Source organism: Plecotus auritus (genome assembly GCF_963455305.1).
Source record: "Plecotus auritus genome assembly, chromosome: 11".
Taxonomy (NCBI): Eukaryota; Metazoa; Chordata; class Mammalia; order Chiroptera; family Vespertilionidae; genus Plecotus; species Plecotus auritus.
The window spans coordinates 4,491,560-4,779,917 of record NC_137777.1 but is presented as its reverse complement, the minus strand read 5'-3'; the positions used below and the strand labels follow the sequence as shown (position 1 = coordinate 4,779,917).

Below are 288,358 nucleotides of genomic sequence, written 5' to 3'. Positions count from 1 at the left end.
TGCTCCAGTGGAGGCAAATGGAATACTGTGAAAGTCCTGGGGAGAAAACTGGGAGCAGTAAAGACTTCACAGATAATAAAAACATGCAAGTGTGTCCGAGAAGTGTTGGCCAAGTACTTTGTAGTTTGGCCTTTACCATTAGCAAGACACTCCCCTCTGACCAGCTTCTGTGACTCACTCTAACTTGCCTCCACCCTCCTCCAGCCTCTTGAAGGACTTGCCAGGTCCTTGCTAATTCAAATTCTGCTTTCTCCCCAAGAAATTCAAGGTGAATGACCCCCAAGCTCCTGGTGCTTTCTTTTTTAATTTTTTATTTACTGATGAGAGAGGGAGAGAGAGAGAGAGAGAGAGAGAGAGAGACACTGAGACTTGTTGCACTTATTTATGCATTCATTGGTTGATTCTTGTACGTGTTCCTGACCTGGGATCAACCCACAATCTTGGCTTATCGGGGAGGACCCTCTAACCAACTGAGCTCCCCAGCCAGGCCTTCCTTCTTTATCTCCTCTTCTCAATGCTGCACAGTATCATCTCTTAACCAGAACGTGGGCACTACCTCCCAGGACAAAGGTTCTTAGATTTAAATTTGTATTTGAATCATCCTCCAGTGTGATTCAGCAGGTGTAGTTCCAGGCTTAGAGATCTGCTTCAAACAGGTCCCCAGGTGATTCAGGCACAACAGGACCCTGCAGCACTGAGAAAGTTTCAGACCCCCGTGGCTCCCTTCTCCTCCTCCCCGCACGCAGGCTGCCCACCGCCCTCAGCGCCTAGCCCAGTGGGGGGCACTGCTGAAGGCTCTAGGCTCCAAGTGCCGCCTAGCCGGGCGACTGCTAGATGCATCCCTTACTAATGACACTTGGCGTGTCATGCAAAACGGCTCAGCCAAGCGGACTGCCGGCCCTCTCCGGAGGGGAGTCACTCCCGAGGAGAAAAATCTCTCTGCAAGTCCCCAGTAGGGCAGGAGGAAATGACCTTTTCAGTGCTCTCCAAAAAGGCGCGGCCATCACCCTTAAATGACCTCAGCGCGTCTCAAAAGAAAAAAGCTACCAGAGACTGCAGAAGGCCGGGCAAGTTCAATAGCTCATGAAAGAAAAAGCCCACAGGTAGGTAGGTGGGTAGGTAGGTATTCATGCACCGAAAGCAACCATGCTTTTCCTCACAAACATCTTAAACTGTAAGAAACACTATTGCTCATGCCCCTCGAATAAGGATTCGTGAAAACGAATATTACTCAGCCCCTAGGGTTTGACAATGAACGAAGCGCATGGTTGTTCTGTCGCTACCCTCCCCACCGGCCGGACTCCAGCCCCTCCGTGCTGCCGGCCCCCCAGGCCCGGAGGTGATCGCTTGTGGGCGGAGCTCGGCCGACCGGTGGGGGCGGGGCCTGGGCGTCGGCGACGTGCTGACGTCAGGTCGTGCGGACGCCCAACGCGTCGTCCGGCGTGGAGCTGGGCCGGCCCTGGCAGCTGTGGCCGGCATCGCTGCGTGAGCTGCGGGGGTCGGCGTCCGTTCCCTCCGCCCTCCGCCCTCCGCCTCGTCCCGGCCCCCGCGGCTTGGCGTCGGCGCGTCATGGTGCCAACGGCGTGACCTGCGCGGCCCCGCTGATCCTGGGAGCGAGCGCCGGCGAGCGCGGCTCGGGTCACCATGCCTACCCGTGAGTGGCCGGCCGGGGCCGGAGTCAGTCGGGGTCGGGCCGGGCGGGGGCCGAAAGGCTGCGGCCCGCGGGGCGCGCCCTCCGCGGGGACCGGGCAGCGGGGCGAGGCTGGGAGAGCCAGGAAGTGCCCGCCACCTGCCCAGTTAGTTTCGCTTCGGCTTCGGCTTCCGGGGGTGGCGCGAGCCCGTTGCACAGATGGGGAAACTGAGGCCGAGCGTTAAGGACGCAGGGCTACCAAGTGGCAGGACGCGTGGTCACCCAGACCTCGGGACGTCCCAGGCGAAGCCCTGTCCCCAGCCCTCTCCAGAGCCAAGTGGAGCTTGATGGACGAATGGAAGAGACTGCGGCCCCATCGCCTTCCCACTTCCTTGGGGTCCAGGCGTCGCCTGGTGGGATGCATCGGCCCAGGGGGTCCGGGCGGGGCCCAGGGTCCTGCCCTGCGGCACCCCAAGTCCTCGCAACACGTCGGGGTGGTTGAAGTAGGTGTTCTTTGGGGGAACCTGTTAGGGTCAGATGCCCCAAATTATGGCTGCTGGTCCACCTGATTGGATCCACCTGGCAGTTCGTTAAAAACGCCATTGGGTGTAAGGGCTCCTCCCCTGACATTTGGAATAATGAGAGTCCAGAGTTTGGGCCCCGGAATCTACGTGGAGAGACCGCAAAGTCTGAAAATCACTGAATGGTGGAGGCATTTTGGACAGGACTACCCGTGACCCATTTTCAAACGACCCAGAGAACGGCAGTGTGACTTGAAACCCAGTGGCCCAGTCTGGTCTCGGATGGAGAGGAAGCAGGATTGGAATTGGAGTCTTTTCAAGTAGGGCTCCTTGGAGTGAGCGTTCTACCCTGCAGAACCTTCCAGTGCTTGTGGGCTCATGCTGCTTAGAATGTATGACCCCTGCCTGTCCTTATTTGGGTAGACATACGGGATACTGGATTTCCACACCAGCCTCAAATGCATGTTTTGTCCAGTGGCGGGTAAAGAGGAGTTATTCCCTGATACTGGAGAGGTTTATGTGATGCTGTGGCAAACCTTTAAATAATCGTGATGTGCAGGCTACGGCAACTCCTCGCAGGTGTGTGGGTAAGGTGGATTTCGTTTTCCTAATGCAGTGCTGTGTGGCCTTCACTCTTGTTCTTGGATTTTATGTTTTTATTCCTCTGGATTGGAGGATTATCGTCATCGTAGTTGTCACTTGGTTATTTCTGAGTTCATGTTATTCAGGGACTATTCGAGGAGGTTAGCGCTGTGCTGATCTCTTACTTTCTGAGAAAGCAAAAGGAAGCGGGTGGGCGCCTCTGCTCTTGAAAGTGAAGGCTTCCGGTGGGATTCATTGGTAACATGGCACTGTGAGATGAAGCACAGTGCTAGTTATTATGTTCCAAGGTTATGTAGCTTCGCGGAGTGGATGTGGAGAACACGTTGCTTTTAAAAGGTGTGATTTGCAATGCAGAACGACGCAAAGGTGCGCCCTGCTGTACTTCGCACAGTTAGAACGCAGACTCCATGATCTGACTGGAAGACAAGTAAAATGTTTGTTGTTTATCATTGTTCTTGTTCATATGTATTATGGTACAGTTTCTGTAATTGCGCAAGCGTGTGATACCAATTGCTGGCAACCCTGTGAAGTCAATAGTGTTCATCTTTCTTTTTCTTTCTGTGGCCAGCACCTCCCAAATTTCTGGGATAGTGCAGTGGACAGTAGTGTGGTAAGGAATTCTGGGTGTAGAATAAATTTCAAGCATGTTAAGTGCATAAGCAGCGCTAGTAAAGTGATTACTTTCTTTAAGGATGCTTTTAGGAAGAAAACGCTTTCCAAGTAAGCTAACTTTTGCCAAAAGGAGTTAAGAGCTTCTTTTACAAACCTAACCAGCTCATCCTTAAGGGTTTTGTGAAATAAGGTGATGCTTTTATGTAAAGTGCAGGTGTTGGAGATGATTAGTATGGTTTCCCAGACTATAATTCTGAAAATGACATTCGCTCCAAGTCAGAGAGTTATTCTGTTCTTGCTCTTTGGTTACTTGTGTGGAATATCGATGCTCTCAGCGATGAGTAGAATCCAAGGGAGCATGGAACACCCTTGAAGGCTAAGCACTTGCATAGCTCATGAATGTTAACAGGAGCGTGATGGCAGGTCGCTGGGAGAGCTATAGACCAGCGGTCGCCAACCGTTGGTCCACAGACCACTGGTGGTCCCTGAGGTCTGAAAGGTTGGCGACCGCTGCTATAGACTCTTTTTCAGAAAGAACTCCCTCCAAGGATGTCTGACAGAAGCTGCTGTGACACAAGAACAATTAACAGTCACTAAGCACATGTTTCAAGACTGTTCCGTGACTCAGCCATTTTCTCAGACCTTAATTTGACACATCATTTCTCTAAAACCTTTCATTTCATCCTCCCCCCTTCAAAGGATCATTAGGAAACATTTTAATCTTTAAGATTTTCAAAGCTTGAATCAGAATTTGAGTGGGAGAAATGTTAAAGCTTAGTAACTCATTCATTTTATTTTTATTTTGCTTATCAGGAGACTGAGCCTCAATAAGTTTCAGTAACTTGACTGAGGTCACATGTGCAGTAGGAGCAGGACTTGAGCACAAATCTGGGCCCTGTAATCCCTAACCACAAGGAGCACATAGTACTGGCGTGGAGCCTTCTGTGTTTGCTCATCGCCTCTCCCCCTCTCCCACCCTCCCCACCCACTGTCTGTGTATGCTGCCAGAGTTATAGCTGAAGAATTTTCTTTCTCACAGTGACCTTTGGCTTAACACTACTTTGGTTACTATCAGATCTCATCTCTTAATCTGTCCCCACATATGGGGACCAAGGGCTGCGTTTCTGATGATGTGGATGGTGGGAGATAAGTCTGGAGATGGAGATGGGAGCTAGAATTTGAAGGAATTTATATGCCATGCAATGAACTTGACTAATGTTGGGTTTATGTTGTCACAATCACAGTTAAAGGATCTGTTTTTGTTCATCAGTTTATGTTCATTATATTCCACAAATGAGTGAGAGCATGTGATATTTATCTTTCTCTGACTGGCTTATTTCGCTTGGCATAATGTTCTCCAGGTCCATCCATGCTGTTGCAAATGGTAAGAATTCCTTCTTTTTTACAGCAGCGTAGTATTCCATTGTGTAGATGTACCACCGTTTTTTAATCCACTCATCTGCTGATGGGCACTTAGGCTGTTTCCATATCTTAGCTATGGTGAATTGTGCTGCTATGAACATAGCGGTGCATATATCCTTTCTGATTGGTGTTTCTAGTTTCTTGGGATATATTCCTAGAAGTGGGATCACTGGGTCAAACGGGAGTTCCATTTTTAGTTTTTTGAGGAAACTCCATACTGTTCTCCACAGTGGCTGCACCAGTCTGCATTCCCACCAGCAGTGCACGAGGGTTCCTTTTTCTCCACATCCTCGCCAGCACTTGTGAAGACGCTTTTTTAAACAATAAAAGGCAAAGGCAGGAGAGATGGCAGAAGTTTAAATTGGCACAGCCTTTTTGGAAGTCACTTGGCAGTATTTTGTCCAGTGCTCTGATGATGCTTCTACCCATCCCATTGCCCAGTAATTTCACTTTGGACGCTCTCTTTCAGAAGTGATTAAAAACGTAGACTACACCAGGTTTCTGCACTGCATTGTCTAGCACTGTAATCTTTATAAAATAGCAAAATCCCAGAAAATTCAGTATCCAATAATGGGGATGCACACATTGAATATAGAACATCCTTACAACAAAATATCATGTAACCATTAAAAATTATACTGATGAAGGTGCTGGGGTTAGGAGTTATTTTAGTTCCTCTTCCATAATTTGTGTTTTCCAGATTGTCCGCAGTTAGCATTTATTCTACAACCAGGTGCTTAAGATTTTTTACAACTTTAATGTAATTTTTGCAAAATTTTTATAATCCTTTCAAAAAAGTGAAGTGAAACATTAAACTCTTACCTTGATCTGGTTCTTTGTCTAGCCCATAGAAAAGAATTTTGAGTAACTGATCAAACAGTTTGGACTGATTATGTGGCTTAGGACAGGAGTAGTGAACATCCAGCCTGCGGGCCGTATAAGGCCTGCAAATTCATTCGGTCTGGCTCTGCCAAGGCATTAGGGTGAGTTAATTACATGGCTGACCAAATATAACAGGCTAATTTTTAAGTTTATAATTGTATGGCCCGTGAATGATGTTATAAATATCCAAATGGCCCTTGGCAGGAAAAAGGTTCCCCACCTCTGGCTTAGGAGAACAGTGCATTTGCTGTCTGAGCTATTGCTCTCTTGCCAGAAATTGCAAAATTCTGTGAATGACTTTAAGCAATGGTTGGTGAATTATGTTGTTCCTGGATAGAAAGTAAAGTAATGGGGCTTTTTTCTTATCATAGGTATTTTATTCTGAAAGGAGAAAGATTATTTCTGATTGTTATCTTACTAGAGGCCTGGTGTATGACATTCGTGCACTCTCACAGTTCGGGTGCCCTTGGGGGATGTCCAACTAATGGCTTAGGCCCACTCCCTGCCAGCCGTGAGCCCAGCTTCTGGCTGAGCAGCGCTCCTCCTGTGGGAGCGCACTGACCACCAGGGGGCAGCTCCTGTGTTGAGCGTCTGCCCCCTCGCGGTCAGTGCACATCATAGCAACTGGTCCAGTCGATTTGCATATTAGCCTTTTATTGTGTAGGATGAAACCCTAGAAGGTTGAGATAATCATTATTTAAGTGGGGAGTTTGTAGGGTTCTCTTTCTTTTTGTGGAATGATTGTGCACTGTGGAATGAACACAATCTGAGGAAGCATGATCACAAAGTGAATGTTAATAGTCCCTCCTATGATTAATGTGTCAGACTTGTCAAAATTCTTATCATTCGTGCTTGCCAGCTTCGTTCAGTTCTTGAAACGAGCCTTGCACTTCTGCTCTGAAATACACAGGAGCTGCTATTACGTTTCCTCTTTCCATGTAGGCTGTCTTATTCTCTCGTTTGTATATTTATTAACTGCTTGCTAATTTTAAGAATTATTAGATAGCAGCATTCTAATTTTTATAAAGAAGGAATCACAATTCAGGTTTTTTTCATTGTACCCTGAATTGCTGTGTTTTAAAATAAGGCATTAAACCTTCAGCTCTGTAGTCTTTGACAGGGCTTCTGCCCTCCGAAATGCCATTAATTTTTGTTATTGTTCTTAGTTGGTGAGTTATTCACTGTACCTTTTCCTTTCATTACCTGAATTGCAGTAGTTTTCCTTCATAATGCTAACTATTCTTCACACCCCTGCTATTTAATTGGCTTTTTCATGTCTTGGCAATTTGCTGCAAAGTTCTCTGTGCTTTGGTTGCAGTTAACTTTAAATGGTTTTAAATGGGTCTCACTCCTGCTGGGCAGAGAAAATGAAATACAAACTGTTCACGTTTGCCATTGTCAGTTCCGGGGATCACATAGACTTTGCAGGAGGAACTGGGCCAGCGAAAGTACTGGCCTGGAAGTGGGAAGGAGCAGCTCATTTGTGACATCTGACTTCCGCTGACTTACGAACTCAGTTGTAAGTAAGTTTACTAGCTGTTGGAGCCATTAAATGAAAAATATTGCTGCTCTCTTTGTTGCCATCTTGGTAGGTTCCAGGAACACGCTGGTTAAAGGCTGAACAACTTTAAAACTGTGTCCAGAGGTTCCAGGAACATTAGGGAGGGTGAGCAGAGTTTTTGCAATTTTAGATTAAAAAGTTAATCTAAAATTAACTTTTTAATCTAAAATTGCACTGCTAACAATTTGAGAATTTGCTAAGAGTGAAATACTTTCTAAAATCAATCCTTTAAAATGTTCAAGAATAAATGTTTTTTATAGTTGCAGTAATAAAAGGAATGCTACAACTGTATGCAAAGTCCCAGGTTCGCTGTGTGTAATGCTGCGGAAAGCTGCTATCTTTTTTCTTCCATGAATTAGTAGTGTAAGTCTTGACTTGAAATGGAGGAAAATTTAGTAATGCATTAAAATCTTAATGGTAGCATCACATTTTGGTTTATGATTCATTTAAGAATACTGACTAGAAAAGATTGGATTGCCTTTCTAAACTTTTAACAGAAAACTCAATTGTGTAAACTAACTGTGACCATGTTGTGTGTGTGTGTGTGTGTGTGTTAAAAGAATACTTGAAAATTTCAAGATGTCTTAGGCTTTCGACTTTGTGTTACCTAAGTCTTGAGTATGGAATGAATACAAAATGTTTAGAGTTTCTGAGCTTTAGTTAGAAGTTTGAGGAGACTGTATCCAGCACTGAGCCTTGAAGTTTAAATTAGTAATTTAATATTTTTAAATTAAACCTTTTACTCAGCTAGGCTTACTCAATAAGTGCTAGGTTATATTTTGCTATCTTCAAACTTTGGATAGAGAAATAACTTAAAAATATACATTCTGTTTAGAAACATAATTAGAGTGCTACCTATCTTTTTCTTTACTGTTTGATCAGAAAACTTAATCTTCTCAATTCAAATGAGAGTCTTTAACATATGGCATAGACACTGTGGGCATTGTGGAATCTATAAGAAGGATCAGTGCAGCGCGTTGGGGCTGTAAGAGATCAACCGAAGGACTTGTATGCATGCATATAAGCATAACCAATGGATACAAGACACTGGGGGGGGGCAGGTAAAGGCATGTACTGGGGGGTAGGGGAGGCCGGGGGGAGGTCAATAGGGGGAAAAAAAAGGAGACATATGTACTACTATTTGTAATACTTCAAACAATAAAAAATAATAATAATAATAAAAAGAAGGATCAATGCTGTTAGGATATTAAATGTATTTGTTCTAAAAATAATTTTGGGAGTCACAAACATCCCCACAAATTTAACACTTTTGTTACTCTCTGACTAATGAGAAAATAAATTTTTTTTAATTTAAGTATTTGAGGAATTTTATAGGTGTTTTTAATTTTGCCTGAAATAACTCATATCCATCTTGTGAAATATTCAGAGGATTTTTAAAATTTTTTATTTATTTTTAATTTTGAAATAATTATCGATTAACAGGAAGTTACGAAAAAGTATCCAGGTAGGTCCCTTCATTCTGTCCCAGTAGTAATACCTTGTAAACTATAGTACAGTTTCAGAGCAGAAAATTGACATCGGTACTGTCCACAGAGCTTACACAGATTTTATCAGTTTTATGTTGCTCACATACTTTAAAAACACACACAATTACATATGGGAAAAATGTGATTCCATTTGCAATTCTCAATAGTGCTACTGACATCATCATAAATGACATTTAGTTAATATTTTATCTATTAAATAAACAAGGGAGTCATATACTATTTCAGTTTTCAGTTCTGCCTCATCAAATTACTTACCTCTGGAGACTGGGACACAGGAACGCTGCGCTCCCTCCAGGACTGCACCTGAGCACATCTGAAGAGGACTGGGCACCCAGGTCCGGGACATGGTCCTACAAGTAGTGGGGACCCACATGCTCTGTCCTGACATTGATGGGGACAGGGTAGGAGCATGTTTCTGTCCTGGTTGCAGCTCTGGTTTCTGTGTCATCCACTGGCTGGCTTCTTATTTGTTTTGTGAACTAAGCCAACATCAGATGAAATGAATAGAGAATTATATTTTCTGAGTTTAATATTTGCAGTAATTTTTTTCATATGATCCCAGAAGGCTTTTTACATGCGATCTTACAGGAATATATTTCCTTGGCCAGATTATTCTACATTTTGTTGTTCTTGTCCTTGTGTTACTCCAAGTAATACTTAATTTTTTTCAGTTAAGTATGATGTACACAGTAAAGTCAAGTCTAAGATCTATAAATTGATTTTGTAAGGAGGAGACTATCTAATACATATTATTGTATTAAAAATTGTGAGAGTGGGGAAGAAACAGATGTGGAATATAGACCAGACACTAGGTGACTCTGAATGAAGTGTTGCTTCTATAGACAGTAACTCAGAGTAATTTCGAACAGTTGTGTATCGCCAGGAATTAACAATCCAGTGGGAAGACCATCCTTTCAGACAGAACTGGAGCTTTTATTCCCTTTATTGCCTTGGTTGTCGTCATCCTCTTTTCCATAAAGCTTTTGCGCCTGGGAATAAAGAACCAGCAGTGAAATTGAGAATGAATGGAGAGGAGGTATAGAATTACATGTGGAAAGAATCAGGTAATAGAACACTCCTCTAATGGATTACAATCCCTTTAAAAGGAACACTTTCCTGAAGATAAGACTATTTTGTTCCTGTGTCTTTGACCCCCTATCTAATTAGTTACCAAACCCTTTTGATGCTAAATTGTGCCACCTCCCACGTTCCTTCCTTTCTACGCTCTGGGTCACTAGAAAATGCATTTTGGCTTTTTTACGTGCCAAGTAAGTTAGTGATGCTTGGTGGTTCCATCTGACTATAATTCACTGCCCCCAGCTTATCCTTACAGTTCAGTCTACTCATTCTTCAGGGGGGCTCCCGCTCAGGCCCCGTGTCCTCCCTAAAACCGCTCCATACTTGAGCTGCAGGTGCTTTCTCTCCTCTGAACTGTGGCCCTTATGGCCGTGGGGTTCACTTGACATTGGACATTTCTTGTCCTCCTCTGAACTGTGGGCATTATGGCCTTGTGGTCCACTTGACATTGGACATTTCTTGTCCTCCTCTCTGAACTGTGGCCCTTATGGCCGTGTGGTCCACTTGACATTGGACATTTCTTGTCCTCCTCTCTGAACTGTGGCCCTTATGGCCGTGTGGTCCACTTGACATTGGACATTTCTTGTCCTCCGCTCTGAGCTGTGGCTCTTATGGCCGTGGGGTCCATTTGATATTGGACATCCCTTGTCTTCAAACATTGTCAAAATGTTATTAAACTTTAGCCTTTTCAAATAGATAGTTCTTTTTAAATCCCCATAGTCTTAACACAGTGCCCTGTACACATATGTTAAAGTACAGGAATAACACCATAGTACAGGCTTTATATATGTATATGGTATGTATACATATTTATATCTTCAGTATTTGATACTTGGAGGGCTGTGTGTGAGTGGGACTGTAATATGCTAAATCCTCTTAATTGTATGAAACGAATGTGTTGTTCTGGTACTAACTTTATGAGTAATTTGACTTTTAATTTTAACCTTGAAGGGAATATATGTGATGCAGACTCTTAACGGGTTTTGGACACCACAAGCTAGAGTCTTGAAGTGAGGTATTTTTAAAACCTAATAGAAAAAAACAGCCTGTCTCTTTTCACCTTGATTATTGATTACTGCCAGGTCTAAAAACAAACCATTAATTGTTTAAACTGATTCAATTGACATTGTCATCTATACATCAGAGAAATCATATTGTTCTGGCATTTATTTAGTGGACAGTATACTTTTTTGTCATTTTGATTCTTATAGCACATATTAGAGCAGATATTAAATTCATTTTGTCTATCTGTGAACTTTGGGTCTACATTCATTTAGTAAAGCAACATTTTTAAAAATAAGTGTCTGCGATATTTCAGACATGCACATCAATGAAGAAGATAAGGGCTTTATGTTGGAGTATCTTATGTTCTAGTGGTAAAGTCAGATATGTATATAAATAAGTACAATAAATTGTTACAAATGCTATGGTAGAAATATGAATAAAGGACTAAAACCCAGTAATCACAGCTATTCCTATTTAAAAGTATGAAATTTAATGAGCCCTAAAAATGTCAATGAATTCCTAATACATTACAATTTAGAATTAATTAAGGTGACATAATTACTATGTAGAAGGTATAGATACTGTTATTTTCTGCTCTTAAAGATCAACCTGATCCAAAGCCGTACAGTTGATTCCCATGCTGGGATCTGAGCATTCTTCAACTCCAGTGACAGTATTAGCAAGTTATTTTTGATTTCGAGGATAGTTTTATACCAAGTACCCAGTGCCATGGTGGTATTTAATAACAGGCGTTAATAGATTAATAACAGTTTAATAGTACAGACATTAATATTTCCAGTTAAATTTAAATTATCACTGAATAATATAGTTAGTCAAAAGTATAAGTAGCTTATTTTAAAAAGGGTCTTTATTAATTACCCAAACTTACAGAACTGCATAGGAAAGCAAATGTCATCACAGACTAGCAGTACGTGCTGATGGACTAGCCACTTCCAGTGAAGCAGAATTCTTCCAGAACCTTTGGGTGCCCAGGTGCCTGAGCCATACCATGAGGATTTCTGCGCCGTTCCTCAAATCTTCTTATGGATATGTTAGGACAGGTTGGAAATTAATTCTAAATCTTACCATCAAGGGGAGGGTGTTAGAGGCGAGGGCTAGGGGACATTGGTGAGTCCACATGAAAGTGGTATTAGGGGAGCTAGGAGGAACCTCGTCTTGGGGTGTTTTAAAAAAGAAATGGTTAAAAAAAAATGGTTAACCGGAGTATGCAAATTTTACTAAAAAATATTAACCCATTTTAAGTGAATTCTGCATTCTAGGAAATTTTTATTTTAATTTAGAACTCATAACCCTGAGAAGCAGGTAGAAGGATTTTTCTGTTTATTGAACAGCTTGCCCCGTAAGCCTGGCACTTTGGGGGATCACAATTTTTCTCTTTCCAACCCTGTCCCAGTTCCATTTTCTCATAGCTTAGTTATTCCACTTGAGACTTCGTGCTTCTCCTCCCAGTGTATCATTAGCGGGGTTCCGCAGTCCACGTGCTCCGGGAGTGTAGTGGGCCACCTTCTTTATATGGTGAAATTAAATGTAAAGGAAGAATCATGTTGCTCAGACTTGCCAGTTGCTTCAGGCTTTTGGTGATGTGCTTAGCCCATTTTTTTTCCTTGGGAAAGAGAATATTGGAAAGAGGTCAGAAGTAGGAAGAGGAGGGATTAAAGGAATGCTTTAAGGAAAACAGCTTTAAGTACTTTTATTTTCTTAATTGAACTTTATGAAAATCTGCTTTTCTTCAACTAGCAGTGCAAATACTTGAATGCGATCCTGTTGACGCTATTTGGCCCTGCTAGGGGAATTTGATAAGGATATTATCAAGTTCTTGATAGCTTTACATTTGATGTCAGTAACAAGTGGGTAAGTTCCATTACGCTAGTGCCCTCTGCTAGTCAATTACAAGTAAGGTGAGCTCGGGCTCCCTGCGCAGTAGGGCAGAGGACCTGGAGCAGGAAGATCGGCTGGAAAGCAGTCTCCGGCAGCATGAGAGACTACATCCAGGTCCCTGCGGCCGACCTCGAAAAGCCTTATGAGCTGACTCCGACCAGGGAGTCCACCGCATTTCTGTGCCTGCGTAGGTCCAGTGATTCCTTGTCGTCCTTCTTGTGAGGCTTACGTGTTCAGGATTCTCTTATTTTAAGTAGCCGATAGTTATTGCTTTTGTCATCATTGTCATAGTCGTTTTAACCTTATCTTCAATATGGTCTCATTTTATAGAACCCGAGTGAATTGGGTATTTTAAACCGGTTTTATGTCTCTGTCGTTGGTAGTTTTTCAGGTATGCTCAGTGGTCAGGAAGGGGTTTTTGTCTTGTTTGTTTGGACTCTTGTGGAGAAACTTGATGTGATCTTCATTGTCTTGCACAGAAGTGCATTCCTCATCTGTTAGACACTTGCCTGCAATCGTGTCCCTTGGTCGTGGTATGTGGAGTGCTCAGGTGTTTAAAGGAATTTAGAAGTTGTTCAGCATTTGAATGTAGTGTGCAGTGAGCCTTTGGAGCCATCAGATATGTTGGAATCTCAGCTCCTCTTCTTGCCAACTGTGATGGGACCAGTGGTGGCCCTGAGCCTCTCCCCTCATTTGCCAGAGGATAGTGACCACCTCAGCGAGCATGAGCACAAGCAAATGAAGAACGCTGGTCGGTGCGTGGGATAGCACTGCACACCTGTCCAGGTGGCAGGTCCCCTGTGCTGATGTTACGGGAGCTTTGGAATCGCCTGCAAACTGGGTTGTGCGTTTTAGATGGTTGCTTTACAGCACAGGTTTTGCCATTGTTGGGAATACTGTCTCCAGGGTCTCAAATACCTGTTCTGCTTCTCTTACTGCACTGCCAGGACTAGCTAGCGTTTTATTGACTTCTTACTGTACGTTACACCCTTCGTGAGAACGCCACATATAATTGTATTTATTTCCCTATAGATATGGAAAATGCATGGTTATAGCTATGTAACTATTGTGGGAGTGCATGAGAAGAGAAAGTAACCCGCCCAGCCAGGTCTTCTCTCTGTCTCCAGGGCCCATGCCCTCTAACCCCGTGCTGCCTCTTTGGCATTTGGCCTTTTATTCAGCGGTCTCCCTCAGTAGAGCTAAGATTTCTGAAAGTAGGGACTGGGTAATGTGTGTATCCCAAGTTCAGATTTTTTGAGGCCTCTTTAAACTAAAAGCAATATGTAATATCAGAAAGTGTCATAACTGACACTTCATAGCGGATTAAGAATCCTTAACTACTGAGCACAATGTAACTTACCATCCTCACGGGAAACTGGGAGCCCTGAGACGTGTTTTGGGCCCCTTTGCTGTGACAGCAATTTGAATTTACTGTTTGGCCGCATATCAGTGTTAGCAAAGTGTCTGTTTTCATTTTCTTACCAGCCTACAGTCTCCTTTCATTGTAGCAGTACCTAGGCTAGTGCTTAGTGCCCTGTAAGAAGTGGGTTTAAGTTACTTCAGTGCGTTAACACTTACCTGAAGTGTATGTGTGTTCCGTATAGTGAACACAGAAACCTGACTTTTGCTTATTTGGCTGTTACCCTTGATTTTCTTTGTAATAATCAGACCTGTGTTTTGATTTTGGACTCTAAAAAGAGTGCAGGTGTTTTTGGTGTTAGTTAATATGAAAAATCCCCTAATGGACTCTTTGGCGTTTGTTTTTTCTTCTGTTAAAGTAAAAAGCATCCTAAACAATGGATAGCATTTTATATTATTAGCCTAAGTATAGACTGCTGAGTTAGTCACTGTTTTTTTAATGGCAGTTTATAAACTCCTCGGGGGCAAGGAGCTTGTGTCTTTCATACTTTCTTGTATCTTTGGCGTCTGGCATGATACCACACAGTGGGTGCAAATGAAATATGTGGCAGGTGATTGATTTGACCACTAGTATCTTTGTGTTGTGGAAAGAGCCTGGGCTTGTAGAGTTAGACACCCAGCCACTGCTGTTGAGTGAGTTCGATGGTCAGTTCTGCTGCAGTTATAATACCTCACTAGTTTGTGAGTATGCTAACTAATGTATGCATTATTTATGTGTAAATTTGTACATGCATGTTTATGATTACTAAAGATGCTGTATGAATCCTAACTGTCCTGCTTTCATCATTACTTTTCATGGCTTCACTCTGCTGCAAATCTCGACCAGTCTTACTTGTTTGGCCCTGTGCGGGGCACTCGGTTGATGTTGGGTATTGACTGCATGCGGAACAATGCATACTTCGTGAGCAAAGGGAGATCTGGACAAGTGTCTTGCATAAATAACGTTATTTGATAAGAGAGTAGCAGATGTCTGCTTAGATCTGAGTTCTTTTAACTTGTTGCTCAACTGTTCTCTCATCCCATACTTTGGTTTTTAAATACATACAAATGCCCACTTATACAGCGACACATATACCCCAGTTTCATCAATTATGAGAATAAATTTATAATGGTTCAAGACCAATATTCCTATTAAGTTATTGGTTTGCAGAACAAGAAAACTGATCCTTCCCGCTTACATAGTTCTTCCAGAGAGCTGATGTGCCTTCCCCATGGCCATGTAGAAACTTGAGTTAAAGAATTGGAATGAGCCCAGGGCTTCTGGATCCAGACCCACTGCTCCTTCCAAGACACCAACAACTGAGAATATGTACCGCAGCCTCTGAGGGTTTTTTAAAAATTCCTGGACTTACCTTTGAGCTTGTTTTCCTATCTATTGTAGTTCCTTATATGATCATTGCATAGATACAAGTATTCACTGTTTTCACCAGCTGCACTAGGAGTGAACTGTCATTTTAAGACCACTGTGGCTGGAGCTGAGTGGATTGGTCAGCAGGGGTGGTGGGGGGTGGGGGGTGGGGGGTGGGGGATTTTGGAGTGTAGGGGATGCGAAGAGTAGTATGAGATGAGATCTGAGAAGAGGTAAAGGAGGTACAAATTACGTAGTTGCTTTATAGGATGAAGTTGGCAGGTGTGTGTATATGTGTTCATTTACACACATGCTCCAAAACAACTTGGTCTGGAACTTTGGAATAACTCATTAGCATATTCATCTTGACCTGGTGTCTTTGGAGAGGGGAGAAGAAATTTAACTTTTTCATTTCTTAATCAGTAATTGAATCTGCATGCTTTTTTTTTTTGTTTGTGGCATTTTGAACTCCCCCCTTCATTTTAAATAACCCATTAAAATGCAGAAGCTTAGTTTCTGAGTCCATTTACAATATGAATAACCCCAGTACTCTGTGCTTTTGTTCTCTTTTGAACAGGAGTGTGTTGCTGCTGTTCTGCTTTGCGTCCTCGCTACAAACGCCTGGTGGACAACATATTCCCTGAAGACCCAAAGGTAATTTGATCCACATCGACTGGTCCTTCTCTTTGCTGGCCCACCCTTCCCCTGCTGACCTCCCTACGGGCTCCCCAATTTCATTTTTCTACTTTTACTCCTGAATCTCACCATGTACACTGCTATTTTATACTTCTCCTTCTTCTGCTTTAAAATGTCCTAAGCTTGCTTGTCGAATTTTCAGATCCTTCTCATAGATTAGGCATGAATTTAGAATGGTGGATAGGTGATGTTCTTTGTCTCTATAGTTCCTGAATTTAAGTAATACTCATCAAAATTTTATGAACTAGTGCCAGATCATTTGTATGAAATGCTAAGACTGTAACGGTGAACACAGACATGGCTCTCTGCTCTCCCCACTCTCCTAGACAAGTAAATCGGCAATTACAGTATGGCGTGAAAGCAGCAGGAAGCACAGGAGGGTGCTGCTGGAGTGGGTTGGAATAGCATCTGATTTGGGTTTGGGAGAAGAAAGGCCCGAAGGAAATGAAGCAAGAATAAATGAAGCAAAGATTCACAGAATAAATAGGGTTGGCCACACAGTTTTTAGAAGAGGGTTGACATGTAAAGAGAACCCTCTGGGCAGAGTTTGTCCTCCTTTTATTGAAATTCTTGTAAATTTTTTATAAAAGTCACTTTACTGTGGAAGATTACTGGTTTCAAGCAACTGGGTTTAGTTTAAATTTTCCAAGACCTCTTTAGTCTTGTGTTAATGGACATGAATAAAAATTGTTAACATGTGTTTGATTTCCAGAATTTGCTTTGTTTTAAAATGTAGCCAACTATAGAAAACGTTTGGCTATCTTAACATTAATTTATATATCTCAAGCTATATCTCATTTTTAGTCAAATCTAATTTAAACATTCAGCTATTTAGAGGAGGCTGATCAGTTAAATGCCACTGGCTGCCAGATATTCTGTATAATATATGGCATATAAAAAACCCTAAGATGTGGTTCCTGCCTTTAAGGAGCTTTCCATCCATTGATTTAGAGCAAAACAGACTAACTATTAGATCACAGTGCATAAATCAGTAAGTGAAGATGTTATGTGAAGCAGGTGGTATTTTTCCCCGTAAAGCAGGGAGGTATCCCTGGGTTGGCAGTCCCTGGGAAGCTTGCTCAGAGAAATGAGACTTCTGAGCTCTGAAGGATGTACACCACCTGGAGAAGTCGAGCTTAGTCTCTTTGTTGCAAGTGATGGGCCATGTGAGAGCAAAGGCATGAGAAAGCAAGAGCGAGGTACATTTGGGACCAAGAACCTTCAAACTGTAGAGTGTTGGGTGGTAATCATGTAGAGCACAATTTCTGATTTGAAATTGCAGGAGTGTTATTTAATGGACTGAATATTCAGGTCAGTTCTCTCAGTCGTCTGAGACAAATGGCTACTAAAGATGAGGTGGAGGCCAGATACAGAGGAATGGGATTGAGGCAGGCTGTCTACTTTATGCACTTTCGCTTGTGGATGGTGAGGGAGCTTTGAATACTTGACCATGGGAATGATGACAGGTAACTTAGAGAATGATTACAGAAAGAATATTTACCAAGTATTTAGATAAGGTTTATTTAAATAGCAGTTTGTAGAGGAAAATTAAAAAAGGTTTACATGAACCTTGCATGCATAGCTCAGTTGACCACCTTTCTTAATTTTAACTTATTAAACAAAAAAATCTTCTCTATCCAAAATGGGTCAGATATTAGGTGCCCAGGCACAGAGGGCTTCAGTCATAGTCCCTGCCTTTATAGAGCTCTCTAGTGAGGGGACAGATAACCAGCCCATTTCTTAAAATTAGTAGCAATGCGATCAGTGTCTCATTGTGAAGTAGAAATTATAAATATTACTTTTTTCATAAGGACCTCATGGGGATTAAGTGAATTAACTCAGTTCTTTGCTCACGTTGATTCCTGGTGTCCATCACAAGTTAGCACCTGATTAGCATTTGTTTAAGATTGAAAAACTGATGTGGCAAAGCATGATAGTAGAGATGAGTGTCAGGGTAAGTGCCATGAGCTACAAGAACATGTGGGAGGAACATACATGTTGATTCATGGCAAGGAAAGCAGGACAGTGGTCACCGGAGAGGGAAGGTCATGAAGCATCTTTTTGCAAATGATGGGAATACCCTGTATCTTGTTTGTTACTGGGGGTTCCATGGATGTATACAGCTGTCATATTTCAAATTACATATACATGGGTGCAGTTTATTGTATATAAATTACTCCTCATTAAAATTAGTAAGTGTTAAAAAAAGTGGATGAGATGCAGCCATGTTAAATGATGATGTGTTCAAGTAATTCATTGCTTATGAAGACATATTTCAATGCTTTGTCTAAATGGGGCATTTCTTTAACTTTTTAAAATTCTGTGTATCTAGAATGGTGAATATTAGCATTAAGAAAGCTATGTCCAGAAAGGTTCAGCATAAATATGGCTTAGCCACCAATCCAGAAAGGGAAATATGCAGCAAGCAATACTTAGAAATAAAAAAAAAAAAGCATGAAAACATAGTTAACCTGTTTAACTTGTTATTGTTTTTAGGATGGCCTTGTTAAAGCTGACATGGAAAAATTGACATTTTATGCAGTATCTGCTCCAGAGAAACTGGATCGAATTGGTTCTTACCTGGCAGAAAGGTTGAGCAGGGATGTTGTCAGACATCGTTCTGGGTAAGGAAAGTCATTGCTGCTAATATCATATCGTGGAAAATTCTCCGTAGGTTAATTAAATTCATCCTTTAAGTTATTTTGCCATCTAGTCAGGCAAAAGTGATAGGTAGAGGGTCAGACACTGTAATACCACGCTAGGAAATGTGTAATGCCATGTAGATGCTGCAGCTTATCTTACTTTCCTGGTGCTCAGATTTTAAGAATAGACTCATGTTAGTTAACGGAGTTGCCTTTAGCTGAAGCATCCATTAATTTCTGAGACTTCTTAATGGTGATAATAGAAATTGACTCCCTTACTCGGTTAGTCTGGTACAGTAATTTAAAAACCAGTGTCTACATTGAAAACAAAGGGAAAGTGTCAGCTGGCTGATTTGTGTAACACAGTTTCAGTTTGACCTGTCAGAAGAGTAGTAAGAGAACTGTGGTAGGCTTGGATGCTAAGGTTCAGAAGTTGTAAGCACGCTGGTTTGAAATGGTGCGCGGTGTACAACTACCTATAAGTAAGTTCTACCACCTAATCCACTCTCTGGGCGTGAACAGTAATAACCTGGATAACTGGAGTGACTACGTTCCCATATTGTCATTCTGTGATCCTGGTTTTTAGGGTACTCTGTTCCCCAAGTGATTATTGGCTTTCTCCAAATCGTTACCACGTAGAACATTTTTGGGTGTCTTGATACAAATAGTTTTATAGTTGATTGTTGAAACAAAGTTTACTAAAGTCTGAATTTTAATTTTTAGCACAAGCTTTAGAATTCAGTGAATTGTAAGGTAACATTTATGGGACATTTCCTTATCTGTTGTTGCTGGTAATGTTTTATATATTCACGTTTACAAATATAGATTATGTTGGAAATGTAGGCACATTGCTTATGATATTTATGGTTACAAAGAAATATGGTTAAAAATCTGGAAAACAAAATTTCCTGTTTGCAGAGACAAATATACGCAAAGGTCACGTTAAAGAAGCTGTGGCAGAGTTCTGGTCAGGAGGAGGAAATGCAGGAGTGCCGCTGGTTTTCCTGTCTCTCAGCATGAGGGCTGTTTCATAACCTAAGGCCATCATTGCCGTGAGAAGGGAGATTTCACCTAGGAACTACTGCATTTGCCCTGCTGTGTTTTGTGCATTTGAATCAACTTACTTTAATTTTTCCAGTGAAAAGCACTTAGATTTAAGACAGCTAGAAAGGCTTTGACATTGTTTCTCTCTTACGCGTAGGTATGTCTTAATTGCTATGGAGGCATTGGACCAACTTCTCATGGCTTGCCATTCTCAAAGCATCAAGCCATTCGTAGAAAGCTTTCTTCATATGGTAGCAAAGCTGCTGGAATCAGGGGAACCAAAGCTTCAAGTTCTTGGAACAAACTCTGTGAGTAAAACCATTGGCTTAACGGATTTTAAGTTTAATTAGCGTATTCAGAATTAATCTCTCTGAGACATCTTCACCTGGGAAAGGCACACGCTGTGGTCAGGGCATTTGGCACCAGTACGGATGTAGGCGGTGAGATCCCTTTGTCGCTAGCTTTGCTGTTGCTCCTTGCGAAATCTGTGATATCGGCCCATCGTGAGGCAGCAGAAGATCAGTTGGCCCTCCAAGTAAGGGAGTACTTCCCCAGGCTTTCTCACAGGACTTCTGAATTACTGCTGCTCACCACACTCATTTTCTTCTATCCTAAACCATAGCTTGTTAAGCATCAATGGGGTTGGGGAAGGCATATCTGAAAAGGAAAATAAAATATAGGGATAATCTTTCTTGTCTTTAGTTTTATTATATAATGTTCAGTCTTTCAGTTCCAACTTCATCTCTGAGGAGGCTTTCAGGCATTCAGCCAATCTATATGTTCCCATGCAGGTTTTTATCAGCAACTAATAGATGAGGAATTGAAGCTAAAAACTTGTCCAAAGACAGAGTAAAGTAATGCTGTGTGTAGCTGGGATTTGGTGCCGGGAATTTCATTGCTGCTGCCTTTTATTGTACCTTTTGAAACATAATCTACTTCTCCAATTAAATTTTTAAGTGAAAATTAGGACTTATTTTTTTTTATTGAGTATATACTATGTGCAAGGCATTTTGTTAGCTTTTGTTTGGTTCTTATTTGAACCTCTCAACAACTGTGTAAGTTAAAGATTCCATTTCACAGGTCACACATATGTTAGCAAATCCAGGTTCCAAATCTAGAGCCATCTAACCGTCTGTTCTAATCTCTGCCTCATTTCCCTCCACCCTCCATCTGAGAAGTATAGCTGAGCGCGGAGCACGTAGGTGGGAGTTGGTTAGGGAGCTCCCAGAGCGACCGGAATGAGAAGGCTTCTCCATGCATCGGGAAGGAGGTGTGCCTGTGCCTTCCCCTGGAGGGAGCTGCTGTTTTCAACCCGCTCCGTATGCTCGGGCAGTAGGGCTTGCTTCTGGAATGATCACACAGATCATACCGTTATCTGGGGCTCTCAGTAGATTGAAAGAGAATAAAGTTTCCCTCCTTCTAAAAGTTTTTGTAGAACTTTTAACATTTTAGTGGCCAAATTTTTATTTCTGATTAAATTTTTTTCTAATTTTAAAAGTAATGTAAATTTATTGTAGCAAATTTGGAAAATTCTTTTTTTTAAATGTTTTTATTTATTTCAGAGAGGAAGGGAAAGGTGGGAGAGAGAGATAGAAACACACCCCACATTGGGGATCGAGCTGAAACCTGGGCATGTGCCTTGACTAGGAATCGAACTGTGACCTCCTGGTTCATAGGTCGACGCTCAACCACTGAGCCAAGCCAGCCAGGCTGGAAAATTCTTAGACAATGTAAAAGAGTAAACAAATTAAAGACAATGGTAATTCCAGTATTCAGAAGTAATCCTTTATATTTATTCTTAAAACACGTATTAGAAAATGAGGAACATATTGTGTATAGGCTTTTGTGTGTATGTTTTTCATATATGTTTTTAAAGCATTTCTTATGTTATTTAAGGCTTATTTGTATGAAAAGCATAAATATTTGGTTTAATATTTTCCAAAATTATTCATATGGTTAGTGTGCATTGTGGGAATCTTGAAAACTGGAGTCCAACTCCAGGACTGTAATGCCAATTTCACTATTTACTGTGTCACTTTGGGCAAATGATTTAACCTCTGAATTTCAATGTCTGAACTGTAAAATGGGGATAAACGACACATTCTTTACAGTGTCATTGGAATAATTAAGAAGAACCCGTGAAAGCACCTAGCTCAGTGTATGATACAGAATAGGTAATGAATTTCAGTTTAATCTCAAGCAAGTGTATTATTTGTGGCTTTTTTCTAGATAATGTGAATCATTTAAGAGTGTAATTTAAAAGAGTTGACAGCTCTGGCTGAATTAATTTAAAATATTTTTGGTATCATAATTTCATCCTTTAAAATGTATGCTATTTCAGTTTTGTTTCTAGGAAAGTATCAGTAAACTTGGTTGAATAATTCTTTTGGATATAGCCTTTTATAGCCAGCAGTCTAGATCCTGACAGGTGTTTACATATATATTTAAAGTTGCAAGCAAATCAATAGTTTATTGCTTTAGGCTATTTAGTGTACAGAATTAATAAATCCCCAAATGAATAAGGAAGCTAATGAGAAGAGATAGTGCATATTAAGGAATCTTAGGGCCAGACCTGTGATTCATGTAGGTATTTAACATTTTCTAGACATAAGTATTTCCTTTTTTTTTTAATCTTCAGAAAGGAGGTAGAATGAATTCTACCCATCTCAGTATTTTTCTCCTCTACTGAGTTTGTTTCTTTCAGTTTATGTCCCCTTTTCCTTGTCCTGTATTTGTGTGAAGGTTATTCACTCCTGTGTGGTGTACAGAAAGCTGTCCAGAAAGATTGCCTGCTCCCAGTTAGGAAATAAAATGCCCTTCGGTTTAGGAAGGGCATCTGAAGCCGGCTCCCAGGAAGTGCAGGCGAGCTTCGGAGCAGGACCTTTCCTTCCAGACTTGCAGGGGTGGGAACCTTTTCTCTGCCAACGGCCATGGATGTTTATCACGTCATTGGAGGGCCATACAGAATTATCACCTTAAAAAATAGCCTGCTCTGTTGGGTCAGACAGTTCATTAACTCACCCCTGATGCCTTGGCAGGGCCAGACCCCATGATTTTGTAGGCCTTACACAGCCCAAGAACCGGCCGTTCCCCACCCCTGTTCTAGAGAGGCAGCTCATTCACTCAAAAGGAGCTGGATTAGCAAGTTATCTTAATATATATATATATATATATATATATATATATATATATATATATAATGCTATAGCCTTGATTTTCTAAAGTTCTTGGTTCAAAATTCTTTTTGTGTATGTATGTGGTATTTATGATAATTGATTCTTATTTGGACATTGCTTGCTAATGTGACAAGTAATGAATGAAAATAAATGTGTTTGGTCCACCTTTCACAAAGGTGGTAACATATTTATATTGTTTATTTTCTTTAGTTTGTCAAATTTGCAAATATTGAAGAAGACACGCCATCCTATCACAGACGTTATGACTTTTTTGTATCTCGCTTCAGTGCCATGTGTCATTCCTGCCATAGTGACCCAGACGTACGAACGGAGTATGTATTGTTTAACTTCATAATTTAAAGGCATAGTGTGATTTATTAATGGGTACCGTGCTTATATATTACATAATGATTACTAAAGGAAACGTGAAAATATATGCTTTGTTCCTGAAGTACAACTTCCTGTTGCTGTTAGAAGAACTGACTGAAGTAGCAAAATGGAGCATGGTTTCTTAACTCTTCGCAAATAAAGTTCAGTCTTTACTGTAACTCAGAGTGCCCCCCCCCCGCCCCCCGCCCCGCCCCAGTGTCAGAGCCTGTCATCCTGTCTTTCTTCCTCCTTATACTCCAACCCAGCCCCTTCTGGAACACACCAGGCACACTTTTCCCAGAGCCTCTGGACTGAGTGGTCTTCGTAGAGTAACTCTCGGGCACCCTTCTTACCTCACTTAGTTCAGATTTCTGCAAATGTCGCCTTATCATGAGAGTCCTGCCCTGGCCACCTTTTATTTGTTAAATATTAACCCTCCCATCCCATCTCAGTTTCTCTGTCTTCTGCTCTTCTGTGGACTCTGAACTCCAGGAGGGCAACAGCTTTATTTTGAGAGCTGCTGTATCACTGACACTTTGAATTGTGCTGGGCACATAGTAGACTCTCAGTAAGTGCCTTTTGAATGAATGCATAGTTTGAATGGTATATCACTAGTCATTGTCAGTCTCAGGTTCTCATAACTAATTTGAGCATTTTTAAACATTTTTTCTAAATACAACCTAGTAATAATCTGGAATCAAATACTTATCTGCAAACACAGTCTATATATAGGCTGAAAGTTAAGAATTAAAAATAAAAATTACCCTGGTAAATAAAGGAATTTGAGCTTTTCCATACACTAGAAAGAAAGAAACTAACCTGAATTCATAGTTATGTGGGGCCAGTTTAGCAAGATTTAGTATGCTTTGTAATTTTTACTGTTCCTTTTAAAATAAATAAGGGAATGTGTAAAAATACAACAACTAGCTTTTATGTGTAACCTACAGTGTTGGTTTACACAAGCAAAAGCAAGTATAAAAGTTAACTTGGGAGAAAGAAAGCTGAGAGATTTCAGATAGATTTGTTTCTGTCTGAGATGCTGTTGGTATAATTTTTCCTCAAGGCCATTTTGACTCCTGATGTTCTTCCTTTATTATGAGGGTAAAGCCTTAGAAATGTAAAGATAACTATAACTATCTTATAATAATTAATTTCCTATGTCTCCCAGTCACCACTAAAATATCTCTTTTTATCTCTAAAGGATGTTAAAAATGTTTTATAAAATTGTTCCGTTTTCAGAGGCTGACATTAAAATGTTAATGGGGCAAAAAAGTATAAAAATTAGCTAAAGAAAATGGCAATTTTTTAAAGATCATAACAATTTTACTTTTTTTAAAATATAGAAATTATCCAGAATGTAGTGGGTTTTTTTTCAGTTTAGTATTATAAGGATTAATAAACTGCACATAGACATCTCTTAAATTTTGGTTAAGGTGAGTTTCACATGTAAACCAGTGTAGGTGAAAAGTGTTGATGAGATCCATAAAATTAATGAAAGGATGCGTTTAAGAAATTCCAAATTTTATTACATTATCTTATTTTTAAGTATGTAGCGCCCCCTACTGAAAGAGATCTTGTCTTGAACATTTTCATGTAACAATTTTCATTAATGTTTACAAAAAGAAGCTTGACATTTTCTATACACAAATGAGAGGCCTTTTAGTACTTTTTTCTGATTGTAGGTTTTTCTAGTATTTTGTGATAATTGAAATTCCAAAATGACAACATTTCATTTGCAGTGCCTGCAAAACAAGTGAGTAAACTAAAATGCTTTACAGATTTTTTCCTGCTCTGCCTAAGTCTTCTGGTTTTCTTCAGGGATATGTGTATTCCTCTTTAGGTTTTAGCTGAGCAATTTATTACCAATCCCTTTAATTTTAGCAAAACCCTGTCAGATAGAACTCAGGGCCTGTGCAGCAGGAAATGGGGAATGGGTCTGATAACTGTTAAGATTTTCTTAAAATATTTGTCTTGCAGGAGCAGTTCCCACATGTAAAGTCATGCATCACAGTCTTAAACTCCAATTTCCTGAGCACCCTTCAGCTGTGGTAGAAATAATCCTTATCATCATCACAGTGCTTAACTAACACTCACTGAGTGCTTATTCTGGGCCAGTTTGTTTAACCCTTTATTGACTAGGCACTTTACATGAATTAATTCATTCAAACCTTAACTCATTCAAACATTCCTATGCTTTAGGTAAGACAGTTGGTCTAGTTTACTGATAAGGAAACTATAAAATTTCTTTGAAGTCATGATTGGAATATATTGGTTAGACCAGATACGAGACCTGAATTGGATGCCAGCTGTGTAGCTGTAGTAGCTATAGGTAGTCCCACCTCCTCCAGACAGGGGCGGCACGCTCTGCTGTGCTCTATTTAGGCTACTGTGTCACGAGGCACCAGCCACCATTCTGTGTCATCTTGTTTGCTCCACCTTGTTATCACCCAAGGAGTAGCAGCAGGTGCATAGCAGACACCTTGTGGTAACGTCAGGCTTGCCCACTTGTGATAGCCGTAGAGTCTCGCCCTTTATGTCTTAGGGAGCAGCACGAATAGACACAACTTCACAACAGGCAAACTTTGTCTCGCGTCTCCCAGTTCACGTTCTCACCTGTTCAGTGTTGTATTACTGCCAGCTCCCATTCTCCATCTGCTCCCCCGAAGGCCTGTGTCCTTTCCCCAGGGGTTTGGAAAGCAGTATCACCCTCTTCCCCATAGCTGCCATTGCCTAACCCTGCTCGTAGGTGTTGGAAGACAGTGCTGGATAAGGTGAATAAACCTTCAGTGGTGAATATTTTTGGTTGTAGTGAAAAAGAAAGTAATCAGATTTGGCCAGAGGGAACATGTTTTAGGGCAAATAGGCTACCGTGCTATATTCTAGTCACTCTTTATTCTTGAAGAACCTATAGATCTTTTTATTTATGGAAGAGTGAGGAAGAGCTTGAGGAAGTTGGGGCTGTGGATCGGGATGGAAGGGTGGGCTGCATTGTCTCACTGAGGGATGAATTTTAAGTCATAGAAGCACATGATAATGTAAATGTCAGTGCACACAGATATATAGGGACGTACATATATATGGCTGAGGTTATCTGCACCCCCTTGTGGTAGTTCTCATTTGTCAGACCTTTAAAGGAACCAGCTTGGTCTTGCAGTCCTCCATCGGAAAGGGCTCAGGGCGGGAAGGGCCTCTTGGGAGGAAGCAGTGAGAGAAGTCTGAGGGAGCACTCAGGGTGCTCAGAAAGAGTGAAATCCTGGTTTGCTCAGCTTCTGAGACGTCTAGGCGAGAAATGGAGAGAATCTAGCTCATTGCTTCAAATTGTCATCATCCTCTTAGGAAAACCTAATGCTTTTGACTGGATTCTCTTATTGAAATTATATGTAGACTATTACGGTCCTTTGAGACTTTAAATGCTGACTTTTAAAAGATAGTACTGAAAGGAAGCCTCTTTTGGAGCTGCCTCTTCTCTTTGTCCATCTTCGATTTCTGAGATTTAATTTCTTAGACTTGTCTTATTTTCATTTTATTGACTTGAGATAACAATATTTATTTGGGATTCATTCTCTTAGCTAAACAAGCAGACTTGTTTAACTTTTTTTCATGATTCCATTTTCTCTTTTATAGAATTCGAATTGCTGGAATCAGGGGTATTCAAGGCGTGGTTCGCAAAACAGTTAATGATGAACTTCGGGCTACCATTTGGGAACCCCAGCATATGGATAAAATTGTTCCATCCTTGCTGTTTAACATGCAGAAGATCGAGGAGGTCGACAGGTATTGAATAAGGGCATTAGGGTTGGGGCTGCGTTGCCTTTGTGTAATGTATGTGTGCTTGCTCACTAGGCGAAGAAAGTTTTGTCTTTAGCATCATGTAAAAGTGGTCTGTAAACTTGAGTGTGTTTACCGGTAAATATGTGCCCTTTCTGAAAGATTGTTCGTCTTTTGTGATCACACAGGCTTAGTAGACCACAGATTTTCACTCATACACTTCAAGTTTTATTTGTTTTAGAATAATTTTATGCTTTATTTGCAACTTATTACTGACCATCCAAATAGTTATTTGAATTAATATTACTTAAAGTTGCAAGTGTAAGAAATAGAAATTATAGCTAAACTTTTGTTATTCTTTAGAGATCCAGCATGCTTTTCATGGGGTTAGAAATAACCAAAATAATAATGGTAACAATAGTAGCAGCTATTTACTTTATAATTTTCTCAATAAAAAGGTTAAACTGTGTTTATTCCTTGCTCATTCTTTAAGATATTTGGGGACAAAAAGCAAGTGTCATTTTGCCATTTCTGAGAAGTGAAATCTGCTCTGTTTAACTTTAGAACCAGTGTTAGGGTTCTTACGTTTGCGTTTATTATTTCTCTTCCCTTCCAGTCGCATAGGCCCTCCTTCTTCTCCCTCCGCAGCTGACAAAGAGGAGAATCCCGCTGTGCTGGCTGAAAACTGTCTCAGAGAGCTGCTGGGTCGAGCGACTTTTGGGAATATGAATAATGCTGTTAGGCCCGTTTTTGCGTAAGTAGTTGGTATTTTCCTGGTTATTTGGGACTGTACTGTATTCTGTGTTAACTTACTTACAGAGGACAGTACCATTTCTGTATGAGGGCGTTACTAATGGAGCAGTGTAGCATTGTGGGAAGACTGCAGGATTGAGTCCCATACCACATGTTTGAGTTGGTCCAACCGCTTCCCCAGCTTTTTCTCCTTAAAAGTGAAGGGCAGTCATGTGCTTGATGCCAGGTGCATCATTTATCTCAAATTCCTGCCCACAGACCTTGAAATGCGTACCCACGGTAAACTATTAAAACTAACGGCGTCCAAGCATCAGGTATCTGGTTTTGTTAACCTCTGAGTTCGGGCCCTCCTATTGGCTGGCTTGTTTCCTGGCTTCTTTCTGCAGGGGCCGGACTGCCCTGGGGCACACCCTGGGCTCTGAGTAAATCTCTTCTTCCCGCAGTGATGAGTCAGAGCAGGAGGAGCACATCTCTGATCGGTACTTGTACTCGCCCCTCCGCACAACATGTTTGTGAGCTTTGAGGTTCTCCACGTACGCACCATCTTCCAAGCCTTGTCAAGGCGTTGGGTTTAACAGTCTTCGATGACAGGGCTACTACTAATATTCTGTGTAATTGCTGCACATTTTTGCAAGTCTTGCTTTTGTTAATCATTTGCCTTGTTCTTTTCCCTTCCTGATCATAAGAATGTGTTTATAGAATATATAAAGCAGTCTTGATGTAACATCTAGAAGTCTTTACTTAGGGGAAATACTTGGGTTCAAAGTTGAACTTCAGTTATAAAAATTTGTAAACCACAAAATTTTATTAAAAATCAGAGAATCATTAGATTTTCAAAAGGATCTGTGATTTTCATCACCTGCCCCCCCTCCAAAATTACCATTTAAGGACTCTGAGCTTATAAAAAAATATACTAATAATCAAAATGATGTCAATTATAACTAAAGGCAGATTTATTTATTAATGTCCAGACATGCTGATTTAAGAATTCAAGTTTTTACCTTAATATTTTTATTATTATTATTTTTTTTACCAAAAAGTACAATGTGAAGCCTTAAAAATCTATAGAGTTAGCCTGGAAGGTAGAAATTGCCCAATTATACTGTACTTGAATAACATGGAAGTGGGCTATATTCCATGTAGAGCTTGATGGACTTAAAACCCGATTCTGTGATGGTTAATTAATGTTAATGAAATAGTTAATTATGTATTAGCTGTTTAGATAATTAAATATTAAACGTCCTCTGCAAGTAAGGTATCAGATATTTTGGGGACTATATACCTGAGTAAAACTGCCCTGGTCCTTAACAAACTTGATGGCTAATTGACATGCACTTATAATGAAATACAATATATATGTTATGAGAAAAGGCCAAAAAGTGCTATGGCGGGTTAAAGCACAGAATTCAAGTTGAAGTTGGGCTATTGGGGTGGTTTCTTTGGAGGTAGGCTTAGCTGTAGCAGTAGGTCTTAGCAGGTTGAGATGCGTGAACAGAGGCAGAAAACAGGGTGACTTCAGTGCATACTCAACTGTTCAGATTCTTGCCTTTTTGTGGAGTTTAGAATGAGCGACTTTTCTTTCTTGCCAGCTCATCTGGGTATTTAAAAGTCTTACACATATTCTAGCCTTTTATTGTTGGTGTTTTATGAAAGAATTTGGCATTTGGGGGAAATATATATCATATATCTGGAATTAGAACATTGACTTTCTTTTAAATAATTTTTTGATTGCAAAGGTTTGCATGTTGTCAAGGATTCAAAAGGAAAATAAGTTTAATAAAAAAGAAATTATTAAAGTAATTTTCTTATTGTTAATTACAGGCATTTAGATCATCACAAACTGTGGGATCCCAATGAATTTGCAGTTCACTGTTTTAAAATTATAATGTATTCCATTCAGGTAAGTAATTTTGGTTCTGTGTTGATAATCATTTCATCAGAGATATAGAACACTGTAGGACAGTGATTTTCAACCAGTGTACCACGGCACACTGGTGTCCCACAAGCATTGTTAAAACATGCAGTACCTGACTATGTAGTCAGGGGCACCAACCTCTTTTCCCTGAGATTGCCAAATTTTAAAAAATGACCACAGGCAACACAACAATAGCCTTTCAGTCTGAATGCATCAAAATGATACCATTTTTCTTTTTAGTCAGAGTGACAAAAAAATACACTTGTTGGTGTGCCACAGAATTTTAGTAATTAGTTTATGTGTGCCATGAGATGAAAAAGGTTGAAAATTGCTGCTATAAGATATAAAACATGTTCTTAATTTTGTTGTCTCATTTATTTTTATTTACTACTTAATTGTTTTTCTTTGCCAGGATGTAATAAAAAGAATGAAATGATTGTATGATAGTGCTGTTATTGTGCATTTATTTAATACAATTGTGCACTTCTATTTCACTGATAAACTAGTATTGGAATTGATATTTGTGACAGCAGTGTGTAGCTGATAACAACGACCGTTCATTGAGTATCTACTCTGCAGTAGAGCCTGTGTTCACTCCTGGTCTTTGTAGAAGCTGTGCTGGGACACTCCTGTCTACTGCAGAGGACCCTTTGTCTTCCCTCGAAACCAGAACAGACCAGTTAGCTCTCAATTAGTGGGATTTTAGGTCTGTTTTTACACCGTGTATGTTTGTACCATAAAAGTCATTAATTCAAAGGAGGTAAGGTTGTAAGAAACACAACTTCTACTGTCTGTCATACCAGGATTTATATCCTAGGTGTGCTGTTTACAAGACTTACGCTTTTTTAGACTTGCATCCCAATGCATTTACAGTTATTGATCAAATTTATGTATATTGGTAAAATGTCTGTTGTAAATTGCAAATTTCATATCTTCTTGATTTAAATTTCATCAGGTACACATTGATAAGATTTTCTTTTTGATAATGGCTCATGATTAGATTAAAGCTTTGTGTAGCATTGTTTGTATTCACAATAAAAAGCAGTATTTATCTAGTTTGGGTAGGAGAGAGGTACTATAAATGTCATGTCTGTTTGTTTTTTAACATTTTGTTCTGTTATCAAATTGTAAGAGTATGTAAGTGTTCTTTATGAAATTACAGAAAAATATAAAGAGAATAAAAATTTCTCATGAATTCTCCTGCCAGAAATGGCCAGCTTTAATATTTGGGTATATATAATTCTAGTCTTTTATACTCTTAAAAATCCAGATTGAATTTTATTAAACCTAATATTTTGCAACTTACTTTTTTCACTCAGGATATCATAAATATTTTCCAGTATCCCTATTTATTCTTTAAAAGGATGATTTTTAATGGCTACATATTGTTCTGTAACATAAGTACTGGCTCCTGTTATTGGACGTCTAAGTGTCACGTGGTCTTGTTATGAATTCTGCTGGGATGCATATAACAGTTCATATGTCTTTGGGCTTTTTTTTTTCTTTCAGGCTCAGTATTCTCACCACGTGATCCAGGAGATTCTAGGGCACCTTGATGCTCGTAAAAAAGATTCTCCACGGGTTCGAGCAGGTATCATTCAGGTTCTGTTAGAGGCTGTCGCCATTGCTGCCAAAGGTTCCATAGGTGAGTGCCAGCAAAAAAACAGAAACAGAGAAACCACGACTGCCTTAATCTATTTCAGAATGTTTTCAGTCGATAGCACAGTGTATGCAAAACCCTCTGAAAATATTTCTAATGTTTTTAAATGTGCTGTAATTCTTTTTTTTGAAATTTTGGGTTCACATGATTATTCTCAGACTTACTTAGTGTACAGTTAATTAAGCATTTTCCCCTCAAGTCAATCTCTCCTTCCATTCCTCCTTTTTTCTAATAAAGATTTTTGGATGCCAATGATATGCTAAAGATTTGGGAGGATACAAATAAAAGAAACATAGTTTACTTAGAGTTAAACAACTCTACCTAGTACTGTAATGAAAGGCAGAATTGGATCACCTATAGTGGTCGGCAAACTCATTAGTCAACAGAGTCAAATATCAACAGTACAACGATTGAAATTTCTTTTGAGAGCCAAATTTTTTAGACTTAAACTTCTTCTAACGCCACTTCTTCAAAATAGACTCTCCTAGGCCGTGGTATTTTGTGGAAGAGCCACACTCAAGGGGCCAAAGAGCCGTATATGGCTCGCGAGCCGCAGTTTGCCGACCACAGACCTATAAGAAAATCAGGGTCAGAGAAGTGAGGGAAAGTGGATTGGCAAGAGCAAATATCATGCAGCCTGTTTGGCTACAAGGTGTGGTGGCTGTGCAGAGGAAGTCAGAGAAGTGGCTTTCAAGTTCAGGTTGTGGCCAGATCACAGATGCAGCTCTGCAGTTGATGGATACTCATTAAAGAGTTACTATAATCTTTGTCAGAGATATATTGTAGGATAATTCATCTGGCTGCAAAATGCAGGACATTAGAAATAACAGGGGTTGTCATCGTGAGGGAAGGGACTAACGTCGATGGCAGCGATAGGAAGGTCAAGTCAACAGGATTTCATAGCTGACTATACGGATAAAGAAAAGGGACGGGACAGATCGTGATTTTTTTACCTACACGTGGTTAGAAGAATGGAAGGGTCTTTAACAAAATTAGTGGCATTAGGAGGAAAATCTGGTTATATTTTTTTGGTTCAAAATCAAAGTGGAAATATTCTACTGATACATTCTCACATTCATTCACTGTCAAATAAGAGTAGGCCTTTTGATATGACTTCTCACTGCTTATGTTGTAACTTACCTCAAAGAGATGGCAGCAGGCATATCATTGGGAAGTTATGTGGGGCTGCCATGTGCTGGGCGCTGTACATCCCAGAAAGTGTTAGAATGTGGCTGGCTGTCTGGTAATTGAGGCAAATTCTTCCTTCTTCAGCTGCAACGGATGCAAAATAACTTTCCTATGCTACAGTGAGCTATAATATCATAATTCTATGGATTCTGACACAACAGTCAAGTTAAATGTTGTCCCCATACATATTATTTTGAATGGACAAGATTAAATAGGTAGAAAGTTTTGAGAAATCTTTATAAGTGTATACACATTTTGTGTGGCTTAGACAGGGATTCAAACAGTGAGCTGCTTAGAGATGCCAGTAAGTGTTTGTTGGAGTAACTGGGACTTTAGTTAGATACGTCTCATTTACTTTCTTAATGAACTGGTTAGTGCATAAATTAGTGAGTATTTCCAGTTACTTAGGACATATCCAGAAATCTCTGGAGGAATTTGGGAGTTGGCTTTGAGTGCGCAGTTGGGAAGGGGTGTCTGCTCACCTCCATGACCCCCTCCAGGACCCACGGTGCTGGAGGTCTTCAACACGCTGTTGAAGCACCTGCGTCTCAGTGTGGAATTCGAAGCGAACGATGTCCAGGGGGGATCGATGGGCAGTGTCAGCTTAAACTCAGCCTCCAAAGACAACGACGAGAAGATCGTGCAGAATGCCATCATCCAAACGATAGGTGAGTCCCTTTCCCTTTCCTAACTCCCATGTGAAGCAGCAGTTAAGAAGCTCTTGCTTAAACAGTTGGTATCAGTGTATGGTAAGCTTAGCTTTCATTGTGACTCCTAAATTGATTTGCATTGTTTATGGGTTTGCATTGATATTTTAAGATGGTATATCAAATCAGCTCATCTTGTTTTCACAAAGTTAATATAAATTGCTTTTGCAACTTCTAGTTAATTCAGTGTTACTGTTTTACTTTAGAATGTTTAACTTATTGTTTCTCAAGTATTTCATTATAAACGAATATACAGCAGATTTGAGCAATATTTCTGTGACACAACACATTCAGAAATAAAATGTGAAAATTAAAACATGACAGAGAATAAATGCAGTGCAGCACAGAAAGTAAGATTTCTATGTAAACCACTCTTCTGGTTTCCTTGTTGAAGTTCTCGGTGCCCTGGCAGGTAGCAGGTGAGATGCATATTCCTGGCTGTGGGCCTTGGGACACGCTGCTGTAGCTTCAGCACTGGAAGTTAGGAGGCTGCTGGCCAAGTTCTTTCTCTTAAAATTACCAAAACATAGCTCCGTGCTGTGTTTCTGGGGGTCATGAGCATTTTTATCCAGCAGTTCCAGTACAAGCAATGGGTACAGAGAAGGAGTTAATTTCAGGACTCTCCTCACAGTGAGTCATGCTAGAGCAGTGGTTCTCAACCTTTCTAATGCCGCGACCCTTTAATACAGTTCCTCATGTGGTGGTGATCCCCAACCATAACATTATTTTCGTTGCTACTTCATAACTGTAATTTTGCTACTGTTAATGAATCGTAATGTAAATATCTGTGTTTTCCGATGGTCTTAGGCTCTACAGCAGCGGCTCTCAACCTGTGGGTCGCCTAAGACCATCAGAAAACACAGATATTTACATTACGATTCATAACAGTAGCAAAATTACAGTTATGAAGTAGCAACGAAAATAATGTTATGGTTGGGGGTCACCACCACATGAGGAACTGTATTAAAGCGTCGCGGCATTAGGAAGGTTGAGAACCACTGTGCTAGAGACTTTATGTCCTGGTGGTAACAACAGACTCCCTTGGAACAGAAAGTCAGTGTCCAGTTTTGTAGGGTGATTAGAAACATTTCTAATTGGGTTCTTGGAGAGTTAAAAGTACCTTATAAGGAGGAAGGAGAGAGTGATAACGGCATAGGCCTCATCTCAGGCCTTAATATTAGCTGTGTAGTTTCTTGTGTGAGTTCTTAACCTCTCTTGTCCTCATGTCCACTAGACGAAACTGAGGCTAATAATAGTAACTAGTCTCATAAGGTTGTTGTGAGGTCCAAATACAAAGGAGTTTATTTCTCCCAAAATATATGTTCCTTAAGTGTTAGCTAGAATAATACATTTTATGCAGATTGAGTAATATTAAGATCATGCGATTTTTTATTGCTGAAGTATGTGATAATGGGAAATGATTTTTAACTCATGTCCAATTAAAATCATGAGTAGAACAACTTGAGTTTGTATAAGTAGATTATTATTAACTCCAACTAGGGGCCCAGTGCACGAATATGTGCACCTTGAAAGGAACTGTGGGCTGTGAGGCTGCTGTGGGCACAGGGGCCGGTCTCGGCCCATCTTATGCACCCCAGCCCAGCCCCTCCCGCTGTGGCCACCTCCCACCCCCGTTCCCTGTCTGCTGGCAGCCCCACTCTCACCACCACCGCTCCCATGTGCTGACAGCACCAGCCCCACTCACACCCGCTGACGGCGTGGAGCAATTAGGGCTGGCACCAGCAGCAGGTGCAAGAGGCAGCTGCTGACCCTGATCGCTCCTCAGGAGCAGGGGGAGGTGGAGAAACCCTGACGGACGATCGGGTTCTACAGCTGCCTCTCACACCTGCTGATGGCGCCGAATGATCGGGGCTGGCACCAGGCACCAGGAGCAGGTGTCAGTGGCGGCTCCGGCGCCAACAGCAGGTGCGAGCACCCGGTGGGACCGTGGCGTGTGGGAGCAAAGAATTTTTAGTAACCACCAGAGCAGGGGTGGGCAAACTTTTTGACTCGAGGGCCACAATGGGTTCTTAAACTGGACCGGAGGGCCGGAACAAAAGCATGGATGTAGTGTTTGTGTGAACTAATATAAATTCAAAGTAAAGGAGCGGAGGGGGAGAGCAAGAGAACCCTCCGCTCTTTTGGCTCTGCGGGCCGGATAGAACAGCCGAACGGGTCGGATCTGGCCCGCGGGCTTGCCCACGGCTGCACCAGAGGCTCGCTCCAATGACAGCACTGGCACCCCACCTTGGTCTGGCGCCCCCACTCACCTGCTCCACCATCCCGCTGCAGCCGATGCCTGCCATGTTCCGCACTCTGCTGCCTGCTGCCGACGCTCACCATGTTCCACACACACCCCCTGATGGTCAGCACACATCGTAGCAACCGGTTGTTCGATTGTTCTGCTGTTTGGTCTGTTTGCATATAAAAGCCTAATATGATGTGTCTGGTCATCTGGTTAGCCATTCAACCAATCAAAGCATAATATGCTAAGGCCGCTCAACTGCTCCCTGTGACGTGCACCGATCACCAGAGGGCAAATGGTTGACCGGTCAACCAGCTGCTATGATGTGCACTGACCACCAGCGGGCAGTCAGTTGACTGGTCAACCACTCGCTGTGACATGCACTGACCACCGGGGGCAGACACTCCGACCAGTAGGTTAGCTTGCTGCTGGGGTCTGGCCAATTGGGACTGAGCAAGATTGATCGAACATGCCCTGGAGCCCTCCTGCGGTCCCTCCCTGGCTGGCCAACCTCCTGCATCCCTCCCCGGCCCCAGTCATGCATCGGTGGGATCCCTTGGCCTGTTCTGCACCCTCTCGCAATCCTGGACCCCTCGCAGGATGTCGGAGAGCCGGTTTTAGCCCTATCACACAGGCCAGGCCACGGGACCCCACTGGTGCACGAATTTGTGCACCGGGCCTCTAGTATATAGATAATAGGGGCTGATTACAAGTCAGAAGGTCTCTGTAATGATTGTGTTGTACATTTTAAGATCTGAACAAAAATAGCCATGATTTGATACCTGTTTCGATCTTTCAAAGAAACAACAAAGTTTGAAGTTTAAGTGTTAATTAAATTTTGTAAATATTTTATGACCAGGAATTAAGCCTTCAAAACCTATAGCAGGTAAGTTTAAAATATCCACAAAACCCAAGAGTGCATGAGAAAAATGACAAGTAAACAAGTTACTGTTTTTTAACATCAGCTGAATTATGTGTTTTGATTTAACTCACAGAGTGGCCCATTATGACATTCTAAAACATTTAACAATCCTAGGAAAACCAAGGTAGTAACCTAATTATTGACCTCTTTACCTAAGTGTGTCCTCATTATTGACTTCCTTATTAGAATAAAAAAGTAGGCTCACAGTATATGGACAAGAGTTCATTAGAAATACTAACAAAAGGTGTTTTTTTCCTTTTTCTAAAACTCCAACTCAAATTGATGATGATTTTCCACTGTTAACTATAGTCAATTATATAAATCTTATCTATGATTAAATGATTTTGATTAAATGAAATTTTAATTTCATTAGTGTTTAAAGACATTGTTTACCACATATTGAAAGATTTGGTATAAAATGTAATTTTTTACTATATGGAGAAATTTCAATTTGTAAAATTTATCTTAATATTTTTATAGGGTTCTTTGGAAGTAACCTACCAGATTATCAGAGGTCAGAAATCATGATGTTCATTATGGGGAAGGTACCAGTTTTTGGAACATCCACTCATACTTTGGACGTCAGTCAACTAGGGTATGCATATGTAGTTTTCCAACTATAAATTTCAACATAATCTTGATTTAATTTCATTTTAAAGAAATCCAGAAAGTGTTGTATTGTTTCTTTAATCACTAGCACTAAAAGTCCTGTGGAAAGTAGTATGTTTATGGTGCTAGATTGCTAAGCAATTGAATCAGCACTGTGTGCTTTTAGAATCAGTTTTCAGCATATCATAAATTCTCTAATTTTCTGTGTCTTTTATGGACCACATGGAAGGTTTATTTAGCTTGGATATTGTCTATATACCTAGGTATTTAGGGTAAAGCCTCAAGTGTTCTGTAAAAATTTAATAATTAAAATCAGGGTAGCAGGAATGTTGATTTATTCCTACAATTCTAAAACTGAAAGTGATTTTAAAGATCCTGTGTCTTGGTCACCTCATTTTATAGATTTGATTTGATTTACAACATGCTAAAGCTTTAGTTTGTGAATATTTTTGTGTGTTTTGCTACTTTAGTAAGGAAATAATAGTCTTATTTGATTTACATTTCTTTGACTATTAATTAGATAACCCATTTTCCACTTGTTTTTTGAATCATCTGGTTCTACCTCTTAAATATATTAGTCACTTATATTTGCAGTAAATGTATTTCCCAACTTATGGTATCTTTTTGTGTTGTTTTGTTATATATTCATATGCTTTAATTTTCATGTCATTACATGGATAGATCTGTTTCCTTTGAGAGCCAATAACTTTAATATTTTTGTTTGAATTTTATTTTTTTACATTTAGCTCTTTAATTCATATTAAACTTAGAGTATAAAGGGAGCCATGACTTAGCTATTAAAATCTACTTAGCCAATATGAGTAGAGTTTTAAAATCAGTAAATAATAAGTAAATGAAGTCATGTGGATGTTAATTACTATTAATAAGATAATGCTAGTATGCTGTGTCTTTTAGGGACTTGGGAACCAGGCGGATTCAGATAATGTTGCTGAGATCCTTGCTTATGGTAAGACATTTACGAAGGTGAAGAGCACGCCTCCTTACATTATTGAGGAGGTGAAAGCAGCTTTACATTATGAGCCTCTTTTCTTATATAGTCAGGTACTGTTTATGGTTAGTTTTCTCTGTGGTGTATGTAATTAAATATTAGGCTTTCATTTTCTTATGTTTTATTATGCTTTTACTATTTATTCCTACTTCTCCTGTCGTCTTATTTGGCATTCATGATGATAAAACATACAGAGGACAGGCAGTATTGCCCTGTGATAGATGGAGATGCCTGGGCTCAGAGACTTGCGCTGGAGATAGTGGAGGAGGGTCACCACGTCACGGAGCTAAAGAATAGAACTTGGGCTGAAATCCAGTGTGTCTGTGTATCGTGCTCTTCTTTCACGTACGGACCAAATCAGGGCTTCTTCTTGGGGAAATGATTCAGCCATAAGTAGCTGGAAAGGAAAAGCATGTCTAACATGGGAGGCCCTGTGCTCACTTCACAGTAATCATATTCATCTTTGCCGCAGCGACCCCTCACCTAATGCTGGTCCCGGCTTACTGTTTGGAATGGGTCCTTTCCCCGTCAGTACTGTCAACAGTTAGTCTGCGCATCTTCATTGTCCATGGTTTCACCTTGTGAAAGGAGTATTTCATACCCAGGGAGAAGTACAGAAACATCTTCTGTAATTTTCATGGTACTCCTGTTCATGGAACTTGTCATAAAGAAATTTTAAGTTCTAATATAGCCAAATTTATCACTCATTCCTGTGTTTCGTTCTTTTTTGTGTCTTCACTCCTTGCCTCTTCTGATGACATAAGCACATTTGTTTATATTTTCTTGCAAAAGTTTTTAAAATTTGGCTTTCTACATCTAAAACTTTGATCTGAAGATTATTTTTATATGTGGTGTGGGACATGGATATATTTTTAATTTTTAGGGGAGTAGCAGTTGTCTCACCAATATCTTTGCTTGCTTATAAGGTCACCTCCATCCTATAATACATGTTCCAAATATGTTTGCAAATATAAATATACATTTAAATTACCACCTCAAATTTTATCTGGTCCTATTTTTCATTAAACAAATTCCCTAGTAGATCATCTTGACCTAATCCTACTTGTACCACGTAGTCAGCTGAATGAAGGTCTGTGTGGTATAATTAAAATGTTTAACAGCATTTAAGATATGCTGAAGATATGAAAAGCTTACAATTTAGAATATAGGGATTCACTCAGAAATGTCAAATCAAGTATGTAATAAAGTACCACTTTTCAAACTGAAAATGTATTCCTGTTAACCTAAACTGCTTAATTTAAAAGAATAATTTAAACATTTTCAGCTCTTACTTGAACCATTTGCTAGCTAATCTTATATTCATTTAGTACTGATTACTTGTCCCATATATTCTTAACCTCTCTGACCCTCGGTTTTCTCGTATAAAGTGGGGATGCACGCATGCCCACCTCACAGGGATGTGGGGAGGATGCAGCTGATGCACGTGGTGCTTAGACCGCTGCCTGGCGTGTGGAAAATGTGAGCTGTCATTACGGTTACTCTCTTCACGAATGATGTTTTCAGAAATTCAGTAAAATCCTCATTACCTTACAATAGTCTTTTTTTTTTTTTTTTTTTTTTAAATTCAGGCTAATGTCCATAGTTGTTCCCCTTAGTTTGTGGCTCTCATAAAACAGTTTTGAGAATTTTACCAAACAAGGACTCCTGACAACGGCGTTTTGTTTTTCTTTGATCTTCCTCCCTGTACTCAGGTCACCTCTGGGTACAAAGCCAAGACCATTGTTACTGCGCTCCCTGGGTCTTTTCTGGATCCTCTGTTGTCACCATCCCTCATGGAGGACTATGAATTGAGACAGTTAGTCTTGGAAGTGATGCATAACCTCATGGATCGCCATGACAACAGGGCAAAGCTTCGAGGGATCAGGTAGTGTGCCATCTTGAAATAGGCTTAATGGTGATGTTTTTTAGTTTCTACATTCACATATTTAAGTGTTGTGATATTTTTAAATCTAGGACCTGCAGGTTTTATTAATCCAGAGTTTTATTTAATTGGTATCAAGAGTATTTAATTATCAGTATAGTTTAAGATAACAAATGTTTAGAGGTCTTTTCAGAGATCTCAACTACTAGTGGTCACTAGTTACATGAATTTTAATTTTGCTTTAAACTTAGAAATGGCATTAGGAGTCAAGATTACTTTATGAAATTCTTAATTAAACTTCCTAAGTCAGCGATACGATTACATAATAGACTTACTTAACATGCTCATTGAAATGAGTGTTACATAGTTCAGACTCCTAAGTATAGCTATTGATTTGCCACATAAGCTGTGATATTGTAACTAAATGTGCTGTTTATTAAAAATTATATCTTGCCAAAACCGGTTTGGCTCAGTGGATAGAGCGTCGGCCTGCGGACTGAAGGGTCCCGGGTTCGATTCCGGTCAAGGGCATGTACCTTGGTTGCGGGCACATCCCCAGTGGGAGGTGTGCAGGAGGCAGCTGATCGATGTTTCTCTCTCATCGATGTTTCTAGCTCTCTGTCCCTCTCCCTTCCTCTCTGTAAAATATCAATAAAATATATTTAAAAAAAAATTATATCTTGATTATCTCTAGAATAATACCTGACGTAGCTGACCTAAAGATCAAAAGAGAAAAAATCTGTAGACAAGACACAAGTTTCATGAAAAAGGTAAGATTATCTTCTAAAAAATAATGCATGATATAAGTTAAATAATGATCTCAGTGAAAGCCATTTGAATAGTTAGGTAGTTTTATGTTGACATATGGCCTTGAAATGAAGCCACACTTTATTAATAGACTGAGTTGGTTTGGTTTTGGGGGAAACCTCGGTGCAATCCCTGGCAATTTCTGAACCTCTCCCCTCTATGTCACCTTTAGACTTGCCTTTGGGGACTTCATGCCAGCGCATAGCAGAACCTGCAAGGCTCTCCCTGGACGAGTGCTAACCGCCTCACAGGGACTCCCCTCTAAGACCAGGCGGCCTTAGCACCTTTGCCCTCAGCCAGATTTCCCCATCATTACCAAGGCTCCCCTAATCCTGCCATCCATTTTAGTTTTTGTTTATATCAATCTGCAGTTTGTTTTTGTCTTTTCAAATATTACTGAAAGTATTTTCATGGTTGACACTAACACTATTTCCTACCTCCTGTTTTTATTTAAGGCTTGTTCTTCAACTCTTCTGTTAGTTTGTAGTTTATGCTGGTATATTTGTTGATGTTAATGATGGGAATACAATTTGACCATCTAATTATCAGTTTAAATTTCTCTTCCACCGTATATTGTGTAAGAAGATAGCTACTTTATAAGAGGGTATATGCATGTGAAATCTGCCTTTACTACATTTCAAGCAAACATCTTTTTCCTCTGTCATGACCCTTTTCAGAATGGGCAGCAACTGTATCGGCACATATATCTGGGCTGTAAAGAGGAAGACAATGTTCAGAAAAACTATGAGTTACTTTATACTTCTCTTGCTCTTATGACAATCGAATTGGCCAATGAAGAAGTGGTTATTGATCTCATTCGCTTAGCCATTGCTTTACAGGTATGCTTTCGTAGCCTTGCATTGAGGAAAACGTTTTTGTATGAAACAGATACCATCTTTAAAGCATTGTTGCATTTATCCAAGGACATGAATTTTTAAAAGGGAGTGTCTGGTTTTAAACCTAAAATACTCAAGACAATGACCATAGGCGTTTGTTTTGTTAACAAATGTTGAAAGCATTTGTTTGTGTGCTAAACATTCGAGTCCCCAGGAAAATACTGTGATGAAAAGACAGCATGGTCCCTGGGCTCATACTTGGAGCTCAGTGGGGAAGATAGTCATTAAATAATATGTTTATAGTTGATTGGTTAGGGGTTAAGGGTTATGTAATAAAGGACAGTAAGCAATGAGAGTGTATATATATATATATATATATATATATATATATATATTATATTTGTATATCAGAGAGAGAGATGTTTATATATTTAATATATATGTACTATTTTTTCTTAGGAAAAGCTAGTTGAGAGACTTTACTCTTTTATAAATGGGCATTTATTCTCCTTTCGGAATTTTTAAAAAATAACTTCTTATAAGGTGACATTTTGGTTAGCATTCCAAACCCCCGCAGCTCTCAGTGGCGCCAGAGGAACCTGGGGGCCTAAGCCTGTGCTGTGCTTTCTGTTAAAGGACAGCGCCATCCTCAACGAGGACAGCCTGCCCATGTTCCACCGCTGCGGCATCATGGCCCTGGTGGCAGCCTACCTCAACTTCGTCAGCCAGATGATAGCCGTCCCTGCCTTTTGCCAGCATGTTACCAAGGTAAGGTATTCCGAAAGCTCCTCAGCTTGGTTTTTATACAAACATGGCTCATTTTCTTTTGGTGATGATTAATTTCAATTTTGATGTTTATGTATCAAATTCAGATAATTCTATAGAATTATGCAGTGACTGGGTCTTTTCTGGATCTTTTGTTGTAAATGGAAACTACATTAAACAATTATGAATCTCAGTATCTAAATTTTCTTAAATGTTACTATTTTTGTTGTTATTGTTTTAAACCAGTCTACTTGAGCCAGATCTCAAAGGTTGAATATCTGTGTTCTCGAGATTTGTTCTCTATCATTCAACTATATTTGGCTTTTTCAGCAACTCATTAAATAATTACTTGAATGATTTAAAAACATTTTAGGGCAGTGGTCGGCAAACTCATTAGTCAACAGAGCCAAATAGCAACAGGACAACGATTGAAATTTCTTTTGAGAGCCAAATTTTTTAAACTTAAACTTCTTCTAACGCCACTTCTTCAAAATAGACTCGCCCAGGCCGTGGTATTTTGTGGAAGAGCCACACTCAAGGGGCCAAAGAGCCGCATGTGGCTCGCGAGCCGCAGTTTGCCGACCACTGTTTTAGGGGAACCTCATTTTATGGAATTGGGAGTTCACCTCTCAGTTGGATTTAGTGCATTCTAAGAAGTAAAACTCATTCATTCACTAAACAAGTGACTATTTAATGCTGTGAAAGCAGTTACCCCCTTCCGTTGCTCGCAGTTGATGCAGGAGCCAGACTTCCGTGCTCTGAGACCTCCCGAGGGCTGCCGAAGGAGCACGGTGAGGGCCGTGCGAGGGCCTGTGCTTTGTGAAGGGACTTCCACGGCAGAGGCATCTGAGAACATACGTGTTCTGATCCTTTGCAGTGGGTTTAATCAGGTGTAACGGGTCATTGTGTTTTCACTACATGCATTACTTTATTGTCAGGATTTTGTTACCTGGTGAGTTTTGAAGATAATATAAAAACAAAATGAACTCTGCGTTTGGGCTGTAAGCATAGTTTAAATTTAAAAATAAAGGGATGGTATTTCTTATATACGTTTAGTTTTTGTTTGTTGTTGTTTTAGCTTTCCACGTTTTCATAGCAAGGTCCCGAGAAGAGAGGTTTTTTATTTTTATTTTGTTTCTGGGTATTTTTCAGGTTATTGAAATTCGGACAATGGAAGCCCCTTATTTTCTGCCAGAGCATGTTTTCAGAGATAAGTGCACGTATGTAAATCTTCACATTTTAAGGCAGGATGCTGACTTGAGAGACCGGTCAGTGATTATAAAGGAATCAGCTGTTGAGAATAATTTTCTGGTGTTTTATAATAATCTATGTTTCTGGCATTTAATTCATCTCACTTCTTTCTCTTGCTATAGAAGTTCTTATACATGATAAATATAGGCTTGTGCAAACATAGGTCAGCCTTTGATTAAAAAAATATTTATCTTTTTAGTATGGAGATATATCTCCTAAATAGCGTGTTCTCATATGAATGAACACTCCTTTAAAGAAATACAATATCCTGTTCAAGACTTTCCATAATAGATAACAATACTCATAAAATTCTGGGAGAAAGACTATTAAGGAAAATTAATAATTCATACGCTACATTCTTCCTTGCTATTCAAACAAACAAAATAAATGAACAATATGTTCTTCACACTTGTGGGCTCTAAAAGCGGTTTTCTTATTGAAAGCATCAACGTAAGATAAAATCAGGCCGTTTGATAGGAAAGAGAAACTTCATGTGATTGGGCAGTGCTTCCTGTCACTTGCTGGCCCATACGGTTTTTCATTAACTGTCACAGACTGCATGTTATGTTCTCTCAGTAGATGTTAATCACCTTGCACGGTAAAGCTGAATTTAGTCCTCTTTATCATTTAATGTGTGAATACCAGCAGGACAATGTAAGCCGGACCTCACCATTGGAACGCTCTTGGGGAGTGAGTCACAGCAGAATGGTTAATAGGAGGGACCACGTGCCCTGTGCTGTAAAGAGTTCACATTAGTCCTCTAAATTATACTATGCCTATTGCTAATTACAGATCATTTGTAATATTTAGGCTCTGACCTGGAATGTTTGAATGATAACTTATTTTTGCTCGGTAATTTAAATAACACTAAATTACTTTTGTTTGATCAATCTGACAGGCTTCCAAAATCTTTGGAGAAGCATGACAAAAATTTGTACTTTTTGACCAACAAGATTGCGGAGTCACTAGGTGGAAGTGGCTATAGTGTTGAGAGATTGTCAGTGCCATACGTACCGCAAGTCACAGGTGAGCGGAGGCTGATTAGAGCTCTCATCTAGTGATATGTTTCAGTAACTTTTCCATTCTCAATTAGCAATGAAAATAGTTTGTATATTTACTGTACCACAGCTTTCCAAATGCTTAAGGAGGGTTACTTGTACTTTTCAATTTTCCTCTTGAAAACTTAGTAAGTCTCTAAAGGTATACACAGGGATGAGCAAAAGTAAGTTTACAGTGGTAAGTATGCTAAACTGTTATTTTATTTTTTTAATTATTGTATTATCATTATTAACCTACTTTTGCCCACCCCTGGATATGATTTTATCACGAACAGATTTAATCTTCAAGTGACTGTTATAGTTGCACTAAATAATAATACGCTTTAAACAAAGGAGGACCGTAAGATCTTCCCTCATTCACCAGTGTTGAGTTTAACTTAGGAAATGGGTGAAAATGGGTTAATTAGTTACCGGTAAATGTGTTTACTAAGCTCAATGAATTAGGCAGCTTTTGTCACGTGAAAGAGTACAGATCATTTGCTGTGCAAAGAAGTCTCAAACGTTGACAGTTAAGAATATGCTTTCTTCTCTACACTCTATGCTTCCTCTGTTCTTGTCATTGACCACAGTAACTCTGTAGTGCTTCAAGGCAAAACTGCATGGTGTCTTACAGTCGATTTTTACTTTAGATACTAAAATCAAACAATATCCTCCGCCTTCATTTTCACTTGGTGATTGTACAAATATTAAATTTGGTACAACTAGTTCTTCCTTTGGGGAAACCTCTGTTGTATAAGAGAACTGTTTGAGTTCAATTAGGTGGTTTTATGGAATAATCACTAAAAGCAGCACAATCTTTATAAGTACTTATCTTTTTATATAATGTGGACCCAAAATACATACATTTATTACAAAGATAGTTGTTCATAGCATCTGAAATGTTAGTGAATTCTTATTCACTAACATTTTATTTCATATTCTATGCTATACAAGATTTTATTCTGCATGAATTCCTTGGGGAAATAAAAATGTTAGAATAAAACATTAGCAGAGCATTGTAAATTGTAATTTAAAAGACTTTAAAAACATTTCATTCTTATTGTGTGGCTTTAGCTCTCTTTCCTTCAGGCAAAAACCCTCCTAAGCCCAGGCACAAGTACAAAGGTAAACCCAGCATCGGTCTGGCTGCCCGTGCCCTCCCCCCCCCCCCACCCACCCCCACCCCGTCCTCTAGGAGAGCAGCTTAATCAGACCTGCCTTTTAGAACGGACCAGTGCCTGCATACCTTCTACACCTACAAGTTCCCTTACGATTTTGCTCTGCCTCCCCATTGCCCTAGTTAATTTGCACTGCTTATTACCTTCTAACCTGATCCTTTCACTCTTCACAATTTTAGTGAACATTCTGGTGCTTTTTTTAACAGGTGGTTTGTTCTTTTCCATTTCTTCCCACCCCTGAAAAAGATGTATTCCTTTCTTAATGCCTCTTTATCACTGACGGGAAGAATTCTGAACATTTCAGTACTTGCTTATATAATGCAGCCGTCAGAGTGGGAGTTCTCTGGTCTGTAAAGACGGGTGGTGTCGAGCAGTCCATGGTGCATGTGCCCTGCCTCAATGCAGGAGGCGGGGACACATGATTCTTTGTGGGACAATCAGTTGGGCATTGTGTTTTTCTTTGGCTGTATAACCATCAGGTGATAATTTTGAAAATTAAGGGATTTAAGAACATCATACTGAAAAAAAAGCAAAACGTTTAGTTTGTTGTGTGACATAGATATATGTGTGTGTGTGTGTATACACACGTGTGTGTGTGTGCATACATATTGGAGGCAGATATAGAAATATAGATATATACACCATCATCATCAAGATAGCAGCTGCAATTTATTAGGCACCTGCTGTGTGCTAAGCCCTGTGATGGGTACTTCATGTTCTCTTATTCCTTTAACCTTTAAAATAGTTCAGCGAAGAAGGTAGCATTATCTTTGTTTACAAATGCGGATAGGAAGGCAGAAATTAAATAACTTGGTTATTACTTTTTATCCCATGATTTTTGGTTGGGTTTTATTCTATAAATACAGAGGTTGCCGAAAGTAGGTGTACAGTTGTGAGTATGTAAAACACAGTTTATTCTTACATTATAATTTATTAATTATTAATTTATATTTATTTATTTGTTTTTAACTATAAACCTACTTTTGCCCAACCCTGTATGCATTAATTCTATGGAATTTTGCACCTTTCTATAGGGCTAAAAAACTATACCTTGGTAAGTAATATCAGCATTAAATGATGACATTTTGAATTTTGTGAAGATAAGTTATTTGTGAAATTTCGTTTGCCCCAGTTAGCTCTTTAATAGAATCTGAGTAGTATTGTAGCCCAAGTCACATTTGTGATTTAGTGTATACAGTGAAGACAGTGTCTATATCTGACTGTTAAATAGCCACAGAAAGTTCCACGTAATGTAGTGCTGTGCCACTTGCATTCAGACTCCTTTCTTCCTTAGCCGCCTGCGTGCAAGTGTGTGCATTAAGTGTAGGTACGCCAGGTGGCAGCAGAGCAGCACAGGAGGAGTGAGGCGCAGCGCTAAGTGTTGGTTCAAATCCTGTTCCCGTTCAAACCTGAAGCTACAGGAAGGAAGAGGGAGGGGGCAGTGGAAGGGACACAGTCAGCAGTGTCTGGGTCTACCCAGCCCCCTTTGGGGAAGGGAAGCAAACATCTCCCCAGGCTGTATGCTTAGACTCTGAGCTGGAGACAGGGCATTCTCTGGAGCCAGAGGGGAGGGCGGTCCATGGAGGGGGCGAGGCTGCATCTCCGCAGGCTTGGCAGGCAGCTCAGGAACAGCCGGAGCGGCCCCTGGGACGGGCATTATTTCCCAGACGCTCTGCTTTAGGGACCGTACGTTTGTGCAGATGTACACGGTGCCGACTGTGTACCTGGGCTCTGCTGCAGTCACCTGTAAGCAGGTGACTGTACAGTTTAAATGCTCGAGGATATGTGTTACGGTTTCCCGTTGAAGTTTATTTTCTTTCCTTTTAAAACCGAATCTTTTTATATCTCCTCAGTCCTTCCCTTCTGTTCTCACTGATTTTGCCCCCACTGATCCCTTTCCTGCCCCGTCCCTCTCTTTCCCTTCTATCTTAGGTTTCAATTTGACTCTCTTCTGCAGACCACCCCCAGCCATCGTATGTCAAGCGAGGCATTCTTCTCTCGGGTTCTTTGTGAAGTATGCTGTTTATCGCTCAGTTTGCATTCTAGTGAGACCTTGGAAGTTGGCCTGCTTGGAGGGTACAAGCAAGTTGGCATGATGACCACATACTATTTTGTAGCTGTTGTGTTCTGTTTGCTAATTTATATCAAAGCATATGATCATGGAGGAAAAACAGAAAGAATGCAGTGTCTTAGGTGAGCTCACTACTAGCCGGTGGTAAAACAGTGACCTGCAAACTAGCAGAACTTGGTGCAGGAGCAGTTGTCACATGGAGCATGTGCTGGTTCTGTCCCTTGGCCTTCATAGAGCAGAACTGAGTGACTCCTGTGTGACAGACACAAATCCGTGGTCACTGCATTTCTGCTATGCATGGGGAGATGAGACACGGGTCTGCAGTACAAGGCCCAGTAGGGGATGGAAGGTGACAATGACTGAAGGGAAGATCAGTCATAACAGAGTAAATTTTCATAGCTAGAAGAAAGAGGGGTATGTGATAGTTAAGATTTTTAAGGAAGTGATATATTTGATTAGGCCAGAAAGATATGAATCTTTAGAGTGGGGAGGACCAGGGCAGGGAGTGAAGCGTGTCTAGGAGAGGTCCCTGTCTGTAGGAAGGTGTGGAAGGCAGGTGTGCTAACGTGACTCAGATTGTAGGAAAGGCACACGGACTTGAACACTAGATCAGTCAGGAGCAGTGGAAGTTACTGTGTAAGATCTGATGAGAGAGAGGCCCAGAGCGCCTTTTTAATTCATCAGGGGAGGATTAGAATTGCTTGGAGAGCAGTGTGGTCACTGCTTTAAACAGCTTGTAGCGTGATGGAGGCATACAGGGACAACTGTACAAAGGTCCGACCATCCTGCAGTGCACTGACAGGTCCTCCACGGTTACCTGGCCTAAAATGCCCTCAGTGCCACGGCGAAGAATGCTGCCCAGGTTAGGCTGTGATGGCACAATCGCAACTCCTTGCTGGTTTGAAACAGGAAAAAATTTCCTTGGTGCTCACACTAACTGCGTATCTTCCATAGCTGGAGTCCAGGCTGATGGAGCAGCCACCTTCGGGAGCATCACTCTTACTTTATTGGCCAGAGCTAATTAGGTGCCCCTCCTGCACAGACAGGCCGGGAATTGCAATCCTACTGTGTGCCCAGAAAAAGAGTCAGCTACCAAATTTGATTAGTAGCATCAATCACTACCTTGGAAGGCAACCCGGGGGAGAGGTAGTCAGTAAGAGAGAAGCTGGTTCATTATCCTCGCCTCCTCTAGCCCTTCATTCCTCCCCCTCGGGAATAAAACCGCGGCGGGTTAGGAAGCTCCAGTGGCGCAGGCTATCAGGTGGCTGCATCACAAAACGTGTGGGTCTGAGAACACGGTGCCTTGTGTATTTAGAAAGAGCAAAAAAGACAGGCTGTCTTAATTGTGCGAAGTGTTTTAAAACCTGAAGCATGTCATTTATAAATGTCACACCATTTCTTGCTGGCATATAACGGGGGGCTCTTTATTTTAGATGAAGATCGACTTTCTAGAAGAAAAAGTATCGTGGACACCGTATCCATTCAGGTGGATATTCTACCCGGCAGCATCCCTTCTGACGATGTGGTGAGTTGCTGAAAGTTCGTGCTCAGTGCTGTCTTGAGATAGACATCAATTTAAAAGAATTTTTTGCCCTCCATGCTTTCAAATAGGAGCAAATGTAACTCAAAATTATCCCCAAATGAGCAGTTTTTATTGTAGTAGAAATTAATCTGATTCAGCCTGGAACTTAACTTGTAATTTATTTTACTAAATGCATTTCGGCTATCTATAAAAATACATAATGTAACATGTATGATACCATTAGGTTTTACAATGCAATCTAGTGTAATAACAGGAACTGAAAAACAGAATCAAGTATAAGATTTTTTTATAAGACAGAAATGTCACTTAAGGCCTATCATTAAATGAGGAGGCCTCTAGATCCTGTTTTTAAAGATTTATGAAACATAAATTATGAGAATTAAATGGAAATAGATACTTCAGATGCTCACAACTTTTAAAACTTTCAAAACTTCTTCTATGAGGGACATTTTTTTTTATCACTTTAGATAGTAAATGTAATGAGCATAATGTCGGCGAGGCTGTCTCGCTAACCTGTGTCTTTAAGGGCTGGGACTCACCTGAGCCCTCTGAGATGTAATGCTCTCCTCCTGTCTCACTAGCGCACGAGAGTGTAACCTCCCGAGTTGTAGGAAGAAGCACAGCCGCACTCTCTGGACTTACCACACAGGCACCAGAGAATTTTTTGATAGTCGAGTAAAAGTGCCGCAATCCAGCATGCCAAGTCAGCCTCCTCCTTGGTTTACCCATTGTTTGCCTTCCTAGGTATTTCATTGTTTCTCATTTGTACAGTATAAATCATTAAAAGAATATCCATCTAAGAAAAGGGGACGGAAGTTGTCTGAATTCATGCTTTCTCAGCCTCCTCTTTCGTCCCTGCTCCCGGCCCTGCCAATTTATTTGTCCTCAGGAATTCAAACAGTGTGGGGGCCAGGGTACAGTCGACTAACATACATCTTCTGTGCTGTTCACCTCCCCGTTGGGTAGAACTAGTCCTTTTTATTAAGAAATTGTCTGCAGAGCACTAACAGGCAGGCAGTGCTCATTGTGGGGCTCTGAGATTGGTTGAAAGTTTCTTGCAAATTTAAGGCTCCAGAAAAATCATCCAAATTCACCTCTTCTGAGCCATTTTAATGTCTGTGCTCCTTGCTGGGAGGAGGGTATCTTCCTCGCTCTACCTTGTAATGATTTTTAATTTGGTGCTGTTACATTTTGAGGGAAGAATATCATCTTAAGCCTTAGTTTATACACTTTATTTTGTCAAGAGTATAATTTATTTTATTGACTGGTATTACTCCATTTTCCTCTTGTTAACTGTATTTCTTTCTTTTAAAGATACATATAAAGCACTTCAAACTGTTACAAACAGTCCTTTTTTGAGAAAATGAACTGAAAATACATTTGCATAAATACTTAAATGTCGGAAGAAGATTCTTGAACATGAACTTTACATTAAAAGTCCATTAATATATTTATTAACTTGTTAAAAGCCTTCTTCTTTGTTGTAAGTCCAAAGTCAAACATGCCTCCCACTGAGCATTTGAAAAGTTAAGTAAACGGTTTACTAAAAGATGTCCTTGAGCTGGTTGGAGTTTCAAACCCATTGACCTTTATGGAATCTGATTTTGCATATTAGGAATGATTGTTCAAATACCAGGAGACAAAAGCAATTACCTTCTAGGCTAGAACTAATTTCATGGTGAGGATAGGAGAGATTTGCGTCAGTTAGGTATTCACCAGTTAATGGTATAGCAAAATATCAAACCATGAACAAGTACATTAGCTAATAGTGGATCAGTTAAGAAAATTGCTCATTTAAAAACAGTACTCTAATATTTGATCAAAATTATTTGAAATTTTACATACATAATCCCAGTTAGTCTTCAGATCTAACTGATACCTGCTTTTAGGTTTATAACTTAAAAACCAAGTCAGAAGATTGTTTAGCAAGCTTGTGTTTTCTCTAGATACAACTCCCATTGTCACTCTAGTCTGTGAGATATCTGGTCCACTGGAGGTATGTCCGTTCCAACATTCGCTATTCAAACCTTAGCTTACTGTGATCACTTTTCGAAAAATTGCCTTATATATCTGTATATACATATATTCACTTTTTCTAAAACTCCTTAATTCAAAAAGATAAATGGCTAAAATGTAATAGAGGCATGTCTGCCTCCTGAGATAAAATTACCAGTTGAGTAATAGACTCAAGCGCTATAGGCAAGACCTTTGACCTCTAGTGCTCTGAGCACTGTAGACATGACCTTTGACCTCTAGTGGTTCTCTCTGAGCACTGTAGGCATGATTTCAGTGCATAATGGATGTGGGTAATCTCAGTCTTCTCTTAAGAGGTGTGGTAGTCAGTGCTTAATTATTTTGGGAGATGGATGAGAGGGTATGGATACTCAATTTTTCTTTGTACAAAATTAAGCAACGGTTGGCTGAACCGGATTGTTGTGTATTCTAGGACAAATAACAGATCTGTTTTATACACGCGTACTCTTGCCTTTTTCCCAATTATAACTGAAGATTCCTGCATGTGTGCTAACAAACAGTGATCCTAAGGTCCGCAACAGTGGTCAGGGCCTGCTGTGCTGGGTGCCACACAATTACTAAAGTGCCCGGGGAAGTGACCTAGAACTGATGGAAAAGAGATGAATTGCAGATTTTATGCAGGCCCAGGGGTGCTGTACAGTCAAGGTCAGAGCTGTAGGTCAAACATGAGGCAAAAGTCATACGCAAGAGGAACCGGAAACTCTTCGGGATGGTGCCTTGGCCCTGTTTTTCCGTGACTCCAGCACGCCAGTGAGAGCTGGAGCAGATTCTAGTTTAGCTGAGCACCAAATGGAGTAGCTGGCTTGTTTTTAGCAGCGCCATTGTATGAAACATAGGAATCATTAAACACTATTACAAAGCAATTTAGAAAAATATAGGATTCAGAAAAGGGAGTCTTGGGAAACAAGATTGAAGACAAATCATAGAAGGTTTTTATTACCAGCCTTAGGGCTCTGCGTGTGATTGGGTAGGAAGCAGGGAAACACTGAAATCCAGCAGTCACTTCAGAGCTGTGCTTCACACAGTGACTGAGAAGCGTGACTGGAGGGGGAGATCCTTGTAATCACCTGGACGGAGCTCCGAGGACCCGGAGCAGCCAGGCTGGGGATGAAGAGGAGGGACGCGGGCAGGAGGACCCTGTTCTGAAGGCAGAGTGACTGACTGAGAGCAAGTTAGAGAAAGGAGGTTACCAAAAGGGACAGGGGCAGGGGGACTTGGTGTAGATGCCGAGAGACTGAATCATCGTGACCTGAATTAAGGCAATAACAAACAGAAGAAGAGTTGTTCAGGAAAGTACGCTGGCTTCTCACCTGTCCAGATGGAACGGGTAATAAGTAAAAGTCCCCAGCGTTCTTTCTCCTGGGCTGGAGGTTGGTCAGAAGTCTGATGCTCTTAACCAGTTGCAAGAACAACCGTTTTGTTTTTTTCATCGAGGTACTAGATTGCTTCTAGATAAAAAATAACTGACCAGCCAGAGGCTAATCTTCTATATCTGCTCCAAACATCTAGAACAAAGCCACCGAAGACTCCCAGGTTTAATGTGACTTCACCTAGAACTCTGAGCCTCGCTCGGTGGGAACCGAGGCAGTGGAGCTGTGTGCTTGGTTTCCGCTCAGGCCTTTGTATTGCAGCCGCGCAGGTGCGGAGCGTGCAGGCTTCCGCTCTCCTTAGCCTTAGCCAAGGAAGCTCATGCGCTAAAATTAGGGATGACCAGAGCCCAGGCAAGTACTCACATCCCATTTCTTCATTTTTATTCCGAGATAACGTAGTCGCTGGATATGTTCTCCCTCCTGAAAACTAACGATCCTTCCTGAAAGGTGCTGGCACCACCGGCTGTGACTGACTTTTATCATAAAGCACTGACTTCACACCTTTCACACACCTCGGAGCGCTAGGGAGATGTGAGAGCCCAAGTCAGAGGGTGTTTCTGCAGAGTAAGACTTGGTGGCGGGCCGTGGAAGATCCAGCGCGTGATCATTTTAAGCTGTCGGTGAACTGTTCTCACTGAACACTTCCCAAAGTAGTGATGCTTGCTTTTAAACTATTTACCGTTTTAGATTATTTTATTTTCGCTTTGTAAACAGTATGAGGTGCCGAAACGTACAGAGACTAGAGGGTACTTCATTTAAAGCGTCATCTCTGCCTGCGGTGTTTTCAAGCACTGTCCCTCTGAAGCCGTTCAGTCGGGGCTCAGGGCTCCTTGCACTTCCCCACTCAGATTGGTTCTGCTCAGCGCTACGTGGGGGGCCCGGGATGCGCATCCGGCCAGCCCAGGGATAGCCTGCAGACTTGTTTGGGAGCCCCGAGAGTACACCATTACCACATTTGTGGAGTATAATTACAAATCACGCCAACACAGAGAAGAAAAAATCTTGTCAAAGCTCTGATATGACTTGTAACTGCATGGAAGTATTATTTATATCCACCTTTCTTAACTATTTTACTTAAAATCACTTTTCTCCAGGTTAGTAACACTGAAGAAATTACCTTTGAAGCATTAAAGAAAGCAATTGGTGAGATTTTTTTTTTTATACTCATTAACTCTCCCAGTATTTTGATAGTTTATCTTAGTACATGTCTATATGCTGATTTCTATATAAATATGTAATGGATTTCTTTAACTACATTCTTTAGGTTTTTACAATTGTAGAAAGTCAGAGTAATATTTTATACCAAGATAAGTGAAGACCACAGCGTCAGTCCAACCTGGTGTGAAATTTGGCTGCAGCATTTCTAGCTGTGTGATCTTGGGAGAAGGTTAATTTCCTGCCTGGTGTTTTCATTGATGACATAGCAGGGATTAACGTGACACTGTCGTGCCTGCTGACACTCACCCCTTGCAGACTCACTTCTCATTATACTAGTATGTGCCTGTTACAAACCACTCAGTTTACTTTTCCCAGTATTTCTCACGAGTTTTCATCCTATTTCTCATACGTTCATGCAGCTTGCATACTGGCCACCAAGTAAGGGTGGCATTAGAATGCACTGTAATGTGCTTGCACAATTCTAGCAAAGTCTGTCTATACCAAGGAAAATAATTATCTGTGACAAGGTAGACATTTACTATTTTACTGTTTCGCAAACTTTGGCTAGACCAGTGGTCGGCAAACTGCGGCTCGCAAGCCACATGCGGCTCTTTGGCCCCTTGAGTGTGGCTTTTCCACAAAATACCACGGCCTGGGCGAGTCTATTTTGAATAAGTGGCGTTAGAAGCAGTTTAAGTTTAAAAAATTTGGCTCTCCAAAGAAATTTCAATCGTTGTCCTGTTGATATTTGGCTCTGTTGACTAATGAGTTTGCCGACCACTGGGCTAGACCATACATCATCTTCAGATAAAAACTCGCTTTCCGGATTGTGGTAAATAGGTGGGAAGGCTAAGCCACAGTGGTTCTGTACGATGCCATTCGGTAGCCGGTTGAGCAGATTCCTGCAGCGCCTCACCTGCGCAAGCGCGTGGCTGCTGAGAGGAGACTCCTCCTTCGGGAAGGAAGTGAGCGTGCTCTGCTGTTTCGGTGGCACGACAGAGCTCGTCTGTGAAAAGGGGTCTGTGTAGTTTGAACCCTGAGATTTAAAAACATTTTGCGTAAGTGTTGCTTTCTAGTCTTAACTAAGACATTTCAAAGTGCGTTACACCATCTGCTTTTTCCTTATAAAAGTAATCTTATAAATTGTTTCTTTTTGTTTTGAGATCATTTACTTATGGTCATTGGAAGGGTCTCTGAAATTCTGTGTTGCTTTAACGGGTCTCTGTAAACATGTACATAGATACCAATGGAATGGAAGAACAGGAAAAGGAGAAGAGGCGACTGGTGATAGAGAAATTCCAGAAAGCACCTTTTGAAGAAATAGCAGCACAGTGTGAATCCAAAGTGAGTGGATAAATGCTGAAGGAGCAGGGGTGGGGGTGATTTGGGGGAAACTTTCTTGGTAATTGGTTGGTAGGTTCCATGTTTAGACAGATCAGCAGAAGACAAGTGATGTATCATATAGGGACTGAAACTTCCATGCGTAGACAGCTGTGAAGCTGAACAGTTTCTTCGTGTCCTGGAAGCTGATGGAAATGAGAGACCCCAAGCTGCATGTTATGATTGATGTGGCTTTGATACTTCCTTTGCAGTGGTTTTCAGTGCTTTTGCTGTGGGTGATTTTGTGTGTCTGTTGGTTTGTTTTTACCAGTGAGACCAGGAAAGAAAGAAAAGAAAAACTTTATATTACATGAGACAAACAAAACCAAAATATTACAGCACTCTGTACCATCAGCTTCATAGTTACAGTTATGCTTTGTCTTTTAAATTGCATTTGTATTAAAAAAAATAAAAAAAATAAATTGCATTTGTATTATTACATGTGGGTATTTGGAAAACAGTAAATTCATTCTTAACATTTTTTTTCCTTTTATAGGCGAATTTGCTTCATGATAGACTTGCTCAAATACTGGAACTCACCATACGGTAAGGGTTGTTACTACAACAGCAATACAACAACAGAATAGGAACTGTTAGCCCCTATAAATTTGTAGCTGATTGTGTTGAAGTAATTACCTTTTTCATTTAGGATAAACAAGAGGTCGTACAGGTACCTTTGTCTTAGCAGTCATTGTCTTCGCTAGCCGGTCTGTGGCCATTTCTTGTCCTGGTGCCCTCTGGCCTTTCTAGTTGTCCTTTAGAATGTCCCTACAAGGACAGCGGGTGCTTTGGAAGACTTGCACTCTAATGATATGTTGAACCAGGTACATTTCTCCCCAACTTCTCACTGCGGGGGCGATAGCAGTTGGGATGCTCTGTGCCGGGAAGCGCATTTAAGTGCACTGTTGACAATGCCCTTCTTCTCTTCCAGTCCTCCTCCCAGCCCATCAGGAACACTGACCATTACTTCTGGGCATGCCCAGTACCAGTCTGTCCCCGTCTATGAGATGAAGTTTCCTGACCTATGTGTATACTGAGTGGCTCGGGAAGACCTCAGCATAGAATGTCAAAGCCTGGAAATTAAGGCCGGGCTCTTTACTTTACGTCTATTAACACACTTCTTGAAAACAACGGTGGAACTTACATTTGACCAAATGCTTGTTATACCATACTAGAAATTTTGAAACTATACGTGATTTCAAGTACTTTTGAAGACAGATTTATGCCATATTGATTTCTTTTGAGGTTCCTGTTGGCTTTAAAGTGGAGCATGTATTGGTCTCAACATTATTTCATTGTTAAACCGTATATTTTAAACTTTTCTCAAACATGTTATTTTTTTTTTTTAATTAGGCCTTCGAGGGTGGAAAGATGTATGAAGTGTCTTGTATTTTAAACACCTGCACAACTGTTGAAGTAGGATTTTTTGCTTTAGCTTCGGTTATCTGCAAAAGCAAAAACATGCGAGTGTACTCTAGTCCTGGGCTGCTGACGGCCCTGTGGCCCTTGTCCCTGTGTTCCAGAAGTTGCGACAGGCGTCCCTTCATTCAGTTACCATGACACGTGCGATAGGCGTTCCTCCGCTTGTTTCCGTAGTGATGTTTGCTGAATAATATTCCTAGAATATGACCCTAAAATCAGTTGCCATACTTTAAAGTGTCTGGTTCTTGTAATACTGTATTTTCTGCCGAGAATTTGATCATTCTACATGAGAGGCTTAGAGCTTGCTCTCCAGATACCGAACTGTGCAATATTTTTTACATCATGAGATGTATTAGTTTACAGACTGTGCTTTGAAATTATAGTAGTATTTTGCTGTGGCTCGATTAATTAAATGAGATATATATATACATATATATTTAGTATAAAAAAGACATTTAAAACAGTTACTAGTTCACCTGTGAAGAGCACACATTTTGATTTTTATTAAGTGCACATTGATTTACATTTTTATATTGTTCATTGTTTTTAATCATCATAGTCAGAAAATTACCAAAATAGACTTTAATTTGTAGGATTCGAACTGCAGCTTGTATGCATTTGTGTTTAGGGTTTGTTATATTACATTTAAAGGGTGCCTATGGTTTTAGCAATCAAGTGTGCTAAGGATTGTCAGTGTAAGCTTCTGTCGGTTAAGCCACCAAGATGATGTGTACTCACACTCTACTCACCTGCTGATCGACCCATGGTGTCGTCTTAAAGCCACATTTCAGTAAGTCCACTACACGGCAAAATGAACAATTGTCTTTGCAAGTCTTACAACATCCTCCTAGGACATTTTTATAACGTAACCTGTTTATAGTTCTACGTTTTTTATTTTCTTTCTTTTTACATAAAAATACACGTATTAAAAATTGGGGCTGAAAACCAGTTTCAGTTTTGGCTTTCGTTTGTAAAATTGCAGTGAAGAGCGGCAGGCCACACGTTTGGTTTATGATTATGTGGGCACATGTAGCAGAAGCAGAAAAAGTAAGAAGCATGCTCATACGTTTTTCAGTATATGAACCAAAGTACAGTATCTTAAAGCACCTTGCAGGAGATAGGAGTCATCGAACCTCTAAAACGACACTCGACGTCCTGGCCGCTGTAGTACGTGTCCTGAAGAAGCCTGGTTTTCTGTGTAACTGTGCGGTCACCGAGGGGGTCGTGACCTATAGCAGCTGTCACTATTTGCCTCTTGATCAGCTAAAATGTGTCACCATTTAAGAAGCCAAATTGTGTGTCTTTTTAACTTTCTTTTTTCCCTTCTGTATTTTTAAAGAAGGATATTAATTGTCGACAGTGCATTTGAAAGTCAGAGCAGGGGGACATGCAGAAACAATCCCCACCCACTCAGGTGTCACTTTATAGATGAGCACTGTGTGCTTCTGTGTGGAAGCGTGTCATGTGAGAGTCAGGAAAGGAAGACATGTACTCCTTTGCACTCCTGCTCCAAGGATCCCAGGTCTCGGCGTGGTCGGTGCGTGTTGCACGGACAGGACCACCACTTCCAAACATGCTTACCGCCTTCCTCCTGGTCTGGGTGTAAGCGGTTGAGCTGGGCTCTGTAGGGGCTTGGTTTTGTTTTTAAATCACAGTAGACTCCTGTGTGCCCTTGGTTATTGAGCTGGTCTTGTTGCCGAGGATTCCCAAGAAGCCGGTCTGCCCGTTGGCCTGTGCCTTCCAGGAGCTCCTGCAGGGAGTGGGTGCGTGCTGTCTTGTAGCTGGGCCTGCGGCGGCGAGTGTGGCATTTGTGGAAAGGCACTGTGTGGCTGTATTTTTGTAAATGCTGAAAATTCTTATAAACTGTTATCACTTTCTTTTTTGCTGTAGACAGTTGCTTATATCATATTTCCTTGACATTGAATAGTTAACATTTAAATGTTCCTCCTATGCTTGTGTTGTCTTTGACGGCTCAGAGTTTGTCATTGAAGTTAGCCAGAACACGAGCACACACACATGCACACACACAGGCACACACACATGCACACACAGGCACATGCACACACAGACATACACATGCACACACAGGCACAGGCACATATACACGCACACACATGCACATGCACACACAGGCACAGGCACAGGCACATATACACGCACACACACACATACGCACACACTCTTAATACTTCTGAACCCGTTCTCTTTACAGTAATGCCACACTTTTACCAGCGGTTAACTTCCCTCCTCAGAATATCCCTTCTCTTCCTGTCTGAAAATGGAACTCGTTTGTCTTATTCATGGCAATATATGTCATAAATGTAACGAAGTGAGCTTTTTGAAATGTAAAAATCCACTCTGCAATTCATATGTAAGCAATAAAACAAAATCAAAATATTTGTGCCTAAGTACATTTTTATAATAGCTATTTTTACATTTACTAAATACATTCAATACTTGGCTGTAGTTGAAATGAGGATTTTTAGTGAAAATCAGGTTGCCGAGTGGATTCCTCCTCACACCCGCTGGGAGTCTCAGACCCCTGAGTGAAGGCTGGTTGTAAGGAGGTGTGGCCAAGGTGAAGGTCACCTGTGAGTGGTGTGAGCATGGGGAAGCACAGCTGCTGCTCTGCTAGGTCTGCGGGTTCCTTTTCGGCCCCCCTCCTTGCTGCATAAATTACTGGAAGCCTGCCTGTAAGATAGCAGCTCCTCTGGGACCCTCCCCGCCCTGCTGGCCTCAGGGACTGACCAGGCTGCAGCAAAGCAGGGAGGCAGGGCTCTGGGCTGGAATCCGCCCCTACCACTGCCTGTCTAAGTCACTTTAGGCAAGTGACTACACTTGGGGCTTTGAAGTCCTCACCTGGAACGTGATGGGGAGTAAATCCCACCCTCAGGTTATCTGTGAGGAATAAGTGAACCACTCGGGCGAGGGCATGTGTATGTTCATTGCTGCTCCTCCTCCAGTTGGCAGACCTGCCTGAGCCCCTGGCGGCTGCCTCCGTCCTGTGGACTTAGGCCAGTCACACCCCCCGCCCCTTCAGAACCTGTTCTTCAGATGTGAGATGAGCAGTCGGTATGGTTTGCCATCTCATGTGCTTTCTTTCCAGCTTTAACTTGTTGGATCCTGTTACTAGTCTGGCATCTGATTAATTACTAATCTCAAGGACCAAGTTCACATGAATGAAAAGCAGGAAAACGAGCACCAAAGTCGGCCTCCTGTTTTCTGTTTGCCTTTGACTTGCACTTTGAGTCAGAGGCGGGCTGTAGGGGGCCCTGTCCTAATCGGGGTTCTCCTGCAGCAGAGCCGGAGACAGGCTCACGGGCGAGGGTTTCTCTGGGCATGATCCCAGGGAACCTCTGAAATGGAGAAAGGGCTGGTGAAGAGGATGGTCGATGACTTGGCCATTGCTGGGTGATGGCAGATCCAGCCTCCGCGACCGTCTAAGGCAGCCATGGGCAAACTACAGCCCGCGGGCTGGATCCGGCTGTTCTATCCGGTTCTCTTGCTCTCCCCTCCGCTCCTTTACTTTGAATTTATATTAGTTCACACAAACACTCCATCCATGCTTTTGTTCCGGCCCTCCGGTCCAGTTTAAGAACCCATTGTGGCCCTCGAGTCAAAAAGTTTGCCCACCCCTGAGACTCTAAGGCATTTCAGGAGGCAGGGAAGCCTGTAGCTTTCGGCTTCTACTCATGGTCAAGGCCCTGTTGGCGTGAACTCCCCCACGTTTCTGGATTGTGTGTGCCTGACGCGGAGCGGTTTCCAAGGGGCCCCACGCCTCATCAGAGAAGTCCTGGGCCAGCAGGTAAGGAGGTGTGGCGGGCCTTGTCAGACCCCACCGCCCAGTGTGGCAGGTCAGAGCCTCGGGCCTGGGTGTCAACGCAGTGTCTGGAGCTGGCAAAAGTCGTCCAGCGCGGTACCACCTCGTCTGATACTTAAGGACGGGACTAAGTGTGGAAGCGTGAGGCTATTATTTCAAATAACGCTGTCTTGCTTAATGGGTCAGTGAAGGGGTTTTTAAAGATGGGAGGCCTTTTGCCTGGTACAGAATAAATCTCAGCTAGTAGGTGGGTGGGTGAGTCTAGTTCAGTTTTTTACAGAATCTGCGTGTGTCAAGAGTGGCGTTTCATTCCTGACCTTCCAGCCACTGGGATAAACCCTCATTTGTGAAAGCAAGTCCAGGACCAAGACGGGGTGAGTGGCGATTCTTCATCGTGGGGTGGAGGGAGACACGTGCCCACTCTCCTAGTAACTGGAAGGCAGGTGTGTTTTCAGGGCCTGGACCAAAAGAGCTGTCACCTTGGCCGAGTACATCGTTGGTGAGTTATTGATGACTCATAGGTGATCTCATAAGACTGGCTGACTGCATACACTCCCTTCTGTTTTTTTTAATAGAAGAAAATTAGCTTCCAGTGATTAGGGAACAGACTCTCCCCCCTTCGCCCCCCATTGTCTATCCTCTCACCTTTGCAATCTACTAGTGTTCATGCACCAGTATCTGCATTTCTTAAAAACACAAAACCACGCGGAGTGAGAGCACTGATTGGCTATTTATTGCGCCTCCGTCTGTGCTGCAGGAAGTGTGATGCCGCACCTGCGCTGCCTCCTGCAGACGGGCGCTCCCAGGTGAGCTGAGGGCACCACGGCCCTCTTGCCCCAGCCTCTGCTCAGAGGACGACCGCGAGGCGGCTCAGGCCCCACGGCGGGCGTCCGGGAGCAGGTGTGCCTGTCATTTCCTCGGGGGCTCTATCTGGGGCCAGGTTGTGGCCTGGCCCCCACAGGACCAAGTGACCTCCCCAGAAATCTCCTGGTTCTCAGGTGTGCGGTGGGGGGCAGGGCCTCCTCGCTGTTCTCCTCGGAGCTGGAGCCCAGGGAGAACGCCGAAAGCACTCCTTGCCCGCCGTCCTCGCAGGGGCGCTGGGGGCCCTGGCACTCCGGTCTGCCCGGCGACTTGAGGCTCTGGTTAAAGAAGGCCGACGCCATGCACTCGGCCGCCGTCTGCTCACAGGCACAGAGCAGCTTCTCGCACAGGCTCTGGCCCACACCTGCGAGGGCGAGAACAGAGGAGCAGCCTGAGCCCTGGTGCCACGGAGGTGGCGGCCCGGTGGCCTCGCCCCCTCTTGAACCTCTGGGCGTCCAGCACGCGCTGATGCCGCCACTGGACATGCTCTCGCTTTCTCCTGCTTGACCCCCACGTGGTCAGAGGCCCCTTGGCGTCGCTGTTCCAGAAGCTCCCTGGAGCCCCTAGGGCAGTGGTCGGCAAACTCAGTAGTCAACAGAGCCAAATATCAACAGGACAACGATTGAAATTTCTTTGGAGAGCCAAATTTTTTAAACTTAAACTTCTTCTAACGCCACTTCTTCAAAATAGACTCGCCCAGGCCGTGGTATTTTGTGGAAGAGCCACACTCAAGGGGCCAAAGAGCCGTATGTGGCTCGCGAGCCGCAGTTTGCCGACCACTGCCCTAGGGAAAGGCCGCGTCTTCCCTGCAGGCATCCCTCCAGTGGCTCCCGCCTGTGGCTCTCTAGCACAACAGAACTTCTTTCTCTGCTGGTATGTTTGTGGGCCTGGCCTGGCCACCCTACCGCGTATCTTGCTGTGGGCGTGGGTGGACAGCACCCGTGAGACTCAGGAAGACACGTGTTTCTGGGTGCTTAGACACAGGCCTCCTGCAGCTTCAGAGACGTGTCTGGCCCGTTGCATTTGTTCATCTGATCCTGCCATGAAGTACCCACCACCAGATCACCCGGCTTTTCTCATCACACCAACCCTCCAAGTGTCAGGCACTGGCCTTCCCATCTGCCCAGGCACACGTGTCATTTCAGCAGCAGGTGGAGAAGAGGAGCAGAGTGGACACACGCAAGCCTGCTTCCTGGAGCCCTCGGCCCTTCCGCCCAATCCCAGTGTCAGGACGGCACAGGGCAGGCTCCAGGGTGCCCTCCCATCGCCTGCCCCCTGCGCCAGGTATGGGCCACTGAGCTCAGAGCTCACAGGGTTGGGACCGGGCCCCTGAAGCTCTGTGCGAGTTCGAGCTGCACAGGCAGTGCTCCTGGATCCTGCGAGCCTTCAGCTGGGCACGTGAGACCTCACGGCGTGGTTGCCTATCATGACAATAGTACTCTGATCTGTCACCCATGGGCTCTCAACCCACCCTCGGACCCTGGTCCGCCTTAGGACAGAATGTCAGTGTTTCGGTCTGCGTTCCTGATCTGGTACCTGTCTATCTCCCAGTCTCACCTTCCCCCTCAGCAGTCTCCCCACCCCCACTCTCTGCTGGCCAGACAGAACCGTATGCTGACCCTACGCTGCCAGGAGTCCCCAAAATGCCTCGGTCTTCCTTTCCCTTTTCTTGGAACATCTACACCAGCATGGCCTTCGGAAACCTGAGCTCTCACCTCACTGCTCCCCTGACTTCTCCCATCCTCACTGCCAGACTGCAGGCTCCACCTCCTGTTAGCAGTGTGACATGAGATGAGGGAGTCACTGACTTGTCTCTCTTCCCTCCAGGCTCTGAGGGGCTTGAGGCAGGTCCTGCATGCTCACTGTGTCCTAGTTCCCAGGAAGGGTTGCTGGGTAAGGAGGAAATTGGAGGGAGGGAGCTTCCGGGAAGTGAGAGGCACACACGATCCTACAAGGAGGTGCATGCAGAGGAAGGAGGGGGAGGGGACTGAGGGGGAGGCCCCAGAGGCTTCCCCAGGAAAATGCAGACGAGAACCAGCTCTTGTGAAATGCAAGAGGAGCAGTTCCTTTTCAGCTGCAAAGCACCTGGGAAATGCACCCACTCATGTGGATGAGGAAACGGAGCCAGAGGATGTCGACAGGCCCGTGCTGACGCCTCGCTCTGCTGTAAGAGTGATGTGCTGGGGGGGGGAAGGGGGGGCATGTCCCAGCCATCCCACCTGAGGCCCTGACCGCCACAGAGGAGCCTCCAGGAGAGAGAGGAGCTGCAGCCTACCCGGCCCGTCAGCCAGGGACACCATCCTGACAGGGTCCCTCGGAAGATGTCACCGGGAAAGGGCTCTGCTGCTGAGGGGAGGCCCACTGGCCTGGAGGAGACGCGGCTCGAGGTCTGAGGCAGGGGGCCCCGCACTGCCTGCCTGCGTGACCTCGGCCCCGCCTCTGTGACCTGGGGAGCCAGCCTCCTGGGGCTCTGGCCTGCACGGTTGTGAGGAGGAGCTCGCTCACACAGCAGGAGCTCGGAGCAGACGGCACACGGTGAGCACGCACTGCGCACGGCTTTTGTAACGGCCCCGGGGTGCACCTGGCCGGCCCTGGGCCCTAGGCGCCGACGTCGCCTCCGAACTGGAGTCTCCCCAGGGGACTAGGGGGTCTACTATGTGCCTCACAGTGAAGACGTGTTAGGTCACGTGATTGATGAAAAAGTGCTGGGACAGCGTCTGCACCTGAGTGTGGTCATGATACTGCGCTGGGTGAGAGGATAACCCACTGGGAGGCCCACAAACTCACACTTGGGGGTACCATCCGCGCACACCACCGGCGGCCGAGGAAGCCTCCCGTGCCGGCAGCCCAGCCTCCCCAGCTGCTGCAGGCAGCAGTGGTGGGACCAGCAGCACCTACGACCAAGGAGAAGCCTTCACTGCCCAGCTCCCAGCTGCCCCGGAACCCCCCAGGGCCGGCTCCCGCACCCCTACACAGTGCGAGGAGCCAGGGCCTTCTTCCCATGTGCACAGCTGGTTCCTACACGCCAGGTGCACCACGTGTGCTGGCTCAGGCTGCACACCACAAGAATCTAAAGTGAAAAGCACTCCAAGTCCTGGGATGTAAATGTGGAGCCAATTTCAGCGTGGCCTCTGGCCGAGCACATCAGGGAGACCCCCACCCGCTGTCACTCATCACAAATGTCTTTGCAGCGTGACCCTCTTCAGGTGGCTGGTCTGTCAGGCTCTGCCCCTTCGTGGGTGGATGACCTCCGATGAGGCTGAGCCTCAGCTGCTCACCCGGAAAATGGGCCCGTGATGTAACGAGCCACCCGAGGGAGGTCAGACAGGCAGCAAGCTCTTTGTGGACCTCGAGTGACGGCCCAGGTGGAGGAGGGCTCTCGCCTCTCCCCGCAGGCAGCATCGGCGCCACCGCTGGCCACCCTCACGCACCTACCTGTCCAGGGCGTCCCTGGGTTCACCTCGTCCTTCTTGCCCACAGTAGCAGCCGTAAGATTCAAACTCCTCGGGGCACCGGGCGGTCAGGCAGAAGAGCATCTGCCCCAGCTGCGGCATCACCCGTGCGTCCTCCCCCGCTGCCACGTGCAGGAGGGTGGACCTGTCACAGGCTGGTGAGAGAGGAGGACTCGGGCAGCCAGTCAGGAGTGCCAGGCGGCCTTCCCAGGAGGGCTCCACGTGGCCGGAGTCGTGCCAGGAGCCTGCGTCCTCCGCCCCCTCCCCACTCCTGGAGACTGTCCTGTGCCCAGGCCCTGTCTGGGATGGTCGTCTTTCAGAGAGAAGTCTTTCTCACCGGCTCTGCTCACCCAGGCTCCTTGCTACCCCACCCCCCGGTGCGGGGGCTCGTCAGGACTGCAGATGCTCTTTGGGCCGCATTTACTACTGAGCAGGACCCAGCACCCTGGGGCTCCTGCTGTCCTCTGAGGCTGTCCGGCTTCGCAGGTCAGCACACCTATGGGGCTTATCTTTCAGACCTTGGTTTTCTCTCTATTTCTGCATCTCTCTCTCCCCACCCTACTCCCCCTCCTGTACTGTGCAAAACCCCACCTTCATAGTCTGGGTGGGAGGGACTAAGAAGGCCCATCCCCCGCTCCCCCACATGCAGCTGCTTGCACAGCCCTGCATGGTGCACTGGAAGGCAGTACCAACGCCTCCTCTGGGTCCTGCTGCCCGTGGCTCGCGCGGGTGCAGGGCCTTCGGAACGCACCGGAGGGAGGAGAGCCAAGGCGGAGGACTGCTAAGACCCAAGTGTTTCGTTCTTTCCAGGAAACCATGGCGTGGACGGTGCTGGTGAGCGCTGGGCCAGGGCCTGCCACTTCCGGGCCCTGCTCCCAGCCCTGAGTGCTCCCAGCCCTGGGGGCCTGCAGGCCAGTGCACCCTCTCCCAGTCTCGTCTGCAAGGAGACGTGCACTTCCCATCACAGCGACGTGCCACGGTCAGTGTGACCCAGTGGCCTTGTCAACCGCCTAACCAAAGGCTGCTGTCTGCCTGCTGCTCACCTTTCCCAGTCGTCTCCTCAGGACCACTTGTGATGGACGGCACGGCCAGCCCCAAAGATGTCATGCCGCCAGGGACCACGGTCACGCCTCTAGCTATGGCAGCAATCTCTGCGGACCCTGAAAATGCACAACTTGACAGTCCATGTCCAAGAGGGGTCCGAGGAGAGATTTGCAGACGGGCACCAGGTCAAGGCCAAAGGCAGACAGATACTTGGGAACGAAGCACCAGACTGGGCTGGGTCTCGGGGATACGGGAATGCTGGGTGCATCCCCAGAGTCCTGTGGTAACCTTGAACTTGACAGGGGCCTGGCTAGACCCTCTGGATGACATCTGTTGGGTGAGAACGGCCACCCTCAGGCCTACCTTTGTGTCATATCCACGCTCATGTGCCGGCCAAGTGAAGTCCCATCCCAGTGTCAACAAGTGAAGGAACAAGAATGACGGGGAGATTGACCCAGCGCATGGGCCACAATCATGTAGGCAAGCAGCACTGTTCAAACCCTTAGCACACTGCAAAGCTTCTGGCCATACTCGGAATTAAGTGTGAGTCTGCAGCGGGCCAGCAAGGCCCTGGTCCCTCACAGGCTCCCTGGTCTCTCAGGGTCACTCAGCCCCACCTGCCCTCTCAGCTGGAGGCAGCCGGGTCTCCATCCCACAGGCCATGCCTCCAGCCCAGTCTGGTCCAGACAAAGGAGCACCAGTGGATGGTCCCCACCGTCTGCTGCCCAGCACTGGGGGGTGGGGGGGGGCTGGGCATTGCTGTAGATGCGCTGGGGTGACTGGAAGAAAGTATCTTCAGATATAAAAGTGCTCCCTTTGCAAGGTGAGGTTGCAGCTGATGTGAACGGGAAATGAGAGCTTTCTCTATTTTTTGCATCGCCTTAGCAGGTAAGTTTCCATTTCTTTCTATGAATGGATCAGCCTCTTAGTTTCATTTGTCTACTCCTTGGGGCTCTACAAGTAAACTGGCTCCCTGACTTCTTCCACTGGAGTTTTGTGTCCTTTCTCCTGGGCTCTTTGGGACACACCTGATCTAATAAGTGTATGGGGGCAGCCACTGGTCTAAGGCGGGAGCAGCTGAGCATGCTTACCTGGAGGGGTTGTGGTCCTCGCGGCTTCTGTGCCTTCCTGGTCTTGGAGCGGTTCTGCTCCCAAGAGAGAGACAGGTAAGTATCAAGCCCAGCCTGCCCCACCTGCCCCAGAGGCATATCCCCCCACCGGCACCGGAGGCCATGTGGTCTTGGCTCTGCCCTGGCCACTTCCTAGGACAACTGGTGTTGGTGGGGTCGCTGCTGAGCCAGAAAGAGACCCCAGCTTCACCACCCTCTCCCCCCCCCCCCCACCCACCCACACACAGGCTTGCTGGGAAACTCAACTGCAGGTGAGTCTGTTGAAACCTTTTTTTTTTAACAGAAAAATGTGGCAGAAGAATTGAGTCCCTTTGCCTGCTGTGTGGCCCCAGGAAGGCTGCTGAGCCTGCTTCTCTGCGAAATGAGTTTGTTGCTTTAACAGTAGTTAAGCTCGCACTACGCTGCAGACCGAGTGATCGCGTTCCCCCGGGTTCCATGTTGGCTCCCTAGCCCCCAATGTGGTGGTGGTAGCAGGTGGGGCCTTGCGGGGTGACTAGGTCATGAGGGTGGGGTCCTCATGAATAGGATGAGAGCCCTGTGAGGGCACAGCAGGAAGAGGGCCTCACCAGACACCGGATCTGCCGGTGCCTCCACCTCGGACTTGCAGCCTCCAGGACTATGAGAAATACGTCTCTTGTTTGTAAGCCACCAGTCCATGGCATTTTGTGATAGCAGCCTGAACGGCCAGGCTTACTCTACACCAGCCTCAGCACTAAGTGCTTTGCTCAGATTGACTTCATAACAACCCCATGAGTTAGTGCAATGCCCACCCTCCTGCAGTGATGAGAAAGGTCACAGGGCTAGAAAGTGGCAGCATGCAAACCCAGTCACCTGCTAACGGTGACCCTGTGACCCACTTTGCTAGGCTACGGTTTCACTGCTGGCTGGACCACAAAGAACCAGAGACGGTCGCTCCTTCCAAAACGCTCTGGAAGGGAAGGCGCTGCCTGAAACTGTCCGAGATCAGGTTAGGGAGGTGTGATGGGACCATCAGGCTTGGACGTGCACGGATGGGGACTTGGAGGAGTTCTGCACGGGGGCAGGTGGTTCCCTTCGACGGCCAGGTGTCCAGATTCAGAGGGAAAGGGATCCACACTGTACCCCGGGCAGACGACTCCACCTCTTGGAGCTTTTCCTTTACCTGTAAAATGGGGGTGAAAATGGGCCTCCTGGAACCAGGGAGAATAACTCAGAGAATGTTGTATGCAGGGGCATAGGCAGGGGCAGAGACATGTACTAGCACATCGAGGTCCTCAGCAATGTCTCCGCCCTTTAACCATTCTCAGTAACGAGTAAATAGTCATTCTCAGTCACTTATACTTAGTAATAAAGTGTCCGTGGTTATTAATCACAAGCCAAGTAAATGTTAGGACAGCTTTCTCCATCTTAGTATTTCTTGGCTTAGTATTTTAGGTAAGGGGCTGTTCTCTGTGAGTCACTGTCAGGGAATGGGAAGAAGAAAAGTCTTAACAGCCTCAAGTCTGGGGTTAGAGACCAGAACAAATCACTTGCTGGGTGACTGGGAGCGTTTAACCCCCAGAGCCTCAGTTTCCTGTATGATCTGCAACGGGTTATAATCATTTCCTCTGGGCTCTATCAAAAAGTGGCCACCGACCTGAACACGAGTATTTATTGGGGTGGCATTTCTCCAGTTGATTCTATGCTGTCCTCTGAAGGCCCCTCTGCTTACTTGTCCTGGAGAGAGTGGTCAGCTGATTCATCCTGGGGAGCGTGGGGAGCATGGTCAGCTGGTCAGCTCTGGTATCAGCAGACACTGTGAAGAGAAACGAACCAATTACCAGTCAGCTCATTGGTGCTCGATTCTGTTCCCATTCAGTGGATGAGGGGCCAGATTGGAGTCAGTCCTGTGTTCAGGCGAAGAAACCAGCAAATGGGAGAAAGAGCCAGTATTGGCCCCGATGGATCAAGTCCTTGTGGGGAGGCAGCCTAAGAGGGAGTTGATTCCAGAAGTGAGGAAAGACCCACCGGAAGCCTCGAATCCCAGCCCTACCACTCAGCTCTGTGTCCTGGACACCTTCCTTCTCCATCTCAATTTACCATCGCAACGTGAAGGTTATAGCAGTTCCTTCCTACAGCTGTGTGAGCACCAAGGGGATTACACATTTCAAGCAAGCTGTCTGGTGTCCTGCATGTGATTTGATGGTATGTGCTGATTTTTAAAGTTCCACTAGAATTTCTAGAAGAAGATGCCAGCCCAGAATCTTCCCACACTCTCTGTCATGTAATCCTCTGCCACCCTGAAGTCAGGTATAATCACCCCTTTCCAGGGGTTGGCAAACTAGGGGCTGGCCCTTGGCCTGTTTTTGTAAATAAAGTTTTATTGGCATACAGCCACAGCCATGCAGTGATGGATTGTCTACGGCTGCTTTCCTGCTACAGTGGCGGAGTGGAGTCACTATAGCAGAGAACTTGTATCAAAAACATTTACTATCTGGCTCTTTACCGAACCCTGCTCTTTGCAAAGGTGCAGCGGTTGCACCACGCTCCCAAAGTCACACAGCTGAAAGCGGGAGAGGCAGGATTCGATCCCACATCTGCCCGACTCCAACACATCATCGCTTCATCGCATGATGGTGACCACACTTCCTCACCAGCTGTCCCACCTGCATCTGAGGGGAGGTCATTGCAGCAAGTAGTCCAATATTGCAATAGAAATGTGGGCATTGGGGCCGCACGCCTGTCCCTCTGACTCACCTTCTCCTGAGAGGGCCACCAGGCTGGCGTCTGTGGGCTCCATAGATTCCGCTGAAAAAGAACCCCAGCAGCAATGAGTGACGGACACAGTGTCCGCACCACCTCCCCGGGGTCTCAGCCCAGAATGGGCTGGGTGGGGACTGCACGACCCAGGGAGGAGGGGCTGTGCCGGGTGCTGCTGGAGAAGGGCGGCTCCTCCGCCTGAGGGTCCCCTGCCTCCTACACCGCCCAGAACACAGGGTGCCGACCAGGCCCCAGCTCAGAGGGACTCCAGAGGCTCTGGGTTCTGGAGAGGGTGACACGATGGAGCACAGGCTGTGACAATGAAAGGGCTGCAGAGCCCGAAGGACTGGCTGTGGAGTGTGGTGTCCTGACCCGAGAAGACCTGTTCTAAGTGGAGGCAGGTGCCGAGAAAAAGGACCGCTGGGCTTGGGAGACCTGGAGATGCAACCCACACCCCACATACATGCCCCTGCCTACATATATGCACATACCATATCACATGTGTACGCCCAGAAATCCACCACCCACACCCACACCAGCTCCCTCTTAACCAAGCACTGCAGGACTATTTCCGAGAGACCCAGCTCAGGAAACGAGGGACGCTCTATGGAGGTGCACCTTGAACTTCCCAGCCCCAGGCACCCATGCTGTTGGGGCTGGGAGAGCGTGGGAACTTTGGTGAACATCTACCAGGTGCCTCCATCGGCTCCATCAGTCGTCTGGCCCCTCGAGTCCAAGGAGCAGCCACCTCCCTCGGAGGCCTTGACCTCGGGGCAGGTGGCTCGTCAGCTCCTGCCTGCGGGTTGTCTGCAGAGGGGCCCTTCAGAGCAGCGGGTGTGTGGAATGTGAGGAGGTGCTGGACTTGGCACCTGAAGACACGGGCACCCACGCCAGCCCCTGCGCCCCCCGCCAGCCCCCCGCGGACGCAGGGCCAGGTGCTTCCTACCCGCAGGCGGCGCCAGGCAGAAGGCGGTGTCCAGCAGGCGCAGGGAGGAGTTGATGGTGGCCTGGGCCAAGCACTCGATGGCAGCCTTGTCGCAGGTGCACAGCAGGTGCTCGCAAGGTTCCCTGGACTCTGCATGGGCCAAGGGCAGAGCCCCTTGGAATCCCGAGAGGCAATGCAGACCCCAAGGCTGCGCTCCCGACCTGCCCGCCCAAACCCCGCACGCCCTGCAAGTGTCCTCCATCTCCTCAGGGTGGGGGTCCAGTCTGGGCGCACGCGCCCTCCTGCTCTCACACCCCAGCCATCGGGCCATCTTACGGGCTCTGCTTTCAACAAAACTCTTTAGAGTCGGCGCACGTCTCCCCTTCTCTGCCTCACTGTCCTGGGCCACCCCTCGCCTCTCCCATGGTTACATGGGTGGCCTGCTGACCCCTCTCCCTGCCTCTGCCCGGCTGGGCGTCTATTCTCACAGGAGCCAAGACAATTCTCTGAAAACTCAGGTCACACCATCACCCCGTCTGTGCTTGTGTTCAGACCCTCCCAACTCAAAGTCAAAGCCACGGATCCCGCTCCCTCTCAGACCTCCTCTCCTGCCTCACGCCCAGTTCTGACTCACTGGCCTCCGTTCCTCAAGCACCAGGCCCCTCGAGCCTCAGGGGCCAGGTGCTGTTTCATTCATCCGCACGGAGTGCGCCTTGCCTGTCTTCGTTCAACTGTCACCTTCTCTCGTCCTTCCTACTTCAATAGGTGCCCCCACCCCAGCCTCCCATGCCTTGCCCTGACTCCGTATCCTCCACGTCTCTTGTCACTGTCTAATAGGCGGTATCATTTGTTTTCGGTATTTTCAGAGCCTGATAACCATGGTAAAATTCCAGAATGTCAGGATGTCCCCAGTACCTAGACTTGGGTAGGTGCTTAGCTCCTATCTGTTGAATGAATAAATGAGTGAATGATAAATGAATGAATGAGTGAATGATGAATGAATGAGTGAGTGAATGAATGCTTTCAGTGTTCACTGTGTGCCCCTCTCACATCCTAGAAGCTCCTTACTCCAGCTCGCCCACGCCATCGCCTGGACTGTGGAGCCAGCCTCGCCTGGACCCAACCCCTGGCTCTGCCACTTGGCACTGATGTGACTTTGAACAAGTCACTCCATGTCTCTGTGCTCCCCTCTCCGGTCTGAGGGCTGGAACAACGGCCCCCGTGTGACAGGTTCTTTAGAAGGTGGGGTTGCTGCGAACGAAGCGTGTGGCACCAGGCAGGCACTCGGAAAGGGCGGCTCCGAGATGCACCGCCAACGCGCCTGCTCCGCTGCCCTCCGCGCCTTGGCCTGCGCTGCTGCTGCTGCTGCTGCCCAGAGGCTGGAAAAAAGTGCCCGGGTCCCCAGCGAGCAGGGTGGGCGGCTGATGCAGCACCCAGCACGGCCTCTCACCCGGCAGTCCCTCCTCTACGCCCACCGCTGCGTCCTTACCATCCAGCAGGCACCCGCTAGCTGCTCTGGGAGCGTTCGTTCCCATAACTCTCCGAGGCAGAGGGTCCCCTCCCTCACTTGGGGCTCAGAGGAGGCAGTAACCACCCACTGATGCTCAGGCAGCAGACTGCCCTCCCCAGGTTCCCTGGGTTACAACACGTGAAAATGGCAAATCAAATAACCTGCTGACTAGCTGTGTGTCAACTCAGCACGCACTGCACACCTACTGTGCAAGGTACAGATGCCGCAGAGCCCTGGGGCCTGGTCCAGACGGGGGCCTCCAAACGGTCCTCTCCACCCAGCCCCCGGGACACCTGGAGATGCTCACCACACGTGATCTTCTTGCTGACGCAATTGACATCTGTGCTGACCTTGGTGGCGTCTTGGATACAGTCCATCTCAGCAGCCTCCTCATGGCACCTGCGGTGCTGGAAGCAGCAGCTGGGGGTGGGGGAGGGTCAGGTGAGTGTGAGGGAGGGTCAGGAGGGAGGCAGGCAGCCTGCCATCACCCCATGCCTCCAGATGGTTCCAGCAGGGTCTGTCTCAGACACTCAGGCACTCACACACGCACTCACATGTATGCACACACACACACTCACACACGTGTGCACACACACACTCATACACACATTCACACACTCACAATACCGGAAGTATGTTGCCGGTGCATCTTGGAGCCGCCCTTTCCGAGTGCCTACCTGGTGCCACGCGTTTCGGTCACAGCAACCTCATCAGGAGCCTTTACATTTGAGGGGACTGAGACGTGGGCTCTGTAACTTGCCAAGGTCAAGGCTGACCACAGCCTGGCTGAGACTCAGTGTGGTCGTCGGGTGGCACCAGCACACAGGACATCAATGGAAAGAAGGAAGACTATACAGGCAGCGGATGACCTTGGGCAAGTTACGAAGTCCCTCACACAACATAAGGATTTGGGGGATTCGAGAAACATCCACAGGGATCCCACCCTGCGTCAGGCCCTCAGTAAGCGGGAGCAGTTATTTCTGCAGTCCGCCCGGCGTGCAAGTTCAAGGTGGCAGTAGCCTGCCCTCCAGGAGCCCAGAACCCCCGTCCCCGTCAGCTGAACTGTGTAAGTAATTGGAGCCAAGCGTGACCCAGAATTCTGCCGGTTTCTTGCCCTCGTGCTTTGATCATTCTTTCTGGGCGGGAGACAGTGATGAAGTACTGCTTCACTTCTTTGACTTCTAGGTTTGCGGGGTGTTAATCATTAAAGGAAGCACGAAAGGAACGTGTTCCCAGAAATGGCCCTAGCACCATGCCGGGCAGAACCAGCCTCCCCCTCCTGAAAGGGGGCAGCTCCCGGCGTCGGCCCAGTCCTGGTCCCAGAATGGGAAACTGCCCTTTTGGTCCAGAGTGACCTACACCCTCTCTTGGAGATCTGAAGATGGGACAGGTCTGTGTTTTAATTCCAAAGCCATTAGTGCTTGTTGATCAAGGACATAGCGCTTTCTAATCAGTTCATTTTTCATCTCTGAAAAGCAATGGGAAGTTGACCACCTCGTCATCGGTTAATTTACTGAGCTCCACGTGCCGGGGCTGCGGGTACAAATAAACATGCCTGAGCAGACCCTTCCTCTCACAGGCACTTCTACTCCCTCCATATTCCCAGGAGGCTGTCACCTCTCCGAGGCAGGGGAGCGTCTGTTTATGTTAAGCACAGAGGTCACGTATCGGTGGTGTTTGCTACATGTCTGTGAAACTGAACAGAAGCCTTCATCGTCCTTCACCCCTGGTGGCCAGGACTCTCCTGAATTAAAAGGATTCTCACGTTCTACGCTGAAGAGCCCCTGGGCGGCTGGTTAAACCCAGGCTCCCGGTTCTAGCTTGGGGTGCCCCATCGGCAGGGCGGGTGGGCCGCTGGGCTGTGCCTGTGAGCAAGCAGCCAGGTGGCTCTGGAGCAGGGGACCCACACGATGAGAAACGAAAGGAAAGATTTGCTTATCGGGCCTGACACGGGCTCTTGATAACGCCCTCGGACGCGAGCAGATCACAGATGAACCGCAACGTAAAGATGAGGAAAGCAGTCTCCCCGCGGTGAGTCACAGAACCGAGACGCCGCCTGACCCCCGTCCAGGGAGCTTTCTGTGTGTGCACTCTGCCAAGTCCCCGCCCGGCTCCCGGCTCCTGCTCACCTGTCAGACTCGTCCACGGGCCGCCCTTCCATCTCGAACCTGCAGGCGCAACCGTAGTCTTCCAGGTCTCGGGGGCAGAGGCCAGCCACACAGCGCAGGCCGCTCACGAACTGCAGCAGCGCGGGGAAGTTGGTGAAGACGGCCTGCAGCCAGGTGAAGTGGGAGCCCAGGCAGTCTGCGGGGAGAGCGGGGCGGGTGCTGCAGCAGCGTCCAGGAGGAGCCGCCCGGGACCGCCTGCAGCTTGCACCCCCAGTGTCTCCTCAACCTACGAGCACCCGTGTGGACTCAGCACTGTGGGAGGCCTTAAAGTGAAGCAGGCTGATGGGCCGGGGCCCTGTTGGCGCCCACCTCGCAGCCATCATCCCTTCTTCCTCTCCAGCAGAACAGCCTTCTCCCCAGGTCCCTGCAAGGTCACATGACCACTCTCAGCTGGTCACGGGCATCCCAGGCTTCCAAGGTGGGCTAGGGCTGAGCATGGAGCCCCGATCTGGCCCAAACAACGTCAGGGAAGTCTGTTAGAGGCTTGGGTTGTGGGCTCGATCCCAAGTTGGGGGCGTGCAGGAGGCAGCTGATCAATGACTCTCTCTCATCATTGATGTGATCGATGTTTCTATCCCTCTCCCTCTCGGAAGTCAATAAAAAGAAATATTTTTTAAAATGCTTTTGCAAACAAGACCGGCAAGAAAACGGTGTCCAGTGTTTTGGCTCTAAGCCTCATGCCACCCCTCTCCACTCTGGCATTCTGACTGCAGGACCGTTAAGGGCTAAGCGGGGTGATCCCACCGCACTGAAGTGCAGGGGTCGCGTCAGGAAGCTGGGGGGCGGGGGGGGAGGGCATCTAGAGTTGCCCATAAGGACCAGTTCCACCCAACTGTTCCAGCTGCCTCCTACCTCACTGAGCAGCCCTTCCCGTGTTTCATTTCCACATGCCCTCGTCACAGACATGAAGAAATAGAACACCCTCAACAATGAAGATAAATTGAAAAAAGCACGAAGAAATGATTCTATGCTGATGGAAAAGCCACTCTAAGATTGTGTGGCCCCGAGGTGTGGCTCAGTGGTTGAGCAACGACCCAGGAACCAGGAAGTCCGTCGCAGGTTCGATTCCCGGTCAGGGCACGTGCCTAAGTTTCGGGCTTGATCCCCAGTAGGGGGCGTGCAGGAAGCAGCCAATCAATGATTCTCCCTCATCATTGATGTTTCTCTCTCTCCCTCACCCTTTTTCTCTAAAAATAAATAAAAACATGAAAAAAGAAGAAATGGGTGTGTGTTCACATAAACTTATTTAACAGCGTACAGGGCGCCTGCGCTCAGTCTCGTGCACGGCAGGCGCAGCCTCATGCCCCGCGCTAACCCAGCAGTACTCAGCATCGCGGCTCGTGTCCACCACGGTGTCATCTGAAGCTTTAGTGATTTTAGTGATCAGTCATCGGAACCACTGCGCTGATTGACAGCTGCTTGATAGCTGTGTTGCTGATAAATGGAATACTAGACGCCCTTTGCACTCCTCAGGCCTCACGTCTCCTTGTTGGTTGGGGAGAGAAGATGAGATGACTTGGGAGGAGGGGACTCAGCTCTGGACCGAGGAGGACGCGCAGCCGTGTGGCCTTGGACAAGTCACTGAAATTCCTTAGACTCAGTTTCCTCTCCTGTACAATGGGCCCACCCTTCGCCTCCTGGCCAGGCTGGGTCAGGACTGACCTCTGAAGTTCCTCTGAGGCACCCCCAAGACAGGTGCCACCTCACCTCCCCGCTCAGCACCTGGTCCCACCGTGTGGAGCTGCTGGGGAGCTGTGAGAGCCCCAAGGGCGGAGACCAAGGTCATTTCCTTAGATTTCCACACACACGTGTGCTCTGACACCTGGGGCGGGGAGGGCGGGGCGAGAAGCCGTTTCAGATTGAACTTACCGAAAATTTCGGTGGCACTCTCCACGTTTTTGAACATCCCATCGAAGAATGTGGCATCTAAGTGGAAGGGAGAGAAAAATGACGATGGAGCCGTGGTTTCTACCCGTCCCTGTCCAGGCCCTGGGTGAAGAGTAGCTAAAACCCTTTCTTTCTCTAAAGATTTGTTTGACCTTGGGCTAACTTCTAGTAACACGGGTTGTCATGGAGACCTGATGAGATGAAACGGGACCTCTGTTACTAGGCAACATTGCTCAATGATTTAACAACCACCACCAAAAAAGGCCCCTGGATGGTAGGGAGGACCTGGATGGTGGGAACGATGGATGGACCGTAAGTACCCGGGGCCCGACTCCTGCACCAGGCATGCCCCTCTGGGAAGCCTAGAAGTGGGAGCCGTCACGGGAGACACGTCCTATGGAGAGAAGCTTCTAGGCGGAGGGTCCCGGCTGCTCCCCCTGCGCCCAGGCCCCGCCCCTGAGCCATCCCCGGGCTCCTGGACTTGCTGTCACTGCCGGGCCTGCTGCCCCTGAAGAGGGCCGGCTGCTGGCTCACCGCTGCCCGGCCGCGACCCTCCTGAGTGCCAGTGTGGCCTGGGAGTGTAAAGGTCCACCACCCCTCCCGGGGGGCATGGCACTGCCCATGGGCACCATGCCGTGAGGAGGGAGGCCATTGCCATGGGCTCTGGGTGGGGCTCATCACTTTGATTGCAGGCAGGGGATCACACACACACAACCCGGGGACTCGCGTCCCCCTCCCCCCCCGCAAGGCGGGAGTGAGCCTCCAGTTCGGCCGGCATCAGCCAGCTCTCCGCACTCCTCCTCGGCGAGGGCCACGGAGCACCTCCTGAGAAGTCGTCACCCACCACCAGGAAACGGACACGTGTGGGTCCTCTCCCGGAACGTGTGGCCCTCCGGTCCCCGTGAGGCCTCCTCTCCCGATGGTTCTGCCTCAGGGAGACCCGAGCTCAATTGGAAGCTAAAACCGTTACCGTCTAACCCTGGCCAGGCCACCGGCTTCTTTCTCCGGTTTGCCCTCGGCAGATGCTTATCTTCCGATGGGAACTTGCTTCGTGCTTTGTCTCAAAGGAGAGACCGATGGCGGGTCAGACTCCAGGGCTACCCCTGAGGGGGAGGCTTCCACGTCCCACTGAACCCCTTCGCCTGCCAGCGCCCCAGCAGCGAGTGGCCTCAGGTGTACTCATCAGGGGTCATGTTCTCTGCCAAGACCCCAGGCAGCTTCCTACCCGCTGGGCTCCCAGGGGCAGTTCAAGGAATACTTACTGAGGTTTTTCGAGAGTCCTGGAGGCAACTCGTGCGGACGGTGGGGGGTGTCCAGAGGGTGGGTCCCTGATGAGGAGGAGAGGGGGGCTGGTATGAACGTGCCACAGCCCGCTGGCTGGCGAAGGCCAGGGTGGCAGCCAGGACGGCAGCCGGGATGCATGCAAACCCAATCCGGTGCGTATTTCCCTAGCGCCTGGGGGGCGGGGGGGGGGGGGGGAGGCGGCTGGGTGTCTGCCGTGGTGCTTGAAGGAAATAACGCAGGTTTCCCAGCAGGAGGGGGCTGGGGACTTCAGTTCTATTCGAGATCCGATCCCAGAGCCCGTGGAATTGCTGGGGTGCGTTTGGCCCCACTGCCTCAGAAACCATTAGAGAGCATTAACCGCCAACAGCAAGAATACTCCAGCAGCAACTGTGAAATATTGCCGGCTTGCCCACGTGGCTCAGTGATTGAGCCTCGACCTATGAACCAGGAGGTCACCGGTTTGATTCCCAGTCAGGGCACATGCCCAGGTTGTGGGCTCAATCCCCAGTAGGGGGTGTGCAGGAGGCAGTCAATTAATGATTCTCATCATGGATGTTTCTCTCTCTCTCCCTTCCTCTCTGAAATCAATAAAAATATATTTAAAAAAATATTGCCGGCTCCTTGACAATTCCTTCGCTGACATTCCTTTGTGCAGCTGGTCATGAGGACCCTGTTACTGTTCCGGAGGGTGGAGGGGACCCTGTTACTGACACGTGCTAACAGGGATGCTGGCCCCCTGCACGCACGCTCCTCCCTGCTTTCAGGATATCGGCGCCCACACATCTTCATGAGCAACCTGAAAAGTCACCCTGCATTTCAAACTGCTTATCTCAGAGGCCTGGACTGGCGCACGCACTCAGTGCAGATCCCCTTGCCTCACTCTCACTACCTGAGAGGCAGGAAGGCCACAAGGAACATAAGGAGGCTGTTCACCAGAACAATGCTCCCGATTCAGCAAAAGGTGGCCACGAGCGAGGGTGACTCGCACTTGGACGGTTCCTGGCTTCCTTCTGCGCACGCATCACCCCAGCCGCCCTCTGCCCATGCTGTGAGGCAGGTATTATCATCATTAGCATTTTATAGACAACTAGAGGCCCCGTACGTGAATTCTGTGCAGGGGTGGGGGTGTCTCTCAGCCCGGCCTGCGCCCTCTCACAATCCGGGACCCCTCGGGTAGGGTCCCTAGGCCTGGTCGGTGATCAGGGCCTATCAGGGCTTTCCTTCCCCCAGCTGCCAGCAGCTGGCCCCCCCCTCCCCGCTGCCACTGCTTGCCATCTGCGGCACTGTCCTCCCCTCCTCTTCCCTCCCCCCGTCACCTCCCTCTGTAGGCGACAGGCGTGGGGTGCGATCACTTGGCTGGCCTGGGCCTCCCTCTGTAGGGAGACCACTGCCCAGCCTCACACAACTGCTGCAGCATTGCTGGCCGGTGGCCCGGGCCTCCCTCTGCGGGGAGACCACTGCCCAGCCTCACACATCCGCTGCAGCATTGCTGGCCAGTGGCCCGGGCCTCCCTCTGCGGGGAGACCACTGCCCAGCCTCACACATCCGCTGCAGCATTGCTGGCCAGTGGCCCGGGCCTCCCTCTGCGGGGAGACCGCTGCCCAGCCTCACACATCCGCTGCAGCATTGCTGGCCGGTGGCCCGGGCCTCCCTCTGCGGGGAGACCGCTGCCCAGCCTCACACATCCGCTGCAGCATTGCTGGCCGGTGGCCCAGGCCTCCCTCTGTGGGGCGATCGTGGTGCAATGGTGGGGCTCCCCTGACCAATCGCATCACACCAGTGCGTGTCATAGCATGCTCATCCGGAAGGTCGTTCGGACAGTCCTTCTGCAGTTCGGTCGTTCGGTCGATTTGCATATTATGCTTTTATTATTATGGATGAGACTGAGACCCATTGACCACAGGCTCTCCTTGACCTGACCCCTGCTTTGCTCTGCCCAACCATCTCCTACTTGGACCAGCAACTTCTCTTGGCGGTTGATCCTCTCTGCCCTAGAAAGAAGGTCTGGGGTGGAGTCCGGGAGGGTGTGGACCTGAGGGAAGACTCTGAGTCTTATGTAGAGGTTATGCCAGCCGTGGGCAAACTACGGCCCGCGGGCCAGATCCAGCCCGTTCGGCTGTTCTATCCGGCCCGCGGAGCCGAAAGAGCGGAGGGTTCTCTTGCTCTCCCCTCCGCTCCTTTACTTTGAATTTATATTAGTTCACACAAACACTCCATCCATGCTTTTGTTCCGGCCCTTCGGTCCAGTTTAAGAACCCATTGTGGCCCTCGAGTCAAAAAGTTTGCCCACCCCTGGGTTATGCTGTCATTTCAGCTGACAAGCTTCTGGGTAGGAAGCAAACCTCTTGTACTTCCGCTCACGTGGGTCATGGTCAAGATAAATGATCAGTGATGTTTGTGGACCCCCTGCCTCACTCTCACTACCTTAGAGGGGAGGGTGTGTTGGTCCCGAGTTTCCCTGAAGGTGGGAACGGACAGAGAAGAAGGCCCAGATGAAGACTGACCTCAGTTACCACAGTGCCCAACCCGCCGTGGGAGGAAAGAGGGTGCTGGGCTGCTGAGAGCTACACAAACGTGCGCATGAGAAAGAACATTAGACGGCACCGAAGACGCAGATTCAAAACCAAGACTCCAGGTGGAGCTGCTATTACCCCGGCTGCCAAGAAGTGTGCTTCGATGGCCAGGTTTGGTGGCACGGGACCCAAGTTTAGAAGGGGGAGGGGGGTGTGTGTGCAAGCTTCCACCTTTTGCACTGGCCATACCTACAAAAGTGGGGAGGACGGGGTGCAAGGCCGCTCCAAGGACGGCAGCAAAATGGGACAGCAGACCTTGAGCACAGGGGCGAGGGGGAGGGATGCTGCCAGGTGGAGAGAAGATGGCTCCCTGGCCCCCTTGCCTGTGCTGCCCGGCTCCCCACCCCACCTTCCATGCCGCATGCAGCGAGCTCCAGGGGATGAGCTGCGTCAGACCTACAGCTTCTCATTCATGTTTGCTCTCCGTGTGTTAGGCAAGGGGATGACGCAGGCAGCAGATCAGAGGCAATCTGAGGCTCCGTCCCAGTGACCAGGTGAAGTAATCACACCCTAAGCAGGAAGGCGGCACAAAGTACCAACACTCACCCGCACCCGGGGCCATCAGCATGCCGAGGAGGAGAAGCGCGGCCATCGTGGGGAGCCCTGGACGGACTGAGGCAGGACAGGGGCAGGCTCCTGGGAGAGAAGCCAGCGGGGTGTGAGAGTCTGCTTCCAGAAACCCCCGAAACAAGCACCCACAGGAGCCCTTGGCCCACCAGGGAGGCAGGGAGGGCAAAGGAGAAAGCCCGAAAGGCTTCTGGCCCCAGGAAGCGTTGCCCCTCACTAACACGGTGCCACCAAGGAGACTCAGGCTACCCATCTGTGAAATGGGAACGTAGCGGGGTGCTCCTTGAGGAAACGTCTCGTTCATTCGTTGTGTGTCAGGCAGGTGGCAGGGACCCTGGAGCCCACGGTGAGGATAACGCGCCTCACGTGTGCCGTGGTTACAGGCCGCTGGCAAGGGAGGCAGCTGACCGGGGCCCCCCTCTGACCGGGGCCCATTGAATTGGACGTGACCCGCCCGTGACGACGCGCAGCATCCCTAGGCGATACCTGTCCGCAGGCCCGGCCCTTCCGCCAGCGTCCCTGGATGGGCAGAAACTTGGCCGTGGCGTGACGGCGCTGCCTGCTAGCAAATTATGCTCCCTCCTGCTTCCTGCTGTGGCTTATGAGAGATTTGAACACTTTGCTGCTGTCCCAGGGGTCCGAGAGCTGTGCCTCAGGGCTGCCACGGGGGGCAAGGGGCAAGGTGGGCAGGGTCCAGGACCCCCCCCCCCCATGTTGATCGCAGCTGCCCTGTGCTCAGGTCAGCAGTTAACCCCGGAGGCACTGCCTGCGCTCAGGCAGGGCAGCCGTGCGTTTCCCAGGAAGGAAACCCTTCCAGACCAGGGGGGGCTTTGATTTTAACTCCCGGGGGCATCGCTCCTGAAAGAATGTCAGATGGAGGGCACCTGAGCATGGCTACTCTGCGTTAGAGCGTGCTTTTAGGACCAAGTGTGATCGTGTGATCATGCTACCCCGTGGCACACACGGGCTGCTGGGGGCGGCCGTGCATGTCGCGCCCTGGGCCCAAGTGAGGCACCGAGCCAGCAAGTAGGGGCTGAACCACAGCCTGTGCTCCACTCAGCTCGCCCCCTGCAGGGCTGCACAACCGGGGGGGGGGGAGGGGGGCACTGCCTCCTACTTGTGCTCCCAGAGGCAAAGGCTGCCCCTGTCCCCGAGGCCCTGCATAGGTGCCCGGGGCTGAGGTGGGCCACTCCACCTGGTGGGCAGGCTGGTACTGAGGAAGGCGTGTCCGAGGAGAAGGCATTTGTAGGCTATGGGATCGCTGCTCTGGGCGCTCCCCCAGGGCCTAGCACGGCCTGCTGGCTGTAAGGTAAATGTTGGCTGAATGAATGCAAAAGGGTAAGGTGTGCCCGGCCAGTGTGGCTCAGTGGTTGAGCATTGACCTATGGACCAGGAGGTTGTGGTTCAATTCCCGGTCAGGGCACATGCCCAGGTTGTGGGCTCCATCCCCAGAGTGGGCCATGTAGGAGGCAGCCAATCAATGATGCTCTCTCATCATTGATGTTTCTCTCTCTCTCCCCCTTCCTCTTGGAAATCAATAAATATATATATTTTTTAAAAAAGGGTAAGATGTGAGTTCTTTGGGATCCCCGCTCAGCTCAAGCATTCTCTGATATTCTGGTTACGATCTGCTTTTGCTCACGCAAAATGCTCTCATAACCCGTTTAGCCACACAAATCCTGAGAGCAGGTTGACCTCAAGGTTAGACAGGCTCTCTGCCCTGCAAGCGTCAGCTCTGAGTGACTCCTTGTCACAGCCATGAACCCAGACTGAATATAAGGGCGGGCCTGGGACGTCTCCAGATGGAAAGTGACGCCTTGAAAAGTCCGTGGGCAAGCGGCTTGGTGGCATTTCAAAGGACCCATTGAAGTCACAGCCACCTGACGACTGAGGCTGATGTCACACTGGCACTTGCTAAGTCGGGTTTTTATCGTCCACAGTGAGAGAAGCCAGGATGTCCGAGCTGGAAGGGGCCTTGGGATCGTCCTAGACCAGCCGTGGGCAAACTACGGCCCGCGGGCCGGATCCGGCTGTTCTATCCGGTTCTCTTGCTCTCCCCTCCGCTCCTTTACTTTGAATTTATATTAGTTCACACAAACACTCCATCCATGCTTTTGTTCCGGCCCTCCGGTCCAGTTTAAGAACCCATTGTGGCCCTCGAGTCAAAAAGTTTGCCCACCCCTGTCTCTAGACCCTCGATTCCAATAATTACAGGCTGTTGTTGTTCCTTGTGATTAAGCCCCTATCCCAGTGGTCAGCAAACTCATTAATCAACAGAGCGGCAAACCGCGGCTCGCGCGCCGCATGTGGCTCGCGAGCCGCAGTTTGCCGACCACTGGTCTAGTCCAAACCCTCATTTCACAGACAGGATCACCGGGTTCAGAGACGGGCAATGGATGGTAGAAATGTCCCACGCCCCAGGCCCACTGCTCATTCTGATGACGGCACCTGCCTGTCAGCTTGTTGTGAGGACATTCACATCCGAGCCTGGGCGAGAGAAACGGCTCAATGCATGGCAACGCTGTGTCGGCGGCGGTCAAGGCCCAGGGAACAGTGACTCTTACACAAGGCCCGGGTCCCGTGTGAGTCCACGCCCGTTCGCTGAGGGTGGGCCGTTTAGGGGGTGCATGTTGGAGCTTTTCTCACGTGAACTCATCTCAGGGCACGTTCCCGGGGTGGTCCTGATGCCCAGGGGAGACAGGCGGGGTGATGGCCCCTGGAATGGCACATACTTGACTGGAGTTGCTGCGTTTACTTATCAGAATGCAGATGAGCAGAGGGGCCTCATCGCAGGCATTACCGGGCCAGCTCTGGGGTCCTTTCTAACGGGCCACGGCAGGGCGAGTGGGAGCTAGAGCTCAAGCGCAGGGTGCACTGGAGGATGCGGATGCTCTGCGGGTGGATGTGGCGACGGGCACGCCACGGTGGGTGCACGAATGCCGCTGAGCGGCCGACATGGCCCATGTGATGTTTGGTCCACTTTCCCACAATCAGAAACAGGGGAGCTTTAGGGCCTATTTCTTTCGACAGCCCCTTTCTCTCACTGGCTTCCTCTTCCTGTGGTTGCTCCACCCAGCACTGCCCAGGTGCCAGCTGGGGACTCTGACACGGGCTTCACTTCCGAGGCGGGGACCGAGGCTCCCCTGCGGGGCCCACGGCGCCCCAGACACAGGATGCACACTGAGGCCAGCCCGTGCACGTGACTCCCCACACGGCCCCGCCGGGCACCAAATCCAAAATAAACAGCGGGTCCTGACGCACCGGACATACATGTCACCATTTGTGATTCCTGCTCGGCGGGCCCCGCACAACCCCGGCTGAGGAAAGGGAGCCCAGGGCAGCCCCCGCAGTGCCGAGGGAGCCCCGATCGATCGGGGACACGGCCAGGGCTGCCCCCTCCTGGGCACCCAGCCCCCACCCCCTGGAGGCCAGGTGAGGGGCCCCTGGGTGGGGCTGTGCCCACCTGGAGGGAAGAAGCCTTCTCCTATTTGCACAGGAAGCCGCTGGGCTGCCAGAGGCCCTGGGGGAGGCGGGGTGGGGAGTGCTGTCCAGGGGACCGAGGGGCCCAGGCCTCACCTTGGTGGGCACACCCGGAGCCCCGGCTCACAGCCGTCTCCCTGGACCCGGTCCACAGGGTGGGCACCTAGAGCGGGCCTGTCCCTGGGCACACCCGGGTGCACCTCACAGCCGTCTCCCAGGACCCGGTCCGCAGGGTGGGCGCCTAGAGCGGGCCTGTCCCTGGGCACACCCGGGTGCACCTCACAGCCCTCTCCCAGGACCCGGTCCGCAGGGTGGGGGGCCTGGAGCGGACCTGTCCCTGGGCACACCCGGGTGCACCTCACAGCCCTCTCCCAGGACCCGGTCCGCAGGGTGGGCGCCTAGAGTGGGCCTGTCCCTGGGCACACCCGGGTGCACCTCACAGCCCTCTCCCAGGACCCGGTCCGCAGGGTGGGGGGCCTGGAGCGGGCCTGTCCCTGGGCACACCCGGGTACGGCTCAGGCTCTGCCTTCACTGGGGCCCTGAGCCGGGCATGGAAGCTGCCCGCAGCTCGTTCGATGGCGGTGAAATGCCCATGTGGTGGTCCTTCAGGGGCGTGGGGAGGGTGAAGGGCTAATCCTTGTACATGCGGGCGCCTGCCTGGCTCAGCAGGAGGGGGAGAGGCGATTACAGTCCCGCACCAGGCGCCGGTAGGGCGATGGCAGGGCCCTCTCCCCAGTGGCTTCACCTGGTGCTGAACCCACCGGCCTGGCTGAGCCTCAGTCCCCGCCCAGGACGTGAGGCCTGTGCTCCAGCCCCCAGCTGGCCTTTGGGGCGTTGCAGCTACTCGGACAAGGGCTGGAGCACCCGGGTTGGGGCTACACCCCGGAGCAGTGTCGGGTCTCAGACACCCCTGGGAGCAGCCACTCCCCACCCCCTCCGCCCCGCGCCCGCTCCCCTTGTCCCCTCCCCCCCCACCGTCTTTATCCATTCCTCCACTTCCCTCCCTTTCTCCTTCCCTCTCTCCCGACTCCCTTTTCTTCTTTCACCCAGTTCTACCTTTATCCTCCCTCCCCCGCCCTCCCTGCCCCCCTCCTTGGCCCCCGCCCCATCAGGAGAAGGGGTGCCTACCTACCGTGCAGGTCCCCTGGGACGAAGTTAGATGAACGATCCTTGCAGCTTTGAACGAGATGGGGACGAGCCCTTTATACGCCCAGGAAAGACCTGGGTCATGTGACCCTCCCCCTCATCAAGAGGCCTCCCTCCATGAGTGGCAGGTGGGCTGCCTGGAGGGCTCGGCAGGTGCAGGCCCTGGGAGAGCCTGTCCTGAGCCTCAGGGAGACCCAGGCTCTAATTAGAGAACAAAGGCTCCCTGTACTGCACCCCCCACACCTCAAAGGCTGGAAGGCCGGGATTGTGCCTCGGGGTCGGCAGGGCGCTCTGGGGGATGAGAGATGGGTGACCTGGGGGATGAGAGGTGGGTGAAAGTCCTGGCTCTCCTGTGAGGAAGAGGCCGGCTTTGTTGGTCTACCTAATCCTTCAGCAAGATCTGATGATTCTTCTCATACGTTCCTGGCCTCGGGCTGGGAATTGGATGCTTCTCCCCTTCAGGGATTTTCTCCTGAGCTATGGGGCAGGCAGGATGGGGCTTTGTACCCAGGCTTCCTGGGGCCAGAGCCCGGCTTGGTCTCGGATTACCTGTGGGCCATGGAGCGTCCCTGCTCAGTCTCGGCTCCTGGTCCGTCCTGTGGGGACAGTCCCACTAGGATGGAGAGTGAGGTGGGCCAGGCACTGTGGGGGCGGCAGCGGGCTCGTTCCCTCAGTCCCTCCTCTCCTCTCCTCTCCTCTCCGCGGCCCTCGGGAATGCGTCCTTCCCCAGTTTAACGAGGAGAGCGCACCCGTAGCGAGTGCACCGCACCCCACAATCAGGTGTGCTCGCGGGCGTCTGGCCCTGCATCCCCCACAGCAGGTGCAGCCTTAGCTCCATCTCACCGACGGGACGAATGGTGACCTCCCGGCTGAGGCTGCGAACCCGAGCTGTTCGGTCGGTCGGTCTGCCGGCCTCCTGGGGACCCAGGGCTCGCCCAGCAGCGACACTGGGGAGAGTCGAGCCTTTAAAGGCCCCTGAATGGTTTCTCTGAAGAATCCCTTGTCCCTCATCCTCACCACTCCCGACACTTGGGGCCAAATGGGCTTTGCTGTGGGGCTTCGGCCTTTCCCTTCCCTGTTGGTGGACCCGGTGAGAGTCAAGGTGCCACAAGGACTCAGAGGGAGGGGCTGCCGCTGAGAGTGTGAATGACAGGTCGCGCCACGACACGGCCCGGCAGCTCACACACAGGAAGCCACAGCACAGCGCACCTGTGCCGACAACGGCAGGCACGTGCACACACTCAGGAACTCACGCAGGGACTGAGAAACGCACCTCCCTCCTCCCCCCCCAACGCCCCCATATCCCCGGTCCCTTTTTCCCACCCTTCCTCCCTCCCTCCCTCCCCCTCCTCTCTCTAGCTCATTGGCTCTTCTTTGGGGCAGGAATGAAATGGACATAAAAGCACCTGCGCCTTTGTCTCCAGGAAGAATCCCGTTTAATGATGTCACACGTGTACCTGCCAAGTCTCCTTCCACAGGGGACCATGACCGCCCCGTCTCGTTTACCTCATCAGCGGGGCGCTGGTGGCCACATACACACACAGCACCCCGAGACCGCATTGCTCTAGCATCCCCCAATCAGAACGCACTCAGCTCAGGGCGGGGCAGCTCCCCCTTAAACTCTGGGAGACTGGGGGCTCCAGGCTCGGCATTAATTGCTGCAAAGCATCATGGAAGTTTCCGGAGCAGAGTGACCAGGTTTGTGTGACCTGGGCCAGCAGGAGGGCTGGTGGGACTGCCTTCACCTTGAGGCTTCTGACGGGCCCTCCCCCTTCCATAGTTCCCACGGGTTCACGGGAGAGAAAGAAACGCTGCTTCCCAAAAGAACGGCTTCCAATGAGCTGACGATCCATCAGGGGAACGCCCGGCCCCAGGACTGTCTGAAGCCCACGGAATCACTAGGTCTGGCCCTGCCGAGGCATTAGGGGTGAGCTAATTAAATGCTTGACCAATACAGCGGGCTAATTTTTCAGTTGATAATTTTGTATGGCCCTCCATTGATGCTATACACATCCAAGGGGCCCTGGGCAGGAAAAAGGTTCCCCACCCCGGGTCTGGCTGAGGCCGGGGTGAATCCTGCCAGTGCAGCCCACTTGGGCCAGGGGCCGGCGGGAGAGATGTGGCTGGGTTATGGTTAGGTCCCATTGTTCTCTCAAGGCCTCACACAGACTTGCAGATGTTCTCCAGGCATCTTTGTTTTAAGGCTGAAAAAGAGAAGAAGAAGAGGGAACTCAAACGCTGAGAAGGAGAGGCCACCAGACATCAGTTCTGATGGCACCGGCTCTCCCAGGGGGCAGTGTGTGCCAGGGGCTGGCAGGGAGCTGCCCGGACGCACTCCCTTCCCCTGTGCAATTAGAACGAACGTGGGCAAGACCCCCTGGCTCATTAGCAGCAAAGCTGAGTCGGAAGCGGCTCTCTGTTCAGCAATGTTTTTCTAATGCCCTGCTGTACCTACACATCTCCCCATTTTGCATAAAACTAATCTGAACTCATTCCTGTGCTGCTCCATACATGTAATATGTTGTTTGTGTGCTGATTTTCATGTGACGAGGACAAAAGAAGAGCTAGCTATCTATATAAAAGGCTAAGTGTCCGTCCGCCCAACTGGTAGCTATGATGCGCACGGACCACCGGGGGCAGGAGCTGCCATGACGTGCACTGGCCATTTAAAAATAAACGGCACCACGGACCTGGCGCACACAAACCAACACTGGGCTTTCCCCAAGTGGGACACAGGCCCCGCCACCACCCTGGAGCAATAGACCGCCAAATCGCAGCCGACGCCGCCAAGACCCCATGGCGCAGAATGCGACCCACAACCCAGCCCAGCCCAGAAATGGTGGCAGTGGGCGCCATGTAATGATGTCACACAGCAACGCCCGGCTTCCTCTCCCTAGCGACTAGCCTCCTTGGAGTTTCTTCAGCCCAGGAACCCGGCTTGCTTTATAGCCAGGTGCAAACATTTTACAGTTTCACCAAATGTTTGTGAAGTGTTTTCACGTGCCTCATCTCATTTGATCCTGACAGAAGTCCTGGAGTAGGTAGGTAGGAGACTCAGTAGAATCCTATTTCCTTTTCATTAGCAAGACAGGAATAGCAATATTAAAATATTTCTTCTAATTAATTTCCTTTCAATGTGCACGAATCCGTGCACCGGGACACTAGTTCAATTATAAGTAGTTGGCAAGATTTCCCAGTTCTACCTGCGCCAGGGAAAAAGATTTCTCCTTTGACTATTGAGCCCCCATGTGCCACTCCCAAGGCTGGGTTTTGTGCTGCAGAGAAAAGGTGATGATAGAAGGAGAAGAGCCCTGGCTGTGTTGCTCAGTAGTTAGAGTGTCAGCTCACACCCTGAAGGGTTGAGGGTTCAATCCTCAGCCCCGGTCAGGGTTCATGAGGGAGGCAACCAAACACTATGTCTCTCTCACATGGATGTTTCTCCCTCCTTTCCACTCTCTCTAAAAAACCAAAGGGAAAAATATCCTCAGGTGAGGATTAACAAGGGGAAGGTGGGGAGGGAGTGGGGAGATGGATTTGCAGAAGAAATAAGGGGATGTGTTTGAGGAGGAAGAACGTATTGAGGCCAAAGGAAATGAAAAGAAACAGAGGAGGCACCGGACCCAAAGGGGGAGCCAGGAAGCTTGGTTTTAGGGGAGCTGCTGAGTGGTAGGTGGACAATAAAGCTTGGATGAGGCTTTGAGATGGCAGCTGGCAGGAAGTGAGAGAAAACGGCGGGGCGGGGCGGGGGGCAAACGAATAAGAAGAGTGCTTAAGAAGTGTTGTCATTGCCGAAACCGGTTTGGCTCAGTGGATAGAGCATCGGCTTGTGGACTGAAGGGTCCCGGGTTCGATTCCGGTCAAGGGCATGTACCTTGGTTGTGGGCACATCCCCAGTGGGAGGTGTGCAGGAGGCAGCTGATCGATGTTTCTCTCTCTTCGATGTTTCTAGCTCTCTATCCCTCTCCCTTCCTCTCTGTAAAATATCAATAAAATATATTAAAAAAAAAAAAAAAAGAAGTGTTGTCATGGTATTCGTTTGAAGTTCCTTAAGAGCCACAAGGAAGGACTGGGTGGCTAAACGGTTTTTGTTTTCTGACGTAAAACATTGCCAAGACGGGCCATGTGAGCGCCTGGCTGACACGGCGTTTCATTAGAACGGCGTTTTTCACAGAGTCCCATAGAATTCCGTGGCTTTTGGAAAACCAGAGTCCCCTGGCCAGACGGTGCTGTTAGACGGCACAATGGAATGGCCAGGCACTGCCTGGAGCACCAGGCAGGCGAGATCGGCGCTAATGTCGGCGGGAGCGGGAGACAAGGCAAAGCTGACGCCTGGCACCCCTGAGAGCAAACGGGGCTTTGTGGCCATCGGGAGGAGGAGAGAGGGACCAGCACCCCACTTTCCAGCCACTTGGGGAGCCTCTTTGGCTTGAATTCCTTGTGTGCATTTGCTTTGGCCGGGAATGTGGGTGTTTCTGCGGGGGTTGTCTTCTGTCTGACATTTCCCTTTGCCTGTATTTTTAGCTTCTTGGGACTCGGGAAGAACACAGTCACACACAGAAAGCAGTCGTGCTTGATCTGCCCGACTCCTGCTTTTTCGCTTTTTTAATACCTATTGCAAATACCAAACTGTTAGGTGCAGAGGAATCAGTAACATCACAGGCCAAGCATGTCAAACTCGCGGCCCACGGGCCGCATGCCTCGATTGTTTGGCCCACGTTAGCATTTGAGTGTGACATGCTTGCCCGAGACTCTTTGTCTAGAATAGCAATGACCAGGTGAGTTCCCGGGCTCCTGCTGAGGCAGGAAACGCACTCAGAGCGCCAGAGCCTTTCCCCGATGCCTTTACCCCGTTACGGCACGGCCCAGCCGTATACTCACTGTGCGAGTGGGACACCCTCTTCGCCTTCTGGCAGATGTGGGTTGCATTCTTCAGAAACCAGGAATAGTGCTCAAGACAGTACCTGGAAGTGTAAATCAGAGCTGAGAGCAATCACTATCGTTTGCGGCTGTTAGGAGACAACCAGGATTATAAAAAAGTCACAATGACCCGGGCCAGGGTGCGCAATGGTTAGAGCGTTGGCCTGCGCCAAAGGGTCGTGGGTTCCATTTCCAGCCAAGGGCATATAACTGGGTTGCAGGTTCGATCCCCAGCCCTGGTCAGAGCACATGCAGGAAGTAACCAATCAATGTCTCTCTCTCACATCAGTATTTCTCTCTCTCTCTCTCTCTCTCTCTCTCTTTCCCCTCTGCCCTCCCTCCCTTCTGCTCTCTCTAAAAATATCAATGGAAAACATATCCTTGGGTGAGGATTATTTTTTTTAAAAAAAGTCATAATGGACAATTATCCAAAGCAAGGAAGCCCTTCTCCATCTCTGTAAGGTGTGGGAGGAGAGGTACAGAATGAGTAGGAGAGCACTTATACGTTGGCATCAGAGAGACTTATTTCTAGTCCTAGCATCCTAGTAGGATGTGTGACTTCAGGCTGATTCCTTAATTCTCTGGCCTTAGCTTCTTCATCTATAAATGAAACGCAATAACAGCACCGACACTTGTGGGGATTTGCCAGGCTCCTGACCAGTGCCAGACTTGTCACGGGTGCTCAGCAAACGGTGAGCACCGATCTATTTTGTGTGTGCCATGGAGTAGTGCCGTTATAGTCAAACCGGAATGCCCTGCTCTTGGCTGGTGTCTGCACAATTGCTTCAAAGGGCTGAGGGGAACAGCACTGAGGGCCCTGTGGGAAGAAGGGGTGCAGGAAGAAGGGGTGCAGGAAGAAGGGGTGCAGGAAGAAGGGGTGCAGGAAGAAGGGGTGCAGGAAGAAGGGGTGCAGGAAGAAGGGTGTATGACTCGCTCACTGCAGGACTCTGGGAATCCACTTCCCTTCCAACCCTCAGCTGACGTGTGAGGAGGGTGGCCTCGGCATTCTCTAACTTCTCTTCCATCTCCATCATCCTGTGACTCCAGCACACTCTGGGGAGCAACTAGCAACTCCAGAAAGTTAGCCATAAAGACTTGCCAGGTTCCCTCACCCTCAATTTAAAATGGAGGAAGCTGAGGCCCAGAGATAAATGGATTTGCCCAAGGACACACTGCTTTCAAGTGGCAGAGCTGGACTTGAACTCACGGCACCCACTCCGTGCCGGAACACACTGCTATTCTACTGGGCCAGAAGATCGGGAGAGCCAGGTCCAGCTAGGAGAACACACAACCCAGTTGTTGCAGAGGGAATCGATGCTGGGAATCATTACAAAGGACTTAGAAGAAACCAACAGGGAAATCTTGTCTAAAGTAGAAATAAAGGGGAGAAAATCCTTGGCTTCTCCATTCTACTGTCCGCCAACCTCCTGCCAGTATCTTCCATCGAATGAACTTACAGGAGACGGCTGGAAAGGCATTCTGGGAAATGGGAAATGTACCAGTCGGCCTCCCCGGCCTGTCCTCCTGCCCCCAACACACACACACATGGCAGAGAAAGAGCAGAGAGGATCTGAGGGTGGCGTGGAATGATGACCACCACCAGGGGTACTTTGCTGTGAGCGTGTGACCTCATACTCTCAAGGTGACATCTCCAAACCTCGGTCAACAACCTTGACGTGTCAAGCTTGGTCCACAGCTGGCATGGCCCCTGGGTACTTAGTTGCCACAGCTACACCGTATCAAGGAGGCGAGAGCTGAAGCTCCAAGTTGGCATGAGTGGATGAGGGAACGAGGCACCTCCAACCGCAAGCGAATCGCCTCAGCCAGCAGCCACCAAGCCAGCTGCCCGGCCCTGTGCGGGAGCATTCAACGTCCTCTTCCCTTTCAGCTCCACTTGCTCTCACCACAGCCTGGCAGTTCAGCCAAGAACGCTGCTGCCCTTCGCCATGGATGGAATGCCTCCACCGTGCTGGCTAATACCTGCGGGCCTGTGCATCTTGCTTATTGCCCTCTCTGGGTGCAGGAAACGGCCACACTCATGAAAGGATCCAAGACCAGGGCCAGAAAGGGGTGATGGGAAAAGGCTGAAACCCTGACCTTGAGGCTCAGAGCTGGTGGATCACGGAGCCTGGAAGAGCGGAAGGATAGAATGAGTAGACTTTGAAAGTCACATTAAAGATCTGGGAGACTGAGCTCAGACCGGGGAGCAGAACTAGTTATCTACGTTGTTTGGCTCCGGGTTTCCAGCCAAGAATAAATTCCAGGAGACAGAACAGTATATCAGCATCCCAGGGCAGGAAAGTGTCCACGCCTACACCTTCTTAATAGAAAACGGGGTCTGCCTTCTAATTTTCTTGGTTTAACCTTCTCATTTGGCCTGCAAATGACAGCTAGGGGTTTATGAAAGACCTGTAATTTAGATGGACACGTCCTCTGATTATTATCTTCTAGCAAACTTCACCAGGAGGAGGCACTTGGGTTTCAGGACCACTCAAAGTCCTCTGTGACCATCCCACCAGGTAGGACACAGTTCAATTCAACTCGACTCCCCTCGATTGCACTTATTATGTCAGGCTCTGCCCCTGGTTCTGGGGACCAGAAATGGATAAGGTTCCATCCTGGCTCTTGAGAAGGTGACAATCTAGCAAAGAACTCACTGGGGAGTCCATTCCTTGAGGCGCCCCTGTCGCCTGTCTGTAGTTCATGCCTGCAGAGAAGTCGTGCAGAATAGGACGCGCATAAATGCTGGACCAGCAGCCTCTGGCCCAGGTTACCTCATGGCCTCCGTCCTGGGGTCCCTCCTCGGGCTCGCGCAGAGGCACTGCTGGAAAAACCGGCACAGCTCCATCAGGCAGGGGGTGAGCTTGTGGGCGGCCCCGGGGAGGGGCCCAGCTGTCACGGGCCCTTCTCTGAGGATCTGCTGAGGACACCCTAGGAGACACAATCCCAGACCAGTCGAGTCAACAAAAATGTATGCAGGGTCTCCCTTTGTTAGACTCTCTGAGCTCAGTGGCTGTGGTCCTGCCCTGACCTCAGGCGGCTCTGAGACAGACAGGGAAGCCTGGCGTCCTTCATGGTTGCCCCGTAAAGTGGCTGCGACAGGTCTGAGGGGTTGGAGGGTTGGAGGAGGACAAGTGGGATCCAGTTCCTGGAGGGAACCAGACATGGTTCTACTGAGGATCTAAGACATTGAACGGGCTGGGGGATGAGATAGATCTGGGCTCAAAACAGAGTCACCCTTTACTAGGAAGGACTCACTAAAAGTGGTTCATGAAGATGTTAACGACCTGCCCTGCAGAATCACTACAGAGAGAGCGTGAGAATAGGCATAACCCAGTGGCCGGCACACAGGAGGCGCTCCGTACATACTTATCCGTAGAAGAGTGAGTGGATGTCAAAAAGTTGGTGGCCTACTTCGTGAATGGGCAGAATCACATACTGGAAAATGCCAGGACCCTGTTATTTTATACTTAGACTAGAGGCCCGGTGCACGAAATTCATGCACGGGTAGGGTCCCTAGGCCTAGCCTGCGATCAGGGCCAATCAGGTTCCCCGCCTCCCAGCCTCCCCGCCTCCTCCTTCCCTTGCTCCCTCAGCACCCCGCCGCTGCTGGTCACCCGTCATGTTCCGTGCTGCCCCCTGGTGGTCAGCACACGTCATAGTGAGCAATCCAACTCCTGGTCTCCCAGTCGAACTCCCAAGGGGACAATTTACATATTACCCTTTTATTATATAGGATTTCTCATTAGATGGATGGACGGATAGGTAGATGATAGAGCTATCTAAGTAACTATAGGTATGTAGGTATAGATCAAATAAAGCGATAGCTATAGATACAGGTAGACCCAGAAGGCAGGGTTATTTGCAAAAGATGATTGTGCTGGGAAAATCGAAGGCAGCAGGAAAAGAGGAGGACGAACTAGGAGCTGGACTGACGCCATGAGAGAGGCCATGGGCAGGAGTCTGCAGGAGCTGAGCATGCTGGGAGGACAGGACACGCAGCCGTCGGTCATTCACAGGGTCTCCAGGAGTCGGAGCCGACTCCAAGGCAGGTAACAGCGAAGATGCAGACACAGCCAACTTGTTTTCTCGAAGCCCGCCTGCCCACTGTCCCCCCCGCCCCCCGCCCTCCTGCACCGCTGGCGAGTTTCTGCGGATCCCGGAGAAGGGCGGGCTGCCATTTCCTGCGGCAGCACAATCCCGTCTTTGTGTGTGAAGGCCCACTCACGGCAGGCTGAGAGCGGGGTTCAGACAGATTGGGGTGATATGAAAACGGAGACTGTGCAGGCGCCAGCATTTAATAAAGCCTCGCTGACACACGACTCGGGACATCAGGAAACCAGTCTGAAAAGGCCTCTGGGATGGGAGGGGCCTGAGGCTCAGTCAGCTCTGAGGGGGTCACTTCGGATCCATTCCTCCCTCATGGAGACCGGCTCAACAGAAAGGAGGAGGGTTACCCCAAAGCTGGGGGACTGCAGCACAAACCCCAGAAACCGGGGCCGAGCCTCTGACCAGACCCCACCTGGGAGGCTGTCCTCGCCTGGAATGTCAGGAGAATGAAGTGTGCAGGGCTGGGGAGGGCAGGGTGTCCTTGAAAACAGAGAAAGGTCAAGTGCACCCAGAACATGGGGGTTGGATCTCGGAGTCATTCTGGCCTCCTTCCCCTCTAACATCGCGCCCGTCGGGACAACGTCCACTCGCCACGTGCACGGCGCGCTCTCACGGCGCTGGCTCAGGAACCGCGGCTGAATAAATCACACCGAGCTCTAAGTGCAGAGCCACTTCCACACACGTCACCTCGCTTCAGACAAAGCCTGTGGGAGCAGACGTCTTCCGTGCCCAGAACAACAGTTATTATTCTCGCGGTGTGGCCTCGGCACGGGCTTCTGGAAGCCGAGTGCTGGGCCCGTCTCACCGGTAAACGGTGGAGCTAGGATGTGGGTCCCAGAGTCTGACTCTAACTGGCTCACACACACCTCTTTTTATGGTGCTGCACAACCTCACCCCAAACCAGGGGTCCTCAAACTGCGGCCCGCGGGCCACATGCGGCCCGCCGAGGACATGTATCCGGCCCGCTGGGTGCCGCTGCCTGTCCTGCTTAGCAGCCGACTCGTCCCGGGCCCACAGTGCGCATAGGAATTTGTTCCTAGTGTTTTTTTTAAACTATAGTCCGGCCCTCCAACGGTCTGAGGGACAGTGAACTGGCCCCTGTTTAAAAGGTTTGAGGACCCCTGCCCCAAACCAACAAGAGCGATGAGAGAGACACATGCTGGGACGTACTTGAGATGTGGACGCGGTGGGGCCCCGGGACCAGGGCTGGCTCCTCTCCAGGGGGCAATGGCCACAGAAGATCACCTGTAAGGACCGAGGGTGGCCTCACCATTCCAAACAGAACGGCCTCGGGTTAACCTCCCAACCAGAGAGCCACAGCACCTGAAGGACAAGGCGATCTCAGATCTCTGGGGAACGGTGACCGAGCAGGAGGGGGGGATTTACCCAGGCTCACAGGCCAAGGCCGAGCGCTCCTGCCTGGTCTCCTGCAGAACCAACAAGTTCAACAGCCAGCTGTCTGCCTCCCGACACCCGTCCCACCGGGCCCTGCCCCGAAGCGGGTCCTTCCTGTGGTTTGGGGTTCTCTTTCCAAGCACGCACGTTCTTACCTGTGTGTGGATACCGGGGGGCCGGTGCCTTGGTTGGACTGGACGTCTGTGTGCCGGGGGTGGGTGTTCCTGAGCGAGAGGGGAGCCAGTGAGCCTGCACTGCCCAGGATGCCTGGCTGGGAGCAGGGCCCGGGCCCCCCGTCCAGCCCTGGGCATCCAATGTTGGTTACCCAGCCGGGGGCCAGGCAGAGCATTGAGGATGCAGCAGTGAGTAAAACAGAGCCCAGCTGGCGTGGCTCAGTGGTTGAGCGTCGACCCAGGAACCAGGAGGTTATGGTTCGATTCCCGGTCAGGGCACATGCCCGGGTTGCCGGCTCCATCCCCACTGTGGGCGTGCAGGAGGCAGCCGATGCATGATTCTCTGTCATCGTTGATGTTTCTATCTCTCTCTTCCTCTCCCTTCCTGTCTAAAATCAGTAAAAAATATATACATATATATTTTTAAAAAAAAGCGGGAGACTTGGGGGAGAACATCCTCTCTTACCTGAGGCCGGGCTGGTCCAGGAAGGGCTGCCGTGTGTCCCGGCAGGAGGCTCCGAAAGGCTCCCCGTGGTCCCCGTGTCCTCGGCCTCTGCGGGCGATGTCGCTGCGGAGGAGAGTGCTTGCCAGGGCGGCCCTCGAGGTGTTTCCTCGCCGGTGGTGGGAGCCCAGGGCACGGGCGGTGTGGACGCCCAGGCCTGCCTGCCGTCTGTCACCCATGGAGGTGCCGTGGCCTTGGCGAGGAGTTCAGGAAGCCCGTCTGTGCTCACCGCCTGCTCTCCCTCCGAAGGATCAGGCACCTCGGCCCAGGGAGAGGCTCCCCGGGCAGACACGCTGGTGCTCCGGGCTGTGCGTGGAGGGCTTGTCCTCGGCGGTGTTTGCTGGCTTGTGGGTGTGAGCTTTGAAGCCACAGCTGTCCCCCTGGTGGCTGTAATATTTGTGTCACTTTGGACGTAAAGACCTGTTGCGTCACTGAGAGGTCATCATCGTACAGCACATATTTAGAACACAGAGACCAAACCTTACTCAGACCAGCACCACACGTCACCAAAAAGACCGTTTCTCCGTGAATGACAAATTAATCTAAAACATCAGCCTCTGCGAAGTAGCACCGTGAACAGAAGGCAAAGCTGTCAGAAACCCAGCGCGAGGCGATAGGGAGCAGAGAGGACTGTGGCAAACAGGAGGCAGGTGGCCCTCCTACGGGGGGATGAGGGCGGCAGCTACTCAACACCACTTGCTTGTTGCACGAGTGAGGGGGAGGATCCAGGGTTGCCAGATCTTTTGCAAAAATTAAAATGGCAACATCCTTCTTTTCAACCCAGGATAGCTAAATGAAACCCTGTGGGCAGCGTTCTGTCTTCCATTTGCCAGGAGGGAGCCTGGTCTGGAGACTCTAGCAGGCGTCCTCAAACTACGGCCCGCGGGCCACATGCGGCCCGCCGAGGACATGTATCCGGCCCGCTGGGTGCCGCTGCCTGTCCTGCTTAGCAGGCGACTTATCCCGGGCCCGCAGTGCGCATAGGAATTTGTTCATAGTTTTGTGTTTTTTTAAAACTATAGTCCGGCCCTCCAACGGTCTGAGGGACAGTGAACTGGCCCCCTGTTTAACAAGTTTGAGGACCCCTGCTAGAGCCGGCATTCGGGCGGTTTCCACTCACCCGGAGCAGCAGCCAGGCTGCTGGTGAACGTGTAATTGATGACCGGAGATTTCTCCGCCAACTCCCAGAAGTCGGAAAGGTTCCGTCCTGCAAAGACCCCACCGATGGGTTCCACCTGGGCTCGCCTGCTGGGGGCTGCATCTATGTCTCAGCTCGGAGAACTCGTCCAAGACCGGCGGGGGCTCACCTGCCTTTCCTGTCATCACGCAGATGAAGATGCAGTCGGATGCATTCGTCTGACTCACTGTAAGACAATGAACAGCACCTGCGACTGAGCAATGGCTCTGGGGCTGCAGCGTCTTCGGTGGAAACGAAATGAAGCTGGAAATGCCCAGCGCCGGTGCTGTGCGAAATGAGGCTGTGTCTTCACTCGGAAGGTGGCCCTGCTTTTCGGGGGGGGGGGGGGTTCGGGGGGGGGATGCAGGATAATGAAATGGCTAAGGGCACAGCCTCTGGGGCCAGCTTCTCTGGTTACAACATCAGCCCTGCCACTTAATAGCTCCCTGAACCAGGGGGAACTGCTTGACCTCTCCAGGACTCAGTTTACCCACCTTTAAAATGGTGAACATTCTCATCCCCCGTCCCTTACTTGCTATTTGCAAATCCCCAAATCTCTGTACGATGGGAGGTTTTGTGTCATTTTGGTACCAAACTCATTCGGTGGCCAAACCTGACTGGACAGATGTGAGGTTCTTTGTCGTCTTTATCTCTTGCACGTGGTGGGCAGGGTCACCCTCTGCTGATCGAATAGGGTGTCTTTGATGACAGGAGGCTGCCCTGGTGCTGCTGGAGTTGCGTCATGGACGATGCAGACACCCTATTAGACCCTCACACGTCCGAGAGCTTCTGAATTCCTGACACACTTGTCCCTGCAGGGACTGTGGGCATGTGGGTGCATGGCCCTAGTCAGGTGGTTTTGATGACACCAGGAGAGGTGCGTGAAGCTCTAAGTGTGATGCCTGACAGATAGAAAAGCTCAATAAAGAGTTATAATACTTATTATTGTTGCTGCTAATGTAACACTATCATCATATGAATTAGCAAAGTGACCAAGGGCAGGAACGTCAGACCTCGATCACCTGGGTCTAGAATTCTCTCCTGCAAAATGGTCTTGGGCAGGTCCCTTAGCCTCTCTGTGCCACAGTGTCCTCACTTGTAAAGTGGTGATAAGTACAGTGCTATGTAGGGTGCAGCCCTCATTAAGTGAGGGAATACACGGTAAGCCTTCAGAAGACTCCCTGGTACATGTACCTAATGACATCTATTATGATCTCTCTTTCTCCCTGTCTCCTTTCTTCTAAAACAGTAGTTTCTCCAGAGTGTAGCAAACCATCCTCCGATGAGCCCACATGTTGGGCTGCTAGCTAAATCTGTGCTTTTCGAAGTGGGTCCCCAGGGGAATTGCCTGGAGGTATATGATGCCACCTTATAAATGGGGCATGTCTTTCTCAGCTGTATGGTAGATATGGGCTTTGGCTCCATATAGATCTCAATCTGAATTCTGAATAACCTTGAGCAAAATATTCAACCTCCCTGAACCTCAGTTTTCTCATCTTTAAAATGGGAGCATAGCTGTCCAACAGAAGCTGTTTCCTTGAATCTGCCTAGATTTCCCCCGACTTTGAGCCTTGGATTCGTCCTCCAATGTTCTGAACCAGGAATAGCTCTGGCGGGAAGATGGAACTTGCAGGTGCTGGTGGTTGAAAGGGGACCCACTGATTGTCTAAATTAAACTTATGCTAAGTTCCTGGCAGCCTGGCCTATGGCAGGGGCTGGGGCAGGGATTGGGGTGGTCCACTGGGTTTGATTGCACTCCATGGCAGATGCCAAATCTCAAATTCGCCAAGCATTTTCCAGATAAACACACCTGAGAGGATAGAGGTCGACTTAAAAATCTCTGTGAGGTAGCTGGTGGAATTTCCAATGATGTCCACCAGTAGGGCTGTGAAATCTGCAGGACAGATTGAGGAAGTTTAAGTTTCTGAGACTTGAAGGGGAAAGTACATTATATTTGGATATTTTAAGAGTCAATTTTACAAGTTTGATTCAGTTCAGAGATTTGAGGGATATTAACAACCATATAAATGCCACTCATCATTTTAAAAAAGTCTTAATTTTAGGCAGGCAGGATTATAAGTCCTCTTTGTCCTCCATTGCCCTCTTCCCCCAAATCCTTGTCTGCCACCCCCAAGATCTGTGCAAGGCCACATTGTTGAGTAATGGTTTTTCTAATTTGTTTCCCCCCCGTTATCCTATAAACTTCTACAGGATCTGCAACACCCTTCCTGTCTCACCCCACAATTTCCCACCTGACAGGTCATTGGTCTGATAAGCAGTAGCTAGTCCTGCCCACCTGATAGGTCATTGGTCCGATTATTTCAGCAGTAGGTAGTCCCACCCACCTGATAGGTCATTGGTCTGATAGTTTAAAGCAGTAGCTAGTCCCGCCCACCTGATAGGTCATTGGTCTGATTATTTCAGCAGTAGGTAGTCCCACCCACCTGACAGGTCATTGGTCTGACAGTTTAAAGCAGTAGCTAGTCCCGCCCACCTGATAGGTCATTGGTCTGATAGTTTAAAGCAGTAGCTAGTCCCGCCCACCTGACAGGTCATTGGTCTGATTATTTCAGCAGTAGCTAGTCCCGCCCACCTGACAGGTCATTGGTCCGATTGCTTAAGCAGTAGCAGTACCGCGTGGGGAACTTGGCCTGGTCCATCGTCTTCAGGTTAGAAACTGTGAAGAGGAACAGTCCACACAGCGGTCCTGACACCGCCTGGCCCTGCGGGTGCCCCGCTCACCATTATCGCCACCAAGAGGCACTCACTGTTGTAAATGGCCACAGACAGCTTGTGGAAGGCGAAGGAACTGTAGGACGTGATGCTGAGCAAGGAGAAGAATTTCTTGCCATCTGCCAACGACATGGAAACAAAGAAACAGACCCACGCCTACTGACAAAAATAAATAACAACACACATTCGCAAACCGATAATAGAAATTAATAAAGCAGCGAACACCTAATAAAGTAACTTAAATAACAAAATAAAATAAAAGCAAATTAAAAATGCAAAAATACACGTCACTTGGCTGTATTTTCTGTGCTCAGTAAGGAATTGTTGAGTGAATGGTCCCGGATCTAGGACAATTCTCACTCAAGGCACTCATGACCGGAAACTCGGCACCTGTGGCGTGTGGGACAGGCCTGCTCTAAAGTGCTGGCAACCCTCCCTCACTGGGGTGTTTCCCTCCCACCCCGAGATAGCCAGGACAACACAGCCTCCCTCTGAGAAAGGGGAGCTGCCACACGTATGTGCCCCAGGTCACAGAGTCCAGCCGCGAAGCTGGACCGAAGCCAAGGTGGCCTGGATGGTGCTTTTAAGCAAAGCTTACCTTTTTTTTTGTTGTTGTTAAATATATTTTTATTGCTTTCAGAGAGGAAGGGAGAGGGAGATGGAATCATCAATGATGAGAGAGAATCACGGATCAGCTGCCTCCTGCACGCCCCCCACTGGGGATCGAGCCCGCAACCCGGGCATGTGTCCCGACCAGGAATCAAACCGTGACCTCCTGGTTCACAGGTCGAAGTTCAACCACTGAGCCACACCAGCCGGGCCAGAAAGCTTACCTTTTAAAGCTCTGCTCAGCATGTCGTTCACCAGCTCCGTCAGGTTCAGGGCCGACAGGTCCACCGGCCTCGCAGGCAGGTCTGGAAGAGAAGTGCTTCCTCACTGCTCACCTCCAGGTGCCTCCTCCTGGGGAAATGGGAGCCCCCGACCCCAGCCCTGAGCTGCTGGAGGAGCCTGGAGGCCTGCACTTTGCGGCCCTCAGGCTGGTGACCGTGACAGTCACTGGGGACATGGGAAAGGCCGATTCCAAGTCGCTGCTGGAGATTCTAGCCTCCTGGGGCCACAAGCGGCCTTGACATGCACCTTTAAAGAACAGGCAGGTGAGCCAAAACCGGTTTGGCTCAGTGGATAGAGCGTCGGCCTGCGGACTGAAAGGTCCCAGGTTCGATTCCGGTCAAGGGCATGTAACTTGGTTGCGGGCACATCCCCAGTAGGAGGTGTGCAGGAGGCAGCTGATCGATGTTTCTCTCTCATCGATGTTTCTGACTATCTATCCCTCTTCCTTCCTCTCTGTAAAAAATCAATAAAAAAAAAAAAGAACAGGCAGGTGACTCCGGAGCAGATGCTGGGGCTCATCGGCCCTGCCCTTTCCTCAGGTAGGAGATGAGGCTCAGAGAGGCTCAGAGAGGGAGAGAAACTTGCCTAAATTTGCACATCTGAGCCCCGGTAAGGAAGGGGTCAGGACCTACTTCCTAGAGCTGAAAGCCCGGAGCCTTCACAATATTAGGCCACTTGCCCACACGGCAGTTTGTGGCATCCCAGGAGAACAGGTCAAAGGAAATTCTGAAAAGCCAAGGCATTCAGTCATTCTTGAATCATTCAACAAATACTCCCCGGTGTGGGGGTTAATGGGTCAAGGAAAAGGAGCAGGTCTCCAGCTCCCTGGTCTGTGGCTCGGGCGGGAGGAGGGAGAGTCACGTGCATGGCACGTGAGGAGCATCACAGAGGGAACGATGCGGCCGTGAGCGCCTCTATCAGAGCACCCAACCCGGTCCAGGGGGTGGAGAAGGCCCCCGAGCGTGGAAGTGACGTGAAGCCGAGATGTGAAAGGCCATCGCTTGGGGTGAGATGCCATTCACTCATAGAGCGTTTGCTCCTCTTCTCGCTGCGAGGATTACTCTCCACGGTGCCTTCCGCTGGAGGAAGTGCCTGTGCCCCGTCCACAGCTGGAAAGGCCCAGGCCCAGAGAGGCTGAGGCGTGTGTTCCCGAGTTACAGTGTCACAGCGGGACTCCGGGCCCCGTTACCTGTCGCGCCCAGGAAAGCCCCGGCTTTGTCCTTCTCGGCTTCTTCACTTCCAGACCCTGCCATGCTAGTTTTCAGGACTCACACGGCATCACGGGAGCACAGGCTCACACAACCTGTGACACCCTACAAGCATCTGGTCTAACACTCCCTAGAAGGGTGAGGACACTGAGGCCCATGAAAAAGGGGAGCGATGTTCCTAATGCCCACGCCTGGCTGTGGCCCTGCTTCCCCTCCCCCAGCCCCCAGCCCCCAGCCCCTGGCCATCATCTTCCTCCTTCCCGCCTCTGTGCGTTTGGCTATCTTAGACTCCTATGGAAGCGACAGCACCAGTGTTGATCCTGACGCTGACTGCTTTCCCTCAGCACCCAGTCCTCCAGGCCCACCCACGCGCTGCCTCTGCCAGGATCGCCTTCCTCCTTCGGGCGAACAATATTCCACGGTGTGCCAACCCCACACTTTCTTGGTCCACTCATCTGTGAGGGGACACTCAGGTTGCCCCCTGCTTTCCAAGTGCCCTGTTGAAAGTAGGTCCAGCGATTCTCAGGCTTTTTGGTTGGATAGCAGAGCTTTGGGGTGAGAGGTAGGGGGGACTATGGCTCCTCTTTTTTATAATATGACTGTGTGTGTGTGTGGGGGGGGTGGTTATGTTACCACAACAGGAAGCCTGAGACACTCTCTCACCAGCCAGCAGGCCGTGCTCTGGGGTGGAGAGCTCAGTTCTCCACTGAGCAGCAGGCCGCCTGAGAGCCCACCTAAAGCAGCCGCTCGGAGGCCTTGGCGGCACTGACCGCTGTGCCTGTCACCGGGCCGGAAGCAGAGGCCTCCATACAGGCCAGGGGTGAGGGCCCGCTGGGTTTGGATCTCCAGGCTGTAGGGATGCTACAGGCTGCCAGGCTCACGGGATCCCTGCACCTGAATCACGGGACCTGAGCCATCTTCCAACCAAGAACGTTTCTTTTCTTTCTTTCTCTTTTCTTTTTCCTTCCTTCCTTCCTTCCTTCCTTCCTTCCTTCCTTCCTTCCTTCTTTCCTTCCTTTCTTCCTTCTTTCCTTCCTTCCTTCCTTCCTTCCTTCCTTCCTTCCTTCCTTCCTTCCTTCCTTTCGTTCTTCTCATTTATTTATAATATTTTTATTGGTTTCAGAGAGGAAGGGAGAGGGAGAGAGAGATAGAAGCATCAATGATGAGAGAGAATCACTGATCAGCTGCCTCCTGCACGCCCCACACTGGGGATCGAGCCCACAACCTGGGCATGTGCCCTGACGGGGAATTGAACCGGGACCTCTGGTTCATAGGTTGATGTTCAACTACTGAGCCACACTGGCTGGGACCAAGAACTTGACTCAAACACCACTGCTTTCCCAGAAGAAAATTATTTCCACCACTCCCTTTTTATATTGACAAGCCCGTGGGTGGATTTTGATAATGGTATTTGAAGTGTGACTTGAACTCCCTAAAGCAGGGGTTTCTGAATAGGATGCTATACCACAGCCTTTTTCAAATACATTTCTTAGACAGACCATCGACAACCAGTGCTCTCTCTCTACATCAAAAGGCCGCCATTCTAGTGACTTTAAAATAGAAGGCATTGGCACTTTCCATATTTATTCACGCTTAGTATTTTTATCGCTTTTTATCCTTTTATCAGTTGGACAGCAGAATTGTTGTTACCATTTAAAGAGGAGGAAACTGGAGGCTCAAACAGGGGACATGTTTATTGGAAATTACTCTGCTTAGCTGTAAAAAAGAAGGATCTCTTACCCTTTGGGGCAGCATGGAGGCTATCATGCTAAGCGAAATAAGCCAGTCAGAGTAAGACAAGTATCACATAATCTCGCTTATAAGTGACATCTAAAGAACAAAATAAACTCACGAACAAAAGCTATCCAGAGGTATGGATGCATGAAACAGTAACAAGTCTCAGTGGCAGGAAGGGTAGGGGTCAGGGGGAGAGGGGACAGGAAGAGATTAACCGAAGAACATCTATAATAATAAAAGGGTAATGTGCTAATTAGACCAGACGTCCTTCTGGACGAAGCTGGGGCCGGAGCAAAGCCGCCTGGGTCCCGGTGCTGGAGGGAAGCTGGTGCCAGCAGCCAGGGGAAGGAAGGCCTACTCTTGCATGAATTTTCATGCATTGGGCCTCTAGTTTATACATATACTAGAGGCCCAGTGCATGAAATTCATGCACTGGTTGTGGGGGGGAGGTCCCTCAGTCCAGCCTGTACCCTCTAGCAGTCCAGGAGCCCCCCGGGGATGTCTGACTGATGGCTTAGGCCCACTCCCCACAGTTGGACATCCTTAGTGCTGCTGCGAAGCGAGAGAGGATCCCGTCACTGCCGCTGCGCTAGCCAGCCGTGAGCCCAGCTTCTGGCTGAGCGGCGCTCCCCCTGTGGGAGCACACTGACCACCAGGGGGCAGCTCCTGCATTGAGCGTCTGCCCCCTGGTGGTCAGTACACGTCATACCGACCGGTCGTTCCGCCATTTGGTCAATTTGCATATTAGCCTTTTATTATATAGGATGCATAACCCCTGGACACGGACAATATCATGGAGAAGGCTTGGGGTGGGGCAGGGCTGGGTGGAGGGGGGCAAAAAAGGGAGAAAATGGGAGACATCTGTAATACTGTCAACAATAAACATTTTTTTAAAAAAAGAAAAGAAAATGACTCTGCTTAGACACAAGCAATCGGTATAATTGGTGCCCTCTGGTGGGCTGGGAGAGCATTTCAACTTTAGACACTACCATTCGCATTTTGACCCATAGGAATGTGCTAATTAAAAGTAAGTGAAATTTTAAAAAGAAAAAGTAATCTCCATCTCACTCCCCGAAAGCAAAAAGCATACAAAAAACTTATCCCGTGCATTTAGCAAAAGGTAAGAACCAGAAACCCAGCCGCTGACTCAGAAACGTCCTCAATGTTGGAATACATTCACCATCTTGCCCAGACACCAAAAAAGAAAAAAAAAAAAAAAAAAAAAAAAAAAGGCAAAGAAAGATGGACTTATTTCAAAGGCGATGGATGGCGGCATATTACAATACCTCCCATTATGAAATCTTCCATCGCTCATAGAACGTCAGGGTCTTTGTGGGTTTAATGAGATCACGAGAATCCAGGAGTTCCCTGAACCATAAAGCAATGAGCAACTCATAGAAACTGTACCTATGACTGTTAGAGCTTGAAATATAGACACACTCCCCATTACAGATGGAGAAAATGAGGCTCAGAGAAGCCAAGGAATTTGCCCGAGACAGAGTGAGCCGGGAGAAGCACCTGCCCGTTTACCTGTTGTCAGCGGGAAGGCTGTGACCGTTTCCTTCTTGGCTTCTCCTTTAACAGCAGCCACTAAAATAAAAAGAGTTTTCATCAGAAAAATTATCACCCAGACATGACCTCAGAGAGAATGAACCCAAAATACTCATGTGAAAGACGAGAACATTCTGCTCTGGAACGGTGCAGCAGCTTGCTGAAAATCCCACACGTAGTTTGTTCGCTCAGTCACTTAGTCCTCAAATATTTATCTAGTAGCTAGAATAGTGCTAAGGATTGATAACGTTGTTCAGCACCTCGGCTTGCACAGGCATTGTGCGAGTTAGGTGCCAAGGTAGTATGATGATAAATGGGTACCAACTCCATCCTTATGGATCTTATATTCCAGGTGGGAAGGCAGACACCAAGGACATGAAGACTCGGGATATTACTAGGAACAATGAGGGCTTATAATGGAGCCTGGTGTAATCTCAGTGACTGAACTCATTCCCTGGGAGGTGACATCCAGCTGAGACCTGAGGCGGAAGAGTAAGCCAGTAGGTTAACTGGCGGAGGGGCTGCTCAGTGTCCAGCTAGCAGGTGCCCAGCGTCTGAGATGGACATGAGTGTGACTTTAAAGAAGTGCAAGAGGCCAACGGTGATGGGACTCAGGGAATGAGGAAGGAGGTGGGGGGTTGCAGGAAGTGGCCAAGGCGTGGAGGCAGGGGGGTGGGATGGGGGGCAGGGTCATGCCCATCAGGTAAAGGACGTGAGATACCATCCAAGAAGAAGTGGGCGGTCATTGGATAACTGTTTGGAGGGGACGGAAATGAAGGAGGAGCTTGGGAGGTGACATAATGAGATTGATGAGGAGATCAGGCAAGCAGGTGAGTGCAGAATGGATCGTGGAGAGACACGAGGAGAAGCAGGGAGCTGATTTCGAGGCCCAGGAAGGAGAAGACGATGTTCGGACAGGAGCGGGAACAGTGGCGGGGAAGACAATTCCGTTGCGCGAATGGTACTCGCTTGCAAAAAGTCAGGAAACAAAACCAGAAACGGGGACGTTATTATTGCCGTTTCGGCCGAACGCACTGAGGATTCTGGCCTGAAACGCTGCCGGCTGCCGGTCTGTAAAGCACCACGAATACCCAAGCTCAGCACACACACCAGACACTTCCTGAACTCCGACCAGACCCACCTGTGTTCCAAAGGCACAGGACGCAGGCGAGGCCCACGTGCAGCCGCCCCGGGGCGCCGTGCACCAGGAAGCCCGGCATGCTGGGGTGTCCTGGACCGCCTGGGAATGAGCAAGCAGTTGGGGGAAACCAGCTGGCTTACCGTCCACGTTGGTTCAGACCGCCCGTGAGAACGCTGCCTGGGAGTCATTAGAAATACATTCTGAAAAGGCTCACGGTAGTTAGGATAGGGGAGGTTATGCCGAGGTAACAAATGAACTCCACAATCTCACTGGCTGCATTCAGTAACCAACGCGGATTTCCTATTTGTAGTCCATAGTCGCTGCGTACTGGGGGGAGACTGCTCCCCTCTGTCTCTCGGGGACCCTGGCTGATGGAGGCTCCATGGTCTTGTAATTCTCCATCTGGTCCCTGCGGCTGCCTTAGCCACTGCTTTTTGTGCTGTGGAAAGGAGGGAGCCGGAAGACTGTGTATCATCTCTCTCTCTCCTTTTTAAAAAATATGTTTTGATTGATGTCAGAGAGGAAGGGAGAGGGAGAGAGAGAGAGAAACATCAATGATGAGAGAGAATCATTGCTTGGCTGCCTCTTACATGCCCCCAACTGGGGATCGAGCCCACAACCTGGGCATGTGCCCTTGACCAGAATGGAACCCGGGACCCTTCAGTCGGCAGGCCGACGCTCTATCCACTGAGCCCCGCCGACCGGGCCTGTGTACCAACTCTTACATGCTCACACTCACTTCTATTTCCAGCCCACGCCAGAATCGCTCATGCGGCCCCGCCTAACCGAAGGAGATCTGGGCACAGAAGGGGGAATTGGTGTCTAGTCCACGGTTTCTCTGGCTGTTTAGATGGGACTACCCTCCACATGCAGGATCACAGCTGCTTAGGAAACATTTAACACACAAGCGTAGGTGAGTGCTCAGGCTTTCTTCCTGCCTTCGCTGCAGCAGTGTGTCCCCGCGGTCCTCCTGGGACTTGCTGTGCAGCATCAGCGTGACAGTGAAGGCTGCAGAGCTGAGACTAATACGAATAATGGTGACAATTTGCTGAGTGCTGTCTGGGTGCCAGACACCACACAAAATGCTGTCTGACGCATATCATCGCTTAACAACCACAGAATCTCTGCGTGTCAGTATTCGTGTAATTCCCATTTAGCACCTAGCCTGCTCAGCCGTGATTTGAAAAGAGCAGGCACTTGCCATTGGTGGAGAATGAAATAGATCTGGAAGGCGAATTGGGGAGGGGGAGGAAAGTGCAGAGGACGTGGGGTTGAGGAAAGCGACTTAAGAACTGAGCATCTTCGTGGCAGATTAAGAACATCTTTTAAGAAGTTCCGCTGTCCACCTGGATGGACCCACCTTTGGAATTCTGTTGAAAGATCCTAATAAACACTTAAGTTGCTTTTTAATTATTGGTAGATCAGGACTGGTGTCTCGTCGGGATGTCACGCTGGACAAGAGCTTTAAGTGTTTTTGTGCTGTAACCCTGTCTTTTGCCAGTTGAATTTGCAGGGCCCCAGTCCCCGAACCTAAGAGTGTGGGGGAAACTCTCCAACAGTATAATTTACAGCCTTCACTTTATGCATCATCTCTTATTTTCTTCTCCCCTCCCCTCCCCGCTTCGTCTCTGTCATTTCACCTTTTCAATCATCCTCTGAGAGAGACATGAGATTCCGATTACATCAGAGAAGAACCCAGAGACCAGGGGGAAGCACCCTGGTTACAGGGCTCCTACGTGGGACACGTGGTATTTGAACTGAGGTCCCTCAGATGCTAAAGTCTGTGTCCTTTCCCCCCACATTTCACTCTATCCCCCGCCCATCGAAACGCCATCTAGGATGGCCAGGAATGGGTCTGACGTTGAGGACAAACGGAATTATTATTGCAAAGCCTTTTGGTGGCTGGACCGAGCTAGGAATTCAGTCACACTCCCCGAAGAAGAGCTGCGAAGTGCTGTTGTGACCGAGGAGCCAAGAATCGGCCCCGAATTCTGATGAAATGAATTCACAGTAGGTCCCTGTTTTTTTGGGGGGGCAACAGCCCTGGAGCTTCACATTGCATTACTTCCCGTTCACAGGGGTGGCCGTCAGCCACGGTTCCTTTCAGCTGCCGAGGACCCCGCCTTCCTCCCCGCACTGTGCGGCCGAGGGAAGGTGTCCATCAGACAGAGACTCAGTGGAGAGGGGACTCACACCCAAGTCCCATCTCGCTGGGGCCGCCACGGGGAGAGCTACTGCTCTCAGTTCATGACCCTGGTCGGTTCATGCAGCCGCCTCCAGCCTACGTATCAGCTCCCTCCTCCTGAGGGGGACCCAGGGGGCCCAGGGTGCCAGACAACTGGCCCAGGGTCCTTCCACAGGCAAGTGGCAGCCCACACTGCACCCTCAGGCGTGGCAGACAACACTAAAGGGCTCTGAGGCAGCATAGGAAGAAGCTAGGGACATTCCTTGCCAGGTGGATTGGGGAAACTGAGGCAGGTGGCTGAACACACGGGCCGAGCAATTTACAGCCACATCCGGAAGGTCACCTTCCCGGAGCTAACATCCAGGCCTCAGCTGTATGTCAGCCCCAGGCTCAGAGAAGTAGCCAATCCAGGAGGGCGAGGCCAGGACCAGCTGCAATGACTAATGACCACCCCGGTGCTGACCAATCAGCGGAGAACACGACCCTGAAGGGCACACCTGGAATATTCTGCCGACATCCCCACCCTGAAAAGCCCAGGACGGAGGACCCAGCACCATCCCTCTCCCCCTCACCTGCCCCCACAGGCTGCATCTCCTAAACTCTAAGGGACCCCCGGAGACTTGCAACCAGGAGAGCAATGGGCGGCGGCCGCTCGCCCAGGGCTCACCCCCTGAACCTGCCTCCAAGGCCCCCTGCTCTCTGACGGCCGGGGAGCCAGAGCCGCCCGGCCTGGGCTCTCCTGTCGCTTCTTCTATCCTGGCCCTTCCCCGTTTCACCGTTTCACCGTTTCAGTTTCACTGTGCCCAGCTTTAAAAAACAGACTTCCAAAGCCACCTAGATTCCTGCTGTGCGGAGATCCTTCCTGCCCCAGGCAGACCCGGCGGGGCCAGCCCCCTTTCCAGCAATAGTTCTGCCTTCCCAAAAATAGCTGATGCAGAAAACGAGGTGAAGAGTCAAATATTCGTTGACCATCTGATGTGCCAGGAACTTTCCACGTGGCCTCCCACTGGTCCCCGAGGCAACCCTACTTGGTTGTGATTATCCTTATTTTATTTTTAAAAATATTTTTATTGACTTTAGAGAGAAAAGGGGAGAGAGAGAGAGAGAGAGATAGAGAGAGAGAGAGAGAGAGAGAGAGAGAGAGAGAGAGAGAGAGAGAAACATCAATGATGAGAGAGAATTGTGGATCGGCTGCCTCCTGCACTCCCCACACTGGGGATCGAGCCCGCAGCTCGGGCAGGTGCCCTGCCTGGGAATCGAACTGTGACCTCCTGGGTCATAGGTTGACCCTCAACCACTGAGCCTTGCCGGCCGGGCTGATTACCCTTATTTTCTAGTTTGAGGAAACGAAGGCTCAGACAAGTGCCACGTGGATACTGGGTGACAGAAATGCCCAGATCTCCCGCTCATCTCTCAGCATCCAGGAGCCCAGAGTTGGGGTCGATGGCAGATGCATTCTTCGCTGGCTCCACGCTTCGGGGAGGAGAGGAAGCTGGAGGGCTTTAGAGTATGACTTACCTGTCTCCTGAGCAGGATCAGCGGCTTCAAAGGGTTTCAGCAGCCAGAGAGATTAGCAGCTCAGGCAGAGCTGTGGGTTTATATGAGTTCTTAGTGAAAGATACAGCAGGCGGGGGTGGGGACAGCCTTGATAATTTTGCTTTAAGTCCTGCGGGGGGGGGGGGGGGTGCAATAATAGTCCTACCAAGAATTCAGGGAGGTGAAACAGGATCAACTTCATTGGAGAAAAATGCGGTGCTAGGAGCTGAATAGAATCGTGAGCAGAATGACAAAGCAGCGATTCAGAGTGGGCTGGGAACATGCTCCTGACGGTAATTATGTGAACTGGAGGAGCAGGCAGGATCTCTGAGCGATGATTTCCCCTTCCCGTCGGAAAGGTCTGGGAGCCAAGCGGCCCCTGGCGTGTGGGCGGAGGCAGCGCCCGTCCCTTTTGGCAGGTGCCCGGAGCAGGGGCGGCGCCTGTGTTCATGGCTCAAATGGGTTTAGGTCGAAAACATAAAAAGAACAGTATTTTGTGACACGTAAAAATGATCTGAAATTCCAATTCCAATGTTTATAAATAAAGTTTTATTGGCACATTGCCGCGCCCATTCTTCTGTGTTCTCCGAGGCTGTTTGTGCTACCACAGCCCAGTTGAGTAGTTGGGACAGACACCTCATGGCCCGCAAAGCCTCAGATACTGACGCTCTGGCCCTTTACAGAAAACGTTTGCCACCCCTGGGTCTAGAAGAACCTGCACAGTCGGATTCCTTCTGCTTGTACCACCCAAGTTCAAGGTGGGTCTTTCTTGTTTGGGCTTCTGAAATTCTTGCTAACTTGTCACCTGCTACCACTCTTGGTACCTTATATCAGCCATAGAGATTTTTTTTTTTCAATATAGTTTTATTGATTTCAGAGAGGAAGGAAGAGGGAGAGAAAGATAGAAACATCAATGATGAGACAGAATCACTGATCAGCTGCCTCCTACATGCCCCCCACTGGGGACTGTGGCTGGCCGCAACCCGGGTATGTGCTCTGACCGGGAATCGAACTGTGATTCCCGCACTCAACCACTGAGCCATGCTGGCCAGGTGAGATCTTCTCTTAAACAACTGTGTTGAGGTGTAATTTATATCCTGTTAACTAATCTCATTGTAATTCAATTACTTTTTAAAGTTGACAAGTTGGACAACCATTGCCACAGTCTAGTTTGAGAATATTTTTGCCATCCGGTGGGATCTCCGTGCTCATTTACAGTCAGTCCTTCCACCACCAACACCCCGCCCTCCCCGCCCCCCGCCCCCCACCTCCCGCCCGACTCCCAGCCCCAGGCAACCATCTGCTTTTCACCTGCATGGGTTTGTCAGTGACAATACCACTCCTGACAACCTCTCTGCTTCTGTCCTCGCCTCCTGCAGCGTCTCAACACAAAAGCCAGAGAACCCTGTTAGCAAAGATCAGATCTTGTCACCCCCTCTGCTCAAGGCCTTGCGGTGACTTCCTGTCTGACTCAGAGTCAAAGCAAATGTCCTTGTAATGGCCCACGAGGCCTTTCGGGACCTGTCCTGGCCCTCTTCTAATTGTGTCTCTTCCTCCTCTCCTCTCTGCTGACTCCCCTGGCCTGAGGCTGACCTGCCAGGGCCAGGAGGTACACTGCTGGGCACGTTTCCATATTCCAGGTGGAGGCAGGGCACAAGGACAATGGGGTCATTCCTCAGGGGAGACACCTTACACGTCTCCGGGGGAAGCCACTGGGTCCCAGGTCACCTGGATGCGCAGGCTCATTGTTGGAATCGGACATTATTGGGAACAATGACTGTCCCAGGGGTATCTGGGACTGGAGGCTGTGAATGGGCTTGCTCCGTTTGTGCAGATGGGAAGGGATTTTCTCAGGAATATAACCTTTAGGCTCTTTCTCTGTCTGTCATACGGAGGAGACCGGGGCGGGGGAGTTTGGTTGGGGGAGGAATAATTGTTTGCGGAGTGGATGCTCTGCTCATCATTGCAAAGTCAGCCACGGGCTTAGTGATGACAGATGTGGGCCCTGGAGCTGGATCATGACCTTGTATCAGAAGAGCATCATCTGCTTGGGTTCCTAGAGGCTGAAGCACAGTTTTCACCATGAGCCATGCCCACGGGCATCATGGCTCTGCGGCCCAGTGCTGGCTTTGACTTAGAGCGTGAATTGGGGCAACCTGGCCAGTTTTGTTTACCTTTGTGAATGCAGGGATTTCAAGTGGGCTCAGGTGCCAGATGCTGATGATACCCGACCCCGAATGCCCTCCCCCACCTGAGTTCACCTGCAGTTGCGCTAGGTCAGTGGTTGGCAAACTGTGGCTCGCGAGCCGCGGTTTGCCGCTCTGTTGACTAATGAGTTTGCTGACCACTGACCTAGATTCTCGATTCCAATAATTACAGGCTATTGTTGTTCCTTGTGATTAAGCCCCTATCCCAGTGGTTGGCAAACTCATTAGTCAACAGAGCGGCAAACCGCGGCTCGCGAGCCGCAGTTTGCCGACCACTGTGCTAGGTGAACTGACAGCCGCCATCACCACTGGCCGTGCCTTCCTGTTCCTTAGAGCTGGCTTGACTGTCGCACAGGGAAACTTGTCAGAGTAAGGCATTTAAAGCGCTGGGGCCACCCTCAACCCAAGAAGAGCAGGAGTGACGGATGAGTGGCCCAGACTCCTGCCCCAAGGTGGAACAACTCCGCGGTGCATTTATGGGGTCCTTAGAGGGTTCCCGGTGGATTGAGCCCACTCTTTAATGGCCTCTCCCCCATGCTCCTTACTATCTCAGTTGCATTTCCTGAGGTCATTTCCCAAATAAACCCTGCACACAGCACCTGTCTCTCTTCCTGTGGAGCCCTGGCCTGTGGAAACAGGGTAAGGTCGGAAGCTGTTACTCACTGAGCACGTGCTGTGTGCTGGATCCTAAGTTCTCTACTCACATCAACCCAGACAACGACCGTTCAAAGTAGACAGTACTCTCCCCACTTTACAGGTGATAAATTAAGTCACAACCATGCTAAGGAACGCCCTGAGGTCCCCACCCTAACTCACCCTCTCATGAGAAAACATCCCCTCCTGTTACACTGACCAAGGAGAGGCGATCTGATAGGACCTTCGCAATGTCCTCCTGTGACTCTGTCTCTGAGTCACCCTGCCTTCCTCCTCTGTGGTTGGGGTGGAGGGGGGCTTCTCCAAAGGAAGTCACATGCGGCTCAGGGGCAGGAGGGCCTGGGTCTGTTTGTGACTCTTCCACTTATTAGTGTCTGGCGTTGGGCAGGTGCTTTGATGTTTCTGGGCCTCGATTTCCTCATCTGTAAAGTGGGAGTAGTAATGTCTTAAAACTGTGATAATTGGATAACGTTTTATTAAACCCTGTATGTCCACAGCCTGCACTGTGGCTGTTTCCAAGGAAATGAGCAATCCACACAGCGCGCTCTTCATGGCTAGGAGCATTCAACCGCCTTCTTCCTCTGGGTCTTCACTCCATCAATGTTTCCTTCTTGTTTATTCTCTCCCTCTCAACTGCTTCTTTCCTCACGTCTTACAGATATACTCAAGTCTCCCTCATTGCCCCCACCTGCAACCAATAGCAAATTGTCTTTTGTCACTCTGTCATCATCGAAGCAAATAACACTCCGCCACATAATCATTGAAATGTCTATTTATTAATAAGTGGTGCAGTATTTACTTGTTTTAAGAGAGAACATAAAAAATCAGGTAAGAATTATTTGCATAATATATGGAAATCAACCTATTAAAGTTGTTCAAATATTGGACGGAGCCAGAATATAAAGTACACGTACAGTTTAAAAATCATAGGAAATGATATTATAAAGAGCACTAAAGGCCACTTGTGGAATGTTCCCGTGTAAGCCAGAAGGTGAAGAAAGCGTACTCATAGCATGGAGACAATTTCAGGGAGCAAGGCACCAGATTTCTAGGCCGTAAAAGGGGGTTAAAGAAAATACAATGCCAAATCAAACACAGTGGGTCTCTGTTTCCCTCACTGCTACATTAGAAAGAGAAAAAAAAAAGAACAGCCATGTCACATCGGAAGCCACAGAGAGCATTTTTCTCATTAAAATGGAATGATGGACAAATCTGATGTGTTGGCCCATCTTTCTCCGGTGATTTTCAAGATGGAGGCTGCCTCTTGTCTCCAGCAGCAAACCCTCTGACACCTGATAAAGTGACCCCACCAGACGTGGAACCTGGCCTCCCACCTGGACACAACCCTCGTGGGTGGAAGGTGGGCTGCTCTCCCCTCCCTTGAAAAGTACGCAGAGGGGAAAGGTGGCCCCGTTCCCAGATCAGCTTGGCTTCTACTGGGAACCTTGATCTTTTCCCATCAAGAAAGAGAGACGCAGAGTGTTTCTGAAGATTCACCTGTTTCTGCAGGTTTTCAAAGACATGACATAAGGTACAGTCTACACACAAGACTGAGTTAGGAGGGACAGTTGACCTTGTTTGGTTAGAACAATGACAGGAGATCCTTGGGGACCGAAAACAAGGGGTGCTCAGGGAATTATCTGCAGCCACACCATACTCTAAGAGCTGATGGATTCCAACACGAACCAGATGAATAATTTATGTGGCATCATTTTCTGCCACTGACAGCTCAAAGGAACAGGCAGGACCCGCTGAATACCCAAGTGGAGCAACCAATGCAGGAATCTCTCTTTTCTCCAGGGAAGCAATGGGTCTGTGGTCCTTTTACGATAAAGCTGACCGGGCAGAGGAAGGCAAGGTATGGAGAAGGACCACAGGGCAAGGTCTGGCAGCTTTTCCTGGGAGACTTGGCTGGGGGAGAAGGAGCTTTGGAGCTACATGGGTTTTGATTACGGTCCCAGATCTACTCTTACAATGAGTGAGCTCTGGCAAGGTATTTTCCCGGTCTCCTTCAGTTTCCTCATCTATAGGATGGAGACCACACCCCTCCCCCCCCCATGGGCTGCAATGAGGATTGCATGAAGTCAAGAGAGAAAATCATTACATCGATGGCAACTCATAAAAAGAGCTTAGGGTCAGTTTCCCCTTCCCTGGCCTCCGTCTTGCGGGCAGAGGAGAATGGAACATTGAAAAAGAACATGCTCACTTTTCCTTCCTCTTCGGCATCAAACTTTCGTTCGTTTGACAAGTCCAAGAGGAGACAAATATATTCCCAAGCACTGGGCTAGGCTTTTGACTGCTTCATTGTAAGTCACACTCAGGTGATTTGTATCTAGAGCTCATTTTAACTTATTTTCCCCTGAAACTTATGTGCTACGTGGAGGCTAAGAGGACTTGGTTCTAGATGCCTCGGAAGCATAATCATGGAATACAAAGACCAGCTACGTGGTATCTTCTGGGGGAAGCCTGGCGTGTGCTTGGCGGCACTTTCCAAAGTGCAGTCGGCTTCTCGGCACTCTGGATAAATTTCTTCTCTTGCCCCAGAAGACTCTGATCAGCAGACCCCTCAGGTGGTCCTACCTTTCTCTTGTAACGGATGCTGTGTCTTGGGCCTGTACCATATGCTTCTCTTGGTCAACACAGTTAAAGTAGCTGAGTGACTTGCCAGAACTCAATCCTCATAGGGATTTAGAGAGGAGAAACCTGTTCCCCCTAGAGCCCCCCAAGAACCTTCCAAGGTACTCTAGAACCTTCTTCATGTATGCTTATCTGGAGCTGTAAAGTCCAAAGCATTGAACCCAAACTCAAAGTCCCCAATCCATTCAGCCTTCTCTGAGTTGATGGGGCCATTACTATTTTGATGCAGAGTTTTTGCTCTCAATTTCTTCCATGTTCACTCTCCCAGTGACTCCAAGCTAGGAAACATTCCTGTCTGTATAGAGTGGTCATCAGGGATGAAATCAGAGACTTGCCGTTGGTGGTACACATACTTTGAAGGGATTTCCAATATTTGAGGCCACCAAGTTCCTAGCCTTTTGATGGCAGGAACTGTGGTTTTCGTAGTTCTGAATTTCAAGTGCATTGCCTAGAGCCCAGCAGACAGCTTAATAAATCTTGTAAATTAATAAATAAATGTTTTTATTACAGTCATTAAAGTGGCATCAAATTATGAGAATGGTCTTGGCAAATTATGAGTAGATCCTGTTATGTTAGGATTTCCTACAAGTAATTATTCTTTCAATTTACAGTGTCCAGGAACTGCCTGGCACCAAATAGGCAAGGCATAATGCACAACTGTCAATTAATTAGCTAATTTTGAACTACAGTATACCTTGGGGTTTTCTAGTTTTTGTTTTTTTTTAATGAAAACCAGAGCTTCGTAATATCAATGTCATGTCTAATAAATCTAAGCTCAGTTCCCAGGAAAAGCAGTTAGTGAATAGAAACTTTCAATTCGGGGTGGGTTTTGTTGTTGTTTCTTTCTCTCACAATTAACAAAAGATATTTGTGTGTTTCCTCGTGTGCCGGTATTTGATAGTCAGAACTCACACTTGGTATCAAGTACTTTCTTCTCAGCCCAATGACATCCCTTTCACCTGATGCTGAGAAAGTAGATTTCTCTCCTTCATTTTGATCCTGTTAAAGCATGACCTCTTAACGTTCTCATGAGTCATATTGCGACACACAGAGACGGAATATGTAATGAGGTCACAGTTTTACGTGGGAAAAATCACTCCTACTTTTTATAATGGAATTAATTGGTCACTATTTCACGGGATTCTGCCCAAACTGCCATTTCCTGGGCAAGCTTCAGAACCACTGGTGTAGCTGAAATAGCATAACCCTCATATTATCAACCAGTGCTGCTGGATTATCCCATCATTCTGTTCTTTTGACACAACGATCTTTGTGGAAGCACACACCTTCTTCCTGTAACTTATGCTCAATTCTAGACCTTGAATTTCTGCTTCATCAACGCCAGCCATGTTGGTGATATTGCCTAGGGGCAGCCAACTTGAGCAGGTCTGGTTTGCTTTTCAAAGAGGATAGCAAAGCAAAATATTCCAGATAATTTTTCTTCTTCTTCTTCTTTTTTTTTAGATGCGAAAGAAAGAATAGCTCTTAAGAGTCTGACCTTTATTCATTCATGAAAAATGTACTTGGTCTTTGTCTGCACTGATAATGGCAACATCCACATGTAGGAGAGCTGGTAGTGAGGAGCACAAACCCAGCCCCTGTCATCCCAGCCTTAGGAGCCAGCAGGGAAGCTGGCCTGGCCGCCAGCGCTTTGGGAAATAGAACAAGCTCCATCCGTTGTAAGCTGCTGAAAGAGCCCCAGGCAGTCCTCTAACCTTGGGCCCATGGGAATTATCTGTTAGCTTGAGGATGAGAAGTCCCACTCTTCCAGCTGAGAACTCCACTGAGTTCCCGGAAAACGATCTATTTGTAAGGTACTAAGCTTAGTAGGTTCTTCAAGAATATTAATAAGTTAGGGAAAACAATTGGTGCCTATATGGATTGTTTGATTCATTCTCCATTTTTTTTTGTTTCAAGTAACTCATACATAAAAAAGAACACAGGAACATGTGAGATGGTGAGTGGCTCCATCGTTTCTGGTGAGAGATCCCAGGAGGGCAGAATCAAGAACCGAGCCCTAAGGAAGGGGCTTAGGGTTTCCAGTGTCAACTCCAACGACACTGCCAGGCATGTTGAGGGGAGCTGAGAAGACGGCCCAGTGATCCACGCCCTTTGCCCTTCAGATTGCTGCAAGGTCAAAGGCAAACCATCTGGGAAGGGGTTTCATATCCGATGTGTGTGCTCATTCTTGTGTATTTCCCACCTCAGACTTCACGGTCAACACCCACCCATTCAGAGTACTCGCCATGTAAAACGCCCTTTCTACCTGTCACCATGCCTGCCCTTGGCCAGGGACTCCAGGCTTTGGTTGTGACTTCCTAGAGTCAGGCAGCAGCCCTGCATGATCCCTGTATGCTAAGCCTCGTGGGCGGCACCTGTTGACAGAAACCGAACTGTGAGGAGTAGCTCCTCTCTCCCGCAGAACTAAGACCGCTGCGTCGGGTAATGATGACAGCGTCAACCAGGTATCTGCCATGGCTCTGACGGCTCTTGACAAGACGGTGAGGGAGGACATCAGTGGCACTTACATGCAGACATGGGTTTACGCCATTTCAATCATCTTGATGGTCTCCATGGTGACCATCCTCAACCAGTGCTGAGATGTGCGAAAAGGGTGAGGCAATAATACTGCAGGACCGTCATTTAGCTAATTCAGCCCAAACCTCCCAGAAACCTTTTCCATCACAGCGTTTCAGAGAGTCGCGGCATCTCATAAGAGGCCACAGCCTCTTAAGCCCATCAGGCCTGTGACTAATGGGGAGACGCATACAGGGGAGCAGTGCTCTGAAGGCTGGGGGCTGACACCACCACTGTCTCGTGGGTAGGAGTGGTTTGGAAAGTCTGCAGGAGTGCAAAGGGATGGTTCTGGAAATATTGCCCGCCTGCATATTACTATTCCAAGTAGCTTGCTTGTACTATTTTTTTTTTTTTCTTCTGGATCCCAAATTCAACGCATCAGGAAGCATATTTGGCAAATGAGAGCAGACAACCCCCTCCTCCCGGATAAACTGTGTGGTAAGTGCTCTGCACACGACACGGAGTACAGGCGTCTTGGCACAATTTCTGGGTCCCACTGCACGAGGGGCAGAGTGGTGCGGCCAGAGGGGCCCAGGGAAGGGTGAGTCAGCGGACTGGCCTCTGGGTCCAGCTCTCCGGGGACAACGGCGTGGCCCCGGGCTTGTCACTTGAGCTGAGCCAAAGGGTTCGCAGTTTTACAAAGAGATGTGGACCAGGCAGTCCGTGTGCCCTTTGACTCCGGTTTCCACTGGAGATGAGTGTTCTCGTGGGGAGGATGTGAGTGGGAACCTCATTTTGAAGGCACTGAACTTAGCTGCTGTGCAGAGGGGCACCCCACTTCTGATCAACGTCACCATCTTTGGCTACAGGGATTGGGAACTTTTTAAATGTCTCTGTGTGTGTGTTTTCTCCCCGCCAACGCATAACTCATCCAAAATGCTACCCTGGGACAACCACCATTTTTCACAGAGGAAACTGAGGCGCGACACTAGACAATGGCAGACCAAGCGAGGTCCTGGGGAGGGCTTTTAGAAGGCTTGGCCTTACTAAAATAATTTGGAAGATTCTCGGTTTTGTAGATGTGGGAATATCTCCCTCCTTTCCTGACATCTTACCTCAGGAGGCAACCTCGTTGGCACGTGAGAACCTATTGGCTGGCTTTGTAACCCAGCCGACAGACCACGGCATGTTTTACAGGAAGGGGTGGTGACCAGAGGAAGAACTTAAACTACCTCCCTGCTTACCAAACCCAAACTCAAAGCCAAACCAGTCATCCAGACAGACAGATGAAGAGCAGAGCTCGTGGGCGACCTCTCCCGGTACTGGTGCTGGTCTGATCGCGAGCAAAAAGAAGAAGAGCCGGTGAGCGTGTGTCCGCGAGGAGGTTAGTGGGACCACTGAGCGAGTGCAAGGACATGCAGACCATGCTGAAGGAAGCGGCTTCACGGTGGCGGCATGGGAGGACAGGCCATGGCGGCCCCTGCGGGGGGCCATCACACACATGCAGGCGTCGAATGCGGCCACTGGTGACCACACTGGTGAGTGTCAGGCGTGAGAGCAAGTGAGCTATACAGAGTGTGTGGACATTACAAGGAGTCAGCCAGGACCCCTTTACACGGGCTTGTTGGATGGGGTCCATATGGAATCCGAGATCCCGTCCCCCGTGGAGGACAGAGGCATGGAGCTGCTGGGCGTGAAGGGGTCCGTGTCCGTGTCTGTCTCGCCCTCGGCCAGGTACCGCTTCTCCCGCATCCAGCTCGAGCCCCCGCCCGGGCCAAACACATCGTCTCTGTCTTGGGAGATGCTGAAGCCACTGGGAGACCGCTCCAGCTCCTCGTGGTCCACTGACATCAGGGACAGGGGCGTGTCGCTGTCCCGCGTGAAGCTGCGTCTCTGCCGGGGGGAGACCCGGTCCACGCACGGGCCGTGCGGGTCGGCGGGGGACGGGAAAAGCGTCAAGATGGGCAGGACGGTGGGCCTCTCCATATACTCCACGGCGGAGGAGGAAAGGGTCGCGGGAACCCTGCCAGATCCGGGTCCCCCGCGGGGCAGGCTCACTGGGTCGTGGGCAAAGAACCGATAGGGGCCGACTTTGTTGACGGGCACCTGGTGGAAGCTGAAGGAGGGGTCCGGGGGCCCCATCTCGGAATAGTTGCAAAGGATGGTTTTCATTTCTGAATCCCGGGGGTCCCCTCTCTCCTCCGCCTGGGCCGGGTCATAGTCGGGGATGTGCGCCTGCAGCCTCTCCATGTGCTGCATGTGCATGTCCACCAGGAAGTCCAGTTTCCTCCCCATGTCCTGCACCTGCAACACAAGGAGGCGGGGTCACTGCTTTCCCGGGCGGGGGCCTGTCACCTGTCAGGAGAAGCTACGGCCGCACTTACCTATTGGAAAGGAAGGGGGACCCTGTGAGTCCCCATGCTGACGGCCTCCCCATCCCCAGCCCTGCAAAGGCTGGAGGCGGAGCTGCGAGGACAGGTGCTACAGGCCTCCCCTCTCCCCGGGAGCAGAAGGGGCCGGGCTCCGGCCGGCCCTGCGGGTTGAGGAGTGGGAGTCCTTGATTTGCAAACGTTCCCTTAGACCAGGGGTCCTCAAACTTGTTAAACAGGGGGCCAGTTCACTGTCCCTCAGACCGTTGGAGGGCCGGAGTATAGTTTAAAAAAAAACAACTATGAACACATTCCTATGCGCACTGCGGGCCCGGGACGAGTCGGCTGCTAAGCGGGACAGGCAGTGGCACCCGGTGGGCCGGATCAATGTCCTCGGCGGGCCGCATGTGGCCCGCGGGCCGTAGTTTGAGGACGTCTGCAGGGAAGCATGTGGGTTGTTAGTGTTTGCTGCTCCTCCCAGGTGAGGTAAGCCCAAAAGATGCGGGGCGGTGATGAGCAGGATTGAGCTTCACAAACCTGGAGATCCTGCCTGGGGGCCTTGGGTCCAGGGGGAGCTACGGAGATAAGCTGGGTCTGCTCCCACCTACCGAACTGGGGATTTATTTCATCTTTGTGAGTGCATATGCAGGTGTGTGTGCAGTGCGTGTGCATGCCTGCCTGTGTGCACATGTGTGCATGTGTGCATGTATATATGTGAGTGTATGTGCATGTGAGTGTGTGTGCATGTGAATATGTGTGTGTTTGCATGCATGTGAGTGTGCATATATGTGTGCACACACGTGTGTGTGTGAGACCTTCTCTCCCTGACAAGTCATACTCACCAAGCAAGCACCGTGGGCCGGTACATCATCCCCTCCATCCGATGAGGATGCAAAGCACAGCATTAGCAATGGCTGAGATGGCATCCAAGCGTTGCAGTCACTAACACTCACATAGCAGTTACTATCTGACTCTGCTTATTGCACTTTCACGATACGACCTCATTTAATTTTCACAGCCCTATGAAGTACCGCTCTTATTCTGCAGGCAAGGGCACCGATGCACTAGCAGATGAAGTAACTTGTCAAAAGTCACAGAGCTGGTAAGTGGACGGGCTGCGATTTTTTAAAGTATAAATTAAAACTTAGAAATGAAAAATGATGTTCTTTTTAGGCCAAAAAAGAAGAATCACTGAGCTTTTCTCTCGCCTCTTCTGCACCGATCCAAGTTTGAATTATGAATAAAATAAAAGGAGGGATAGAAATCCTAATAGCAACTGACAGTGCCATTTATTCAGGGCAACCTTGAGGATCGGGAATGGGGGGAAGGAAACGAACATTTCTTAAGGGAACGCTGTGAAGCACTGGGAATGATAGCTCCCGCTTGTTAAGTGCTTTCTGTAACGCACTACGGCTCTAGGTAATTTACATGCATCACTTCATTTCGTTTTCACGGTAAGCTTAGGGAGGATTACGATCCCCCTTTTTCGATGAGGCCACTGAGGCTCAGGACAATTCATTAATGTGCACGTGATCACCCAGCCAGCACTTGTGGAATCCGGGACTGAATTTCCACGTCCTTTTTGGAATGGTAGATTCTCACGTGTGTTATTGATCTACGGGAGGAAAGTGCCATTTGAACTCAATTTTATACGCTGCATTTTTGGTTCAGAAAAGGGAAGACCTACCTGTCTTTCGACTTTCACAAACTTCCCCATCATGCTTTGGTCTTCCATGTCTGATGTGGATGCTCTGGCTACATAGGGGTCGTTCCTAGGAAAGAGCCAACAGGCCTGTAAGATTGTCAGCCCTGGTTTCGCTTTGCAAGTCGCTTCAGCTCGGCGGGCCATGGTCCCAGGAGCCGTGACGCCCACGCGCACCCGTGAGCAGCTGGAAAAGGCCACTCAGTCCCCGAGGCGCATGTGCGCCAGGGAAGGGGCTCAAGCTCCTGCCTGTGTCCAGTGTTTGGCTCCTTGAAATGACTGTCCTCGGGCGTCCGTCTCAGGCTGCTGGTTGGGAGCTCCCCCGAGTGTGCGTGCTGGGGCGCGGGGAGGGGTCTAACCTCTGAACTTCTATACCGTGGGGTCAGCATTTCACCCGTCCCATCCTATTAAGAGTGGAAAACTTGCTGGATCTAGAAAATGGCGTCAAAGATGACGCGGGTGGGAGTGGGAGTGAATGGGTGCCGCGTTCTGCTACTATGAAGCGTTCTACTGGCTCCAATAAAACCTCTTAGTTCATAAAAGAAACCATGCTTTTCATTTTCAACAGCCATAAAACAGTGCGTCACCCACGTGGTCTGCATAGAGAGGGGAGGTCAGGGTTTCGCACAGAAACCTTTCAAATGGCCACAAATCAGAATAGCCCTCAAACTCTCCATTTTATTCGGGGGACTGGCAACCTCACCCGACCAGAAAGCAACCACTGAGACTCGGGGGCGGGGACACCCCACGAGCTGTGGCGCCCACAGCCTGTCTGTCACTATGCACAGACCCCACCTGGGAGACTGCTGGGATGGGTAGGTGAACGCTGCCCCTTTCTGAGACTTCTTATGCTTGGGAGTCGATGGCGGTCCGGGGGTGAAGATCATATCTATTCTGGAAGAGAACACACGGTGAGGGGATTACATGACAAGGCATACATGGGCAGAGAGGAAAGCAACTCATTCTAATCCCTCCTGTCAGGTGTGGGTGTGGAATATAGGATTAAAGGGAAAAGAGAGGGGGGAGGGAGAGAAAGAGAGAGAAAGGAAGGCAGAGAGAATGTATCATCTCAATAGATTATCTTTTTTGGTCCATTGGTGTTGAGTGAACCTTCCCCATCCCAGGGGAGAGAGAGGCAGCCAACCCACGGAGACAGGGTGAGGGTGGCGTCTCCTTAATTCTCAGCGGAAATGCCGGGTGCCCCGCAGGCCTAGCTGGCCTTCAGCTCATCCGGTTAGGTGGCCTTTCCTGTCACACTAGGCTCTGTGCTTGGCTCTCCAGGTCTCTGCTGCTGGGAGGCATCTCTGGCCATCCAAGGATAAAGTCATATGTCTAAATATAATCACATACATAGTCATACATGTGTACACGTGTAAGTGTGCATGTCTAGGTCTGAGTGCATTAGTAATCATATTATGGCTATTAGTATATTCACAGGTCATACAATTTTTTCACTGCATGATATATGTCTTGCAAATGCCATTTGATGGCTACATAACTCGAATGAGAGCAGGTACTGTTCTTTCCTTTTTTTTTTCAAGTATACATATTTTTATTGATTTCAGAGAGGAAGGGAGGAGAGAGAGAGAGAAACATCAATGATGACAGAATCATTGATCCACTGCCTCCTGCTGGCCCCACATTGGGGATCAAGCCCACAATCCAGGCATGTGTCCTGACCTGGAATCAAACTGTGACCTGGTTCTTAGGTTGGTGCTCAAACACTGAGCCACGAAGGACGGGCTACGTTCTTTTCTTGGTCGTTATGTTGTGACTGAGGCGGTGCGGCTGTTAGAGAGACTAGGAGCTGGGTAACCTGTCACCCCTGGCCTGAGCTCTCCAGCTCTGCCACCTCCTGGCTGGGTAAGTTTGGGCAAGTCCTTTGCCCTTTGAGCTTCGGGTTGCTCACTGGTGAAACGGTGCCTTTAATGCTCTACCTCACAGGGTGATGGGGGATTAGACACGTATAGGCAGAGCACCCAGGTGGTCAACAAAAACGGTGGCAATTAGTTGGGCATCATTGCCGCTTCCATATTTTTGCTATTAGAATTGACATCTGATGCACATTTTTTCAACACGGTGAAAAATTTATATTTAGAATTAGCCAGCTGGACTGGGTTTAGACGATTCCAATTTGGTTGGCAACATCCAAAGCATCCCAGTCAGAGGCCAGTCGGACATATGCTTTCTTGCCATGAGGCCCCATCAGGGGGTTGACCTTGGCCTTGTCAATGTCACAGAGCTTCCTCCCAGCCTGCTTGACCTGGAGCTGGTTGGCTCTGACATCCACAATGCTTGATGGACATATTTGTTCCTAACATTTCTCTCTGCACTTTGGATTCTTTCTGAAGGCCTCGCACCCTCCGCTCTGAGGTTCACCTGGCTCTGGCTCCTTAGTGGTCAGGAGAGCACCATCTTCCCACGTGCGACTGTCTTACCTGGTCTGAAGGTACTTGATCCTGGAGAGCATGTCGAGGTGCCCTGCGGAATACTGCTCAATCACATCCTTCACGTCATAAGGCCTCAGAGTCTCCTTGAATTTCTTTTTATAGAGACGGAATTGTAAAATTCTGTAAGGTGAAGTAGAGACGTGTGTGAGTCATTGGTAGAGAAACTATAACTCGAGGCTAGCACACTCGGGGGGGAGTGGGGGAGAAGAGAACCAAAGAGAAAAGGACTTGATGGGGAGACGTTCCGATTCGGGTCCCGGACCCAGCCTTTCGAGCCACACAGACTAGGCTGGTAGAACCTCTCCGCCTTGGCGCCTCCCTTCAATCATTTGTATACTAAGAACATCAGAGTAACACTGCGAGTGAACATTTCCGGAGTCTTCGTTACAGGCACTGAGCTAAGTGTTTCATGAACAATCTGCTGATAGGCCACTTTCTGGAAGGTGAGACCGTGGCTGAGAGCTCGGGCACTTCCCCGGGGCCACCTGCTAACAGCCTCGGAGCTTTCCTCAGACCAGCTGTGGATGCTGACAAGGCCCGTGTCACACAGCTGACACCTCTCTTCCTGAATCGCCTTTTTAACCCTTTGGCTTGTAAGCGCCTCAAAAAGAGAAACTAGCTTCTGTTCCCCAAGTTTTCTCAGGTTCTTAGTACAGGGGGACATCCAGGACTCACAGATGCCAAGCCCTCACCTCCATCACCCTGGGAACCAGGATGACGTGCTGATGTACAATCAGAGGCAGCATTCCCCGTAGAGATGGACATACTCTGCATCTGCCTCCGGGGTTACTCCAGGGGCCTACCGCCCCCCTCCCCAAAGCCAAGAGCACTTTACAAAGCCCCGTCCTGGGATAGAGCTGGGGCCTGGGGAGGCCACGGCAGGGAGGTGGGGCCTCACCTGACGGCTCGGATGACGGTCTTCAGGGTGGGGATCATGTCTTCGATGAGGAAGTCGTTCCCGTCGTCCCTGTCTTCGGCCATGGGATCGCCTGTACCAGCATCTGGGAGGGAGACACGTATGTCAACGGCGGCCAGCACCCAGAGAGGCTCCTTCAGCCACAGCCTTCCAAGCTCAGCCTCCAGGGTCTTTGTTCCCACTTCCGGGAACCCCGCAGGGTCCTCCAGTTGTGAGGTCACGCAGCCTTTCTGAGCATCCCCTCCTATTACCCAGAAGTCTGAGCCACGGGTGCCTGCAGTTCAGGATGTGAGTTCGAGTTCCCAGGGTGGCAGCAAAGGGCACACAGGTGGGCATTCATTCACATTCCTGCTCTTTCAAGTCCTCAGCCTGTGGCCTTGGGGGAGGTCCCTCTCTGAGTCCTACTTATCCTCTTTCCTAAGTGAAAGGGAATACAGAGATGTTGTTCCCACACCCTCGAGGGGTGCTCTCTGACACCTCTTCCCACCCTGGGGGTGCTGAGGCCTCCAGGGCTGCGGATCGCTCTGCATCTGGCTCCTCTCCATCTTTCGGGTCGGCTCCATGGCAATGCACTCATCATTGCCACCCGAGGGACCATGGTGTCGGGTCCCCAAGCTCCCAGCCGTGTCTGCACAGGTGAGTGTGGTGATTATGGCCCAGGAACAGCCACCTGGGCGCTCCCTGCCCTGCGAGCTGTGGGGATAAGTCATAGATGCCTCCAACCCAGGGACGTCAAGAGGAGGCAGTGAGCAGTGGGTTGAGGGAGGGCAGGGAATGGGCTACTTTGCGACTGGAGAGCCCTTCACGGTGAGGGAGAGTTGGGGGGAGAGTTGAAGGGAGGGAGGGAGGAAGAGAGGGAGGGATGGAGGGAGGGAGGAAGAGAGGGAGGGAGGGAGGAAGAGAGGAAGGGAGGGAGGGAGGGAGGGAGGGAAGGAGGGAGGGAGGGAGGGAGGGAGAGAGGGAGGGAGGGAGGGAGGGTCTCGGGCAGGGTGAGGACAGGCCTTACCTTCGGAGCTCTGCCAGAAAGCGTAGGCTTTCATGCGGAAGGCGGTGCGGAAACGCTCTTTATTGTTTAAGCCAACAGGCTTTGGCTCTTTAGAAGGACTTTCTTCTATGGCATCTACATTCAGAGGGGTAAATAGCTTTCCTTTAGTATTGCTACCGCGAGGATTAGAAAGGCGAACCCGATCCAAGAGACCCAGCTTTTGGCTACAAAATAAGCAAAAGTGAACAATTTTCCTCCTTGAGTGCAGGCTTTTCGTACTTCCCGACCCTCTCCATAAAGACTCGCACATTCTCCTCCGCGCCTGAATGGGACAGGTGCGCTCTGGGCTAAAGCTGGCTCAGGGCCGAAGCGGATGGAGGTGCTGGGACTGTGCAGGGCTGGGTGCAGATCCCAGCTCCGCCGTGGACTAGCTACACCTTGGGCATGCGCCTGAGCTCCCCCGAACCTCAGTGCCCTCCTACGCTTACATGTAAATGTAAAACACTAGCTGGGTCAGGGTGGCTCAAGGGTTGAGCATCGACCTGTGAACCAGGAGGTCACGGTTCGATTCCCAGTCAGGGCACAGGCCCAGGCTGTGTGCTCCATCCCTTGGAGGAGGTGTGCGGGAGGCAGCCGATCCATGATTCTCTCTCATCACTGATGTTTCTCTCTTTCTCTCCCTCTCCCTTCCTTTCTGCAATCAATAAAAATATATATTAAAAATAAAGTAAAATGCTAGCTCGCAGTCATATGCAGCAAAACTTCCTTCCCTCACCTCTTCTCCACCCCCATCTCCTGGGCATCAGGAACGTCCTTTGTACCACTCCGTGGTGGCCACTCCGCGACTTACACATGAAAAGGCTGCTCAAATGGTCATTGAGCAGAAGCAAGTACCATAAATTGCATACAGCAGGCACCACCCCCATATATAGAATTTAGGGGGCGCCCATGATCATGGATGGGGAAGGCACTGCTCCTTAATTGACTAACATGTAACTGAAATGTAGCATGTCCTTCTATTACAACAGTAGGTAATGAGCCCCAGTAATATCCTGAATGCCCCAGTCACATGTGTGACTTCCCACAGCAGAAATCACAGCTTGTGTATATCAGTCATCTCCAGGGACTGCTGTGCTTATCACAGCTTCAAAGTTCTGGGCATGTCCAACCGGCCACCAGATCTCACCATCAGACTTGTCAGAGAGGAGCACAAACATGACCACATCTCAAATGTTTCAATATTTTGATGATTGTGTTTCCATATGGTGTTGACCCTTGAATACCTGGGTTTCACTGCAGGTTCACTTAGAGTGGATTTTTAAGAAAAAACTAGAGGCCCGGTGCACGAAATTTGTGCAAGAGAAGGCCTTCCTTCCCCTGGCTGCCAGCACCAGCTTCCCTTTGGCACCCAGGATCCGGGCTTCCCTCGCGGCCCCGGCTTCGTCTGGAAGGACCTGTGGTCTAATTAGCATATTGCACTTTTATTATAGGTAATACAGCCCAGCTGGCATGGCTCAGTGGCTGAGCTTCGACCTACGAACTAGGAGATTATAGTTCTTTTCCCGGTCAGGGCACAGGCCGGGGTTGCAGGCTCAATCCCCAGTAGGGGGTGTGCAGGAGGCAGCCAATCAATGATTCTCTCTCATCCTTGATGTTTCTCTCTCTCTCTCTCCCTTTCTCTTCCTCTCTAGAATCAATAAAAGTATGTTTTAAAAAAGAATATACAGGTTGGCCCTCTTTGTCCCCCAGTTTCACATCCACGGAGTCACCCAACTGAGCATCAAAACAGTTCTGATCTGTACTTGGGAATCCACAGACACGGTGGGCCAACTGTAGGCACTGACCTTTGCCATTTATATAAGGGACCTGGCCATGCATGGATTTTGGTATCCGCGGGGGCCCTGGAAACAATCCCCGTGGATACCAGGGACAACTGTAGTTACTTTTGGGGAGTCAAAGGTATAGGTGGATTTTTGACTGTGGGGGTCAGCGCCAGCATTATTCAAGGGTTCAATGTAATCAGTTTCTTTTGTAACTGCATGCATTTTACGTGTGGATTAAACATTGTTATTCTGAGAAAGGGTCCCTGGCCTCCTCCAATGCCCAGAGTGTTGTTGGCACACACACAAAACAACAACACCAGTAAACGTGAAGTTGCCCTGGTGCACACCCAGCTGCACCTTGACTTGAAGTCCGGCTCTACCCTTCACCATCCGGATGACCTTGGGCACTTCTGTGACCTTGGGCCCATCTGTGAGCCTCAGTTACCACATCTTTAAAGTAGAGAGAAGCATTCCAGTTTCACCTGATTGCTATGAGATGATGTGGGTCAAGGATCTGGCATAGAGCCTGGCACATAGTAGGTTCTCTAGACATTATTTGGTTCCTTCTATTTCTTTTTTTTTCTTTTGTGCCTTCTATTTCTGATCCTGCACCTCTAGCGCTAGTGGGCATGCGGAATGAAGTCCTTCCTGTGTGGTACACAGCAGAGAGAAGCCACACTGCATGTTTTCACACACCAATACACTCAGCTCAGTGCTTCCTCTTCATCTGCCCCATAGGGCTTGACACATAGTAGGTGCACTGGTGGAATAAATGCGTGAGCAAATGAATCAGTTCTGCATGGAACTGAGGTAATTAGCATTTCTAAAGAGTGTGTCTGGTTATGACAGCCATGTGCTTGGTGCCAGCTGCTGACATCTTTGTGGTGGGCGTGGCAAGGAGGTCCCGGGTGCTGGGGCTGCAGAGGACGCTGGATCACCCCAATCACCCCCAACCAAGCAGGTGCCCTATGCTCTCTGCGCACCAAGTCCTCGCGGGCTAAGGGAGTCTAACAACACCTGCTTCCCAGACGTCTGGGGAGCATCACACAGAATAACATCTGCCAGGTTTCTCGCCTTCCGCCTGGCCCCGAGATCACACAAATACACGAGGGAATGGATGGCTGAAGCTCTGTTATCCCACTCCCTCTGGCCCGCTCTCCCACCAGCACTGCCCCCCCCCAATGCCCTGCCCGGGCCGATTCAGAGAAATGCAGTTTCCCTGACCTGAAGTTCCAGCTTCCGAACCTGCTTTCCTCGCCGGAACTGGACGAATGACTAACAGGACAGAGAATGACCTGTCAAGGCAGGAAATCGGCTGCATCCACATGGAAGACTTCCCTACTTATGAGTGTGGGAAAGGGGGGCTGTGGCTCAGTCACTTCTCAGGCCTTCTTCTTCTCGGCCCCTGCGCATGTGTCTTGAGGGTCTGTCCTTCTACATCCATCAAGTCCCTCGCCTGTCCCGTCTCCTCCTGCACAGCTGGCCACACTCAGGTCCACAGCTTGTCATGCCCTTTCTTGCCTTCTCAGCTGCCCTCACCCTCACCTGCCCTTTAAGACTGCCTGAGCGTTCCCCCTGGGAATGACGCACCCGCCTCTGCTGCACAGACACGCTGTTTTCCTCTGTCACAGTTTGACACACCGTGTGGAGATGGCGCGTTCCCACAGCTGCCCACCCGCTGAACTGGGTGGTCCCAGCAAAGCAGAGATGCTGCCTTGTTATCTCCGAACCCAGCACCTAGCCCTGCTCAGCACACCCCGATGGGCAGGGCAGCAGCGAAAACCACGGGCAACAGCAGCCTGGGTGGGCCTGTCCTGGAAGGGTGTGCCCTAGGACACTGGACTCATTCTCTCGGGTCCCCGCTTCCTCTCATGCACAGTGGCGACACTCAGCCCTCGCTGCACACAGCTGACTAAGGGTTAAGTGAGCAATGCGTGCTGAGCGCCCAGCCACTGTCTGGGATGCCAGCGCCTTCCAGAAACGCTGCTGTCACCGTTATCTCCGATAACAATCCTCTCCCCACATCAGCCCAGGAAGGTTAATGATGTGTGAAAAGGATGGGTACCATTTCCTGGGCCACAAAAATAGTTGTGTGCCCTTGTTTTTTAATGAACTGAAATGAGTTCTTGGGAGTTCTCTATCATTTTTTTTAATTGTTTATTTCTCTATTACAATTGGCATTCAATATTCTATTATTTTACAGTACTTCTTCACATTAGACTCAACTACTCCCCATTGTCACTGAACTTGACCTCAGCAGGAGATAAGTCTATGCGGACTTAATTCCAATTAAACTATGCAAAACAAAAGCATCGGCAGCCACTCTGTCCTGCCAGTAAACCCCTCGGAAGTGCTGACTATCGGAAAGCTAATGAGAGGCCTCTCCCGGTTCTATCTGCTGAGTTTAGGATTCGCTGGTTTGGCATTTACACGGTTCATTGCAACCTCTAACAGTCTGAACGGCTGTGGCTACAGTCACTTAATGCCCCATTGTTCAGAGAGGCTGGCTGATAAGATGTGATTTCATCAGCATTAGGAGCCCGGAGGCTGCGGGCACAAGTCGAAACTCAGGCCATTACATCTAAGAGGCTTATGGAATTCTCCCTCCAGCAAAAGTGGGCGATCAGCTTACTTCTAAATTGTGTTGCCTGAAATCTGAGATGCCCAAAGGATCGTCACGTGCAAGGCAAAGTGCACCCCTGAAACTCAAAACCCATCCCTGCCTTTCTCCACTCAGAATTCCAGTGTAGGACTCAGGCCGTGGGCTCCAAGGTGCTGCGGGTCTGGCAAGAAAAGCCCTCCCTGGTACAGATGTCACATTTCCTTGGAAAGCCCGTGCCTGACTGGGTGAGTGCAGACGGACAATTCTGAAACGTGAACTGGGAAAACTGCAACTCAATGGATTGGGGACAGAAAGGTAAATGTTGGAAGCTACCCATTATCTTCACTCAAGGAGCCCGGAATGCTGGTGAACCTTGAGCCCTGGCAAGGGTCAGAGCTATGCACCGATTGTTTAGTTGAGACAATGGTAGCTCAAGCAGCAGTTTCCTGACCAAATAGTCTCAAGAGTAAATCTTTACTAATATTTACTGACCTTTAAGATAGTCTGTCTGGCCCTAACTGGTTTGGCTCAGTGGATAGAGCGTCGGCCTGCGGACTGAAGGGTCCCAGGTTCAATTCCGGTCAAGGGCATGTACCCTGGTTGCGGGCACATCCCCAGTAGGGGTTGTGCAGGAGGCAGCTGATTGATGTTTCTCTCTCATCGATGTTTCTGGCTCTCTATCCCTCTCCCTTCCTCTCTGTAAAAAATCAATAAAAATATATTTTTAAAAAAAAAGGTAGTCTGTCTGTTACTGGAATTGCCTGCCTAAGGGCTATATGTGTATCCAAAATTGAATAAAAGGTTGGCAAGGCCTGGGCACCAGTAAAGTCCTTCCCCTTGAGTTGGACTTCCGCCTGGCCCCCAATATTTCCAAATTATTATTTCTTGTCTCGTCTCTGTCATTTGTGCGCAGCCCTTCTCCAGATCCCGAACGCTGAATCACGCGGGACATGGCTCACACAGACAAACTCAAGATTGTTCTGTCCTGGGGGAGGCGGCTCCTGCCCTGGGCTCCTGCCTCAGCTCTCAGCCCCAGGGAAGTCCAGCCCCAACCCGGGGCAGTTCCCTGACTGCACACCTCCGGGCCTTAGCACATGCTGTGACCTGTTCCCGGGAAACTTTCAACCCTTCTTTCATCTAAACGACTCTTTATCCGAAACGTGGCCAGACACAGTGGGGAGCGTTAGGAAGCTCACTGTCACCCCCATAGCCAATGGGCTTCACCCAGCACACGTAGCCTGTACTTTGATTCTGCTCAGAAACTCCTGTCTATTTTTCAATTGGTTCATAATTCAGAGGGAATAGGGTGCTGTAAATGGGCACTCCCCCATGTTCCAAAAAGAGAAGTGAGACCGAGCCCGTAGGATGTGCCGGGAATCCCTCGGAGTTTAAAATTGGCCCGGGTCTCATCTCTGCCTCTCAGTTACTCGCAGCCTGGCCCCCATGTCTGGATGGCAGAAAATACCAATAGCGGTCGAAATTGGGTCCAAGGTTCTTATTTTGCTCCGGGTAATAATTTTCTCATCAGTAAAATGAGGGGCTTGGCTTAATTGAGCTTTCGATTCCTGCACACCTTTAACAGACATTGATTCCGGGGAACAGAAGGGGATTTATTGCCAACATCCTCCATCGCCCCGGGAGATGAATTTCATGTGGCTGATGTCACGGGAAGAAAGCAAAGCCTGAATTACAGCGTCTGACCAATGCTCCTTCCCTCGGGAGTGTATCCTGGCTCCGAGCCTTTCCCTGCCTCCACAGCCCCCTCTCACAGCAGGGACTCCATCTACGTGAGCCAAGAAAAGGTGGAAGAAAACAAAACGGATTCGGTTAACTGTTCCCAACGATCAGTGGCTGAGGCCACGAACTGCAAAGATAGGCCAAGGCCTGCTCTCGCCACTTTCTTAGCTATATAACCTTGTGCAAGTCACTTGCCTCTTTGAACCTCAGTTTTCTCATCTGTAAAATGGGGGTTAAAAATAGCTTCTGCTCAAGGGCTCAGTGTGAGGGCCAGATGTGCTTAGAACTATACCCGGCAAGCCGTGTGCATTCTTTATAAATGACTGTTATGATGCTTAAGTTCTCTGATGCAAAGAATGATCGTCTACTAATCTGACAGCTGTGTTGGGAAGGACATAATACAAGACAGGAGATAAAGAAGCTGCCCGGAACACACTGCTTCCCTCTCCAAAGACGAATGCAGAGAACAGCCCAAAGGCTGCTGTCCAGACGGAATTGCTCGGAAATACACAGTGAACGACTGGGCTCCAGTAAACAGCATTGTCAACGGGTACTTGTTTCGAACATTCGAAAATGCTAGTTTCTATCAGACAAATGCCTCTGATCACCAGCGTGCTGCCCGTCTAATGAATAGTCATAACTGCTGCTTCAAATGATGTCCCAACCCTAGCTGGTGTGGCTCAGTGGATAGAGCGTTGGCCTGCGAACAGAGGGGTCCTGGGTTCCTGGCACATGGGAATTTTTGCACTGGGGTCAAGGACACATGCAGGCTCGATCCCCAGTAAGGGGTGCGCAGGAGGCAGCCAATCAATGATTCTCTTTCATCATTGATATTTGTCTCTCTCCCCCCCGCTTCCTCTCTGAAATTAATAATACAAACACACACACAAAAGAACACACAATGTCCTGCACACAACACACCCGTCTTTTCTGGTGTGCTCTGTGGAATAAAAGAGGGTGGGGGCGGTTTATTGTTGATGGTGTGTAATGCAATATTATTTTTAGGGGTTTGAGAATTATGGGTAGAACCGATGCCTACTGTCAGGGGCAATTGTGATTTTTGTCTGCTCTATGTTTCATCCCTGTTTTCCAGGGAAAAGGACCGTATTCTATTGGGGAACTGATTGCTCCAACTTCAAACAAGTGACTCTAACGCGAGCTGCTAATCATAGCATCGTGACCTCACACCCAGTCACTCTAACAGTGGACGCTGGCCTAGGGTTGGGCTGGCAGTGGCCTCTCACTCTCTGAGCCAGAGAGTCTGTCCAAAGTGTGCCTGTGGGGCACTGATTGGGCCAACCCAAGGGCTTCCCTGGGAATTTTTGCACTGGAGCTGCCTGCAGACAAAGAAGAAGTGTAGGATCCTGGGGCTGCCTGCATCCACACTTTATCAGGATGGTGAAGGTCAGCCGAAAGAGTGAGACCGCACAGAGAAGCAGAGGCGAGAGAAGGGAGAAATCCTAGAAGGTCCCATTCCTTATTTGCCACGGGTTTCCACCATGTCTGATGGGTGACCATTGAGCCATGACATTTTCCTCCCAGTCCAAGGTCATTTAAGTTGGGTTTCTGACACTCGTAGAATAAAGAGTTTGTCCATCCATCATCCATCATCCATCATCCATCATCCATCATCCATCCATCCATCCACTTTTTCTGTAAGCCTCAAAATGCATCTCTCTGGCCTTCATTAACCCAGTGCACAGTGACTTTGGCATGGATGTTCCAGTTTGGCTGAATTCTGTTCATGGCGGCGCAGAAAAGGCTCCAAAGGTAGACTGAGTAATTTGCAGTATCAACACTTGCATGATCTAAAACCCTGTGGGTCCTGAGAGAAGGAGGGGAAAGAGCACTCCGCTGGGAGTCCTGAGACCTGGACTGTGTCACCCCTGGGCTCTGTAACTTGGGGCGAGCCTGCCCTCCTGGGGGCTCGGTTTCTGTAAAAGTACCTGCAAGAAGACCTCTGAGGTGTCTCCCCGCTCTGCCTCTGCAGTTCCCTAGCGGATGTCCCCTGAGCCTCCTCAGCAGTATCCCCCAGCGCCCCCTACAGGCCAAACTGGGTGCAAGAAAGAAACGCTCATCTTTTGAAAACAGGCACAAGGAAGGGGGCAAGGCGGTATAGTGTTTTTGCTCAGAGCTCACAGCGCTGTCTGAAAGGGTCTCTTTAAGGTGGGGTGACGGAGGGGATAGGGCACCATGGACCCCATTCGGAAGGACTGGGCCCAGTTTCTCACAGACCACTGTCCCCGAGTGGTTCTCCTACACGTTGGTCCAGGGCCCTGCCACCCCTTCTGCCCCACTCCTGTCAGCTGCAGAAGGACGCCATTGAGCTGACCATCTAGGACAGTGGTCGGCAAACCGCGGCTCGCGAGCCACATGCGGCTCTTTGGCCCCTTGAGTGTGGCTCTTCCACAAAATACCACGGCCTGGGCGAGTCTATTTTGAAGAAGTGGCGTTAGAATAAGTTTAAGTTTAAAAAATTTGGCTCTCCAAAGAAATGTCAATCGTTGTACTGTTGATATTTGGCTCTGTTGACTAATGAGTTTGCCGACCACTGCTCTAGGAGACCGATGGCAAGGTCTCCAAGCAGTTTGTCCACATAATAGCTCAAATACATATTTAAGCTGATGTTGGCAGGGGCAGTCTGCCTCACAGCCTCGAGCAGGTCCAGGCTCCCTGCTTCGCAGCATCTTCCCGAGAGGGAGCGAGAGGGAGGGACAGGGAAGGCTCACAGCCTCACCGGGAAGCGCCCACAGCTGTGGGGCCACGAATTCCAGTCTTGACTCCCTTTTCAGAGAGCCCCCCGGGGGCCCAGGAAGCAAAGGAAGCGATGCGTAATGAGGTATCGTGGTCTTCATGTTCAGACCCGAGTTTGAATGCTGGTCCTGTCACTCAGTTAGCTGGGTGACCCAGAGGGAGGGACACGATCCCTCTGAGCCCCAATCTCCTCAATCAAACGTGAGGGTAGGAGGACGCACTGTGGTTGGGAGGACCCACTGAGACAGCGCGTGCGGGACTCCCGGCACCGAATCCACCTCGAGGAGAAACTCAGCAAGGGGCTGCGGCTTGAGACTGCGGGAGGGAAGAGTGGTCCCCAAACTCTGTCCGTGACCAGCATGGCCGCCCAGGGGCCCTACACCACACAGAACTGGACCCTCTGTCCCGACACAGTGGTGGGAGAAAATAAATCCACAATCAGAAACATACCTGGCTGCTGCCTCCAGCTGTTCTTTCCTGTAAGGCGACGAGGGAGAGAGAAATAAAGCATGAATTATACGGAACCCTCACTCCAAAGAGTGCCCCCCAGCTTCCCTTTGATGAAGGCAGAGGGAGAGAGGGGAACTCCAGGGCGAGGCGGTGCGTCTCGAGGGGACCCGCTGAACGAGATGGGCGTCTCCAGCTAGATCCCAGGCCCCTGCTGCTCTGCCCGCTCAAGGCTCCTCTCAGCCATTCATCCATCCATCCATCCATCCATTCGCTCATCTAGAAAATGGTTGCTGATCGCCTTCTCTGCCCCAGGCCCCGTGCTGGGCTCAGGGCATTTGTCTAGCGATGGGGACAGACCAGGGAACCAGGAATGTTGTCATTTAGCAGCTACACACCCATCACTCTGTCACCACCATCATCACCATAGTCGGCATCACCATGGCAAATATTACCAAGCAATAATGAACAGGCAGAGACCATTATAAGTGCTTTTTATGGATCAACATATATCAACCCTATGCAGTATTATTATCATGCCCATTTTCCTGATGAGAACACTGAGGCACAGAGAGGTTAAGGGAATCGCTCGGGTCTCACAGTTAGGAAGCAGCAGAGTCAGGACTCAAACCCAGGCCACGTGGCTCGGTGCCCATACTACTACCCACGAGGCCGCGTGTGCTCTGCACGCATTTGTGACTCTGAGCCTTCACTCAGACTCTGCGGGGAATTCCCTGCCTCTTTCCCCTGCCTGGGATAGTCACGCTCATCCTTAGCGTTCCAGCAGAAAGGGCCCCCCCTTTTTTTGGTGTGTTTCTTATCCAACTCCCCAGGGTCTACACTGAGATGATCTCACAAGTGGGATTGTACTCAGATCGCGTGGTGTTAGAATTATGTGGTAGCCCATGAACTGCTTGGGGCCAGAGCCTCTGTATTTTTAGCTCCAAAATCGGAGCGCCCCATACCCTGGCCCACGGTGCGTGCACAATAAACACTGCATGAATAACTGGCCTATCGCTGGGATGGGGGAGGGGGAGAAATGGGGAGAGAAGAGGCATCGTGGTAGCGGAGTCCAGGAACAGCTGGAGAGTTAGGAATTTCTAGTTCATGGTCAGCTCAACATCTGGTTCCAGTCTGGCCTTGGGCTGGCCACACAGCCTCTGGCCCATTTTCCCTCCTGACGCACGAGGACAGAGGGGAAGGGTGAGGGAGTAGGCTGAGGGAAGACAGGAGAAGGAGGACTGGGGAGCAGTGTTAAAGAATGAGGGGCATCCCTTCCCATCCTTTCTCCTTCTCTAAGACCATGAGCTCAGGCCTTCTCCATCATCTGCCTGGCCATTCTCAGCGTCCGGAGTGGCAGCAGGGCAGGCCATGCGGGGTGGGGGAAGCATGCATTGCCAGGGTGGCCCCTCGCACTGGCTCCCCACTTCCTCAGGCACTGATCCCGCTCAAACATTGACAGGACCTTCCCTTATCAGCCACTCAACATCAGCACCCTGAGTCATCTGAGGTTTCTTTAAAAATGATGTCCGCCCAGCCGGCATGGCTCAGTGGCTGAGCATCAACCCTTGAACCAGGAGATCACGATTTGATTCCCAGTCAGGGCACCTGCCTGGGTTGTGGGCTCCATCCCCAGTGTGGGGTGTACAGGAGGCAGCCGATTAATGATTCTCTCTCATCATTGATGTTTCTATCTCTCTCTCCCTCTCCCTTCGTCTCTGAAATCAATAAAAATATATTTAAAAAATATTGATGTGTGAGTCCCCTCCTGGGGGAGTCTGATTAATCACCCTGGGCCCTGGGAGTTTTAAAGTTCCCTGGTGATTCTAATGTGTGCCCGCGGGCACCGATGCAGACCCACGGGAGGGGCAGTTGGCCATGCCCTGAGCGGTCCAGATGGGTCACCCACCACTTGCCTGAAGAACGGAAAAGAGACGACTGACTCATAGAACCTCCACGTGGCCACCAGGTCGATCCTGTTGGGGTTGGTAGCGTAGTACCGCCAGGCAGCCTGTGGGGGGAAGAGACCAACCTGGTGTGACCGGACTGCTCACCCGGCCCCACAGCCTTAGAGCACGGCTCAGGCCCTTCGAGGGAGAGGGGAGTCTGGGCACCAAACCCCCGTGACTCCCAAATCCGTAGGGAGACACACATTGTCTTTGGTGCCACTTCTGGGTGCAAGAGACAGCGGAGATGGGGTTCGAGTCTAATGTGCTAGAATTACTGGATACTGGGATGGTTTGGGGTTGGGGTCATGGGGCGCACGCTTGGAGACTGGGGCTGGCCTGGAAATAACAATGCGTAGGGTAGCATCTAGGACTATCCCAGCTGTGGGCAAACTACGGCCCGTGGGCCGGATCCGGCCTGTTCGGCTGTTCTACCCGGCCCGCGGAGCCGAAAGAGCGGAGGGTTCTCTTGCTCTCCCCTCCGCTCCTTTACTTTGAATTTATATTAGTTCACACAAACACTCCATCCATGCTTTTGTTCCGGCCCTCTGGTCCAGTTTAAGAACCCATGGTGGCCCTCGAGTCAAAAAGTTTGCCCACCCCTGGACTATCCCGTACCAGACCCACGGAGACACTCACTACCCGGGACACAGGCCACGAGTGGGTGGCCATTCAGTCCCATGCAGCCACAGCCAGGACTCCATACTCTCCTCTTCCCTGTGCTCCACCGCCAGGAGGCCACGAAGCAGTAAGTCCCTCTGACAGGATGGGGGCACTCCTGCCTTTGCCACCACCTCTCCCCACCATCCCGGCCCCCAGCCCAGGGCGGGCATGCGGGCCACGGAGAGCCGGCAGGCAGCCAGCAGCACTGCCGCGGGACTGCGGGACAGCGGGACACAGCGTGAGTGTCAGGTCCCCATGTGAGGCATCTCTTCCTCTCTGGCTTATGGGCTCCCGAGCCCTGGCAGAGGTGAGGCCACACCTCCTCGCAGCGACTGGCTCAGCTCCTGGACGCCAGGCTGACTTCCTGGTGGGTCCCCCAGTTAAGACTGAGGTAGGCAGTAGAAAGACCCAAATTCTCCACTGCAGCTTAGTTAGCAAAACAGCAGATGGGCCCGGCCGGTGTGGCTCAGTGGTTGAGTACTGACCCAGGCACCAAGAGGTCACCAGTTGGATTCCCAGTCAGAGCCATGCCCAGGTTTCAGGCTCAATACCCAGTGGGAGGCGGGCAGGAGGCAGCCGATCGATGTCTCTGTCTTAGATGTTTCTCTCTCTCTCTCTCTCTCTCTCTCTAAAATCCATAAGAACATATTTTAAAAAACACAGCAGATGGGTTGGTCTGAGTCCTGAGACCGACTATTCCTGATTGGCGCAGAACCCGGAAGGGAGAGGGACAGGACTGTCACTAAGTACCCAGCGAGCCCGGCCATACAGCCACCCACGTGCAAGCTGGTCCTGGGTCGGGTCCCAGACCATGACATGCCCACTCCTATACACACACACGCAGACACACGCATGCCCACATACATGCACATGCCCCCCACATGTGTACCACATACACGCACACCACCCACGTGTGTGCACACATGCACCAGGCATGCACACACACAGACTTAATCCCATCCAGCTCACCCGCAGCAGACAGACCTGAATGAGCTCAGCAGCTGGCTTCCTCCTTTTCTCAAAGTGCTTCTGCCGGTGCTGCTCCTGCACCTTGAGTGCCAGCCCGGACCCCAGGATGCCCTGGAGGGAAAGGTCAGGCTCTGAGTCAGCCCCCCGGACGCTCCTGGGAACCCACCCCACTCCCAGGCCCGCAGTGACAACACTGAGTGATGGGGAGAAGTGGAGCAGGTTGCTGGGTGAAATGGAGCCTTGAAGTCTGGGAGGCCTGCCTCTGCCAGCTTAGTGGCACGTTGCCCACCACTTCTGCTACTCCGCCACCTCCTGACTCTGCCACTTTCAGCCGTGAGACCCTGAGCAAGTCTATTATCTGCGTGGCTCCGTTTTTTCCGTAGACATGGAGCGTGCAATCCCAGGACAGGCTCAGAGATGGCCTTCCAGGGCTATGCCCAGAGGAGGGAGTGACTGAGCAGTCTAAAGAAGGCAACGCTGACACTGGGTCTTGGAGGAGGACTCACTCCTGGCAAAGGGACCAGCACAACGCATGGCGGAGAGCAGACCCCACGCTGCAGGGATGGCTAGTGAGTGGACAGTGCTGGAGTTCATGGTGTGAAAGGATGGGAGATGAGGGTGCAGGCAGAGCAGGCCAGGCAGGGAGGGTCCCGTGTGTGCACTCGGGTGCACATGAGGTACTCACGGCCGGCAGCGCAAAGAAGGAGACGCCGATGAGGGAGAAGGTGGCTGCGATTAGACGGCCTTCCCACGTCTTGGGGGTCTTGTCTCCATAGCCAATGGTGGCCAGTGTGATCTGAAGGGAGAGGGGCTCAGACGTGGGGCCCCCAGGGAGAGGGAAACCTGGGGTGTGTCCCTGAGCTCCCCCCATCACATCAGCCTCTGTACTGACCGGGGGAGGGGGGGCTGTGACCATTTAGAATGAGATCTCGTGGGAGAAAAGCTACCAAGGATCAAGGAACTTATATGGGGCCCTCGAGGGCACACCTGTGCCTGAGTTAAGGATTTCCTACCTATAGTCAACGACTCAGCAAATGTTTCACTAATTGCAAACATGTTTGTGCATGTACCTACGTGTATTTGTGTGATTTTGTGTATAGCCACGTTACCGAGTATGTGTGCTTGTGAGTGTATTTACATGTATTGTGTACACATGTGTGCGTGTCCAGTGTCTGCTATGTGCTGTGCACTCCTGTGTGTGATCACATGTATTCATGTGAACACATGTACTTGTGAACCCAGGAGGCAGGAGAGCAAAGCAGGTAAGAACACGGCCTCTGTAGCCCACAGCTGGAGTTCCAATACCAGGTCAACCACTAACGGCTCAGGGTCTGCCTTGAATCAGTTCCTTGACGGCTTCGTGCCTCAGTTTCCCCATGTTAAAAAGGGACCAATAATAGTTGTTTGAGTTTAAACTGTTAATAAAGGTGAAGTGCCTAAAGCAACGCTCTGGAGCGAAGTACGCCTTCAGCAGGTGCCACCTTGTGCCACTTGTCCCCGTGGGTGAGGGGCTGAGTCGCCAGCTGTGTCCGAAGGCCTGTGTCACCGTGTGTGTTTGCACATGCATGGCTTGGTTGGTAACAGCCCGCAAATAATGAGGTACGGGCCCCAGTGATCCTGGGACTGGATGCTGCGAGGCCTGACTGCTTATAAACACGACGGGAAGCCTGCTTGTTCAAGGGTGCAGCCCGTGAGGTCACCCACGGGCAGGACGGGAAATGGAGGCAATCTTGCTCTCACTGTGACTGCAGAGTGCAGCTGCCCCCGCTCTGTGGATAACAGGCCAACCCCATCGGGGGGAGGGGGGTCTGCCAAGGGTGACTCACCAGGCCCCACCAAAGAGCGTCTGCATAGGTCTCAAACTCCTCTTTCATCTCTTCTCCCTGCGCATCCACCTCCGGCACGTCTTTCTCCACCAGGTAGACAAGAAACGAAGACAGGATGAGGGTCAGGAACCCGATGTACCAGGCGGTGATGAGCTCCTGGAGAGAGCAGAGGACAAGGGGAGAGGTCCCTGGGGGCCGTGGGGTGGGTGCTGGAGGGATTCCAGCTCTACCGGCTCTGTGACCCTGGGCAAGTTCCTCACCGTCTCTGGGCCTCACCTCCCATCACTGTAAAATGGGGCCAGTGACATGGTCATTATTTCCAGCATTAACACAACGAGTGCTTGGGTGGAGGGGAAGATTTCCATCACTGCGGGGAGGACCCTGGTATCACAGCTCCGAGGCTTCAGGGGCACGTGAGACTGCTGCCTCCGAGACAAGGCTTGGAACTCAGGAGACTGATTCCACGCAGGACTGGGCAGACTAAAGCTCCGTTCCACTGGAAACAGACGTGGGGGGAGGGAGGCTAGTGTGCACAGTGCACAGAGCTGTGGACAGGCCCCACCTGCCACCAAGGGCCTGTGTGACCCTGGGCACAGGACCCCGCCTCCCAGCCTCAGTTCCCCGATTTTTAAAATGAAAGACTGGACCACAGAGTTCCAGGAAGTGCCATGAGCATTCCTGGCGGAACACAGAGGCAGTTTTCATGTGAGTCACCTATTGATTGAAACCATATTAAAAATGAGCGGAAATGACACCTAAAACCTATTATGTCATGCATGTTATCACATGACAGACTAGGACACATGAGTAAGTAAACCAGGGAAAGCTACTGCAAAAAAAGTTAAGGAAGAGTAAGGATGGGGCGGAGATATGGCAAAGATGGGCGTCACTGGAGTTTAAACACCCGACCGAACAATCCCTAAGATTCGCTCTCCCTCATTCTATTCCAACTTCAAGGTGCAGCTCGGTAGCCTGGGTGGGGAGAAAGTCAAGGTTATGGGCGCACACGATCTGGACATCAGGCCTGTCATCCCCGTAGATTCGTCAGAGAACAAAGTTGTTCATATCAATATCTGTCACCTGTCTGACCGCAGCCGGCCACTCAGCGGGCCTGCGGGTTGCTGGGCTCTCGCTGACAGCTCGCTTCCTGCCTCCCTCGGGCCTTTGCCAACACTGGTCTCGCTGCCTGAACGGCCCTTCTCCACGGGACCAGCCAGAGCTTCATGGCACCAGCTGCAGACTCATGTCACCTCCACTGTGAACTTGCCTGGATGTCTGCTCCCCGGACTAGAGATCGGGTTTATCTCTAGTTCCTTTAGGTCTTGGCTATTTTCTTTCTTTTCTTTTTTTGTTAATTCTCACCCGAGATATTTTCCCACTGATTTTTAGGGAGAGTGGAAGAGAGAGGGGAAGACAGAGAGAAACATCGATGTGAGAGAAACCCATCGATTGGTTGCCTCCAGCACGAACCCTGACCAGGGCCCGGGCCGGGGAGGAGCCTGCAACCCAGGTGTGTGCCCTGGACCGGAATTGAAACTAAGACCCTTTGGTCCGCAGGCTGACACTCCATCCACTGAGCCACACTGGCTAGGGCTGCCTTTGCTATTTTCCAAGCAGACTTGTCTGAATGTCTAACTCTTCATTATGCACAGTGCACGCGTGTGAGCTCACGCCACAGAGAGAGCAGTTCGTTTAGATGGTGCATGCGATCCAGCCAGCCACTCCTCTCTCCAGGGTTTGCCTGCAGGGGGCTCAGGTGGGGAAGCAGGGACAGGACCTCCCTCCCTGGGCTCCTGTGTGAGCACCAGCCTCTGGCCTCGCTGCGTGCGGTTCTAGCGTTCCTGTGTGTTTGCATTCGCTCTGCCCCCAGATGTGAGTCAGAAGTTTCATCAGATGCTTAACCAAAGACACATTCTATGCCCAGAAAAACGAGCTGTGGGTTATTAAGAGGCGGTATAATGGTCATGGGTGAGGAGCAAAAATGTGTCCCAGTCCTGTGCTTTGCGGCCATTTAAAAGGCTATTCAGGGTAATCCTGCCTGGATGCGGTTTTCACCAGTAGCTCTGAGGCAGAGCCTGTGGCTGCTCCTGGCGCCCGAGGGCTTGTGCACCTGCTCCGTGACCTCCTGCACCTGCCCCGTGACCTCCTGCACCTGCCCCGTGACCTCCTGCACCTGCCCCGTGGGCTCCTGAACCTGCCCCGAGGGCTTCTGCACCTGCCCCGTGACCTCCTGCACCTGCCCCGTGACCTCCTGCACCTGCCCCGTGACCTCCTGCACCTGCCCCGTGGGCTCCTGAACCTGCCCCGTGGGCTCCTGCACCTGCCCCGTGGGCTCGTGCACCTGGCCCGAGGGCTCCTGCACCTGCCCCGAGGGCTCCTGCACCTGCCCCGAGGGCTCCTGTACCTGCCCCGAGGGCTCCTGTACCTGCCCCGAGGGCTCCTGCACCTGCCCCGAGGGCTTCTGCACCTGCCCCGAGGGCTCCTGCACCTGCCCCGAGGGCTCCTGCACCTGCCCCGAGGGCTCCTGCACCTGCCCCGAGGGCTCCTGCACCTGCCCGAGCCCCTGCGGTTGGTGGTGGCTGAGGGGTGGGGCCTAGCCTATGTGGGGAGTGATGGGCGGAGGTCCATTCTGCACGGTGCTCCAGGCCCCTCTTCCCTCAGCTCCGTGACTCAAGGCTCATTTTTAAGACCGATGGGGGCCCTCCAGGCCACATCAGAGGCTGTGTGTGCGGGAAGGTGTCAACCTTTTTTGCGCCAGGTCACGGACACTCCTGGGCTCCTTGGTTCTGGGAGCAGAGCCTGGCCTCTCCTGGCCCTAAGAAGTCTGACTCTGGAACATGGGCCTGGAGCAGTGGTCACCTGGTTCCTCTGGACAACTCCCTCCGCGGGGTCCTGGCTCTGCTTTCTCCGGCCCGGGGCCTCCGAAGGGCTTCCCTGCCTGAGCCGAGGCACACGGTTCTCCTTCACTCTCCAGGGAACAGCTAAGGTTTGGACTAATGGAGACCTCGGCTCAGGCATAGGACTCTGCCTGCCTCAGTTTCCACACCTGCTCAAGTACAGGGGACTCTGGGAGGGGATCAGACTAAGCCCCGTGGTCCTAGCTGCTGGTCTCGCTCGGAGAGGTGGGCTCCACCACGCCCAGCAGCAAACCATTGAACTTGGGCTGGAGCCAGGCTGCCCGGTGTGCGTCCCAGGGCATGGCCTTGGGCAGGCTACTTCCTCCTTCCGCATGTGCTTCCCTGTCGGTGTGATGGGAAACAATCGTGCCCAACTCCTGGCTGAGCGATCCGGGATCGGCACCGACCAACAGCAGCTGAACCACTCTCCATGCTGGGCGTGTGCCGAGCACTTCTCACCGAGGTGACAAGCAGTGCCAATGTGTGTGACTCTGGAGCCTTCTCCTCCCGCCCCACGCTACCTTGCATTAGCTCAGGTCGCCCTCTCAACAGCCCGGAGGCAGAGGCTTAGGGGCCCTGCCCCAGGAATGAGGAAACTGCGGGTCAACCAGGGTTGATTGACAGGCCGTTTGTATCTGGTGGAGCTGAGCCCCAAGCCCAGGTCTGCCTACTTCAGTGCCCCGTAGCCCACCTGCTTCTGCCCCTCCCGCCCGCTCCTTCTCCTTGTCATCACCAGTGGTGGCAGAATACCCCCCCTGGGACACCCTCCTGGAGGGCATGCCCTCTGGCGTGAGAGCCCACGTGGCCTCAGGGCCCCTCCGTGGCACCTACTTTGCTGTGGGCGCAGATGGCCGAGCCCAGGAGCTTCCAGGTGCCGCCCCTGCGGTCCATCCGCAGCATGCGCAGGATCTGCAGGAAGCGCAGGCTCCGCAGCGACGTGGCCAGGACATTGCCCTGGTTGCCCACGGCGACCACCGGCACAGAGGCAATCAGCACGAAGATGTCTGGGAGAGAGCACAGACAAAGGGCCGGTGACCAGAGGCCCCGTCTGCCAGCACAGGGCGAATGCCAAGCACTGCCGTGTGCAATTGTGAATCAACCACACGTGGGAAGTGGAATCAGTCTCCCGGGACGAAACACGGGACACGCTAGTAAGGTGTAGTTGAAGCCACATGTTCCTGACAAGGAGAATCTACTGGAATGGAGAGGAGGAACAGAATGGCTGAACTCAAAATACCTGGAGAGAGTCAGAGGAGTTAGGATGAATAAACTCCTTCACAGGGAGTGAGTGCCCCACAACTGGAAGCATGCAAGCAGTCCGCGTGACCAGCTGAAGGCTGCTGCGAAGGGGACTGGGACATAGACAGGAGGGCATGTTGGACTAAAGGCCTCTGGCTGGCTGGCCTTCAGCCCCGACGCTCTATAGTCCTGACGCTTTATCCATCCCTGGGATTCTATGTTCTACGTCCCCAAGCCATCACTGTGGGCAGACTTTGTCTTTTCACGTCCTGATTTAATAGGATATTCAGATGAAACATACAGGCCTATGCTGCACCAGGAGGGGAGCGTGACAGCTCTCACCTTCTCTGCTGTCAGAATGCCTGCACCCCAATGAAGGGCCCAGGGACGGACGCCTCCTCAGAGCCTCTCTTGGGTCAAGATGGAGCAACATAGGGGGGCGGGGGGAACTAGGTGCTAGGTTCATCCAGACTTGGGCGTTAGGATGGAATATGCTGTGTGACTGGAACATGACTCAGCTCCGTGAGCCTCAGTCCCCACCTCTGGAAAATGGGCACAACGGGGTCCGATAGAAGCAATTCTCAGCCTGCAGTGGTGTCTCTCCTCCCACCCCACCCCATCAGGCCAGATATGCAGGGATGACTGGGTGCTATGATCTAGGTACCGGGATGCTCAATAGCCTGCAAGGGGCTGGCTCCTTCCAAGCCCGAACGCCCGAAGTGGCCCCGCGCCCAGGAAGAATCACTGTGCTGTGGGGTCATGAGGAGGCACAGAGGGGGATTCAGCAGCCAGAGGAGCTCGGGGAGGTGCGGGGTGGGAAGGCGGGGCTGGCCTCTGCAGAGCCCAGGCGTCGCCAGGAGAAGAGTGCGGGAAGGGGACTTGGCCGGGTGGCTCAGGGGTGGGCTTACCCAACATGCACAGGGGCTTCCTGGCAAACTTCAGCCGCCCCCGCCAGCCTTTGTAGCGGCAGCAACAGCCAGCGGCCCAGATCCTCAGAGCAAATTCGGCTCCAAAGACGAAAATCGCGAACGTTTCCTGTGTTGAAGAAATAAGCCGAGACTCGGATTGACCAGGGCCCAGGCCTCGGGACCCCGCAGTGGCTGCAGCGGTCACTGCTCTGTGGTGGAGGGGAGAGAACGGGTCCCTACTGGGGACTGAGCCTGCAACCCGGGCATCCGCCCTGCCTGGAAATCGAACCAGCGACCTCTTGGTTCATAGGTCGAAGCTCAACCACTGAGCCATGCCTGCCGGGCCTTTTTTCTATATTTCTGCTCCAATGGATTATTATTTTTTTTTTAAATCCCTCTAATGTATTCAACGCCCCTAATAAGGGCAGTTGTGTTGAAAAGAGAGGTTTCAATGAACCCGTCTACGAATCACACCCAGTGCCAGTCCCTGGTTTTGCTAACTGCGCCGGTGTCACTGGGCCTGGCTCCGGGGCAGGCACCATGCAGACAGTGTTCGTAATATTATCTTCATTTTACACTTTGAAAAACCAAGGCAAGGAATAGGGGGGCGAATTTCTCAAGGCTACGCAGTGGCAAAGGAAGCAGCCCAGGCTAGGAACCTGGCTTGGAGCCCACGTCGTAAGCCCCACGCCGCCTCCTGGGTCCCTGGGTGGGCCCCGTCCCCCCTGCACCTCCCTTTGATCAGATAGGACAGCTTTGCCTCCCTCTCTCTTCGGTGGTCTCCGGGGGCCCTGGGGAGCGGCTGCTCCACGGTGACCCCAGAAACCTAGTCCCTGGAAGGAGACGGTCACCCAGGGTCCACCCGCTCAGGTCTCAGCTCAGGGGGCGTGGATCGGAAACACCTGTTCTCAGAAGGAATCTGCTGGCTTCGGAGCCAAGGATGGCAAGTGAGCGCCAGGCAGAGCTCCTGCTGCTGTGTGAGCCCTCCCTGGGGACGGGCACCCGCTCCCTGAAGAGCGGGGCTGAGTCCGCATCCAGCAAGGTCTGGTCACTCCAAGGGCCAGGGCCCCCGGGGGCCTCTGCCCGGAGCAGAGGAGGCTGCTCCCAGCCCGTCGGCATGGCTGCCCACCTGCTGTTGGCACATATTTCAGGCCAGGACGTGAGGAATCCGAGTCAGGGCATTAGGCCACTTGCTGAAGAACGCGAGGCCCCCCTCTCTCTCCCACACCCTGACGGGCAACCGAAAGGAAAACAGGCAGAGGCCGTTGGGGGAGGTAAGCTTAGGTGGGAACGGGGTTTAGCGCTTGGCCTTGAGCAGAGTTAGAGATCCTCAGGGTTAGGAAGGAAAGCAGAGGCAGGGCGGATTATTTTATTCGGAATGGAATATGCCTCTGTGCTTTCAGGGGACTGGGAGCTGTAGCTTAGAATTTAATGATGCATGGAGATCTATTTATCCATCTATCTATCTATCCATCTATCTATCTATCTGATCTAGAATAACAAATGGCACTCCCCACTCCACCCGTGCCCCTGGCAGCCCTGACCATGTGATCCAGGCACTGCTTTCTCATGGGTCTGGGCTTGGCCAGAGGCCCCAGGAAGCCCAAACCAACGGGGCACAATTGCACCCAAGGGCAGCCTCCTGGCCTCGGCAGTGGAAGTCCAACCAGAAACGCAGCGCTGTGGCGGGTCCGCGTTCTCACCAGCAGCAGAAGCCAGTCCCCCGAGACCGTCTCGTACTCCTTGAACGTGGTCAGCACGGCCAGGATCAAGCACCCCAGGACGATCAGGAACCTGGGAGGGAAAGAAGACGGAGTCTAAGGCAGCGCCGAGTCCCGGCTTGCTCCGAGGCTGGACGGGGAAAGGTGACAGACAGACAGTGGGATGAGGCCACAAACTCCATCGGGCATGGGCCTCTGTCGTGTCACTCCGTTTAACCTCGTACAAACTGTAAGGCGGGTAGGGTTAATATTCCAGTTAAAGAAGACTAGGCTGTGCATACTTCTGCTTTACTAGCTCGTTAGTGGCATCGGTTAGCTATTCAGTTAGTTAGTTGGAACTCGAATTAGATCACCTGGTCCCAACCCCGGGGGCTGCAGACCCCCCCAAAGACAAAGGTCTTCACACGCTTTAGTGAACCATCAGGAATGTGAATACGTGAATGACATGTCCTGCTCGTACAGGACTATGGCGTTAGAATATATGAAAACGTTCTCAGGGTAAGGAAAACACAAACTCCTTCCAGAACGTGATCCACCCCGAGAAGGCCTCCATCACCACGTCTTAGTACCGTTTCCTTTCTGCTTGTTTTGCTTTTTTCAGCCAGAAGGCGCTCAAGGAAGTAACCTCTTTCCACTGGGGATCTTCAGAATGGTTTGTGAGGTTGCCGAGCGTTCTTCCTGCTAGGCCAGTGGTAGGCAAACTCATTGGTCAACAGAGCCAAATACTAACAGGACAACGATTGAAATTTCTTTTGAGAGCCAAATTTTTTAAACTTAAACTTCTTCTAACGCCACTTCTTCAAAATAGACTCGCCCAGGCCGTGGTATTTTGTGGAAGAGCCACACTCAAGGGGCCAAAGAGCCGCATGTGGCTCGTGAGCCGCGGTTTGCCGACCACGGGTCTAGTGAAACCGTGTACGGAGCCAGATGAGATGGAAGTTGCAACCCTAACGACACGAGACTGCTAACCTCCTCAGCAACACAAATGAAGAAAGTGGAGGAGGGCCCTGGCCGGGCAGCTCAGTCGGTTAGTGTGGTCCCGATACGCCAAGGTTGCAGGTTCGATACCTGGTCAGGGCACATACAAGGAGCAACCAATGAATGTGTTAGTAAGTGGAACAACAAATCCATGTTTCTCTCTCTCTCAAATCAATAAAATTTGCTTTAAAGAAAGAAAAGCAATTGGAGGTGGGAGTTAGTCTTCAGGGCTGGGAATGATGAGAGAGGACATGCCTCACGACGTGTTGAAGGGTTTTTAAGAACAAGAACATCTAAAATGTTAGGTTTGTGGTCCTGCAACGCAACCCATCAACCACAGCCTGTGGGAGTGGCTTTGTCTTGAGTTGGCATTGAACACGGAGCTGAAGCCCGTGGCTGGGGAGAGAGAAGAGCTCGGCGTCCCACAGCTGACCTAATTCAGAGAGATTCTACCGACGCTCCAGATCCAGAATGTATGTAAACCTCGGGGAGATCCCACGAGGCGTGTGCGGTGGGCCTGCCCCAAGGTTGCTCCCAGTGAGTCATGCCCTGGCACTCTCCCCTCCGTGGGTGCAGGCGGCACTTTTGACTTGCTTCTAACAACAGACCAAGGCAAAGATGATGGGCTGTCGCCCCCTCAATTAGGTTTCGTTATGCAGCAAAGGCAATGAGAGAGACGCGCCTGTGACGATGTTCCTTTATGTAAGAATCGATCTCAGCAGGATGGAGCGAGGGCGTTTCCTGCTGGCCTGGGAGTGAGCTCCTATGCTGTGAAGGGGCTGGAGGGCGGCAAGGCAAGAAACGGTGGTGGCTTCCAGGACCCGAGAGAAGCCCCCAGCTGACAGCCAGCATGTAAGTGAGACCCACGGGTGAGCTTGGAGGAGAACACCTAAGCTGTAGAAAGGAACATCACCCAGCCCCAAACTGCGCTGGGAGACCCCAAGCCGACAACTCGGAGAAGCTGTGCCCCGACTCCCAACCTACGGACACCGCGAGACAGTAACGTGTGTTGCTGATAAGCCACTGACTGTTACGCAGCCACAGGACACGAACAGTGTGGAATGGGGGTCTGTGCCAAGTGCACCCAGTGTGTACAGAGCACGGTGAACCCCCACCCATTCCTCAGATGGTGTCTGCGCTGCGCTTGAGTATTTGATCTCTGAGACTCCACTCCCTGAGGGCGGACACTGTCTGGTTTCTCTCTGAACCCCTAAGAATTGGAGGAGGCCCTAGCTGGATGCTGAGTCTCACAGTCTGGCACTTAGAACCCAGGAATGTTTAGAGAATGGATAGAAGTGACTTCAGAGATGAGCAATTGCCCTGCTGTTGGAATCGAAGGCCAAGGATGTCAGGTGGTTCTGGAGAGACAAGGCAGAGGGGATGGGAAGTGCTCTGTAGGCTAAGGGAAGGGTTTGGGCTTTATCCAGCAGAAGACCCTTAAATATACACAGCTCCATGTCCACACCCATATCACCTGCCTCGGTATCTTTCCCTTACATCGCTGTCTGTATTATGGGAAACGGCAGACCTGTGGGCCGTGTAAGGCCCGAGAAATCATTTGGTCTGGTAAGGCATTAGGGGTGAGTTCATTAAATGTTTGACCAAATACAGCAGGCTATTTTTTTTAAAAAAAAAAACAGCAACGTATTTTTATTGTTTTCAGAGAGGAAGGGAGAGGGAGAGCGAGATAGAAACATCAATGATGAGAGAGAACCATTAATCGGCTGCCTCCTGCACGCCCCACACTGGGGATGGAGCCCGCAACCCGGGCATGTGCCCTGACCGGGAATCAAACCGTGACCTCCTGGTTCATAGGTGGACGCTCAACCACTGAGCCCCGCAGGCTGGGCCAACAGGCTAATTTTTAAGTTGGTAATTTTGTATGGCCTGCAACTGATGTTGTAAATATCCAAATGGCCTTGGGTAGAAAAAAGATTTCCCACTCCTGATCTATATGGACAAAGTCTGCCCCATGCCAGGACAGCTTCGGGAAACTGTTGACATGGGTGGATGAGAGGGTGAGGGCTGACTGGCGAGATGACAAGGGTCCCATGAGAGTGAACGAGGGTCCAGCAGGTCTTGGCAGGATCTGTGACGAAGGGCGTGCAGAGGCTGAGCAAGAGGAGCAGCTGTGAGGTCTCGGGGGTGGGTGACAGGGTGGACAAGTGCTGGCACCGACACCAGGAGCATGTGCACAGAGCCAGCAGGACTGAAAGATGAACCACGCCATGGACCTGCCGAGTTTGAGGCCAAGTGGAAAGAGCCAGCAGGGTGACCGAAGTTCAAGTCTAAAGCTTAGGGCAGTGGTCGGGCCTGGGGACCTCAATCCCTTTCTTCGCGAATAGTCTGGGACCACAGAGCCAGCAGAGGCAACAATTCAGCCTTAACCAATCACCTAAGTGCCGGTTCAGCCGGTTCCCACTGGAGGGAGGGAGCAGAGCAGGGCTTTGGCCAGCGGGGGGCAGCAAACGCCAGGCCCCGGCCCAGCCTGGCATTTCCTGGCCCATCAAGAAGGCAAAGCACCAGCCACCTCAGGGAGCCGCTTTCTGAGATTTGAGAACAATCATTTATTTATAAAGCCCAAGGCATCCAGGAAGTTCCTGCACCTGAGGAGAGGAAACGCTTTTTGGCCTCTTGCATATTTCAATTTACTCTTTGACTTGAATTTGATGCCGGGGGTGGAAGCCAGGTTTGTGTGGCTGGACAGTCCTCCCTTCGCCTGTCCTGACTCTAGCTCTCTGTGCCTCCCTAATGATGCTTTTCCTCCTCTGACATAGCGGTTTCCTTCTCTGTGGTTCACCCCCCTTTTCTGTCACTGTGCCCTCCCCTAACTTCTTTTCTGCTCCTCTCCCCTCTTCCTCTCTCTTCTCTCCCCCTTCCTCTGCTCCTTGCCCAGCCCTCTCCTCCCCTCCACCCGCCCCCCTTCCTGCCCCCCAGGACTTGCAGGAGTGAGCAGGGGCTTGTGGGCGGAGTTCCTGGGCAGAGCCAACAGCTGCCTTCTATCTGCAGGGGTCTCTGTCTTGCAAATGAGCCAGTCAGGGTCAAGGGCCTCAGACTTGCCCTGACAGCAGACACCTTCAGTCCCTACATGCTTCCGGCCTCCTCCTCTGCCCTCTTCCGCCCAGGGCGGGGCAGAGGATGGGAGGAAACGGACACAGGAAGCCACTCTGTAGCTGCTCTTGGTGTCTCAAGTGGAAGGTCCAGGGGCCGGGACAAGAAGCAGAGCTGCCAACCCTCTGTGTGAATGGGGATGTGTGCAATCTCTCCCTAGCCAGGCGAAGGCAGGCGGAACCCCCTAACAGAGCAGGTGTTGCTGACATCATCCTTAGCCCACTGTCCTGATCCTCAGGCACCACCGCTGGTCTTTGGTCTTAAGCAGGAGACGAAGGCTACGGCTCCCCATCCGAAATGCCCCAGAGGTAAAGCACCCACCGTGTGCCTGGGATCTCCTTATTCCCCGCGTCAGCCCGAGGGCTTCTGGGAATCACAGGGCACAGCCCAAGGGACTGGCTGAAGAAGCTCACAGCTCACATCTACCTCTTCCCAGGCCTCCGTGTCTGTCTGTGACAGGAGGGGACTGAGTTACATGATCCCAAAGGCCATCGGGAGAGTTCCTGTGGGTTCAGGCTTCCAGGGCTGGTGAGAAGGCCCGGCAGAGCTTTCCAAGACAAACAGGCTGGAGTTCCTTTCTCGGCTGTCACTCACCACCCGGGGCCTGTTTCCTCATCTGTAAAGGGGAATGACAGCGGCTCCTAATTCAGGAGAAGTAAACGAGACAGACAATGCTCACAGACTCTGCACCGCCGGCTGGTGCAGCTCACAGGTCAGTATCTGCTAGCGGTGACCTGCTAGCAACCGCAGGAGTGAACTTCGGCTCCAGTGGGTCAGGCCGATGACCGAGTCCCATGTGGTTGAAGGAACGTGTTGCCATTCCATCAGACATGGGTTCCTTATTCAGAATGGGCAGATCAACTAAGAACTGGATGAGGCCCTAGCTGGATGCTGAGTCCCATGATGCACTGCACCGGCTACACCAGTCTGAGTCCCGTTTGGCTACTTCTGCTGGGCTGCTTGTCACTGTCCGCGGACCCATCCAGCCTCCAAAAGAAGACCACCGTTACGTGTGGGTGGCGTGGGAAGGGTGAAGGCCTCTGCCAGGATTACCAGCCTCTCCAGACCCACTCCTCTGTTCCATGCCTCTGACCGCCTCCACGCTAGCAAGAGCCTCAGCTGAAATACACAACAGTCCCATTAACACTGTAGCCCCCCCACACACACCTCACCCCCACCCGAGCCCCAGCACCCGTCTTCATCGGACACTTCCAGATAGAGGTGAGGCTATCGCAGCTCTGGCAGGTCACATTCTCTTCTCCCTGAGTGCTAGAGACAGAAGCCAGTAGGTCCATCTTCCTACCCCAGCAAGACACCAGGGCCAGGCTGAGTGACAGACACACTGGGATCTGGGCCAAACACGTGCAGAGAAATAGGCCATCTCTGGATGTTTCCTTTTTCCTCCGGAACAAGCCATATCTCTGACACATCCTGAGATGTTGAGGTCAGTCTGGTCCCCAACCCCCTCTCCCTGAGAATGGCACCCAACTCATCCTGGGCAGCGTGCTTCCATCCTGGGGACCGCCCTCTCTGCAAAGCTGGTTACCAACATAGCATTTTTGTTCAACATGTAAAAACTGCTTCCTAAGAGAGCAGGTGCTATAAAGTGATGGGAAGCTGTGTTTTGAGCATCTTCTTCGTGTTGCAAGCATCTGCCGTGTTCTTCTCATAACAGCACCACGAAGGAAAAGAGGAAAGGTTTGTGGGTCTAATTGTAGCCAGGCTTTAAGATGGTCTCCAGGGACCCCTCCCACAATTCACACGTGTAGTTAATTCCCCCTGAGGAAAGGTGGCTGGGACCTGTGATGAGTTTCTAACCAATAGAAAGAAGTAAAAGAGGGATGTCACTTCTGCGATTAGGTTACAAAAGACTGTGACTGCCATCTTGCTGGTGGACTCTCTCTTGCTGGCTTTGATGAAGCAAGCTGCCATGTTAGAGAGGCCCACATGGTATGGGACTAAACGTGGCTTTCAGCCAACAGCCAGCAAGGAAGAAAGACTCTCAGTCCTACAGCCCTAAGGAACCCAATTCTCCCCACAACCATAAAAGGGGGCTTGGAAGAGAATCCTTCCCCAGTCGGGCCTTCAGATGAGGCCCCAGCCCTGGCTCACACCTTCATTGTAGCCTCTGTGAGCTACCTGAGCATGAGGCCCATGTAAGCCATGCCAGGATTCCTGATGCCCAGAAACTGAGCTAACAAATGTGTGCTGTGTTAAGCCACTAAGTTTTATGGTGGTTTGTGTGCAGGAACAGATAACTAACACTAGTTCGCCAGGATCCGAATCAGGGCTCACCACCTAGAAACCAGATGACCTCGGGCAGGTTTATTTTTCTGAACCCCAGTTTCTCATTGATAACACAGGAGTGACAATTCAAAGGACTTCCGTTCTCTTAGTCGTTACCCCAGTCTTTGTTGCTAAGAGATTGCACAGCACAGCAAAAGTCCTTATAACCAAAAATCACTCCTCTGAAGAGGTCTCTGTGCAAACATCCTTGACGATTTCACAGCAGCCTCTGTCCTCGCTGTGCCTGGTTTCGCAGGCCAGTCTCTGCCTTCCCCATCGGGTACAGCACCTAACAGTACAATGTGTACCATTTGCAAAGTTGAAAGGCAGAGTTACAATAGGTTCAGGGTTTCATAAAGTTGATGGCTATGAGGATGGAGAGCTGTACACCAAAGCCATTAACCAGGGACAGTACTCCTGGAACAACTAAAGACAAATCGATTGATGCTTCAAAGGATTAATAGTATCAGACAATCCTCCTCCCGAATGTTGATAAAATGAAATGTGAAGTCCTGTTGTGTTATCATGTAATTTCGGCATAGAAAATATATCCCCAAATTAGCCCTTGATTCAGTCTTTGTTTCTGCTAACAAGCAGAGCATTGTTGCAATTAAAACCTACATTTTGCTGCCTATGAGATACAATAAACATTTGAATAACATTTTTGTGTGTGTGTGATAAAGTACTCATACTTTTCTCCACTGTTGGTATGAAGTTCTGGTTCCCATTTTCAGCAGATTCTCTTTAAGTAGATAGTCACTGATTCCCCCTACCTGTGGAATAAAGGGATCCTCTAAATCTACCTCATGGGATTCTTATCTGTGGTTGGGGGATCCCTGTCCCCAATGAGTGGTAGGGGTAGAGTCCTTATGATATCTCGAGAAAAGGCATTTTCTGAGACTCTCACGGGAAGGTGAGTGATTTTTATTTGCATGGAATTACCTCCCTTGGATTCCAAAGCCCCATTTCCATTAGTCTAGTCATTGAAGAAGTGTAGCTGGGGCTTCAGCAGAGCTAGGAGCAAAGCCAGGGTCCAGAGTTTCCACTCCATGCTGTAGCCAGGTCCAGTTTAGCATTGGGCTAGTTGCAGTCCCTGAGTCCACTGTGTGTGTGGGGTCCACATGGCCATGAACCATGGGGGCGAATGCAAGAGAGGAGGAGTGTGGGAGCCCCACAAGCCAGGAGTCAACCAAGAGCACAAGAGAGAGAGTGGACTCCTTTGTTTATGAGACAAAATATCCCAAATTTCATGCCCTTGCAGTGGCCACAGCCCTTCTGGACAATGACCTGTCCCCAGGGGTGACTGACAGACAAATACCTTCCAGGAGTCACCCCAATTTTCCTGGGAGTGAGTCTATTCTCCTCCCTGTCTGGTCCCTTCCCTGAGTGATCAGGGAGTGGACCAGTGGCTTCCTGGGGAGTGCAAAGCTGTAGCTGCCCCATGACATGCCTATAATATCTGGCCTTCCCTTTGCTCCTTCCCTGCTATTAATAACCAGTTAATTACAACCGTACCAGGATGACCATGTGGATTCAAAGAGAACCAAGTGTGGGAACTGCCTAGGGTTCTGGAGAAGAGCAGGTGTTCATCAGATGTGAGTTTCTTACCCCTTTCCTTCCCATCTTATGCTCACTGAGGAGTGTAAAATAAAATTGCCTTTAATAGTATAGTTGCCCTCTGGATCTCGGGTTCCCCATCCACAAATCCAACCAACCAAGAATTGAAAATATTGGAGGAGAAAAAAAGTTAGGTTGCTGCTGACACGCCCTGTGTAGTTAGGCCTGAACATGTACACACTTTTTCTTGGCTTTATTCCCTGAACAATATACTACTACAACTATCTATATATATAAAAGCCTAATATGCAAATTGTCCCCATGGGAGTTTGACCGGGAGACCGATTGCTCATTATAACATGCGCTGACCACCAGGGGGTGGTGCAGAATGAAGGAAGGCCCTAGCCGGCAGTTGGCAGCCGCGGAAGGGAGGCCCCAGTCGGCAGCCAGAAGGCCCCTATCAGCTCTCATCGCTGTGCATGGTGAGTTTTGTGCACCGGGCCTCTAGTTTACATAATATTTACACTGTATTAGGTATAATAAGTACTCTAGAGATGACTTAAAGTACACAGGAGGATGTGTGTAGGTTATATGCAGATACCGCACCATGTTAAATAAGGGACTTGAGTGTTCCTAGGTTTGGGGATCCACAGGGTCCCTAAAACAATCTCCCCCCCTAAAAAAAAACAAACAAACAATCTCCCACAGATCCTGAGAGACAACTGTGTAGAGCAGGGGTGGGGAACGTCCAGCCCTCGGGACCTAGAAGGCCCTTGAAATCATGCGGTCTGGGGTGAGTTAAATGTTTGACCAAATATAGCAGGCTAATTTTTAAGTTGATAATTTTTATATGGCCCGGGAATGGTGTTATAAATATCCAAGTGACCCTTAGCAAAAAAAAAAAAGGTACCCCAACCCTGGTATAGAGCAAAAATCAAATTTCTTAAAAAACATCCATGTTCTTGAAATGAGATAAGAGAACGCCACTCATAAATAAGCACACGGAAACCTCTATCTGTATCTTGATCTCTACCTATTGCTCTCTGATCCACACACCAACCTATAGAGCCACAGGTGTGCAATAGAGGTGCAGGTTTGACCATCTAAACCAGCGGTTTTTAACCTTTTTCATCTCACGGCACACATAAATGAATGACTAAATCCTGCGGCAATCGTTATTATGATTAATATGACTGTTATTTTGTATTAGTCCATCAAACCCAGTGCCTGGGAATTTGTACATTCTCAATAACTGGAAACAGCTGTCATTATTCCAATACATCTGGAATCCATCAAACATGGATCATCTTTGGGTAACTCTACCAAGAAATCCTATAACATTTCATTATCTCTCTCAGACACAATTAATTGTAAGACTCATCACTGTATAAACTACTAAGGAAGTGAAACTGCCAATTAAATTATTACAGTCACGGATTGTACTTCACATCCTCATTTCAGAGATGTTAAAGTGGGGCCACATAAGCATGTAGCACGGATGAAACAGGTAGATAAAACTGCCTTAGAGCCGAGTCCTTTAGGACAAAGCCTTTAACAGACAAGGTGTGAGGACATGACTCCGCGTGTGTCGGAGGGGCTGGGCAGATCCTACGTCCCCAGCACCAGCAGGGCCCCAGCACTGAAGTATGGGTCCATGCTTATTTACCCTAAGCCCTTCCATTCCTTCTGAAGCTCTTAGAGCCCCGAGTTTGTCTGAATCTCTACACCAAGCATGTCGAACTTGTGGTCCACAGGCTGCATGCCTCATTTATTTGGCCCGTGTTAGCCTTTGAGTTTGACATTCTTTCTCTACACATTTCCCATCCTTCATTTCCCAGGAACAGAAGTCCTGTGTTTTCACGGATCTAAGCTTCCGGGGCTCCCCTGGGCCAGCAGCGTGATGCGAGCCAGGCGCTGGGATTCGGGAACCCGGCAGGCGTCCTCCCTGCTACGCGCTCCCCTTTGTGCCTGACTCAGCCAGACAGGCGCCCCTGTTTACAACGACCTGGCTTGGAATCCCCGTTCTCTTTCTTGTGAGCTGGATGGCTTCCTGCAAGATACTCCATCTGTTTCTAAAATATATTTTTATTGATTTCAGAGAGGACAGGAAAGGGAGAGAGAGAATCTTCAGTGGTAAGAGAGAATCACTGAGTGGCTGCCTCATGCAAGCACCACACTAGGGATCGAGTCCGCAACCGGGGCATGTGCCCCTGACCAGATTTGAACCCAGGACCCTGTAGTTCACAGGCCGACACTCTGTCCACTGAGCCACACCAGCTAGGACAAGATACTCCACCTTTTTTTTTTTTTTAAATATATTTTATTGATATTTTACAGAGAGGAAGGAAGAGGGATAGAGAGTCAGAAACATCGATGAGAGAGAAACATCGATCAGCTGCCTCCTGCACACCTCCCACTGGGGATGTGCCCGCAACCAAGGTACATGCCCTTGACCGGAATCGAACCTGGGACCCTCCAGTCCGCAGGCCGACGCTCTATCCACTGAGCCAAACCGGTTTTGGCGATACTCCACCTTTTAACAGGAAATACAGCCATGTACCAAAGCGCCGAGAACCAATTCCAGCATGTATGAATTATAAGAGTTTTATCCAAAGGTTGGTGAAGCTTGGGGAGCTCAACAGGGCTGAGTCACATGTAGTTTACCTGTTGGAAATGGCTACAAAGCACTCCCCCCAAACCTGAATAGGATGATTGTTAGCTGCCAGACAGCTCAGGGCATTTTATTGCCTCCTGTTGGCCAAACACCTGAACAGCTGTAGGCTGTTCCCCAAACTGACAATGTTTCTGTATACCCTTTGATCCCGTACCCTTTGAAGTGTATATTTCCACCTCGCCTTGGGACAAATTGTACTAATAAAAGCAGGTTCCTTGGTCATGGTGAGAGCCTTCCAGCTCCTTCAGCTGGAAGCTCCTCAGACCCCCAATGCCTTTCAAAAATATCTTCCGTCCACGGACTCCTTCTTAATCATCTACCCGCAGCCCGTTTCTCCAGAATGCTGAGCCCTTTGTGAGGCTGGGAAAAAGAACCCCGGCAATGGACGCCCGGAAGAGGGGCTCCAACACCAAAGGGCTAAGGTTCTCCTTCCTGGACCGCTGGGTGGGGACAGAGGCCCTGGGAGAGAGAGGAGCACGTCTGAAACCATCCCAAGTAGGCACTCACCTCCCTCACCCACACAGTGCCCATCTTTTTAGTGAATTCAGGCTGCAGATCCTGGGAAAATGCCAGTGTGTAATGGCGGATTACTCACTTTTCTTCCCATGCCCTGGAGACGTTTCACATTCAGATAGAAAAAGTGGTCCTCTCAGACCCAAACCCGAAGGTGTAACACCTTCTATTTTCTGATCCCATGAGCACTTTCCTACCAGTGGCTCCAGGGTTTCTTTGGAGAGCCAAAGGCAGACCAGATGCAAAATAGTATGTGGGTCTCACATTGTCCCCCCTCAGGCCCCCCCCCCCCACTCCAATTTTTCTCTCTCTTTCCTTTTGGAAATCTCACTAGAATGGAAACATTTAGTGGCTTCACGTTTCCAAAATGAGAGTGATTAAAGAGAAAGAGCGAGCCTCTCATCAAGGCTGGCACCAGCTGCAGTGAACAAACAATGGCCATCATGGCTGATTGTTCTTAGCAATTTGGTCTCCCTGAGATCCACGCTCCTATCTCAAGGCTCCTGGGTTTTACATGCACTCACTCCATCCTTCATTCAATACATGTGCACTGAGCAGTTCCTGTGTACCGAGCCCGGTGCCAGGTACAGAGTGGACTCCAGATTCAGTTCTGCCCTCGAGATAGAAGTGTAGGTGGCCCAGGATGGTTAAGAGCATTTTACTTCATAAATAAACGCTCAGGTTAGTAGCTCTCAGCTACAATTCCTAAAATGCACACCTCCCTGGGCATTGAGACCCCTCCCTGTCACCTATTGCTTTTTAAAAAAAAATTACATATATTTTTATTGATTTCAGAGAGGAAGGGAGAGGAAGAGAGAGATAGAAACATCAATGATGAGAGAGAATCATTGATTGGCTGCCTCCTGCATGCCTCTTACTGGGGATCCAGCCCTTAACCTGGGCACGTGCCCTGACCAGGAATCGAACTGTGACCTCCTGTTTCACAGGCTGACGCTCACTGAGCCACGCCGGCTGGGTGGAACATGTCATTCTTGATGACTGCAGCACCTGGAGACAGTGGCTGGGCCCAGCCAGCGCTCTGGGGACAGTCGTTTTGTGAATGGCAGGGGACTTGCTGACCCTCCTCATCCGTCCCCGAACGGGCTGGGGCTCCAAGTCCTTTCGACCTAAGTGTTTTGGGAACATATGATCAGTTCCAAATACGACCTTGCAAGTCTGGGTTGCCGGTTGAGGATGGCTATCCTCTACCTCCCACAAACAACAGCCACACAATACCCAAGGGCTGTGTGTGATACCATTCCTCGGAGAGGGAAATAAATTACCATCTTCGTAAAGATGATTAAGGAAAAAGAGAGGAAGGTTTCCAAAAGCCTGGGGCAGTTCTGTTTTGCTCTGAAGAAATTGTAGCCGATGCTGCCCACGCTCTAGCCAAGGCTCTCTAACAGTTCTGCGCGCTGCTGCCTCCCGTGAGCTTTACCTGCTGTTCTTTGGAGGAAGTAGCCCAGGAGAAGGGCTTTATCTGTGGGGGCGGGGCTTAGCCAATGACTGATGGGTGCGGTGGGGAGGGTGAAGGCCAGCTTCCCAGGCTCACATTCCAGAGCTCCCTGTGGGATCTGCTTGAAGCTACCCGCCGTGGGTCTTTACTAAAATTGTCCCTTGTATTATATTCTGTACCTTAGTTGGATTTGGGGGACCCTGATGTAAGACAAAGGGGAGACTTGGGAATGAGGGTCCGTAGTTATCAGTAAACAGAATGATTCTGAGAATATGCCAAAGAGCACAAAGAGGGACATTTCTCTGTATGACAAACGCATGATCCATGGAGAGGAGCCGCACTTCGTGGGAGAGTTGCAGGCTTGGCGGACGAAGGAAGGGAAGAGGGGAAGCTTTCTACAGAAACGAGGGCTGAACCACATGGGAATATAAAACAATGACAACGAAGACAGCAGTAACAATAGCCCTGAGGCTCAGGAAGGTTTGCTCCGTTCCCAACTGCCGTGTGTGTGAGTGTGTGTGTGTGTGTGTGTGTGTGTGTGTGTGTGTGTGTGTAGTGTGTCATTCTAAAGGACGTGAGGGGAGAAAGGGCTGCGTTCCAGGTCTGGGATGTCACGGGCATCAGTGGGGAAGCACTGACGCTTTCACAGGATGAAGTCTGTGCCGGACTTCTCGGCCAGCGGACCCCAGGCAAACAGGACCACACTCCAGCTGACAGGCAGAAGTAGAATGTTGGGGTCCAGCTAGAATTGTAAGAGTTATTAATCATGCTCTGCTAACTGATTGCTTTATTCTGATTAAAGAAGGCACACTCTAACCTGGCTGGGAGTGGCAGTGGGACCTGGGAGCTCACCTGGAAACGCAGCCCACCCTCCCCATCAGGGAGCTGCCTATTAGCATGGACAGATTAACAGCCGCCAGCCCTTTGAAGACATCCAGCCCTTTGCATACCGCCAGCCATTTGAAGACCCCCAGCCTTTGCAAATCTGCAGACCCGTTAACTGTCCATGTGGCATACACTTTTGCCTACTTCCCATGTAATCTTCTTCCTTCTACCCAATATAAGCAGCTGGCTTATGGTGGGGTGCAGAGCGGAATTCTGTGGGTGACCTGCTGCTCTCCCATGCTGCCGGCAGGACTGGAATAAACGCTCATCTATGATTCAACCCTGTCTCTGCTTAATTGGCTCAAGCAGTGACAGGCAGCACAGACCCACTGATTGTCCCTGGAAAGGGAAGCCGGCTCCCACCAGCGGTGCCACAGGGCCAGAGACAGTGCCACTTGGATCTCCCAGGACAGGGAACTTCAGCTGACATCTGGGTTTCAGAATTTTGTTTGCAAAGACCCCAGCGAAAGGGACAAACACACAAACCACTCTTAATGCACATCTAAGGAAGTGAAAATTCCACTCACGGGGTGCGAGCAGAGGGATCGCGGAGCCTCTTGCAGGGAGAGCGCACAGCCCGTCACGCGGTTATTTGCATCACCGGAAGAAGCCCTTATTAGCTCACCGTCCTCCCCACAGCACAGAGGGCAGCACAGAGAGTGAAAGGCTGGTGGGGGGAGCCGGGGCCATGCACAGGACTCCTGGCAGCTAAACCCTCAGGCATTTTCCAGGCCGCAGTTACACACAGCTGGCGTCAAAGCTAAAGCATACAAACTTACAATAAAATACACTATTAAAAACAAAGGTGACAAAGGCTCAGAACTCATCACTACCTGATTATTTTACATCTCACTCTTCTCTCTGCCCTTGTGGTTACTGATGGCTTTGGCTGTCAGAGTGGTAGAAATGCAATGGTGCATATTTCTTCCCTGTGTTCAGTGATGTCATGCTGGTAGTTTGAAATCGACTACGGTGGGATTGTTTATATGATAGAAATCAGGAAAGGCGGCCAACTGGGGTTCTGCCCTGACCCTGCTCGGAATTGGCTGTTAGACATTTACCAGCGCACCGCGGGAGAAGCGTCCTAGGGGAGTGGCCAGACAGTGTGCAGAGGAAATCAGTAAAACAGCTTCACTCATTCATCCATTGCTGATAACCTACTATGCGGTCCAAGTCTGGTCTGTTTCTCTTCAAAATCCGTGTCCTCCCCATGTACCATGAAATGGTGAAATCTTCCTGGAAATACTCAATTTAAAAATAAAATGCTTCCTTGCCCCCCAGGAAATAGGAAGCACCCCTGACTGGAGAAGACAGAATATTAAAAACTCGTGCCAGAAGCGCAATGGGGCCCAGCAGCCCCTGCTCCCTTCCTTTCCTCTGTCCTTGACCACAGAGGAACGGTGTGTGTGTGTGTGTGTGTGTGTGTGTGTGTGTGTGTGTGTGTGTGTGATTGTTGAGCTTTCTTTTCTTAATCATTAGCCTTTGCTTGAGAGGAACCTTGGTGCTAACCTCTACCTGAGGCACCTCCACCCCATACACCTCTCTGTGAGGTATGATGGCCTCCACCCGGGGGTGAGAAAATCCAGAGGAGGAATGTGATCTGGCCAAGGTCAACGCCAGCCAATGGGACAAGTGGGAATGGAACGCAGACTCATCTTTCGGGAAGCGTGTTTCCTCTGACAGTTTCCTGGAACTCCACCGTGCACAGCAGTCACAGGGACCATACCAAGTGCAGACTCCATTCAGCGGGTCTGGGGGGAGGCCTGGCACGCTGCCAGGGGCTGCCAAGGTCTCAGGTCACGTTGGGTGAGCAGCTCTGTGCACGCTCTGCCCTGTGCATGCCCAGGGCAGTGGTGAGTGGGTTTCCCAGAGCTCATCCCACCTGAGGGTCAGTTCTCAGTTCATCCTCTTGTCTTGGGGACCTAACTGGACCAGGTGGGCAGCTGTCTGTCCGCACTGGGGTCTGGCTGGCCGGCTGCCCGCCTTCTCTCTGTGTCTAGGCCATAGCGCTGTTTTCCCTGGAGCCTCACAACTTCCCTGCTCTCCTCTCAGCCCACGCACAGCAACAGCCTCTGAATAAATGGTCTCCGAGCCTGCAGTCCAGGCCCTCACATCCCGTTTTCATAAACAGCCATTGCGAGCTGTTTAAATGCAAGTCTGATGATGTCGCTCTGGTTCAAGAAACGGGAAGGCAGTGAGCCCCTCGCCCCACATCCTCATTAACCAGAGCACAGAGTTTTTATCTGCTGTGGATACTGTGGCTCCACTCAAGATTTAATTAAAAAGAAAATAAAAGCCCAGCTGGCGTGGCTCAGTGGTTGAGCCTGGACCTAGGAACCAGGAGGTCACGGTTCGATTCCTGGTCAGGGCACACGCCCAGGTTGCAGGCTCCATCCCCAGTGTGGGGCGTGCAAGAGGCAGCAGATCAAAGATTCTCTCTCATCATTGATGTTTCTATCTCTCTCCCCCTTCCTCTCTGAAATAAATAAAAATATATTTTAAAAAAGAAAATAAAAGATTTTGTTGCAAAAAAGAGAAAAAGTAAGAACACCTCTAACCAATCCAATCTGTTTCCTCGGTTTCACAGGTGAGGAGAGGACGCCCAGGGACGGTTATTGGTTGTCTTGTCCAAGGGCATACTGTGTGTGAAAGTGCTTTGCTAATTCGGTCTGTCCATTCACAATGTGGGGACTCACACATCCAAAAAACAGGTTACTGAGCAACTGTGGACAATAATGACTGACGGACTTCTCACAGAAGGAAGGAAGGAGGGAGGGAAGGAGGAAGGAAGGGAAGGAGGAAGGGAGGCGCGGGAGGGAAGAAAGGAAGGATTTTTAAGAACCTACTAAGCACCAATGTGGAGCGTGGGGATTCAGAGCGCAGTGAGTCACAGTTTTGCTAGAGTAACTTCGGAGTTTAGTCATACTGAGTTTAGTACTTCCTGTCAGACGGGACTAGCATGTGTATTAATTGCAACGATGGTGTCCAAGGAATTCTAGTGCAAGATTCCCAGTACTGTGATCCCTGAGAAAGCTGAAATGCCGCCTAGCTTACCCTAGCACAGTGGTCGGCAAACCGCGGCTCGCGAGCCACATGCGGCTCTTTGGCCCCTTGAATGTGGCTCTTCCACAAAATACCATGGCCTGGGCGAGTCTATGTTGAAGAAATGGCGTTAGAAGAAGTTTAAGTTTAAAAAATTTGGCTCTCCAAAGAAATTTCCATCGTTGTCCTGTTGATATTTGGCTCTGCTGACTAGTGAGTTTGCCGACCCCTGCCCTAGCACAATCATGTTTTCTGCGCTGAATGACATCAGCCTTCAGTGCTCATGAGAATGCCCCGGAGGAGAACTTATTCTAAACGCACATTCTGAGACTCTGCCTTGTAGACACGGTACTGTATGCCTGGGATGTGGCTGGGTTCATCCGAACTGCTGATAAGCCTGAAGGATTCTGGCCAAGTGCGGTAGATACACACTTTGAGAGACTAAGCTACTGGGGGCAGGGACCTTACTTCTGGCACCTCGGTGTGGAGCCCAATGGCTGGCATACGGCAGGTGTGGACTAAATGTTGGTAAACATCAAAAAAGAATAAATTATTAAAATCTGATAACAAATCTCAGCTCCAGAATATTTTGTTTCCAAATGGATTTAACGTATTGATTCAAAATGTACTCTAGCATTCTTCCAGAAAGTGATGGATAGCCCATAATGAAAATTCACACACACACACAAACATAAATAGGATGAGTTGTTTTTTAAAAGTTAACTTTATGGATTCACTAGCCCAGGCCCAAGCTGATGGCAGTGGAGACTCTAAGCATCTACGTGCCCTAGAATGTGAGGCACAGTGGAGACTCTAAGTGTCGATATGCCCTTGAACATGAGGCAATGCTCTTCTCAAGAACATTCCTCCTCGCTCCCCCGAGTCTGAACTGGCTCCCTAGTTTGGTCTCAGTTACGTGGCGTCTGACACGCCAACCCGTCAGTCACAGGAACATGCTGCTCCCTGGAGAACCAAACCAGGGCGTGCTCTCTCATCCTGCCCCGCCTCCCCCCCCCCACCCCCCTCTCTGAAAAGTGTTAGAATTAGGTTTAGGGTGGCTACCTGCCTCAAAGGGAATAGGAAACTCCTTCTTGCAAGTGGCTGGAAAAGGGACTCATCTCCATTCCGTGCTCCACTCAAATACCTGGATCCAGATCCTTTCTGAGCTTTCAACAACACTCTGCCCATTAGAATCTGCTTTGCCCAGCATCTGCCACATAATAGTAATTCAATTAACTGGGATACGGAAGGAAGGAAGGAAGGAAGGAAGGAAGGAAGGAAGGAAGGAAGGAAGGAGGGAAGGAAGGAACGGCGGGCTAGTTCTCATTACCGAGTGTCTACTGTCTCAAGCACCATGCTGGCATTAATAGAAGGACAGAGCAGACACAGTCCCTGCCCTCTCTGTGCTTACAACTTACAGGAGGAGGCTGCATTAGTCAAGTATTTACGGTAAAGACAGAAACAGAATGGACCCACCAGTTTGCCAATCAGGAAGTGACTGGGTGGGATTCCCAGCAGCCCTTGCTCCATGTGAGCCCGAGAGGAAAAGCTGCACTGTGTAGGCAGAAGCAATAGTGAGGACGATTGCGCCTAAATGAAAAGAACTTCAACAACACCTTCAGCATTCTCACAAGGATGGGCCGCGTCAAATACAAAAGTAGCCAGTGCGGAGTATGTGTTGGGAGTATTTACACCACAGAAAGTGGCAAACGCTACCCAGCAGGGCTTTGCTTTGACGGAAGTTATTCAGTCTTGACCAGCACACCGCTGGTTACAGAGCACAGGCTAACGGCCTGAGGGCCTGCGTGGAGCCAGGATCTAGCACCAGAGCTGCGGGGTCTCTCAATCCCTGGGCTTTTTCTTTTCGAGAGCCCCAAATATTCAGGCCTCAACGTGACAAATGAATAACTTCATTGAAGAACGGGAACATAGGGATACCCTACTACACTGAATAATTCGCTTATCCATCCACCTGGTCATTCATTTATTAAGACACAATATTTCTTGAGCACCTATTATGCACCTGGCACAGAGTTAGCCACAGGAGATACATCATTGCATGAAAAACAATCCCTTTTTTCCAAGGAGCTCACAATCTAGTCTTAGGGAGTCGTTGTGAGTTTTAAAGGAATTCCTTCATGGAAACACTTAGAAAACCGTTTAAAATACAGTGAACACTAAAAAAATTATAGCTTTTCATTTTGATTGTTTTATGATAGAAAGTGAGACAAGAACCATTTTCAGTTCACTGTGGTCACACTTAGGATAAGGGTAATCTTGGGGTAGAGCTGGAGAGAGGTATCTATCCCAGCCCGGGGGTGTCTGGAAGGCCAGGGTATCCCCTCAGGTGCAAGAACAGAAGCAGAGGATGACAAAGAAGAAAGAAAAGGTGGTTTGTGAGATGAAGCCGGGAGATGAAGGCCAAGTCCTGAGGAGCTTGGTATGTGCTGTTCAGGAGCTGAGCATTTACCTTGCAGATAGCAGGAAGCTATTGAAGGGGAAGGCGTCCAGAATATATATCACTGTGACATCGGAAATCACTTGGAACTCAAGATACGTGAGACTCAAAAGACGCGGGAAAAGGCTTTCTCTTTCCTAAACCGCATCTGCCTATAGGCAGGGCCTTCTGAATGAATTCAACTGCCATAAGCCCCCCTCTGAGACTGGCTTCTGCTCTGGGGGAGAGATTCATTCCCATCACAGAGACTAAAGTCAGCATTGAGATGAGAAAGCACATAAACAAACCTTGTCACAAAGCCACCTGACCTGGTGCCCCCAGGGCCCATGTGTCTTTCCCCAGGTCATTCCTCTTTTCTAGGTGCCCCTTCTCCCCTCCCCTTTCTCCTGTTAAGATGGCATATAAGCCCCATTTTCTCGGAGCTCCCGTTTCTGCAACCTTCTCCTGGTCACCTGCCTCTTGTCCGTTTAATTTGCAGAGCCCCATTACAGAACCTACGAGTGTAGAAGGACGTGTTCCCTCCCTGACAAAGGGTTTGAAACAGGGAGAAGGGGTGCGATCACGTGTGTGTTTCCTAAGGCTCTTTCTGGATGTGGTTCTGAGGAAGCATGACACAGAAGTTGCTGCTGGTGACAGCTTTTCCCAGGCGACTGCTGGTGAGGGACTCAACCAAGCCAGCGGCCCCGGACAGCAGCGGAGCAGGCCGAGTCGGAATACATCGAGAATGTGATGTTCATGTGGCCTCACGACTGCGGTGAGACGGATGGAGAGCCGACCACGATAGGGCCTGGAGGGTGGCATGGCTGGCACTTACCCATCGCTGAGCTCTGGTGTGGAAGCGGGTTTGGAAGAGAACGGATGGGTTTACATTTGACAGTTGTGTTTAAGGTGCCTGTGGGCAGTTTCTAGGCAGTGATGGCTACACAGCGGACAGGCTGAAACTCCTGAGAGAGCCCAATTTGGAGCTGGAAATTGAGGAGTCCTAAGCTCACAGGTGGTCAGTTAACCATGGGCATGGATAGGACCACGCAGGTGAGCGTTGCAGAAGAGCAGAGGGTGCTGGTGAGACCCTTCTAGACCTCTCCTGAGGTATGCTTTTGTCACTAAAAACGCTGAGAAAGGGGCAAATACACCACTGCCTCTGGGCGAAGCATGACAGGGTAGAGAGCCCCAGGCAGAATGCATGAAGACTAGAAATACGCCACATTCTCCGGCAAGGAGAGTCGGGGAGGGGGACCGAGGGGGCGTTGGTAGGTACACCAACTCACATAACTGTCATCTCTCCCAGAAGACATGCTGCTCGCTCTGGGAGGGCAGGATGCCGTCTGATCCCTCACTCCAGCCTGGGAAGCCAGCTCTGTCACTAACGTTTGGTTCTCTGCCTCAGGGTCATGTTGGAACTAGCTCACCTGTTTACAGGTGACAGTGCCCAACACCCCTCCCAGCTTCTCCCCAAGGCTGCCTTCCCAGGGGGAGACCCAATCCACATTCCTACGGGTCCCCAGCCAGGGCTCAAAGCCCTCATTTGCACACTGACAGTTCCCCAGGCCAGGATGCAAACAGCTCCCTACCTTCCCCATGAAGCCTCCAGTGAGAAGAGAGAGAAATCACACCCACGCCCAGCCCAGCCCAGCCGCCCAGCCGAAATGCATCTCCCATCGCCCTGGGGAGAAAGAGGCAGCTGCCAGCGCCACCACCGGCAGAAAGAGAAGGAAAAACCCTCCCACCTCTCACCACATTCAGTCACGGGAATTTTCTTTTAGGGAGTCTTCCTGCTACTCACTCAGGAGTATTTTGTATTTTGACAATATCTACAGAGAGGGGGAAATGAGGGTTTATCCCAATCCACGGGCAACCGAGCAATGCAAAGACAGAATTCTTAGAAGTCATGCCCATGCTAATTTTGGGGAAGAAAGCACTATATTTCACTGGTTGTTTCTCTCTCTCTCTCTCTCTCAACATTTTGCTATGGCCCTATATGCAACATTATTTTCCCCAATAGCTTCAGCCACCTCCATTCCTTCAAGAATTCATCCATTTTTTTGTTGTTAATCCCACTGGAGGATATTTTTCCATTGATTTTTGGAGAGAGTGAAAGAGAGGAGAGAGAGACTGAGAGAAATATCTGTGTGAGAGAGACACATCGATTGGTTGCCTCCTGCACCTGCCCCAACCAGGGCCAGGATTGAGCCTGTAACCAAGGTTATGTGCCCTTGACTGGAATCAAACCCAGGACCCAGTCCACAGGCTGACGCTCTAGCCACTGAGCCAAACCAGCTAGGCAAGAATGGCGTCCATTTTTCAGCGAGAACACTTGCTTAGCATTATGGGTATAATTTTGCCCCTCTCCCCTTTCTCCAAAGATATGCTGAAGTGCTAAACACGTGACCTTTTTGGGAATAGGGTCTTCATAGAGTTGATCGAGTTAAAATGAGGTCAATAATCTAACATGACTGGTGTCCTTATAAAAAGGGAGGATTTGGACACAGAGACAGGCATGCTCAGAAGGAAGACGATGTGAAGACACACAGGGAGCCGATGGCCATGCGATTGGAGGGATGCAGCTATGAGCAAGGGGTGCCAAGGGGTGCTGTAAACCCCCGGAGTTGGAAGAGGCAAGCAAGGATTCTTCCCTGGAGCCTTCAGAGAAAGCACAGCCCTGCCTACACCTCGATTTTGGACTTCTGGCCTCCAGAACTCTGCAGGAATAAATGTCTGTTGTTTTACAGCCCGTTTATGGTAGGTTGTTATGGAAACCCTAAGAAACTAACACATTCAGATGGGTGGGTCTTCTTGAAGATGCCTCTAAGGCTTTCCTTGGACTTGTGAGGTCCAGCCCAGGCCTCCGCCATGTCCCAGGCCACGTTCACGCTTTGCATGATGGATGGCCCCACGTCATCCTGTTCTTCAGCTCTCTCCCCTGCCCTTAGTGATGGTGCTCCTCATGGTTGCCCACTGGTCCTAATTTTGAATATTCTTAGGAAGGGGATTTGTAGTATTGAGCTCCCACAACATACTAGGCAAGGCCTGCCCTCCTCGTGAGGAACATCCGTAACCATCTCGATAGATTCCAGTGGGCATCGGAGACCAGGTATTGATGAAGGTCACCCAGATAGGAAATGGAGAGACCTAGATTGACATAACAGACAAGTGACTTCTTAGTACATGTTCCTTCCCGTGTACCCTGGGAAAATCTACCTTTTCCTGCTCCAGGTCTTTATTCCTGTTGCCGCAAATGTGATCAAGCCACTTCAAGCACTGCTGTAACCCCAAAGCTGCTCTGCATTCAATGTGCATGAAGTCACTGGGGGAATTTGTTAGCAGCAGGTTCTGGTGCAGGAGGTCTGGGGTGGGGCTCCTGGGTGATGCTGGCCTATGGACCACTCTTTGACGAGGCTCCATCTGCGCCACGCGTCTCAACAGCCAATGGCCCTGGGCTTTCTCTTCTCACTGTCACAGGGACAAATTCTTCACCCCACACCTTTGGGGTTTACTATGCTTCTAGAACCGTGTTAGGCAACATAGGCACAAAATGAATTAAGAACTTAATGTTAAATGCCTTCAGGGCATTTTGACTTATTTTCCTTTGAGCAACCAACACAGTGGGCACAGAGGCAGCACTTGGTTAACACATGTTCACACACCCACGTTCTGTGTCGCCAAATCATTACTGAAGTTTACTGCTGTGGCAGATGCTCTTCATCAACAACTAGCATTCATGCTACCTTCTCTTCACTACGAATGGTACCCAGTATCATAAAAAACAGCCCAAACACCAACTCCCACGCCCTCCCTTGTAGATTGGCTGGTCCTGTGATGTTGTTTCTTATAAAATCTTCCTGTATCTTCCTTCTTCTGTCTTGCACTTGGGTTTAATGAATGTAGCCACAGTGTTGATCACAATGAGGCAACTAACATGAGGGAGAAGCCAACATAATCATTTTGACACTGGCTCTGGTGTTGTTGAGCTGCTGAGAAAATTTCCACAGCTGCCTGCCTCATCTCTCTTGTCATATGAGAGAAAAGAAAATCCTCTCCTTTAAGCCAGTCTTTCTGGTGACCTGAACTGCAGCCCAGAGTGTCCTTAACGAAAACTCCCTTACCCAAGACAGGACACGCCAGTCGACACCAGCTGAGGGAAGGCTGTTTAATAGTTAGAAGCAAAACTGCGCCCAATGTTAAAAACTCATGTTTTCTAAATGGGTTCCAGCCAAATGCCAACAAGAAGAATATTCCGCGACTTGTAGTTGGAGTCTCTCAGAAGCAAATCTTCTGTCCTGTTTTCCTGTCCCCTTGCTTTCTCCTCCAGATGCTGTCTGTCCATTTCATAAAACGATTCCGACTCAACTGCTGGACGGAAAACGTGAAATCCGGAGTCCGCCGAGAGCTGCTGCTCCACCTCGATGTTCTGCCCATGCGCGCGGGAAGCCCTGTGCTTTCAGGATGTGTTCCGGGTTATCTTTGAGCTGCAGGCTCAACATTAGCATCGGCTCAGAGCTAATAAATCATATGGACAGCCGAATCTAAAAGCGTCAATGGAAGTTTGGTTTCACCCTTAGACTTCTGATACTGATGGGAGGAATAAGCTACAGACCAAATCCTGCTTCCCTCCATTCATTCACTCTCACACGGATACATCACTCTTCTTCCCTGCTTAGGAGAGACTCCGACGCACATGGGCCCCCCTCATTTCCCTCCGTTTCAGCCTGAGGACATAGAAAACGTGTTTTCCTTTATTAACATTTTACAGAATCCAAAGATAGATATATAAGATAAATGAGCATATACAATGGAATCATATCTTGTTATGATTAGATGTGACTTAGAACATGCTAAGAGGTTTATTCACATCATCTCTACAGGTCCAGGATAGCAGGTCCAAGACCCGCTCACCCCTGCATAATTCCAGGGAATGTGAATAGGGTGGCTTTCACCCTGCGCTTGGGTTATCTTACATGGCATAGTTGACTTTGAGGAGGTTGTCTGGCCTGACCTGATTATATGAGCCCTGGGAGCAAGCGGTCAGAAGAAGGTGAAGCTTTGAGGAATGGGAAGGATTCAGCCCAAGTGAGATGGATTCTCCACTGCTGGCTTTGAAGACGAAGGGGCCATGTGGCAAGGAATAGGGGTGGCCCTTGAGAGCCGAGAATGGCCCCTGGATAACAGCCCGCAAAAGGGACAGAGGCCTCTGTCCTACAACCACAGGATCTGAATCCTGCCAACAACACGAATGGGCTCCGAAGAAGACCCTGAGGTCCAGGTGAGGATGCTGCTCTTGAAAAGCGTGATTTCAGCCTTGTGAGCTCACCAATGGGTCGGTCTCATTGAAGCCACTGAGTCTGTGGTCATTAGTTACACGGCAATGGAAAACGAATACATGCACAGTAACCTGACAAGGAGCATTCAGTCAGATCACAATGGGAGTGGATAATAGTGGCGATGATGATGATGATGATGATGGAAGAAGAAGAAGAAGAAGAAGGAGGAGGAGGAGGAGGAGGAGGAGGAGGAGGAGGAGGAGGAGGAGGAGAAGGAGAAGGAGGAGAAGGAGAAGGAGAAGGAGAAGGAGAAGAAGAAGAAGAAGAAGAAGAAGAAGAAGAAGAAGAAGAAGAAGAAGAAACATCTGCTCAGTACTTTGTTATGTGTTCAGTGCTGAAAGATTTTGAAAATGCTAGAAAAATTAAGGCTGCCACATACCCTACTCCAGCCCAACCTCCTACTTAATTTGAATCCATGGTCTAATTGTTCCTGCAAACACACCCTGCTTTTGGAAAACTGCTAAACACAAGAAGATATAATCAGCCCCATTGTAGCACATGTATAAATAAAGGCCATGTGAGTGATGGAGGGAATTTAATACCTCTGTAAGTACCTCTCAGGTTATGGCTTGCAGAATTAAAGCACATTTCATGAAAGCCACTGATTTAGAAAGCCCATGATGTCGGGGGTGACAAAATGAGACTTGAAGTAACTTGAGACAGGAGGAGGCTGCAGGGAGATTGCCAGTCCTCCAGGAAGCGTGGGTATTACCCTAGAAAATGACAGATTGCAAAAACAAAGGCCATGCCCAGTGCTGCGATGTGCCGATACCATGAGGGACCCACGCAATGACTCCCAGTGAAATGTGACATTGAAGATGGGCTCAAATGATTGAACTAGACCCTACAGAAGGCCAATGATGCACTGATTATAAAAAAGTTCTCAGTGAAATATAACACAGCAATCCTGAACTTGAACTTTAGCTCTACACCATAACAGATGAGCAACCTTAGCCAAGACATTTAAACATCCTGAGCCTGTTTCTACATGGAGAAAATAGTACGTGAGTTGTGAATATTTAAAGTCCTGATGTCATAACACCAAGAACAATTTTTGGCACAAAGGAGGTAGCACATACATGCCAGCATTCCCATTTCCTTTCATGGCCCTTGGACTAGTATTTAAATCCTGGCTGTCACTAATTTTATTGTCCTGGGAATGATCTAGGTCTAAGGGAAATATTGAGCTTGAGCCCAATGCCCCATTCACTACAACTCCTCCTGCTACTAAATGTTGACACGGATTGACAGAAGGGAACCAGCAGACACACCCCATGAGATGTGAGTCCACTCAGCTCCATCCTGTGCCATGGTTGCCTCCTCTGTGTACCAATCCCCAAAAACAGAGCCGATACCTGCTGGATGCCGAACCATCACAGGAAGCCCAAAGACTCTGGACCAGTAATAGTGTCCTGGCCCCACCTCCCCATGAGCACGGAGACTTTTGTGGGTTTTCTTCACTGATGTATCCTCAGCACCTAGCCTTGTGCCTGGCACATAGTAGGCTCTCAATAAATATTTGAGGAATAAATGAACTTGTTGATGAGAGTCTATTATGTGCCAGATGCTATATTAGGGACTTTACATATATTAATTCCTTTAGCTCCCACAACAACCCTATGAAATAGCTATAATTCTTATAACGATTCAACAAATGAGGACATAGACTTAGTGGTTAAGCAAGATGCCCAAGGTCGCACAGCTGGAAAACTGCCACAGAAGTGCAAACAGAAAAGAGAATTGAAATGACTTTCTCAAGACTGTGCCAAGCATTATATGGTCAAGGGCACCTGGACAGAGCAGGATATTTTAATATGCTTAAGCACGCAATCTCCTCTGCACAACCTCTTAACAACAACACCAAATTTCTTCTGGGGCAGGAAGTGAACTCAGCTCATTGCTTTCTGATGCATTAGTGGGAAAGAAATATCTGTGCGAGCCGTGTAGAATGGCAAATGCCTCGCATGTAGGTGAGTCAGAATTGCTGACCTGAGAGGGGGCTAATGCATTTGCTTGCTTCTGTCCAGCAATTTTGTTTTTACTAGTAATCAACAGGCATTTATTGAACACCTACTGTGTGTAGGATGCTGTGTAAGGAATTGTGGGGTGGGTGGTGGAAGGCACTCCCACCCTGTGTATATAAGTGCCTTGTCTCATCTGACCACCAAAACAACCTCATTATAATGGCCCTGTTTATGTGCAGAGATGTCAAAAGACCCACCCAAGGCCACACAGCAGGTAAGGGGAAGAGTAGGGATTTGAAGCTGGATCTCTGTGATTCCACAGAGCTGCAAGTCTGACTTCTGTACTACACCACCATCAACAGCATAGGTTCTAGTTTGATGACGACAGTTTTCCTTGCTTGATATTTTAACTAGATAATCGGTAGAAAACTTGAGTTGCTAGGTATGCTGAAAATGTAAATTGCATGTCTGTTTCATTCATGGCTGGCTCTCTAGCACCTCGGACAGCACCACACACATCACAGATACAAAAGGAACATTTACTGAATAAATGAATGAATATTTGACTTATTTTTACGATTAGTATTCCCAGGGCTTCTTATACCACCTGAAATTGTGTTTAGAGGCAATGTTTATGTTTATTTATAGGCACTTTGTTTACGCAAATCCTGTGGAGCTCACCTCACTGTCCTAGTTTTATAGACGATAATGTAAATCTCAGAGAGAACAGGACCTGCTCTGTACAAGGACTTTTCAGCAGAGGCTGGAATGCCACCTTCATCCTCCCGTGATGTCTTACACAAGGGAACCAGCAGTCTCTGCATGCTTTTGAGGAGGAATAAGATCATCTAATCCCTCTTATAGAAGGAACTCTGCATTAGTGGATAAAAAGTATCAGGATGGGGAGATACTAGACAGGAGAATGAGAAGAGCCATCAGTTAATATGCCAGTTCAGTTCAGATATGTGCCAGGAGGTTTGACTGTTGTGATATTGAGTCCATTGTACAGATGAGCAACCCGAGGCTTGGAAAGGTAAAGTGACTTGTCTAAATGTACGAAGCCAGAATGTGGAAGAGCCAGGATTTGACTCCCCACGTTATCAGATGTGACACAACCTCACAAGCCTCTAGTCTCACACTGGCACTCTCAGAAGGGGAAAGAATGTGGTCTGGAATTGCGCCTAATGGCTCCCTGGGGGAGGTGACAGGTGGCTTTGGTTCGGAGAGCAGCGCAGGTCAGAAGGGAGTAGAGAGGGCATTCTAGGCTGAGGAACTGCAAAGGTTTGGGGGCCAGAAAGGGAAGACATGAAGGGTTCTGAGGGCTGTCAGCCTGATGGGAGCACAGTAAACACCGTCAGTAAAAAGTGCATCTTTTTCTTTCAGATGAAGGGTGTACCAAAATCCTCATCCGGTGAGACAAGCGTTGTCTCATGGGAAGAGCAATAGCTTTGGAGCCAGAGATCTGGTGTCACATCCTGATTCCCAGCCTAACAGCTGTGTGTCCCTGGCTGAGTTACTTAGTAACCTTCCTGAGCCTCAATGTGAAAGCACGGTGAAGTTACTAATGGGTCAATGTACACAGCAAGCGCCCAATACACGATCATTTGCCTTCCCTTCACTGATGAACCAGTAAGGGTAAAAATGCCCAGCAATTATCTTTGCATCCAGATTCTAAGCTCTTAGCGTAACGCATTGATTTCCCAATCTAGGTATTATCTTTGCACAGTGCCCGTGTGCCCAACCCTTACCGAGCATCTGAGGCAGATCAATGGCACGGCATTTACTGAGCCTGCAGGTGCCAGCGGCTGAGAGGAGAGCCACAGCCTAGCGCAGAAGCAGGTGTCCGGGATGTCTCTGTGCAGATTCAGACACTGATGAGGGACCAAGGTTCCTGATCTTCCTACACACCCTAGACCAGGGGTCCTCAAACTTTTTAAACAGGGGGCCAGTTCACTGTCCCTCAGACCGTTGGAGGGCCGGACTATAGTTTTAAAAAAACAACTATAAACAAATTCCTATGCGCACTGCGGGCCCGGGATGAGTCGGCTGCTAAGCAGGACAGGCAGCGGCACCCGGCGGGCCGGATAAATGTCCTTAGCGAGCCACATGTGGCCTGGGGGCCGTAGTTTGAGGACACCTGCTAGGACTGGACAGGACCAGAGACAGACAGTTCAGGGCTCCAGCTTTAGGGATGCCTTCTCCATAAATATTCACCATTGGTACCATCAACTGTGCCTTTTGCTTGAGCTTGAATTTTTAACATAAAAGATCTTTTCCTATTTATTTTTAAAAGGAAAGGTCATATTATTATCTGCCATCATAGAAGGAAATTGTAAAACTAAGTACAATTTTAAAGAAGACTATGATTAAGTTACAGCCAGATACTGTTACATGGCTACAGTTCTGAGCCCAGGGCATTCTCATATTCATTTTCTTTCTTTCTTTCTTTCTTTCTTTCTTTCTTTCTTTCTTTCTTTCTTTCTTTCTTTCTTTCTTTCTTTCTTTCTTTCTTTCTTTCTTTCCTTCCTTCCTTCCTTCCTTTCTTTCTTTCTTTCTTTCTTTCTTTCTTTCTTTCTTTCTTTTCTCTCTCTCTCTCTCTCTCTCTCTCTCTCTCTCTCTCTCTCTCTCTCAGAAGGAAATGCGCAGCTGGCGTGGCTCAGTGGTTGAGCATCAACCTATGAATCAGGAGGTTATGGTTCGATTCCCGATCAGGGCACATGCCCATGTTGCGGGCTCAATCCCCAGTGTGGGGTGTGCAGGAGGCAGCAAATCAGTGATTCTCTCTCATCATTGATGTTTCTATCTCTCTCTTCCTCTCTGAAATAAATAAAAATACATTTTTTAAAAAAAGAGGGAAAGAGAGGAAGAACAGGAGGAAAGAGGGAGAAAGGTAACTAGCGAGTGACAGAGAAGTGATACAAATATACTAAGGAACCCCCCCCCACCCCTTAGCGGTGGTTTTGCTTTCCGTGGTTTCAGTTATATGTGGTCAACCGTGGTCCGAAAATATTAAGTGGAAAATTCCAGAAACAATTCCTAAGTTTCAGAGTGTGGCCATTCTGAGCAGTGTGATGAAACTCACAGCATGTCACTCCATCCTGGCTGGATGTGACTCATGCCTTTGCCCGGTGGATCCACGCTCCCGCCTGCTCGTCGCTGAATAACAATCCTGGTGACCAGATCCATACTCCCTCGCGGTAATGCAGTGCTTGCATGTCCGAGTCAGTCTTATTTTACATAACGATATCCCCAATGTGCCGGAAGAGTGATTCTGGCAATTCGAATATGCCAAATGGAAGCATAAAATGCTCCTTTAAGTGAAAAATATATATATTTTAAAAAAGATAGTATACGTAGGGTTTGGTACTATCCACAGTTTCAGGCATCCACCGGGGGTTCTTAGAACATATCCCCCCGTGGATAAGGGGGGCTACTGTATCACTCAGATGAGACTTTCTCCTTTTAACCTGAAAGACTGAAAGAATAAAAAAGAAAAACCTCTTATACTCCATGATACAATGTTATCTTGTGTCCTTTTTATCCATTTACTTTTTTAAAACATCTCATGGACAAAATCCACGTCCAGGAAAATGTGGAGCAGCCTTGATGTGCCCATGGAGACTGGGGTCCGGTCTGCGAGCCCTGAACTCCAGTCCCACAGCACCGACACCAGCCTGGGTCCTCCGCTCCGCCCTCCCGTCTGCACAGGCGCCAGGACACACACGGAGCTCCTCTCATTGCTGCCTGTGTCAGCCATAATCTTTGACGGCAAACTCCGGAGCCTGGAGCTAAAAGTCGTTTCATTATTTATAGAAACGTGGTTTTGTTTATAAAAGTAAAATCACCACAGCCCCGAACACAACCAATGAAAAGGAGAGATAAAAAGGTTACCCACAATCCCACTACCCTATCACTTTGGTATCTTTTCGGCTAGCATTTCTTTTATGCATTTATTGACATAACTTCAATCGCATCATGCATACATTTATATTCTTGCACCACGAATGGTCCTGCCATTTCTGCTCAGGGATGTAAGGTGTCACCTCACCCTCTAGAACTTGTGCCTGTCCATATCCAAGGCCTTGGGGAAGAGCTGCGTTTCCTTGGTGATTATTTTCAAGTGTCTGTCCCTCAGTGTCCTCGTTTGTAACATGGGTGTGATCCCAGCGCGCTTCCTCGAGGGGCAGCGGGAGATTTCAACGAGATGATGGATGGAAACTCTGAGAGCTTGGATTTGCATGTAGAAAGAGCTGCATGTGTCTCCTGTGTTATTCTTGCTCAGGTTACCATCGTCAGCCCAGAGCTAGATCCAGGCAGGCGTCTGCAGGGACCTAGGCTGGCTTCCAAAGCTGAGATGAATTCAGCTCTGCTCCAAGCCCTTTAGCACTCCCTTCTGCTGTGCTCCTCATGTTGGCTCCCGCCCCCAGGATCTAATTCAAGCCAACCATGCTCAGGCCATCTCCTGCACTTTGTTTAGTTTCAACCCTCTGGAAAACTCCTATCCACTCGTCAAAGCCCTCTTTGGATGTGCTTTACTGCAGAAAACATCGCTTCTCCCTGAAACTCTCTCTTTTTATATTATGTCTGCAAGCCTCTACAGGCATCTAATGTTGCATTTAGCAACTGAACTCCAAATAGACAAATGTTATATGAAAACATGTACTGGTTTAAAATATTATAGATAAGGTTACGATTTTAACCACCCGTCTTTCCACGCCCACCAAGGAAATAACTCAGTTGCTTGTTTCCGACACTCGTCTGCCAAGTCAATCATCAAGGGACGTGACTCATCCCTTTGCCCAGTGTATCCACGCTGAAACCACACAGCATGCTAAGAAATGGCAGAGGTTTATACGTGTCTCTTACATAAGCATCACACTTGATGTATTATCTTCCTGCATAGCATGTCTCAAAATGTAAGCATATTAGAACATATAGAAGACCCCATACTTTGTAACCACAGCACAGTACTTCCGGGGATAAACATGTCTCAATTTCTTTAGATCTTCCCCAGCATATGTGTTGCTACATCCTTATACGTATTTTCCTGGGCAGGTGCCATTGATTTGCTTGTCTATTCTGTTGGTCCGTGAGCTCCTTGGGCATGGATTCTAAATTTTATGTATCTCAGCAGTCCTTTAACTCAGCAGAGTCTGTTACAAAATGCTCAGCGAGTCGTCGGTGAATGAATGAAGGGATAAACAGATGAATGAAGAGAAACTCTAAGGATCCCTCCCGACTCCAATCCGTGGACCTTGAGAATTCACAGCATGGGCAGTTTTCCACGTGGGACATGGCCAGGGCCCCCCAATTATTTCGGGGGAGGTCAGCAGCTTACAGTCAACAAACTGCCTGTCCCATTTTTTGATTCTTGTGCAAATGCCCAGAGCGTTTGGGCACGGGCAGAGGGGATTTAAATAAACCTAGGAAATAAATAAGTCATTGCTCAAAATAGCCAAATGGGACATTTCCAATAAACGCGTTCTCTATAGGAGAGAAGAAACGTGGGTGGGGAAAAATACCCAAAGCAGCAGATTTATGAAGCAGCTCTAAAGTTAACGGAAATAGGTTTGCAGAGAAATGTGCTTCTTTAGCATCGCATCCTCAGGGTGTGGCTGGGGTGCTGGTTTCTTTTATGAGGCAGTCATGGAGTTGGAAATATAAACAATACTTGTTTACTTTTTGAGGGCTTTTAAAATTTCTCTTGAATTTATTGGGGTGACCTTGGTCAATACCTCATGTAGGTTTCATGTGTACAATTCAATACTATAGCATCTGGATACTGTTGTGTGTTCACTGCCCCGAGTCAAGTTGGTTAGCCAGAGGAGAGCCATTTCTTTGCTCAGGCAGCCCGATCGCCGCCTCGATAATGCCCCTGGCTCATTTGTTCTCTCCCCGAGACGCTGGGAGGCTGTGAGAGATGGTGACAGTGTACGCTTCCCACTACATCAGATTATTTAATGGCGTGTTCCGTTTCAGAGTCCAGGCAGCATGCTCTCTCCCTTCCCTGCCTTTACTCACACTGGCCCTTCCATCCTGAAGGTCTTCCCTCACCTCAGTCTTCCCTCACCAACTCCACTCACCCCTCAGACCTCAGTCCAAGCCTTACCTCCCTCAGAAAGGCCCCAGCACCTTGGGGGAGTATACTGCAGGGGTGCTGGGTACGAGGCTCTGAGCACATGCTTTAATCCCTCTGCGTCTCACTTCTGTATCTCAGGGAAGATGTAGGTTGTTGGGATCCAGCCCATCAACTTCATATTGGCAATGAGATGTTTATAAATTACTTGTCCACAGCCACTGTCTAAGAAATGACGGTCACTGTAATGATAACTGGTATTAGACTTTTTGCAAGCTGGTGTTCCATCTTTCAAGGAGGAGTTGGGGTCCCCCCTATCTATTCCGTCAGCATCTTGTCTCCCCCAATGGTGCTGGTTTAAAATATTATAGATAAGGTTACGATTTTAACCACCCGTCTTTCCACGCCCACCAAGAAAATAACTCAGTTGCTTGTTTCCGACACTCGTCTGCCAAGTCAATCATCAAGGGATGTGACTCATCCCTTTGCCCAGTGTATCCACGCTGAAACCACACAGCATGCTAAGAAATGGCAGAGGTTTAAACGTGTCTCTTACATAACCATCACACTTGATGTATTATCTTCCTGCATAGCATGTCTCAAAATGTAAGCATATTAGAACATATAGAAGACCCCATACTTTGTAACTACAGCACAGTACTTCTGGGGATAAACGTGTCCCAATTTCTTTAGATCTTCCCCAGCATACATGTTGCTACATCCCTATCTATTCCCTCGGCATCTTGTCTCCCCCCGCCCCACCCCCTGCAACACTGCCCTGTGGTCATCTGTTGACCTTCCTTTTCCCCAGCCGTGGTCTCCTGGAGAGTTCAGGTTCCCCACGAACTCCAACAAAATTTGAACCCGAAGCAATGTGAATGCATTTTCTCTCCTCCATCTTACTGTATCTGTACAATATCCCTAGCGATGACACTGGGTACTTTTTATATTTTCTGGGGACAGAAGAGCAAGTGAGGTGCAAAGAGGCTGAGTGTGTTCGCCAAGGTCCCCCAAGTAGGATAACCTCCAAGTTCACAGTTACCTCTAACTCCCCTTAGCCATCTAACTCCCTGTTTGTTATAAGGCAAGGGACATGCCCATTAAAAGCTAAGAATATTCCAGTCTACATGATTGTTTGAACAAGGAGGGAGAAATGCAGCGAAGAGTTGCAAACACTCATATACCACTTCCCACGTGCCAGATACTGGTCCAAGCACTTCGCAAACATGAACTCATTTGATTCTAACCCAAACCCTGGGGTAGGTGCTATGTCCCTAGGATACAGAGGTGGAGACCGAGACAGTATACAATCCACCAAAGGCTCCCCAGCTGGTAAATGTCAGCATTTCTTACTCTTCTGATACCAAACTGCACCACAGTAGCTCCTAAGAGCTGACCCACAGACCTTTTCCGGTCTGTACACGTCCAGATAGAGCTGGAATACAGGGTTGACCCAATTACTAACAGAGAAGTGACTACAGCACTGATTCCTTCATCTTGGCCTCTAGGGGGAGCTCAAGACCCACTCTGCCCCATTCGGAACTCACCTATCCAGCACAGTGGGCAAAGCAGCAGACAGCTCAGATTCCAACAAGAGATCTGTTGGGCCATTTCTCCTAAGAGGGGCGCCCCAATATTCTTTGCTTGTTCTTCCACTCCCATATACTTGGCCCGTGGGAGTCATGTGGAGCTGCCCCTCCCCCACCAGGCGTGAGTACAGGCCCCAGATTCAGGCACTCAGCAGCGTGATTGCAGGTTAGTTCAATCAGAGGCCTGCCGGAGGGTGTTTGCTGGGAAAGTGAGCTCTCTCTTCGCTGGGATGGCTCCTTGCTAGGACACCACCGGGGCTGGTGGTGGCCTTGCTTCCAGGAGGAGAGAGTCTAAGAACGAACGGAGCTACACAGAGTAGAGCCAAGAGGCGGAGAAAGTGAGATTCCTGGCAGCGTTGGAGCCCAGGGCTCGGCCGGGCTTGCTCTTCAGCAATCTGTTAGTGCAGAGAAATAGGAAGGCCGACCCATGGAATGTCTTCTCCGAACGTGACCTGTGTTTTGGCTGACAGCAACTGCATGGTGAACCCCGAGGAATGTCTTCTCCGAACGTGACCTGTGTTTTGGCTGACAGCAACTGCATGGTGAACCCCATGGAATGTCTTCTCCGAACGTGACCTGTGTTTCGGCTGACAGCAACTGCATGGTGAACCCCATGGAATGTCTTCTCCGAACGTGACCTGTGTTTCGGCTGACAGCAACTGCATGGTGAACCCCATGGAATGTCTTCTCCGAACGTGACCTGCGTTTCGGCTGACAGTAACTGCATGGTGAACCCCATGGAATGTCTTCTCCGAACGTGACCTGCGTTTCGGCTGACAGTAACTGCATGGTGAACCCCATGGAATGTCTTCTCCGAACGTGACCTGTGTTACGGCTGAGAGTAACTGCATGGTGAACCCCATGGAATGTCTTCTCCGAACGTGACCTGTGTTTCGGCTGTCAGTAACTGCATGGTGAACCCCATGGAATGCCGTCTCTGAACGTGACCTGACAGCAACTACATGGTGAAGAGTCTGTGGTGATCACTTATGTGGGGGAGGAGGGACATAGACTGTCAAACATTTCATAAAGTCTCGAATTTTGGGGGTGGGTTTAAATAGGGTTACACCTATGTGACATTTGAGGACTTTAATGGCCTAGTCATATATGAACATGAACAGGTATGAGGAGACTTTGGGCCCATCCCTGGGCCATTTCGCCATCTCCAAGAGGAGATGGTGGACCTTGAGGTCCACTTTACACACGTTTTCTCTTCCCTCCTCGTCTCCTCAGTGGACTTGCAGAGAAGGCATAGAAGAGACACCTGCCACATTTTATAACCGCCCGGTTTCTCCTGGCTTCCCCTTCAGCACCCATAATGCCCAGCACTCAGAGAACCCAACCATGACTGATCTCAAAGTGACCCAGAAATCCCCTCCAGCTTACTCCTGGCCTTCGAGCTGAACCTCACAAAAACTCACTGTAGAGCATGAACTTCTTCTCCACTCAGAAGGCCACAAAGAACCTCCTGCAGGCTCCCTCTGGGACCCACATTCTAAAGTTCAAGTTCATAAATAGCCCAGGTGGAGAAAGCAGACGGGAGCCACTTCCCACCAGGGAGATGTGGGGGGGCAGGTTTTGGAAACGCCAAAGCTGCTTACCCTTCAGGACCTTGCTACTCAAAGTGTGGTCCACGGACCAGCACTACCCGGGAACTTTTTCAAATGAAGACTCTTAAGAGTCATTGCAGACCCGCTGAATCAGAGTCTGCATTTTAATCAGGTTGGTGTGCCCACTGACACAAGAGGAGTGTGGAGTTAGGGAGGGGGAGAGGGATGCATGGAAGGAGCAGCAGAATAGATGTCCTCTCCACTGCCTGGTGGTGGGGAGAAGATGCCCTTCGTGTGAAGCAAATGAGTGATTGGTAAGCAAGAAATTCAGAAATGGCAGGGGTCTTTAAGAAACAAATTAACAATTTAAAAAAAACAACTTGCACCGGCCAGTATGGCTCAGTGGTTGAGCATTGATCTATGAACCAGGAGGTCACGGTTCCATTCCAGGTCAGGGCACATGTCCGGGTTGTGGGCTTGATCTCCAGTGGGGTGCGTACAGGAGGCAGCTGATCAATGATTCTCTCTCATCATTGATGTTTCCTTTCTATCCCTCTCTCCCTCTCCCTTCCTCTCTGAAATCAATAAAAAATTTTTTTAGAACTTACACATATAAATTATGATTATAGACAATGCAAAAGCGAGATACACTGGCCCATCTCCTGAGGATACTAGCATGATCACAGAACTGAGGGCTCTATCTTCACTGGCTATATCCATTAAGGCCTTTGTCGTGTCCTGTTATCATTGCATGCGTCTATCTCCTCTAGACGGTGAGCTTTTTGAGGATAAGGAGTGCATATTACTTCTCATTTCATTCCCAAAGGCTGATGGAGAAGGTTTTAAGGATGAATGCATGGAAAAGACTGTTCAGGAATGACAAAATAAGCCCCTCTAACGTACTCTCTTCAACAAGGGCAATGGAAACTGAAGTCAAGTTTTTCAGAGCTCTGGAAAGGAACCGAAGTCTTGGAATAATCCAGGCGTATTTATTCAAGGAAAACAGCTGAATCTCAGTAGGAAGAGCCATCTTTGTTGCATTTTAACTTGCCATCATCTCATTTCCCGTCCCTTGGCCCCACGGCAGCCTTAAAAACTAATGGTCCCACAAATCAGAGTGGAAACCAGCAGGACAGTGGCCTCTGGAGGCGACAGAATGGGTTGCCGCGCCTTTGGAGCCCAACCCCCAGTAGCTGTCATTACTTGATCTGTTTGGCAGCTCCCTGGAAAATCCCATCTTCAAGGGCTTGTCTTTATTTGACCTAACTCAAAGCCTGGCCGGCCACAGCAGCTTTCCTCTGAGAGGATTCTGTGGAACACACTCAGTGGATATTGTTAAATGTTGCAGCTGACCAAGGTGGCAATCACAGCTGGGGAAAACAATAAGCTAACCAAAAACCTGAAAGAAAAAAATCTGGCCATAGGGGCTCCTGGGAGTCTAGAACCAAACACATACACATGCTGTGCACATGCCCGGGAAAGAGCTGAGAAGACCTAAGCTGTCACTCCTGACTCATTCTGAAGTTCTGAACGAGCAGGAAGTGAAGGCTAAGGTAGAGTTTAAGCTGCCTGTCTACGCACTGAAGGCACACCCTAACACACCGAGAGGCCCTTAGCAAAGGCAGGGAGACTTACTGGTCCCAGGAATTTAAGGAAATCCCTGCCCGCTCATTGGTTGACCAATAAGCTATCTGAAGACATAGGTAGCCACTCATGAAAAAAAAAATACAGATTTTACAAAATTAATTCAGCAAACTCATTACACAAACAAATACCAGCAACAATAATAAACAGCCCAACAACAAACCCTGGTGGTATCTGATTTTTAGAGTTGCCACATTTTATTATTTAAAATGTCCAGTGTCCAATAAAAAAAAAAATGAGCCATGCAAAGAAGCAAAGTATTGATCACACACAGAAAAACAAAAAACTAAAAACAAAGACAGCCAATAGAAATTGTCCCTAGGAAGCCCAGGTATAAGACTTACTAGACAAAGATGTTAAGTCAGCTATTTTAAACATGGTCTAAGGACTAACCGAAACTATGCATAAAGAAATAAAGGAAAGTATGAGAACAATGTCTCACCAAATAGAGAATATAAAAAAAGGAGAATATATGTACCTGAACCAGGACAAGACATCAAATGAAAATTATAGGTCAATATCCATTATGAATATAGATGCAAAATACCTCAACAAAATAGCAGACTGAACCCAGTAACAAATGAGTAACAAATGACCTAGTGGGATTTATCTCAGGAATGCAAAATTGGTTCAACATATGTAATCTGTCAATGAAATACATAATATTGATAAAATGGAGGAAAAAAACCCACATGATCATCTCAGACACAGAAAAAACTTTTGACAAAATCTAACACTTTTCAGAAAAGAAAAAAGAAATACTCAGCAGACTAGAAATAGAAGGGAACTTCCTTAATCTGATAAAAGGTACCTACAAAAAAAACCCCTACAGTTAACAATATACTTAATGAACAGTAAAGAATGAATTCCTTCCCATCCAGCAAAATCAGGAACAGCACACCACTTCTACCACATACTGAAGATTCAACCCAGGACTGTTAGGCAAGAAAAAGAAAAGACATTGGAATTAGAAAGGAAGAATTAAACTCTTTGCAAATGACATGATCTTATATATAGAAACTCCCAAACAACCCAGTAAAAAAATTATTAAAACTAATAAATGAATCCAGCCAAGTTATAGAATACAAGATCAATATCTAAAAATCAATTGTATTTCTATATGCAAAATCAATAAACAATCTGAAAATTAAATTAAGAACAGAATTCCATTTACAGTAGCATCCGAAAGAATAAACAGGTATAAGTTTAATAAAACAGGTGGAATACTTGTACACTGAAAACTGCAAAACATCACTGAAATTATTTTCAAAAAATTTAAATAAATGTTCCCACATCCATGCCCATGGACTAGGAGACAACATTATTAAGGTTAAAAATACTCCCCAAACTGATTTACAGATTCAGTGCAATCCCTATCTAATTTCTAATTGTCTTTTTTTTTTTTTTTTTGCAGAAACTCACAAGTTGAGACCATCTGGCTCCAAGTTGACCTACATTCCCAGTTTTCTTCTCCAATTACTCAGGTGGGTTCCAAATATAATGAGGAGGCTGCACAAAATGCATGCTAATATGACCTATGCATTTTCTCCTGTGGGGAGAGAAGAACTGTGTCTCCTTTCCCACAAGAAATAAGAATATTCATTCACTGAACAATGATTTACTGAACACATCCTATGTGTCAAGCCGTTCTCTATAAGCTATACAGCCATGAAAGAACAGGAAAGGGTTCCTTCCTCTCAAGGAGATTTCATTCCAGTGGGAATAGAAGCAATTAAAAAATAAGCAATAAATGCATATTATGTCAGATGGGGAGAAGTGCTATAGAGAATAATTAGGCTAGATCAAAGGGGAAGGAGGGGGACATCTGGTGGGGGGCATGAGGAATGCTGAAGAGTGGGTAGCTGGGGTAATAAACACTAACTGGAAAATTGTTCCCAATAATGAGGAAGGATTTTATTCCACGATATTTTCTTGTTTCTCACCATGGAATGCTCCCCAGCCTACTTCCACAGCAGCTAAAATGAAATGTATCTGCTTGGAGCCTTCACAGTTCTTCATGTGTCTATGTCTGCCTCCATCCATCAAACCCCCACCCATCAACTCACCATCCAACCCTCAATCCATCCATCAATTATCCATTCCTCCAACTCTCAGTCTATCCAACCCTCCATCCATCCATCTAATTATATATTCATCCTATTTCATTCTTGTTATTAAGACATAATTCACATACCATAAGTCATTTTTTAAAAATGCATACATATTTCATTTGTTTTTAATATAGTCTCAAAGTTGGGCAACCATCACCACTATCCACATCCAGAATATTTCCTCATCCCCCCAAAAAACCTCTTATGAACTCACCATTCCCAACTGCCCTAAAATTTAAATCTCTATCTACTAAGGAGGACAGAGGCAGCAAAGGGCCTGGGAATATACATGCAATTCAGCTCTGTATCCGGGTTGCCATAACTACGAGTGGGGTGGGGTGTTCTTAAGCCATCGGTCCATGCAGATGTATTGGTTTTCTCCCTGAAGCCTCCTCTGTATCGCCAAGCTCCCCAATGCAGCCACCTTCACACACGCCTGCCTCTCCGCCCCAATCAAGGCTGCCCTGCCTCGCCCAGCAGGGCTCCGTGTTGCTAAATGGACCCGCACAGCCCGCCTGACCCCGCTGTCCCACTCTCACTGTGCATGGACAGCCCGTGCCCCGCAGGCATGCCTTTGCTCCCAGGCTGGCCCACAGCCCCGCCCTCATCTCTGCAGCGGGCTTCCCAAATGGCGGAGGATGCTCTGAAGCTTGGAGAGAAAGGCAATAAGCAGCTCCCTCTATTTTCTGCAGAGAAGAGGCGACTGGCAGGATGTGTGGGTGGCAGCACAGCGGGGACCCAGCTGGCAGGAGCTGATGCGACTGGGAGCACAGGGAAGAGTCAGCGGTGACAGTCTGGGGGGGGGTGGGGGTCAGAGCTGACCTTGCTGCCTCCACTGGGCAGCTTCCTGTGTCCAGCCTTTGCCTGCAGCCCTGGAAGCCAATGTCAACACTCTGCCTGGGGAACCAGGCTGCTATGCTTGGCTGCATTTCAGCCCCAGAGTCAGATTCTTCAGCTGCAGTAACAGGGCTGGGGGACCCTCTATGCCGGGTCCTGGGCAAAGGGCTGGGCTCACGGAGGAGCTCTCTGTCCCACCTGGAATGTGAGACAATGGACAGGCTGACAGGTCAGTACCGTGGGGTTTGGCCCAGCTTCCGTGGCTCCACGGTTGAGTATCGACCTATGAACCGGGAGGTCACTGTTTGATTCCAGGTCAGGGTACGTGCCCGTGTTGCGGACTTGATCCCCAGTGTGGGGCATGTGCAAAGCAGCCGACCAATGATCCTCTCATTGATGTTTCTCTCTCTCTCTCTCCCTCTCCCTTCCTCTCTGAAATCAAGAAGAAATAATTTTTAAAAATAGTGTGGTTTGCAGCATGGCAGGGCTAAGTCCTCAGTGGGGATGACAGCAAAGGCTTCTGTTGGGAAGTCACCTCTGAACCGAGAGGTTCAGGATGACCGGGGAGCGGGGGGGAGGGCTTCCAGGGAATGGACGCACTGCAGGGAAAGAGGCAGGGACCAGCAGGCTGTGTCCAGCTATGGATGGGGCATCTCACAGCCATCGTGCACCATGACCTGCTCTGGATAGAGACAGGTAGTAGGCAGGGTGGAGGGAAACGTGGAAGGCAGCAGCCTTGGAGAGGCTATATCCAGACTCCATGTCCACGAGGCAAAAAGAAACATCCGTTTTGTCACTTGGTTCTCTGTTTTATACATCAGAGCCTCACCCTAACTGGAACACCAGAGCTCAGCATTTGCTGAGTTCTTCCTATGGATGCCCGGCCAAGCCCCTTGGATGAACTCACGCATTGAATTCAGCCAGTGACCCTGGAGTGGGCACAATCACTGTCCCCATTTTCATCAAGGGACCTGAAGTGCCAAGGGCTGAGCAATGGGCCCAAGATGCCACAATTACAAGGTGGAGCTGGCATTCATCTTCTCTGTGACCCCAAAGCTAGTGCCCGCTGTTCTCCTGTCCCCCTGAGCTGGAATCGCTCCCATGTCCTGCTGATCTGGTGCTGATCTCACTGTTGATTTCTACGGTGACCAGGACCTTCTGCCTGGCCGCCCAGCTCTTACAGCTCAGTCCTGGGTCGGGCCCCTGCCCGGTAACCCTTCTCCTGCAGGCAGTGATTGCAGACCTCCATGCTCTCTCCCTGGGCTCTCCCCAGGGCTGGCCTCCCAGCTGGAACCCTGCCTCCCAGTCCTGGGCTCTGATTCCCATAGAAGGGCTGATCTGATACTGACCGATGTACCCTGCGGGCCCCACAGACATCCAGTTCCCTGAGGTGGTGCTGCCCCGAGGGCACTGACCCAGAGGTTGGTGCTAACAATGCCCCTCAGGGCGGGGGCTAGTCGAGCCAATTACCCTAAATGACCAGAGGTGGATGGAGCCTAAGGAGATTGTAAATGTTAAATCCACCATCGGGTCCAAAGAAAACCTTGTTGATGAAACCCAAAGAGGCCAAGAACAGAGAGAGAAATGACGCCAGGAGGAAGGAAGGGGCCCGGGAATTCTGCAGGGAGCAGGGCCTGGAGCTCTCTTTATTGGATGCTGGGGATGCGGTGGCCCCATGAGTGGTTCAGGTTAGAGGACCGAGTGCTCAGCTGGCCTGCAGGGACATCTCTGACTTCATCTTAGCGTTCTAGTGCCTGTGCTCAGAGACCATCTCATCCCTTGGACACATTGGGTCCAGAACAGCTGTGGGCAAACTACGGCCCGTGGGCCGGATCCGGCCCCTTCGGCTGTTCTATCCGGCCCGCGGAGCCGAAAGAGCGGAGGGTTGTCTTGCTCTCCCCTCCGCTCCTTCACCAGCAGCAGTGTTAACATGGCAACGTCAGGAAACACAGCCACAGCTCCTTCTTCTGAGTGGGCGGATTTATATCCGGATTTATATCTGCCCATTCAGTAGAAGGAACAACCTCTCCATCTTCCAAAGGCTCCTTGTAATGCCCGCGGACCCGTCCCCTGACATCACCCTGGGAATGCGTAGACACGTTATCGTGGTGATGGAGGGAGACACGCCCCTGGAGAGCACAGTATCAGAGCATTAGCTAAAAAGGAGACCAACAACACTGTTCCCACTGAGATTGTTGTTTTAAAGACCAAAAACCTTTCAACCCAGTCTACATTGCCATCTACATCTACATCCCGGGCATAATTTGGAAGTTGCACTAAAGAAAATGTTTAATTTACTGTTTACACATTTTGTTCTTTTCTATTTGTTTTAGTTTTAAATTATTTTATTATATTTAAGTTTAATTTGAAAGGCTTTTGTACCTTTCCTTTGTTAGGCAGTTTTATTTTGCCTTTGCCATCTTCAATATAAGGTATGTTATTGTGCTATGATTCCTCCATTTTTTGAAGTTTCAAATTATAATAATTAGTGTTTACATTCTTCTTGTTAAAATGTTTGAAATGAATAAAACTATTGAAATAAAAAAAAAGACCGTACCCTTTTATGTAATGATGTTTACTTTGAATTTATATTAGTTCACACAAACACTCCATCCATGCTTTTGTTCCGGCCCTCCGGTCCAGTTTAAGAACCCACTGTAGCCCTCAAGTCAAAAAGTTTGCCCACCCCTGGTCTAGAATCAAGTCTCTATCCTACTCTGCTACTTAGATGACTGTTCCCACCACTACAGGTAATCAATGCCTGTAGGTTCTTTCTTAGACATTCTACCAGACATGTTCTGTAGAACATGTTATTTCTCCCCAAATTGTTTCCCACACAAATGGTACCAGACTACACACTTCCCTACATTTCACTTCCATCTGGAGGTATGTCCAGAGCGCTCATGTTCATACAGGAGTTGGATCCTGAGAGATTCTGATGGACCTCAGGGTTGAGACCCACGGGGTAAACTGGTTATTTCATCTGTCCCCTGGGCCAGAGCATTCCTGGCAAATTCTGATTGGATGAACCAACAGAATGAATGAATAAATAAATGAGGTGGGAGGTGGGAAAATGCACTTTTAAATGTGATAAGGATGAAAAAGAGGAAGGAAGCAGCCTATTAATATTTAATCCCTGGGAGGCACCTTGCTCCGAGATCTGAGAAAAGCATTGTCCTCGTTTAGGAAAATGGAATATAATTAGGGAGGTGCCGTGGCCTTAGCCTCAGGTCCCATCGCCTCCTTCGGAGTCAGGCACACAGGTTTTAAGTCTCAACCAAACAATACTCTCCTGCCTCTCTGAAAAATGAAGCAATTTACATCCTGTTTATAAGGTCAGAGAATTGAGCCCCAGGCCAGGCGATGATGGCCACGCTTTCCCTGTCCACAGAGGGGACGCTGGCTTATAAAGAGGGAGGGTGCCTTCTTTCTCTGTCCTCTCAGAACGCCTGTCCCAGCTCCTGTGAGCCCCATTTGTCCACTGATGTGTCTGTTTCCCTGACGAGTGGGAAGCCCTTTGCGGGCAGGGACTGCATCTCACCCATCATCTCCTACACGGGCATATTAACACCCAAATACCCGAGTTACCTGAGTCCTGCTACAAGGGGGCAAGTTGAAATGTGTCTATTAAGGGAAGGAAAGGAAAGGGAAGGAAAAGCAAAGGCAAGACAAGAGTGGACTGTGGCTTGTTCCATCATGGAAAGTGAGTTTTTTGCATCTCTCCTTCCCAACAGGGAAAGCCCTCTGGTACCATTTCACGGGGCAGAACGTGGGCAGCGATGGCTGCCCGGACGACAGCAGTGCCCTGCTGAGGGGTAAGAATACATGGATTTGCACCACGATTTCCATTTTTGTTCCCAGTGGGAAGGGCTATTTCGGTCTTGACGCTGAAGGGCTGTGGAAGGCAGGTACAGTGCAGGCTCTCGGGCTGTCAGAAAGTGGCAGGTTTTAAAGTGGGTACCTGCTGAGAGGTGACCCAAAAGGTCTTTCAGGGGCTTGACGTGGCTGTGGGGAGTCGGAGCTCCGGGACACAGCGGGGCCTGGCATGGTGACCCCACAACTGTAACATAACTGGTCTCCTGCCCAGGCAGGGCAGGGGCGCAGTGGTTTCAGGACCTGCCTGGGCAGGTTAGTCTCTCTATGCACCAGAAGGAATACCGTAAGGACTCCACCCCAGTAGTGTTTTTTTTTTGTTGTTGTTGTTTTGTTTTAGAGAGAGAGGAGGCGAGAGGGAGAGAGAGATAGAAACATCAATCAGTGAGAAACACTGACCAGGTGCCTCCTGCACGCCCCCTACTGGGGATGGAGCCTACAACCCTGGCATGTGCCCTGACTGGGAATCGAACTGGCGACCTCTTGGTTCATGGGACTATTCCAGGGGTGGGCAAACTTTTTGACTCGAGGGCCACAATGGGTTCTTAAACTGGACCAGAGGGCCGGAACAAAAGCATGGATGGAGTGTTTGTGTGAACTAATATAAATTCAAAGTAAAGGAGCGGAGGGGAGAGCAAGAGAACCGGATAGAACAGCCGGATCCGGCCCGCGGGCCGTAGTTTGCCCACGGCTGCATTCTCAACCCACTGAGCCGCAGTGGCTGGGCTCCAGAACCTATGTTTTAAGCTGAAACTCAAGTAAAAATGGAATCCCCACTTGCTGACCTCTGGCACATTAATTCTCTACCAGGACCTAGTGGCCTCCTCGACGACCTAGAGTGGGAATCAGAGAAGACGGTGACCAAGCGCTCTGTCACCAGGAAAGCATGAACAAGGGCCACTGGCATCAGGGTAGTGATCATTACTCCTAATAACTTGCTGCTACTACTAGGGGCTAAGCCAGCCGAAGGAGAACGAGACATGTTGCCAGCGCAGCCATTTCTTCTTCCAACTTTGCTAGAGAGAAGGTACATAGTCAACCAACCCAGTGCTTAGCCAGTCAGACTACAAGGCGATGGGCTTCATTAGTCTCTTTCCTTTTTCTTATTTTTTTTAATATATTTTATTGATTTTTTACAGAGAGGAAGAGAGAGGGATAGAGAGTTAGAAACATTGATGAGAGAGAGACATCGATCAGCTGCCTCCTGCACGCCCCCTACTGGGGATGTGCTCGCAACCCAGGTACATGCCCTTGACCGGAATCGAACCTGGGACCCTTCAGTCCGCAGGCCAACGCTCTATCCACTGAGCCAAACCGGTTAGGGCAATCTCTCTCCTTTTTCTTTTTTCTTTTTTTTTTTTAATATATTTTATTGATTTTTTACAGAGAGGAAGGAAGAGGGATAGAGAGTCAGAAACATCGATGAGAGAGAAACATCGACCAGCTGCCTCCTGCACACCTCCCACCGGGGATGTGCCCGCAACCAAGGTACATGCCCTTGACTGGAATCGAACCTGGGACCTTTCAGTCCACAGGCCGACGCTCTATCCACTGAGCCAAACCGTTTTTGGCTCTCTCCTTTTTCTACACCTGTCATGCTCCTCTGATATCCAAACTCCCCCTCCCAACACTGCCCCACCCAGACACACCCTGCTGTCCAGCTACCCCGTGGCTGACCCAGTTGTCAGTGAGCCCCGTGCCCATAGCCCATGCTTTGAACCTCCCTCTCCATCACCCTTTCCTTGTCTTATGCCTGTTGCTTCCTCCCTGGGGCAGGTGAACTCAGATCCCTGCTCCAGAACCAGCAAAGGCTCCCTATTTATAGCTCCTGATGCATAAGCTTTGGATATCTTCTCCAGGCGCCCACGCCCTCCACACTGACCCTTTGACTCACCCATCCCACTCATTGCTCTCTGTCTACCCACAGGACACTCCATTCCAGTCCACCCCGCACCCTCTTCTGGCTATAAAATGGTCCCTGCTCACCCCAGCCACTATTCTGCCCTCCCTACCTGTCACGCCTTCTTGGTCCCTTTCGCTGGCCCCCAGCTACCCAGCCAGCAAGGTGCCGTTCAATCCCATCTTCGTTGGGGAGTCTTCCTGATGGCTGCAGTGCTCACTGTGCGACTGACTTCCAACTCTGATATGACAGCAAGCCCACAACTAAACAATTCATTAGAGAAGCTTTTACTGGCCACCTATTAAGTGACAATAAGGGCCAATGGACACAGATGGTGATTTAATGGGAATACTGAAAGGAGTCTTGCTCGGTAACTCACAGGGATTAGGAAGGTAAGGAAAATGAAGGAATCTAAGAGGACTGATACCTGAGTGAAGGTGCCACTCGGTGAGACGGCGGCATATGAATGGAATTGGGCTGGTGGGAGGGGGATGCGAATCAGTTCCAAAGGGGACACTTTGGGTCTGATGTTGCTGTGAAACACTCAAGGAGCAGTGTCCAGCAGAACGCTGGCTATGTGAATTGTCTAGTCCCAGAGCTCAAGAGCTCTCTAACTAAGGAAATCCACAAAGGAGTCCACAGATTAGAATGGAAAATAGTGGATGCAATAGACACGGTGGAAACAGAAAGCCCAGAGGAAGAGCAAATGCCTGGGGCTGTTGGGAGACTTGTAGAGGAGGGGACACTTGAGCTGGTTCTCGAAGCACTAGTACGGGCTTAACAGATGAATGGAGGGAAGAGGGATCCTGGGATGAAGGAACGGCATGTGCGAATGTACCAAGGTGTGAATGAGGATGGAGTGTCCAGAAGTGGCAAGCTGGATGGATGGAGGAAGAGTAAGGTCCAAGAAGGAATCCAGGGAGGTGGAGCTGGGCAGGTAAAAAGGCTGCGAAATAGCATGGGGACCAAATCTGACCCAGAGATATGCTCAACTTAGTCTACAAAGTAAGAAACTAGATGTTTTACACCAAATTCCAGATCTCCCTCTTCTACTGAAAGAAAACGAAGGCGCTACCTCTCATCCTCACGTGTCCATGGTCAGTGGAGCAGGGGTCCCCTCTGAACAGCCCGGGCTTTCCAGTTTACCAAATCCCCCAAACTGCGATCCATTCCTGCTATCATCCACCTGGCTTTGGTTGGCATTTCGGACTTGACCTACTGCTGTGGCTGGAAAACAATGCTAAGGAGTTTGCACTTATTTCTGAAGGCAATGCAATGCTGCTGAAGGCAAGCATGGTCACAGTGGACAAAATAATGAAGACACAGATACAAGGTCATTTCCTTTGAGTCCCTTCTCCTGAAAGGGTTGACCACAAATTAGTCCTGAATGGACACCATCAGAACCTTCTCTGGTCTTTAGAGTCGGTTTCCCAGGACACAGCTTTCATCTCTCTCCTGCCCGCTCAAATCCATTTGTAACAATGCTGTGTCCCTGGTATTGAGTCAGAATGCCTCTATTTAATTGGGCCATGGAATTCACCCACCCCTAAGCCCCTCAGCACAGTGGTCCTTTGACCCACGGCTGCCTGGGCACCCAGAGATGTGTCTGTCCAGAAGTCAGTAGGCCATACCGCTGGGGTGAGCCTATTGAATTATATATCACAAGCTTCAGGCACCCTGATGGAAGTCATGCTGGGAAATGTGTGATGGCTGGAAGAAGAAAAAACTCATGTCCAAAGGACAGCAGGCTTAAAATACTCTGAGCTGGAGATATCCATCACCCAAAAACAGCAGTGCAGAAGGAGCCCCAGAGGGAAGCAGGCAGGCCTGATTTTTCTCTCAGCAGAGATCTTGTTAATCTACTGAATTCAAACCTATCAAGGAAATAGAGGAGATTAGGACCAACAAGCCCATGCCATAGCAAGACACCTTCAGTGCTTATGGCATCTATGGAGCCAACGAAGATGATAAGGCACTCATTGACTCAACTTTTTCTTTGTTCCTACTATGTGTCTTCTATAAGTGATTCCATTCGTACCCTCAAAGACCTCACACTCTATTAAGACACTAAACAGTAAGTGCACTAAATGTGAATGTATGTTGATTGAGATATTTACTAAGCATAATGGTGACATGCATTTAAATCTTTGTTGGAGGATTATGGAGAATTCCTGGAGGAAGAGATAGTTGGATCTTGAAGGATGAATAGGAGTTGGCCGAGATGCTGAGAAGAAGGGTATCCAGGCGGAGGGAGCAGTTGTTATAAAGCTGGGTGTCTTTGGAGCCACTGAGAATTGGGTTCCTGAGCGGATCTATCATTTGCCAGGTAGGTGATCATGGGCACCTACTTAACCTACTTAACCTCTCTAGGACTCAGTTTTGTGATGTCTAAAATGTAGACAATAAGAGTGGCACTGTCTAATACAGTGGCCCTAGCCTCTTATGGTTAGTTAAATGTTAATGAACTAAAGTAGAATCAAATTAAAAATGCAGCTTGGTTTTCACAATAGTCCCAGTATAAATGCTCAATAGCCACTTATGGCAAATGGCTATCATATTAGACAATAGAGATTATAAAACATTTCTGGAAAGTTCTGTTGGACATTGTTGATTCAGAAGATAAGACTTCTGGGTATAGAAGACACCTTGTATAGGGATAGCACACAAAAATGTTCAATAACATAACATATAATAATCTACACTAATAAAAGAGAAACATGCAAATTAACCATCACTCCACTACACCCACCAGCCAATCAGGAGGGAATATGCAAATTAGAAGAAGAAAGATGGTGGCTGCCCAGCTGCTCCAGGCTGGGAGTGGCCAGGCGGGGCAGGACACCTGCTATGAGAGAGGGGGCGGGGGTGGTGATGGGGGGCGAAGGGATCTATAGGAGCGGCACTCTGGCCACAGCAAAGATGAAGACTGCAGACTCCAGAGTCTGCAGCGAAGACAAAGATGGCAGACTCTGGCCCGAGCCTGCAGCAAAGACGAAGAAGGCATACTCCAGCCGGAGCGAAGGCCTGGGTCCCGGGTGCCGAAGGAAAACCGGTGCTGGAAGCCAAGGGAAGGAAGGCCTATGGCATGAATCTCTTCATGCAATGGGCCTCTAGTACTATTACATTATATTATTACAATACATATATATTTCTAATTTGCAAAGGCTAAGAGCAGTATTTCTGAAAGTACGAAATAAACAGAGGAAAGAGTGGTAGGTTATAGTGACTCAGATTAGAAAGGATTTACATCAGTTGAGAGATGAAGCAATCGGGGAGGGAGTGAAGAAAGGGGGCAGATAGGCAGGTAAGGGTGCTGGTTTTCTGCATTCATTCCCCAGACCCATTTCTCCTTTCCTGTCCTGCTCAGTGCCTGGCAGGCCGATCTCTCAGACCAGACATTCGCATCCAGGCTCCCTCGCTGGCTGCCTTCTGGTAGGGTTTGGCTAATGAGAGTGAGACAAAACAGAAACCAATTTGCACATTGAACGATGACCAGCCATGACATGCAACCCAGATTAAGTTCTAAAAAGACACCAGCTCCTTCAGTCCCATATGCTCCTAGATAAGACCACAAACTGATTAGCAATAGCTCCTATGAACTCATCTGTTCCCGAGATAAGACCACTGACCTCGTTCACAAATTCTGGCCAATCTTTGTCCAGACCAGGCTTCCTAACTTCTGCCCTAAAACCCTCCTATGACTGGCCCCAGCCCACAACCTGACAAGTACCTTCCCTAAGGCCCCTCTTGAGATAATTCTGAAATTCTGTTTTAGGGCTGCTCATCACATTGAAAAAAACCCAGCTTGGTTTAGTAAACCAGTTTCCCCTGCTGGTGGGGGCTTCAACTAGAGGCGATGGCAGGAGCCAGAAAGGTGGGTCATGACTTCCCCACTCCCCACCCAGTTTCAACCCTGACTTTGGCAGTAGCTGTACCCCAACTCAACTATAGCTTCTGCTTGGTGGCCCCCACTCTATGAACTCCAGTAACACACTTTCCTCCTTGGTCCCTTCAACCTTGGGGTGGTAATGGCTCTTGAAGTTACTAGTCACTATCCCTTATTTGTCCCCTTAATCCTGCCTGTGATCTACACACTATCCTTTCATTAAACAGTCTTTATTTTCAGGCTAATTGAGTTTCCTGGTAACGGATAGTGGCATGGTGCTATGTATTGTCAAACAATGTGCTAAGCTCCCTTCCCTGGGTTGTTTCTTTAAATGTGCACAACAGGCCCCCAACCCCACTTTACAGATGAGGAAACTGACACAAGTTGAGTGATTCTCCCAAGGCCACGCCAATCAAAGTGCAGTTCAGGAACACGCCCCTTTCAAATTCCAGCGTCTGTGTTCTTTCTACTACTCTGCACCAAACCCAAGTGTGGATGATTGAAAAATGGCTCTTTCTTCCCCTCAAATGAATGTTTTGTTGGCTCCTGGAGTTGTTCTCAGCGGGCTGGTGTTTGTTTTGTTTTTCCTCTCTCCCAATCCTGGTATTACTTCCCATTAAGCTTTCACAGCTTCCCCCCCGGAACTGACATATTTCTCTTGCTTCCTCTAAGAAGCAGCCAGGCAAAGGGATCATTTATTCTCCTTGCAGATCCCTGACCATCCAAACCAAAGTCGGCCAGGCCTTGGCAAACGCCAGTGCTCCGAAATCCAGAGCCACAGAGGCCACATGATGACTTCAAGGAGGTGGGTCTGTCTATCCAATACACAAATCTGTTTCCAGCTGAGTGCACACAGGTCTAGCACAGCTAAATCAAGACGACGCAAGCACGCTGGCATTTATGCCCAAGAGAAATTGCTGTAGGGATCAGACAAGCAAGAAACAGAGTGGATTAGAAGTCAGCATAAAGGGAAACAGAATCCTCCTAGATAGATGCAACACGTAACCTTAGGGAGGCCGAGGGGGGAGTCTCATGGGTGATGTCCCTTAGTTACATACACAGATGATGCAATATTACCAGGCTCAATGAACGCAGACCTTTGATACCATTCCTTTATATCCTCAGCTGTGGAAAATCTGGAAAAAGAATCAGTATAATCCGAGATGGAAACAAACCAAGACAGGAAGGACACAAGTGGCTTAGCGATTGTGGAAATATTGGTCAGTGACATTGGTTAAACCCATGGGTCACAGAATTTGTGGCGGAAGGTTGGTTCCAGTCTCATATGTAGCTAAAGCTGATCCAGACACCTTACCATGGAATTATTCCTTGCCAAAAATTGATGGCTAAGCTTACAAGCATGGAGTTAAAGAGGTGAAATCTTGGAACCCAAGTTTGTGGCTCCTTGGAAGCAAGTGTAGGATTGGGGCCAGAAATAGCTCCTCAGCAGTGCAAACAAGCAGCCTGTGGACTCCGGACTGCGCAGGACCTGTGTTCAACAGTGACACCATGTGGCCATGAGAAGTGACAGCAGGAGTGAAACTGAGTAGACTCCAAATATTTTTCACAGGGAACAATAAGAGAGGACTGTTCCACACAGCCGGTGTGGCTCAGGGGTTGAGCACTGACCTATGAATCAGGTCATGGTTTGATTCCTAGTCAGGGCACATGCCTGGGTTGTGGGCTCCATCCCCAGTGTGGGGCATGTAGGAGGCAGCCAATCAATGATTCTCTCTCATCATTGATGTTTCTATCTCTCTCTCCCTCTCCCTTCCTCTCTGAAATCAATATATATGTGTGTATAGTCACACACACACACATATACATACATATATGGAGAGAGAGAGAGAGAGAGAGAGAGAGAGAGAGAGAGAGAGAGAGAGAGAGAGAACTGGGTCCTTTTTAAACTGCATAAACAACTTGAGATTATGGCGAATTCAAGAGGGAGCTATTGGTCTTCCTGCTAATAGGTAATAAACTGGGAAGGTAGGAGTGAAGTAGGTTACAGCAATCACTTCGGAAAACCTAGGGCTTCATTCTAGGCGTATCACTTGCTGCGTGTGACTTGGACCAAATCACTTCACTTCTCTGGGTTTAAGTAGCTCGTGTTTAAAACATCCTTTCCAGACCCAGCACGCCTCCGAGGACTGTGAGCCCCGTAACAGCAGGGCCAATGTTCTGTTCAGTGTTGAGTCCCCAGAGTCCAGGGGAAGGCACAAAGCACTCACTGATAAGTTCTTGTTTAACTGAATTGAATTAGTGAGCTCAAGCATGATCCAATCCTCAATAAACTTAGCCTGGAGGTAAATGCAAAACAAACGGAAATCATAGCAGTGCAGAGTCTAGGGAAGGTGGCTGATAAATGTCCATCCCTCTTCTCCTTCTCCTTACTGACTTTGTAACCTTTAGTGGAATTTTTAGTGTCACACGTTTTTGAGCATGGAAAGAGACAAATAAATAATCTCATTCAGAAGCATTTTAAACTATTTAAAAGCCAAATACTAGTAATTCTATCATCTAAAAGAACGGCAGAGAGGAAATCTCAATATGCAAAACACTTTTAGTCAGAGCTATCCTGACTGGCGGTGTAAGAAGGGAGAAGTCTCTGTGCTTGGTGGCATGAGAAGGGGAGGGGCCTCTGTGATTGGCAGGGTAAGAAGGGGAGGAGCCTCTTTTTTTCTCTAATCCTCAGCAGAGGATATGTTTATTGATTTTTAGAGAGACAGGAAGGGAAAAAAAAAAAGAGAGAGAAACATGGATGTGAGAAACACTGATTGGTGGCCTCCTGTACATGCCTCCACCAAGAATCAAACCCACACCTTTTGGTGTAGGGATGATGCTCTGGCCAGGGCAGGGAAGGGCTTCTTGATGAGTAGCGTATGAAAGGGGGGGGCCTCTTCCTTCTTCCCAGTCCTGGCGGCTGAATCAGCCTGGAGAATGCTCTGGAACTCTGTTCTCCTAAAGCAAGCCTTAGGTCTTACAGCGGAGGAAGCAGAAGATCAGAGACTCGATTATGTGGCTCCTGGGGCATCACAAAGCTCCCATCGGGTTCTCTGCATGCCCCCTGATGACAGAAAGGCATCGCCAGCCTCTTCTCTCCCTGGGCCACCTGGTTCTGCCCATGAGAGCCCATGCCCTCCCCATCCCCCTGAGGATGGCAGCAGTTGCCTCCCGTCCCAGGCACAGAGGCTTGCCGCAGGTCCTTGAGGAAAGGCAAGACATCCCCAGGGACTCCCAACAGAAGCCGGTCCAGGTTTTTGGTGGAATAAAAATACAGCGGGGCTCCGTACTGAACTTGGCTTTGAGCCCAGTCCCTCCCTTCCTCTATGGTCTCCTGGGTCCCCGGGCTTTCAATTTTATCAGTAGCTCCAACTGCAATCAGACGCTGGACAAGCCACTCCCATGAGAAAGAGAGCGGATAAAGAGGTGACTCAGCATCCACAGTGACAAGCACGGTTGGAGAGAGGGAGCATGATGGCTGTGGAAGAACCGAGGAGGGGACGAGGCACCCAGGCTGGGAAAGGACAGGGCGAGGGACCTGGCTCTGGAGGGAGAGTGAACATGGATGGGGGCAGGGGTGCAGAGGGGAAGGCATTTCCGTGGAGAATTCAAGAACAGGGAACAAAGCAGTTCTCACAGCCATTCACTAAGGAGTCATGTGGGGGGCACACGTGAGGCAGGTGTGCAACTCAGACCCCGTAATTCAGGGACTGCCTGTGTATATTTTTATGATCATTATTGTCATCAATGAGAGCATAATAACCACAAGAGGTAGCATTTATTCAGTGCTCGCAGTGGGGGGCAGGCATGGTGATTGACATGGCTTCCTTGCTTGTATGAGTCATGTAAGTCTCACAATAACCCCATTACATAAGAGTGTCATCACCCCCACTTTAGAGACAGAGAAACAGTGGCCCAGAAAGGGTAAGTCAGCTGCTTCAGATCCCACAGCCGGTAAGCGTCACAGCCGGGTCCTAGACCAGATCTATCTGACTTGTTAGCTGTGATCGTCTCCTGCTGCTCACTCATGCATTCCACAAACCTCCATCAAGCACCTACTCTATGCGAGGCACTATATTTTCTTATGTTCATTCCTGATCTTTGATTTAGAGGCAAATTTCCAGGGCTCAGCCACTGGATGGAGCAACGTGCACACTGACAGAGCTGGGTGAGCTAATGAGCCCTTCCACTCCCCTCAGGACTGGCCCCCTAAACCTGCCTACCTCAGAGGTGTGCCCCAGAAAGCAAAGCCAGGCCCCAGCATCACTGCTAGGCAAACTGCAACACCGAACAGCAAGAACCACTCAGAAGAAATCCGACTCACCATGTTCCAGCTAAAGGAATGAATTGGTAACTGCATGACAAGGATTTTGCAAACAAGGAAGTGAACAGCAGGAGTACAAGACAGCAGGACAAATCCACATTATTTTTGATCTCCAAGTCTTGAAGCAGGTCCCTCCACCTTACAGAACACTCAGAACTGTGAAATACTGAGCTCGGAAGGGCTCCAGGAACCTTCCAGACCTTTCCAAATGCCAGTTGATCAGACACCCCTTCACATCGTTGCCTTATCCAGGTACTGCTGTGCGAGTAATGACTTTCTATTTTTTAAATCAACTTTCTTTCCCACTTAAATCTCATCAGAGCTTAAGCGAAGGAAACTTGATATCATGACCTTTACTAGGAAAGCCAGATCCCCTCCCATAAATGAGTTACTAGTGTGCTGGCCCCAGAACGCTATGTTCAAAGCTATTTGAAAACTAAAGTCATCAGTCTGTGTGGCCCCGTATGTGGAGGGAGGACTCTGCGTGGCTGAGACTGGCCGAGGTCCTCGTGTCCTCACTGAGGTTCCTTCTCCTGCCGGTCCACTGATGGGCGGCTGGTCTTTCTCATGCATCAGCTGTTTGCTTGTCTACATTGCTGTGTACCCTCAGGCTCGTCTCCATTGAACCTAAGAGCCCCCAGCACCCATTTCCGCTGTGGGCTTCTCCCTCTCCAAGCATGAATCTGCTGCCCGGGCCCCTTAAGGCTGCTTTCCCTCTGGTCTCCATGGCACTTCAGGGTTGAGGGGCAAAGTGCTCCACTTGTCACCACGAAAGGGTCGGGGAGCAGTCATTTACATGGGGAGCAGGAGTGATGGGAGCTGGGAGGTGAACCCACTGCCTGGATTGGATGTGTGTTCCTGTAACTGACTGATGCGAGGCTGGTCACGTCCCTCCACACCCACCCCACACAGGGAGGGGTCTGACTGCACAGGTGCTTTCCCAGATGGGGTCCAGCGTCACAGGCCTCCCAGCCGAGAAACCTGATTAGGCAGTGAGGACACTTGCCCATTTTTGGATTATGGGCTTGGGGTGACCCGGGCAGGGGAGCCAGGATGATGAGTCCAGAAAGCCCGCTCAAAGGTAAGACCCGGAATGTTTGGAAAAGCAGAATCATGAAGGAGCCTTGCCCTGAAAAAAAGATAGCTATCAGGTACCTTTAATAATCAAAACAGTGCAGTCCAAGCATCGTAACCAGAACTGTTGGAAAAAAGCAACAGAAAAAATACATGGAAAGAGGCCCCGGTCTCGTGAAATTTACTTTATGGGAAGGTAGTATCAGAAACGAGTGGGAGAAAGAATAACCCAATAAGTATCTTCCAAAGTAATGAGCAAAATTAGTTATTTCCTCTAATGCCAACACCAACACGGGACCGGAGTCCTAACAGAGGGTGCGATGTTTGCGAGAAGTCCTACAAGATGAGCAGGATTAGGAACAGCTCAGGAGACAGCATTCTTACCAAGCAAGGAAGATACCTGAGAGTGCCACCTGAAGGAGAGACACCTGCTCAGACATCTGCAAGAAATTGCTGAGACGGAGGACGGGACTCCAGGGGAGGGGATGGAAGGGAAGAACCCAGAAAAGGAAATTGGAGTGAGTTAGGGATTTTTGACGCCATCCTACAAGTGATGGAGAACCAACTGTGGAATGATTTTAAGCAGATGGAGACCTGGTCAGGTTAATAATTTAAGGAGCTCGGTTAGGTGGCAAGGTGGAGGGGACACTGGGAAAATGGAGAAGTGTATGTAGTTACTTGGAATATGACGAAAGCACGGGCTAGGGCAATGTGAGAGAGGGGAAGAAGGTAGTCAGATACAGGATTGAAGAGTGGCTTAAGTACGGGACCAGCTAGACTCATGCTTACATGGGAGGAGGTAGGGGTGAGAAAGAAGGTGAGGATGAGGGCTTGGTTTCTGGTTGGTGGCAGTGGAGGGACACTGATGGGAATGAGGGACTCAGGAGGCAGAGAGGATAATGGTTAGGAAACGTGTATGTGAAAGTGGAGGAGCTGAGCTGTGACTTTATGGTGAAGTGGGGGCAGCAGCACGTGACCCCAGGCTGCATGATGCTGTGTGCACATGTGCAATATTGAACTCTGCCTCCGGGCTGGATGCCCTGATCGTCTTCCTCCAGGATCACTCACTGAACCTCACAGTGGCCTCTGTCCAAGGCACGTTTGATTTCCCCACTTTGCAAATGAGGGATCAGAGTCTTGGGGACATCAGGAGTTGGCCCCAAATCACAGAGCTCAGGATTACTCCCATGGCTCGATTTATCCAATGTCTACCTTAAAAGGAAAGTTGTGTGGGTTTTTTTATATTTTTAAAAATTGATTTCAGAGATGAAGGGAGACAGAGAGAGATATATATAAACATCAATGATGAGAGAGAATCATTGACTGGCTGCCTCCTGCACGCCCCCTCACCAAGGATCAAGCCCGAAACGCAGATATGTGCGCTGACTGGGAATCAAACCATGACCTCCTGGCTCATAGGTCAACGCTCAACCACTGAGCCCCGCCAGCATCAGCGGGGCGAAAGTTGTTGCTTTTCTGGGTCATTTTCCTTTGGCGTCTTTGGGTTGCAAGACAGGTTCTCTTCTGCAAGCAGTGTCTTCCTGTTGGAAGATAACGGATTACTCATGGCATCTCAGTTCCTGTTTGTTTTCCCTTTTACAAGGGCAGTCCACGTCCTTCATTTTTCTTACATGTGAAATGTTCCTATCCAATTAGCTAATTTCTCCCTGAAGTCATATCCTTCACTTTAATAAGAGGAACATGAGGCCACTCTATGGATTAGCCAACTTCGTTTCAGGCTGAAATTGAATTAGAACTAACAGAAGTTCCTCTCATGTATCACAGGTTATTGGTCTATGATTCATGCTTCTGAATGGTCTTCAATCTTTTGGAGGTAGTGGGGGGACTGTCTTCAAATAGCCTAGCTGTAGCGCAATGGATATCTTTGAGAAGTCTATCATTTTGGAAACTTTTATAGATACATGTTTTACTAACTACTACCCTGGAGCAGAGACTTGGCTGCAGGCTATGAACATGTGAGCTACCGTGTGTTTCTTTATTTCCTTTTCCTGAATGTTTGGGGTATTTTAAAAGCTCACATTTATCCCCTGGTGAGGCACAGTGATTAATGGGCCCTTTTTATCCAAACTCTAGGACTTCGGCAAGTCACCCTGAAATAAACTCTCCCAGCCTCTCCTGCCGGGAGGAGGATACCTGAAGGCTCAGCTCACTTCTCTTCTCATCACTCTGACTGTTAAACTACTCACCACCTCAAAGAGTTGGGTGCTAGGAAGGAGCTGAGAAATAGAGGTTAAGAATAAAGCTCTGCCCATTCCTGAGCTCTGTGATTTGGGGACCGGTTCCTGATGTCCCCAAGACTCTGATCCCTCATTTGCAAAGTGGGGAAATCAAACGTGCCTTGGACAGGGGCCACTGTGAGGTTCAGTGAGTGATCCTGGAGGAAGATGCATAGGGCATCCAGCCCGGAGGCAGAGTTCAATATCGCGCATGTGCACACAGCATCATGCAGCCTGGGGTCACGTGCTGCTGCAGACCAGCTGTGTGACCTTGGGTTAGTCACCCAGCCTCTCTGGATCTCAGTTACCACCATATCCAAGTGGCAAAATGAAGGAAATGGATGTGATGCATTCAGTCACTGAACCCATCTGCTGAGCGTCTCTGCTGGGTGCTGCAGAAGCATCCGCTGACCCTGCATGGGTGGCCCCCAGGAATCCTGGGCCCTTGTCTTGAAGGATATCTAGACCCCATGGGCAAGAGAAACTTCAGGGTGTGAGCGCGAGAAGCTGCCAAGGGTTGGAGAGACAAACCGAGATGAATGCTAAAGACTGAGGAAGGATTCAGGAAGACGGAATTAGAACAACATGAAGTGGAAGCCCCGACGTGCCCCAAGAAGTAACAGTCTGGGGGTGACCATGGCAGTCCAGAGCCGGGATTTAAGAGACAGGGCATGTTGAGGGCACGACACTGTTTCTCCATTAAACTCAGTATTAGGAACTGTGACAGGAGCCCAAGTCACCCCTGCACCTCAGACTGCGCAGATTACAGACTATTAGGTAAACTGAGGCTCAGAGAGGTCGGTCGCTGGTTCAAGCTCAAGATCACACGGCTGACGTGATGGAAATTCGACCCGAGGTCTGTCTAATTTTTCCTATTAGACATTTTTCTCCCAGATCCTGAGAAATGAAAAACGTGAAATCATAATAGAGTGTGGCTCCCTCAGCAGGGAGAGGCTTGGACGCTGAATTCAGCCAGGAGGCTTCCTTCTAATGATCATCCCGTGAAGCCCCGGCTGCATGGCGATGCCTGTCTGCTGGCCTTGCTTTTAGCCTGCATGGCGGACTCCCGAGGGCAGGGACCTTCTCATTCATCTTGCCTCCCGGCACCCAGCAGGCTCAGTACTTATTGGCTGAGTGAGTTGAAAGGATAAATCAACACACAGGCGCCTCAAAAGCAAGCCTGCGATCAGAACGGAGAACGGGCCGATTTCTCACTGGTCTGAGACAGGCTGCCAGGACTGTGAGGCCCCGCGGCTGGCCTGACCCTGGTCTGATGGCCTGCTGGGCACCCACCATAAAGCAGAGGCACTGCCCGAGGTGACGGATGACGGTGACAAGTCCCTCTGGACTCCCGCGTCCTCTCAGGCCCATCAATAATCCTTGGATCACTGGCGCGGCATGATGTAATGGGCTTTCCATCGTGCTAATGGTCCGGCCTGTCAGAGTGGATTTATCACAGTGAACACGGGGACATGGGCCTGTTCGTGACTCTGCGATGGGAGACCTTCAGCCAATGAAGAGTTTATTTCGGCCAACCTCAACCTGACCTTCTAGGCTCCCCAGAAATGGCCACCCCCTTATTCCCACCACACCTGTGAGGGCCAGACTTAGACACCTTCTTGAACTGCATGTTGAAGGAATGAACAAAATAAAAAAAATGAATAAATGCCTGCTGTGATTTCTAATCAACCCACAAGGTTTTACTTCCAACAAATAGTCAAGTTATCCACTTTGTTGTGTGTGTGTTTTTTAATGAGGGAGAGGGAACATCAATGATGAGAGAGAATCATTGATTAGTTCTCCTACATGCCCCACACTGGGGACTGAGCCCGCAACCAGGAATCGAACCGTGACCTCCCGGTTCATAGGCTGATGCTTAACCACTGAGCTACCCTGGGCAAGCTGTCTCCTTTGAAAGTACAATCCTTTAAAAGATTCACTTACGGGGCAGAGCAAACATAGGTGTATAGTTGTGAATATGCAAACCAGTTTATGTTTGTATTATTCATTCATTATTGTATTGTTTTTCACATGAACCATTGGAAACCTACGCTTGCCCCACCCTGTATGGTTGGATTTGTAGTTCTCATGTTCGATCATGAGACTAGGCTCTGAAGCCTGATCACTAAGGTTAAATTCCCGGCTCTACGTGTCACTTACCGGGTATGTGACCTTGGACAAGTGACTGGACGCTCAGTTTATCCATCTGCTAGAATGGGGATGATACTGCCTATATGCAGAGCTAATGCCAGGAATAACAGAGATTAACCTAGCTCAAGGGCAGCATCCTCACATCTCATCTGAATGCCGACCTTGACTATGGCAATGGCATTACCTGCCTGTTCTACAGATGCAGCAACTGAGGTTCAGGACGATTACATGATTTTCCCAAGGTCACAGTGTCACCCACACCCAGGACATCTTGCTCACCTATGTCACCCACCCCTAGGACATCTAGCTCACCACTGTACACCAAGTGCTAATGTTGTGCCAAATTCTTTACATATATATTACCTCAAATCATCACGTCAGCAGGATAAGAATGATGGGTATCGGCTACATTTTTATAGGGTGAGAAAAGTGAGGCTAGAGCAGCCGTGGGCAAACTACGGCCCGCGGGCCGGATCCGGCTGTTCTATCCGGTTCTCTTGCTCTCCCCTCCGCTCCTTTACTTTGAATTTATATTAGTTCACACAAACACTCCATCCATGCTTTTGTTCCGGCCCTCCGGTCCAGTTTAAGAACCCATTGTGGCCCTCGAGTCAAAAAGTTTGCCCACCCCTGGGCTAGAGGGTGACCTTCCCAAGATGTCCTAGCTGCCAGGGACAGCAGAGTGTGGGGCCAGCCCTCCTGGCTCCAGCGCCCAGCGGCTGTCACTTCAATGTGCACCCTCCCCAGCTTCCCTGTGATCGAGCTCCTTTGCTGTTCCATTGTTTCGCGAAGCAAGTTAGAGGCTTCCCTGCCTGAACAAGCCCAGAATAAAGTTGTATTCACTGTCCTAGTTAAACGTTTTAAAAGAAAAACATAAATCAGGCCAGCGTGTTCCCTGGCCGCGATCCCGCCGTTTCTAGGATCGCCACACACCACAGCTTAGTGGGAGCCCGGGAGTGGGCAGAGCCGACACCCACACAGCAACAGGCTGGCTTTCTCCAGCCTCTTCCGGAGCCCTGGAAGGACGGAGGGGGACGGGGTGCTCCGGCAGCAAAGGGAGGAGAAACCTGATCCTTGTAAGAATGGCGGTGGGTTTCAGGAAATGTCTGCCACACGGATGGAGAGGGGAAGACAGGCGTGAGAGAAATGGGTCCCTTTTAGGCTCTGACACAGACGTGGGGCCTTGGTCAAGACCCTTCCCTACTCAGGGCCTCAGTTTCCCCACCTGAGGAAGGAGAGGGTTGGCTGGTTTTATGGGCTGAATTATGCCCTTGGCCCAGTTCAAGTGTTGAAGTCCTACCCACCCACCCCCCACCCCCAGCCCTGCCATCACCTTGGTCTTAAATCCCCAGCCTCCAGAACTGTGAGAAAATACATTTCTCATGTTGACGCCCCCCAGCCCATGGTAACTGTTGTTATGCAGCTTCAGCTGACTAACACAGCTGCACACGACAGACCTCCAGGTCCTGCTCCAGCTGTGACCCTTGGGTGACCAGGTCCAACAATGTGGTCCCAACAGAAGAGAACAGGATTACGAGAGGCCAGACAAACCTTAAGACGATAAAGCCTCAAGGAGAGCAGTGGCCCAGCAGCCGCTCGCGGAATGACCAGGGCAGCGCGGCCCCTCGGCTCAGGGACTGGGGCGCTGGTCAGGTTTGGGGCTCAGAGCATGTTTCTGCAGATTCAGAATTCACAGCGGGTCAAGAGCTCAGCACCATCCCAAAGCTGCTGACTCCGCAGCTCAGGACCCGCCCTGCGTCGTCATGGCCGGGGGTCAGTGCCTCGGGCTCCTGCATCGTCATGGCCGGGGGTCAGTGCCTCGGGCTCCTGCATCGTCATGGCCGGGGGTCAGCGCCTCGGGCTCCTGCATCGTCATGGCCGGGGGTCAGCGCCTCGGGCTCCTGCATCGTCATGGCCGGGGGTCAGCGCCTCGGGCTCCATGAGAGGACTGAATCCAAGAGCCTGGGCCCGTGCCTGGCATATCACAAACACTCAGCCACACCCCCCCCCCTGCCCTGGGGGGGTTGATTCCGTGCCATAAAGCTGAACTGAGAAACCTGAGTTCAGCTTAGAAATGAGCTTTGCAAACCTCTCACCAAGAAAGAGAACCCATAAAACGGCACGCCATGCTCTTAACATCACACTCCTTTTCTAATTCAACCTAACAGAGGGAGGATGGGAACCGGGTCAGGGCCTGCAGGGAGGAGCCGGGCAAAGGGACAGGTTCAGGGGCAAACCTCAGATTAGCCGAATGGTTGGAGAAGCAAAGGGCTTCCGTCAATTCCTTCCTCTTCCAATGCACTGAGAACCTTCGGGGTGCTGGGCAGAATGTGGGAGAAGCGCTTTGCACATTCTCATGATGACCCTGTGAGGGTGTGGCCGACCATGCCTAGGAGACCCTGATGGGGTAGGTCAGGCGTGACCCCAAGGTCACACACTAATTTCTAAGGCAGGTTTGCCGCCCTGCTCTCCCATTCCCTAACTCTGGTTTGGACGAGCCCATGCCCTCTCTGAGAACAGTACAACAGAGAGCATCGAGGCAGCTGCATCGGAGGGCGGCGGACGGTGCTTCCTCTCTGACAGCGCTCAGAAGGGGGCCTGACACTTTGCACTGTCCACCTCACTGGCATGGCTGGGATCGGTATCAGGCTCTTTGGGAGTCAGTGGTTGGACAGCGGCGTGCAGAGCGAAGCCCGGGGTGAGGGAAGGCGTGCGAGCATCCGCCCGATGGCACCCGCCCGTCCAGAAGTCTCATCTGTGCGCCCAGAACATGCCGGCTATTTGTCAGCCAGTGCCCCGTCCTGTGGAGGGGATGTTGACACAGAGAAAAACCAGCTGTGTCTGGCAGGAAACAGCCAGGCAGACACTGGCTCTGGGGCGAGTGATGGCCGGAGCGGGGTGACTGGTGGAGACCTCACAGAGGTATGGACTCTGAAGCCTTCATCCCCTGCCCTGAGCTTTCTCCTATGGGGCTTATGCATGCTGGGGGGAGGCCAGCGTAGCAAACCTGGGCAGAAGCCAGTGCAGAGCACTGCGAGGGGCCGCAGGGCAGCCCACTAACGGAGCTGCACACTGAAAACTCCTATTTCCCACAGGGCGAGAGCGCCTGGCACAGGATGGAGAGGCATCAGGATCCGAGTTGAAGAAGGTTCCAGATTCCAACTCCCCCCCTACCACTACGCAGGCAGCTGTGTGGCCTCAGGCAGTCTCTTCCCTTCTCTGGGCTTCAGGAACCTCCTCTGAACAACGTATGGGCTGGACCAGAGCCCTGACCAGGGGACACCGCCAAAGCCAAGTCCACCCGTAGGAAGCTACCTGCCAGGTGTCATCTGAGGAAAATGCTGTGCCCCCCGCCCTTCGTACTACACAGCATCTCCTCCAGCAGCAGGCTCTGGCGCCTAGAATTTCTCACCAGAAATTCTCTTCTGAAAAGCCTTTCTAAAGAGAGGAATTTAGTGAGTCCATTTTTCTTATAGGCTCGTGAGAACATACAGAGGAAAAAACAGGCCTCCTAAATGAGTTAATGAATTCATTATTGAAGAGGATGGAAAAGGCCTGGGTGCTGGAAGGAGACAGATCCGGATTGGAATACAGATAATTATAACTCTCTCCTGGAGCTGCCACGTGGACTAAAATGAGATTGTGTGTGCGGAGCGCTTGTCTTATTTTTAGAGCCGGAATAAGCAGCCGTTTGCTGAGTTTGTTGTCGGTGCCAAGCACTGTCCTGGACACTCAACACATGTTGACTCACTGACCTCCCAGGAGAAGCGGTGTCATTATGATCCTCATCATGCGTATGATAATGATGACAATGATGGTGGTGACTATGATGGGGATGGCAGCAGTGATAGTGATGATGATGATGATGATGATGGTGATGATGATGGTGATGATGGTGATGACACTGACAGGATGATAATGGTTATGGTGAAGATGGTGGTGACATTGATAATGGAGTAATGATGATGATGACCAGAGTGATAATGATGATGATGATGAGGGTGACAATAATGATGATGATGAGGGTGATGATGATGATGATGATGATGATGATAAGGATAAGGGTGATGATGATGATGAGGAGGATGATGGTGGTGATGATGATAACGATGATGATGAGGGTGATGATGATGAGGGTGACAATAATGACAATGAGGGTGATGATGATGAGGGTGACAATGATGACGAAGGTGATGATGATGAGGATGATGATGCCAATGATGATGATAAGGGTGATAACAATGATGATGAGGGTGATTATGATGACAATGAGAGTGATGATGATATGATGAGGGTGACGATGATGATGATAGTGATGGTGAGCATGGGGGTGGTAGTGATACTTACATCAGAGCATGATCTTACGTGGTCCCACTCTCCTCACCCTGGAGGACCCATGGGGACTACTCTGTAAGTGAGTCTGGGACTTGAAGCCATGCGGTGCCCTGGCTGTCAGGTACCAAAAAGAGCAGACTGGCATTTCCACACTGGTTTCCTCCAGCTACATTTCTGCTCCTGGCCTCTGCACATGTGTCACTCACTGAGAAAACGCCAGCCTCTGCGAGGTGAGCTGGAGCCTCGGGAGGCAGGCAGGAGCCTCTCCAAAGGTCAGGATGACTCATGTCCTCTGAGAAGCTCTGTGAGAGGGGCTGGTGATGCTGCCAGCACAACGAGATGGAGCTCTCTGGCACTCTCTCCGCCACGGTAATAAGCTCAACCCACCCTTTCTTTCCCCTCTCCTGCCAGTCTAATGAGGGGATGTAGGTGATTTCCATCGTTGAGCTGTACCTGATGGTTCAACTCCAAGGCCACGGAACAAAATTCCTGGTTGTTTGCTGGAAATATCTCCCAGGAGGCTCAGACTGAAAGGTAAACAGGTGCCCAGGAAGCTGCAGAGTCTCGCACCAGTGAGCCTTACTCAACATACAGACCAGAGCCTGGGAGAGGAGATCAGGAAGCCACTTCCTCCCACTCTCCGAGGAGATGGCTATGTGTAGAGCTGCCCTCAATGCAAAACAGCTACTTTTTGAGAAAGGAAGCTGGTTACATTTATGGAGATGCCATGGAGGGGAAATCTAGTGCAGACAGGCCGGGCTAACGGGAGGTCAGCAGTCCAGGTCAATGGGTCAGCCTGGTTTTTTACAGTTGAATTGAACCCCCTTCTAGGTGAGATGGTGGCAGGTTTTCGTCATCCTCTACTGTCCTATGCTGGCTGATTCACACATGGACAGTATCTGCCTGGCCCTTGTACACATCTGAGTCTGTAGCCCCTAAGGGAGGCTGATTTTAGCGATCCCTTCTGTCCCTAGAGTCTGTGGTTCTCAGAAACAATGTGTGGTGGAAAAAACACCTGCAAATCAATAGGTATAGATTCTAACCATGACTTGGCCACCAGCAAGCAGTGTGATCCCAGCAAGTCCCTGACCCAGTTTATTCATAAAATATTTCAAAAGTCTGACAAGTCCCATGACGCTCACTCAACATATTGGTCAATGGTGACAAGTGCCGTGAAGTGAAAGGACAGGGCCCTCGGCATTATCATCACCATCAGAGTCACCACCATCACCACCACTATCATTGTCATCAGTATCATCATCACCACCATCATCTTCACCACCATCACCACCACTATCATTGTCATCAGTATCATTATCATTACCATCAGAGTCACCACCATCACCACCACTATCATTGTCATCAGTATCATTATCATCACCATCAGAGTCACCACCATCCACCACTATCATTGTCATCAGTATCATCATCACCACCATCATCTTCACCACCATTGTCACTATTACCATCATCATCCTCACCACCACTGTCACCACCATCGTTATCATAACCATCATCACCACTGGCATCGCCACCACTATCACCATCATCATCTTCACTGATGTTAAAGATGGCCACATCCAAGAAGATCTTTTTAAAAAAAAAAATGAGACAGGAAGAATCGGATAGGAGTTATCCACATAAAAACAGAGAGAAAATATTCCAGCTAGGGGGAATAGCACATGAGGATGCTCAGAGGCAGGGAAGAGCTTGTGGCTTCTTGAGCCTCTACTTCATTTCCTACATTGTAATTCACTGTAACGTACTACATCGTACACACTGTGATCTGTTCCTACAGATTAACTCTCTCACACCCTAGGAGAAGTGAATTGCTATTTGCAGCTTCTCATTAGGAACCAAGGCTTTGGGGACAATAAGCCCAAGTGTGAGCTGCTCTAATTCACCCGGAGAGGTGGCTTCCAGTACCTAAAGTATCTGTGTCGTATTATCATGACAAAGAGCCTACTCTGTTCTGCCATCCAGGTTGTCACAGGACTTGCTTTTGATAATATGAGACATGATGCACACAGAGGCCTGGAATGTGCATGCACGTTTGGACATGCTCTCTGATGCCTCAGCTATGCCCTGGAAAGAACACGCCCTGACAAGTCCACCAGTTGGAGGGGAACCCCAGTCAACCTGCAACCTGCGGTTTGAAGTGGAGCCACCAGCCAAGCCCAGGCCTTATTAGTCAATTCTACTGCACTTTCAGACACATGAGCAAGCCCAGTTGAAGTCAGCAGGACCCCTTTAGACACCTGCAATTTCATGAGAAGAAAGGATCTTGAGCCACCAAAGATGGGGGGCCTGCTTGTTATGCAGCATTTGTGTGACAATAGCTGACTGATGTACTCAGAGGTGAAGTGACTTGCCCAAGGCCACGCCACTAGCCAATGTGTAGCCGGAATGCTAACCTGCCTGAAATGAGATCATACTTCACGAATGGGTTGACCATACAACTAAGGCTCTAAGTGGAGCCTCTTTGGAGAGTAAAAGGGGATACTGAGCATAACATTGGAACTCTGAAATGATTCCGATTCCAACAGATATGGATTTAAATCCCAGACCTGTCAGCTGGCAATGAGCTGGGGTGTGACTTAGCTCTGGAAGTGACAGCTCTAACCACATGATGGCACTAGTAAGTAACAGTTAACATCATGTGGATGCGCTCATCTTTTCTCTGATTTTATGTTTCCTTTTGATGGAGATGATGCTATTTTAACCTGTTAGGGCAAAAATACTCAGTGACTCATGTGTCATGATTTGCATAGCTGAGTTTATGAGTTTTTGACAGCCCCATCATGGTTCCTAGAGTTAGAACTGCTTTCTGCCTTCGGAGACTTGCGTTGGTTCTCCACTGCCCTGACCCCCGTGGCCCACATGGCATGATGAAGAAAAATGCTGGTTTGAATTTGTGGAAGGCATGGCACGAGAGCTGAGTCCAAAAGGAGGATTTTGAGCAGACCCGGGGGACGCAGAGGGCAGGAAGAAGGTACTGGAAAGGTAGTGGAGGAGGAAGGAGAGGATTTTCAGGCAGAGGACTACGGGGGAAAAAAATTGTTTAATGGACAACTAGGGGCAGCTATTAGCACATGGAAAAGGTCAAAACTGGGGTGGACAAATGGGTGTTCAACTTTCAGCTTTTTCGGTGACAAGGGACCTTGGGCAGAGCTGGTCATGCCTTCAGTTTCATTTCCTCATTTGATTTGCCTCAGCAAACTGGGTTTTAGAGCAAAAAGATGAGATCAGTGCCAAGAGAGAACACTGTGAGCTCTCCAATGGCTCCAGGAAGAGGTTAGCACAGCCTGTGGTCATGAAGAGGTGGTCCCTATCTGAACATGGGGGTGACCGTGTTCTCCTTTCTCCCCATTCCCTGCAGCACCTGGCTCGGGGCTTCAAACAAGAGAGGGCTTGAGGTTCGGGGAGATGCAGGAGCTTGTCTGACTTTCCTCCTAATGCCTTGCCTGTGCTGAGCACTCACTGAATTCCCACCACACAACTTGGAAGGAAAGCGAAGGCAGCTCTCTACAGGGGAGGTAGCTGGCTGCCATGTGCCCTCCTAGGGTGGAATTCAGCATTCATGCATTTGCTATTTTCATGGCCTCTCTTCCCATAGGTAGACTCACGTCAACTACACGCAGCGACCCTGAGGTATAAACCAGCATGCCAAATGATGACTATACAGCAAGAACAACTGCCAAGGATGGCGGACAATAGGTCCTTAGGTCAGAACAGTCTATCCCTGCAGACTAGCTATAACTAGAAGTTGGCTTAGTGAGGCAGGAGTCAAAACAAGAGGAATTTGTTCCATTATGTGAGTGTTTCCTGGCACCGAGCTTCTAGCCAGCCTGACATTTCCATCTCTCCTGCTTTTCTGGGTCTGCAGCATGGGTGGGGTACCCCCACTACTCCCTGGTAGCCTCCAACCTGCCATTCCTCAGCAGGCAGCCTTCTGACCTAGGGATGTGTTGGGGTGCAGGGGTTTAGCACTCCTTCAGCATGCCTGCAGTAGCATCCTGATACTGTCACTGCTCTAGTTTCAGGGTTTAACCACTAAGGGCAAGCAGCAATAGTGGCAGTTCTAAAATGGTCCGGGGTAGCGAAAAGCTCTAGGTGAAGGTAGAATCGACCTTGTTCTTCTTTTAAATATATATAAATATTTATTGATTTCAGAGAGAAAGAGAGAGATAGAAACATCAATGATGAAAGACTCATTGATTGCCTGCCTCCTGCACACCCCACAATGGGGGTCAAACTTGCAACCCAAGCATGTGCCCTGACCAGGAATTGAACCTTGACCTCCTGGTTCATAGGTCGACGCTCAACCACTGAGCCGGGCCCTTGCTCTTTATGTTACTTAAGAACTGATCTATTTGTAGAAACGACACAAAACACCCCTAGAAACCAGATGGAGGCCAGGGTTTAGATGCTTCCCTTTCCCTTGCTGCAGAGCTGTGGGCTGGGTGAGCATAAATTACTGCTATAAAAAGACCTCAAGGCTCTTTGTTACCCAAGGTGCAAGGATCACACATCTAGTAAGAGCTCTCTCTCCCTGTTTCTACTAGGGTCTGGGATGTCAGCTGGGCCCTCACTGCCTCCCCACCACCTGCACCATCACAGACTGGTTTAAAGAGCTGCTGCTACTCTGATGGAGCTGGTCACACCCCTCCAGAGTCCTCTGTCTAAGGCAGGCCCCATGAACAGACTGGGCCAATCATAACGCTCTGCTTCTCCACCACAGTGATTGGGCCAGGGATTGGCATGTGACCAATCAGAATCCTTCCCTGGGAATTTTCAAATGAGAGCTGAAAAGGAAGCACCCAAAGCAATTAGAAGGTGAAGTTCCAGCTGGAGCTGGTAGCAGTAGTGTTCTCACATTTGTGGGAAAGCTGGTCTGAAAGAATGAAGTGGGCATGCAGGGGGAAGTGGGGATGAGAGAGGAATGCCGACGGGTTCTGAGTGTGTCTCTGGTTTCAACTGAACCTACCCATCATGTGGTCTGTTGACATGAGCTAACACAGTCCCTTTTGTGCTTAAGCTAGTTCAAGTGGAGTTTCTGTCACTTGCAACCCAGGAGTCTAGGCTCATAGGACCTCTGAGGCACATCCCTGGAAAAGTTAGAGTCAGAGTCCTCTAACGACCCTGGTCCTGAATTTGCCTTCAGAAAACGAAGACTTCATGGATTCAGAGGGTCCTCTTGGTTCAGAGGGAAAAGGAATAGCAAAAGGCAGACATCACCTAGATCCCAGGAAGTCAGGAGCACAGGCTTTTGAGGACAGGCGCCTTTGAATGGCACTGTATCCCCTTAGGAAGGGGATAACTCAGAGCATCACACTTGCTCTCTGAACCTCAGTTTCCTCATCTATAAAATGGGACATCACATGGTCACTTCCCTACAAAGCAGGAATGATACATACACACACACACACACACACACACACACACACACACACACACACACATCTTCCTTCTTGGGGGGTCAGGTCCCCCGTACATGAGAGCAATCAGGGGAGCCCCAATCCCCCAATCCTCCATAGACGTGGCCAGATATGGGTCTGAACTGCATACCACCATTTCCCCTCAGGCATGTCCCATGGTCTGTATTTGACAAGAGAAATATTAGGAAACTCTTTGGGCTCAGGACAAAGCCCCATGTCCTAATGAATGTTATTGGAAACAAAGTTGAGACAGGCCCCATCTGACCTCCGTGAGATTTCTCACAAGACTTACGACTCGAAGAAAAGAGGACAGTGATGAAGGCTCCTCTCTAACCCCCAGCACCCAGCACTCGGCAGCTGGGACATAGATACTCGCTGAGTTGATGTGTCTGTTGAGTAACGGCCCAGGAACAGGATGGTCTGCCTGGAAGGTAGTGAGTTCCCCGTCGCAAGAGGAGAAACAACGGAGAGTAATGGCCACATAACAAAAATGATACAGGGAGGCCATTGAAATATGAGTTTTAGGTTGGACTAGGTATCTTTTATATCTTTCAGAAAATGTTTTAGGTTTGAGGTTCTATAATCCTGTAGCTTGGGAGAAAATGAAGTAAATCCAAAACAATGTTATTAATCATTACAGTAGCAAAAGGCCCTGGGATTCTGAGATTTGAGTCACTTACCCAGGGAACACCAGGAACATCTTGAAAACCATCCCTTTTTAAACCAGCCGGAGAATACTGTGTTACTCACCCAGTCAGACCATCTGGCATTAGATTCACTTGACTTGAAACGAAAACAACACCCACTGTTTCAATGTCCCTGTCTTAGTGTGGGTTTCCCCAAAAGGGAGCCTGAAGAAAGGGCCTGGAGTGGGTGGTTCATCTGAGAGGTAACTCCAGGAAGCAAGAGTGAGGGAGGGAGGGGCCGAGGGGGCGAGCAGGGAGGGAAGAAAGCCCGTGGGAGCCTGGGCTGTGGACACAGGGGCTCCATCCCGCCAAGACCACCCCAGAGACTTACAGGATCTCCCAGAGTTATCTGCACGAGGCACAGGAGGCGGGCATTCACCCACATCTTCTCTCCCGCTGCTCGCTGCTTGGGTGGGCCCAGGGTTGTTCACAGCCTCAGGCAGGCTCATTAACGGATGCTCTGCACTACTCCTCTCAGGCTTGTTCTCTCTTTGACCTTGACCTTGTACATGACCTCTTTAAGCCCCCATTTCCTGATCTGTCAATTGGGAATGGCACCCAATAAAGGTGTGAGTCTCATAAGGATGATAAAGCGTCACATACCACACAGTTTATTAGTAGTGGAGACTCAACAAAATTACCCGCCACCCAAAAACAAGAGAATGCTCACTCTTTTTTTTTATTTTATTGATTTTTTACAGAGAGGAAGGGAGAGGGAGAGAGAGTTAGAAACATCGACGAGAGAGAAACATCGATCAGCTGCCTCCTGCACACCCGCTACTGGGGATGTGCCAGGAACCAAGGTACATGCCCTTGACTGGAATCGAACCTGGGACCCTTCAGTCTGCAGGCCGACGCTCTATCCACTGAGCCAAACCAGCCAGGGTGAGAATGCTCACTCTTTGGTTTAAGTCTAAGTGCTCTATCTGTGATTCAGATCAGGGCCATCCTGCCAGGCAACCCGTAGCTAGTACTTCCTGACTCAGACAATTCCCGATGTCGGGAACCGCTCCCAGTTTGCTGCATTGCCCATCGCCCTTTATTGTGGGTGGGCTGGTCACTCTTGGCGCTCTGCCAAGACTGTCCTGCTGGGGGCTCTGGGAAGGGGTCAGCTGTTCCCTCAGCCCCTTCTGCCTGGGTCAAGCCATCAGCAACACCTTCACCACTCGGCTTTAACATGACCCTTGGAAGTATTTTGCAACCTGTAAAGCCCTCCTCAATGTGAGGGATTACTCCTGGGCCATCAAAGGCATGCGAGGTCATTGGCTAGGGACCCTGAACTAAAAAGATTGCTCCGGAAGTAGAACAGTCAGCTCTGAAACCAAGTCAGGAAACAACCAGGGTCAGTTCATGTTTAGAGATTGCCTGCTGCATTCTGGATGCTTTCAGTGTCACTAGTTTCAACCTGGCACCAGCCCATTTCACAGAAAAGGAAGCTGAGGGGCAGAACAAGGTAGTCACTGCTCTATGAAACACAGCTGATAAGCTTGGATGCTGGACTCTAAAGCCCAGGCCCCTGGCCACTCTCCAATGGCATCTCTCAAGCCAAGTGGTTTGGTGACAAATGGAATTGCTCAGAGAATACCCCCTTCCAAGCAGCTGGCCTCACCTGATATTTGTATTGAATACACGTCTCTCCCAGATTCTCTTAGCAAAACTCCCCCAGTAGCCATGGCTGGTATCTCCAAAGCGGAGGTCTTTTAGGTCTAATATGTTTTTCTTATGTTTGTATCTTCTTAAAATCAATAGAATATTTTTTATCTCTGACTTTCTTGGGGTGCTGACTTCCCGAGCGTTAATTGTGTCTCAGAAGAGCAACTGTTTATCAGACTGCAAAATTTCTGATGGAGGGGAATCTCTCTGACACATACATTAGTAAAGAGACCTGAACGGAAAACAGAATGTCTATAATAGGCAACATTAATAGTAATTAAATAATTTTGTTAAAAAACCTTCCTTTTTCACCCATAAAATTAGACAAGCCAAGAGGGCAGTAAACCAGGATTCTCCATGACTGATTAAGGAAGTATACACTGGTAATTATCTTTTGTAAATTAATTCAGGCAAAATATATTTAGACCTTTAAATTGTCCATTTATGTGTCTAAAACTGAGACAGAATTATAGGCCCTGTAAAGCCCTTCAGTATTATTTATAATATTGTAATTGTGGAAAACAGTAACCCCCTGCTACTAAATGAGAAGGAATATTATGCAGGCATTAAAATCCCATTAACAAAATTATGTTAGCAAATATTAAGTCATAACATTGCAAAATACTGATGTTTTATGGAAATGAAATGATCAGGATTTTAAATTATATGATGAGCAAAGAAAAAATGCAAAAAAAAAAGCCTTCTAAAATGTTAACTGTTTTCTCTCTCGGGTGTGGCTTCAGTGTGGCTTTTAGTTTATTAATTTTTTTAATTGATTTCAGAGAGGAAGGGAGGGGACAGAGAGATAGAAACATCAATGATGAGAGATAATCACTGATTGGCTGCCTCCTGCACGCCCCCCACTGGGCATGTGCCCTTGACCATACTAGAACCTGGGACCCTCAGTCCGCTAGACAACGCTCTATCCACTGAGCCAAACTGGCTAGGGCTTGGGTGATTTTCTTTAACAATCTTTTTTTGATGATATATTTTCTAATATTTCAAAAGAGACCAGTATTACTTTCATACTGGAAAAATAAGCATAATTTAATAAACCATAAAAATGTGCTGTGAGCCACACAACAAGGTCCTTTAACATCCAAGTGCAGCCACACCAGAGGATTCTAAACATAGGATCTGGCATTTTCTGAGAAGGCTGCATTTTTACCCCGGAAAACCTTTAGTTCTTACCACTTCTCCAAATTCAAATCACGCTTTAAGGACCTGCCAAGTCATTTGTAAACATCTACTGAGCATCTCTCACTTCTTATGGAAACAGAAAGGAATAAGCAAACACCATGCCCCTAAGACGCTCCGGGCAGCTGGGGAGATGGGCACTTCAACAAACAAACAAGAAAAGATGGCACTCTGGACAAGTGGTCTACCAGGCGTCTGCACCAGTAAGTCTCAGAAATACTGGGGGACGGAACACTCACCAAAGCACCCCGATACCACAAGGCAGAACATGTGAGGCAGGTTATGCAGGGGACATGGGCCCAGCCAGGCAAAGAGGGAACAGCATGACGAAGGAGACCCCGAGCAAGTGCCAAGGCAAGCGGGCCTGAGGGCACAGCAGCCTTCAGGTTCACGGCTGCAGGAGAGCAGACGTATTGAGAAGGGAACGGACAAGAGGAGCTGCGGGCTCATGACCATGGCAGTGAGGCCTGCAGGAGGAGTTTGTAAGCAAGGGGGGCACATGGTGTCGCGTTGGGGTGTAGAGGCTAAAGTGAAGGGTAGGGAATCCCGCAGGCAAAGATCTGAATGGTGAAGGGGAGGCTGCACACACAGGCACCAAGGCAACCTCACCGAGGAGCCCTGGCAGCTGGTAGACTCCGGAGGTGATGACTAAGTCAAGCGAAACAGCGCACCGGTGAGAAGCCAGATTCAGAAGCAAGCCTGGTCAGCAAAACCTAGCCACCTGTAGGAGAGCTAACAGGATGTGCTGAGCATCTAATTCAAACTTCCCAAATGGTACCAGTGGAACACTAATGTTAAAGGGTATTCGTACATAAAACCCCCAAACATAAAAAGGTTCCACGTGGCAAATGAGTTTGGGAAAGGCTAGGTGGAAGGCTAGAAGTGGCTGAACTTCTTAGAGCCTTTCATAAACCACTGTGTAGTATGCCTCTCCAAATGACAGGCAAGTGGAAGTTTCCCCCAAATATTTTGCTATTAAACCCTTATTTTCATAATTGATTAGTGTCCTTTGGAATACACTTTGGAAAATGTTAGCAGGGTAGTGTGTGTGTGTGTGTGTGTGTGTGTGTGTGTGTGCGCGCGCATGCGCGCGCACGTGTGTACAGTATGTGGTTCTGATAGCTGTATATTCACATTTAAAAAGGGCACTTGTAATACACCATGGCAAGGAAGGTTCATCGATGCAAGATGCCCAAGTTCCTAAAAATCCACATCTCCAAAGGTGCTGACCCAGAGTGACCTTCCGATCCCACTGCGCTGTCCCCATCGGCCCTCGATGGCTTCTGAGCCTGCAGACTCGGCCCAGGGCCAACAGCAGCACCCCAGCACATGGCTCCAGCGTGCCTACGCTGTTCACTCTGGTTCTTCCCAAACCAAGTTCCACGTCTGCCCCATTTCCATCTCTACATCCCACTGACTCGCACTTCCTCACCCATTGTCTTTCCTGCCACTGTTTTCCAGGTGTAAGTGCGGGGACTGGGGAATACGTCCCTGGGCTGTTTTACTTTATCCCTCCTTGACCTTGTATTTAAAACTGGAATCTCCCAAAGAATCCAAACTCAGATGCAATTCACTCCCTTCTTTAAAAAGTCCCCATGTGTCATTGAAGTCTGCTCTTGGCTGCGACCTAACTTACCTCTTGATTGGTGACTCTGATATTTGCGGAAAAATATTGTCCCCAAATGCCATTAGTTCCAACTCCTCAATCCATCTTCCCTGACACTTAGTCAATGATTCCCTGGCTCTAATTCATCAAATTGAACATAATGCAAAAATTGAATTAAAACATTTCAGGGCAGGTGGAATACAGATGACGACACAGGATGTGGCTAACACTGTGAAAGGCAATACCAAGCCGGTATAATGTGAAAACATTTAAGGAAGAAATTACTTTAGGAAGAAAGGCGGGGGGGAAACACACCCTAGTGTGGGTCTCTAAGTGTTAGCAACACATCTATATAACAGATAACTTCTCATTACGTAGTTACAATGGATCCCCTAAGGCTTCTCCATCGAATCTTCCTTTTCACTATGAGAAAGTTCTTGATCATCGCAGTGGTGAGCCAGCTGTGTTTATGGCCCCAGGAGGGCTCTGGGTGAGAGCCCAGGCTGGTGGGACTGTCACTGCTCCTTGACTGTCCATTCCATAGGGAAGATATAGGTGTGTCTGACTTATCATTGTGTGTCCGGGACCTAGCACGTGCCTGGTACATAGTAGGTACTTAATGCATATTTCATTAATGATCCAATAAATGGGTGGGTAGGTGGATGGATGGATGGATGGATGGATGGATGGATAGTATGCAGGGTCAGCATGAGCTCATGAAAATACAACAACAATAACACCAGATAATAATCAAACAGTAGTGAACACTGATAAACAGCCTAGCTACTTTTTTGGGTACAGATCATTCCATTGTGTAGTATGTACTATTATCCTCCTCCTCACTTTACAAAGAAACTAAGCTGGGAGTAGGGACTTGGTAAAGATCACAGAGCTTGGAAGTGATTGTCTCCTATTCTCCACCTTTATCTGGTGGTAAAGAGTATCAATTCATCACAATGTCAGTATCAATATGGCGACAGCAAAGTTCAACCGGAAGGTGATAAAAGCTATTCCAGCAGCCCTGCTACGGAGTTTGTCTTACTTTTTGCTTTTTGTTTTCTTGTTTCTTTTCTGCACTCATTCATTTAATATTTACTCCTTTTTATTATTCACAACCGAACACAAACACTGCACAGAGTAAGAGCGTGATAAATCATACTGAGCACCTTCAGGGGTGAATGTTAAATCTTCCCTGTTGGCACCGTTCTAGGTGCAAAGGGGCTAACATTCACTGGGCAGCTGCTCTGTCCTAGGTACTGACCTAAATGCATTGTATGTATGAAATCACTTTATTCTTACAATAACCCACCAGGCAGGCATTCCCCGCCCTCCCCCCCACATTTATCCATAAAAAAGACAGTGAGTTGGGTCCCTATGCATGTCTTTCTATCACAATATCTGTTTCCTATTACTTCCCCATGGCTGAAGTTGGGGAGGGGGCTAGAGGTGAACGCCATGGGTTTTCAGGTTTGCTCTGCCATTACCCAGCTGTGTGTGACCTTGAGCAAGTTACACAACCTCTACGTGCCTCGGTCCCCTCAGCTGTAGAATAGACAAGATGATATAATGGCACATGACTCATGGTTTGTGAATGGATTAAATAAGGGAATGCTGGTAAATGTAAACACAATCTGGAACAAATCAAGCATTCGATGTCTGAATTCACTTGTCTAATTAAACAACTACCAGCCTGCTTACCTTGGGATTAATTTTATAGAAAAATATAGACAGAACCAATATTTTTATGTAAAGGCTTTATAATTTAAGAGCACGCCAAACCCTCCCATTTGCTTTGGGTTTTTGTTAACTCCCTTCATAGTAGTTTAAAGTTCTTTTCATATAACTCTTGCACATTTCTTGTTAAAGCTATCCTTGGGTTGATCTTTTTGTTACTATGATCAATTGGGTACTTGGTTTCATTTTAATGTGTATTTGATTTCTGTGTATACATTTTTTGCCTTGCCACCGTACTAAATCTCTTAGTATATTTGACTTGGTTCTTTCAAATGCTCCAGGCATTAGTCATATTATCTGAAAATAGCAATACTTTTACTTCCTCCTTTCTAATTTTCATACTTCCAATTCTTTTCTCTTATATAATCACATTGGCTAGTATCTCTAGTACAATGTTAAATAACAGCACTGAGAGATTTTTACTCAGACTGCTTCCAGTGTTTTCTCAGTAGGTATGACGCTGGTTTTTTAATTAAGTCTGTTTTACCAAGTAAAAAGTATACATCAATTCTAATGTTACTAAAAAATCTTTCAAATAATATATGTTGAATTTTTTCCAATGTGTCTTCAGCAGCTACCAAGATGATTATGTGCTTGTTCTCCTTAGATCAATTTACTAAGATGAAAAATGTTATATCCCAGAACAAATCCCATTTGATTGTGGAATATTCTTTTAATATACTGCTGAACTGCACTAATATTTTATTTAGGATGTTCGTCTTGATATTCACAAGTGAGCTTGCACTGTAGTTTGCTATTTCTATACAGTCTTCCTTGAGTTTATGGCATCATTATGGCATCAATACATGTTATGATTGCATTATAAAAAGAATTTGGAAGTTTTCCTTCCTTTTCTTTCTGAGCTGCGTATCTTAGAGGATGAGTAGAAATCAGCAAGGAAGGATGTTGTGGGGATAAAAGGAAGAGATTGCATGGAGGGCACATTCATAAGAAACAAAGATGGGTATGTAAGAGCACTCTTAGCCTGAGGCCACTTCACACAAAGCCTGCCGCCTTCTCCCAACCAACAACTAATGCCCGTTCAGAAGCAGCTGAATACAACTGCACATTGGTCACAATTATTTCCTGTGTTAGTATTTTTTCCTTCTTCAGCAAGATTATGAGACTATTTGTTTATCTCAGAGAAGTCCTTTCAAAAAATATATTTTTATTGATTTCAGAGAGAGGAAAGGAGAGGGAGAGATAGAAACATCAATGATGAGAGCGAATCTTTAATCGGCTGCCTCCTGCATGTCCCCCACTGGGGACTGAGACCTCAAATGGAGCACATGCCCTGACCGAGAATCAAACCCCTGGTTCACGGGTCGGTGCTCAACCACCGAGCCACACTGGCCAGTCACCCCCCAGAGAAGTTCTTAAACTTGCAACACACCAGTGTATAAAAAGCTGACCTAACATATGCCACTAATTGAGTCATTCACATGTTCATTCAGTCACTTGTTTGCCCAACATTTATTAAGCCTGGTGGCAAGACCTGGAGAAATAAGATATAACCCCCCTGCTCAAGATCTCAGAGTCTGCGTGACAAATTAAGCTACTAGATGGATTTTTTTTTCCAACTAAAAAACAATTTCCCCACATGTTTTTCTTAAACCTGTAGTGCCCCTCAGCCCAAACTCAAAGATACAATCAAACAAAGAAGATGTGCCGCTGAGATTAGGTGGAGGCAGGAGCACTCTGATTTCACAGCTACTTCTGGTAGACCTCGTGCTGTGGGTCATCTTAGACCTTCTGTTAATAACTTCCCCTCAGATAACTTGTCCGTGTGAAACATGCCCCTATGTCCCGTGTTCCATGAGAACGGCCCGGCTCCCAGGAGCCCAGCGCCTCCCAGGAGCTCCCAGACATATCTGAGAGTCAGAATGTGCAACTCCCAGAGAACAGCAGACTGCGCAGCGCAATGTTTAAGCTTAATGCATGCTTGCTGGATGGGTGGATGGGTGGATGGCAGGACAGATGGATGGATGGATGGATGGATGGATGGATGGATGGATGGATGCATCTTCTTGCAGAAACCTGACCCATAACAGGCACAATAAAGGGTCCTATAAAGCCCTCGGATGCCTGCCTGGAGCAGTGAGCCCCAGGGCCCTGGTGGGCCGGCCGCCAGGAGGGGGGGTCTCTCTGCTAACCAATGGCCTGCCCACTCCGGCAGGCTCTCTGTGCCATTAGAGCCCCATGTGTCCTCTCCAGCCTCAGAGAAATGCAGTGAATCAGAGGAGGGCAGAGGTGCCTGGCTGAATTAGTAGCAGAGCAGTGGGGGATCCAGTTACACAGCTGGCAGGATCGAGAACCACCCACCCCAAACCAGGGCAGGCGTGAGGAGCAGAGCCCTGCCGGGAACGCCCTTCTTACTGGCACTGCTGCCAAGGAGAGCCGTGTTAAGAATGAGGACAGTGCCGTGCGGAGTCATGCCCGATCCCACGGACTCCTCACCACTGCCCAGCGAGGTCAGGGTCACCGGCTCCATTTTACAGATCAGGAAACCGAGGCACAAAGAGATCGCGTACATTTTCCAAGATTACAGAGCCAGCGATGCGCTAAGCAGAACACGAGCTCCCGAGTCCAAGCCTTTAAACCGTTCACTGTTCCAAGGCTCTGTGCCCTTCCCATTCCCCAGATTCTCAGGGTGGCCCCTTGGTTCCCAGCTCACGCCCCGCTCATGCCACTAACTTCCGGCCACACACAGAGATGGTGCCCACAGTCACCTCACAGCCAGGCCTTGCCTCCCCCTCCCCCATCTTCAGGGTGGGCACCGAGGCCTCCCGTCTCGCTCAGCAGACGCCTCAGCACAGCTGCTGACTGGCCATTTCCTGGGCCTCCGTGTGCCTCTGGAGTCTCCAGCCGCTGTGTGGATTGCAATGTGATCTACCGGCAATGACACTGACTCCCACGGGCAGGCACTTCATGTGGGTAAGTGACTTATTCTCTCAGAGACGTTCTCCTCGCTCTAAATGGGATGCATACCCTACCTCCTGGGGTTGTCGCATTTGGGCCCCCAACCCAGGGCAGGAGGCAGATGTGTGAGCCAAAGGCTTCCATAAAGTACGGTGAGGGCAAGAATCCAGGCATGCAGGGGGCAATGAGATGCAGGAGGGAGCCTCCAAGCTAGCCTGGGCAATCCGAGAAGACTTCCTGGAGTAGGAGGCACCTGAGAGGAGACTTCAAGGATGAGATGGCAATGGCTGGTGGGAAATCAGTGCGTCTGTGGCTGTTTTCAACACACTGGCCCCCTCGAGGAGCAGGTTTTGTTACAGATTCCAGAGGTGGGCAAACTTTTTGACTCGAGGGCCACAATGGGTTCTTAAACTGGACCGGAGGGCCGGAACAAAAGCATGGATGGAGTGTTTGTGTGAACTAATATAAATTCAAAGTAAAGGAGCTGAGGGGAGAGCAAGAGAACCGGATAGAACAGCCGGATCCGCCCCACGGGCCGTAGTTTGCCCAAGGCTGGATTAGACCCTTTCTGGAAGATTGCATGCTTAAAGCCAGAAGAAGTATTTCCAGAGACATGGAGGGAGGCACATGTCTTTGGGCAAAAACCAAGGACTCCCCGCCCCTCTCCCCCCCCACACACACACAATGCAGAAAATAAAGCCTTATTCCTTTAAAACAAGAGAGGCACAGGCTGGATCCTCCCCGAGCAGGGCTCCGATGTGAAGGGCCAATAATTCCAGAGTAAATATCAGCAGAGGGGCCTGGTGGTGCTTCAGTCTCCCGCTGCACTCAGCACACTCATTATGCCAATGCCCTTTGGTGACACCGGCCTGCGGTCCCGTCCTGAGAGCTACTCTGGCGGGGGTGGGAGGGATGACTGACATTTAAGGCATCTTTCTGCACGTGGTGGGTACAAAGCCGAGGTCAAGCCCTAGAGGAAAGAGTAGCCAGACTTTCGGGGGCATTTAATCCCAGGCCTGCCCGCGGCTGCTCGTTCCTGCCCAGCCCCATCTGCCCCCAGCACAGGGAAGTCCTACAGGGAGGGGGTCCGTGTGGGGAGCCTTCAGGGGGAAGGAGTGGGCCAGAGGAGGCTGAACCCAGGCAAAGGCAGACAGGCGGCAGGTGTGGCTGCCCTTCCCAGGGAGGGCCCCGGAGAGGGCGGCAGTGCCCCGCCCATGAGAGGGCAGATGATGCCGTCAGGGGAGCCAGGGCCTTGCCCTGAGAGCACTTGGCACTGCAGAGAACAGGCCAGCAGGGCAGCCAGTGGGCCAGCATGGGTTTAAAGTGCTCTCTCTCAGTGTGGCCTGGGGACACCTGGAACCCTCAGGTCTTGGATGGCGGGGAGAAAGACTCAACACGTCACTCCTAACATCTTATTACACGATGAACGGGATTATAGTGATCTCTTTATTTTATTTTTCTATTTTATTTTTTTCAGAGAGGAAAGGAGAGGGAGATAGAAACATCAATAAAGAGAGAGAATCATCGGTCAGCTGCCTCCTGCACACCCCACACTGGGGATCGAGCCTGCAACCTGGGCTTGTGCCCTGACCGGGAACCAAACCGTGAGCTCCTGGTTCATAAGGTTGATGCTCAACCACTGAGCCATGCCGGCCGGGCTTGGATTCCGGCTTTCCAATGCCATCCCTGCTGACAGGGCTGGTCCTGGGACACAGTCATCAAGCACCTCATACGGATGAGAAGGAAACCTAAGCTGAGAAGGGAGAATTACAACTAAACAGAGGGCCGGAAGGTGAGTCCAGGGCAGCCTGTCCGCCTTTCTGCTCCATGGCTGCATCCCCCATTTTGCACCCCATTACTTGCCATGGCTGAGAGACACCCTGTTTTCTGTATGGAACAGCTGTCCCCAGCCACGGCCCAGGCCCCACAGGGCGGGCCTCTCTGCCAGCCCCTCCCCGCATCCTCTCCAGGCAGCCCTGGGTGTTTGTCATCCACTAATTACCCTGATTCCTAAATATGCGAAACACTAACATTCCCAGATCGCTTCCTCCTATAATTTCATGTAACTGGTCCCCTCGAATAGAAAGTCCCTAATTTTAATTGCATATTATGCTCCCTCTCGGAGGGCAGACAGCTATTTTTTCATCCAGCTAATTGTTCGACAGACAAACACAGGGAACACATCGCACCAAATTAAGTATTTGCTTGTCGCTGTTACTACTGGGCTGGGTTACATCCCCTTGATTCCCTTACAGGACCTCCGGAGGAAATCTTGGCATCTTTAGAAAAAAGAATTATTTTCTGGCTCAGCCTACCTACGATTAGATAAAGGCCAGCCAATCCTAGGGTTGTACTATCACCGCGACGGTGGCAGGCAGTAAGGCAATGCGAAGAAGTGCGGCTGTGTGATTTACCTGACGAAAGGGAAAAGTACACAAAGAGTGAGTGCTTCCCGAACGCCTGCTGTGTGCCAAGCACTGGGCTGGGCATAAGACAAAATTCACTACTTCCTCTGTCTCGTTCGGGAACTACTTAAGGGATGCTGCTCCCCACTCTTAGTTCAATGAGAACTGGCGATCAGAGAAGGAAAACCTCTGAGGGCACCGGGCACACAGCCGGGCATCGCAGAGGGGGTCTGGAGCACAGGGCAGTGGACGCCCAAAGCCGCCCCTCCCAGCCTCATAACTGACTCCACGGAAAGAGACAGCATCTCAAGTCCCGCTTTGTACTTACGGTCACCTTCACAGACGGGAGGTGGTCTTGCCCTCTGGTGGGTCAAGCTGTGCATCACAAGCCAGGTGAGGAAGGTGCCAGGACTCCCCCAAACAGCCCTTGAGATAAGAAGTCTGCTGCCTCTGCCTGGCACGCTTTCCACGCTACCCATGCCAGAGATTTACACTGCCTGCCTTCTGCACGCCCGCACCCTGGATCTCCCCATACACACAGCTGGGCTACACACACACAAACACACACACTCACACACACATATACACTCAGACACATACACTCACTCACACACACTCCGACACACAATCATACACACTCAGACATACTTAATCACACATACATTCACACTCATACACATTCACACATGCTCACACTCACACATACATTCATTCACACACTCAAAACAAACACATACGCATACTCACTAACATATAAACGCACACACATACACACATTCACACACTCACACATACACATACACACTCAGACACACATACTCACTCATACACAAACTCACACACACTCACACACATATACACATTCACATACACACACACACTCACATACACACACTCACACACAGATACACTCAGACACATACACTCACTCACACACACTCAGACACACAATCACACACACTCAGACATACTTAAACACACATACATTCACACATGCTCACACTCACACATACATTCATTCACACACTCAAAACAAACTCACACATACGCACACTCACTAACATATAAACGCACACACATACACACATTCACACACTCACACATACACACCTGGGCTACACACACACACATACATATACACTCAGACACACATACTCACTCATACACAAACTCACACACACTCACACACATATACACATTCGCACATACATACACACTCACATACACACACTCACACACATATACACATACACACTCACATACACACACATATACACTCAGACACACATACTCACTCATACACACACTCACACACATACACACACTCACACTCACACACACACTCACATACACACACTCACACACATACACACTCACAGACACAGCTGCAGGATCTGAGCCACATTCACCAGACTTAAGACTGGCTTTCTTCCTGGGGAGTTATGTCTCCAGCTGAGTGAGAAACATGTGCAGAGGGGAACTGAACATACACCCAGCCCAGGCAGCGGGCCCTGGGCACACAGATGCACAGACAGCTCCCTCCCGGGTCTCCCAGCCCTGGGTGGCTCAGGGGTCACGATGTGTGCAAAGCCTGGCTGTGAGGACAGATGGGCAGGGCCGATGCCTTCCTGGAGAAAGGACAGAAGCAGGGAGAAGCGGCAGGGGAAAGAGGGCCGTGCATCTGGATCAAGGCTTCATACAGATTCCCACCGAGAAGAGACAGCCCTTCCGATCATGTCTGATCACATCTGGGGTCACGTCCTATCCAGGGTCTCCAGGCTCCCAGCCCCAAAAGGAGAGCGAGCCAGGACCATGATGCTGCTGGAGGAGAGGGCTTCCCTGCACCTGGAAAAACCCCCGGGGGCAACTCCTACTCCAACTGAGGCCTCCTTCTGCTAATAATACTCACTGAGCACTGCCATGCGCTCGGCATTGCTCCAACTGCTTGGGATTTATCAGCGACAGTCAGGCTGGCTGTGCGCACTGACATTCTAGTGGCGGATGCAGAGGGCAGATCCCGCCCGTGTCCGGGAGGCCCCCGCCCTGACCACCTGACATGCACGGGGACACAATGTGGGCTCAGAGAGGCTGGGGGACCTTCTCTGCGGTCAAGCTGAGCTAGTGCCGGAACTGGGGTGAGAATATCCCAGACACCTGAGTGGAAGCCTGCTGGGCAGCCACTCCTATTTCACTACAAGCCCGGAGGCCCATGCTGGGTGAGTTTCCCCCCTCACCGCCTCCCCTGCATTCTCCAGGCAAAGGTTCAATCACATTCAATACCAACCAATGCAGGGATGCTCTCAAGGAAGAAGGACGGGGGAAGCTGGCAGTAATGCACTGCTTTCAATCTGTGCAGGCTTCGAAGAGATAGCGTCTTTACTGAGCTATAACTCACAGACCGGAATATGTACAGGATACTGAACCCATCTCATTGTGAAGGTCAGACTTTTGGAAGTGAGGTAGGGAGACAGGAGGCAAGGCCCCAGGGGAAAGACATGTCTTTAGCCCCAAGAAAGTAAGTGCAGACTCAAGCCCTGAGATGCTGAGGAACTGGGGACAGGATGGGAGATGGCAGGGGCGTGCCATCCTCTGCAGGCCGATACTGTGAAACGCTAGGGCCTGGGGTCGGGTGGACTATACCCAGATCCTGACTCTGCCACTTCTCAGCTCTGTTCACTTGAGTAAGTTACTGACCCTCTCTGAACCTCAGTGTTCCCATCTGTAGAATGGAGCTAAAGCAAGTGTCTGCCTCAGAGGGCTACTGGGGGGATTAAAGAGGCAGGATTTCTACAGCGTCTCGCCTCACTCCAGGCCCAGAGCATCCTCATTCTTCCTAAAACTCTCCCACTCTAAACAGACCAAACCCCAACCGCTCGTCTTCGGAGAGCCCACAATTGAAAACACCCCACGCCTGAACCATTCCTGCCTTCTTTCCCCACAGACCGGCCACTCTCCTATGCAGGCCACATGCCGCCCTGTCCCTGAGGCTTCAAGGCAGGTGGGCGGGAGAGAAGGGGGTTAGGCGGAATCCCTCCAGCTGCCGCGGAGGCAGCACGGCATGCAGGGGCTGGGAAATCAGACATTTTCTAATAAGAAGCGACTGGCGCAGCCCGGGCCGTGGAAGAAAAGAAAAAGTCCCCCATGAAACGGAAATAAACCCAGAAAAGCTCACTGAGGGACAGGACTTCCCAGAAAGTGTTCTCAAACTCTGCTGCCACGGCCCGGCCCACGTCCTGTGTTATCTGACCTCCCAGTGCGCCTTCCCCTGACAGCCCACAGCCCTTCCCCGGGGGACATGGGGCCCAGGCGGCATAGTATAGCTTAGCCAGTTAGCCTGTATCTACCAGCCGTGGGCAAACTACGGCCCGCGGGCCGGATCCGGCTGTTCTATCCTGTTCTCTTGCTCTCCCCTCCGCTCCTTTACTTTAAATTTATATTAGTTCGCACAAACACTCCATCCATGCTTTTGTTCGGCCCTCCGGTCCAGTTTAAGAACCCATGGTGGCCCTCGAGTCAAAAAGTTTGCCCACCCCTGATCTAGACCGTACACTCTGCTTACCCTATCGCTGCCCTCGCATCCGCACGCAGAGCCAGAGGGGCCCACCCCGCTGTGAGACCCAGTGCTGCGCCCGCCGGCGGGCTGCAACTGCCTCGCACGCTCATCTGAAGAAGTTCCACGTTCACCCCTGTATTGGCATGCTTTTTGTAAAACGTTTTAAGATCTGGATTTAAATTTGTAGAAGAATAAAAAAAATATTTATCCAAAAAAAAAAAAAGAAGAAGCAGCAGCAGCGACTGGCGCAGTGTGTTTTACTGGCGGAGAGCAGACTGCTGTGGAGATGGGGCCGGGGTTGGACCCTGCCGGCCCGCCGGAAGCAGGGGGCAGTGGGCGGACAGCAGAGGTCAGAGAGAGCCTCGGGCTGCAGGAGGGGCAACAGCATGGAGAGAAAGAGCGGTGACTACAGCCGGGCAGCAGGCCCACTCGCTGGGAGATGTCCAGAGCCTGCCTGGCTTTCAGACATTCAACAACCCTGGCTGAGACGCTGTTATGTGACATTGACTAGTGACAAAGACTCTCTCCTTAAAAAAAAAAAAATCTTTATTGATTTCAGAGAGGAAGGAAGAGGGAAAGAGAAAAACATCAGTGATGAGAGAGAATCATGGATCGGCTGCCTCCTGCATACCCCACACTGGGGATCGAGCCCACAACCCAGCATGTGCCCTGACCGGGAATTGAACTGTGACCTTCTGGTTCACAGGTCAATGCTCAACCACTGAGCCACACCGGCCTGGCTCCCCCACTGTTTTAACAAGTGTTGGAGGGGCCCACCTTTGTTCATCTCAATAGCCCAGAGCACGTGAGTGCTGCTGACACAGCACAGGCAGGGTGTGCGAAGAGGGTGGCTGGGGTCAGGAGTGGGGTGGAGAAGGAAGGGCTTCCTGGTGGAAGAAGAATCTACGGGAGGCTCTTCCCTATTTCCCAGCATGGGTCAGGTCAACCGCTGAGCCTTTGGCTCTGCTTCTCCCTCTGGAAACCAAATTGTGCCTCTGCCACTTCCTGGCTGTGTGACTTTGGGCAAGCCACATAGCCTCTCTGGGCCTCAGCTTCTCGTCTGAGAAATAAGGATGGAATAGTGAACAGAAGAAAAGCATCTAGAAAGCTTCTGAGTTAAGCACTAGCTGTGATCAGCCATGATGAGTTCTGCCAGGCCCCCGTAACTGAGAGAAAAGCCACCTGGGGAGACTAGGAGTGAGTGAGTCACTGTAAGAGTTTCAGTCTGTCACCTGAAAAACTCCTATGCATACTTCAAATCCCAAATCAGAGCTCACCTTCTACAAGAAGGCTTCTGTCGCTAAGGCCTGGTCCCCAGACGCAAGGAATCTTTGCTAGTTGCATCTCCCAGCACACATCGACCCCAAGGCACTGTGTTTTATTTTCTTGTCCATCTCCTCGTCCCTGCGGGTTGCTGTGCCTGGCTTATCTCTGCGTACCCATCACCCGCCATTGTGTCTGGCAGGGACTGAATGCCAACACATTTTTTAAAAATGAAACAATGAATGAGTGATCTCCCCAAGTGCAGAGAAAACAGAAAATGAGCATCTTGAAGTGACAGGATGGCCTTTTTGAGATTCCAAGATGGAGTCAGACCCCTTACAGGCAGATGAGCAGAAACAAAGAGGTCGTGTCCAATGGGAGATAAAAGACGGGGCCCCAGGACTGCTTGGCCCGGCGCATTAAACCTCAGAAGGTGGCAGAACATTCATGCAGAAGCTTAATGGGAAAAGGTTGGGACCCCAAAGCTCTATACCTGTCAGCTGGTCATTCATGTGTAAACAGCACCAGGGAGGCATAAGCAGAGAATCACTGGGGAAGTCCAAGTTCAAGGACTTATTTTAATACTTAAAAGTAACTGCTGGGAAAATTCAGAGCAGGGATTATACTTTATAAATCAATAGAGACAGACTATTACTCTTAGACGGGGTGTGAGTGCCAATTCTGCTGCTCCGTGAACAGGGGCAAGTTCTTTCATCTCTTGATGCCTCACTTACCCGTCCACAAAAGGGGCACACGAACAGCGCCCACCTCACAGGTCATTGGGAGGGTTCAGCGCCCACCTCACAGGTCATACACGGTGCTGCGTCAGGTGACTGGCACTGGCTGGCTGTGGTGGGCACTGGATGTACCTCCCGGATTCTCCTTCAGGAACAAAGGGCTCCCCTCTGCCCCTCGAATGCTGCCCACACCCAGCCACCAGCCCTAGAGGACTGTCCTGGCAGAAGAAATTCCTCACGCAAGGTCATACTTCTTGGCAGAGGTGGTGGTTCTCAGCCAACAACTGACCAGCCCAGGGGGACAAAGGCCCAGTCCCCTTGCCCCAACTTGGGACAATTCTGAAAGCTCGTCCCAGCTTCTAAGATCCGGGGCGTTGGCTAAGGCCTTTGTAGGGGCCGCGTGGCAGCCCTAGTCTCCCTCTGCTCTGTTCTGCTCCCTCGTCTTCCTTTCCACGGGTGCTAATTTAAAGGGCACTCCCTCACAGACGTCCTGCAGGCTAATGTCCCTCACAGAGTTCGCCTTCTGCAGAACCCAACCTACCAGCAGAGAGACCTACGCAGAGAGCCCGATGACCACCATCACTGGAGAAGACCAGCCAGCCACTGGGGGGCAAGGTGGGTACATTGCAGCCCGTTCACCCAGAATGGGCAGCCATCCCACTTGACACACAGTCTGAGTATGCAGACCCCTCTCCTGCCTTCCAGACGTCAGCCAGCACCATCATTTAAGAACTTGCAGTGTGTTTGGTTGATCAGCATCAGGTTCCTACATAACATCATGACAGATCAAGAATTTCTACCCTAGAGTAAAGGAGGTACAGCAGTAGGCCCACAGCAAAAAAGAAAAACACACACACACACAAAAGGATAGCAAAGAAACAAGGAAATATAATGTACAAAAGCATAAGATAAAACAAGATGGTTCTGATGACAGATGACCAAATATGTAACAAATGCAAATAGATTAAAATCTCCTTAAAACACTATGAGAGGGGAAAAAAACACCTAACAATTTACCACCTATTAGAAACACACTTAAAACAAAGTAACAAAGACAAAAATGTAAAGAAAGGGCTCAGGGATGGGGTGGGGGTGGGGAGGGGATTACATCAGACTTTCAGGGATCTCTACATTGTTTGAAAAAATTCTTTAGGTGATTTTGATCTATATCTTCCTAAAGGAGCATATTCTCCTGACTGAAATACAAATAATAATGAGCACATCTCATATCAGAACTTAGGGGTATTATTCAAAGCTGTTCTCAGAGGAAAATTTATAGCCTTAATGCTGTCAATATTGAAGGAAGTTATATTAAAATAAATAAAGTGAGCTTTAAATTGAATATAATTTTTAAAAATATAAGGAACAGCTTAATGGGATTAAAAACACAAAAGCATGAATTAAGAATAAGCTTTTAAAAATTCTAGAGCTGGTTAAATATAAACAAAGAAAATTTTAATAAGAAGCTTTTACAACCATAGATATAGATACATTTTTAGCCACAAAAATGTTTTATAATTAGTTCTATGCTGACTTTTTAAAAGTTGATAAATAGATGATTTTAAAGGAAAATATAAATTACCAAAATTAGTTCAAAAAATAAACCCTCAACACAGCAGAGAGATACAATAAAAAATTAAAAGTTCTCTTAAATCGTCAGAAACGGGTCATGAATCATCCCTCTGGCTCTCAGGGGAAATGACAGTTCTCCCAATCCATTTTGGGGAGAACAGCATCATGGTGAAAAGCTAACAAAAATAAGATTTTTTTTAAAAAAAAGAAGAAAAAGCATTCTATCAAATACTTACAGTATCAAAATTCTGAAATAACATCCTAGGAGGAAAATTCAGCCGCATATTAAAAGAACAAAACTTATGTCCAAATAGGACATTATGTCCAGTAAGGCAAAAAATAGTAAGGCGTCTATGCCAAGAACATGAGAGACAGTCTACCATTAGAAAAGTTATTTATGGGAGTCATCACATTAATAAGTCAAAGGGACAGAATCCATATCATTACCTTAATAGACGCCCAATGGTAACTGATCAAGTTTGATACCTGTTCCGGATATTTTTACTAAATAGCATCATTGAAAGAATACCTTAACCTGGTGAAATTATTTGAAACCAACAGGAAACATCTTATACCTAATGTTGAAAGCCCAGAGATGTTCCCACTAAGGCAATATAGAGAAGGCTTTAGAAAGCAGAAACTCAAAGATAAAATAATAAGACAAGAGTTTGATGGGGTAAAATTTGCATATAATGATGTGAAACTTTCAAAGAAGAAAAACACAAACAAACTTTAAAGACAAGTGACAATTTGGGGAACATATTTGAGATTTAGATGATAATCATACAAGAATGTATTCTTTATTTCTTTCAAAAAATACAGATTAAGTATCTATTAAGTATGAGGCTGGGTTCTAAGCACTGTCAAATAAAACAGACAAGAGACCTGTCTTCAGGAAATAAACAAATGTGGCTCTTTCTGTGAGGTGGGATTTATAGTTGTTTTCATGTTTTTCTTTGAGATTTTATACTTTTCTCCAAATGCCCTCCATGAAACATGATTTAAAGCTTAGTGCCATTCTCAGTCTAAGCTATAATTTGGGCTTTGCTGGGAAGCTTAAACAAATACTAAGACATAAACTGATAACACACATTTTTCAAAAAATGTTCCTGAGAAAGTTTCATAGCAATAGGAAAGAAACACTGACCTCAACCTCATACTATACACAAAAAAAAACAAATCCCGGTTGATGGTGGACCCCCACATAAAAGCGAAGACAAGGATGCTTGTAGGAGAAAATAATGGAGTTGATCTGCGTGGCTTTTTCATAAGGGAAATAATTTATCAATTTCACTGCATTGAAATTCAGAACCTTGGTTCCTGAAACAAAACAGTAGCAACAGAACTATTAAGAGAGAGCAACGTGAAGCCGCTGCGTGAGCAAAGGTATCTGCTGGCTACACACACATCTACTCCAAGGCTTTTATCCGGAATATGTAGGGGAAACGCAGGCAACCTACTGGCAAAGCAATGTAGAGGCTGAGGGACTCACCTCACAAAATGGCTTTTCACCGAATAAAAAGTGCGCAACCTCATAAGCCACCAGGGAAATGCAAATGTAAGCCACAAGGACATAGGTCCACACACCCATCCGAATGGCTAGAATTAAATGGTTGACAGTATGAAGGTTTGCTAAGACGTGGTGTGGGGACATCTCTCCCACATTATGGCCATGACTATAAAGTGGTGCCGCCACGTGGGAAACAGACATATCCTGTATCTCAAGGTGAACATATCCTTTACCTAACCATTGTGCTCCTAGTTATAGACCCTGCAAAAACAGGTACGTATATGCACCCAAAAGCACATATAAGAAAGTTCCCAGTGACATTATTTGTGATAACTCAATACAGGGACCGACTCAGATGTCCATTAACGGTGACTGATGGTCTGGTCACATAATGGAATTCCATACAGTGATGAAAATAAATGAGCTACAGCGACGCTCAATAACATGGATATACCTCACAAACATAAGTCTGAATGAAAGGAATTACACACAAAATAATACCTTGTATCTGGTTCCATTACATCAAGTCCAAAGACAGGCAATGGTTAACTAGAGTGTTTGGCCATGACTACTTACGGGAAAAGCAAGAAAATGATGACTGTGGAAGGGAGGAGAGTGGTTCCTTTCGGGGGGGCGTCTGGGCAGTAAATGGGAAGGGACAGGGCCGGAGCTGCCAGTCCTGGCACTGTTCTTCCCTAGTGGTGGTGACATAGCTGAACATCAGTCCACTAAGTGGTACACTTGTGTCATGCATTTTTCTTCCTACGTGTCATAATCACCGTATCAAAGATATTAAAGCGACCACGACAAAAATACTGATGCCTGGACCCCATCCCGGACCAATGACACAGAATCGGAGTGGGAGGCGTGGCACCTGTGATGTCAAACACTCCCGAGGCCGAGGCGGCCTGATGCAGCCCGAGGGCAGAGAAGCAGGCCCGGGTGCAACAGGTAAGACCAGGCACACGCTCTCCAGTCTGCGTGCCTAAGCTGAAATGCCACCCGCTTTTCGCCTTCTCTCTGGGACTCTTTAAGTGCTTCTCCACGCCTCAGTTTCCTCTGTAAAATGGGTGCAAACGCATTATTTCTAAGTATTTTCTAAGGATTACAAATGTTAATACCCATGAAGGGTTTGGTGTGCTGCCTGGCATGTGTTAAGTCCCCAGGAAGCATTAGGCTGGTGTTTTTTTCTTCAGAATCCTTTTTTTTTTTTTTAACTTTTAAGTATATTTTGAATTATTGATTTCAGAGAGGAAGGGACTGATCAGCTGCCTCCTGCACGCCCCACACTAGGGATCAAGCCCCCAACCCAGGCATGTGCCCTGACCGTGAACTGAACTGTGACCTCCTGGTTCATAGGTTGACGCTCAACCACTGACCCACGCCATAGGCTAGTACAGGGGTGGGCAAACTTTTTGACTCGAGGGCCACCATGGGTTCTTAAACTGGACCGGAGGGCTGGAACAAAAGCATGGATGGAGTGTTTGTGTGAACTAATATAAATTCAAAGTAAAGGAGCGGAGGGGAGAGCAAGAGAACCGGATAGAACAGCCGGATCCGGCCCGCGGGCCGTAGTTTGCCCAAGGCTGGTAGTATCTTTATCATAATAAAGTAGCAACACATATTTTTAAATTAGGTAATGTGAATGAAGGAATCAACATAACTCCAAACACTTAGCAGGATCTTTGAAAAGTGTTATTAGTGTTAAATATTTGGTTTCCACAATCTCGGACCAAGATCATCCTCAGTAGCAGAAAGCCTTTATCCTTTGGGGCGGAGAAGTGGGGAGAGGTAGGATTTAATTTCAGAAAATACCAAATGTCATTCAGAATCCAAAGAGATGAGATAGCTGTGGGAGTTTTGTAAGTTCCCTAGAGACAAAGGCCCCTAGACCCTTTCCTTGATTCTGCGGACAGTGGCTGCAGCGCCCCCTGTGAATGGGGGTGGGCACTGCACTGAGGCTCATTTGCTCTGTCACTCAGAAACTGGCCAGATCTTAAGCATCCCCTCCACCTTTCCCAGCCTGGCTGACTCAGGGCCAGGCACATACCCTCTGCAAGCCTCAGTGTCCCGTCTACCAAATGGAGAAGGTGACAAAGGCAGCTCTGTCACCTGTCCTCGATGTTTTGGCGAGTCTGTGCTGACATCAGGGATACAATATGTGCTCAGCTGAGCGATGCTCTGTGTCCCCCATGCCCAGCAGGTGGCTGGGGAATGACTCTGACCAAACCAAGTCTGTAGACAGATCAGGATTTTAGGAGCCTTCAGAGCTAAAACAAACACTACCCACTGCTCGGCAAGGCTGCACTGGGGGACACAGTGCTCGCCGAGAGAAAACCGGGTTAGAAACCCCCTTCCCCACTGGCCCAGAGCAACCAGAAGACAGAACACGTCTTCCCCTCCCCCAGCAGGAGACTAAAAAAACAGCTGCTCGCCGTATCTGGTGTGGCTCAGGGGTTGAGCATCTACCTATGAATCAGGAGATCACGGTTTGATTCCGGTCCAGGGCACATGCCTGGGTTGCAGTCTTAATCCCCAGTAGGTGGCATGCATGAGGCAGCCGATCAATTATTCTTTCTCATCATTGATGTTTCTATCTCTCTCTCCCTCTCCCTTCCTCTCTGAAATCAATAAAAATATATTTTTAAAAAACAACAGAACGGCTGCCTCACTCCTCTGCCTTCTCCCCCCCTGCAGACTGATGCTCAGCCCCAGGCCAGCCAGCCTCTGGCCCACACTCCACGTGGGAGCAGCATTCTACAGCCAGCCTCCCGGGTGCTTCTAACTGCTTCCTGTACAGACGCTCTCGGTGCTGTCTTGGAAACTGCCTCCTGTGCTTGGAGAAGGTGGGTGTGCACACGGTGTGTTTTTTTGATCCAGAAAAAGGAAAAAATAATCCATCCTAGAGCCCCCACCAAACGCATACTCTGACAGTGACATATGAACAAGACACATGTGTTCACATACCTCCCCTGTGGGGGTGTGTATGTGCTCCTGTGTGCACGCAGGACGCTGTCCTAGACCACGCTGCACTTTAACTACCCGGCTGCTCCAGGCCAGATCCTTCCAATGCCATCAGCATCGGCTTTCCCCTGGAGAACTGTATCCGCTTACAGCGTAATTCCTCAGACCTGAATCGAGACACTCCCTCCGTGGAGAACAGTAGCTCCAAGCACTTGGGTCCATTTTGTTGACTTGCCTCCAGTGGAATCTCTCTGGCACTCATCTTTGTTCCTGAGGTGGGTTAAGACTTTCCAGAGGAGAATTTGCCGATATGCTGTGATCTTCAAAAGAGAGGCACTCTGCTGGCCCCCAAGCCCTCCCCGTAACCCATTACCTGTCTGATCTCAACTACCGCCACTCGTCATCTTCCTAACTCGGCCCCGGCCACGCTAGCCTCCTTGCTGTTCCTCAGAAGTTCCAGGTACATTTCTACCCCAGGGCCTTTGCACTAGCTGTTTCCTTGGCCCAGAGTTCTTATTTCACATGGCTCATCCCTTCATCTCCCTTACTCCTTATTCAAGTGTCACATTCCCAGTGATGCCTATACTTCTCCCCTTTTAAAACTCAACGCTCTCCTCCACCCATTTTGACCATCCCTTTACCCTGCTCCATGGCACTTCTCATATTATAATTAACTTAAGATGTAGTTTTAAAAAATTGTTTCCTGAAAAATAAATTGTTTCCTGTAGTTCTTCATTGTCTGTGTGTCCCACATGCTCTAGAATGTAAATTCCATGACACTAGGAATTTTCCAGTTTTATTCACTTCTAGGTCCCCAATATGAGGCACATAGGAGGTACTTAATAAATATTTTGGCATTTTTATTACCAGCCCATCTTATCCCACTGAAGTCTTCTTCCATGAAGAAACATATGGCTTCCTAGGTGGATCTCTCTTCCAATGTCACATCGAGAGAGGGCGCCCTATTTAAACAGTGCTCCGCTCTGCTTCCCCAGCCCACCATCGCTTTATTCTCATCCTAGAATGCAGTGCCCTTTGATACCATGCAGCGTCAGAGGCACCGTTCTATCTTTCTTGTTGTTCGTGTCTCTATCCCAATCACGTAGAACAGAGCTCAGCAAATTTTCCCTTTACAGAAAACAAAACAGAACATAAATATTTCAGGCTTTGCAGCTCAGTTACTCAACTCTGCCTTATAACACGGTATATGAACAATAAGCACCCTGTGTTCCAAAATAAGCCTTTATCTACAAAAAGAAGTCATGGGCTGGATTGGGGCTGCAGGCCATAGTTTGCTGACCCCTGATCTAGAACAACGTATAGCACACAGTAGGTGTTCAATAAGCACTTGCTGAATAGATGAAGGAGCTGCATAATTCATCAAGTGCCTACTTTGTGGCAGGCACCACACTTGCGTGTTCTGTTCTGTCAAACATTTAATTCTAGCCACAGAACAACCTATTAAATGAAGGACTCTTAGCCCCGAGTTAGAGGTCAAAGGGCAGAGGCTAAGAGTGGTCCTGTGATTTTTCCTAAGGCCATTGTAAGTGACAACGTGGAGACTAATTCCAGTGTCATTCAGGCCCCTGCTCATCCCACCGCTGGCCGTGCATCTCCCCTTCTTGTTGCAGCTCCGTGAAAATGCTGAGTCATGATGAAGACGAGGGCTGTCACTCTCTGTCGCTCCCTGCGCATGTATTCTTCCACTCTCTGTGCAGCCAGGGTGCTGTGGACGAAAGGGGCCACATGCTAACCTGACAGCTCAGGGAAGGCCTGCATGGTGGTCTTGCAAACTCAGAGACTTAAAGTCACCACAAAGGATGGTCTGAAATTAAACTTTAACTAAAAGCAGTGATGGTGGGCAGTTACATCCTAGGCCGGTATCTTCACTGACAAGGTCAACCTTTACCTTCACTGAGCCCATCTGTCTTTTTGCATCTATGATAACATACCCTTTGAATGTCTGGGTAACCTGTAACTTCCCCTTTTTCTGGACCCCTTGGGGCACAACCTAATGTGCTGGGCGCCAGGACAGAGACCACAGATTCCTTCATTGTTATCATGTTAATTGTTCCTGCACCCACCTAAATATGAGTCTATCATTTTACTTTTATCCAATCCCAGGGGTTCCCCCTTTGCTTTCTCCCGCCTCTCTAGTCCATCACCAATGGATTTCATGTAACCCACCTACGTCCCTTTCCTTTGATTGCAATGTATAAATACAGATGTAGCCCGCCATTCTCCGGAGCATTATCTCCATTCGTTGAGGTTCTGCTTCCCGGCATATGTCAATAGTTTGGCTCAAATAAACTCACAAAAATTCTTTACAGGTTTCAGCGGTTTTTTACGTTAACAGTACCAAGTATCCCCAAGCCCGTTGATCTGCTCAGCGGGAAACAGGCCCCAAGTCAGACTCCACAGTCAAGCAGAGACGCTGCCAGCATGTGGCAAATATGGACCCTGGGCCAGGGACCAGGCCGTGGGCATAAAAACCCGATTCTGACTCAGGGTCTGCCTCGGGGAAAGGCAAGAAGGGCAAGCACTCGGGGGGCCTTCTCTGTGCCAGGCTGTGTGACATCCTTCCTGCCACACTCGGGAGGTGATGGGCACCATCAGAAAATCCAGATAAGGGGGAGCCCTGGGGATGGAGGTAGACTTTGACCTTGAAGCTCAGGAAAGTCTTTAGCAGGTCACAGTTGAGCCATAAGTTTTGGGGAGTCAGAATTTAGGGACCAAATTTCATCCTTGGCACTTCCTGAGACCTTGGGTACATGACTCTATTTCCCCATGTCTCCAAACTGTGATTAGAAAAGCACAAACCCCCATCACCAAAACCTGTTTTTAGAAAATGAAATGGGCCGATATAGGTAAAGGGACTGCCTGATCCAGAGCAGGTACTTAAAAGGTGGCCACCACTAGCACCCCATCATCATGATTTGATGGGTCCTTGAAGGATGGAGGATGGAGGGGGGCTCAGCACAGTGCGGTGAGTGTGGGGTAGAGGGAGAAGTTCCAAGTCTACCCACATCATGTTAATTAGCCAGAAAAGTCCCCAGATCGGATCATTTGCCCATTTAACCAGCACCGAGCCCCACGGAGAAACTCCATCTGTTGCTAAGAGGTGGTGACGTGCACCTTGGCCAGGGCTGTCTGGATGTCTTAGGAATACAAACCGTGCTTCTGCCCAGAGATACAACTTACATCACACCCAAGGACCAGCTCCAACTGCAGAGGATGTGGAAGCTGGGCTGGGGTCTGCTGGTAACGGCCCGCCTCCCTGGCTGCCAACCCTAACTGGATTAGTCAGCCCAAGCGTCACTGGTTCGGAGCACACAGATGAGAGTGCAGTGCTAATGGGCACTTCCTTAATATTCCCTTCCAGTTCCTGCTGTTTTTCCTGCAACTCTCCATCCACACCGGGCCCTAAGACAGGGGTGGGGAACGTCCAGCCCGTGGGCCGTAGAAGGCCTGCGAAATCATTTGGTCTGGCCCTGCCGAGGCATTAGGGGTTAGTTAATTAAATGTTTGACCAAATACAGCAGGCTAGTTTTTAAGTTGATAATTTTGTATGGCCTGTGAATGATGTTACAAATATCCAGATGGCCTTTGGCAGAAAAAGGTTACCCACCCATGCCCGAACAGAAGCCGCAGAGTCTAACTCAGTAGCCAAGAGATGGCTTAGAGCAGGGGTGGGCAAACTTTTTGACTCGAGGGCCACAATGGGTTCTTAAACTGGACCGGAGGGCCGGAACAAAAGCATGGATGGAGTGTTTGTGTGAACTAATATAAATTCAAAGTAAACATCATTACATAAAAGGGTACGGTCTTTTTTTATTTTTTTTATTTCAATAGTTTTATTCATTTCAAACATTTTAACAAGAAGAATGTAAACACTAATTATTATAATTTGAAACTTCAAAAAATGGAGGAATCATAGCACAATAACATACCTTATATTGAAGATGGCAAAGGCAAAATAAAATTGCCTAACAAAGGAAAGGTACAAAAGCCTTTCCAATTAAACTTAAATATAATAAAATAATTTAAAACTAAAACAAATAGAAAAGAACAAAATGTGTAAACAGTAAAGTAAACATTTTCTTTAGTGCAACTTCCAAATTATGCCCGGGACGTAGATGTAGATGGCAATGTAGACTGGGTTGAAAGGTTTTTGGTCTTTAAAACATCAACTTCAGTGGGAACAGTGTTGTTGGTCTCCTTTTTAGCTAATGCTCTGATACTGTGCTCTCCAGGGGCGTGTCTCCCTACATCACCACGATAACGTGTCTACGCATTCCCAGGGTGATGTCGGGGGACGCGTCCGCGGGCATTACAAGGAGCCTCTGGAAGATGGAGAGGTTGTTCCTTCTACTGAATGGGGATATAAATCCGCCCACTCAGAAGAAGGAGCTGCGGCCCTGTTTCCCGACGTTGCCATGTTAACACTGCTGCTGGTGAAGGAGCGGAGGGGAGAGCAAGAGAACCCTCCGCTCTTTCGGCTCCGCGGGCCGGATAGAACAGCCGAACGGGCCAGATCCGGCCCGCGGGCCGTAGTTTGCCCACGGCTGGCTTAGAGTCTGATTTCACATAACGCAGCTTAAATCAAAGTGGTCCCCACTCCACTCACTACATCTTGACAACCAGCTTTTAACTTGCCCAAGGCAGTTCAGAAACATGAAAACAAACCCAGCAGAGTGGAGAGGCATTTAATCAAAGAGTAGTAACACCCGTGGTCACCTAGCATCCTGTCCTAGGGAGGTTTCTGAGTCAGCAAGCACTATGGAGCTTCTCCGATGCGCCAGGGCGGGACAGGTGCTCTCCTACTGATTCCTCTCAACAACCCCCCGGGAGGCACTGGGCCATCCTTATAGGGGCTGGAGCTCAGGGAGCTTAAGGGACTTATTCAAGCACACAGAGGAATCAAGGCACCGCCCAGGGGAAGGCACACCTCACCGGAGACCAGGAATATGCATGGGGACTAGAACGGGCATGGAGCGATGACCATAGCTAGCCTGCTCGTCTCCCAGATGCTAGTCCCAGGCCATGTCACAGGCCCACGTTCAGCCCCAGCTCTGCCACTACGGTCTGTCTGAGCTCCCGCACGTTACCGAATGCCAGTAATTTCAATTTCCTCATCGGCTTTTGGAGCGCATTCTAGTATCTATTCCTAGGACTGTTGTGAGGATTAAAAGAGAGCGTCCCTGAGAAGCCCTTGGCACACTGTCTCATCTGAGTGAGCTTGTCCACACCCATTCACAGCTGCAGCCTAGCCTAGTGGTCGGCAAACTCATTAGTCAACAGAGCCAAATGTCAACAGGACAACGATTGAAATTTCTTTGGAGAGCCAAATTTTTTAAACTTAAACGTCTTCTAACGCCACTTCTTCAAAATAGACTCGCCCAGGCCGTGGTATTTTGTGGAAGAGCCACACTCCAGGGGCCAAAGAGCCGCATGTGGCTTGCGAGCCGCGGTTTGCCGACCACTGACCTGGACCAAGGCAGTGGGTCAGTAGAAAGGAGAAGTGGGAAGAAAAGATCAAAGGAATCGTTGTCACTGGGAGTAAGAACATAAACAAAATAAGAGTCAATTAGAAAACAAAGTTCTTTCAGGATGCTAGATTTTCAAGTGTATTTCTGAGCTCCTTAACGACCAAGTCAAAGGGAAAAACAAGAGCAGCTACAAGCATCCAAGCGTCCAAACGGCAAAAACTAGGTGATAACAGCGCCCTCTACTGAGCACCTGTAGCATGCCGGGCATTCCTCTGGGCCCTGGGGGGTATGAGGATGGATGAGACGGTTTATGGAAGGATCTGCATCTCACATGGTGCCAACCCTCCTTTAATACTAGTTCATCCTGGCCAGCGTGGCTCAGTGGTTGAGCGTGGACCTATGACCCAGGAGATCACAGTTCGATTCCCGGTCAGGGTACGTGCCTGGGTTCCAGGCTCGATCACCAGTCGGGGGCGTGCAGGAGGCAGCTGATCAATAATTCTCTCTGATCACTGATGTTCCTATCTCTCTCTCCTTCTCCCTCCCTCTCTGAAATCAATAAAAATATATTTTAAAAAATAGTAGCTCATATTCCTAATAATGGTTATTTGAGTTTACTTTACTCCAAGAATAATTATAGTTCTTGTTATGACTACTCATTAGCATACTATTTATTAATATACTCCGAGATGACTATGGCTTGGTTATGTCACCTTCTGACAGTTGAGCCCATTCATTTCCCAAGTGGTGTATTATTATTACTGCACGTTTCATAAAAAGCTCCCCTGCCAAAGACACACATCAGATTCCGCTGATCTAGTTTGATGGTGGCTTAATGGGCTGAAATCTCATTTTACCAAATCACTGCTTGAAACCACACTATGCAGTCTGGCTGAGTGGGGCTCCCGTGTCCCACGTGATTGTCCTGCACGTGGTTGACCATGACCCCTCCACCCCGCCTGACTTCAGCGGCCTTTGCAATGCACAGTGAGCGGGAGGGGCCAGGCTGGGGAGCAAAGGTCTAAGGCAGTGGTTCTCAACCTTCCTAATGCCGCGACCCTTTAATACAGTTCCTCATGTTGCGGTGACCCCAACCATGAAATTATTTTCGTTGCTACTTCATAACTGTAATGTTGCTACTGTTAATGAATCGTAATGTAAATATCTGTGTTTTCCGATGGTCTTAGGCGACCCGCAGGTTGAGAACCGCTGTAGTAGAGCCTAAGACCATCGGAAAACACAGATATTTACATTACGATTCATTAACAGTAGCAACATTACAGTTATGAAGTAGCAACGAAAATAATTTTACGGTTGGGGGTCACCACAACATGAGGAACTGTATTAAAGGGTCGCGGCATTAAAAAGGTTGAGAACCACTGGTCTAAGGAGTGACCACGGGTGAGGCAGAAACCTCCTTGGCTCATAGAGTATTTGGCGTAAACCGGCCCTTCCTTCCCACTTAGTAAGTATAATTGTAAATTTAATTTAAATATACTTTTATTACTAATTTAATTAAAATTTTAGTTATTTTATAAAAATTGTATAAATTACATAAATTTATAATAATTATTTTGAAAGGTGAAAAAGATAGTGCCCAAAGAAGGTAATTTGTTCAAGGGCACACAGAAGATGCAGGAACCGAAGTCATTACCCCCTAACTCCAAGTTCAGGAATCTATTTTCCTAGATTTAGCTAAACGGCGACGATCTACCCATCTGTCTGTCTGTCTGTCTATCCATCGTCCTAGGGTTGTCTTTTAAGGAAAAGTGTGTCTACTATTAAACAATCAAACGAAACATTTACTCCCTGTGCAGTAGCCTCACAAGGTCATTGCTGTGTGTGTGTGGGTGGGTGGTTACTCGGGGAGAGCAGGGGGAGACAGATGCTGTCAAAGGCAAAGACTGAGAATCAAACTCCAGAGTTTCACCCAATTCCCCATCAGTTAATAAAACCATCAGGTTTCTAGGGAAACCTTTTGTCTTCAAGGGCAAGCCCAAGTCCCCGCATCCAGTCAGGACCCTGCAATGAGTCTGCGCTGAACCAAGAAACAAGGGCAAAGGACTTCGGGTCACTGCCATTCTTTGCCTCTCTGACTCATTGGTTTTTTTTCTTTTCATTTTTTTTGTGCAGTGAACACTCTCGCTGAGCCCCCCAATTTTGGAGATTCTTGGTTTTGCTTTTGCATTTTATGCATTTTTTTAAAAAATGTGTCAGAATAGAATAGAATGGGGAAAAACCAAAGTACAGTGGCTTTTATTTTTTAAATGGCATTCTCTAAAATGATTTACTCATTATTCACATTTTCTAAATTCTCTGTGTACTTTTCCTCTGCCAAAAAAAGTTTCAAATGTCAGAATCTTATTTGGGGAGCCCCAAGAACTCAACATTTTATTAAAGGTTACCTGCATAACCTTTCATCTATTACAATGTTATCTTAATTTTGCTAGAGATGTATCAATAGTATAAATAGTACAGCTTAGGTGGCTGGATACAGAGAGACAGGAAGAGATTGGATGATGCTAAGAATGCAGGGGGCGGGGGAGAGAGAGGGAGAGAGAGGCGGGAAGATGAGCTGGAAGCAAATAGACTACACAGTGTCTGAAGGATCCCATGAGCTGTCTACCAACCCCATGTGACGCTGGCTCTTCCCCAGAGGGAGGAGGGGAACATCAGACCCCATCCCCCAGGCAGCACTAGACCCGGCCTGCACCACCTGTAACCACAGGGTGAAGCCACCGTGCCTGCAACACCTGGAGACACATTCAGTGCCCCCAGTTGTCAGGTGCTCTTTGAGTTGGACCATCCTAGAAACCCACCAACACAACGGAATGGCTTCTCCAGGTTCCTGTGCAAACCCCGGGAGGTGCCCACAAGACGCTGGCGCACACGCTCCTGGCATGACGTGACGTGTGATATCTATGTTGATTCACCAGCTGCATCTCTTACAGGCAGTAGAATCAACCCGCTTCACAGGCTTTTATTAACAACGATGCAATAAAAACGCTTTCATCGAGTCACAGAAATAGCGCTCACCTCTATGCACCCACAGAGCAACCAGAGCCTCAGCTTTTTCTTGGCACTTTCTCTTCCCGTTTGAACAGTCTGAGTCTCCGAAGAAGCTGTTAGATTGGCAACAAGCTGCCTGTCCCTCGGAAGACATCTCTCCTGATGCGCCCATTTCCACGTTCTCTCCTCCCTCCCCGGCCATCCTGCCTTCAGACGCCACTTTCTACCTGTGGCCCCCGGAGCTAGAGAAAGGAGAGAAAAGGGGGGCAACCCCCTAAGAGTTCAGGAACCCCTTACATTGTCCGAAATACCAAGAGTCCATGAAGTGGGAAGACCTCCATCAAAGTCATCATCACAATGCACCAGCGCGTAGGTGTCTGCGTCCACAGTAGCTGGCGAGATGCCTGAGGACAGGATGCCCCTGCCCATCGCTAGGTCCCCGTACCCAGCCCAGGGCCTGCCCCTTTACTACCTATCTGACTTCAGAGGAACTCTCTCTGGGCCTGTTTTCTCTTCTGGAAAGTGGAACCACTCTCACTTACGGTCTATTTTCAACTCAGGAACAGAGAGAAGCTATTCAACCCAGATAACTCCTCAAAACTCCTCCCGGGGCATCTTCAATCCCCCAGAGCGAAGGTCTAGGCCTCACAGAGTCCTCTTGGGCTCTGGTGATCTCCCCACTCTAGCCGTCAGCTCCATCCGCGCCGAACATTCTCCATCTTGTCTGGTGATGAATTTCCAGCCCAGCATCTCACAGATGCTCAATACATATTTGCTAGAGAACCAATTAAAAAAAAGTCCCAATTTCAGAGCTACTGTCAAGGGAGAGACGATCGTACAATTTAGGGCTTTGAATCTATTTTGTTTCGTTGTGTTCCAAATTCTTTTCCTCAGTAAGTCATCATGGATGTACAGCCAAATCTTGTCTTCCACCTCTCTTAGGTCCACTGAAAAAAATGATCCCAGCTTCCAGAGATTGAGTTGCTTGGCCCAGTTTGGCTTCAACCAACCAATCACTCATTCATTTGTTCATTCATTCCCTTGGCCAATAGTTTCCTGTCCACACTCCGAGCCAGGCACTGGAGACAGAGTAAATAAGACACGGCCCCTGCCCTCCAGGCACTTCTGGTCGAGTGGAGAAGACAAACAGGGAAGAAGGCAAAGTCAATATGCAAAGGTACATGCTAAGGAGGGAACATCCCTAAGAACCCAACCTAGCAGTCAAGAAAGGCTTCCGGAAGCAGCGCCAGCTAGCTGAGACCTGGATGGTGAGTGGAATTCAGTCAAGTGAAGGGTGGGAGGGCATGTACAGGGCTCAAGACAAACACATATGTGCTACTCAACTGTGAATTTATTACCACATCCAGCACACGTTTACTTGGCTTCCAGCTGAGTGCTCCTCTCTGGAACGAGGGAACTGAGCTAAAAACCAGCTCAAAGCCCATCTACCTCTAAGGGCACAGGGCTGGGGTGCTGGCTCACGTGATCATGGTCTGAGTTCTAGGTACGGAGCCGAACCCCAGCTCTGCCTCTCCACGCGGCCTGTGCTCAAGCACCGTCTTGCAGAATAGCCCACATGGAAGTGACATTCGATCAACTTGGAACAACTGGCTCTCAACAGGATGGCCACAAGGGGCCCAGGCTGTCCGGGCGATGAGCCAGCTCGCTGGGCCTGCCGATGCCACCACCGGTTCCTGCACAGCCATCCCCGGCGGCTCTGGCTCTGGCAGCCGCGAAAGCCTGGGGGGGGGGGGACACAGGACATGTGCTCTGTGAAAGGGTCTCTTGCCCCATGTTACCTCCATCAGGACAGAGTCACAGAGCCGCGTCCACGAGGGGAGAGACAGGCAGTGAGAAACAGTTGGAGGCACAGAGCAGCGGCCTCTCCCAGGTCAGACGTGTGCATTTCCACCCAGGCCCCCTTGTCTGCACACGAGGGCGTGAACCTCAGCCCCTTTCCCTCCCTCCTCTTATGTGTCTCTCTTGCTCTTTCCCAGGAAATGGAAAGGCCGGTGGTGGATGTGTTTCCTGTCTGCGGAACTGAGGTCCAGAGGGCGCTTTGCCGAGGCCTCTGTCACAATTCCAGAGCTCTGGTCACACCCAGACACTGCGGAGGCCACACCACCACTCAGGCCAGCTGAGCTGGGAAGCCCGCAACTCGGCCTCCCGACACGAGCACAGGAGGGTCGGAGATGGCTGGGCTGAGCAGGGCTTCGGAGGCGCAGGGCAGTCCTGCCCCAGGGGAATCGACACAGAGACACAGCATCGGAAATGGGGCTCGGAGTGACAGGGGCCTTTGGCTCGACCAAACTGGACTAAGCTGCTTCTGGAGCTCCTGGCCCGCCAGGACCTCCTCTCTGTCACTGTGAGATGAAAGAAGCAAGGGCGCCCCCAGGGAGAGACGCTTGTCCTTGGGGCTGGGCTACGCGGAGCTCATGGGAAAACCCTGCGAGAAAACGTGATTCAGGCAGAGTACTGCCCCAGTGCCCAGCAGAGCAAGGGCTCAGTGGCTGCTGTCAGCTGCCGCACGACACCCTCCTGGTGGGTCCTTGGAGAGACACCCGGACACGTTACACCAACTGCACCTCTGCAGACATTCAGATCCCATGTTTCCAACCAGCTAAGTGGGATGCACGGGGCCTCAGGGATGCCAAGGCCGGGTCACTGCCTGGGCCCTTGCAGAGATATTTTGGAGGCGGCTTTGCTAATTTATATCTGGCGTGACAGATGGCAAAGTGGGACCCGTCTGCCGCGGCTTAAGCAGGGCCCCCGTGACACAACCACACCTGCCTCGCTTCTAGAAGTGAGACACAGACCTGGCATCTGCGACCCTGCTGTGCGTGCAAAGCACCTGGCATCCTGCTCCAGTACTTCGCACTCGTAGGAGGGTAAGGGGGGGCCCCCCGAGGAGCCTCCTGGCTCTAAAGCTGCGGGGCCATGCTGATGCCCTGTGGGGACTCAGGGAGCAAAGGGAGGCCAGCAGGGCCACCTTGCCTGGCCCCGGGCAGCACTCAGAGGACCACCAGCTGCTGCCCAGCACCACAGCCGGGGCGACATGCAAGGTCCCAACTGCAAACAGGACCCTGATGCCAGTTCCGGCTGGACCGAGAGCTTAGTTCTGTCATTTAAAGCAAAATGCTGCCGATCTGACCCAACAGGCAGCCTTGGCTTCCCATCCCTCACCTTTCAGCACATCAGTTATGTGGCCACTGCACCCCCCTGACACCCCAAAGTGTAGCCGTTCAAAACTATTTGCTGTATAAATAAAAGAATGAGTGAGTGAATGCACACACATTCCCTCCCAATCTCCAAATGTCCTTTGCTCAACCCACTCTGCACAAGGCAGCCATCATACAAATAACACACGTGCTGCTGCCACCCAGCACCTGCCAGTGGCTCCCGCCAGATCCTATGTAAAGCCATCCCGGTGTGCCAGGACATCTACAGCGTGGTTCATGCCTATCCTTCTGACGTTCATCTACTCAAGAGTTTCCTGAAAACACCATTCTTTCTCACGGGAGCCTCAAAATCCTCCATCTAGAAACTCCAGGTCACCCTCTAAATGCCCACTGAATTGTCACTTCCTCCAGGAAGCCTTCCCTGACTGCTACAACTGAAATAAGTAGCTTTCAGTAAGTGGTTATTCATTCAGAGTAGGGTGATTACATATCTATGCTATGTCGACAACCCCTTTCTTCAGGTTTCCATGACATTCTGTGGGCCTCCATTCATCTCTGTTCTCCCAACGCAGGGCCCGAAGGCCGGTAGGAATGAAATGCCTGATTGTGGAATGAGTTAAATAAATGGACCCTGTGATCCCCAGAAGATGCCTCAATGGTTAACAAACTCTGTCAGATGTTGCCAAGGATTCGGCAGGAGGGAAAACACCCCCTTTCCTCCAGAACAGAACAAAGCTCTCGCCACATATGGCAGCAGATTCTCCGCATCCATTTTCAGAAGCTGAGGTTCCTGCTCTTCTCCTCCGAGAAGCAGGGCTTCCTCCGCGTGTGGGTCGCGCTGTCTGCAGGCGCACGTGACTGGGGAATCCCATCTGCTCCCGCCCACGCCCACCCATGACAAGCAAATTCGTCTGCAGTGCTTGCCAGGAGCTGCTGCTTCGGAGCAAAGGAGACTGGCGATGAATTATTCATTCCAAGGAGATGCTGGGGCCAGCCTCCCGGAGGGGGTGGGGGTGGGTGGTGTGCAGGCAGGAGAAGCACCTCCTGTGACTCCTGGGCTCAGGCCCCATTACAGGAAATAATAATCATTAATAACAACAGCAGCATCTACCTTGTACTGAGTTCCTACCACGTGTCCCGCTGGGAGCTTAGCCTAGACCAGTGGTCGGCAAACTCATTAGTCCACAGAGCCAAGTATCAACAGGACAACGATTAAAATTTCTTTTGAGAGCCAAATGTTTTAAACTTAAACTTCTTCTAACGTCACTTCTTCAAAATAGACTCGCCCAGGCCGTGGTATTTTGTGGAAGAGCCACACTCCAGGGGCCAAAGAGCCGCAGTTTGCCGACCACTGGCCTATATGATTTCATTTAATTTCCACAACAGCCCACAGGTATGACAGCGCATCATCCCCATTACAGATTAGGGGTAGGCCCTGCAAAGCGGACAGGACCAGCCCCAGGTCCTGCAGAGCCCTGGTTGCTGGGAAGTCCTTGTTCCCCCTGCAAGAGGGAGGAGCCTCTGGGAGGGAGCAGGAACCCTGCCCCTACCCAAAGCGCAGGGAGGGATCCCCACAGGCCGAGCTGGGAAAGGCCTGGCCTCCCCTCCCCCCTCTGGATTTCACATTCAGAGCGGCACCTGCAGGCAGGGTGACTGAGCCGCCACCAGCCCAGCTGGGTCAAATGCAGCTGCTATTTCCAGCAGCTTCTCTCCCAGAGAAGCCCTGTCGCGTTTTCTGTGGCCGAGTCGGTGATTCTGGAGGACCAACAGTTAGATACTGCAGAGTTGGGGAGGGAGTCAAGGGAGGGGGCCCCTTAGCAGGTCAACAGTTATTAAAGGCCAACCCCAGGGACCGATCTCGGGAAAGGAGCCGGGACACTGTCCTGATCCATTTAGGAGGAGAATGAAAATGAAAGTGGGCAGGAAGCAAAGATGCATCAAGAGAACAAACAGGCGTTTTGCTTGTTATAAATTTATGACCCTCCTTGTTTCACAAGGGGTTTGGGGGTCACTCACAAGATTCCATCCACCCTGGCAAAAGAGAAACACACTGATAAGAAAGGAGAGGAGCCCTAATGGGTTTGGCTCAGTGGATGGAGTGTCAGACTGAAGGGTCCCGGGTTCGATTCTGGTCAAGGGCATGTACCTTGGTTGTGGGCACATCCCCAGTAGGAGGTGTGCAGGGGGCAGCTGATGGATGTTTCTCTCTATCCCTCTCCCTTCCTCTCTGTAAAAAACCAATAAAATGTATTTTTAAAAAAAAAGCAAGGAGAGGAATGCTAAGTCATACACGATACACTGCGAGTCTGGAGGAAGGAGGGAGAGGGAGTGGGCCAACCTAGGGCTCCAAGCCCCAAACCACAGCCTGGGAGACGCTGCATCCGATCTGTCAGACGCCTTGCAGGGCCCCAGTGCCACCCTGGTGCCCTCTGGCTGGGCTGCGTCACCTCACCCAGCAAAGGAGATTCAAGGTCCCCAAAGCCAGGGCAGGCGCAGAAGCCCCTGGGTGGGGGGCCTCATGGGAGGACTGTCAGCCCCCCGAGCCACATGCTGCCCAGACGTGGACTCCAGGCTGCAACCCCCTCCTCTCCAGCCCTGCCGTCCGAGTGTCCCAGCAGACCTCGGCCCGATGGACCCCTCTGCAGCCGGAGCAAGGACAGTGCCTGCTTCTCTGGTGGTGGCGTCGGACCCCTGCAAGGCCAGCACAGAAGGGCCCTGCGTTTCTCCAGGGCAAAGAGCCCCCCCATGTCCCTCTGTACCTCCACCTGCAACCAGCACATCGTAGGTGCCCTTCCCCCAAAATGCTGCTTGGGTTCACATGGAATAAATCTGCCTTTTGATCCAAATGTGATGTTTGAAAAGTAAACTAGAAGAGAAGTTTGAACGGAAGGACAAGAGTGAATGTTTCGAAGGTTTTTACAGTATCGTGTATACTGAGGAGGGTCTAACCCAGCCGTGGGCAAACTACGGCCCGCGGGCCGGATCCGGCCCGTTCGGCTGTTCTATCCGGCCCGCGGAGCCGAAAGAGCGGAGGGTTCTCTTGCTCTCCCCTCCGCTCCTTTACTTTGAATTTATATTAGTTCACACAAACACTCCATCCATGCTTTTGTTCCGGCCCTCCGGTCCAGTTTAAGAACCCATGGTGGCCCTCGAGTCAAAAAGTTTGCCCACCCCTGGACTCTAACCGTATTTTCTAATGAGATACATGCATGTATATAACATACAATACTGTACTTACTGTATCCGTAGATATGAGTAAAATACGTTAAGATATTTGATCACTAAATGCATTCATGCCTGTGATCGGCACGTAGATAGTTCAGTAAAACGGCAGTTTTGCTCTGGTCCAAAAAAAGCTCTAAGAAAATGGGATTCCGACAATCTAGTCACGAATGGTTCGATAAGAAGTCTCAGGAAACCAGTGCTGGGAACTGGGAAAAGCTCTCTAAAAACCAGCGGTTACAAAAGGGCAAGTGAGTGAGCGGAGCAGGGATGAGCCGCAGGAGGCATATTCCAAAGTGTCTAGCCCAGGGGTGGGCAAACTTTTTGACTCGAGGGCCACAATGGGTTCTTAAACTGGACCGGAGGGCCGGAACAAAAGCATGGATGGAGTGTTTGTGTGAACTAATATAAATTCAAAGTAAAGGAGCGGAGGGGAGAGCAAGAGAACCGGATAGAACAGCCGGATCCGGCCCGCGGGCCGTAGTTTGCCCACGGCTGGCCCGACGGGCGTGGTTGAGCAGCTACCTATAAACCAGGAGGTTCGATTCCCGGTCAAGGCACAGGCCCGGATTGCAGGCTCGTTCCCCAGTGTAGGGCATGCAGGAGGCAGCCGATCGAAGAGTCTCTCTCATCATTGATGTCTCTATCTCCCTCTCTCTTCCTCTCTGAAATCGACAAAAATATATATATTTTTTTAAAAAGTGTCTCCGAGCGACAGGGAGAGCAGGAGGAAAGCGCAGACCCAGAGGAGCAGCGAGGACCAAAATCGCACCATATGATCGAGTGCTGGGGTGGAAACCAATGCTGGGGCAGATGGCGGGCCCACCACCTAGGATGGGGGAGAGGGGGTCTTTTTCACCTCAACTGGTGCTCTGTCCTCAGCCAAAGAGTGTTTTCCAAGCCAGACACTGAGGAGACGGGAGAAAACTGGAACAGGGAGAGATGATAGCATGATGTGTGACGCTGGCCCAGGCAGATGTTCCGCCTAGACCTGCCTGCGGAATCTCCAATGAAATTTCATTTTCAAACAGGGGATACGGGCGAGGCCTGGGTCCTAATGATGGGCAAATGCCGGCCCGCTTCCCCCTCCCGCCTCTCCTGATGGGATTCGGCCGTGAGACCACCGTTTGGTGGAAGAAGCTAAGCCTTGGCCGCTCTGAGAGAGAGAGGTTGCTGGGACGTGGACCTGATTCAGTGGAATTGGGGTAAGTCCTGGAATGTCAGTGGCTGCCGAGTGGGCAGCTCCGCCGTCTTGTCCCAGAAATGGAAGTGGTGACCCGTCCTGGCAGTTTTGTCCCAGGGGCATGCAAACGGTGTCCTCTACGCCACACAGGCAGTGGAGTCACGGGACGTGGCAGCACCCCATTTTGTCAGACCACATCCGACAAAGAATCTGGCTTCTTCCTGCTCTGGAGAAGGGGCTGGTGTCTTTTTAAAAATATATATTTTTATTGACTTTTAGAGAGAGAGGAAGGTAGAGGGAGAGGACAGAAACATCACTGATGAGAATCTTTGACCAGCTGCCTCCTGCACGCTCCCTACTGGGGTTCGAGCCTGCAACCTGGGCATGTGCCCTGACAGGAAATCGAAGCAGCGACCTCTTGGATCCAGGGTCAACGCTTAACCACTGAGTGACACCAGCCAGGCGGGGCTGACGTATCAATGAACGGGTAGTTAGTGGATTCGGGCGTGGACGTGAGTCAGACTCATGGCTTCGCCACTCTACGGCCATGAGACACAGCCACGGGACAGCTGGCGAACCTCTCCCGGTGCCATGCCTCCTTCTGCAACAGGAGGGCAATGGCTCCGCCGCCGGAGTGTTGGGAGGAATAAACACGAAGGCCTCCAAGGCAGGCATATTGATGCCCATTTTGCAGCTGAGTAAACTGGCTCAGAGAGGTTCGTCACTTACCCACAGTCACACAGCAGCATGTGGCAGAGCCCATGTCGCCGCCTGGGAGCCACAAGGACCTGCTGGGGTTCAGGCGGCGCCTAACCCTGACCCACCCTGCCCATCCACCACTGGGACCCGAGCAGACCGACAGGCAGTTCTGGAGGTGACTTGGGGACACGGAACAACCAGCCGTATGGTGCTTCAGCTCGGTTAACTATAGCCACATCTTGAGCATAACTAAAACTAGGGCAAAAGAATTATTTCTGGAATTTCTAAAAACCCCCACAAAAAAACCTGCAGGAATACCCTAACTGTGTCTCATCCTTTGCAGCCAAATGATCTCAAAGATCTCAAATGGAAGGCTTGCTATTATCCATTTTCTTCCCCACCAAGTCATATCCCTGTTCCTGATTGGAATGAGCCGGTTCCAATTAGCAACTCACCCCGCCCCCCAGCTGTGTCCAGGCCCAGCCAAGATACGGCATCGGTTTGTAAAAAATAATCAGATACTTTCCACCTGGCGTGGCTCAGTGGTTGAGCGTCGACCTATGAACCGGCAGGTCACGGAAGGGGCAGGGCTAGCTGCGGACTCACATGGCTGCAGACCTGGCTCCGCCCGGTGGCACATTCTAAAGGGGCAGCCTTGCCCGTGGCCTCTGCCCTTCCTCCCGAGCCTGCTGTGCTCCAGCCTCTGACCCCTGAATGCTGCAGCCACTTGAAGACCCAGCCACTGTCAATACCTCCGTGGATGCCACCCACGACCTCAGGTCAGCCCGCTCCACTGCGTCATGACCACTCCCCCCACCCCTCATTCTACAGGTGAGCAGACTGAGGCACGGATTGTCCCCAGGCCCACCGCCCATTCGTGGCAGACCAGGGCAAGAGCCCAAGGCCCCTGGCGCTCGGGCTGATCATCTTTCTGCCCCATCAGTAGAAGAGGGACTTGAGACACCACGGGTGTACGGTAGCCCCCCCTTATCTGCGGGGACATGTTCCAAGACACCCAGTAGCTACTGAAAACCAAGAAAGGTACTGAACCCTATAGATACTACGGTTTTCCTTATACATACACACCTATGCTAAAGTTTAATGTATAAATCAGGCACAGTGAGAGATTAACTAACAATAAAACTGAACAATTATAACAATATACTGTAATAAGAGTTATAACAGTTATGTGAATGTGGTCTCTCTCTTGCTTTCTCTCTCTCAAAATATCTAGAATTTTCCAATTAATATTTTGGTTCTGAGCTTGATTGCGAGCAACTGAAACCACGGAAAGCAAAACCTCGAATAATGGGGGGTGGGGGGGTGACTGCACTAGTTTCCTGAGGCCACCGTAGCCAAGTACCACAAACATGGGGACTCAGAGCAACAGAAAGGTAGTGTCCCACAGTTCTGGAGGCTGGAAGTCCAAAATCGAGGTGTCAGCAGAGCCTCGCTCCCAGGCATGTGCCCCGACCAGGAATCAAACGGTGACCTCCCGGTTCATAGGTCAATGCTCAACCACTGAGCCATGCCAGCTTGGCAGCATCTGATTATTTTTTACAAACCAATGCGTATCTCCTTTCCTAACAGCTGTGCCCCCAAAGTCTCCACAGTGCATACACAGCACGTAGGTACTGGAGTATTAAATGCACCCGGAAGTTTGCTGTTTAAAAGAACCCCTGGGGGACCCCATCTGTAAAGGCTTAGCATCCCCAGGCATATGAATATTCATGGAAGGGGACCCGTTCTAGCACATGTGTGCGTGCTCACGCTGGAACTATTTCAGGGGGGCACAGCCTGTCCACTCCGTGCATCCATCTGTGGTGTCCACTCTCAGGGAGTTCAGCCCCTCTGGCTGCTCTCCTCCTTCTCGGATCCTCAGATAATGCCTGAGCTCACTTAGAATGTTTGGTTCCCCGGCCACCGCCGTGTGGCAAACTCAAAGAGACACTGAGAAGGAAATGGATGTTAGCACCACGCAATGCCCAGGTGTGAAGAAACGCAAACACAGAAGCAGCACTCAGAGTGACCAACAGGACCGGGAGACGGAAGGACCATTCACTCAACAGCTGCTTCCACAGCGCAGGCCCGTGGGGGGTGGACAAGACCACAGGCTCCGGAGCCAGCAGCCGGGGTTCCAATGCCAGCTCTGCCTGACCCTGCTGAGGTGAACAGCCTAAAATATGGGTCCAATCCTATGCCCTGACACTTGGTGAAATCGGAGGGCCCTGAACAGCCTCACCGCACGTTCCCCTCTCTACTCTGTGCATGCACATAAGGGCACATGAGGGCCCCTAGACAAACAACCCTCCTTGTCTACTTGTCAGGGGGACCAGGCACAGTCCCCAATCATCCCTGAATAGTGGGTTTTAGTTTCCCACCAGCCCACAGAGTTATTCAAATGAGCCAATGACATCCTCCCGCGGGGACCCGCCTTCCTGTCACTACAGAGCCTGCCTCCCCCGTCCCTGCTTATTCATGGAGGCAGCCCCCACAGGGGGGGCTGCAGGTGGTGAGCGGTGTCCCCCTCCCTAGGCCGTGAGCACGTGTGAATAAACTACTGCAATCCACCTGTCCGGGGCTGGGTGCTGGGCTCAGGCATTCCTATGACCCCAGGTCTGGGCCCCCTCCTTCACCAACGGGGTGATTAAAAACGCAGCTGCGCGAGCTTGGCCAAGCTCTCTGACCAATGGATTTCTCATCTTCCAGGAGAGAAAATCTCCCTTGCAAAGCACCAAAGCGCCAATTCCTATAGTGTAACTCTAGGGGCTCCCTTGCCCCCCAATAAACAGGAAGCAAGGGGATAAATAACGGCTGAGACTGCACCATCCATACGTTCCCTCTGGCTCCCCACTTTCAGACACAAACCACACCTGGACTTGCGAGAAGGGATTGGTTAGAGTTCTTCTAGCTCTAACATTATGGGCGCTCTTATTAATCAGTGGGGAGCGGGCCACGGATTAAAGCCAGAAAGCGATCTACCCAGAAAGACGGATACGCCAGCAGGAGAGCAGAGCACTGCGCAGTGCAGGGAGGTTGGGGAGGACCTGCCCACATGCAGAATCCAAATGGCTGCTGGTGCTCCCCAAGCACTGCTTGCAAAGGCTCAGGGAGCCAAGGATCATGATTTATCAGTGATGCCTGTGATTGACTAGTGATGTCTGCCATGGAAAGGGGTTGGGGTCAGGCAGCAGGGTAAGGGCAAGGCAGTAGGGTGAGGGCTTGGGTGCCCTCCCTCCATCAATAGGAGACAGAACCTGGGCTTCTAGTCAATCCCCTGCTCAGGGCCTCAGCCTCTCTACCTGTGAAATGAAAGGACTGAACGATGACCTGTGAGGTCCCACCTCTTCCTCCTTCTGTCTCCTCCAAAAGAAAGAATAACTTCAGTGCCTATCTCAGTGCCTATCATGGTGAGGGGCCAGATTGGCGTCTCAGATCTCAGGAAGGGGTAGAAGGAAACCACTCTGACTTCCTTTTGGATAACTGCACTATTTCCTGATTAACCCTTGAACTCCTACCAGGTCTGATTCCAAAGGGAGCTTCTTTGGAAGCAAAGGAATTTCTGCAAACCGTGTTTGCTCTCAGCAACGGCAATTGAAAACGCAAAAATAACACCCTGTTCCAGCAAGGCTTGGGTCTGAGCAGCAAAGCCAAAGAAACCAAAGCCACTGCTGGGCCCTGTGCACACTCCCTCCCGAATCACCAGGGGAGGGTGGCCCCAGCCTGGCCCAGGCAGGAGGGAGAGGGCAGCAAATCCACGGCTCCCGACACGGCCTCAGCTGAGCAGAAAATGGCCCAGGCTGGTCTCTCTTCACCAGAGAGGCCCAGCTCTCTTTTCAATAAAATGGCCTTTAATCGCTTTAAAGATTTTATTAAAAATTCCCCACGGACCAATTATAGGCAATGCTTCCTGGCCACGCTCAGTCTCGCAATCATGCCCACGTCTCAGTATGCCTCAGCTTGCGAAGGCTCCCCGGCCTGCTCCCTCTCCTTCGGTCTCTCCCAGAGTGTCTGCCTCTGGTCCCTCCCCCCCAGGGTGTGTCTCCACACCTTCTCCTCTACACCTGTCCCCAGCTCTGCATCTCGGCTCTTTCAAGGTCTATCTCCCATTCCATACTCTCCTTTGCTTTGTCTTAATCAGGTATTTGCACTGAAGCGTGTTGGTTGGGTCCTTACGGGTGGCCCCATAGTCTCCATACTGGGAAGCGAGGGGTGTAAGTGATGCTTGGAGGGTGCATCTAGGGGTGCCTCATTTTGTGATTTATCAGTAATGCCTGTGATTGACTAGTGATGTCTGCCAATTGAAATACATGGTCATCGCTCCTGCTGGGGCCCAGGAGGCAACAGCCTGGACCAGGGATGGGCAAACTTTTTGACTCGAGGGCCACAATGGCTTCTTAAACTGGACCGGAGGGCCGGAACAAAAGCATGGATGGAGTGTTTGTGTGAACTAATATAAATTCAAAGTAAAGGAGCGGAGGGGAGAGCAAGAGAACCGGATAGAACAGCCGGATCCGGCCCGTGGGCCGTAGTTTGCCCACGGCTGGCCTGGACAATGCCCCCTCACACAGAGACCCAAGAGGGAGGAACAGGTGAGGCCAGCCCTGTGTTCCCCAACCGGGTACCTGCTGAGTCCTCTCCACCTACCGTCTTTAACCAGATCTAGGGGCCTGGATTCAGGGCTCACCTATTTCTCCCTCTCTAAGTGTGCACCGCTGCGCACGTGACTTTGCATCGGTCTCGCCATCTCTGGAGTGATTCTAATATAATCTACTTCATGGGGTTGTTGTAAGAATCATTCAGAACCACAGGTAAGACACCTAGCGATTCCATTTAACCTGATTCCTGCCCGAAGTTTTCCTGTTAATTCTCTATTGACCCAGAACAGAAAGTGCCCCCCGCCCAAGGGACCACACTCTTTATCACAATATCTGCAGCACCGGGAGGGGACGGGGCACGTGACAGGTCCTCGGTGCATGTTGGTGGCGGGAACTGGAATTGAATTAATCGGGGTTAGGGTAAGAATCCATGGCAACCCTGCTCGCCCGTGGAAGAGATGTGACCAGATAAGACATCTAGAGCCTGAGGTAGAAATAGAAGAAACACAGCGAAAACCCAAGACGTGATGAAACTGCCGTCTGTCAAAATATCGGGGGTTGTTTTCAAGTCCAGAGTTTAAATCAATCAGCGATTTATCTGAATACATTCAAGTCGAACACGTGGACTGGGGTGGACAGCATGCTGTTTCCACATTCTCACGTGCTTCCAACAATGACGTTACCAGCCTCCTGATGGGTCTCCATCGGAGACCAGACACTATAATTAACTCGCACCCCCAACCCGGGCATGTGCCTTGACCAGGAATGGAACCATGATCTCCTGGTTCATAGGTCAATGCTCTACCACTGAGTCATCCTGGCCGGGCTATAAGCCATGTGAATTGTATCCTGTTAAGCGTGATTGTTCTGTTCCGATTAGAGAAAGCACATTCTGACCTGGCTGAGAGCTGTATGTCCCGGACAGGGGAGTTAACCTCAGAATGCGGTCCATTCTCCTTTTCTGAGAACTACCCATCATCTTGGGAAGATTAACAACCTTGTTGCCGGAACAATGGAGTCCCAGAGACACCTGCCCTTGGCAACCCCCCAGCCCGCAAGCCTGTTACCCATAACCATTATACCTCGCCTGCCTCCCCATGCCTGCACTTCCTACTTCCCCCACGTAATCTTCGTCCTTCTACTCAATATAAGCAGCTGGCTTACAGGGAGGGGCAGAGCAGACTTTTGTGGGTGACCTGCTGCTCTCCCGCGTTGCCGGCGTTATTGGAATAAATGCTCACACACGATTCAAACCGGTCTCTGCTTAACTGGCTCAAATAGTGACAGGCAGCCCGGACCCGTCCGTTGTTCCGTTTCAGTTTCAGTCCACTGCTGGCTTTGCCGGTGCCCATCTCAGAGCCTGGCACATAGTAGGCGCTAACTATATTTGCAGAAGGACCAAGAAGACCAGGCTCTCTAACCTCCAACATCGAACTCCTTGAATGCCGGCTTCAATCAAGATGGGCTAGATTGCCGAAACCGGTTTGGCTCAGTGGATAGAGCGTCAGCCTGCGGACTGAAAGGTCCCGGGTTCAATTCCGGTCAAGGGCATGTACCTTGGTTGTGGGCACATCCCCAATGGGAGGTGTGCAGGAGGCAGCTGATCGATGTTTCTCTCTCATCAATGTTTCTAACTCTCTATCCCTCTCCTTCCCTCTCTGTAAAAAATCAATAAAATATTAAAAAAAAAAGATGGGCTAGATTTTCTGTCCATTCATCCCACAACAAACTACCGGGAAACCCTGCTCCGTCCCTCTGCCTGGGGAGCCATGCATGCTCCCAACGGGGCCAGAGAGTCACCAAGTGACCCTGTGAAGCCAGAGCATCCTCCTTCCCCAAGTAACCACCCAGGAGAGGAAGGCCACTCCCCTTGCTGAATGCATCTCCCCCTTTAAGCATAGCTGTCCTGCTTCCTGTTCTGTTCAGAATCGGGCAGCCTGGAGTTTTAACGGGCCATGCTCTTCATTCCTCTGGATTTAGAGGAAAAACACATTTGAGGTATTTTTAACTGAGAGCGCCCCGCCCCCACCCCGCCCCCACCTTCTCCGGAATCTGTGCTCCAATGTGGCATCTCTGCCCCAGACAGGTTCTGCCTTGGGAGGCAGAAGACGCTGGGGCCCTGAATCTCAGCTGGGGCTCAAACCATAAACCCTCCTCTCTGGAGCTAATCCTCCCAGAGAGGAGTGACAAATGCTCCATTTAGTCCTATTTCCAAGGAAATTAGAATTACAAATAGGAGTGATCACTGCGGACTTTGGAGAATGAGCAACGCTTTGGAGATGAAGGTGGGGAGGGGGCGGGAGCAGGCTGGGTAGGTTTTGTAGAAATCCTCCCCACAGTGGAAACCGCCCACCCCACCCCAGCCCACCAATCAGAGCCAGTGGCCCCAGCCATTCACCCAGCTGTGTTCACTGCTAAAGGCACCATGAACCAGGTAGGTAAGCAGTCACTTCCAGGAAAAGTACAGAAAATTGCTTCTTTAATTGGGCAGATTCTAGAGCTAAGGAAATTTAATTGAAACACAGCATTAATGAGAATCAAAGGGACTTGGAAAGGGGCCGGGACAGAGATGTCTACATGTCAGAAATGGGGGAGAGCCTGGGCTGTGGAGGAAGGGCTTGGTCCAAACGCCATCACCTTTGCCCCTATGACCTCCCCCACCCCTTGCCCGGGGCCCTGCACCCAGGGTCCCCTGCACAGGCACCCGCCCCATGGGGTACCCATCTCAAACCACAGACAGCCCCTGGGGAACATGGTTTCGTTTCATTTTATAGGGTTTTCTCCGTTTTGCAGACGGGTGTGAGATACAACGGAAGCAGGAGGAATTTAAACGTGTTGTTGCAGGAGTGCCAGGTCTGTTCCCATTAGGACCCCCGTGCAGTCTTCTGGCCCCGATGAGACTCTTTTCCCCACTTATTTGTTTTATTTCCTTAACATCTACTTTGAAAGCTGTTAGCCAGGCACTAGTCCCAGCTCTTTACACACACTAAGTAATTTTATCCTCATAGCAAGGGGATCTGTGTCCCTTTTCTTCAGATCAGAAATCAGAGAGGCACAGAGAGATTAGGTAAACTGCCCAAAGTGGCACAGCTGGTAAGTTCCGGGGCTGGGATTCGAACCCAGGTGTTCTGGCTCTAGAACCCACGCTCTGATTAAAACACGGAGATGACACTATCGCTCCATCAATCCCAGCTTCCAGGGAGCTGGGTGTGAGAGCTGAGAAAGCGAGGGCAAAGCACTGAGCCAGTGTTTCTCACTGGGGTTAGCCCAGGCCCCTTCTGGTGCTTTCTCTTCATCTCCTGTGTATTCCATCCTGCCTCATGAGCCACCACAACCCACTCCTAGCATCAAGCTCTGTTTCCACACCAGGAATTCTGAATATGTGTTTTTTGTTTTGTTTTGTTTTGTTTTTAGAGAGGGAGAGAGAGAGACAGAAACATCAATGATGAGAGAGAATCATAGATTGGCTGCCTACTGCATGCCCCCCCCCCCCCCCCCGCACTGGAGATCGAGCCCACAACTCGGGCATATGCCTTGACCTCCTGGTTCATAGGTGGATGCTCAACCACTGAGCCACACTGGCCGGGCTGTGTCTCTGTGCTATGATGAGGGCACGTGCCCTGTCCCGGGTGGAGAGTGTCCACACAGAACACAACAGTATCATGAATATCATTCCAGATCGTTAGGAATAGATTCGTAATGAAAAGACTGCACTGTGCACAGGCTGAGAGCAAGAACTCTGCAGACCAAGGGCCTGGGATTGAACTTGGATGAGTCATGTCATGTTTCTGTGCCTTGCGGTCCTTACTTGTAAAATAAAGAAATAAAATAATAAGACCTGCATCACAGAGCTGTATTAATGGAGAGAGTTAAAAATCAGTAAGGCTCTAAAGAAAGCTACAGGCAACAAGATATTGGATAAATGTGAGATATTATTGTTAGCACAACTATTGCGGGTGAAACACAGCTGACGACAGGGCATCCCTCTGTCAACCTTCATGCCCGGTCAAGCAAAGCTTTAACTGTAGCCAATGAGATTAGTGCCCAATTAACGCCCAATTTTGGAAGGGCTGTGCGAAAGAGCTTGGCACACTGCATCAGGCCATACATTAGCGTGACCTCGGAGCACCCTGACTGGAAAGGGACAGAGCGAGAGATCCAGGTCTCCTCTGTCGGTAGTAAGCTGTGTGTCCTTAGGCAAACCCCTGGCCCTCTCTGGGCTTAGGTTCTTCATTCCAGAGCCCTCTTCCAGCTCCACAATTCTATGGCTCCGGGGCGCCATGAAAGCCACGCCTCCACGTGTCAGCAGAAATTCCCAGGGAACGTGTAATTTCTGGCACATCACCAACCTGTAGTTAACGCCAGGTGATTCCCGAGGATTTACTGCAACTGTGGAAGCTATTTCGTAAGGGAAGCGATGTATATTCGATATTGACAGTGCAAGAGGCCAGTTCTCTATCTCTCAGCCCATAAATTACCCAGGGCGTCGGGAGGACAAAAAGCACCAATGGCTTGTTACAAGTGGGCCCCCTCCCAAACAGAAATCAGGATTTATAGAAAGCTATAAAAAAAATGTAGGCGATGAATTGAGAGCCAGAGTCATATGTGTGCTGTGTAGGAGAGTGTGTGTATATGTGTGTATGTGTCTGTGCACACGCATGGCCTCAGGAAATCAGATATAATAGAAATGTCCAGTGCATCTAATTACATTGACTGTGACTTGCTGTCCAATCCCCTTCAAACATGTCCGGAGCCACCCTAAGATCAGGTACCCGCTGGGGTTAACCAGGGGAGTCCCATGGGCCCTGGCCCTGACCAAGCTTATGCACGTGACCCTGCCTCTCTCCTGTGTGACACTGAGTCCCTGGTGGAATCCTTCTGATGCTCTGTTCTCTCCTCCACAAAACGAGAACCCCAAAACTCCATGCCGTGGGGTGTTCTGAAAGCTTCATAAGGTGATGTATGCAAGAAAAAGAGTTTTAAAAACTAGTGACCACATGGCTATAAATAACTCTCACACAAGGCAGAATGAGCAGGAAAGGTCCATAATAACGATGCCCAAAGCCCTGGCTGGGTGGCTCAGTTGGTTAGCGCATCATCCTGATGCACCAAGGTTGTGGGTTCAATCCCCAGTCAGGGCACATACAAGCATCAACCAATGAAGGCATCAGTAAGTAGGACAACAAATCTCTCTCTCTTTCTCTCTGTTTCCCCACCTCTAAAATCAATCAATAAAGAAAATACCCAAAGCGGGGGCTGGGGGGGGGCGGTGCTAAAAGTTTCTGGGAAAGAGATGTGGACAAGAAATTGTAGGATGACAGAAAAGAATGGAGAGAAAATCGGGGAGGAGGTGCCTCTGAATGAGGCAGGGCGGACCACAGGGCGATCGCAGGTGTGAGAGGGAAGAAAGGAGAGAGGCTGTAGGCGAACCATGGAATCACTGAGGCTGGAGGTACAGAGGGAGCAGGGTGGTGGAGAAGAGAGAAGATGTTAAAGGAACATAAACCATAAGGAGCAGAAACAGAACAGGAAATCAATAAAAATGCCTGGAGTTGATTCATCTGGAGATTCGAAGGCGGGGAGAGGACCTGCAGGAGGCCTGGGGACAGACAGAAAGATGGGCACTGCCTGGCGGGGGGCGGGGGAGAGGGGGAGCTCGAGATGGCAAAGACTGGCAGGGCATGGGGTGCCACAGACAGGCAGGGCTGCGGCCTCTCCTTTTAAACCTGCGGCACAATGTGGGGCTCGAATCGTATGCATATCCCTCTGGCAGAAATAAAAATAACTGAAAACCTTTTGAAGGGATGGAAGCTAACCCGGAGGATGTGCGACTCGCTGGACACGCTCTCAGCCACTTACAAGTAAATGCTGTCTCTGTCATCCCCACAACCCCGAAGGGTAATCGGATCCTCCGCGTTCCCACATATCTGCCCCACTCCGTGCAGAAGTCCTGATGACTAGAGGAGTTAACCCAAGGGCAGCCCGTGGGAAAGTGCCTGGTGACACGTAAACGCTCAATACATGTCAGTTGCTATTGTCAAAGATTGTCAAAAGCACTCCTCCCATTCTGAGGGAAATGACTCTGTTCCCTATTTGCAGCATCTCTCTCTCTCTCTCTCTCTCTCTCTCTCTCTCTCTCTCTCTCTCTCCTGATCCTCACCCCTAGGGACACAGGTTGGGATGGGGCACCCAGCTGTGGGCACCTGAGCCCCTAACTTGAGAACCAAAGAAGCAAGGTCAGTCCCTCTTCGGGGACAGAGGACATAAGCCAAAGGGACCAGAGATACACAGGAAATCAGAGGGAGTTTCCAGGGCTCAGACACTGTGGGTGACCATGGGCCTCACCACATGGGGAGAGTCTGCAGAGAGAAGAGAGACAGATGACAGCTCAAGTCCAGGCGGTCCTCCAGCCCCTGGGGCCAGGGGTTCTTGGCCCCACGGAAAGCCCACTCCTCCATCGGGCCTGCTCTCGATCTCCCTCGGGCCCAGAACCAAGCTCCCTGGCATCCTCAGCTGGTCCAGGGGCTGCCTCCACTGGCCTCCAAGAGCGTCAAGAGGCTTCAAAGCCAACAGCATGTAGGTCTCTCCGGGAGCTTCCAAGAGCAGGTTGCGGAGCCCTGGGCCTCCTGATGTGGAAGGAGAAATATTTTTAAAGAGAGAGGAAGAGTGTGCATCCAGGGGATTCTGCCTGTGCAATGCTATTTTATAGCTAAAAAGAAATTCAGCAAAGCCACCTCTGGTCACAGCTAGCTCACGAATCTTCGCGTTTCCATCTTTCCAACCCACGGTCTGTGCCATTTGGATTTCGTGGTCTAAAAATATCTCCCAAACTTCCAAGCGTGCTGGCATACGCTGGGGGACTCAAATTTTTAATCCATCTGCAAATGTTTCTACACAGCTCTGTTCCCCCTCAGATTCATGTTGTGCTGAGTCACTTTCAACGTTCGGTTTGACATTTATTGGGAGCAGGAAGGAAGTCCTCCCGAACACACATGTCAGGCCTGGCCCTGGGGCTCCTGGAGGCTGCAGAGAGGGTGTGGGAGAAAAAGGGCCTCGCTGGTGGGAGAGGGAAGTGGGTTGCCTCTGGTACAGCGGAGAAACCCAGGGCTTTGGGGCTGGCTAGTCCTGGCTGCATCGGCTATGTGACCTTGAGCAAGATAATGGCCCTCTCTGAGCATGATCCCTCAACTACAACATGGGGATAACGCAATGCAGCTGAGCAGCGCTGAGCAGAGATTTGATGAGTTAGAGAACTATGTGGGCCTCATGGCCCAAGGCTGGAACTCAACAAGTGGCCCCATTCTGAACTGTAGCCAACAGCTCACCATCACACATACTCCTGCACCCCATCTCTTCTCCACCCAGCGGCAAAGCCATCCTTACAAAACACACATCTAATCGTGCCACTCCCTTCTGGGAAACCACACCACCCCCAGGAGAAGACACCTCTCCCGGCTCCCTCCCCAGTCCTTAGAGAGAAATGGGGGTTTGATGTGGGAAGCAAAAGATCAATAGTCAACACCAGTTCCCACTGGTCAGGCAAGGGTGGGGCTGGAATCACAGAAGGTCAAAGCCTGCGGAGGCCTTCAGGTTCTTCAAGTAGGAAATTAAGGACCCACATGGGCGGGGGATTCACCCAAGTTCACATCTGGGCCATTGTCCAGGGTCTAGACACCCACCCCGATGTTCCTCCAGGAAAATGTCTTCATGATTCAATCCATGTCATATTAACAAGGTCTGGCCACAGGCTTCAGGACAGGAGATGTGAATTCTAAAGACCACTGGGCTCAGAGGGGCTGACTTTGCACTGTTTCCCTCGAGCAAAGACCCAAGGAGCAGGTGACAGGCTGTGAGTTGGAGAGTCAGAAGGAGCTGGCGGGATCTTTCTCCTTCAAGAGCAGTCTCACCACCCAACCTATCCTCCACACCTAGTCATCTTTCTCTTCTCTCTGCCCCTTCATGGGTGAGGAACAGGGAAGGGGTGAGAAGAGGAAAAGCAGAGTCACAAAGGGGTGTAAAGGATGGAAGGAAGGGGTGACTTAGAAAGTTCTTTCCAGAGAGGGAAGGAATTCAACCTTCTGGAAACAGCCTGTGTAATGCCCTTTGTGGGGGCGGGGGGGGGGGGGGGGCCTTTCTGAAGAACTTCTCATCCGTCAAGATTGGGCTCAAGGGGGAGAAACCAAGATGGTGGCATAGGTAAAAACCTAAACTGCTGCCTCGCACAACAATTTCAAAACTACAACTAAAAGACAAAACGGACATCATCCAGAACCACAGGAAGGCTGGCTGAGTGGAAATTCTACAAGTAGAAGGAAAGAGAAAAGCACACTGAGACTCAGAGGAACTGTGGAAGGCAGAGGTACCGAGGCGCACGCGCGGAGTGGGCAGGCAACTGAGTACACGGCTGGCTTTCTCAAGCGGGAGGGAGACAAAAGCTCCTGACTGCGCTGAACTCCAGTTCTGGGTGAGACTCTGAGGACCCAGACTCATTCGGGGAGAAACTGAACTGTCTGGCAGTGGGCGGAACTCGAGGGCGGCTTACTCTCACAGGTACTTGCAGCGATTACCATGGGACACTGAGACACAGGGGCTTATTAGGGCAGGGCTGATGGGAAACCAATGCTGTCTGCTCCGCTCTGAGACTCCGCCCCATCCAAGCTGAGCACAGAGGCTTTTGCAAGTCTTCTCCCATAAGGGTGTCTCCAGCACAGAAGTTCTCCCAGCATAGACACAGCTGATCCTCATGGCCAATTAGCCTGGAGGTCAATTCCTCCCAGTGATACCAACAACAATCAAGGCTTAACTACAACAAGACTGTGCACACAGTCCACCAAGGATTGCACCAAGAGTGTCCACCTCAGGTAACTGGGGAGGCTGAGCCACTGGGCCCTATAGGACATCTAGCACACAAAGCCACTCTATCAACTCAGGGAAGCAGCCAAAATGCGGAGACAAAGAAACAGATCACAAATGAAAGAAATGGAGGAAAGCAAATGACTGGATATAGAGTTCAAAACTATGGTTATAAGGTTTTTCAAGAATTTTCTAGAAAAGGCTGATAAATTTAGCGAGAACCTCGAGGATATGAAAAAGGACCAACTAGAAATTAAGCATACACTATTATACAGAGATCTAACAGTAGACTAGAGGATTGCAAGAATCAAGTCAGAGATTTGAAATACAAAGAAGCAAAAAACACTTAACCAGAAAAGCAAAAAGAAAAAAATATCCAAAAATATGAAGATAGTGTAAGGAGCTTCTGGGACAACTTCAAGCATACCAACATCAGAATTATGGGGGTGCCAGAAGAAGAGAGAGAGCAAGATACTGAAAACCTATTTGAAGAAATAATGACTGAAAACTTCCCCCACCTGGTGAAAGAAATAGACTTACAAGTCCAGGAAGCATAGAGAACCCCAAACAAAAGGAATCCAAAGAGGACCACACCAAGACACATCATAATTAAAATGCCAAGAGCAAAAGACAAAGAGAGAATATTAAAAGCAGCAAGAGAAAAACAGTTAGTTACCTACAAGGGAGCACCCATACGACTGTCAGCTGATTTCTCAACAGAAACTATGCAGGCCAGAAGGGAGTGGCAAGAAATATTCAAAGTGATGAATAGCAAGAACCTACAACCAAGATTACTCTACCCAGCAAAGCTATCATTCAGAATTAAAGGTCAGATAAAGAGCTTCACAGATAAGAAAAAGCTAAAGGAGTTCACCACCACCAAACCAGTATTATATGAAATGCTGAAAGGTATTCTTTAAGAAGAGGAAGAAGAAAAAGGTAAAGATAAAAATTATGAACAAAAAATACATATCTATCAACAAGTGAATCTAAAAATCAAGTGAATAAAAAAATCTGATGAACAGATTAAACTGGTGAATATAATGGAATCAAGGGCATAGAAAGGGAGTGAACCGACAATTCTCGGGGGGAAAGGGGTGTGGGGGGTGTGGGAAGAGACTGGACAAAAATCGTACACCTATGGATGAGGACAGTGGCGGGGGGTAAGGGCAGAGGGTGGGGTGGGAACCTGGTGGAGGGGAGCTATGGGGGGAAAAAGAGGAACAATTGTAATAATCTGAACAATAAAGATTTATTAAATTTAAAAAAAAAGATCAGGCTCAAGACTCGATCTTTGGGGAGACTTCCTTGGCCTCCCCCCCCCCCTGCCATAAAAGTGGAATCCCACAATATTTTCCTTTCTGTGCCTGGCTTATCTCACTTGGCATAATGCACCCAAGGTTAATGCATGTTGTAGTGTGTGTCAGATGCCCTTCCTTTTGAAGGCTGTGTACCATTCCATCCCCGTGCTATTTATCGCCACCACTGACACCTTCCAGCAAAGATGAGTCAACTGGCCCTAACCGGTTTGGCTCAGTGGATAGAGCGTCAGCCTGCGGACTGAGAGGTCCCAGGTTCGATTCTGGTCAAGGGCATGTACCTGGGTTGTAGGCACATCCCCAGTAGGAGGTGTGCAGAAGGCAGCTGATCGATGTTTCTCTCTCATCAATGTTTCTAACTCTCTCTCCCTCTCCCTTCCTCTCTGTAAAAAACCAATAAAATATATTAAAAAAAAAAAAAAGATGAGTCAACTGCCTTCCTTCCAAGACAGTCATCCCCTTGCAGTCAAGCCAGACTAGTGCCAAGTTCTCATCAGCAGGTGCTCCTGCTGTTCTTCTGCCCCTTGCTCCTTGCATGCTCCCCCGAAATCACAGAAAGGCAGTCCCCACCCACAGTATGGGACTTGGGCTATCCGGAAGTGAGGCTCACAGGCCTCCTCACTTCCTCCTTCCAACTCCATCTATCGAACAAGACAGCAGTTTCGGGTTGTCCTCTGGGGGTCCTGCTCACCCTCCTCTAGACAGTCTGGGCCCCTCTGCCAGTCAACAAACACACACTGTGGGCAGACCCCAACCTGGGAGTGGGGACCCATGCACCTTGACATGGCCCTTGCCCACCCGGAGCTCACAATTTAGTACAGAGAAACAAACAAATAAGCAAGCACATAACTTAGAGCTTAGGTCACGACGGCTCTGACAGGGTGTTTTGAAGGATATAAAAACGGTGAAGACTAACTTGAAAGTGGTTGATCACGGAGGCCCCAAGAGAAACTAAAAAAGCCATTTTATACACGTCAAGGGACAGTCTCCCAAGCAGAGAAAATGGTAAGAGTCAAGGCCCTTCCCGCGGGGAGGTGGGGCCCGGTGTGCCCTGAGCAGGCTGCAGTGAGCTGGGACTAGGACTGCCTGGTGGAGGGGCCGGGGGCCAGGGTCAATCCCACTGGGCCTGAGTCTCGGCAAGGAGAGAGGGGTTTGTGCCAAAGTTAGGCAGCCACTGAGGGCTTGGAGCTGTGTACATGCCTTCCAGGTAGAGAATGGAGGGAGGTGAGCAAGAGTGGAAGCTGGAGGAGACATTGCAGGGGTGAGGGCAGAGACACTGGGCTGCCCAGAACCAGTAGATGGGGCTCCTTGAGGCCAGAGACCACAAAATATCAATCTTTGTATCCCCAGCTCTTCTCACAACACAGCCTGGGGCTCAACCTGAGAGGCCCCTTGGAGGCTGACGGAGCCCCCCGGGCCCCTGGCTGAGGCCGACCAGCTCCTTCCTGGTCCCCTTTCAACCCAAACTCCCTACCTTCCAGAAAGCTGCACTGCAACAAATCAATTCCCATCAAACTGTCTATTGTCATCTCCGAGAGTAGATAACGACCGGCTTAAAACCTGGACCCGAGTCCACACAACAGGCTGACTCAGTTCTGCTACCGGGCCGGGGTGGTTGTGAGAAAACGGCAGCGGATCTGCCCTGGCCTCCAGGGCACAGACCCTTCACACGGCCGCCAAGTCCCCACGGAAGTCAGCGCGCTCAGCGTTCCAGCAGCGGAGTTCAGATCTGGGTTTTGTTTGGAACTGGGCTTGGCTGCTGCAAGGCCAAGGGGATTCGTCAGTGTGTGTTAAACATGGAGTCTGTGCCCAGCATCATGCCTGGCACTGTCGATGAGAAGAAAACATATCACGCACGGCTCCTGCCTGTGACGCAGCCACGATCTGGTTGGGATACTCATGGGGAACCTGCCAAGGCTGCCAAGGCAGAGCTTCCGGCAGGATGAATCGGGGCGCCAGGCTGGCTGGAGCGCAGGGAGAAGGGCCCGGGAACAGACTGGGAGGGGAAGCAATGGCTGGGACTCAGGCCCATCCAGGTCTCCACGCAGCTCTGTGCCCCTGGGCACGTCACCCAACCTCTCCGAGCCTCCATGGCCTCACGTCTACACTTGAGGTCGGTACTGTGACTATCCCCATTTCACAGATGGGAAAACAGAGATCCGGAGAGCTGGCGTTAGGTCACACAACTGGGATTCAGACACTTGCAGGCTACCCAAGAGTCCCTGCTCCAACAGGCCTTTCTCATCTGAAACAAGCCATCTTTTCATCCACAAAGCACCCCCCATCCAGCCGAAGGGCGCGAGCTCCTGGGACAGCGGGCTCCGCAGCCCAGAGGGCCTGTGTGTTGGTGAGATCCCAGGAACGCGTGCCCTGCTCTGCCGCTTCCGACGTCAGCATTTTGCAGCGCTATTTTTTTCCAGATGAAGCACCAAGGTCCCCAGCTTAATTTGTCTCATGCAGTGACACTAATTAATGTTCCAAACACTGGGGCTTAGGGGTGGAGGGTGTGTCTCTGTGTGAGTGCTGCGTGTGGTGTGTGTTTAGGTAAGGCCCGCCTTTTGAAAGGATGTCTGTGGGCATTTGACCTGAGCCCAACGTTCAGCTCAGGAGCCAGTTAGGCCAACCCTGCCAGTTTCCGCCTGCCCCCAGCCCCCGCCCCCACACCTGTGTCTGTACTTCACGCATCGCCGCCGCTGGGAACCTGAGGCAGACCCATCAGGTGGCTCTCAGGCCAGGCTACGGCCATCCCCTCAGAGCCTTTGGAAAGGCCTGGGAGTCATCTGGTTTACCACACCTCACTGGCTCTTGGGGCATCCTATAGGCGGGCCCCAATGCCGAAAATCCTGCAAAATGTGTCACGTTCCTGCCCAATGAGGAACGGTCACATCCCCAATGCAAACAGCTTCTTCACTGAGAAACCCTCTGAAGTATCCAACTTCCTGATTTTTCGGGTAAGAAGGGAAGGACAGAGACATGGGGGTTTCTTGTTCAAGGCTGCACAGCAATTCCATAGTTTAAAAAGGTCTGACCCCTCCAACTACATTTCCTGTTTCATCTTCTCACCACCCAGCTACCCCCACCCCGACCCAAAGAGCCTCCAGCTTCAGCCACTGGGAGCGATCGCACCTGACTCACCCGCTGCATTTCTCACTTCCAAGGCTTTGCCAAAGCTACTCCTTCTGCCTTTAGCCCTAACCCAGACCCTGACACCGCTAGAGCCTTCTGTGCCCAAGTCGAAGGCTGCCTCCACCAGGAAGCCTGCCATGATCCGATCTCAGAACAACGGTCGGTTGGTTCAGAGGTAGGTCTGTCTGTACTTGGGCCTAGGTCTATGTGCCAATCTGCCTTGGCATGAGAGTCATTGGTTACCACTGTCATCAATAGTATGGGGCCGCTGCTATACAGCCATTATGCCACCCTGCAGTCACAGTGGTCGGAGGGGCAGGTCATATTATCCCATCTTACCGATGAAGAATTTGAGGCTCAGGAAGGTTAAGCAACTTACTGGAGGTCACACAGGTAAGAAAACAGGGATTTGCTCCCATGTCTGATGGCAGAGCCCACATCCTGACTACGAGGCCACCTGCCTCCCTGTGTGGTCACAGCATGTCTGCCGCCTGTCTAGAGGGCGGGGTATTTGAAGACGGGAGCCCTGTCTAACCCATCCTTCCGCACTTACTTCCTGGTGAACCCCCCATACGTGACGTCAAAGAGCCCAAGACAAGAGCCCCGCTACCCTGCCCCCTGGTCCAGCGCCCCTGTGTTCCATCAGGACTCCTCCAGCCCAATGATCTTGCTCCAGATGCCGAGTGAGAGGGGAGTGGGCCACACAGTGGGAAGTCTCCCAAGGTCACCTGTATCCACCCCCCACCTCCAACCACCCACTATCCTTCACTGCAGTAGCGTCCATCACGTGGTAGAGAACACCCAGTCGTTTCTTTCCGGCTCAGCGGGCTGCTCAGGGCTTCCCGACCGGATCTCATACCCTCCACCACGTTGGGTGGGAAAGGCAGCGAGCCTTCTGTGCCCTTTGACTTGGGCACAGAAGGCCCAGCCCCCCAGAAACCACTGCTCCATCTTTCTCCTTTACTAGGACTCCGTTCTGTCTGGCTGGTGTGCCCGGTGTCCCGCGAGGCTCTGGACTACAGAGAGTGAAGATTTGCACTCATGGAAGGGACAGCCTGAAGCACGTCTCCAGCCGCGTTACATAGCTCAGGGTTCACCCAGCTCTGGGTGTTACGATCCCGCGTTCCCTTCCGTGGAGTCCAGCCCTGTTCCGTTAGAGCAGGAATAAAGCAGACCTTCGAGTGCTCAGTGACACAGCCATGGTCTCGGCTGTAAATGACACAATGAAGGAAGAATGGTCTTTGACCCTGAAATCTACTTCTTCCCACGCGTATCTTCCCTGACTCACTTCAACGGTGTCGGCAACTGTACCTGCGCCCCGAGTAGACTCGGAGACACAGTAAGTCCTCACTCAACGTCATCAACAGGCCCTTGGCAGTTCGGTGAACCAGCATATAATGAAACCAGTTTTACCCCAGGCTAATTGATACAACAAGAGCTGAGTTCCAAGGGCATCTCCTCAACATTATAAGGAAAGGATGCCATCCGAGGGTCTGCGGTAGGTATGGTAGAGTGAGCGTCACCCACTGTGCAATTTCTCATTTACCCACTGGACCTGGAGCCCCTCAAGGGCAGGCACTGACTTAGCCACCACTGGACCCCCTATTCCTAGCCCAAGGCCCGGCATCAGCTAGGCCTGGAACTCATGTCTGCTGAATGATCACACCTACGTTTGATCCACAGATATTTGGAGGCATATATAGTAAACCTAAAAAGAATTTTTTAAAAATAAGATATTCCTGTGAGATTTCTTCCCAGCCAAATAAGGTGTTAAAATCATGGCACAGTCCAGCCAGCACAGCTCAGTGGTTGAGCATCGACCTATGAACCAGAGATCACGGTTCGATTCCCGGTCAAAGCACATGCCCGGGTTGCGGGCTCGATCCCCAGTGTGGGGCATACAGGAGGCAGCCAATCAATGATTCCCTCCCATCATTGATGTTTCTATCTCTCTCTCCTCTCCCTTCATCTCTGAAGTCAATAAAAAAATATTTTTAAAAAATCATGGCACAAAAGAGGAATTTGAGAAATCTCAACGTTCCCCTTTTCTGTTCCAGAATCCTGAAGGTGAATGTGAATGACTTCTCCAGGAAACCGGAAGCCAGGCCAAGGGCGAAGGCAGGGCCCCACACCTCACAACCAAGATCCCGCCGTCTTCTCAACCAAATTTGTGAGAGCAGCTGGACCGTCTAGTGGAGTGTTGTTTTGAAAATGCTAATGTATCTCACGTTATAAATGAGTACGATGCTTCAGTCTTTGAAAAGCATCGCAAAGCCAGTCCGGATGGGTGTTGGCAGAACGGAAGTCCTTCCTCCATGCTCACTTCAAAGAACTCTCCTGTTGTATTTGGTGAGAATGACTAATACGTGAACACACCGCAACCCCAATAGAACACAGCGCCTTACCCCACAGGATAACGCAGACAGTGGCCAAGTTTCAGGGCTGCTTTTAAGAACGCTCCAATCCTGGCACCCAAAGGGCTCAGAAGGACGAGCTATCATAAGATGCCAGGCAGCAAACCGACCTATTTACAAAGACTTTCAATTCGGATTTTTTTCCTGAATGACTATCCTAAAGGAAAAAAATAATGAGGGGAGAAAATACCACCGAATTACCATGAGCCTTGGGCCAGGAGACTCCCTTTACTTAAGAACCACCAAGAAAGCACAGAAACTCTGGTGAACCTCAAGTCACCACACCCCCCCTCAGGAGAACCTTCTAGAGTGGCCCAGGGAAATGACTCCATACACGTGGCCCAGGGAAATGACTCCATACACGTGGCCCAGGGAAATGACTCCATACACGTGGCCCAGGGAAATGACTCCATACACGTCAGTGACTATTATTAATGAAAACAAATCAGGTTTCCACAAATGGAACAGATGGTGGTGCTGCCCCACAGGTGACATTATAAACAACCCGAACGGCTACAGACACTTGTTATCACTGTTATGAAGGTTGTGAATGTCTCAACTCAGTGTTGAACTCGATAGAGATCAGAGATTAGTATACAGGACTCTTGGTGGAGGAGTGGATAGGGGTAGGGGATGGAGAAAAGGGGATCTGGCCCTAGCTGGTTTGGCTCAGTGGATAGAGCATCGGCCTGTGGACTGAAGGGTCCCGGGTTTGATTCTGGTCAAGGGCACAATGTCGGGTTGTGGGCTTGATTCCCAGTAGGGGGCATGCAGGAGGCAGCCTATTCTCTCTCATCATTGATGTTTCTTATCTCTCTCTTCCTTCCTCTCTGAAATCAATAAAAATATATTTTTAAAAAGAGAGAGAGAGCCCTAGCCGGTGTGGCTCAGTGGATAGAGTGTCGGCCTGGGAACTGAAGGGTCCCGGGTTTGATTCCGGTCAAGGGCATGTACCTTGGTTGCGGGCACATCCCCAGTAGGGAGTGTGCAGGAGGCAGCCGATCGATGTTTCTTTCATTGATGTCTCTAACTCTCTATCCCTCTCTGTAAAAAATCAATAAAATATATTTTTAAAAAATAAATAAAAATAAAAAGAGAGAGAGAGAATGGGATGTGGGCACTGGGAACTTCAGCAGGAGGAGAAACCCTCCTTGGCAAGAGGCTAACTGGAGCTTGTGTACGGATGCCCAGTGAGCCCACTCCTGGCTTCACTCTTTTTTGTCTAGTCGTTGGACCCAGATCCTAAGTGAGGCACCCCTGAGTTCACTTGCTGCAGGTGAGGGTGCCCCATTGTCACAGAGCCGCTGGAGGGCCACCAGGGGAGGCTGGCCTGGCCGAATGGACCAGCCTTGGATGAAGAGCACGTGCCTCTGCATCCTCCCTTTGACCCTACAGCCCTGGGCCTCGGTTTCCTCCCCTCCGGCGTCCTTTCCAGCTCCGATGGCCTCTGGGTTTTGTAATCCACCCAGTGACTCCCAGTGCTGGATCCATCAAAACCCCATAAAATGCCCTTAAGTAACTATCTGCTGATAAGTCTGATTCGACTTGCTGATTCCTGAAGCCTGAGGTTTCATTGTTTGGACTGACATTGCTCGGTGTAGAAGCCGCTGTAACCAGTGTATGTGGGAGAGATAAAGCCACGCTGGGATTTTAGGAGGGGCAGGGCGGGGAGATGAACTGAGCGATAGTGTGAGAGATTTTCCACAGGCACAGAGGCCGCCGCTGGATGAACACATTCCCCATTCCCCCGCTCTGTATTTTCAAGTCGTGGGGTATAATATGTCATCCTGTCCCCCTCAAAAGACAGCCACAAGGTAGAGCTGGACTTAAGATGCTACAACAAAGTGACAGCGAATCGAGGGGTCAACGCCCAAGGAGCTCCGTGCACAGCGGCCTGCCCGCAGATACAACACTGGCTCAGGAGAACCAGACTTGGTGCGATTTGTAAGAAGGCACCCGCTGTGACAGCCATTGTTGCTAATACATACAGAGCAGGCACCCTGGTGATGTTGCCCAAAGGGGGGATATAATAAACTATGAAACCATGTAAAAACCTTGGTTATTATTGTTACGTTGGTATTATTTATATGCCCCAACTCAACTCTGACACTCTGACAGGGTCCAGAGGATGTTGTGTCTCTTGAAGGATGGAAAGGAGGGGAGGAACCAGATCTGAGCCCTGATGGCTGCAGCAAGGACAGCAACGCAGGGGATGGAGCCACGCAGAGCCTGCGATGTCACACTCCACGGACCAAGCGCGTGGGCCTGTACTCTCCTTCATCCGTAAACCACACACAAAAGCCATCTCGGTCCTGAGTTCTAACCCCATTTGTTTTCTCAGCAACACATTCCAAGCAACCTCCTGTAGCTCTTCCGTGGCAGCAGTGTAGATGGGATCTGATTCGCATCGTGACCCCTGCAAACCCAGAGGTGGCCTGAACCTTGGTGCTGATATCGGTCTTGCCATCTCCAAATCCTTCTCCTGATGCGATGCAGGAGGCTTCCCAGTGCCCCCCCCGCCCCCCCCCCCCCCCCCCACTGTCTGCTCGCCTCGGCTCCTCGCCGCATGCTGTCTTGCATTTGCTGGACTGTGTCGATTCCGTTGTTTCAAGTCTCTCTCCACAGGTGAAGTGTTGTGGCTCAGGGCCTGGCACAAGGCTTGCACTTGACTCGGCATGTGCGGCCTGGAAATGAATGCGCCTTGCTCCTGTGTGTCTGTCTCACCTGGACAAAGCCCAAGGTACCTGAGACAGGGACTATATGGAATCCAGGAATCTAAGCAAGTGTGTTCATTGTGCATATATTCCACATCTTCTGCATCCGATCGCTTATCGGGCGGTAAACAACACTGCAATGAACACAGAGGCGCGTGTATCTTTTGGAATTAGTGCTTTGGATTTCTTCAGGTAACTACTCAGAAGTGAGTAGCTGGGTCATACGGTAGATCTATTTTCATTTTTTTGAGGAACCTCCATACTGCTCTCCACAGGGCTGCACCAATTTACATTCCCATCAACAGCATATTGATCAACAGGTTCCCTTTTCTCCACGCCCTCGCCAACACTTGTCATTTGTTGACTTATTGATGACAGCCCCTCTGACAGGGCAAGTTACGTAACTGTCTAACCACTATGTTGCATACCTGAAACTAATACAATACTGTACGCCAACTGTAATTCAAGAACTTTTTAAATTATATAAAAAGCGGAAGTGCGTCCAGCTCAACCAATCCTGCTTCCCGTAGTGGCTGCACCAATTTACAACCGCACCGGCACGGCACTGGGTTCCCTTTCCTCTCCATCTCTGCCAACACTTAGCTTTGGTCTCTTGGACAGCCATTCTAACAGGGGTGAGGCGAGACCGCACTGTGATTTTAATTTGCATTGCCCTGATGGTTAGTGAGCTAGAGTACCTTTTCATGTACCTGTTGACCATTTGTATATCTTCTTGGAAAAATGACCACTTGGGTCCTTTGCCCTTTGGTTTCATCAGATTATTTGCTTTCTTGCTATTGAGCTGTATGAATTCCCTGTGTATTTTGGACAGTAACCCCTTGTCAAACCTATGGTTGTAGCAAAATGAAAAGTCAGCCAGTGGGTAGTCTTTGTGATTGTTTCCCCCTTGGTCTGTGGAGGGGTGAGTGACTGGTCACACCCAGCAGGCCATGGAGAGGTGGGCAGGGCAGGGGTGCTTGTGCAACGCCAATCCAGCAACAATGCCCAACAGGCCAGGAAGCGGAGTCGCGAGGCAATGCCGGGCAGCACAGTGGCCAGTGCGCATGACAAGGAGACGGAGACCCCTAATGAACACTGATGCCGGGCCAATCCATTCATACCCCACGTTGTCTTTAGGTCTGAAAACCACCCTGTGTTAGGGCAGCGTTGTCCTCCCCAACAACAGGTCACCCCCAACCTGGCTCATGCAAAGCACAGACTTAAGGCCAAGGCCGGATGGGAACTCCGAGCCCAGCACCTTGCCCACAGCACCAGAGTCCCTCTCAGCTGTAAGACTAACAAAGCAGAGAAGAGACCAGCCTTCCTGGACTCGGGGCACGGTCTCCCTCCTCTTTCCCTCCCCAGAGTCCATTGTAAGGCCTTCAAGAACCATTCTTATCAGTAAAATCCTACATGCTGACCTTGGGCGCCTACTATTGTTGTTGTTACAATGGGAATGCTGTACAGAACGGAGTCTTCGCAAACCTGAGAGAGTCCTTGCACTCACCCATCCAGGAAAGGCTTGCTGAGTAACTCCAGGGGCCCGCAGCCTGCTGGGCCTGAGGATGCTAAGGAACACACAGCCCCTGCTCCCAAGCAGCTCTCAGCTCACTGGAGAGACGAGCAGGCAGATGGATCCAGTGCATCAAGCAAAATCCTAGGACTGGGGCTGCTGCCGAAAGGGGGCCATTCGGCTCAGTTTGGAGGGTCTGGAAGAGCTTCTCCCGGAGGAGGTGCCCCCAGAGCTGGGCCAAGTGAGCGGCCAGGAGCAAGGGGGAGGGACATTTAAGGCAAAGGGGTGGGGTCTTTGGTGTCCACATTTGCTGTCTTCTACCTTTAGAACAGAGGGGAGAAAAATCTCATCTCGTGGGTCTGGTTCATTTAAAACAAACAAAACAAACCAGGAACTAGAGCAGGGGTGGGCAAACTTTTTGACTCGAGGGCCACCATGGGTTCTTAAACTGGACCGGAGGGCCGGAACAAAAGCATGGATGGAGTGTTTGTGTGAACTAATATAAATTCAAAGTAAAGGAGCGGAGGGGAGAGCAAGAGAACCCTCCGCTCTTTCGGCTCCACAGCCCGGACAGAACAGCTGAACGGGCCGGATCTGGCCCGCGGGCCGTAGTTTGCCCACGGCTGCACTAGACTGTGAGCACAGGTAGCCCAATTTCCTGGCCCCCTCACACCATTAGCCACAGCTCCGAACAGGTAATGGATGGTTCGAAGCATCCATGGATGGTTTCAGTGTCTTGCAAAATCCTGAATCACCAATGAAAGGTTCAATTTTGTTCAACTGACTGGACTTCCTCCTAAGCTGGAGGAGGATGTACAAGTCACCCCCTAACTACTTAACCTGCGACATCCGCTCGACCCAGCCCCACACGGCTTTCCTGCACCATCCAAACTAAGCTGAATCCACAATCCCACGCCCGCCCCCCCAGCCCATCCCACATTCTCTAACTCTGAGCAGCCCCCGTTTTCATTCCAAAGCCCATTTTTAGCCATTTGCCAACTGGGAGCTGGGAAGGGGAGGCAGAGGCATTACAGGGAGGTAGGAGCCCTGTGTTACCAATGGGGCACCCAGTGAAAATACTAAGCGTTCTGTCATTGTTGGCAGAGGGTCAGAACAGGCATCCGGGCTCGGAAACAGACCTGGCCCACTGCATTCAGACGGGAGCTCAGGAACCATTAGCTGTGGCATCTTGGACAGGTCGTTTTCTCCCTGGAAGGTTTCATATTCTCATCTACAAAATGTAGGTAATTCCCACCTCACAAGTCCATGGTGATCATTTAGAAGTTCCTGGCCGCATCGCTAGGTATCCAACTCTTCCCTCTCCCACCGTCTTATGTTTTCCTGGAACCTTCTGGGCAACTGAGGCTACAGGTGTTGGCATTCTCATACCTGCTTCTGGGTGGTGGATAATTCTAGAGAAGGCTTATCGAGACTCTGGCAATCACAGGCCTCAGCTACCCCTTCCCCAGACTGGGCAAGGCAGGCCTGGGGTGTGGCTGGAAAAGGTGGAAGAAAAAAAACTAAGCCCACAAGCTCCAGGGGGACGCGCCCGCCTCCCCCCCCCCACCCCCCCATTTGTAAGTCATCCAATAAGTACTGAACCCCATTTACGTGCAAAAGAACATGTGAGTCTGTGTATGTTTGTGTGCATTCGAATAACTCGTGCCTTTTTATTATCACATATTCCAGTATTAACTGCAGTTCAATTTCACTAAATCCAGTGTTAGAGACAGCGAGATAAATGCATTTTTAATCCCTTTTTACCACCTGAAGAAAGCAAATGGAGAAGCAATTAACTGCTAACCCTTCTCCCCACCACTTATACCTGCAAATATATAAGGATGCCAAAGGCTAGGCCACCCTAAACCCATGCTCCTGGCTGGATGCCCCCTCCCTCCTGCTGGTACCTGTTTCCAGGGAGGCCACCTCTCTAGGCTTCAGTGACCTCTCTAAAGAAACCTGTTGCCAACTCAGAGGTTCTGTGCCAACAACCCCACCTGGTGGCCAAATCTGGGAAAGCATTCCAACCCAGGAAGATTGGCAGGTAATGTAACTCCAAGGCTTTCTGAACTCCCTTGGGGCCCCATCAATCATGGAGGAGGGCAGAGAGGAATAACCAAAGCGAAACGCTTATAAGGGGTCAAGGTCATGGCCAGTTCTCCACCCAGTAAGGTCCGGCCTCGTAAGAAGCAGCCATCAGGATGACTAAGCCGCAGACCGGAGGCAAGGGGAGGCAAGGGGTGATGTGCCCTGCCAGCCCAGAGGTGTGAGCCTACAGCCCTGACCCCCCTCCTGGGGGAGGAGCCACCTCTCCCATCCTCTCCCTCTCCCCAAACACGGGAAGATGTTCTATCCAGAGTGTGGGGTGCACACACATTTACCTCCTGGCTGCAGGGAGACTTTTCCTGGGGGAGGGCGCCCAGGGGCACACCTCCAGCCCAGGCCCCTCCACACACACCGCCACCGTGTTCCTGCCCAGCCAAAGCAGGAGACCGGGCAGCGGTGGAGGCAGAGGGGAGCTCAGGACCGAGTCACCGAGATGTTTCAGCCAAAACAAGCCTCAGGGCACTCCCCCTCTGGCACGGGTAAGCCCCAGCCTCTCAGTCTAGGCATGGAGCCTGAGACACACACTCTCTCTCATTAACCTCCCGAAAAAGAACTCAAAGACATGCACTTTGACCAGTCCAAGTCCCCCATTACAGCAACGCCAGGACCTTTTCTAGACCAGGATGCAGCCCTAAGAAGGGGGGCACAAGCAACCAACACCCCACCCCCCACTGTGGGCAACTCCCATCCCAACTCCAGGATGCATCCTCCAAACTCAGTAGCGATCCCAAGAGAAGGGACCCGCCCCAAGCAACACAGCGGACAAGGGAGGAGCCGCTTTATCCTGCTCAACCTCCACATTCATTGGAAAAATCACATAATTCTTTCCAGATTGGATACCAGCCTCTGGAGAAGGTGTCATCAATGCGCAAACATGCCAATCCAACCTCCAAATGGTCTGAGGGACCACGCTTGGACCTTTTTTAAGCCTTGGGGTCCGACACCCAGAGAGTGGTTAACGGACACAGACCAAACCGGCAGAGACGCGCGCACTGGGGGCAGGCTGGTCTCCAATGCCATGCAAAGCCCCGGAGTCCTCATCTCAGGCCTCCACCCCGAACCCCAACCTGCGCCGCCGCCCAGAGGCGCCCCGAACGCCAGGTACTCACACGAGCGCGTGGTAGAGCAGCGCCCAGCCCCGCGGTCTCTCCAGGGCGTCGTAGATCAAAGTTTGGATGCGCCGGTACTTGGCGTTGTTCCTCTTCACAGGGCGGCTCAGGGGGGTCTTGGCCAGGAGCCCGATGCCCTGCGGGGTCCTCCGAGGCCCCTCGTCACGGCCGCCGCCCTCCAGCAGCAGGGTCCCATCTTTGTCCGTTCCGGCCCCGAGCGCCAAGGTGACTTGCTCCACCTCGCTGGGCGCCAGCCCCACTTTCCGCTCCTCATCGCCGGCTGCCGCTGCGTCCCCTCCCGCCGGGTTAGCGGCCCCGCCGCCTCCGCCGCCCCCGTCGCCGCCTCCGCCGGCCGCCCCAGCCGCCCTGCGCGCCTTGAGCCCCATCTGCCTCGCCCCCGCCGGCCGCTTCGCCTCCTCCGCTGCTGCTACGGGAAGAAGGGGCGCTCGGGGTGCGTGGACGAGGCGGCGGCGGCGGCTGCAAGCCCGGGAACTCCAATGCCATGATCCGCGCGCCCCTCCCCACCCACCGCCCCAAAAGCAGGCAAAGGCGGGCCCCCCGGAGGTCAGGGGAGACCGGACAGGGTGAAAGGGGGTCACATCCCGCGCGTGTCAGCCGCGGGACCCCGGGGGGCGCAGGCGGGAGGGCTGCGGGGAGAGGGCGAGGGCGCGCGAGGCTGCCGCGGAAGCGCTAGGGCGCGCGGCGGCAGGAGCCTGGCACCCGCGCTCCCGGGCGGCGGCACCCAGGCCGGCGAGCCCGAGACAGCATCGCAGTTTATTTACAAGCCGGTGCCAACCGCCCTCCCGCCCGCCCGCCAGCCACACGCGCCGCCGCCGCCTCCTCCCTCCTCCGCGCTCCCACCGCCCCCTTCCTGCTGCTCCAGCCTCAGCCCGCACCAGCTGCCGGAGAGCGAGGAGAGCCGCGGGCCGAGCGCAACCCGCCTCCTGCACGCCTCGCGGGGTGGGGCCGCATCGTCCCGCCCCGCCGGCGCCCCGCCCTCCCCGCAGCCCCCACCCCTGCGCGCCCCATGGCCCGGAGCGCCTGGGCAGCCGCTCAGGCCACCGCGCCGCGGGACTCTCCGCGCTCCCGTGGGCGCTGGGCTTTCCCCGGGCAGAGCGGAGGTGGGGGGCAAAGGGGAGGAAGCCGGGAGTGGGGTCTCCCTCTGCTTCTCCTGGCCACCGCAGCTTTACGTTTTCTGTCACTTCCCGACCCGGTATCTGCACTTCCTCAGTAAAATCCAAGTTGCTGGGTTGGCCCAGGCCGAGAGCACCGCGAAGCCCCCGCTCCGTGGTAGTGTCTTGCTCCCAGTTCCCTTGGGTTCGTGGTTCACGGTTCGGTGGACGGCGGGCGCTCGCCTCCCTGGGCCCTGGGCCAGCCCGGCCTCCACCAGCCTGGGCGAACCAAGGGCTGGGGACTTGGGCAGAGCACGGAATCCGAATCCTGGCTTCTCGCTTAGCTCCTAACTCGTGCTCCTGGCCCTCCTTCCCTGTCTTGCCTGAGTTTCTGTTCTCATTCAGGGAATCAATGACTAAACCCTCAGGAGCGAGCTTCTGCCCAGCGGGGCAAGGTTCCCTGACCAGGTCCTGGGAGGTGCCTGCGTTCACACCGCGTATCCCAGCGAAAGGTGGAAGCAGGAACAGAAAAACAAATAGAAGCCGTATGATTGCCACTGTGGGCAAATGCTGTGAGGGGGCAAAATAGGTTGTCATGCTAGATGTGGGAGCTTCTTTACATGGACCTGTCATCCTCAGAAGGCCTCATGGCAGAGGTGACATTTTAAGGGACGGCCTAAATGACCAGCTGGATCAAGGATGTGAATGTCCAGAAGAGCTCTCCTGGAGGCCAGAGGACAAGCGCACAGGCGAGCGAGGTGTCCGTTGAGCTTATGGAACAGCAAAGAGCAGAGGAAGGTGGGGCCACAGGGCGTTCGGGCTGGATCTTGTAAACCACAAGCAGGGGACTTGAGGGTCCTGCAGTTGGGGCCTAATTCTCCCTCCCTCCCACCATGGCACTGAGGTGGTTAGAGAAACCCTCCATTCCTGCAG

At 49.5% G+C, this 288,358-nt stretch overlaps 4 protein-coding genes across 4 annotated transcripts; 1 reads left to right on the top strand and 3 right to left on the bottom strand.

The window, feature by feature from the left end:
- Positions 1-1,410: 1,410 nt before the first annotated feature.
- Positions 1,411-59,301, top strand: EFR3A (EFR3 homolog A). Its single transcript, XM_080646926.1, has 23 exons — positions 1,411-1,654; positions 16,065-16,141; positions 18,680-18,807; positions 20,027-20,177; positions 23,256-23,377; positions 27,039-27,188; positions 27,799-27,936; positions 29,757-29,835; positions 31,360-31,495; positions 33,199-33,366; positions 37,053-37,167; positions 38,097-38,148; positions 39,903-40,075; positions 40,767-40,842; positions 41,557-41,718; positions 42,352-42,483; positions 43,633-43,700; positions 44,630-44,757; positions 49,451-49,542; positions 54,059-54,107; positions 55,363-55,466; positions 55,999-56,048; positions 56,434-59,301. The coding sequence occupies exons 1-23, from the start codon at positions 1,645-1,647 to the stop codon at positions 56,537-56,539; spliced, it is 2,466 nt and encodes an 821-aa protein (XP_080503052.1). The 5' UTR covers positions 1,411-1,644; the 3' UTR covers positions 56,540-59,301.
- Positions 59,302-61,456: 2,155 nt separating this feature from the next.
- OC90 (otoconin 90) lies at positions 61,457-80,927 on the bottom strand. Its single transcript, XM_080646664.1, has 13 exons — positions 80,843-80,927; positions 77,702-77,767; positions 76,422-76,478; positions 74,514-74,688; positions 72,692-72,804; positions 70,896-71,024; positions 69,947-69,997; positions 68,922-69,005; positions 67,193-67,246; positions 66,101-66,217; positions 65,041-65,212; positions 64,393-64,499; positions 61,457-61,969 (listed from the first exon to the last, which is right to left on the bottom strand). Exons 1-13 carry the CDS (start codon positions 80,886-80,888, stop codon positions 61,671-61,673), a joined length of 1,470 nt encoding a protein of 489 aa, XP_080502790.1. The 5' UTR covers positions 80,889-80,927; the 3' UTR covers positions 61,457-61,670.
- A 6,722-nt stretch (positions 80,928-87,649) lies between these two features.
- On the bottom strand, positions 87,650-102,640 carry HHLA1 (HHLA1 neighbor of OC90; the record flags this gene model as incomplete). The annotated part of the gene is made up of 13 exons (XM_080646485.1): positions 87,650-87,693; positions 90,368-90,450; positions 93,181-93,337; positions 95,687-95,761; positions 96,067-96,135; positions 96,551-97,006; positions 97,707-97,793; positions 97,894-97,950; positions 99,574-99,657; positions 100,357-100,440; positions 100,532-100,615; positions 101,330-101,410; positions 102,577-102,640. 13 exons carry the CDS (start codon positions 102,638-102,640, stop codon positions 87,650-87,652), a joined length of 1,425 nt encoding a protein of 474 aa, XP_080502611.1.
- Positions 102,641-117,705: 15,065 nt separating this feature from the next.
- KCNQ3 (potassium voltage-gated channel subfamily Q member 3) lies at positions 117,706-286,819 on the bottom strand. The gene is made up of 15 exons (XM_080646579.1): positions 286,314-286,819; positions 148,697-148,787; positions 146,994-147,120; positions 145,678-145,850; positions 141,950-142,105; positions 140,809-140,919; positions 140,139-140,234; positions 138,462-138,556; positions 136,549-136,575; positions 127,204-127,406; positions 126,180-126,282; positions 125,270-125,401; positions 123,627-123,725; positions 122,817-122,901; positions 117,706-121,064 (listed from the first exon to the last, which is right to left on the bottom strand). Exons 1-15 carry the CDS (start codon positions 286,697-286,699, stop codon positions 120,372-120,374), a joined length of 2,577 nt encoding a protein of 858 aa, XP_080502705.1. The 5' UTR covers positions 286,700-286,819; the 3' UTR covers positions 117,706-120,371.
- Positions 286,820-288,358: the final 1,539 nt, after the last annotated feature.

Coding starts and splice junctions, on each gene's coding strand:
- KCNQ3 (XM_080646579.1), bottom strand. CDS start 286,699: ATGGGGCTCAAGGCGCGCAGGGCGGCTGGGGCGGCCGGCGGAGGCGGC. Junction 127,407..136,548: donor CAGCTGGAGGCAGCAGCCAG/GTATGTTTCTGA, acceptor CTTATTTTGTAG/CCAAAAGCTGGGTCTCTTGG. Junction 125,402..126,179: donor ACCGTCATCCGAGCCGTCAG/GTGAGGCCCCAC, acceptor TTCACCTTACAG/AATTTTACAATTCCGTCTCT.
- OC90 (XM_080646664.1), bottom strand. CDS start 80,888: ATGGCCGCGCTTCTCCTCCTCGGCATGCTGATGGCCCCGGGTGCGG. Junction 72,805..74,513: donor CCCGTGGACGAGTCTGACAG/GTGAGCAGGAGC, acceptor CCCCACCCCCAG/CTGCTGCTTCCAGCACCGCA. Junction 71,025..72,691: donor CAGCAAGAAGATCACGTGTG/GTGAGCATCTCC, acceptor TGGCCCATGCAG/AGTCCAGGGAACCTTGCGAG.
- EFR3A (XM_080646926.1), top strand. Junction 27,937..29,756: donor GCTGTTAGGCCCGTTTTTGC/GTAAGTAGTTGG, acceptor TGTTAATTACAG/GCATTTAGATCATCACAAAC. Junction 49,543..54,058: donor GCATCCCTTCTGACGATGTG/GTGAGTTGCTGA, acceptor ACTTTTCTCCAG/GTTAGTAACACTGAAGAAAT.